This window comes from Diabrotica undecimpunctata, chromosome 9 (assembly GCF_040954645.1).
Source record: "Diabrotica undecimpunctata isolate CICGRU chromosome 9, icDiaUnde3, whole genome shotgun sequence".
In the NCBI taxonomy this organism is placed as follows: Eukaryota; Metazoa; Arthropoda; class Insecta; order Coleoptera; family Chrysomelidae; genus Diabrotica; species Diabrotica undecimpunctata.
Window position 1 is genome coordinate 114140800 of NC_092811.1, and position 288358 is coordinate 114429157.

General features: G+C 33.2%; 4 protein-coding genes across 7 annotated transcripts in view; 2 read left to right on the top strand and 2 right to left on the bottom strand.

Moving 5' to 3' along the window:
- Positions 1-5482: 5482 nt before the first annotated feature.
- On the top strand, positions 5483-139897 carry LOC140451283 (uncharacterized). The gene is made up of 9 exons (XM_072545026.1): positions 5483-5928; positions 9004-9146; positions 14795-14947; positions 53910-54045; positions 58131-58258; positions 60477-60602; positions 77258-77428; positions 105571-105795; positions 139325-139897. Exons 1-9 carry the CDS (start codon positions 5483-5485, stop codon positions 139444-139446), a joined length of 1650 nt encoding a protein of 549 aa, XP_072401127.1. The 3' UTR covers positions 139447-139897.
- LOC140449944 (uncharacterized) lies at positions 45078-45952 on the top strand. The gene is made up of 2 exons (XM_072543360.1): positions 45078-45154; positions 45271-45952. The coding sequence occupies exons 1-2, from the start codon at positions 45144-45146 to the stop codon at positions 45950-45952; spliced, it is 693 nt and encodes a 230-aa protein (XP_072399461.1). The 5' UTR covers positions 45078-45143.
- Positions 139898-164439: 24542 nt separating the features above from the next.
- The window catches only part of LOC140450413 (band 7 protein AGAP004871), a 602043-nt gene continuing 478124 nt past the window's right edge, over positions 164440-288358 (bottom strand). For 2 of the 4 annotated variants that reach the window (XM_072544034.1, XM_072544033.1), the window contains exon 7: positions 164440-164942. In XM_072544034.1, the coding sequence (XP_072400135.1) occupies positions 164829-164942 (114 nt within the window). In that variant the 3' untranslated portion in view covers positions 164440-164828. Of the gene's footprint in view, positions 164943-224999; positions 225117-230730; positions 230850-288358 lie in introns of those variants that run through there. The other 2 variants (XM_072544036.1, XM_072544035.1) reach the window with 2 other exon arrangements.
- LOC140450412 (uncharacterized) lies at positions 173871-185153 on the bottom strand. Its single transcript, XM_072544031.1, has 2 exons — positions 184787-185153; positions 173871-184727 (listed from the first exon to the last, which is right to left on the bottom strand). Exon 2 carries the CDS (start codon positions 184027-184029, stop codon positions 182467-182469), a length of 1563 nt encoding a protein of 520 aa, XP_072400132.1. The 5' UTR covers positions 184030-184727; positions 184787-185153; the 3' UTR covers positions 173871-182466.

The following is a 288358-nucleotide window of genomic DNA, read 5'->3' on the forward strand; positions in this document are numbered from 1 at the left end:
TGCCTTTTATTTGATCAAAGTTCATTTAAATATGTGCCTTAAAATTTACTAAAAAGGAAACTCGTTCTTCTTCTATGTAACATCTATATTGAGGTTGACGATCAGTACAGCAAAGTCTTGTCTGTTGTGGGCTTGGTGCTTGGTGTGTGAGTGCGTTTCCTTCATTTCTTGTCCAGTTTCTTCCTGAGCTATGATTTCTTCTATCTTCCTATACCTCGTTTTCCTTAAATTTCTTGTAGTTCTTAGTATTCTTTGTTGCCTATTATATGTACATATAACTTTAACGATCTTAAACAGATGTCGGCGAGTATTCGTCCTGAACACGTATACGTTCGTTGTTCTTGTGATCCAACTTATTCAAATGCTTTTAACTTGTTGATATCGTCTTGTTTGGGTGTTATGTTTTGCTGCCACACAGAAGCTGAAATCATATCGTCACCCTAATTAGCAAAACGTAACTCCAAAACGACAAATTGTTCAGATGACGCAAAAATTTGAATTTGGAATAAATTTTGTGATTCTATCAAAATTAATCGAACATTGTAAAATTAAATAATATACCTGATGTTGTGGGGAATCATTTTTTCAAGTTTTAGAGCTTATACTAAAAGTTTGTGGAGTTACGAGGTTTGTCCCAATATTAATTTGGAGTTATGAGGTTAAAAGCACACAAGCATTATAAAACAAATTTATTGCAAAATTGCATTTCAGTTAACTGCTTAATTGAAAATTACAAAAATATTACTTATTTTCAATACAAGTCTAATATAATTAGTAAGTACATAAAAACATTTTTCAAATGTGTTTAAGATTATTATAAAATGAGTGAAAATCACTCGGCATAGTAGTTTTTAAAATTGGTAAATGTTCAAACTTTTCTTTTTCAATTTTAACGGTTCCAGATAAAGCAGTGGTATTTGTTCAAGTGGTACTCGTAAAACTACTTTTTTGTTTCCTCTGACTGGAAAAACCTGCCATTGCTCGGAATGTCTGAGTTTAAACTGAATGGTTCCATCTGAATTATATTGTAGTGCATGCAAATCTGTTACAGTAGGATCATCTGCCTTTTTTTCAGGCCTAATGGTTGATAAGTATTGACTGCTAAAATTTCGAAAAAATGTGTGGGTTAAGTATTTTGTTTCATAAGACATTGGTTTTTTTCGAGCATTTTGGATGACTTCTATGTATTGCACAGGTACATTTATAATTTTGTTTTTTAACTGTCTTTCTATACATGAGTGCATAGCATCAGCTTCCATTTGTGTGTACCCACGTTTGAAATATTTTTGAAGCACAGGCACTTTGTTATATACAGCGAAGTTCAACAAAGCACTCAACAATATTGCATTGCGATTTTGCCCGGTGCACCCATCAATGTAAAAAACTCAACTTCTCTCCAGGCTGAATGAACGACAATTGAGTAGCTGCAAAATGACAAATTATAGTTGCAAATTCATTTGCCTCAACACCTTCTTCAACTTCGCCCCACACACAGCAGTATCCTGTACTGGTCTTAATATTATAAAGAGTAAAATTATGGACGGCTAATTTGGTTTTATAATATAAAGCTGAGACGATGGACTTTCTACAAACAAGTACAGCTTGTAGATCCATAGTCAAACACTTTATTGTTAGCACTAATTTTGTCATTTGACTTCTCTTCTCTGGTTTCTTTTTTTTTAATGTGTGCAATTCATACTCTGCTTCTGTAGCATTACCTACTCTTTTAGTCACACATAAATCACACTCATTTTTCGTTCTCTGAAATAAACTTAAATTCATATCCTCAAATTAATTGCTAAAATAAGCAATTGAAAATGGCTTCACGTCATTACACCAGTCCTTAAAGTAAAGTTCATAAAGTTTTTGTTTTGATTGCCATTGTGGTTCAAGATACAATTTTTGAGATGTAGATCGGCAATAATGGGATTCCATTTTTGGCAAATTTTCAAAAAATAACTTTAATAAATTTATTCTTTCCGAATCTAACCGTTTCCTTTTACTAACCTTTGATCGAGCTTTTATGGCTGCAGGACCATCTTTATCAGCAGTCACATGCACACTTGTGGCGTTCTGACGTTCTTGTGGTTTTACAATTTTGCAAGAACGTATGGTCCATTCTCCCCTGCTTAGTGTGTTAAGGAACATTTTTTTGCACACTTTAATTTGATCGTTTTGTTTTCTTAAATAATAAGTAAAACTATTACTTTTTCTAGATTTGTTTTCGTCTTTTCGGTCTCGCTTCTTTGGGTTGTTTCAGATTTTACGTTTAGATCTACAAACAATGTTTTTTCACCCCAGCTCATTTTCCAAAAATTCGTGAAAGCCAACTTTCTGTCTTCATCCAATAGTAGATGGCATTGCGTCCCAGATTTTTTAGGTTGTATTGATTTCTGGCTGATATCTTACAAGAACACTTTTTTTTTATTGAAAAAGTTTACCGCATCCACCATAAGGTGATTAGCGGGAATACAGTGTAGGTGTACAATTCTAATAGTTTAAATTTTATAATATAATCCTATACATTTTAAATATTTTCCCAAATCAGCATAATTTAAGTCTGTACCTAAGAGTTTATTGAAATTGTTTGGAATATTGAACCTGTTGCATTCATTTACAAAAAGCGGACAGTCAAACACGTACAGCAGAATCTGTTCTACTCGACTCACGGTAGTTTTGGGTTAGTCGGTTTGTTAGAGCAGTTCGCATAAATATTCTGTGGCTCTGATAAAAAGTTTAGAAATGAGTTTCACATTTATTCTCTCAAAGGTTGTACGTTTAAAAAATGAATTCTCGCAAACTTAACGCAATAATTTTATTACTCCAAGAAGAGGAGGAAGAAGAAGAGTTGATAACGTTAAATTTAAATAAACGAAATAAAAATGTAAACGAAATTTTTTCATGTCTTAATACAGAAGGTGCTTTTAAATTAACAGTCGAAGTAAGATTGTTTCAAAACGAGGAAAAATTTCGAGAATATTTTAGACTTTCCAGGGATTTGTACTAGATCCACTAGACTTTCATCTTCCTCGGGAGAAAATTTAGTAGACATCACTTAATTATTACAATATAACTATATAAAAATACAATTTCGGTATAGATGTGTACGCTGTGAGCTCAGCTGAACGTTTGCGTCCAAATCAAATCGCAGTTGATTCCAGCGCACACCGTCGATGTACACGGCTATCGGTCTGCAGTGCGCACAGCTCAGCAGAACCTAACAAACCGTTCTCATAGAGAACCATTTCTGTGATTTTGACGAACGTGCGCGGCGTTCGACTGACTGTGAGTTATGCGTCGGTCACTGTTCTAACAAACCATAGCTTATTACTGTAAAAAGGTACGAATGCGTATATCTTGTATGGCCTAAACGTAGACGAGTAATGATGGTTTGCAGTTTTCGGTTTCGAGTTCTAGGTAGCCATTAATAAACAATGTCTTTAATTTTCCGTAGTGTTGTCTGTGAATAATTCCATTCTTGATTCCACTTGTATTCTAGGGTACTTTTAAGATACATAAGATTTAAGGTTTGTAAAACACCAAAGGAATCACTTAGAATCAAGCGTTTTGGTATTTTATTATTGTTGATATGTTCAAGAGCTTTGAGTATTGCATAAAGTTCAGCAGAGAAGATGCTGAAATATTTGGGCAGTCTGAATTGAAATTAATTGTTAGTTAATTGACGTTACATATGCAGCACCAACTCCTGTGTTGCATTTAGATGCATCTGTAAATATGTTGCAGCAATTTTCTCCATGTTTGTTTATGATTGAATTAAGGTTATTTTTAATAACAGCCGGATTTGTAGAATGCTTATTAAATACAGTAAGATTATAATTTATTTTGGAAAATTGGTACACCAAGGTGGAGGATGGTTCCCTTTTTGAAAAAGAACACTTTTGTTTTAATATTCTTTGTCCTTTTGGAATATTATATTCCCATTCTAGAGTAGCACAGTCTTTTCAAAATTTGTTTCTGGTTCTTCCTCAGATATATATTTTCTACATGGCTGTTTTCGATCACATCTTCAATAATTAAAACGTCCGTGTTACAAATATCTCCAGTTACACTTTCATGTGGTGCAAACGAATTGACTAAGATAGGATGCTTTGACAACGTCAATTCTAACGTTTGCTCTGCTCGGAACACCTCAAAACACAAAAAATCTCGCTTAATATTTGGTGGCGGTTTTCTTACAAAAATTAATATTACCAAAGTAAAAAATAAATACACGAGAAGTATAAACTGGCTGAGTGTGTTCCTACTTACCCTATGACAAACATACAACGGATCTCACGTGTTACTGTCGGATGTACCTAACCACACTTATATTGGAGTTACGTAGTTTGCTGAAGTCAAAAGGTGATACGGAGTTACAAGGTTTTCTTTTTCGCTTATATTTAATTTCTACATTTAGATGGAGTTACAGGTTTTGGTAAAAAGACAGATAAATTAATTTACAAACAGATGGCGCATATATTCACAAATTGAGTAAAAATGGTGTTACGAGTTTTGCTAATTAGGGTGACGATATATAACATTTTAGTGTTCTCAATATGATTTGCACAGGGAAATAGGCTTTTTTTCGTGACACTTATCCGGCCAGGCAAACGACAGTTGTTTTGAGTAGTATGGACCTCTATAACATGAACCTATATTATGTTTTTTGCAGTTTTTTGATTTAACTATTTATTAACAAATTATTGTCAAAAAAAGGTAAATTTTTTTTCGTCCATCAGCAAAAAGTAAAGCATTTAAAACACATTACTGAGAAAGAAACTTACAAGTCATACAAAAACCTTTATAATAACGTTTTTTAAATGTATCTACCCTAATTTGTTGCTTATAAAGCAAAATAATTTTAAATATTGCAAAATAATTTTTCAAAAACATGTCGATTTTTAGCTTATGAACAATTCGAATAATTTTTAATTATTGTCTATAAGAAAATTTATTTATTTTTTCATATTTAGCAAGCCTGCATGTTTTCACAAATTTAACCCTTAATAAGATAACGGGAACATATTTCCCACTTTACTTTGCCGCCAAATTTCGATTGTCGCTGTCAATACACAGAACATCAAAGAACACAAGAAAATCAAAGTGTTTTGGTAGAACAGAGTCCAGTGGTTACGCTAACTAATTTTACTGGACAATGGACCTCTGAAATAGATGTTCCAGAAATACCAAAATTTGAGTCTGTGTTACAGTCAAATGTTCAATTCACCCATAAAAGTCAACCAATATTTTATTTTGAGAATTCTTCCCTTGTGATCTAATAGAACAAATTGTTGCTCAAACGAATTTATATTCTGTACAAAAAGACAGCAAAAATTACAAAAACACTAGCCAAGAATAAATAAGGGCACTGCTAGGTGTTTTTATTTTAATGGGACTGCACCCTGTACCAGACAAAGGCTTATATTGGTCAAGTGATCCTTTTTATAATAATCCTGTTATCTCCAAAGCTTTTACAATAACCATGTTCAAAAAATTAATAGAAAATATCCATCTAAATGACAATTCAGCAGCTGCAGAGAGAGGTTCACCTAACTTTGATATACTGTATAAGATAAGACCATTTATAGATAGACTAAATGAAGTTTTCAAAGAACAAGCCAAACCTGGAAGTCGATTTTCTATTGATGAATGTATGGTGAAATTTAAAGGACGTAGTTCTATCAAACAGTATATGCCCAAGAAGCCGATTAAGCGTGGTTATAAAATTTGGGCAAAGTGTGAAGCTATTACTGGGTATCTGTACCAGTTTATTATCTATACTGGAAAAACTGAAGGCATTGAAAATGATGGTTTGGGATACAAGGTTGTAACTGAATTATGCCAAGATATACCACACAAACCTTTGGTTGTTTTTGATAACTTTTTTACGAGTTGCAAACTGTTGGAAGATTTATATGCTAAACAGCTGTATGCTATAGGTACAGTTAGACCTAATCGCAAAGGTTTGCCCGATTTTATGAGGAAAAAGCAAACCAAAAATGAAAAACTTCGAAAGAATGAATTCTATTGTTTGAGCAGTGGCCCTATAACAGCAATAAAGTGGTTGGATACCAAAGAAGTCACGGTTATTACAACTGCTAATCAACCACATGAAGTAACCATGATAAAACGTACACAAAGAGATGGCACAAAGAAAGATATAATGTGCCCAAAAGTTATTGCAGATTATACACTAAACATGGGAGGAGTTGATCACTTTGACCACTTTAGGGCATCATATCCCATAAGCAGGAAGTCTAGAAAATCGTGGATGAGATTGTTCTTCTTTCTTTTAGATGCAAGTGTAATTAATGCATATATTATGTACACAAGAATTCATGATCAAAAAAATACTTCTCACAAGGATTTTAGGCTTCGCCTTGGAAGAGCTCTCATAGGTGACTTTACAGTAAAGGCATCTCGACCTGTGATATTTAAAAATAAAAAAACGGTCAACTTTGGTGTTCCAGACGAAATTCGGCTGAGAAATGTAGGACCACATTTACCAGATGTTCAAAAAAATTATACAAGATGCAGATTTTGCTCAACAAAAAAAGAAGAAAAACGAACGAACATTATATGTAGTTATTGTCAAGTAGCTTTATGCCCAAAACAATGTTTTAAATCATTCCACACTGCTGTAGTTGAGACCTAAATTAGTTTTGTCACCCATATATGCATTTTTGTATTTTTGAATTAATAAATTGTTTCACAAACTGTATAAGGGTAATTAATTTCCCACCTACAAAATTTTTTTAAAGAACAACGGGAAAATAGTTCCCACCACTATTTTTTTATTACTTTTTCAAATTATTTTATATTTCAACAAAAATATGTTTTATTTACCTCCTTTAGATACCAAAAGTATATAAACAAACAAATTAATTCTCCTTATTAAGGGTTAAAAGAAAAAAAGTTGTGCTAGTGAAGCATGTTTAAAATTTCCTCAATTATTACTCTTAGAATATTACTTTCACTCCACCTATGTTTATATACTTCGCTAGATGCATAAAAAATAACTCTTAAGCAACGAGCGGTTTGTCACGCCTCTTTGCAACAACGAAATAGCTCACAGTATGTTGTCCTTGCTCTTATTATCTTTGGTTAGTTAAATAAAAACTCTTCCTCTTGACAAAGAAGTTCGTTCCTATTGTCGAACAACCCTGCTTACTTTCTAAGGAAAGCTGAGTTGTAAGTCTTCTATGAAATAATCTTCTCAGTCAGGAGAAAGTTGCAAAGTATAGAAAATAAGACCACACCGGACTTGTCCATTAAGTACCATTTTCGCGTGGCACTCTTTGGCAAATACTTCCACCTTTTTATCCCTAACTGATCTAAATATCTAGCTACAGTCTAGCCTACTGTAAGGATTGACCTGATGTATTACCTGTACCTACATTGATTTCATGATTGATGTGCTGATTGAATCCACGGTAATTCGTTACCTTACTTAAATCATCTACGCTGCTTGAGACTTCACAATACACCTGTTGCGGGTGTAGCTTGTCAAGTGCCTTTATCGACGACCGTTCTATGAAAGACGGTTATTACCTGTGACTACTTGACGCCGACTATAAGTACAATACCTTATTCTTCAATTATGAGTAGCCGAGATTTTTATGATTCAAGGAACATCTTTTCTCCGGTGCTACCTAAATATTTAGGAATTGATTTATGACTCAAGTTCAGCGCCTTTAATTTATTTATAGTTTGTTTATTTTGAATCCAACCGAACGAACTATTAATAGTACATATAAATTTACGGTATTTATATACATACGATGTATGATCAGATTTGTTTTATGTGTAGTTTATATTATTTAATATAGATTTTATACACATATTTGAAGTGATCACAATCAATCATTTCAGTAACTTGATGTTCGCGTATTCTCAAGGCGTAAAAGTCACTCATTTATTTTATTTCAAGCTATATCAAATATTGACGTAGATACAACTATAATATTCCTTGCCTTTTTCTTATTCTTGAGGATACTAAATTACTCATAATTATTTTTCAGAAAATATTGTCCGTTATATTTAATAATAAATTGTGCGGTAACTTATTTCTTGCTATTTAACTGTACAATAAAATTTTTATACAGCATTTACTTTAACTATATCTCAATATAACTCTGTTGCTGAACTATTTGCCTTTTATTTTTTTTATTATGTATATATTTATTTCATATGCATGGTGTATCTATTTCAGATATTGTTATTGATTGATATTACGATTTGATTTATTATATAAACTATGTATCTTTGGCGAAATATTAAGTGTGTACCGCGTAACCATAATAACTTTTCTCTCACGGTTTATTTTATTCTCGCGTGATTATCCTAACCGTACTTTACCTTTCTCGTTATCTTATTTTATATGTCGTAGGTTTCCATGTTCCTTTAAAAATAGGGTCGTGCCCCATTACTTCCTTTCTCTTTATCTTCTAATTTTTCTTTTCTTTATCTTCAGTACTCCAATAACTAATTCTTTGTATTTGAGCTGCAAAGAACTCCGACCAAGATACCTCTACCAGACTGAAGCCCAAGCCTAGTGCCGTTTCATGGGTAACCTCCACTCAGTTAATAGTAATTAATAACTTTTTTTTTTTAATTGATAGCAGATTTGTTAATAATAATTAAAAAATCTTATTAGCGTCATTTGAAAGAATATACCTCAAAGTTTTAATTTGCAAAATTCGAAAAAAATTGCATTTTATTAAAATGGTTTACAAAGCTTCGACATGTGGTTCTCAAAATCGGACGGCTTTGAAACTCGGGGGAGCAGTGGAGGGGAAGGAGCTCTTAATCGTATCACTGTTTCTTGTTTATGGATTTCGACGTTTCTTTTTTTAATTTGTATGTACTTTTTGTTTAAACAATTTTTTTTTAGTTTTATATTTTTTTATTAAAGTTTTAAACACTATAGTTTTTAAATTTATTTTGCACACTGACCTAGTGGCTATAAAATCGGTTAATAGCTATATATTTTTTTAATTTTAGTATTGAAATGGGCTTACTTCTTATACTAATCTGGCCACTGATCATTTCTACAGTAAATGGTGGATGGTTCGACAATTTGTTCCGAAAACGCGAAATCGAGCAAGAAGTTTCAAATGCATTAGAAGACAACAGGAATGCAAGATGTAAGTTTTGTTTGTCAAAAAGAGACATCCTTATACTGAACAGTTTTTTTTACTGTACAGATTTATCTTTACGTCCTAACAATGTTAAAAAAATATGTTTTTAATTTTTATAAAAAAAAGCTGAAATTTGATTAATTAAAATAATCAAATTACTTTTATGACTTTATTAGGACACTTTGTATGGTATGTTCATGAAATTGTAAACATATTCTCTAAACTTTACTTTTTTCCTGAAAGCCGTCTCTTATGCATGGCAATATTATGCATGTTATATTATACAGTACGTTAAGTTTTCAATTAGATATACACCCTATAAATGGCAACACTGCGCGTCGACATTCCACGAAACTGATTCGTTGACTTCTTCTTATTGCGCCGTCTCCTTTCGAAGGTTGGCGATTCAAATGGCAATTTAGCTTTGGAAACTGCTGCACGAAAGATTTCTGTGGATGAGCCGTCAAACCATCTCCTCAGGTCTTTATCCACGAGTTCTGGTGTCTTCCAACTGATTTTTTGCCAAGCACTATACCTTCCAATATGTGTTGGAGTAAATGGCCAACAGTTGACCCAAGTATTGTATTTTTCTCTCTTCTGAATATATATTTCGAATACAGATTAAATAATAGTGGTTATAAGACACAACCTTGTCGCACTTCTCGTGGGATTCGTATACCTTCGGATGTTGTGTTCTATTTCAATTGTTGCCGTTTGGTGCCACTATAGTTCTGAGATAATTCGCAAATCTTGTTCGTCAATTCCAGTTGTTCTCAGAATATTGATCATCTTTTGATAGTTAACGCATACACTGAGAAAAAAGAAAGATGCCCTTCTGAAAGACGCAAATGTAAAAATCATTATAGAAATTAAAAAAATGGAAGATATATATATATAACAGATCTGTTTGAGGATAATCGACAAGAACTGGAAGAAATCGAAAGCGAAACGGGGCCAGAGATCATAATAGAGGAAATCGAACAAGCAATACGAAACGCAAAAAACGGAAAAACTTTAGGTCCAGACGAAATACCTGCGGAACTACTGAAATGTCTAGATGATGAAACTCTACCTGTACTTCTGGACCTATTTAATGAAGTATATAAATCTGGAAAAATCCCACAGGAATGGTTGGTGTCCACCTTTGTAGCAATACCAAAAACAGTATATGCCAAAGATTGTTCAGACTATAGGACAATATCACTAATAAGCCATACCCTCAAAATATTTCTAAACGTGATTCATGGAAGATTATATAGAAAACTAGAAGATGATATGGATGATACTCAGTTTGGGTTCAGCAAGGGACTGGGAACGAGAGAGGCATTGTTTGCTTTTAATGTCCTCTCTCAAAGATGCTTAGATATGAACCTAGATATTTATTCCTGTTTCATCGACTTCGAGAAGGCATTCGACAGGGTCCGACATGAAAAACTAATAGAAGTACTGAGAAACAAAGATATAGACAGACGAGACTTACGAATCATTATCAATCTGTATTGGAATCAAAAGGCCAATATAAAGATAGAAGAACAAAAGTCCGAAAATATAGATATAAAGAGAGGAGTAAGACAGGGCTGTGTTCTGTCACCATTACTGTTTAACGTGTACAGTGAAGCCATATTCCAGGAAGCGATAGCAGATCTGGGTGATGGAATCTCTGTAAACGGAAGAAATTCTTTACAATAATTGGTAAATAGAATTAACGATTATTGCATTAGATACGGACTAAAAATAAATAAGAGAAAAACTAAATTTATGATTGTCTCAAAAACGCAACATGGAAATGAAAGATTAATGAAAGAGCAAACCCAAATAGAAAAAGTAGAGACATATAAATATCTGGGAACCTGGGTTGATGAGAAAAATGACCAAAGCAGAGAAATTAAAGTCCGAATTGAAACTGCAAGACAAGCATTTGTGAAAATGAAGACAATGCTTACCAACAGAGACCTTCAGTTGCATCTCAGATTGAGGGTTCTAAGATGTTACACATATTTTCTATCTTACTATACGGAATGGAAGCTTGGACATTAAAGAAACAACGCATAAGAAAAATAGAAGCGTTCGAAATGTGGTGTTACAGAAGAATATTAAAAATTCAGTGGGTTCAAAGGATTACCAATGCTGAGGTACTACGACGTCTAAATAAGGAGTTAGAAATTATGAACAGTATAAAAAAAAGAAAACTAGAATATTTGGGTCACATAACCAGAGGAGAAAAATATGAGCTGTTGAGAATTATTATGCAAGGAAGGATCCAAGGAAGAAGAAGCATAGGAAGAAGACGCATCTCCTGGCTGAAGAACCTTAGAGAATGGTTTAACTGTAGTTCACTATAACCTTTCAGAGCAGCAGCCAACAAAGTGACCATAGCCGTTATGATATCCAACCTCCGATAGGAGATGGAACTTTAAAAAGAAGCATACAAATGCTTTTTTATAATCAGTAAAACATGCATATACATCTACATTCATGTCTCTGCATTGTTGTGTTAACACATTTAAGGCAAAAAGAGCTTCTCGTGTTCCCAATCCATTTCGAAATCCGAATTGAGTGTCACTGATCTGAAATACACTTCTTGTACATTTGAATCTAAAACTAACACTTTCGTTAACTCGTCGCTAATAATTCGTGATTATACAGTTGCAGTGATTGTTCAAAGCGTTAACAGAGTATATCTTTAATTTATTTTTGTTAGCAACATTTCTGTTTATAGGCCCGTAGAAAAAGTTCAAATACTAAAATGGTTTTATGGTGGTAAGTCTGGACAACAGGGTGTAGATTTATTTTCTGTGTTTTTTGAGCGAGACCAACTCCTTGCGTACAGTCTATTCATAATATTGTTAAGAATGCTGTAGAAGTGTAGGAAGAAAACAAGTTTCTTGGTTAAAAAATATTCGTGAATGGACTCAGATATCAAATGCAGGACAATTATTCCATATTGCAGAAGATCGAGAAGCCTTCGCAATGGTGATCGCCAACGTTGGATAATTCTGATATGGCACGCGAAGAAAAAGAAGTTAAAAATTTGGAGAAATATTATTTCCTCAACAATTGCAGCAGAATATGTCAAGATCAAGAACTGTCGCCAGAAAAAGTTGAGGTGAGAGAATACTGGGATATACAAATTTGTGCAACAATCGAGGTAGATTCAACACGTTCAAGTAGAAGCGTTGCTAGAGAGTTAGATGTTAGCAATGTTACTGTAACTAAAGTATGGAAAAACCACGGTTACAAGAATTTTAAATATTCGAAAACGCAGCAGATTTTTTTAGACGATTTCTTTTGAAGAATGGAATTTTGTGAAATTCTAATAACCGAGGCTAATGCTAAACCAAATTCTATTAAAAACATTTTATTCACTGATGAATCTTCTCTTTCGTTAGTAGGGAGACACAATCCTCCCATTACGAGATACTGAGCGCGGGAAAACCTGCACGTAAGTGTTGTTAACCAAACTCAACGTCATCAAAAAGGTAATGTCGAGACTGGCATTTTACGAGACCACATTAGGTTCATTTTTTTGAGGGCAACTTGAATAGTAAAATATACGTCGATTTGTTACATAATCATGTTCTTCCCTCTATTCCCAATCTTCCTGATGTAAATCAGAAGAATGTTTGGTTCCATCAAAACGACTATTTAGTTCACAACGCTCGAATTATTAGGTAGTATTTAAACAATACTTTCCCGAATCGAGTTGTCAGTGGAACAGGCGATATTAAGTGGCCTGCGCGATCTCCAGATCTTACACCCATTGACTTCCTTTTTTGGGAACATCTACGATTATCCTAAGGCTAGTGCCCACAATTTCAATATATGAAAAAATCGAATAAGAGAAGTCTCCAATTCTGTTATAGCAGGAACTCTTTTATTATCAGATAGATTAGAATACTGTTTAGCCTTACTTACTTACTCCGTGGCGTTACAACCCTTCGTGGGTTTTAGCCGACTCGACAACATGCCTCCACTGTTTTCTGTCTTGAGCAACCTTTATCCAATTCTCCATGCCCATAGTGCTTAGGTCTCCTGCTATATTATCTCGCCACCGGAGACGAGGGTGTCCGCGTGGTTTCCTTCTAGTTGGGACTTCCTCCCACACCAGTCTTACTGTTCGTTCATCAGAATGTCTTCTGGGGTGTCCTGCCCATTGGAGTCTTCTGGACTTTATTTCTTTTATGATGTTGGCGTCTGGGTAAAGTTCTTCGAGCTCTTTGTTAGTTCTTATCCTATATTATCTTGATGCTTCATCCAGTACAGGGCCAAAGATCTTCCTTAGGATTTTTCTTTCCCAAACACATAGTCTCTCTTCGTTTGCCTTTGTTATCGTCCACGTTTCGCTTCCATACATCACAACGGGTCGTATGATTGTTTTATAGACCTGTATCTTCGTACATCTTGTTAGGTGTTTCGATTTTATAAGATTTTGGAGGACAAAAAGACATCTGTTGCCGGCCTGGATCCTGTTGTTTATTTCTTTTGATCCGTTATTGTCTTCAGTTATTGTTGTTCAAAGATACTTGAATTCTCTAACGCGTTCAAAGTTAAAGTCATCGATGGTGATGTTCTGACCGATTCTGTCTTTGCTTTGGTTACTGCGGCTTATATACATATATTTCGTCTTGTTTTCGTTGATTTGGAGCCCTATCTTCTCTGCTTTCTTCTCGAACCTCACGAAAGTCTCCTTCATCCTTAATCGTGTGTTTCCTATTAGATCGATATCATCTGCAAATGCCAGTAGTAAGTTTGGTCCTTCTCAAAGAAATACTGTATTCGGTTTTTCGATGCTTGCACTTCTGATTATGTGTTCCAGAGCTAAATTGAAGAGTTGTGGTGAAAGTGTATCTCCCTGTTTATGTCCCTGTCCATTGTTTATTTCAGACGTCTCCGAGTATTGTTTTCCAACTCTCACATTACATTTTAACCGTTCCATACACATCCGTATAAACCTGACTAGTTTTTTTGAAAAGCCAAGTTCCTGCATCGTTGTCCACAGTCTGGCCCTGCATACTCTATCAAATGCTTGTTTAAAATCTATGAACATCTGATGAATCTTACGATAAAACTCCCAGCATTTTTCCATTATCTGTTTTATTGTGAATATCTGGTCAATGGTGGAGCGGCCCGGTCTAAATCCGCATTGATAATCTCCAACGATTCCTTCTGTGTATGTTTTGGTTCTTTCTAGCAGGATGTTTGCAAAGATTTTGTAGGTGGTATTTAGGAGTGTTACTCCCCGGTAATTAGTACACAGTACTGTTTAGCCATAGAAGGCCAAATATTTGAATCATTTCTGTAGCGCATAATGACGTATTGAAAACGCATTACGTAATAAAAACAAACATCAAATTCGAATGATGGAGATGTGATTCCCATCGGTTGTTATATGCTTCTAAATGATTTTCAGATTTTCTGTCGTGTTGTCGGAGGAGATCGGGAATTACAGTTACCTCGTACGAGGCAATGCTGCCGATTTTACCGCTTTATGTAGTGGGCAATATCTAATCCAAAACCTATTGTACTGTATAAACTTTTTTCGAACATCAAATAATGCATGTTCTAATTTACGTCTCACTACATTTTCCAAATTATTTTCTCTTTATTTACTTTAAAAGAGAGTTACTAAAATTACATCCTTGTATGTTTTTCAGTTCTATCATTATTTACTTACGTGCAGTTGCTAAATCCAGAGTGTATTACCGCAGATGGAAGTTATGGAACTTGTCTCGGAGCGTCGGACTGTGCACAGCGAAGGGGAACGGTCAGTGGTCCATGCGCTCGTGGTTATGGAGTTTGCTGTGTTTGTAAGTAATTTTCTAATTGTTTGTAAATAACGGTATATGTTACAGGGTTTGGGTAAATTTGTAAACCATGTAGGGAAGGACGGGGAAGGATTGGACAGTTGTTGCCTAATAATTTTTTTTTCAGATGACTTTTAAGGTAAATAATTTTTTTTTTCAGTTGAAAGTGTTACATAACATCTCATTTAACTATAAAATAAAATCTGAAAAAATAAGTTTAATATTCGTGATACGGGTGTATTCTGTAACAGTTCCGTTAGATTTTAGAGGCCTCCAAAATTTTAGCGTCCGCTAAAAATATTTTTCTATTCTGTAACTTATACATTCATTAAAACCTCCTGCTAAAAGAGAATATTTTGAAGGATGTCAAAACTTTTCCTCTTATTTTTAGCGATCCGTTAATAATGTCATTTGATTATTTTTGTTTGGTTAAGTTTATATGATTGTTAGTTTGTTATTTATATATTATAGTGGAGATAAAAAATAAAAAAATAAAAATGGCCTTTCAGTACACGCGCCTCAAAAAGTTGCATCAGTACACGCGGCGGACTGTGAGTCCGCATATTGAAATAGCAAGTATGAGACGGACTAAAAAATTCTTCTGTTAAAATGAACTACTATTACAAACACTTATTTATTATTTATTTTGCATGTCATACACATTAATTACAAATATTTGTGCAATGTTGTAAACACATATATTTTCCACATTTAACACATGAATACTCGGTAAAACAAGTCTTTTTTCTGTCGCAGTAACTGCAGCTTTTCCTTTGTTGGTCAATATTACCAGCAGGAGATAAAAAAAATTTTCTGCTGGTAATATTATCGGGATTGTTGCAATAAAAGTGACATTTGCTTTAATATCTACAATATTTAGCATCGAATAGAAAACTACCATTGGTCATCTCCTGGTATTTTTGCAGTGTTATAGGCAGCAGATAGCTTGTCCACGGTATCAACACCCCCTTTAGTATTGTTATAATCTATTATCATTTAGGGTAAGTGACAATGTCGAAGATGCTATCAGCAGTAAAAATTCAAAACGACTTGTCAACCCCATTTAAAATACATAGGGGGTTAAGGCAGAGAGATGCGCTGGCGTGTCAGCTTTTTAATCTCATCATCATCACGTAGCGCTACAACCCTGGGTGAATCTTGGCTAACTGTACAACTTTTTTCCCATTTGTTCGGTCTTCCATCAACCTAGGATCAAATGGAATGTTCATTTTCCGGAGATCTGCTTGGATGTTATCTCTCCATCGCATTTTGGGACGTCCGAGTGGTCTTTTGCCTGTGGAATCTCTTCGCATACCAGTTTTACCAGTCTATCGTTATGCAGTCTGTGCACGTGGCCTGCCCATCTTAATCGCTGTGATTTAATTTCTTGGACAATATCGGCGTCTTTGTAGAGTGCTTTTAATTCGATATTGGTTCTAATCTTATACTGGTTTGTGGTGAGGTCATGGCGAGGTCCGAAAATTTTTCCAAGTATTTTTCGTTCAAAGCGTCTGAGCTTTTCTTCGTTTGCTTTGGTCATGGTCCACGTTTCGTCCAGCTTTTTAATATCGCCTTAGAAAAAGTTGTACGAGACGCTAATTTAGATAGCAGGGGAACAATATTTAATAGATTAGTTCAAATTCTAGCATATGCAGAGGACGTGGACATTATAACAAGAACCAGGGCGAGAACTGCGGAAATCCTAACCGAGCTAGTAGCAGCAGCAGAACAAATGGGGTTACATATAAATCAGAATAAAACCAAATTCATGGCGACTAACACAAACACAATAGCTGGAAATGTTGACGCAGATTTAATCATCAATGACCAAAACTTCAAAGCAGTCAAAGAGTTCATATATCTAGGGACATCGGTTAACCCCAATAATAACACATCTGAAGAAACAAAAAGGCGAATAATAATTGCAAACAGGTGTTATCATGGTGTATCAAAGTACTTAGCTAACAAACGTCTGTCTCAAAAACCTCGTATAAGGCTGTATAGAACACTAATAGTCCCCGTTCTCACATATGAATCAGAGGCATGGAAGCTAACTAAAACAGATGAATCCGCTCTATCGATTTTTGAAAGAAAGGTGCCACGCAAGGTATTCGGAGCGGTCTGTGAGAACGGGCTATAGAGGCATAGATATAACTTTGAACTGCAGAATATCTACAAGCATACGTTTGGTGGTAAAGATATTACCACTATAATTAAGCAAAACCGTCTGCAGTGGGCAGGACATTCAGCCCGGGCCCCTGAATCGAACATAATAAAAAGATTCTAACAGCGCAACCCATGGGAATGGGAAGACAGGGTAGACCAAAGCTGAGGTGGATGGACGGGATAACACAAGATGCCGAGAAGATCGGAGTCGGCAACTGGAAAATGCAAGCAAGGAACAGAACAGAATTAGAAAGCTTGAGAAGGTGATGATGATGAAGTCTTAGTTTACTTTACAATCCATGTATTACACCTATAACAAAATTCAAATTTTTTATTGTTTTTGCAGAGTTGAGTTCAGATTACACCAAAGGATAATCCGAGATATGAGCAATCCTTTCCAACTACCTACTTTAAAATTAAGAAAACTTTTTCGATTTAATAAAGATGTTGCAAGGATCATCATTGATATGATTAGTCCATATATGCAAAAAAGGCAAAAAATATCTGCAATTCCTAAAAAACTGAACATTTTAGCAATTTTAAATTTTTATGGTACTGGAAGCTACAAATTATCCTCTGTAAAGAATACAATTTTACTTTAAGTCAAACAAGAATGAGTCGTTGCAATGAAGAGACAGAAATAATTTATATTATTGTAACACCAAACTGGATAAAATTTCCAAAAACTGAGCATTCCAGAAATACTATTTTTAATGATTTCAGGAATAAATATAACTTTTCACAATATATAGTGGCCATAGATTTGCACCCATATTGCAATTATATCTCCTCCAGAAAACTACCCGGCCCTTTCATACTATTGTAGAAAAGGATACTACAGTATAAACTGCCAAATTATTGTGTAAAGTGACTACAATATTTCCACCATGACTCTGCTATTTGGCATGCCTCACGTATTAAAACAATAATGCAAAATGTTTATATTGGAGATGCTAATTATTTCCTTATCGGTGATTTTGGTTACCCTTTACAACCTTTTTTATCAACACCATTTAAAAATCCTTAAGAAAATACACCTGAAAATAATTAAAATTACCATTTCATAAGAAGTAAAAATACGATTAAATATTGCATGGAGTGCCGAATTCAAGATTTCGATGTTTGTCAAAGCCTCGTGTATTAAATTATAATCCAAAAATTATTTATAGTTGTGGTGCACTACACAACATATCAAATTTTTATAAAGATGAAGTTCCAGAAGAAGGTTTAGTACCACAGCATGAAAATGACCTTAATATAAATAAAAATGTACCAGTTGGACTATTAGAAATTTCAGGTAGACAAGTCGAAATACTTTGCGCTCCACAACTTTTACAGTTTTTGAGAAGAAACAGTGTAAATTTAAATAATAAACTGAAATATATAGAAGCAGTGTACAGTGGTCTGTTAACAGCTGTAAGTACACTTTCCAAATTGGCAGTAGTTTGATTACAAACATTGTTTTTATATACATACAAAGAATATTATTTATATTTCGTATTTATTAATTATTTAAAAAACTAGTTTCAACTCTTGGCATTATCTTGCTAATTGCTAGATCGACTATTTACTTTTAAATAAACAGATTCGGACCTACGCAAATTAAAATTATTGAAATGGAAGTTTAATTTAAATTTAAAAAAAGATAGAAGATTAAATTTGACAAAATGACAGGTGGTACTTCCGACTACAGGAGTCCATCAGTTAATCCCGATCAGCAAAAAATGACTTATTCTACCATCACTAAGCAACAACCATTTTTAAGTCATCATGGTGAAATTAAAATTGGAGAACATACAATCAAAGCACGTAAACTAATTACACCCGCTAATAGATTAGTTTTATCCAACGTATGTCCATCTATATTCTATACCCTAAGACATAATCGAACAGTCTTTAATTAATCTTGGTTTTAAATTAATGTCTCCGATTTCGTTCCTTAGAGCTAGAATACAAAACCCGCAATACAGCCATGTACTTAGTTTTTAAAAACAAGTTTACTTTGCACATACAGACAATTTTACTGTACACGACTCCGTCCTAATTGATTTTGAAAATATTTCGTACCGAATTTTTCTTTCCGATAAACTAACTTGTTACAAATACCACCAAGCTGGTCACGTTTCCTCGGACTGTATCTCAAATCCCTCTTATCTACAAAATACTCAAAAGCCCCAAACGGAGGAGAATTTTCTTCGACAAATACCATCCACTAGCTCCGAACAAAATCAAATTACACATGGAAATGACGAATCTCGAGAAGAAATGGATGCTCAAGTCAGCAATGATATCGATAAACGATCTTACTCGGAAGTGTCATCCCCAACTTGCTTTACTCCTACAGAAACTATACCAACAGAATTCACGAAACCAAAACCAGTGCAAATTAAAAAGAAGAAAAAATTATCAAATTAGACAAATCCACTTCAGAAACTATTAATATTGTGTCGTTATAACAACCAGTCAAACAATTTATCCAGGATGCATCACCACCATATGTACTAAATTACACCCAGTTACTAGCATTCTTAGAAGACGTTTACACCCATGTTGAACGAAAGAGCAATTAAATCTAGAATTACACGAATCAAGAAAAAACTACTTAGTAAAATAAACCAAGATTTTAGTATTCAGGATAACACCTCTGATATTCCTTCCAACGATAACTAAAAAAAAAAAAAAAGTTAACAAAATGGCTATAATTCAGTGGAACATTCAATCCGTATTGACACATATAGAATTTCATCTCATGTAGGCCTAATAGGTAATGAAAAAGTTAAAATCGGGAAGCTAAAGAAGCCTGCTATACGAATAGACCAGATAAAAAGCTCCTAGAAATTCCTCATTCCGACATTCAAAACACCATCAAAGAATTTTCAATGAGAATATGGTTCGAAAGATGGAAAAAAATTGACGACAAAAAAACTACAACGCATCAATCCAAATTTGTCACCAAAAGGGATAATGCCCACCAGTACCTAATGAAGAAAGGACAACACAAACTGTGCTATGTTTGTGATATTCCTCTGACAATCGAACACATTATTGTTAGTTACCCACTCTATTACCTGAAACGACTTCCAAGTAATTTACCAAGTGATATGAAAAGTGCTCTGAACTATAGTAAATGTGATAAAGTGACTAAGTTTCTAAAACTAACTAAATTGTACAATCTAATATAAAAATAGACTTAACCCTATATTGCATACCGTAGCTTTAAGGCAACACCGGAATTAATTTTCGTTAGAAAACTAACCTTTAATTTATTAGGTGAATTAAAACTGCATATTGCGTACTGAAAGACACATTCTATCTAAGTAATCGCGCAAACTCCTACGTCATTATGTCAAGTCAAGTTTTCGCGCCTAAAGTTCTCGGGTGTTGCCAGTCGTGTGTTATAAGCGAAAGGTAGAAGATCGTTCAACTTGTTTTCTTGTTGTACACTACTTTTGAACGTAAAATTGGTTACTTTATGTAATAAGTTTATGTGAAGGAAGTAATTCGTAGTAATTTTATAATTGTAAATATAAAATAAGAATCACAAATCAAGTTGTAAACAGGTGTTGCTTTGAGGCAATTTTATGCAATTGAGTCATGGAACTATCTGAAGTTAGTGTAAATCGATTCTATGGAAATCGAAGTAGCAGAAATGCAAATGTTGTTATAAGACCAGTACCAGATGATTCTGATGACAGCGAATTAGAGGATAATGACGCTGATATTGATGATCCCTGTTATTTACCTTCTGGCAATATTGATGCATCTGTAAGTAAATATTTTAGACTCATCATGAGTGACATTTCTAACATCGCCATTTTTTTAGGAAGAAAATACTCACGAGGATGATGATATTGTCTCTGATGAGACATCTGATGATGAGGTGGATGATTATTCCAAACCTAAAGCCAAAAAAATAAAAGTAGCCTACCATGGAAGGTTTGCAAAACAAAAATCGCATTACCTATTCCCAAGTGGAAAGGTAATATACCTATGTCACACGAAATAAAACAACCAATAGAATACTTTACTAAATTTTTTGATGACGAGTTAATTGGAACTCTAATAGAGCAGTCAAATTTATATAGTGTTCAACAAAGTCCAAATAAGCCACTTGGTGTAACAAAAAATTAAATTGAACAATTTATTGGTATGTCATGCTACATGTCTATATATAAATTACCACGACAACGAATGTTTTGAAATCCAAAAACGAGGATTACCCAAGTAGCCGATGTAATGTCTGTGAATCGATTTGATGCTTTAAAAAAAATTACATATAAGCGACAATACTAAACAACCATCTAAAGAGTCTCCAGATTATGACAAATTATACAAAATAAGACCAGTGATCACTAAAGTGAATAAAGTATGTTCTACAATTCCCCTTGAAGAGTTCTTGTCAATAGATGAACAAATTGTTCCTTTCAAAGATAGAAGCAGTCTAAAACAGTATAACCCAAAAAAACCGAAAAAGTGGGGCTACAAAATTTTTGTTTTATCTGATACTTCTGGTTTGATGTATAAATTCGAAATATGTACTGGAAAAGAACCTCATACTGTAACCGATATTGGTTCAGCTGGTAATGTAGTCCTCAGGTTATTAGAGATTATCCCAAAACACCAGAATCACAAATTATACTTTGACAATTGGTTCAATAGTATCAACTTGCAATTAGAATTAGCAAAAAATGGTATACAATGTGTAGGGACTGTAAGGCAAAATAGATTCGCTGATTGTGATTTGATATCGGACAAAGACATGAAAAAACAAGGGCGTGGATCATTTCAGGAACAGAAAACTATTATCAATGGTACTCTCCTGACTGTAGTGAAGTGGTATGACAATAAAAGCGTTACAATTCTAAGCTCATATGCAGGAGCTTATCCATGTGGCAAAAAGAAAAGGTGGGATCGTATATCTAAGCAATATATTGAAATTGATTGTCCATCATCCATCCTCTTATACAATAAGAGTATGGGAGGTGTTGATGCTCGACTCGCTTATTGCTCTATACAGAATATCAATTAGGTCCAGAAAGTGGTACCACAAATTCTTTTATCACTTTATTAACATTATGGTTGTTCAAGCATGGCTTTTATATAGAAGAGACTGCATTGCTTTAAAAATATCAAACAAGGAACAACCACCCCTATTGGAATTCAAGGCAGAAATTGCACAAACTCTGTGTATGAAAAATAAAGTAAATGGTTCTAAAAGAGGGCGTCCATCTAGTTCAAATGTATCCACAGCATATGAGGAAAAGAGAAGGAAATACCATGCAACAGCACCTATTCCCTGCGCAGAGGTTAGAAAAGATGGAACGGGTCATTGGCTTATATATTTTGAGAAGAAAGGAAGATGCAAATATCCTAATTTTAAAGGAACTCCTAAAGCTCAATGCCAAAAGTGTAAAATATTTCTTTAGTTTTACTACAACTTCTAATTGTTCTAAGAATTTTCATACCGAATAAAGTTTTCACATAATAAATTTTTATTTCACTAAATGTAGGTTAATTGCATATTGTTGCTTACAGCACACATTCCGTATTTTCCAAAAAAGGGGGACCGACTCAAAAATTAAATTAGGGAACATTTATGTTCATAATTAAAGCCATATACAATGAAAAAAAAAACGGGTGTGGCAGTCCAGTGGGACTGCCGGTAGAAGTTATACTTCTATACACGCGTTTGCCGTTAAAAATTTATATAGAAAAGAATTAGTTATATAGGTATATGGTGCATCGTTTGCTGTATATAAACATTTGACCTGTAATAGGAGTATAGTAAATGAAGGATTGTATCAATATTTTAATGAAAATATATATTTTTATTTTTATATGTGTATAAAAGGAGTTAAATGCAAAAAAAAAATTTACACATACTCTGCAGTAAAATTCATTGTTTATTTTGTTATTAATATAAAAATTACAATACAATAAATACATGGCAACATAATTCAATATAATAATACAATATAAATTAAAATGTAATATTCATAAGTATTTAAAACTGCCAATATACATAACTTACTTTACGAAGATAAAAATAAAAAACCAACAACTCGGATTATGTTGTAAATTTTCATTTTATTTTAAAATTTATGTTTTTTGCGTATATTACATATATTTAATAAGATTAACGTGAGGATTTTAAATATTTCAAAAATAAAAAAGGAAATTCATAATTGGGATTCGAACTCACAACCACCAGCATATGAACCAAACACGTAAAGGATTTGCCAATTAGACATGACGCTAACGGATTTCAAAATTGACAGTTCTCGGTAAAACAGTGATTATTTTGAAATACAAAAGCCTAAAATAATTATAAACGTTTAATTTTAAATAATACAAAACATATCACATAAATAATAATAATAATACATATTATATTATATAATATTATATATATATATATATATATATATATATATATATATATATATATATATATATTAGAAATGATTATTTCGACCAAAAAAATATATATATATATAATATCACATAAATAATAATATTCATACATATTATATTATATTATATTATATAATATTATATATATATATATATAATATATATATATATATATATATATATATATATATATATATATATATATATATTAAATACAAAAGGAACATTTTTATTCTCGAGAGAGGAAGAGAGAGAAAATATATCTTCTGTCTCTCTCTTACTCATTATCTTACATATGTAATGGTTTCACAGATCCACTCTCATGCAAATTTCCAACGCCGACCGTGCATATAGAAGTATAACTTCAAAAATGTACCAGTTGACCAACATTGGTACAAAAGAGGAGAACAAATCAGAGATGCAATTGTTTAGCAATATTTTAGTAATGTATAATTTTATAAATAAGAATATTTTAGAAAGGTTCTGAAACTACTTGTGGCATGCGTGTGATTAATTGAGCAGGTATATCATCTAGGCCTACTGCTTCTCAATTACTTGTTACAATTTACATAATAATATTTGGCTCTGTCTGTTCCTAAATATTCTTCTTGCAAAAATGTATCATCGTCTAACAATATCGATATGTGTTTTTTCCACAATTTAAGTTTATTTAATTATAATAATATTATTATAAACTAAATTATAACTCGCTAAACCATAACCCTTATGAACTTACTAAACTTAACGTTTCTTAGAGCGACCACCCCATTTATTTTTCTTTTCCCTCGAGCCAAACCGTAAAAGCTGTATTTTATCATGTTCTTTTTGGGCTCTCGTTGACAAGAAATACGATTTTTTTTGCTTCGTGCAGTTGAAGGTGTTTGGCTTTAGGCAATATCTCTTTTGATATAAGAATACTAGAGAGACGAAAACATTAATGAAAAATCACATTTCTTTGTCATGTATTAGCTTCAAAAATAATGAAAATAGAATAAATAATAATATGGGATATAATATTTTTAAAATATGCTGGAAGTAAAAAAAGTACGAGTTGTTTTGTAGGATATTCACTTACGCAAACATTCCCGGAACCTTATACATTATATGAGTCGAATGAGCAAAATATTAACAAGAACAATTTTTCCTATAAAGGAGTCCTATAAGTTTCCTTACAGGAGTCGATGTTTGACCAGCAAACGAGAAAGACGTGTTTTAGCCACTCATTTATCGTGCTATTTAAATAGTAATTATTAAAGTCAATTTAAAAGTAATTAAGTAAAAAAACTAAGTGAAAGTGATTTGTATACTGAATATTGGAATCGTGAGTAGATAAAATATACTTTTTTCATCTATTTGGATTTAGATATTTAAGTAAATCACTGCAATCAGTTAGAAGTATTATCGAATTTCCAAGAACTGGTATTAGAGCGAAAGCTGTAAAACAGCACCGGTTTGAGTCGGATTTTAAATCCATTTAAAAGATGTAATCTTCCAGTTAGCTACCACAAAATGCATTATACTCAAAAGCAGTTAGTCAACTAAATAGTATATTAATCCCAAACAGAGATTTTCTATTTATATAACTAGAATATAGCTATTCTATTTAACACTCTAGAGAATTGTACAATTAATGACTATCTTGAAGGATTGAGTCAGCATATAGAACCGAAAAATATAATTTTCGCATTCCGTACATCAAACGGTAAAATATGCATATATCTATCATTTAAAAACCAAGTAGTTAAATTCATAGCAGAAACAAAGAAGATAATAGTAAATGGAAATATACTAGAAGCGAGAAGATTAATAACTCCATCAGTCCGCTTAATTCTGTTGAATGCATGTCCAAGCATACCTCCTAATTTAATAATGAACGAATCAATAAAAATAGGTTTAAATCCTCTCTCAGACATCATACCTACTAATAGAAGCAACCAATCCTGCCTTCAGTCATATCTTAAGCTTCCGAAGACAAATTTTCGTTTCACCTTTTCCAGACAACTTTGTACTACCTGAATCTTTTATCATCGAATTGGAACAAACATCATACCGCATATTTATAGCCCAAAACGAAACATGTTTCAAATGCAAATTAACTGGACACCAGGCAGCTAATTGTCCAAATATTTTACCTCCTAACCATCCTCACAATGATAGTACAATGCAAATAGAAATGAGACAAAATTCATTAATAAATCATACTCAACAAGATAATCTACAAAATACTCCCACAATCTCAAATACCACTCCCTTTACACTTACTACGTCTTCTCAAACCACATTACAAACAGTAGCAATCCCAAATTTATCAATAAACCAAACCCAACAATGGTCATTACAAAATACATCTATACATTTGACCACTTCTTCAGTTAACACTAAAATCGCAACACCTACATCGTCTAAGTCATCCTCTTATACCCAAAAACATAAATCAACCTCACCTGAAACAAGTCAACACTTACCTCCAAATAAAAATACACATATGAATTCTCACGAACCCCAGATAACTTCGAACAAAGCAAATGGAAAAAGAACCCTAGAAGATGCAATCACGCCACCCGCCGAAGAAAACTTTGCAAAACCTAAGCTTCAATTAAAGAAAAAAACCAAAACTGATGACAAAAACTTAAGAGATGAGATACCAAATCTCCAAACATTACTAGAACCAGTTAAAGAATTACATTAAATTAAATATGTAGAAAGGGAAAAGCAATTGTTCAGCTTCGATCAAGTAGTGGATCTATTCGAAAATATACAAGGATCAAAAGACATAATCAGCGTAAGAAAATTGTACTCAGAAGACTCTTATGCACTTATAAAGTTTCTAACGAAATTACATCCATACTACATCGACAAAAGAATGAAAACCAAAAGCACCAAATTAATACGAAAACTTGGCAAGTATATAGGTTTACTCTCTGCAGTGAAAACTTCATTGTCGGAAGAAGATTCTGACTCATAATTCCTCTAAAGAATAATAAGATCACTGTTGACTTCATGTTTGTTCCATCACATTTAGGTATACAAGGAAATAAAGAAGCAGATGAACTAGCCCGCCTAGCATCATTTAGCCAGGACTCCATTATTATTAATGAGGTTTCTTCTGGTGACTTTAAGTCAGAAATAAAATAGAAAGTGTTAAGTGCGTGGCAGAATAAGTGAAGTGCATCGCAAGGTAAACTCAAGGAAATCGAACAATAAAATTAGTGAAACCATGGCTCCAACTCACAGCGAATAGACACGACCAAGTGAAAATAGCGCGTTTGCGGCTGCGACACAGTGATTTGACACATAAACGCCTCTTTGCGCGGACTGTGCCGCCAATCTGTGAGAATTTTCAAGTAACACTTTCCGTGGAGCATATACTAACTCGGTGCAAAATATATAAAGCGGGAAGAGGGAAGCACACTATCCCAAATTATATAAAGGAAGTCTAATATTATAATAATAATTTGTCCTATAAAGGACAAAATATGAACATTAAAAAACACATTAAGTTATCTTAAAGACTCAGGACTGTATCAATTATTGTAATTTTTTCTAATTTTACCTGTAATATATTTTTTAGATCGCTATTAACCCTTGTGGTTGCAGCGTAAATAAATAAAAAAAAAATCTTTTCCTATACAAAAAATAGTCAGTTGGGCCACTATGTCAAATATTAAGCTTGTACGAAAAAACAAAAAAACTTTTACTTGGGTCACCTATTCAACTGTTTCCGATCCAATATCATTATCTATTACCTCCACGTTTGTCTTCAGTTTTGTATAGACCGGTAGAATGTAAGAAAGACGACTCTGAAGATCTTCAATAATGTACAAGTAGAAATATTCTCTTTTTATTTGAAATACGTCTGTTCTTTCATTTTTGAGACATTAACACAATTAAAAATAATACACTTATTAGAATATTTAAAATAAATGTGCATGTGTACGGAGCGCTGATGGGACGGAGCCGATGCACATCGTTATAATTTCTTGATATTTCAACCAGTGAATATGTATAGGAAAGTTTTAAGCTAAAACACAACTAATTGAAATTAAACTATTTAGGCTGAAAAAACCTATCAGGAATCAGGAACCTATTAGGAATAAATGTATTTATATTTTTATTGGTCGACACAGGTAGGTTCAAGATCTTATATACGAGGTCTGGCTATTAAATTACGAGATAGCTTATGAAAAATACTTTTATTTTAAAAATTATTCTACATTCGAATGCCCTCCTTTAATATATTCCCCTTCCCTCGCCACACACCATTCCATTCGTTTTCTCCATTTGTCAAAGCAATGCTGGAAGTCTTCTTTTGTTAGAGCTTTTAGGAGCTCCGCCGTTTTTTGCTTCACCTCTTTCATCAACTCGAACCGGATTCCTTTTAAGGCAGACTTGATATTCGGAAACAGGAAAAAGTCACAGCGTGTTAAATCAGGCCAGTACGGTGGGTGTTCGAGCACTGGAATGCCTCTAGCGGCTAAATAACGCTTCACAGGCATCGCGTTATGAGCAGGTGCGTTGTCCTGGTGCAAGATCTACGGCTTGTTTTTCCACAACTCCTGCCGTTTCTTACGAACTCTCCCTCGCAGCGTTGCCAAAAGTTTCAAATAGTAAGTTCGGTTTACAGTTTGGCCCTCTAGCACCCATTCCCGTTAATGTCTAAAAAAACGATTAGCATGGCTGTAAATTTGGATTTCGACATCCTTGCTTTTGTCATTCTTGGCGATGCAGGAGTTTTCCACTGCATAGATTTTCGCTTAGTTTCAACATCGTACTTAAATATCCAGTAATGTTTTCCATTAATTCAGGCTCTTCATGTAACCTCTCAAGAAAATCTGAGCAGATCTGTTGACGGACGACCTTTTGGTCAGGGGTCAAATTTTTTGGGACCACCTTTGCACAGACATTCTTTATGTTCAATTCGTCATGTAAAATTTTCCTGACTGTTTCTTTATCGGCGTTTACAGTCTAAGCAATCATCCGAATGCTCATACGATGATCTCCGCACACAATTTCATTTATTTTGGTCACTGTTTGCAAAGTTGAAACAGAGACAGGAGTAAAGGGGCTAGGACAGTTCGAGCGCAAAACCGACGATTTGGTGGATGCGCCCATAAGAAATAACATGGAAAACTCCACCAAAATCCAAGGTCCATTCTGCTCATTTTTGGCTCTTTTCGAAGTGGAGGCTCGACCGCATGTTGGATCGCAACGTATGAGGTGTCAAACGAGCGGGAAGGAAACGGGTAATACGTAGAGAGAAAAAACAAAGATGGCGGTATAGTCAAAACGGCACTATAACGTATCTCCGGGTCCATTAGTCCGATTGCAACGTATGAAGCGTTAAACGAAAGGTGAGAGAATAATGTATACATCAAGATGAAAAACAAGCAACAAAATCAATGCCAAAACGGTACTATAACGTATCTCCGTCTGTATTGATCCCATTACTACGTATGAGGTATCAAATGAATATAACGTACAGCAGCGGCTTTCGCTGAAAATAAAACGAATGGGAACGTTTACCATTCTTACACTATGACCAAACCAACATTCATCCAATCTATAATCTTCACAGTAACGCATGAAAATATATATTTTAATAATTATATTTTATACATACTACATAAAAATGTTGGCAAGGACAGTCAAGCAATAAGTAATGCTTAAATGTAATAAGTAATGGGTAAATGTATTAAGTAATAAACTGCTGTTAGTATCTAAGCAAAGGAATGATAGTAAGTTAACGAATATAGAGCCATGCATAAAAATGATTAAAAGCATGCCATGAAAGGAGCGTAGTCATAGGCCTGTTTCAACAAATTATACCACTCGGACTTTTTTTTAATTTAACGAGAAATTTTACATTAATCCGTTGCTCTTGTTTTTCGTCACACATTGTTATCGGCACGAGAAAAAACACGTTCTTTTCTAACTTCTACAGAAAAAATACTACTACAGCGACAAAAACGTGTTTTTGTACTAAAAGAGTAGACACTTCCAACTATCCTATGCTGCATTTGTTTCCCACTCTTCCCCTCTAGGACGCCTTCTACGCGCGCAGTCTCGTTATTTAATAGCCAGACCTCGTATTCTTCTTATATTAAAACAATGTTTTATGGATATTACTTAGAGAAATATTAGTGGTAATTTTAAAAATTTTGTAGTTAGCATGTTATACATTAGTTGTCTCATAAATGGGAAATATTTGGATTAAAGACTAACTTAAAATTTTCCAAAAACTGTAATTTAATTTCTTATCTTTAACTTAATCTATTAACTTACGAATGTAAAAATGTACATTTTATTATGCCAATCAAAGTCATTACAGTAAGTACTTACTAAAATTTATACATCCTCTTGGCAACGTTCCTAATGATTTTTCCTATATTTTTCGGATGTCGCCAAATTCCATTTTCTTAAGAAGCCCGATATAAAAAAAAGTCACGCCAAGTCTCCCACATAAAGGAAGCAGTTTATGTGCCACAAGGGGATCACGTTACTTTTCATTAATATTTTGTCTTTTTTGTTATCGGAGAATTTCTTTCCCAACCAAATTTAGTAAATTTTGAAAACCGTAAATAATATCACCGATATGTGACACGAAGGCTTCATACACTTCTGACATGGTGTAGTATCGTATATCAGGAAACAATATTGAATAAGCCTGGGACTCTAATAAGACGTATACAGAAATAATTCCGTTACGTTTCTTTATTGTCTGGCTATTTTTCGTGTTATTTTGTTTCTATTAACGAAATACGGTATGGTTAATATGATAATATGGATTTATTTATACTCCAGTCACTGTGGAGGAAAAGAGGTCAATACCTCTAAATTTTTTATAACTGAATCGATTTTGCTAATAATTTGGAATACGGCTTATCTTACATCCCTCTTCAAAAGTTATATATGCGATAGGTGAGCTTTTTATAATCACCACTTATTGAAAATAATGAAAAAAATTTATATTAAAGCATTTTATGGATTTAAATCGTGTTAAATTAGGTAATTAAAATATTGTCAATTATAATAATGGATATTGTGTACATTCTCAACCCTTAAATAATCTTAAAACCACCCCTTTTAATAAAAATAATTGTAAAAAATCGTTTAACAGGTTCAAACGCTTTTGTAGTGCATTTATATCATTTACAATGTAATTCTCTGCTTATATAAAATAATTTTGGTTGATTGCAACACTTCAACCCTTAAAAACTACCCCCTATGTCAAAATATATAAAAAAATCTTTTTAAACAACTTTAAAAGTTTTTAATGTACATTTTTATTCAAAAATTCCTTTCTTATCATTAAAATATTTTTTGATTGGTTGCTTATTTTCAACCCTTAAAAACCACCTCTATGCTCACGAAACAAATTCCCCTTTGGTAAATGTCTAAATAAAAAAATTAAGTATACTCATGCTGTTTTTATTGTAAAAAATTATGCATGAAAATACTTTACATTAGAAAATATACAAAATATATTTACAAAAATTAAAATTATTTACAATATATCAAATTATTCATTGTCTGAAGCGTCATTCTCGTCGTGTTCTAACTCCACCTCTTCGTCTATTGCAGGACAGTTTTGACAATTATTGTCGCCAGAGCATGTTCCACACGTAGCATTGCAAAATAGACCTAGTGTACGACAGCCACACGCTGAGCCGCAACCCTTTTTGCAATTGCAAAAAATCAGTTTCAATAGTTCTTCTGGTACAGATGAACTTTTCATTTTTATTGGTTGTAAAATATCATCACTCTTGAACCATCCCCAATCCGTTATATCAATCTCTTTATTTCCAAGCCATATCTGAGTTTGTAAATAAACTCTTTTGATATGCTCATTCAGGGCACTTACAGTTGGTACAAGAGATGATAATTTAACTGCACTATTTTTAGTTGTGGCTTTAATAAACGATTCATATCGCATTTGTTCAAGTAATGATGAATAATCTTCGACCTTATTCATTTTGTTCATGTGGGTGTCTTTGGCAAGGCCATACAGCAAAACAATACAGTATCTTCCAGCTTCTAAAATGTCTTCGAGATCTGAAGTACTCCTGTCATTGGCACTCATTGGCGGCTTGCCCACGTAACTTCAAAGGAGTGTCGGTTCTCTGTGTTCGTTAGTTCTCTGAAGCAAATGTTCAGTTTAGAGGTGCCTATATTATATACATAACATATATATGTATGTATGTATGTATTATATACATATTTGTGTGAGTGTTAGTGTGTCTGTTACCAGTTTTTCGAATATACTTAAATAAAGCATTTATATATACAGAAAATAAGTTGATGCTCCAAAATATAAATAACATGCTCCAAAATTTTTTAGAATAACTCCGTTAATTTTTAAGCTACAGTGTCCATTAAAAAATATTTTGAAGGTAATTTCAAAAGCTACAAGACTAAGTAGATTAAAATATGTTAAAATTCTTTCTTTTTAAATAGTAAAGGGCCAAAGTGCTGATTACAGGTGTGTCAGCCGCTGTATCTCAAACTTCAATTGGCTATATTGGCTATAAAAAAAAAGATTTTTTAATTTAAACATGATTTTTTCAAAAAATACGCATTTTAAACAGGCTAAACTTTTAAAACTTATAAATAACACTAAAATATAATGAATTGAAATGAGTTTTTATCAAAAAAGATGTCCATTTTCGGATATTTGATGTTAAATGCATCGAGTATAGTATCCCAAAAACAAAAGTCTTCAAACAATTATAAATCGCTTAGTATTGTACTTATAAAACTTAATAAAAAAACATTCGCTTTGTTTTTTTATAAGCTTTATTTTTGCTTATTATAGATTTTTCAATAAAACGCTTTGTTTTTGAGTTATTCGTACAAAATCATTGGAAAACATGTTCTTTTTTGCGAAAAGTTTACTTTTTCAAGTGCGTATAACTCAAAAAGTATTCATTTAGCGGAAAAAATTTATATAACATTTTTTGTTTAAAATTTGATTCTATCAATTCCCGAGGTTATTTTGAGTGTAAAAAGTTTAACCTCCTAGATGGGGTGCCAACCACCCCAGAGGTAGAAGCACACATCGGCACCATATAACTTATGTTTTTTTGAGTAATTTACTACCCACTCTAAAAATTTCAGATAAATCGGTGCAGTTATAAAAAATTTAAAGGGAAAATGCCACAGTAACTGGACTATTATAACTTAAAATAGCATGGCGGTACCTTAACTCGCAAACCGGCGAACTCTATTTGAACAAACTTTTCAGGAGAGACATAAAACATATTTTTTATAAGCTACTGACGACAAAATTTGCAATCCAGTTGGTGGATAATGTCATTACCTATTATTTTTGCCAATACATAATCGTTTATGCAATGATCCTTACAACACTCGGGTATTTTAAGCAGTTACCCAATTTTCTTTTACAGGAAAAATACGTAGGTACTGTTGGAGTTAGCTGGTATGCACCAGAGATTAATTCGAATAAAAATCCATTGGAGATTGTAAAATAGGCTTAACTTAAAACAAAACAAACGGAATTATACTAATAATTATGATTTATAACGTATTTCTAGTCTTCATCATGAGGAAGGTCGTCATATCGTCGCCATAAAGTGTTAACCTGCTAAATCCATTTTACCCAATTTTACAGAGAGAGAAAGAGGCAAAAAACGATTTCGCAGTATTTCTTTTTATAAAAATGAATGGAAAACAATAAAATAGTGCTTAAAATTAGTATAATTGTTGTATCATTGAAATTATAAAAAAGTAAACTGATAATTTTAGTTTTTAGTATTTTTCGGGAGATAGCTGGTTATCAGTTTTTCGAATTAGGCTAATAATGGACTTCATTAATGCAATCAAACCCGCGTATTCGATATGCAACGAAACTTTCTTATTCTAAGTACAAAAAAAATAAAAACAATAATAACGCTATTCATAGGGAAGATCTTCATAAAATTTGTGGTAGTCTACCGACAATGTCTTCTTGATTGCCTGAAGGTCTTCATAATTTTTGGCGGTTATTTTACGTCTTTCTAAGTATAGTGGCTTCAATTGGTCCCAAGAATGTGAATTTATTCTGTTATTCTTACGTTGAGGAATTGGTTTCCATTGATCAGCAAAGCTGACTTTATAATCAATTTTACTTTCGGATGTATACCTTAAAGCACGAATATCTGTAACTTTTAAATCACCTCTACCTCTTCCTGGTCTAATTGTTTTATAGCGCTGAATTGAATCACGATTTTTGAACAAATCATGTGTTAAATATTTTAATATGTAGAAAGCAGGCTTTTTTCTTGCTTTTAGACAGATAGGTACGTAATCCGCTGGTAGGTTAATGACTTCTTTGAGTTTTTGTTCGATGGTTGCATGAACCGAATCAACATCTGCGTATGGCCAGGTTCAAGATACTTTTGCTCTATTATTACATTATGAGTTATTGCTAGATTCAATAGATCATTGGCCATAACAGCGTTACTATTTTGGTACCCACAACCATCCGAATACATTATAATGGTGCTTCTTTCATCAGTCCCGTCTACTGAATGAGGGACACTAAGTAAAATTTTCTGTTCTATGAAATACATCCAAATACTGGCAAATTCCTCAGAACCAAAACCCCCTTTTATATTCGTTCCATATAAAACAATAGGCATCGGAATTCACTAAGTAGTGACAGAGATTGTGTACTTGGAGGTTTGTTTTGTAGTATAATGTGGAGCCTTTTGATTTTGGTGCCATCAACACGGCTTGCAAATCTGCTGTGAAAACATTTTGTTTCTCATTTTTATCTTTTTCTGTTTCTTCTCTTGCTTCTACTTTCCTCTGTATGTGACTTTTAAATTCTTCTTTCGAAAGTTGTCCAACCTTATAGCTAACACACTTTTCACATTCATCTTTTTTAGGGCGGAAAAGTGCAAAGTTCTTCTCATCGAAGGTTTTAGAAAACTATGCTATCGAAAGGGGCTCTTCTTTCCTCGATTTGCACCAATCGTTGACATACAATTTGTAAACATTTTGCCGAGACTGCCATTCAGCGAAAAGATATTTTTTTTGAGATGTTAACCTGCAATAATGTGACTCCATAACTGGTAAAGAATCCAAAAATTGCAGCAAGCATCCACGGTGATCTTTGAACGGTAGCACTCTATTGGTTGACTTGCGTAGCATACTTGGAGCACGTACTCCATAAGAATTTTTCCAGCTAAGAATTGTTCAGCCACCAATTACGAGAGTATTAAGAAACATGGTTCTGCACACTCTAAAACTTTCTTCTTGAACCGGTAGAAAATATTCTAAAGTTTGTCCCTTTTTCATATCGTTTTCTTTTTTTCGGTTCCGATGCCTTTTAGTCGTTACAAATTTAACCTGAATATTAATAAAAACCTTTTTTTCTCCCCAAGACATTTGCCAAAATGACTCAAAAATACGTTGCCTTTCGTATTCACTGATCAAAGAAAATTTCATAAGACATCTTTCTTTCGATGCACATTTGCATCTTGGTTTTTGAATCTGTGTCCGAATATGAAACTAAATTAATATTGACTTCGCTATCATCAGATATTCCTGATATCGTTGATTCTCTAGTAGAAATTTGGAACTGATCTTGCTTCTCATCATGCTCCTTGAGGTTGTTGACTTTCGATATTGGTATCTCTTCATTTTTGTTTCTAAATGTTTGTTAAATTATCAAAGACTTCGGTCATTGGTATCGCTATATCCGAGGCTATATCATCGTTTTCATTGCTTGCATCAAACATCTGGTACTCGTTCAAGAAGTTTAATTCATCAGTGCTCTCTGCTGGTAGATTTTAGCAGGGAATCTCTATTGCATTAATATTATTATTTAATAAGTTGAAAGTAGACTGTAGATCTACAAAAATTATTTCAACATTTTCAGATTTTCAACTTCAAGATTATTACTGGGTCCGTTTGCTTCCACTGTAAAATCTGTATCTTCATTGAGGTGTACATATTCGTTTAAATTTATAATATTGTCTTCAAAGTTGTCTATGTGTGTCGTTTGTACCATTTCTATCATCCGTCTAGAACGTGACATCTAAAATAAAAAAAAAACTTCATGTCATGACTATACTAAACAACAATGTGTTTTTATCAATATCAATAGAAGATCATACTAATCCCTTCCTTTTTCCTATTTAAAAGTAATTTTTTCATACTTCACATTATTTGCGTATGTGTTGGGCGCTTCATAAAAACCTACTTATATAGGAGGCTACTGGTCATAGTTTTGGGTCCTGATGTTAGTTAGCGTCGGATCCTCATCGTCAGCCTCTTTATCAAAGATTTCGTTCGCTGGATCACTTAACCTAACACTTTCTTCACAGCTTATGACTGTTTCATCGTCGATATATTAATTACATTTTAATTGCTTCAGGCAGCCAGTATGTGATAACGTTCCACATTTTGCACCTAAAAGACCACTTTGTGCAACTTTTAGGCACTTTTAACTACCAAGTCGTAATCACGATCGTTTCTCTGAGGAGCCACCTTGGAAAAAAAAATCTTGTAACAGATACAAGGATCAGCAACTGGCTTGTTGATTTATTTATATTCGCAAATTAACTTCTGATTTAAATTTTTTTAAAGATATTTAAACATATGATAATTCTTTATTTTTAACACGATTATGTGTTTTTGATGTTTGTTTCAAGATTTACAACATTAACCTAGTTTATTACTATTACCTTATTATACCTATTATTGACCCTGTATATTTTGTTCCTGAAATATCCGTAGTAATATACAGTGTGGCGCACCGAAAACGAAACAGAGGCATTTACTGGCAGATGATTCCTTTTTTGAAAAAACGCTCGGACCCGTCGATTTTGTTTTCGAGGGGGACACAAAATTGGCATAACATCACTTTAACATTTGCAGCCCCTTAAGCGGGGGTGGCATCATCCCTAAAATCTTAAATGAAAAGGGGGGTCGAATGATCCATTATTTGAAAGGTCTTTCAACACCCTTTATAATGATGTAAAATTCATGTATTCAATTCAGTAGTTTTGGAGATTTATTGATTTAAAGTTTAAAGTAGACTTTAATAGGTACATCAAATTAGTTTGTACTTCTTTCAGAAGAAATTTGAGTAAAAGCATTTTCTTGATAAGTAAATGCTTGTATTTACTACGCCCATGGTTTATTAATAATAAAAATAGCAATTGAAGTGTCCTTTGTGACAAAAAAAGTTGTTTCTTGAAGAAAGATAAGTAGTGAATGCCACGTACTTATTTTAAATAGGAAATAGTACATTAGTTTGCGATTGATTTGACCAATCTTTGTTGTTAAAATATCATTTATTGCTTTATACATAAATTAACCATGGTATATTCCACGGTAGAAAGTGTTGAAATTATTGAAATATTTTTCGGAAATAATCAGTGCGCTAATAGAACAGCACAAATTTTTAATGAGCGACATGAGAACAATAATGTGCACCGAAAATATGTTCTAGAACTTGTAGCTAAATTTCGGGAAACTGGATCAGTCGCCAATAAAAAACGTAATATTGAAAATCCTATAAGGAACGAAGCAACAGAAGTGGGGTTTTAGGGCAAGTTATTGTAGATCCTACATTAAGTACCCGCAAATTGCAAACTTCGTGTGGTGTTATTCGACGTACTATCCAACGGATTCTAAAGGCCCATAATTTTCATCCGTATAAAATTCACCTTGTACAAGAACTTAATGAAGACGATTTTGATAAGCGATTAGAATTTTGTGAAGTTATGAGTGAACGAATTACAAACGATGAACAATTTTTATTTAACATTTGCTTCTCCGACGAATGTTCCTTTTTTTTAAATGGCGAAATAAATCGTCATAATTGTCGATATTGGTCGGACTCTAATCCCAGAATTTACCATGAGGTACACACACAGACACAACGCCACAAACATTAAATGTTTGGGCTGGCATTTTTGGCGATCATTTGGTTGGTCCTTTTTTCTTACCTGGAAATTTGACTGGTGAAATGTATTTGGAATTACTGCAAAATGCCATAGATCCGGCGCTAACAGATATACTTGAAAATCAGAATGATGGTCGATACGTTGAGAATATGTTGATGTTCCAACAGGATGGTGCCCCACCACATTACGCATTAAGAGTTCGGCATTATTTAGATTAGACCTTTCCAGGTCAATGGATTGGTAGAAGAGGTGCCGTTGAATGGCCCCCAAGATCACCAGATTTATCACCTTTTAATTTCTTTTTGTGGGGTTACTTAAAAAGCAAAATCTATGCTATTCAGCCAACATCCTTAGAAGATTTACGACAAAGAATTGTGAATGAGTGCCATCAAATTACTCCTCAAATATTGCAAAATGTCCGGCAACGTTTTCAGCAAAATCTTTATTATTGCATGGAAAGTAATGGTGGTCATTTTCAACATTTACTCGGCTGACAGGTCAGTTCCTTCTTTATTTTTTAACAACTTTGCTGCTATGTATTGATCTCCTCTTACGATGATGTATTTAAACTTTAAATCAATAAATCTCCAAAACTACTGAATTGAAGTACATGAATTTTACATCATTGTAAAGGGAGTTAAAAGACCTCTTAAATGATGGATCATTCGACCCCCCTTTCCATTTAAAATTTTAGGGATGGTGCCACCCCTGCTTAGGGGGCTGCAAATGTTAATGTGATTTTATGCCAATTTTGTTTCCCCCTCGATAACAAAATCGACGGGTCCAAGCGTTTTTTTTAAAAAGGAATCATCTGCCAGTAAATGCATCTGTTTCGTTTTTGGTGCGCCACCCTGTATTTTGGTTTTTGTAGCTTCATTATAAGTAATATACTAGTATTTTCACTTTTGTACATTTATTTTTTATTTTATTTACACAAAAAATACAATGGTCTAATTTGACCTCGCCATAACTTAAACGTTTTCTTTTTTCATCATACCAGTTAACGGTTAAATCTATGATTTTGAATCTATAAAATTTAAACGCTATACATGCATCAGCACATGTTTTAATAATTATGAAGTACAAATTAATGTTCTAGTCTTGCTTACCATTTTGAGAACAAAGTTTGTGCACAGCATATTAATATTTTAAGACAATTCTTTAGAATTTGCTGGGTATTTTATTTTCACATTGTTAAGAAACTTAAACTCAACCGCCAAACATTTCTCAATACTTTTTCTATACAAAACCGCTTAATATTCCAGCCAGGATTTAAGTTCCAAACGTACACCATAATATCACACAATTCCGCTATTCCCGCTACGCCTAGAAGAAAACACAACATAAATCAATTATGTCGGTTTACGCAGCTCAAAGCTCGCAACTCTGTTTAGTCTCTTTCACTGGTAGCGACTGGTCGATTAGATGAAAAGAGATTACCAACAATTAGTTGTTCGTTATCGTCCAAGCTCGCTCAGGCTTTTCGTGTTTGTCGAGAGAAATTCGTTGTAGGTCAATTTGGGAAAAGCCGAACTATTGTTACACGTGGAGGAGAGAACATTATTTACCTTAACTGGTGTGTTTGTATGTAGTTGCCACTAAATTAATAAATACAAATAAGAATTTAGTATTAGAAGATCATCTGCGTTTATTTATGCAGGGTAATTTACATACGATACATAAAATCTGTTTGGTTTTCCCACTATGTAAACGGTTTCACTTTGCAAAATTTATATTTAGGGAGATTATCTAAAATAAAGTATATTTGATATAAAGTCTGGCAAATATTAAATGAAACTCAAAAATGACGCACCATAAGAGGTCAAATGTAGCCAAAATCACGTGCTCTTCATGAATTTGAGGAAATTTTGAATTCGATCATTGACGGCGCGTAAGAAAATATGTTTCTTTCGGTCACTTAACATAATAACACTAGAATATTATATTTCTGCTTATAATAATAAAAATCCTATATTAGATCTAGTATATGTAATAAGTTTTCATTTACACTAATAATGTTTCGACTGAGCAGATGAGTGGAAGTCGACTTGTAACGTTAGGCACCAATTTGTAACGTTCCAACGAACATTCATTGGGTGCCAATTTGTAATCCTTCGAGGCTCAATTTGTAACATCCCAACGTTGAGCTGCTGTTGTCAACTTGTAACCGCAAACCTTAGTTTGCTGCTACAATCCGACTAACATCACTAACAACGTTGGAGTGACAAATCGTTTCCCGTTGGGACCAATTTTTAACGTCATAACCCCTAATGTATCAATTGCAAAATTGCTACATTAGACGTTATACGAAACACTCCCTGGCTAGCTCACTCAGGACGTGAATATGGCCTACTCTGGAGCAACACACGCAAACAAGTAAAAAGAAGAAACAATACACAGTTAAATTAACACATGTTTATTAAAATATTAAACAAAAAGGGCAGAAAAATACATGTTTAAATATTATATTGAATTTTAAATAAAAATTATTCGACTTCTTGCTACAGTGTTACATTATAGTAAGGAAAAATGCTTGTCAAAGTCTGGACTAGCAAGAACAGGAGCAGATGTTAGTGCCTGTTTAATCTGACTGAAAGCTAAGTTAGCTTCTGGAGTCCAAACAATAGACTGTCCTTTCTTTTTACCCTTGAGTAAATCAGAAATAGGAGTACAAATGGATGTAAAATTATTCAAAAATCGACGGTAATAACCTATCAATCCGATAAGTCTACGAATTTGAGTAGTAGTTTTTGAAACTGGATATTCCAAAATAGCTTCTACTTTAGCTGGGTCAGTTCTTTACCCTTGTTGATCTACAACAAAACCAAGAAATTTAAGAGAAGGTCTACAAAACTGACACTTTTCAAAATTGACTGTAAGATTTGCATATTTAAGTCTCTTAAACAACATTTTAAGAATTTTGATATGACAATCAAAGTCAGGAGTAACAACAATAATATCATCAAGATAATAGAAAACATAAGGCTCCAGTAAAGGACCTATAACTGAATCCATAACTCTGCACATAGCTTGTGCACTATTATTTAAGCCAAAAGGTAATACATTAAAACAGAACAAACCTCTATTTTGAACTGTAAATGCAGTCTTTAATTTGGATTGATCATCCAAAAGTATCTGATAAAAAGCTTGTTTTAAATCGGTTGACGAAATAAATTTAGCATCTCTTACTTTAGATATGATTGAATCTATTAAAGGCATGGGGTAACTATCAGGAACTGTTATCGAATTAAGTTTTCGACCATCAAAACAAACTCTATAGGAACTATCTTTCTTCGGAACCAACCACAAAGGAGACAACCAAGGTGTACTGGTTGTTAATGGTTAGATGACCTTCAACTTAAGCATCTCATCAACTCCTTCGTTGAGAATTTTCTGCATAGCAGGCGAAAGAGGATATTGTCTTTGCCTAATTGGTTTCGCATCACCAGTGTCTATATGGTGAGTATAAAAGTGGGTTCTACCAATAGAATCTGTTGGGCCTATTTCCTTAAACAGTTTGACTACCGAATGTAGTTGTGAAAGCTGATGGGTGGATAAATTCTCTGAACTTACTATAGTATTAACAACACAAGTTGACAGTTTAGCTGTACTATACGAAAAATTTGTGAAATCCAAAGAAATTCTAAACAATTTCATAAAATCCATACCTAAAATCATTTTATGTGAGATAGAAGGAACCACTAAAACTTTTAACTTTTGTGTGCTACCAGATAAGGTAACAGGTAAAAACACATAACCTAAGGTACTTTGGACATTACCATCAGCAGTAGTTAGCTGTACTGAAATATCATAGTGAAGATGCAAATTCAGCTTCTTAAGAAGAAATAAGGCTGGAGAGCCAATAATAGAGACATTACTACCAGAGTCTACAAGTGCAGATATTGTTTCACTGCCAATATTTATTGAAATATATGGTCGATTATCCTGTGTACGAATATCGAGAAGAGGATTAGTTCTACATAAAGTATCAGACGTTGAAATCAACGGAAAAGAAATATTCGCAGGATTTAAAGAAACATTGTGCGTTGTATCTATGGGAGTTTTGTCTATAGGTAAAGGATTAAAATCACAATTAGAATCAGAAGTTTCAGCTCGCGTTTTAATAATAGGTGGTAGTTGAAATGTTACTCTGCTTGTCCTTTGTTTGAAGTTTTCTTCAAATTTTTTCCTGGTATGTTCTTCCCTTTTAGGTTTGATGCAGACATTTGACTGCAATGAGGTTGATTCCTGTCCACTATCGAACAACCTCGCGCTTCGTTTTTTGAACATTTGGGGCAATGTGCCTTAATAACGTTCTTAAAACCGCAACCATAACAAAATTTATTTTTCTGGTACATGCACTGAGGATACACATGACCTCGTTTGTTGCAATTCCAACAAATTTCATCAAGTGAATTTGTTTCATATGAAAATTTCTTATTATTATTATTAAAGTGGGGTATAGATAACGCAGACTCAATTCTTTTACAGTAAGAGGTAAGATCAGATACAGTGTCTATATCGTGCAAAGCCAAAGCTTTGATGTAGTCTGGCAAAAGACCACGTCTAATTTCAGATACTTTATCTTTCTCTGAAACGACAGAAGGTAAACGGAAGAAAAGAGCTTCAAAATTAGAGATAAATGTAGATACAGGTTCTCGAAAAGATTGCCTTGTAGAACGAATTTGTTCCCACAAATTCCTCTCATAATCTGCCGGAAGATAAGTTTCCTTTAAAGCGGCAACGAAGTCAGACCATGACTGAAATGTCTTTTTAAGAAGATGATTATGCCACCAAGTGAAAGCATTGCCATCAAACAGATCTCCTGCAGAAAGAAACAGGTCATCATTAGAACAATTCCTGGAGATTTTAAGCGTCTCAATTTGTTCAAGAAAAGGAATCAAAGGCTGTTTGCCGGAAAACTTTTGAATTCCCCATTTATAAATGGGCACAGACTTCACTACTGAAGATGCAGTATGTGATTCTACCCTAACTGGAGTAGATTCTGAAGGAAGATTAAGTTTTTCCACAAGCACACCCTCAATTGACAATAATTTACTCCGTAACTGTCTTTTGACTGTTTCCTGCGTTGAAGAAGTGGTCTTCAGACGAGATACACGGCCAGACAAATGAGTTAAACGAGAACAAATACATTTGTACCTATAATCAGACTTACTACCTGAAAATTCATCGATGATACTAGATAAATCAGCAAGAGTAGCCAAGGCCTGATTATGGTCTTGCTCAAATTCAAGAGGGACAACTGTTTCAGAGAAGCTTCTGTCTGATGCTTCCTGAGACAAAATTCCACTAAGGACTCTTCTTTTCTCATCGACAGTAGAAGGAACCTCAAGATCTCTAATAATTAACTCATAGGTTAACTCATCAGTTTTCAAATGCTTAGGGTTGATGGTAGCCATTTTGTAAGATTATTTAAAAAACAATAATTTATGTAAACCAACAAGTAACCAAATCAACTTTAAAGATAAAGATAATTAAATTTACGAAAATAATATAAAACTACTATTTTATATTTAATTAAGTTTTAACACTACCCAACAACACATGGACTTGTCAAGGTTAATGATAACCAGCAGACAAAAAAGGTTGGTGATCAAAAAAAAACTATCAGTAAAAATTAGATAAAAAAAATAAGTATAAAAAGTAAGTAAGATAGAAAATAGATATTTTTACTGAAATTTAATAAATTTACTACTCAAAATAGGAAGAAAAATGTTAAAGATAATAATAGCAAGAAAATATAAAAGTATTGTTTCAACTAAATACAAGAATGTATGCATTACTCAGAGTATATTACGTTGGTGCGCCAATTTGTAACGTTAGGCACCAATTTGTAACGTTCCAACGAACATTCATTGGGTGCCAATTTGTAATCCTTCGAGGCTCAATTTGTAACATCCCAACGTTGAGCTGCTGTTGTCAACTTGTAACCGCAAACCTTAGTTTGCTGCTACAATCCGACTAACATCACTAACAACGTTGGAGTGACAAATCGTTTCCCGTTGGGACCAATTTTTAACGTCATAACCCCTAATGTATCAATTGCAAAATTGCTACATTAGACGTTATACGAAACACTCCCTGGCTAGCTCACTCAGGACGTGAATATGGCCTACTCTGGAGCAACACACGCAAACAAGTAAAAAGAAGAAACAATACACAGTTAAATTAACACATGTTTATTAAAATATTAAACAAAAAGGGCAGAAAAATACATGTTTAAATATTATATTGAATTTTAAATAAAAATTATTCGACTTCTTGCTACAGTGTTACATTATAGTAAGGAAAAATGCTTGTCACCAAATCCTAGGTTTTATCCTGGTCTTTTCTGCTATGGTTGTTAGCAAGCCATGTTGTTAGTTGTGGATTTTCTTGCCCTGGAGTCAACTCTCCTATTGGAATGATAGTGCCATTCTCAGGCCGGTTGGTCTTCTGGATGTTAATATAAATTGACCCGCACCTGAGAAATGTATCCCGGAGGTTGACTCCTAATTCAGGAGACGACACAACAATTGGTTATTATTATACTTTTACAAAAGTCATGAAGAAAATCGACATTTTTAGAAATAAAAGCCATTATATCAACTTTTGTATCGAACGGGAAGGGGGAAATGACAACAAAAAGGAGTCTTTGTCACTAGCATTAAACTAAACAGAGAATAAAGATGGCACCTCTCGTTCCAAAGTAACAGAAATAGAGATGAAAATAAAATTCATTCTTTAGAAACTTGAGTAAAAGATAAAAATGATGATTATTAAGAAAATAGGAAAGGTAGATACTGAAATATATATGTGTAAAGAAGATAGATTTGGACGCCAACTGGTTTTTATACCAAATACCAGTAAAAATGAAAAGAGAATAATGAATCAATTAAGTAACGACATAATTCTGATACAATCTATATCTGAGAAAATATATAAAAAAATAAGAGATACAATGAAGGATATAGAAGAATATGAATTATGACAGAAGATATGGAAATTGGAGAATAGAATTAACGAAATATATTAACATAAGAAAGAAAGCAGGCAATGTAGCAGTTATAACGCTACAGACTATATGCCTAAAGATGTAAGATCTCAAATTAGTATACTCTTTTTATTTCAGAAGGATATTTAAATATTTAGTCTAAACCCATTAATGGCCAAAGAATCAAAAACGAAACATTTTTTTAATTATTTTTTTTTCTACGATTTTCATATGATGATTATTATATTTTATGTATGGGTCTTTCATATAGATAGTTTATTGACGTGTTTGTTATCTTAATGGTCTAAATTACGTGCTGCATAGTTTTTAAAATAATAAACAAAACACTCCAAATTTACTAGTATCTGTCCGTGTCGTTTGAGCTCGCATAATATATCACAAGATATTTAAAATTCGACCAAACCAGCATTCTTTGTTCAATTAGAGATTGTAGAATGATATTATCCAAACATAATTTGAAATATGACTACTCAGAAAATTTTATAACACTTTAAAGATAATGTTTCGTTTACGAAACTTTGGCGCGATCCGTGAATTTATGATCCATATTTGATAGTCTACTAATAATACAAAAATTTTTAGTCTTAGCTATTATTTCCAACTGTGTAGTGGTTTCTTTGATATAATAGTGAGTTACTCGGTAGTAGCTATTTTTTACAATTTTGCAGTATTTATACGGTGAATCAAGATGTCCAGAGGGTATGGCAATTGGCTAAATTTGTTATTAGTGTTTTGTAAATGCCATATACATATTATTATCAAATTTGTAATCATTTACATAATATACATGTTCTGAAAGGATATTTTATTTTTAGACTATCCGAATATCAAATGAAGAGACCTCTTTCAGTGAAAGAATTGCAAGCTATACTGGAGGATGATTCTGATTTAGAAGAAGCGGATGAGATAGATGCAGTTTATATACCTCCTTTAGTTAATGTGTTAACAGATGAAGAGGATTTGGATGATAATCTTCTTATAGAGGAAGAAGCTTTGACTGATATCGCTGGTACATTCGAGATTTACACAAGGTCTCGAGAAGAGGCTAAGACGCCCACAGAATCCATATTGGAACCATCTACAACTAGGGGGAAGAAAAGAAAAGTAAATTCCGAACGAAAATGCAAACCAACGCAATATACACCTGACTGGTCTAAATCGTCAGAAAACTATTCCTCTTCTCCAAAAGACAATGAATTTAATAAAAAGGAAGAAATAAAGCTTAGACTGGCTGGGAAAACACCATTTGAAATATTCTCTTTATTTTTTGAAGATATTGTATTCCAGAAGATACTCGAATTCAGCCTGACGTATGCCCGGGACAACAACAGACATAATTTTAAACTCTCTCCAGCTCAACTGCAGAAGTTTTTTGGTATTTTAATCCTTACCGGTTATCATACACTTCTGGCGTGTGATATGTATTGGTCAAGAGACCCAGATAAAGGCGTGGAGCTGGTGAAACATAAAAAGAAATCTTCATGTCTCCGACAATAATGACTTAGACAAAAATGATAAATTTGCCAAAATACGTCCATTATTTTTGCTGATGAACGAACGATATTTGCAGTTTGGACTATTTTCTCATAATATGTCTATAGATGAACAAATGGTTCCTTATTTCGGCCGACATTCTGCAAAGATGTTTATGAAGGGTAAACCAGTGCGCTTTGGCTTCAAGGTCTGGTGCTTGTGTAGCTCAGAGGGATATCTATACCAATTCATTCCTTATGGTGGCGCAAATCCAGAAAGGCAGAAATCACAATACACATTAGGGACGCAAGTAGTTGTGGATCTGCTACGTGTAATGCAAAACCCTTCAGAACATAGAGTTTTCTTCGACAACTTCTTTTCAATTTATGCACTATTTCACATTCTAGGTGAAAAAGGAATTTTCTTTACTAGCACCGTGAGAGAGAATAGGTTACCAGGATGTCCTCTACAAAGTAGCAAAGTGCTTGGAAAGAAACACAGAGGCGAGTTTGATCATGCTTTCGACAAAAAGGCAGAAGTATCAGTTGCAAGGTGGAACGATAATCCGTTGTAACTGTAGTCAGCAACAATGGAACGGTTCATCCAATTGTTACAGTTAAAAGATATAATCGGAAGCTACGAAAGGAAGATTCAATACCTCAGCCCAATATGATTAACGATTATAACCGATATATGGGAGGTGTTGATCTCCTAGATAATTCGGTATCAAATTACCGGATCCGAGTAAGAAGTAAAAAGTGGTGGTGGCCCTTGTTTATGAACCTCGTGGATTGCACAGTTGTAAATTCATGGAGAATTTACAACATTGCAAATGATTCTCGAGTCTCCCAATTGAAATTTCGTTCTTCGTTGGTTTTGTCACTGATACAGAACGAAAAAAGATTTAAGATAAAAACCGCTGCTGAAAAAGATGATTCCGAATCAGACCCAGAGCCAAAGACATCCACATCTACATGGGGTCGTCCTTCTAAAGGAAGTTTACCTTCTGATATTCAATATGACCAGACTGGTCATAATATCGTTCGCGAAGAGGATGGACGTAGACGGCGGTGCAGACTGTGCAAAACTAATTCTGTTTATATGTGCGAAAAAGGCAAGGTTCACTTGCATGCTGACTTTTTTAGTGCTTTCCATAAAAAATGAGATGCCATAATGGCGCTACTGCCATACTACCAGACAAGTAATCATTTTATTTTACATAATTAACTATTGTAGCAACACCTTTAGTTTTAATTGATAAAACCAAGAAATTTTATTTACACACTATAAAACGTATAATTTTCAATTTACTACATATATTATGCCAAAGTTTCGTTAACGAAACATATTCATTTTGTATATTGCAATTATTAATATTTATAATTTTAAGTGAAATATGGTTCTTATGCCTTTATTTATAAAGTATATAAACTTTATGGCCATTAATGGGTTTAGAAAAAGTACTAGCAAACGCAGATGCTTGTCTTGGTCTGTATGTATATAATGTCTTGTCAAAACGTATTTATTTGGAAGAAGTTATACATCCACAAGAAGTTATACATGTATTGTGTTGACGACATTAAACAGAACGAGATGCAATTATTAAAATTCAAAGCTTATGTCTGAAAAAAAATAATTCTCTTGAGTGTCAAATAACCAAGTTAAAGTAAAATTTTACCATTTGGAAGAGTGATTTCATCGTTTAAACGCCGAATGTCCTTAAATTAAAATGTACTTAGCGGCCCCCGAAAACTACCCGCTTAATTTGCGTTTTCTCATCAGAAATCATAGAATATATAATTAGTACATTTATTTGTGCTTCTCTATAGCAGACGTAATCACAAGATGCCGTACAGTGTAGCCGATTCTTGTTCACAAGTAGCAGTTATGGTCATATTAACCTGAATTCTTCGACGCAGCGATTATTACCGACAAAAAAATTCCAAAAAAATGAGTTTTTTCAAAAGTAAAAATTAAGCACAAAATTGTATTGAAATAAATTTTATGTATGTACATGTTCCGTTTTGTTACATATTTAAGTTTATAAAATAAAAATTGATATGTTACATTTCAGTTCCATTCCGTTTCAAAAACTTGGCAACTTCGGAATTTGTAAAGCATCGTAGCGGTAATACCACCGCAACTGCTGAAGCAAAAAACATTCATTTACATAGGCGGTGCTGGCGGGAGTGCTTCTGTTGCCTTTTGTGATTATATTTTTTGCGGTTGAAGTTTGTGGTGATAATCCTTGTGTAATTGGAGTTTGTCGTTTTATAGTAAATTTTTAATTATATTTTGTGATTATTAAAATATAATGGACAAACAACCGAGTTGTTCCAAGAGAAGACAGCAAAATGTTAACGTCAGAAGAGAAGGTAGTGATACGATATGAAGGAATTGAATTGCATGATGCAGAAAAATGGCATCAAATATTAGCCAAGCGGTCGATATTTATAGCAGTTTAACAAAAGTATCCATTAGCTGTATTTATCAGATGCCTAAAAATACATCGGAAAATAAAAAGCAAGTAAAACGTAAAACTGGAGGTGGAAAAAACATTATTTTGGATGACGAGACAAGACATTTTATTTTCAGAGTAAAATTCCAACACTGAAAAATTTCTCAAGGGTTCGAAAACAATTACTTTTTACCCAAGATATCTCGTAGAGTATTAATCAGAACTATGCGCGAAATGAAATTTCGATATGTAAAAACAGAAAAAGTGTGTTATTAGAAAAAAAAAAAGAAATTATTGTGTGGAGAAGAAAATATTTTAAAGAAATACGCACACTTCGCAGCATTGAACGGAAAACATATTATTTGGATGAAACCTGGATTAACGAAGGTCATACAGTTGGAAAAGATTGGCAAGATTTAAATGTCAAAGGTAAACGCGAATCATTTATAGAAGGCTGCTTTACAGGATTAAAAGCTCCATCAGGAAAGGAACGACGTTTAATCATTATCCATGTAGGAAGTGATACAGGGTTCCTTGATGATGGTTTGCTTCAATACGAGTCAAGAAAAACAGGAGATGATTATCATAAAGAAATGACTTCCGAAGTATTTGAGCGCTGCGCGCTGGTTTAAGAGAATCTTAACAAAATTAGGACCTGATCAGGTCACGTCAATACACGTTTTAGCGTAACTGCCGCGACAGCCGGGTAACATCAATAAGCTTTCTGCAAATTTATTTGTTTTTTTTTATAGCTTTTTGTAACAATAAAACACTGAAAACTTTGTTTTTGAAACTTCCACAAAATTTATTATAAAATCTTATCACTACAGCTGTTTCGGCAGAGTACCTTTTTCAAGTGATCTATATATGGTATGCATTTACACATTATAGTCTTTAATCAAATAGATTGAGGAGGGGAGAACTCTTTGTCTCAAGTTGGTTAAAGACTATAAAGTGGTTTCGTTAAAGACTATAAAGTGTAAATGCATACCAAAAATAGATCACTTGAGAAAGGCACTCTGCCGAAACAGCTGTAGTGATAAGATTTTATAATAAATTTTGTGGAAGTTTTGAAAACAAGCTTTTCAGTGTTTTATTATTACATAAAATGAATTTACATCAATTAACGGTCGAATTCATCAATTATACCTTTTTGCTTACGGCATTCTGTATTTTTAGGGGAATGTAGGGAATTAGCCACAAAATATATTCAAATTTTTAATTTACTGACGTTTCGATCTCTATGAAGAAACCGTTTTCAAATATATAAATTATAGATATATTAATTTTTTATAGCTTTTTGCTTGTGGAATTCTGTATTTTTAGGGAAAATTTTGAAAATCAACCACAATATTTCTATTTACATGGTTAATTTACTGACGTTTTGATCTCTATTCCAGAGACCGTTTTTAAAGTTAGAAAAAAAAAGAAAATAAATAATATAAGATTATATAAATAATATTATATAAATATATAATAATAAACAAATTAAATAAATGTAACTATCGTATATATCTTTTTTCTTATAAAATTCGTCTATCTCTTTATCGGGATATGCTGCGGTTGGAGGGTATACTTGAATAATTTTCAGGGAGATGTTCTCATTTACATTTAGCCTAATCATTGCAATTCTTTCAGATATTCCTACAAATTGCTCTACTTTATGTGCATATCTCTTGGAACTTATAAATCCTACGCCATCTAGGCTTTGTTCTTTTCACCCTTTGTAATATAGGACGTTACCGGACTCTAGTGTTATGCACTCTTCCCCTTTTCTTTTTACCTCTGCTAGACCAATTATGTCCCATTTTAAGTCCTTGATGTCTTCTTCGAGTTTGTAGCCTTTTTCATCTTTGCTTAAGGATCTTATATTTAGAGTTGCGATGTTCAATCGTGTGATTTTTGGCGATTTCTTGCTTCTCCCAGATTCCATGAAGCTGTCCTTTTTTCCAAAGGAGTGGAATTTGCCATTACTGTATGGTCTACCCACCTGGGGACCCATTTCTTTTATTTTAGATATCGCCATATTCTTGTTAGGAGGTTTTTAAACCTTAAAACAACACGCTGGCTAGACGGGTTGGTGAGTGATTTTATACAATACCTAAAATCAAGGGATTGCCACTTCCGCCATCCACACCGTACCGAAGGTATTCTTCTCCTTCATGGCTGCCGTTGTGGATTTCATCCGTGACCCTGGACAAGGTACCCTAAGCAGGTACTAGTTTCCCGGGTCAGGAAACACCTGGCATTTGCGAAGGGCACGATTAATTCATTATTCCTGGTGGGACTATCCAAAGGAGTTTCTACCCGTTACCCGCTACCCGTTCCTACGCAAGCATTGCAGTTAACATTTATTTATCAGTTTTGTGTATTTGATTTTACATTACTATAATATGTTAAATATTTAAATAATGTAAAAAAATGTCTCGATTTGGTTGATTAAACCATTAAACATATAGATTTCCTTTTATTCTAAGAATTTAATATTTTAATTTAGAAAACAGTCGGTTCACAATTTGTTGATAGCTCACTACAAGTTTAACCCTAATTAGAAAACTGAAATACAGAGAGGATAGGTAATACGATATAATAGTAAAAACCAACCTAAAACTGACGGTTTAAGACGTTTTCGACTAACCCACCTTATATCTGAAGGAATATAATACCTTATAATCCTATTACGGGGGTATTTTGAATGGTTAGAAATGAACGACCAGTGTCGTAGAGTATATGATTGAAACATTTATTTAAACTAAATAAATATATTTTTTAAATTGTACTTATGTAAATTGTATTTTTTAATAAAACTTATTTATTTTATTCAAAAATAAAAAGTTTCTTGCCATTTGTAAAAAATACATTCATTTAATTAAGGAAAAAGTCGCCAAATGTCGCCTGGCAAAATTTCCAATGTGTTTTAAATGTATCCATTATTTTCGAATCCGGAGAAAACTAATTAATATTTTTAAAAAATTTAAACGCAGAATGAAAGATTACATTATTACTCAGGGCAGAAAGTCCCTGAAAACTTCTACAATGTTTATTTTAATATGTTATGTAACAGGGGTGAAAATAAAAGAGAAAATATAGTATAATTTTTAATTGAAAATATTGCACGCAAAAGAAACTTTTTATTTATTCTAAAAAATATTTCATTCTGCCTTTAAATTTTCCAAAAATGCTTTTTTTTTAGTTTTCTCAGGATTTGAAAAAAAAATGGATACATTTAAAACACATTGAACATTTTGACAGGCGACATTTTGCGCCTTTCTCCTTTAATACCTTACGATTACAACTATTACTTACGTTATATAATTACGATTAGAAAACTATTCAAATTCAAAATAAATAGGATCAACTTCGGAATCCGAGTCGTCTTGGGGGTTAATAATTAGGTTAATAATCTCTACGGTCGCATCAATTATGTTATCAAGATCCCACATTTTTTGTTCTTCTTCTATTACATGTCTTACTGCATCTTTCCAGTTTTATTTTGTAATATGTTATAAAGACTCGTATAACAATTCACGTACAGCTTGTATTTTATATGACGTATTTTTTCTAGCCACATAACTTTTCATTTGTGGCTAAATGAGTTCAATTGGATTTATTTCGCAGTGGTAGGGTGGGAAGTCTAAAGACTGTGATGTTTCGCCTTTCCGCCATTTTGTCAACTACGTATTTCTTGAACTTAGATTTGTGTTGCCGGGCAATTTTTAAAAGTTCTGCTTTTACCATTCTATCTTCGTAAGGCAGATACTTATTCCGCAGCCAGTCAAGAATATCCTGTTTCTTCCACGCATTCGTTAGAAGTCTTTCTACTAGTCGTGAATGATAAGGTGCATTCACTAATACCATAATTGAATTTGGTGGTATGTGTTCAATCATTTGCTCAAAATACTCTTCGAAAACATCAGCTGTCATCTCCTCGTGATAGTCTTTTGTGCTTTTGGAATGAAATTCCAACAAACCATGCTTAACAAATCCTTTTTCACTGCCAATGTGAGAAATTATTAATCTACTGCCTTTACCAGAAGGTGGGGAGATACCAGTAGACCAACCTTCCATAAAGGCTTGCCTGGAGCTTAATATATTTTTATCTGGCCAAATTTTTTTAGAGTATGACCTGAGTTTACCCACGTTTCATCCTGGTAGAAGATGGGCCTTTCTTCAGCCCGGAATTTTCGTATGAATCTTAGATAATTTCTTCTCCAACATCATCTTCTCCTCCCGGTCAATCAAAAGTGATTTTCTGTCTGATTTCTCCCACCGGAAATTTAATTCTTTTAAAACTTGCCACAATTTAGTTCGTCCGATATGAGGCAAATCCGGGTCGTCTCTAACTTCTTGTAAAATTTTGTTTAGGTTTGGTATTTGTTTTTTGAAAAAAAATCTATGAATTGTCCTTCGAATACCATTTTTTTCAAATTCATCAATTTCAATAGGCTTTTTCCCTCTCTTTAAGTGTTTGTTTGGGTTTGGGTTAGCTATACCGTGTTTTTTTCTTTCTGATAGGAACCTATATAAAGTTTACTCTCCTACGCCAGTCATGTTGGCACAACTTTCGACTATGTTGCGAACAGTGTTTGTGGGATTCTGAGAAACCAGAGCATCGTGAACATTCAGGACAATAGTCTTCTCTCTTGGTAAATAGACAGACTTACTGACTGTACGCAACAGTACCGGTATAAAACTTGATGATGAAGCCATCACAAACAATCCAACAAAACGAGCACGAGCGAAAGGTACGCGATATGTTCGTAGGTATATGGAATAAAAAATCACTCACGCACTGCATATAATTCGCAAAAGAAATATTCGAGACGCTAATTACTGCCGTAGACGCGGAAACACCGACGAGCCGTAAATTACATGCGATCAAAAACGTACTAAACAAAAAAACTGTTTTTGTTCGTAATAACTTCACCCTTTCAAGTTAAGTTTCGAATATAATTATATTATTAAAAATCTGGAGAATTCCATCTTAATTATCTTGAAACGAATAGTACCTTCGGATATGAATTCCAGTTTTTCTAGTAAAGTGATTAAACGCGAAGATTAGTATTGAAATATCCAAAGAGATAAGTTATTCTTATTTACAAAATTGTTAATGGTTAAATTCTTATTTTTATTAATATAATATAATAACCAACATTAGTCATGAAAGTTTTAATTGTTTTTTTGCTAAATATATTAGTATTAAAATATTATCAATATTATATATAACAGTATTAAAACATTATATTATTATTTAATGAATAAACACCTTAGAAACGCCTATGATTTACGACCGTTTTATGAGTTTGAGGCATATTTCGTGCTCTCAACAATTTGTGAACGAAGAATAAATTTTCAAAATTTTATGCATCATGGATGTTGTTTTAGTATAAACTACCACAGAAATATCACCAGACAAATTCGCTATAATTTTAATACGTGGCAAGTAAATTGCAGTGCACAATTGCACATGCCGCAATTTAATTATATAATGTACCAAGTTCAATAACGCATTTTGTGTTGCAGTTATGGCGACATGCGGACAAACGATAAGAGAGAACGGCACTTACTTCGTGAATAATGAATATCCCAATCAGTACGATGGCACTGGATCCTGTCAACTTAGTTTGATTAAATCCAGTCCGGATGTCTGTCAATTCAGGTTAGTAATTGTGAATTCTGCTTTGTGGTAATATCTTGCAATGAATTGCATTTCGGAAGTGGGTGATTAGATGTGTAGAATTAATTTGGAGCTGGTATGAATTTCTAATTCACATGTATTATATCTGGAATTCGTATATACTTTTTTTATTTAGATAATGACATCGACCAAATAGTCATTAGCGACAAATTCTAAGGTGTTACTTAGTAAGAGTATAAGTGAAAAACTATTACTTTTCGGAAGAGGGTGTACAAGGTTTTAATTGACTATATTTTTATTTTATTTTATGGATTTTGTTTGAGTGTCGAATATCTCGTGTTATAAACATACAATTAATAGATCTTAACCCATGAAGGACGAAGTTTTCGAAAATCTTTATTTTACATAAATAATACAAATAACTCTTATGAATGGACAAAACTTACTTAGAAAAAGACAAAAATAATTATTAAATATATTAAAACCTAAAAATATTGCCTGTTGCCAAATGGCAACGCTAGGTTCCTATGGCTACATTAACCGAATGAAATAAAAGTAAAAAATATTCTATGAAATTGAGAGATAATCAGCAAAAAACTTTCTATAGCTGTGTATGAAATTTAACATTACACTTTGTGCACAAACCTACTTCACATTTGGCGCATCCTGTTCTCATGATCGACCTGCATTCTTCACCTGCACACCTAATTTTCTTTTTATTTGGTACTGGTTCCAGTAAATGCCCAACTCCATCGTATCTAATATCATCAGATACTCTATGAAAGGAACGACTTGAGAGTGAACTACACGGTCGGCCACCTTGTTTTGCAGGCACTCCATATTTGGTCAGATAGGCTTGCACAATTTCACGCCTAAACTCTAACTATGTCAACTTGTTGCCGGATTTTTTATGAAGCACCCACGCATTTTGTATAGTCGCATCTAGCATCCAGGTAATCAAGCTCCAGTACCATTTTTTTGCCCTCATTCCTATTCTAAAGCGGTTTATATTTTCGTCCATTAGGTCGGTGCTCCCCATTGCATTATTATATTTACCAATCAGGCATGGACTTTGAACCTGGATGATTTTCTTTTCAGCTTGTGAATATCTTTTCACGGGCGATTGTGGTTCCACCCCATAACATGTTGACGCTACACTTACGGCGCTGTTATCCAACCATCTTACAACTATAATACCAGTTTCTCTCTCGAGAATCGACTCTACATCACCCCTTTTGCGTTTCTGCATATTAGCTTTCGATTCTATAGGGCAGTTTTTGGGAATGCGATTTTCCCGTATTGTTCCGGTAAGGCTATAGCCACGATCCTTTATATGTTTCAAAAGGTGGAGGCTCGTAAATAAATTGTCGCAGAAAAATTTGTAGGGTAATCTTGATTTATCATTGGGCAGTTCATCGAGCATTGTGACGAATGGAGCCGCACATGCTCCAAAAACTTTATAATAATGATTATTTGCTTTGGGATCGGTTCCTTGGTACATGTTGAAGCTTACAAAATACCCACTTTTAGTGTTGAGGCACCAAACTTTGTATCCGAAACGAATCGGCTTTCCTTTTATGAACTGTTTACATGAGTGGCGTCCAAAGTATTTCACCATAGATTCGTCGTAATTTAATTCGCCTTCAGGGACGTAATATTCTTTATATTTTTTCTGTAAATAGTCAGCTAAGGATCTGATCTTGTAATATTTGTCCCTTTCATCGATGGCTTCATTATTTGCAAGGTGGAAAAAACGCCAAATTGTAAGGAACCGATCTCTTCGCATAGCGTCCATGACCATTGCATTACCCATATTGCCTTTCGTATCCCAGTAAAATTTTTTTCCCGGGAGCCAATTATACCCCGATAGAATCAAAATGGCAAAGAAACACCTCATTTCTCCTGCGGAAATTTTGGGGTCGGGAAAGTTCTTCTGTAGTGCATAACTCGTGCATTGGTTGAGAATGTAACTAATTATATCTTCGTCGAAAAATAATTCGAACATCTCGACAGGTGTCAACGTATTGAATGGTTCGTAGCTATATTCTGGGAAACTAGCGGCATTGTCGACCAAATCTCCCGTTATCCAATTTAGGGACTTGTATTTAATTTTCTTCACTTGAGAGGTAGTTTGTGGGATGAAACTTCCGCTGCTTTCCTGGGAAATATCCATCGCTTGAACTGCATCTTCTTCGATGTCGTCATCCTCCTTGTCTGCTTCTTCGCCATACATTTGCACCTCAACATTTGCTTCCAGCTGTTTTCTAGACAGATTGTCGATGAATCCTCCCCCATCCTCCTCGCCAGAATCTTCATCAGTAAGGTCTCCAATATTTGGGGGCTCAACCTAAATATTTCTAACGTTGACGTCATCTTCGTAAACCATGTTCAAAGCTTCTTGTAGAGAGAAACCCCGCCTGAAAAAACAAGATGCCTGTAGATACTAGCGTTGCCATATGGCAACGCGATGAATAAAAACGAAATATTGTAAAAGATCGCTTTTTTTCAAGGGTTGTCAAATATTCACAGAGGGAAAATGACCTTTCTATTAGAGCATAATTGTTACTTTAGCCACTTAGATGTAATAGTTATTCAGAAGTAATTGACAAATTGAGCTACTTACACAAATCTTATATCCATTTTTACAACTATCAAAAACGGTGACTATAAAATCTCACAAACACCAACGAATTAAGTTTTTGTTAGGTGTATATCTTCAAATCACTTATTTTCTGCAGACCGGCACGTTCTTGGAAACAAAACAAACTAACATAACCTCAAAATAATAAGATTCGTACGTCAATACCAGTATTGCCATATGGCAACTCCAGTCCTTCATGGGTTAATAGAGTAATAATGAAAATTATATTTGGATACTAAAATATGTGACTTATACTACACAAACCTCATCAGTTGTCGACTTTCTTAAGATGTTGACTTATACTATTGAGACACAAATTACAATTACAGGAAATTTTGTACGAAGACCTGGTCAAGGACGCCCAAGGTGTACAACCACAATTGATGTCTGTTTTTTGGTTATTAATTCTACACGAAATCTCTTTTTAACGATAACTCAAAAATCAGATACTTAATATTAGACCAGTTAATATGAGTTCAAAAAAGTTAGACGAAGATAAAAAGAAGCACACTTAAAGCTTAGACGTCCTGGCAAATTTCCACGTCTTCTCCAAAATCGTAAAGCTCGTTGTACAGAATTTGCAAGAACAGATATTCAGTGGAATAAAAGGTTTTTTTACTAATAGACCAGGATCCTATTATGAAAGCCAAATGTTTAAAATCACGTCTACAGAAGAGTTGGAGAACTATTCGCTACCTGCAATCTCGCCCAGACTTTAAGCTAATGCTTTGGGTAGGTACTAGTTGGGAGGGATAATCACTCGTGGCAGTGATTGGACGGATGACTAGTAACTCTTACGTTCAAAATATTCTGCAAGATCATGTTTTGCCACATGTTAGTTACATTGGATACGGCAGATTTATGTTACTGCTCGACCATAAGCTCTACCCTAGTGAGTAATTATCTTGATGAGGTCCAAATTTGAAGATAAGGTTGGCCACTATTGACCCCGGATTTAAGTTCAATATAGCACATATGAGATCAGCTGAAATGCAGCATATGACAAAGAAATTCCATTCCAAATCCGATAGAGCAGCTTCCGTTTGTTGTACAGGATAAATGGAAAGCAATTCCCTAAGGGTATGTCCAAAATTTACTTGCAAGCATGCCAAAAAGGATAAAAGCAGTAAGAAGAGCTAAAAGGGAGAATACTGTTTACTGATCATGCACTTGTTTTTGATAAAAAAGATTTATTTAAGCAATTTAATTTACCGTTTAAGTTTAAAGTAAAATGACCTAATTAAACTAACATTAAGCATTATTTTTTTTGCATATATCTTTGCATAAAATCTTTAAATTACCAATTAAACATTGTTAAAATAAACTCTTCTAAATAAACGACTTGATTCGCCAGAATTTATTTTCAAAAAAAATAATGAGAAAATTACAAAATATTTGATATTTTTGTCCATGAGTGTATTTTTTTTAGTATTTATTTTAATTTCTTATAATAAACAACTTGCAGGCTTAACTTCGAAGAACTAAACCTAATGCAACCTGAATCTGTCAATCATATATGTGATAACGACCAGTTCCTGGTTTCCGGTGGAAATCCTGTCCCTGTGATTTGTGGCAATAATATGGGTAACCATAGTAAGTAGAATACAAATTTCAATGTATTTAATATAAAAAAATTTAATAAATCATAATAATGTTAGTTTCCTTTTTAATTTGTAATAATAATAAGTTGTACCAAGTTAAAATCTTACGTTAAGCTATCTGTTATACAGTGCATTCATAAAGTGTGGAAACGGTCTATTACCTCATGACTTAATTATTTTCAGAGTTATCGATTTTAATTTTTGTTTTTTAACCTTTTGGGCAAAAAAAATAACTGTTACCCCCACTACCTTAGCAGATGTGACGTCATCGATATTTTTTTATAGAAAGGGCATTTTTATCTAAACAATTAAAAGTCCATATTTTTCTGAGTACAACCGTACCAAACTCATCACATTCAAACTTCAGTATATGGAGTGTAAAGGAAACCAGTGCTCGCATTTCTTAAAATTTAATTCAAATTTATTTTACAAAGAAAATTATTAAAGAAGTCATTCCATATTAAAGACAAATAAATAACGTAATTACAACAAATGCTCGAATTTACAGTATCCAAGACGTCCAATGAATACTTGGGTTATGCTTGACAACATCCCTGGTGTAATTTGTTGCATTTCAGTACGAATTCTCTGTTTGAGGTCTACCAAATCGGTAGGTCGGTTTACGTATATTTTACTTTTCAAATAATCCCAAATAGAAAAGTCCATGGGATTCAAATCTGGTGACCTAGCAGGCCATTCAATGTGGCCACGTCGTCCAATCCAGCGATTGGAAAAAGTTGCATTTAGAAAATTTCCAATCACTACAGCATAATGTGGACTTGCTTCATCCCAATGAACCTAAATGGTCGGATCCATTTGACCAGGATTATTGATATCTGGAAATGTTGCCGTTAAAAATGGAACTACGTAGGTTTGCAACATCTTTAAATACCTTTTACCCGTGACAATACTGTCAAAAAAATACGCTCCTATTTCTAACAATCCCAACCCAAAGGATAAAGGGAGGAGAGATGGACTACCTTTTAGAAAACTGAAGCCTGTTTCTATTAAATAAACATCAGAATAGAAAAAAATTGTATAACATAACTTAACATTCAACATCTAATGAGGTCAAAGCTTCTCTCAAGGCGTGCCAAAATCCAAATATACAAAACCATAATACGACCAGCAGTGACATATGGAAGTGAAACATGGACATTGAGAAAGAAAGAAATCAATAAGCTATTAGTATGGGAACGCAAAATGCTGCGAATTATATATGGTCCTTGCAGGAACAGCGTGACAAATGAATGGAGGAGCAGATACAACAATGAAATAGAGACTCTCTTCGGGAAAGGAAACATCGTAAGATACATAAAAGCCAATAGATTAAGATGGGCAGGCCACGTGGTACGGATTCAGATCATTAAAATAAGATAAGATAAGATATCATAAGATCATTAAAACGTATACTACTCAAAAAAATACTAGTGCTGACTTCTAAATCGACGTGATAGAACAAATCAATTGATTTACCCACTGAACATATCCACTGATAACTACGAACTTACTGTCTGGTTGCTAAGGAATTTGACATGCCTTCACAACCTACTTGATTTTTGGCAATATACTGGCAGCCCATTATAAAGCCATTATTTATCATTTGAATGGAATTGGTTATCTTTAAGAGATAAACAATCTACCTTCCTTATCGTACAACAATAGGCCACTCCATTCGATCATTTGTTGTAATTATATTATTTGTTTGTCTTTAATATGGAATTACATCTTTAATAATTTTCTTTGTAAAATAAATTTTAAATTAAATTTTAATAAATACGAGCACTGGTTTCCTTTACACTCTGTATACTGAAGTTTGAATGTGATGTAATGTGTTTGGTATGGTTGTACTCAGAAAAATGTGGGCTTTTAATTTTTTAGATAAAAATATGTCCTTTATATTAAAAAAAATATGGATGACGTCACATCTGCTAAGATAGGGGGGTAAAAGTTATATTTTTCGAAAAAGAAAACAAAACTAAAAATCGACCTGTCAGAGCTTTAACTCTAAAAATAATTAAGTCATGAGATAATGGACCGTTTTCACACTTTTTTAACACGCTGTATAATTGATTATGGCAGTAAGATAATCATGCTATTGGGATATACGAAAATATTTTATAAAATCTATCTTTTTTATGATATGTTTTGATATGATGTGATATGTTGATATTTCATATAACCTAATTTTGTTCTTATTTGCGTTTCAGTGTACGTAAGTACCCCTCCTGGAATAATATCACCTTTAACTCTTTCTGTAGTTACAAGCGGACCATCTTATCAAAGGAATTGGAAAATTAGGGTTCTACAAATTCCGTGCGGTGCACCCTACAAAGGTAGATTATTTTCAATATTTCATAATAGCCTTTAGTAACCTTTAAAATTAAGTCGGAGATACACATGCCTGTTACTAGCACAATGGCCTACCAGTACCTAGCAAGCTCCAGCTACTGTCCCCAACTGGCAATTGTGTACGTTAAGTGGCATGCTAGCTCCTGACATGCTAGCTAATCGCAAATAATTTGATTTTTCTTGCTAGTAGCATGCTGTGAGATACAAGGCGCATGCGTGTGGAGTGTCACTGGCATGTGTGAACACGCGCTACCGGCTACCGTTACGGGCATGCCAGTAGCTAGCAGAGAATTGTCAGATTTGTTGTGTTGATGATAAAAATTGGTCGTCTATTTATTTTTAATCTCCTTAATTTAAAAAATGTTTCGTTGGGGCGATGAAAAAATCATTAATTTTATTGCTATATAATAGAGAATTGGAGTGTCTTTTAAATTCTAAATCATCTATATAAAAATAAAATATCCCGTGACACTGCTTACACAAAAATTAAAGAGGAAATAGTAGTTTTATTAAGTTTACTCACCAAAACCGTTGCAACTCAAAATGGTACGCTTTGAAACTTTATGGTCTGACCACAAGTTAGACTACAAATAAAAATGCCGCGGTTTTATTGTGATTTTTCCAGGAATTCAAATATGGCCTTAACGCAGATACTTACAATTTTTGATTTGCTACAGTTTTAATGTAGGTGTGCGATATATGAGTTCTCCATGTCAAAGTTTTGTCCAGGTGCATTCCAAGATATTTAACGTTTTCAGCTTGTGGAATTGCTTTGTTATTTATTGTCATATTAGGCGATATTATGTGACATTTTCTAAAGGTTATATGTTGTGATTTAGATTTATTGATCTTTATGTGTCATCTCGTTCTTCTCTTTTCAATGTCCCTAATATGCCTTTAAAGAGATTCAGTAGCTGCTGCAGGATTATTATCTGTGACTTACATAGCAGTGTCGCCTGCGAATGCTGTATTCGTTACATTTTCGTTTTTTGTCGTATAGTGTATATTTTTTATGTTTTGTGATGCGTACTTAACACGGTAGTAACTTCCTTCTAAATATGATCTTAGTAAATTACGCATTGACTCTAGACCGTTAATTTTTATTTTGAAGAGTACCTCTTTATGCCAAACTTTATCAGAACTTATATTTTATTAGTCAGATACCTGACTGATATCAAGAAAGAACGCAAAGCAGTACTTTGCAGTATTCAAAAGTTTTCATCGCCATATCAACGACTCTATGTACTTGTTCTATTGTTGAATGTCTCTCTCTGAAACCAAACTAATTATCCGGAAAAAGATTATTATCATTTATTATCTTTATAACATTTGTTGCTATTAGCTTCTTAAATAGTTTAGCAGTTACCGGAAAGAGACTAATAAGTTGAGAAGTGGTATGTTCGTGAGACCGTTTACCAGGTTCATGAATCAGTATTATATCACCAATTTTCCATTGAGTAGGTACAATTTTAAGCCTTATTGAGGAGTTGAAAAGCTGTGTTATCATAACTTTTTCTTTTTGTGGTAATTCTTTTAAGATAGTTCCTGTTGTAAGGTCAAAATCTGGAGTTTTTTGGTCTTAAATCTATTCTTAATAGCACTCTTTACTTCTCTTTTCGGTACTGGATTAATTTGCTTACTGCCTTGTTAAATTGTTTCCAAACTTTCGTAAATAGATTTCTTTCTAGACTTTCTTCAGCACCGACAGATGCTAGAGGCTGAATAACTTATCTAGGATATTTGGTTATTTTCCAAATCTGCTTTTTCGTGATCTGCCCTTAACCATAAGCCAACTGGGTTTCTTAATGTTGAGATGTATTTATTGACTTCTTTTAGTTTACTGGTGTCCTTACAAAGCAAATAATCGGTAGCTGCTGTTGGTGTTATATTTAGCAGATAATTTTCAACGTAGGAGATTTTGTTTAACGTAGGAGATTTAACTGGTAATGGATGAAATCATAAAAAAAGTTAAAAAAAAGAAGAGGATATATTTTGGGAGAAAAGGAAATAAGGATAATATGCTACACCGACGACGCCATAATAACAGCCGAAAATGAAGATGACCTACAAAGATTAATTAAAGAATTCGAAGATACGGCGCTCATATACAACATGGAGATCTCAACAGAGAAAACTAAAGCGATAGTGATATCAGCGGAACCGAGACGATGTAGACTAGTCGTAAATAACAAAATAATACAACAAGTGATGGAAACTGAATACTTGGGAATAAAACTGTCAAGCTACGGAAAAGTGGAAGAAGAAGTACAAAAACAAGTGAACATGGCAAACAGAGCAGCAGGATGTCTCAACAACACAATCTGGAAAAACAAATACCTCACAACGGAAACGAAAACCAGGATATACAAATCTCCAATAAGACCGATAATGACGTACACAGCGGAAACAAGAGCAGATACGGCGAAAACACAAAGACTACTGGAAACAACAGAAATGAAAGTCTTACGAAAAATAACAAACCAAACTCTAAGAGACAGAGTAAGAAGTGAATAAATACGAGCGAGATGTGATATAGAGGAAACAAACGCGTGGACCAAAAGAAGAAAAGTGGAATGGAATCAACAAATCGAAAGAATGACAGAAAATAGAATAGTACGAATAGCAAGAGACAAATCGCCAAATGGAAGAAGATTATTGGGCCGACCGAGGAAAGATGGTCAGACAACGTCAATTGAGGCTGAAAACCGAAGTAAAACAGGCATTTTGCCTATTTATAAAGTAGGAAGAAGAAGAAGAAGAGATTTAGTTCCAAAATTCTCTAACCCAAAGTTTCGAATTCGGTCTAGTCCAGGAGATTTTAAGTTACAGATTTTCTTTGAAATTGTTCGAGATTTCTTTAGCAGTGAGAAATTGGTAGCGCGTATTTCTGTAGTGTTGACAGAAGTACATCATAATTATCTTAGATCCCTTCAGCATTGGCGTTAAGAGAAGTTGTCATTAAAATCTGATTGTGACAAAACACATCAATTTCTTCCTGGATTAATTACAATCTATTGCAAATAGACCTTTATTATTGTTACTTACAAAAAACAGGACAGTAGAAGAAATAGTATTATTAATTATTAAAAATAAATGATAAGATGTATATATAGAAAAAAATGGTTTTAAATTAACAAAACTTTGTTTAGTGGACAAATAATTGGAATGTTTTGCAACTATTTTTATTACAATAACTTCACAACTCAAGTGTTCTCAGTAAGCCTCAGGTGTACTTGAAAAATTAGCTTACCCTATAATATAAAGTAGGATAAAGTGATTATTACGTTACAAAGTTTTTCCTCGGGTGACAGCACACACAGAAGTTTGTGATAATGTATTAGTGTACTTTATATCCGACAAGAATACACTTACATAACAAAGTATTTTACTGTTAAACAATTTTGTCTGATACTTGAGTTTCATTTACGTAAGAAAATATACCGGGTGTGACAACAGTAGCGGGATGGTCGAACAATTCGCGAAATTTACATCGGATAAAAAAAATTGAAAAACACGTAGTCAATATTTTTTAAAAATCTATTTAATACCAGTAAACACAATCCTCACCCCTGACGCCTGGGACTGTGGTGGGAGGCAACTTTAAAATTTAAAATAGAAACCCTCATTTCTTATTGCAGATTTGGATTCTGCCAAAAATTCGTAAAAATATCCAATCTGTACTTATTTTTCTGCAATTACCGAGAATCGAAAAAAAATTAGATAACACTTGTTTACTTTTTTACGTTAAATCCGCATCTGCAATAAAAAAAATGGGGTTTTTCAAAAATTGCACCTCGCTCCACCCCCAAGGATTTTTTGGCTCAGAACTTTCGTAAATTCCAAAATCTGTGCCCTCTGTGGACGTGGATTATAATTTCAGTGATTTTTTAGATAGGCTTGTCTGTATTTTCAATAAGGCATTTTCTTTAATTACAAATAAGTCAAAACATCACACATCCTGGACTTCCAAAGGAATCGGCATATCAGCCAAGAATATGCGTTCACTAAACTGTACATCAAGAAATTTACTACCAACGTCTTTGTCACGGCAAATATCTCCAAGTACTGAGGAACCTATCTAAATAAATACGTTAATGTGAGAAAAAATATAACCACAATTTTTTACAACAAGATCTTATTTTCTATCTCTCCAATTTAAGAAAGGTCTCGAATTCATTCTTTATAAGACCAGTTGATAAATCTGAACTAATCCAAACAATCAGTAGTATCAAAAGCAAATCTTCCTGTAGTATCGACAAACTACCCATAAAAATTTTCTTAAATCTCCCAAAAAATGTGTTGGAAGTCCTGGTTTCAATAATTAATAATTACTTTGAAAAAGGTATATTTCCAGAGTGCCTAAAGATAGCCATTATTATTTCTCTTCATAAGGGTGGTGAAAAATTGAATGTCTGCAACTCTCGACCTATGGTCTTACTACCGGTCCTATCAAAAATTATTGAGAGCCTTATAAAAGCCCGACTTATGTCCTTTCTCGTTGAAAATAACATTTTATCACAAAGTCAGTCCGGCTTTTTATCTAATAAATGTGCCAGGAATGCTATGTTTTCTGTACTACATGAGATTATTAAGCATTAACACTAGAAAGTCGGAGGGGCCAATTTGGCCCCTGTTGCGATTTGAAGTTATTGTAGTTCTTTTATTTGACAATAATAATTTCATATTTTATCACTTTTAATATTTTGATACAAAGTCTTATTTAACGCAAAAAAATATTGTTTACTAAATTTATTAAATGGATTTTCTAACAAACCTACCATAGAAGTCTGAAGGGGCCAAACTGGCCCTGTATTAATTATTATCGTTTTCTCGGAAATTTGACGATTTCTTTTAACTTTGTGTCGGATAGATAAAATTATGTTTATGTACGTTTATTCCTAGAAGGTATTTTGTTACATACTGTTTGTTCCTTGAAAGTATTTTGTTTATTGAGAGGTTTATTAGGTGTTGCTGACTCTCGTTTCTAGAATATTGAAATATTCGTTCAATTGTGAAAATTCAAGACGACTGTAAAGATGTCTCGTCGTGGACTATCAGAGCTTGAACTTCTTGAAGAAATACAAAAAATACAAGAAGATGTTTCGGTAGGTGAATCTGAATTTGCAGAAAATAATGAGTCAGACGATGAACAATACGTACCACCACAAAATAATGATTCAAGTGACTCTGATGCTTCAGAGCAGTTAGAAAGTTTTATTGTACAAGACTCACCAATTTATGTAAACACTGCTTCTACAACTCAACAGCACGAGTCAGCTAATTTTATCGTGAATCCAAGTGCATCTAAGCCAAGTCATAAGAGAAAAAGAGGTCAACAAGGAAAAACTATTTCAATCGGAGACACCGAACAATCAAAAGACGGAACAACGTGGAAAGTTATTGATTCTGGATCAGTACCTGGTAAGATTATGATTTTTAGTATCTTCCTATTCATTGAATGTTTGCTGATTACAGGACGCCGCGCTCAGCACAACATTTATCGAGAGGAATCAGGTCCTACGTCGTATGCAAAAAGGAACGTGAGGAACAATTGTGTGGTAACTGCTTAGCATCTAATAATCTACGACAGCATGTTACGTCATATAAAAGAATGCACTATTGCAGAAGCACATCGATGTTTGAAAAATGACACATGGACTATAACTTTGGAAGAACTGGAGGCTGCCCTTGCTATTATGTACGCAAGAGGAGTCTACGGCGCCCAAAATTTCCCAACCAATAGCTTGTGGTCAACAGTATGGGTCCTCAGTTTTTTAGGCAAACTATGCCACGAGACAGATTCAAGGATATTATAAAATATCTCAGATTTGACATAATTTGAAAACCGACAAATTTGCTCTAGCCTCTGCGGTTTGGAATGGATTTATAGAAAATAGTGGTGCATGTTACAAACCGGGAATAAACCTTACTGTGGACGAACAACTACTGCCTTCTAAAGCCAGGTGCCCGTTCACACAGTACATATTAAATAAGCCGAATAAGTTTGGCATAAAATTTTGGCTTTTGACATGCGTGGAATCAAAATATATTGTAAATGGTTACCCTTATACTGGCACTGATCATCTACGCAAGAAAGATACAAGTGTTGGTGAACATCAATCTGTGGATGTTGCTGTCGATGGAAAAAAACTTCCTCAAACAGTAAGTTTTTATAATAAAATAAAATACGGGGTTGATGTAGTGGACCAAATGGCGCGTCTTTATACTACAAAAGTTGCTTCAAGACGATGGCCAATGCACGTGTTTTATAACATTCTTGACTTAGGAGCAATAAATGCATGGATTATTTATAAAGAAGTTACTGGAAGTAAAATCAGTCGTCGTAAGTTTATTCTTCAGCTGTGTGAAGAATTACGGGCTCCATACCTTGCCTCCCGATATCTGGTACTATACCCAGTACCACCGGATTTACCAACCACCAGCACTGTTACTAGCCAAAAAAGAAAAAAATGTCAGTTAAAAATGTTTTGTAAAGGAAATCATACTTCCAATGAGTGCCACGGCTGTAACAAGGCAATGTGTGGCAAATGCCAAAAACTGCAAACTGTATGGTGTTCCAAATATTTAACCTTTAACTACACGCGCTGGCGTATTTTGTACGCCAAATTTAATAATTGTACTACAAATATATTTAAAAATTTAAAGACCGACCCTGTTTATGTATCTAACCTATCACTGGAACGTGCTTTACAACTGGTTTTAGTTTCAGTAAAATCGGCGTTCTGAGAAGGTCGTAATTAGCCGTTTATTATTTGTTGTTCCCGGTGGTGTACAAAATACGCCACGCGTGCAGTAATGTAAGTATAATCGTTCAATTGTTTTTTAATAAATATGGCACAAAATTAATTTTTCTTTATAAAGAATGCTATTTCTCATGTAGATAAAAAATTTTATTAGTAATTTTATTTTTCCAGGGATCAGATTCCAGTTAGAAATCCCAATCCACTTACTGATACTGAACTCCAAGCATTCGCTGATGCATTATTTCGAGAAGAAGATGAAGAAGTAATTGGGGGAGATCCTGATACTTCGGACGAAGAAGTTATTTTTAACGAAGAACCTAGTTCTGATTCGAATGGAGAATCAAGTGAAACTTCTAGCGAAAATGAAGATGAATTAAGTTCAGAAGACTTCTATGAAGGCAAGGATGGAATAAAATGGTATAAGTCTTCTTTGAAAAGTAAGTTTAGTAAAACTAGCAAAACGAACATTGTAAAAGTACTTCCTGGACCCAAAGCGTACGCTAAAGATATTACAAATGAGGCAAGTGCTTTCACTAAACTATTTACTGATGACATTATTGAAAATATTGTTGTTTGTACCAATATGGAAATAGAAAAGATGCGTCCGAATTACAATCGCGAAAGAGACGCCAGAAATACAACCAAATCTGAAATTATGGCATTGATAGGACTTTTGTTTCTAACAGGGCTTAAAAAACAAAATATTGTTGTTTGTACCAATATGGAAATAGAAAAGATGCGTCCGAATTACAATCGCGAAAGAGACGCCAGAAATACAACCAAATCTGAAATTATGGCATTGATAGGACTTTTGTTTCTAACAGGGCTTAAAAAACAAGGTCATACACATTTTTTGGAATTGTAGATAACTAATGGAACGGGCTCAGAAATTTTCAGAGCTTGCATGAGCTGCAACCGATTTTTATTTCTCTTATGTGCTCTTAGATTCGACAATAAAGAAACAAGACCTCAAACAAAAGCTACTGACAAACTTGCCCCTGTACGATTTATGATTGACCGCTTTTCCGACAATTGTTATAATAGCTATACATTAGGTTAACATTAGACAATTGACGAAATGCTTATTCCTTTTCGAGGGAGATGCAGCTTTTTACAGTATATCCCAAATAAGCCAGCGAAATATGGGATAAAAGCGTTCGTATTGTGTGACTCACAAACATTTTATGTGAGCGGTATCGAGTTATACTGTGGGCAACAACCACATGGGCCTAACAAAAAATCCAATAAGCCAGAGGATATTACCCAACGATTGGTTGAACAATGGAACGGAAAATACCGCAATCTAACTTGTGATAACTGGTACACCAGTTATAGGTTAGCAACAGATCTGTTAAAAAAGAAGACTACAATAGTTGGAACATTAAAAAAAAATAAGAGAGAGATCCCAAAAAATTTTTTACCCAACAAAAGTCGAATAAAAGGTTCATCCCTTTTTGGGTTTCAACAGGAAGCTACACTTGTGTCATTTGTACCAAAAAAGAACAGAGCGGTCATTTTACTTTCCACAATGCATTATGATTCTTCTATAGATCAGGTCACTAATAAGCCTAGTATTATTATGGACTATAACTCTCACAAAGGTGGCGTTGACACCGTAGATAAAATGTGCTCTACGTATTCTGTAGCAAGACGTACCCGTAGGTGGCCTTTAGTTATATTTTTTCAGATGTTGAATGTGGCAGGAATAAATAGTCAAATATTGTATAATTTTGCTCACTCCAACAGTCCAACTAAGTTTAGAAGAAATTTTTTAAAATCTTTATCGATATCATTGATGAAACCACATCTTTCAGAACGAGCTGAAATAAATACTTTGCCATCCAACATAAGGCTTTTTCTAAATACATATAAGCAGCCCCAAATCGATCAACCGAATGACGAACCACCAGCCAAAGTACGAGGAAGGTGTTTTTCTTGTGGTAGACAGAAAAACAGGACTACAACGATAACCTGCAGCATTTGTCTTAGATCAGTCTGCAAGGATAATTCTGTTGCTGTTGTCACTTGCACACAATGTCAAAATAAAGATGACAGTTTAGATAACGTGTGATAAATATTTATCAATTTGACTGTTATTTTTTATAGTAGTATTGTATATATTTAGTTTCAAAAAATTTGTTGATAACAATTTCTTTCTATATGACTTACTCAAAATGTTTAATATTATTAATATGTTAATAAATAAAGTTTATAACAGACAACTAATTGTATTTTTTCAAAAAAAAAACAAAACCGCTGTTTTTAAGTGTATTCTCTAGTGGTGTATAAAGTACGCCACGCGTGTACTTATGTTATAACTTGATGCGCGAGTAGTTAAAGGTTAAAATGAAACTAAAAAATTAAATCAAATTCTATCGTCAAGAGTTTATATAATTTCTTAAAACTGTTTATTTTTATTTTTTGTTTATTCCCAAATAAATAGTTAATTCTAAACTTGGTTTTTATTGATTTAGGAACTTGGGGCCAAAATGATCCCTTCGGGCTTTTTAGGTAGGTATGCTAAGCCCGACTTTCTAGCGTTAAACATTAATCTTTACACTGCCACTCCATTTCTTTGAATTGGTTAAAATCTTACTTGAGGAATAGGAAACAACTAGTTAAAGCAAATGATACTGACTGGAGTACCAAAAGGTTTAGTATTGGATCCTGTACTTTTTCTCATCTTCAAAAATGACACCACTAACTTAAAAAGAAAAATACGGTATCTTTTTGACCTCAGTAGAATAACACATTGCAAAAAGTATTTCAAAATCAAGAGATTTTAACTTTTCCCTCTTTATATATTTTAGAAACTGTTTGCTTAATTCGTAAACACCTATACTTCATCTAATTTACATACCATTGCACGTCATCCGCGTCATAGCATGTAAGGTCACATGATACCAACACGAAATATTTAGGCGGTAGGTGTGTTCTTTTTTAGAATCACTTTGTCGAGTACACTGGCATTACAGCCACTAGACATATTTTATTATATACGCGTAGAAATAATATTTAAAGATTTCTATTAATGTTAACTTAAAGAAATACACAATAATTTGTTTCATTTAATTTGTATAAATGCATTATAAAGCGTTTTTATGAAGAAGATTTGTTCGGAACAGAATGTAACTGTAATCGAAAGAAGTTAATATTTTGGCATAAATTGGTAACACTTATTTGACAGTTACGGTGTTGACTAATGTTAATAAGTAATGAAAAAGTGTTGTTTTTGTTTAAGTATTTCATTTTACATCTTTATACGACGCATACAAGCGGCTCAAATTGTTTTTACCAAGATTATTTTTTAACTCTTGTTTTGTTTCTATTTATTTACATCAAATATTGGATTTAAAATGGATTCAGGATTTTTTTATACATTGGCAACTATGTCAACTTCGATCTCTGTCAATGATGATAACGTGCAACGGTATGTAAATTAGATGGACTGTACATGTTTTTTCAGCAAGACCTAATCATGACTACTCCACTAAAATTTCAATCTTTGATGTGTATTTACCGATCCCGTAAACTGAGTTAGTAATGAAATCTATATTATATTTGGCAAAAAATTATACAACCATCTCCCTTTGTAACTTAAATCTACTACAACTTTTTTCCTTAAGTTTGTAGCATTTTTAAATTCTTTGGTATATATTGAAATTACCCCGTATATGTTAAAATATCGAAAAAGTATTTTAATCCTTTTTACGTCGACGAGTTGATAATAAACACATTTCAAAGTTTGTTTATATATCACAGATCAGATGGTTATTTCCTCTGTATTCTTTGATCGAGAGCCACTTTAGGATACTGCGCAATAAATAAATATTCCTGTTTATATGTTTTGTTTATACCAAGTTGGGCAAACCAATTTTCAAGATAATTACATCAATCTCGGTAAGGCCGGCCGCCGTTAAGGGCGTGTTTAGTTTAATTGGAGTCCGAATTTCTCTTCAAATTTGTAATGTTTTTGTTTTCCTTTTTTGGTCATGGAAATATAGTATAAAGTGACAGTAGCAGTTAAATGTGTAGTATTGAGCAATTAATAGTTACAGTTTAAGTGAAGTTTGGAAGAATCGGTGAACAGTCAAGACGCCGTGAGTGTCGGCGTCAAGAACTGGCAAATTTGTTAAAAAAAGTGAATTATACTCAATGTGAATAGTAATTGTAGGAAATAATAAAACGAATTGGTAAATTTAAGATTGAATTTCAAATAATATGGTTCTACAAGTTATGCACAAAATCGCTTACCTTAAATTGGTGTTCTTTAGGATTTGGTTAACTATGCAGACCCAAAGGTGACTACTCAATTTATCACTGCTCAATCCCTTCAATGGATTCCTTCCATGAAATTCTTGTTATTCTTGTACCGCCTGATATGTCACGTTCCGAATTCTTTACCTTTTTCATTGAAGGCTGGAAGCGAAGTCGTACCTTGTCGGTTAAAATCTACTTACTGGAGCATGCCTATTTGGATATATGAGCTATTTGTGTGCGTCGAAGTAAAATCATATTATATCGCGCTTTGAATAAAATGCGACCAATAAGCACATAACGTTATTCTGCATCATTTCAAGGCAATATAATTATTAAAGATCTAAAACTTATTCTACCCGAAATAAATTAAGTATTATAATAATATTTAATATAAAATAAAGAAATAAGGATTCCCGAACACAATGTAATGTGTCAATTTTGAACAAGTAATCACTGTATTTTATTTTCCATGTCGTTTCTCATCTGAGATATTTGTAAAACTACGTTTACAACAACTTTGAAGGATATCCACATGTTTCCATTTTGCCCAGCAGCTTCCATCCCCGTTTTGTTTGTCCCTGGTTGTCATCCCAGGCTTTTTCGCAGCTTGGAGATGAATTTGTTTGTGTGGCTAAAAGTGTAAGTCCAGTTTCCACCCTCAGAAATTTTAGTGAAGTCCAGTTCCAACCTTGGAAATTTAAAGAAAAGAAATTTAAGTGAAATCCAGGTAACTCTGTTGTGTTGATTTTTAAAAGAAAAAGAAACATTTTCATTAATAATCGCTTTCAAACAGTTTGGGAAATTGTAATAATTAAAATTATATGTGTTAGGGCGTGGCCTAGCTTGCTGTTATATTAATTTGTTTTCAGTTTTAAGATTGAGTATTGACATATGACAGTTAGCAATATTTTTGTCATTTGGTAAATATCTAATTATATTTGAGATTTTGTTTCTGTTTTTTTTTTAAATGGTTAACCTCTATGGATAGTTTCACTTAAAAGATATTTTTTTATTTGTAATAATTTATTTCTTTGTTTTTAGGAAGGAAGAACCTTTTCTTTCATCCGGCAGGAAGATTCTTCAAAGCGGCATCCATTTTAAATAGCTTGAGAACCTTCTTGTATTGTGTTTTGTTCCAGGAGATTTATATAAGTTCACTTTTGTTTCATTTTTGTAGTTGCCCCAATTCAATCCCCATGTCATTCACTTATCCAGCTCTCAAATAAACCCTGAGTGGCCGTGCACAACGTTTCGGTTTGTTTTGCTTGCCCTATCTCCACCCCAATAATTTCTGTCCCCAATTTTCAACCCGTTATAATGATCCCAATGTGGTAGGCAAAATAATCGTTACAAATCCTGTAAATTGATAAAAGCCTATCTATCTGAAAGACCCTATTATTCAGTGGAAGCGTTTTTTAAAGAATAATTAAGAAATTACAGTACGTTAAGATACAAGTAACTAAAGAATTTTTATATATATTTGGGTATCAAACGCAGAAACTTCTTATAGTTCGTAAGGTTTTATTATGCAATTTGAAATTTATTTAAATTTTTGCAATGAACTGTGTATTTTATTATCTTTTATTTTGTGATATTTACGATTTATGTAATTTAAGTAAATTTTAAATTTGTTGTTAACGATATAAACTCTCTTGTTCTCCCTTCAATAAAATACTTAATATACGCAGATGATCTTGTTCTTTATTGCCAAGGTAAAGTTACAAGGAGCACATGCTGTTTACTCCAAAACACTCTTAACAATCTTCATAACTGGTCCACTAAAATTGGAATCAAATTTTCATCTGGAAAATCCCAAGTCATAACCTTCTCTAGAAGACATCACACTCAACCTGCTCTACTTCACCTAAATGGCTCTCCCCTTCAAGTGGTTGATAAACACAAATTATTAGGAGTAATATTCGATAGAAGACTTACATGGAGAGATCAGATACAGAATACAAAAACAAACTGCCTAAATAGAATCAACATCTTAAAAACTCATCATCAATGGGGGGCAGAAGAGAAAGTCCTCTTAAGAATTTACAGAACAATGATCCGCTCTAGGTTGGATTACGGAAGCATTCTCTACATATCTGCTTCCGATACTCACCTTAAAAGTCTGAAGACAATTCACAACTCTTATTTACGCATTAGTCTCGGCGCCTTTAAATCAAGTCCTTCTGAAAGTCTTTATATCGAATCTTCAGAACCTCCACTTTTTATAAGACGGCAACATTTACTTCTGTTTTACTTCTTTAGAATTTCTGCTAATCCAAAAAACCCAGTAATTAAACTAATTAATACTCCCCAGCCTGTCTCAGATAATAGTCACCCTCGAGCACATTCTCTCTCATAAATTTTAAAAACTTTGCTGAAAGATACAGATCTAAAACTCACAACTCCGTTTACTACGTCCAGAATTCCCCCGTGGACCAAAAAGCTACCTACTGTTCTTACTAGCTTGAACCGATACAAAAAAAAAAGAAATGCCCAGAACTCTCTTGGTACAAGCATTTAAAGAACTTATACAGACACAGCGTTATGACAAAATTCTCTACACAGATGCCTCCAAAGAAGAACAGGCATCGGTTGTGCTGTCAGTACCTCAAATACAACAGTAGCATCATATCGGCTTTCTCCCAGATGCAGTATACACACAGCTGAACTGTATGGAATACTCAAGGCATTAGACTCGCCCATTGCTAATGAGAAATCATTAGCAATATGCACCGATTCTCTCTCCGCCATTGACTCAATCAGAAATATATACTCCATACATCCCATTGTACAGTGCATCCACAGTATCTGCCAACAGCATTTAAAAAATGGTGTTTCAGTAACGATCACCTGGATACCATCCCATGTTGGTATCAATGGAAATGAGAACGCTGATCATGCAGCAAAACTGGCCTGCTCCTTAGAAAATATGGAAAACATACAACTTCACCAAGACCTAAAGGCCAGTATCAAGAACAACGTACTAACCACTTGGCAAACACACTGGAATGTGCAAAATACAAAACTACGCACAATTCAACCAACTGTTACCTCCATCACCATGCCTCAAATGAGCAGAAAAGACAATATTATTATCAGAAGGCTCAGAACAGGTCACACTTGTCTTACTCATGGATATCTAATGCCGTCTGAAAACTATCCTTGCTGTGAACATTGTAATGAGTCCTTAACAGTCCAGCACATATTACTAGAATGCGTCCACTACAAACCTCAAAGAGACTACTACAACTTTCAAAATAATCTAAGTGATCTACTCGGATCTACAAACATGTACAGTACCATAATTCGTTTTCTAAAAGACTGTCACCTTTACTACTTGGTGTAATTATATTAAGATGTTCTTAATGTATCCTAACTTGTATACAAACATATTGTATATGTATGTAAACTTAATCATTTTGTAATAAACTTGTACCAGTGTCAATTTAATTTAAAATAAAAAAAAATAAAAAAAAAAACAAAATTTGTTGTTATTTTTCTGACTTATTGTAAGCTTTGTCCATAAAATTGTACAAATTTCAGTGACAATAAAGCATACTTCTATTCTATTCTAATATAAGAGTGGTCACGACATACGTGGTTAGAACTGTTAAAAAATATTTTTCACAGTCAGATGTGTGTTCAGAACTTCGACACATCTGTTTTCAAACAACAAGTGGTAAGTCTATCAAGGAAACATATCTCAAATTTCGTAAACCACACTCAAAAACAAATTAAGAAGAACTGCAATATTGTACGGTTGGGTTAAAGGGATGACAAGGTATGCATCGGACCTAGACATGGCCGCCGAACAATTTAAAAAGGTGATCATGTCAGAGTTCAAAAACGACTGTCGAGTTTCGTGGTAGAATAAAAATCTTGGAAATTAAAGAAAAAAATTAGGACGAAAATTTAATTTCGACAAACGATCAGGTGAATGGGGTCATTATCGCAAAGAAAACAAATATTTTGATTTCTACCAAAATTTGTTTTAAGTTTCGTGCCAATCACCTGTATCAAACACAAATTTTTCAAATAACTAAACTATTAGTTTGGTAAGCAATATATTAGCGTTTACTATATCATACTGTATAGTTGATGCCACAATAGATCGAAGTATCCTATCATCATGGCTTATTCACTCCTGGCGGAGTGTTTGCCGCCCTTTTGGGCTTTATGATTCATTTATTGCGAAGAATCAGTCCGCTGTTGTTTTTTTTATTATTATAGCAGCTTGTGTGACTTGGCCCTGTCTATAATTTTTCTCCATTCTTTCCGGTCCTTACAGCGCTCCTTCCAATTGTAGATTCTCAGCTTATTTATGTCTCCTAAGACTTGATCTCTCCATCTTGTTTTGGGTCTCCCCTTTGGTCTCTTTGTTGTTGGCCTCCATCCAGTTATTCGCTTTAGCTTAGAGTCTGGGTTAGCTCTTTCTGTGTGTCCCAGCCACCTGAGCCTTTTCGTCTTCACGAACTTGATTATGTCTTCACCCTCGATGACTTCATTAATTTCTTCATTGGTTAATCTTCTAAATTCGCTTACACTTATCCTCACCGGTCCCATTGTTCGTCGATTTATCTTTTTCTCTAAGATTTCCAACCTCATTTCATCTTTTTGTGTTAGGCACATCGTCTCTGCACCATAGGTGATCACTGGCCTGCTTGCAGTCTTATAAATTTTTAATTGGGTTTTCTTACTAATGTGCTTTTCTTTCAAGAATTTTTGGTAGTTCCGGTGGGTTTTATTACCCAGTAGGATGCGTTCATTTATTTCATCCGTTCTATCATTTCTGTCATTCACCATCACTCCCAGGTATTTGAAACGGTGTACTCTTTCAAATGTATATGCACCAAGCTTAATTTTTTTCTCTATGTTCGTATTCTCTCTTGAACACTTGAGGTATTTCGTTTTGTTTTGGTTTAGATCGTTAGATCGAAGTATCCTAATAGGTGTATATCCAGACGAGTGGCGTTCCCACAAAGATATTGTAAGATGGCATACGCCTGTCTTTTCTTTTAGTTTAGATGCAAGAATGCCATCTGATAAGAATTTTATGGCCACCAGGTTTACCAGTTCTTAGTCTCTTTTAAAATATATAAAAATGTATAAACAGCTAAGTGAAAATAGCAGCAACACGAAGTAAACAATTTTAGTTCAACGAATTTTAGGGGACTGGACGATTATTACGGCACATTATGGTAATAATCTAGTTTCGAGTATGTCTGAACTTACGTGTTTAAAATTAAAATTGACATTGTGTTAATAAATGAAATCAGTTATTTATGGTCATTTTATAATTTAGATAATAAAAATATATACAGATACATTGTAATTATTGCAGATTCTTTGATTTCCCTTATTTTATAGTTAACTTAATTTGGTATTAATTATTAGTTTAACATTATTGTATTTATTCCACATGCCATAAAAACAAAGTTTTAATAAAAACTGAATGCCATTTTACCAGTAAAACAAAAAAATGACCCTCCTATTACAAATTCTTAAGTAAATATTGATCCAATTCGGTTTCTTTTCGTTTTCTATTTACCCATCGATCTTTATTTCCTTTTAACAATTCGAAACGTGCATTTTAAAGTGATCACCAAATATTTTTTCAGCTGGCGAGGGATGTTTACAGTACTTCACAGGAGTCGCAGGTCAAATTCTGTCCTACAACTATGATCCGGAAACTGGGGCGCAACTCTCGAATCAGGACTACAGCATTTGCATTAGACCCGAGTGGAATTTTTGTGGGATTCAGTATACGCAGTGTCCTAATGCCGATCCAGGTAAATTTTTAATATTTAACTAAAGTTACTTTAGGGATTAAAGTTAGTTTAAGTACAATGATGGGGTAAACTTTTGTACGTCGTACATATTTTAGGATAAATGGTGTAGCAAACATAATTTACAGAGTGTGACTATGACAGAGGGCGTGTTAAGTTATATACTAAATTATTTCTTACAATCTACTTTCATATTCTAAATTTTTACGTTCTTTATTTGGGATTGTCTATATCTTAATAAACATAATATATCTTATAGTATCTGCTATTATGAACCGTAGAATATACAATCGCAGGAAGGGCTCTTTGCTCTAAAGAATAACGTGATGCAATTAGAGCAATGGAAATATTACTCTTCCCTGGCCTCTTTCTCTCCTTTGTCACATGTGACTTAGAATTAATGTAATATTGACTATCCTTTACCAAGCAAAGAAAAAAAAAAACAAAATTTTTTAAATCTTTTTTAAAATTACATTAAAAAACAAATTATAATTGTCTTCAATAAAGCTGGTAGTAATGGTTTTCTTTTTTTTTGTAAATAATTAATACTTCTAATTAAGTCCAAGACTCCATTATATCTAAACAAAATCCACCAATCGTTTATATCCTTCAGAAAAATTTCAGGATTATAAATTCTCAAACCAAGTCAAAATAGAAGAAAATAACTTACAATCTTGGAGCTCAGCTACTTCTGGACTTCCAACTTATCCAGAACTCCAGTCTATAAATCATTTTGGCCCGTACATTTTGTTTAACAATAAACTAAAATAACTTTTAAAATAGAATATACTGTTACCTCGGGGAAACAATTAAGGGTCTAACCACCTTCTGATATCCCCGGGTGCTCTGTAGAGGGCTTCGGGGTAAACGTCGAGAGCTCCTCTACTTAAGTCCATTTTCGGGTTATGGAAAATATTGATCTTCGGTGTCTTGCCTTGAAAAAGGCAAGATATTTCTTATATGACAATTTCTTCGTCGAAATAAAAACACCAAGTTGAGTTGAAACAATTCTCAGCCACAGAGTATGGAAAATAAATGCAGGAAGCAGAGCCCCGAGAGCAATAAGCTCTCGGAGAGCCCGTAAGGGACTGACTTGGCTGACCCAAGCAAGCAAACAATTTAATTGAACCCAGCCTATGAGATATGTTCACCCAGGTAGTACGATCGGGTGTAACAATTCATTGGAGCAAGGTGTGTTAACTCGAGTAAAAACAGGAGTCACCCCACCGTGCTCCAATGCTCTAGACCATCCCTTTCCCCCCTATAGCACTCTGATGCGCTATAGAGGCACACAATCAGCCAAATGCTCTTCATGTGGAGGTCCTGGGTAATAGAACCCCAACATGGTTTCCTAACCGAATGCAAAAACTCAGGACAGCGCATCTCCGCTATATTCCTGTTATCTTACTGTGGCTTATCCGCGAACTAAAATTGCTTACTTGGGCCTCAAGTCTCCGCTCTGAGTCCTGGCTCAGTTCGGCGACTTGGTGCTCAAGGGGTTGGGCCCTACGTGCCCGGGTTTTGGGGTTTTTGTTAATTTTTTTGGTGGCCGAAGCCGGTTTTTGTTAGTATTTTTTTTTGATTTTTTTGGTGGCCGAGGCCGGTTTTTTGTGTTTTTTGTGGTTTTTTTTGTAGGTGACCTGTGGACAAAAAATCATAATTAGTATATAGTCTACATCATAATAAAGAAAATATATAAAATATTATACAATACCACAATATAGACTGTATCCTTGTGTGAGCAGCTGGGCTCACTGTGTACGAGGCGATATGCGATATTCTGGGTGATTTGAGCTACGAACTACCTTCCTTGTGTGAGTGTTTATGATTTTGGAGTTTCTTTTCACTCTGGGGTTTTGTATGGTTACGTTTCCCTCTGGGGGGTTTTTCATTTCTCTCTCTGGTTTTCTTTTAGTCGACTATCTGTTGTTTAGGTCTTTTGTGCTTCCATCTGTGGAAAGCGTCATACCTCATTATCTCTCGTAACTTGGCTGACCTGAAAATCGCCAATATTTATATGCGCTGTTGGAGCGATAAATAGGGATTTCCAGGTCAAAAGCCAATGGGAAAATTCGATGCGCATCGAAATGCGTATTAGTCCACAGAATATGGCATTCGATGACAATATAAAGGAATATAAAACAGCCTGCTATAAAATAAAAATAAAAATAAATCGTTTACAAGGCGAAAAACAGCATGGTTTTATACAGAACTGAAGAAAAAATGTAAAGAAAAGAAAATACATGTCAACCAAAACACAAGAGGCAAACCACAATTACAAAATAATAAGAAACAAAACACATGCACTTGTAAGAAAAATAAAAAATGATCACTGGGAATGCTTTTCAAAAGAAATGGTACATAATTTTTACGGTTTGCGAATGGAAATATGGCGCTTCATAAGAGGTCAAAGAAAGGAGGTGAAGAAACTAATAAAACCAAAACACATAAAAAAGGATACGTGCATTGACTACCTAATAAAGCTCAATGCAGGGGAAGAATAAACGACGCTAGAACCGGGAACACCAGAAATTACCACAAATGAAGAACTTAATATAAATGTACAGGAAGTTCGTAAAATACTTGAAAAGCTGATGCACAGAAAAGCAGCAGGTAAAGACGGGATACCAAACGAATTAATGAAATATTGTGGAAATATTGTAGCAATGACAGAACAATTAACAATAATAATTAATAAAATGATAAAACATCATAAAATACCGGAAGAATGGAGAACGAGTTAACAAATGCTAGTATTCCAGAAAGGAGATAAAAAAACAGTTAAAAAACTACAAAGTATAATCTTCTTAAATACTACCCTAAAACTTACAACTAAAATTTTACAAGTACAAATAAATAAGAGGATAAGTTTAGCAGATGAACAACAGGGTTTTAGTAGTGGAAGATCGTGTACAGATGCAATATTCGTTATAAAGCAAATTACCTAGAAATCACTACAGTATAATTGATCAGAATTTCTGTGTCTGATTTACTTAAAGAAAGCTTTGACAGAGTAACACTCAAAGATCTCATCCATCTTCTGTATAGTAAAGATGTTCCCCTAAATAATATAAAAACAAATTGAGGATATGTTGTCCTCTGGAGGATCTAGAACTCATCGTTTAAGAAATGTTTTACTTACTTACTAACTTAGTCCTAAGCCTTTCTACCGTTAGGTGCAAGGCTGGTGGAGTTAAGTTTTGCACTGTTGTCTCCATACTTTCCGGTCTTGTGTTAGATTTCGTGTACTTTCCCATTTCTTCCTTTCTTCTCAACTTTTCTGATTTCGTCTACCCACCTAACTCTTGGTCTTCTTCGTTTGTTTTTCCCTTGCACTCTCGTTTCAAACACTCGTTTTGTTAATGTTTCATTCGACATTCTACACACGTGCCCGAACCATCTTAGTTGCCCCTCTACTATTTTTTCGTTTATTGGTACTAGTTTTAGGTTTTGTCTGATTGTTTCGTTTCGTTTTTTGTCTGTCCTCTTTCTGTTTGCTATTTTCCTCAGGAATCTCATTTCCATAGCATTGACTCGAGATTTTTGTTTCCCAGTCAATGTCCATGACTCGCTATTATACATGATTGTAAGTCTAACTACTGATTTAACGACTACTGTTTTTACCTTCTCCGGTATTTCTTTTTTCCCCAAAAATGTTGTTTTCATAGTGTTAAATAAGATTCCTGTTCGTCCCATTCTCTCATTTATTTCCATGTCTTGTTTACCGTTTGATTCAATTATTACTCCTAGGTATTTAAAATGTTCCACTTGTTCTAGTTGTTTCCGTTTAATTGTATTGCGGCGGTCTTTCTTTTATTTGAAATTATCATTGTTTTTGTTTTCTCTGTATTTATTTTCATATTTATGTTTGACAGTTCTTCTTCTATGATTTCAAGGTTGTTCTGTAGGTCTTCTCTGTTTTCTGCTATCAAAACCATGTCGTCTGCAAATAGAAGCTCTGATAGTTGAGTCTGTTTCATTTGCCAGTATCCTAATGTTAGTTTTCTCATTCTTCTCTTGGCTTTCTTTATTGCTTCATCCAGTACCACTGAGAACAGCAGTGGGCTCAACACATATCCCTGTTTGACGCCTTGACTTGTAGTAAATTCTTCGGATTCCTCGTTGTTGGTTTTCACCGTATTTTGTATTATTATTATACATATCATTTATTATATCAGTTGTTATCCTGTCAACTCCTTTTTCCTTTAATGTCCTCCATACGTCCTTTCTTTGTATTCTGTCAAACGCCTTTTCCAGATCAATAAAGCATATATGTATTTCTCTATTTTTATTGATTACTCTCTCACTTACTTGTCTTATTGTGAATATGTGGTCTTGCGTGCTTCTGTCCTTCCTGAATCCACATTGTGTATCTTCTATAGTTTGTTCTATTTGGGTTTTTATTCTTGTTTCAATTATTCTTGCGAATACCTTTCCAGGTATACTTGATATAGTAATACCTCGGTAATTATTACAGTTTCTCTTGTCGCCCTTTATGTGTATTGGTAGTATAATGTCTTTCTTTCAGTCCTGTGGTATTTCTGCTCTCTTTATGATATCATTCATTAGTTCTTTCATGCTTTCCACTCCCTCTATTGCCATGAATTTTATCATTTCCGGGGTGATATAATCCTTGCCCGGTGTTTTGCCCAATTTAACTCTTTTAATTGCCTTTTCTAGTTCCTCTGTTGTTATGGGTTCTACTTTTTGTTCTTCTTTTATTTCTTGTATCTCCACTATGTTGTCTACGTCTGTATGAGTTAGCTCTTTGAAATGTTCTTCCCATCTTTCCATTATTTGGTTTTCTTCCGTTAGTACCTTTCCATTCTTGTCTTTTATATTCGGCATCATGTGTTCTTTCTTTTGTCTGAGCTGTTTTAATGCGCCATAGAAGAGTTTTTGATTTTCTCTATAATTATTTGTTATTTTTTTAGTAAAAACTTTTCCCATGAACTTTCTTTTTCTACTTTAGCAGTTATTTTGACCTCTTTTTTTTTTCTTTATATGCCTCATAATCTTCAGGGCGCTTTGTACTTAGATATCTCTTCCATTTTTCTTTTTTTTTTCTTTACTTTCCTTCGTATTTCATCCGTCCAACATTCAGTTCTCCTCATGCTATTATTTGCTATCTTTGTCTTCCCGCAAGTTTCCTTAGCAGCTATGATTAAGTTCGTCTTGAGATTTGTCCACTTTTCTTCTCTACTGGCAGTTTTTGCCCTACGTTAAGAATATCTTCTTATATCTTTCTTCTTTTAATTTGTAGCGTTTTACTTTTTCATTTAATACCTTTCTCCTTTTTTCTTCCTTTTCTTTTGCTTTTCTCATTCTCATTATTACTAGATGATGATCACTGCCAATCTCTGAGCCTCTTTTCACTTTCGTGTCTTGTACTCTTTTCCATTTGTTGCTACTTACCAAACAGTAATCTATGATTGATTTTTCATTCGATAAATGTTAATAATTAATAATTTGCAATATTTTCACTACTTTAAAACACAAACATGCAGTCTTAGCCTTATCGCGTGACAAACAAAAGTATTAGTTATTAAAGAAAGGAACCAAATCCTGAAGAATTTTATGCTATGCTATTCCCAAGTTTTGCAGAATGGAACCAACCCACTTGGATCTTTTCTGCAGATTACTTCATTGAGTACTGAAGTTATGTGCGTTGTACACACTCCTATAGTTATATCACCTTCTGATAGATGCCAGCTTGCACTTGCTGTGGTCTGGTTCCATTCTGCATATATAATTTTTAACCACTATTAAAAGCGGTACCATGAATAGAGCAAAAAAAAAAATATTTTGTGTTGGTTCTTTTCTGCAGAAAGTCGTCCAATTAAAGATCAAGCAGATCGAAACATCTTTTTTATTTCAATTAATTAAGCGATAACTCTACACAACGGACAACTCTACATAACGGTCAATTAAATTTCCGTTGGTGTTCGCTATGGAGAAGTTTCACTATATCTAAATCGAAAAAAATCCATATCTTCGAAACATACCTCTCCTTTTCTTTCACAAATTTTTCGTGTATTTCTTATAATTTGGTTAGTTTACAGATTAACTCAAACAACCTTTTGACAACAAAACAATCTGAGAAATTTATAAGTAAAACCATTACTGCCTGTTAATTTAAAAATTGATTCTAAATTCCTAATCTGTCTGCAAAGTCAGGCGTTATCTTGGCCACAAATTTTAAAGAACGTCAAAAGATACGGTTAATAAATCGAAACTTCCTCAAAAACTTTTAAATTGTTTCTTATTTCCCTTAGTTTATTCTAAATATCGTCCTTCAAATTTCCACCCTCATATTCCTTTTCTTGCTATCGCGGCTAGCTTGGGAACTTCTTGTTTTCTCACTCTTCTTGAAAGAAGATTCAGAATCTTTGGTTTTTGTTTTTTAATAACCAGACATGTTCTCCTTGTCGCAATAATACTCATTGTTACTAGAGCGCCACTCTATTTCAAACCGAAGCAGATACCTTTAAAAATCTGCCCAACCCTAATTAGAATTAATTCAGAATTTCCGGCTGTGAGCAGGATGAAAGTATTTTCTTAGCTTTTACCACACAATATTCGGAATATTTAAATTAAATCTAATTAAGTTAGTGAAACGGCAGTTCAATCGTCAGATTACAAACCGACCAAAAACAAATTATTTCAATTACAAAACCACCGCTCCATGTTTAATGAAGTTAAACTTACTTTTCAACAAGAAGCGGACGACCGGCTTGCTGGCTTTATTTTGTATAATTGAGATACACCAAGCTGTACCTATTTAATTCCTTTGGCGAGTTATCATATTTTATTACCTGTTTTTTATTTTTTAAGTATGATCTAAATAGATTAAAAGTGGTTCCCCTAATATCGTATTTATGCATTTTTTTAACAACAGTAATTTATGCAACGTTAATTTATACTAAACACAGTCATAAGATTTGAATAAGTCACACAATATCAAAGACACAAAACCCCTTCCAGCTATCAACTGTCTCTGTCTGTTGATGTTGTGAAAGAAATAACTAAAGACGAGTCAACGTTATTTAACGACTGTTTCAACATCAAGATGCCATTTCTAGCTATATGTCCTGTAAATATATTAGCACTATGGCTTTTTTCAGATTTTTCAGATTTAATTTCTAAATTCAGAAATTTAGATCGCAGAAATTGTTTAGTTCTAGTAAAAACTACTAAGTGTAAAGTATTTTAAGTATTCTGATTCATTGTCAGATAATTCTGATTCTTTCCAACGAAAATCTGGGAAAAAATAAGTCGTAGACAAACGATCATCAGCCAGGTGGACTGATACAGTTGAGAAATTATTAAACACGAACTTCTTTAATGTGGCACATGCCACCCAAAATAGGGATCGATGATACAGCGTTACAAGACCAATATCATCCCTGGAAAAATCGCAACATCCATAACCTCTACGCGCATGTTAAGATGTAGTCCAAACGTAATACATAAACGTCTGAAAGACTCTATATAACAATATTAAGTTATAAAACAATATAATTTTTTTTAGGTCATTGTGTCGTAACTACAAGGTGATTGACACTGAGTCAATGTTACATTACATTAGGTATAATTTACAATAAAGAGAATATGTAAAAGAGAAACTAATAAAAAAGAATACACTATTTTTTTTTGAATTTTGAATTTTGTATGATTTTTGTAAAGAAAACGATATGATCATTGCAAACACCTGGTATAAACTACCCAAGCGACGACTATACACTTGGAAAGCCCTATTTGATGATGGCAATAACCCTGAGTCCTCAAGAAATCAAATAGACTATATACTTGTAAATGAGCGTTTCCTAAATACTATCAAAAAAGTCACTACATTTCCTGGGGCAGATATTAGATCTGATCATCAACCACTTGTAGCAGATATTAAACTAAGGTTAAAACGAATTCAGCGACAAAAACCAAAAACCAATGTACTTAACTTTGACGATATAAACATAAAACCTAACTGAGCGAAGATGCAGATGTTTTTGTCCTTACACCTTGTCCTGATGCCTTTGTTTCGCGCACCAGTCATAGGTCGCTGGTTTTTTCCCTTGGGGAACAAGTTTTGTCCTTAGGGAAATAGGTTCACTTTATATACTTCTTTGAAGGACCACCCAGAAAACTGGGACAAATGAAAGTTTCGAAAAGAACGTTTTAACAAATCTATTTAAACTATTACTACAACGTATTTTGGACGCCGATAACTTGCTTACGATAGCTGATTTATGAAACTAAACTTTATGAAACTATAAAATTGGATCAATTGTCTGTGATATAATATTGCCACGAACTGAGTAACTTAATATCCCGACTGTGTTAAACCTTCTGAAGTGAGGCTGGCGCGAGTATGAGCCTAGAGCTCATCCAATGCTGGATTCGAACTGATGCAAACTGATTTTTCACTCGGCTTGTAACCGTTTCTTCACATTAAGAAATCTCCCCCTGGCCCCCTCGACGTATCTAACGGATATATCATCATTCAATACCTTCGACTTTCATTTTATTGTTAAAATTACATGAGAAGGGTAACTTTCGTTAATGTTGGGAAATTTCAAATGACTCAAACTGATAATTTGGAATTACTAATCCTTTCATTGTTATGATTCTTTGATGATTTTAAAAGCTTATGTCTAGAAAGTTATTTGAATGCAAGTTATCGACGCCATACAGATTATTGGATGGTACAGAGAATTTTATAAATCTTAAACTAATATACAGTATGATATAATATAATATGACACAGAATAAGATAAAAATGTTAAATATTGTTGTTACGCAACATAGTCCCCCCGTTGATGTGACCTACATCTAAATGAGTATGGGGTAAAGGACATACTTTAACAATAGATCTTATAAATGTTCCGTCTTTAGTTCGTAGTTTTACAGTTCTAACCCTGCTGTCTTTACCTGGCAATGTTTCGATTATTCTTAACTGTGGCCATTTTAGAGGAGGAGCGTTATCATAGATTAGGAGAACAAGATGTTTGACTTGATTTGACATAATGTTTTCATTTTTTATAAGGTTGTAAATATACCTAATGCAATATGCAATTACTCTTTGTAACCAAGTGAAAAATGAGAATTTATAAAAAGTTGTATATAGAATAGGTTTCGAATTATTTACAGCGTGTAGAGTGCCTTTTATTTCAGGGACATCTGTTAAATCGATATTTGGAATAAATTCATTAAATTTAGTGGTTGCGTTCATTAGAAAATAGGGCTCATGCCACCATAATGTATTGTCTACTAGCAGGGACGGCGTGGTACTGCGAGACAGAATATCTGCTGGGTTATCTTTAGACCCTACGTGATTCCATAAATAAGTTCGCGTTAACTCCTGTATTTGAGTTATACGGTTTGCTACGAAGATTGACCAACGAGAAGGGTGAGAATTTATCCACGCGAGTACAATTTGGGAGTCTGTCCACAGCCTAACCGAAGCTATGGAAGAAACCTTGGGTGAAATAATAGGAACGATATTTGAAATCAGGGTAGAAAGCAAGACAGCCCCTATTAATTCAAGCCTGGGTAGAGAAATGGTTTTTAGCGGAGCTACACGGCTCTTTGAAGTGATTAAGTTGCACGAAACGGTTCCATTTTCATGTAAAACCCGTAAATAAATACAAGCACCATATGCCTTCATGCTTGCATCACAAAAACCATGGATTTCAATTCGAGAAATATTGAGCGGATTGAGCAGAGGTCTTGAGATTGTAAGTTTTGCGAGATCAGGAATGTGACCTAGAAAATTCAACCATTCTGATTAAATTTCTCCTGTGAGTTTGTCATCCCAATTTAAGTTGCGTATCCAAATTTTTTGCATTAACAACTTTGCAGATACAGTAATCGGATTTATTAGACCAAGAGGATCAAAAATAGAGGCAATAATTGATAGAACTCTTTTTGTGTATTTTGATTGACTAGAAATGTCAGGAAGAGAGATAGAGAACATGTCAGAATGGGAATTCCAACATATTCCAAGAACTTTATTTGACGAATTACCGGGTTTTACTACATAATTAGATTTTTGGGATTCAGAGGGAATAGAATCAAGTAACTTGGAAGAATTAGAGCTCCATTTATGAAGTGATATTCCAGCGGAATTTAGACTCGTAGAAAGTTGCTTATAAGTATTGTATAAAGTGTCGATATCATTTGCACCATGTAAAATATCATCTACAAAACAAGAATTTTCTAGAGCTTCAGTAGCTAATGGGTATTTTTCTTGATTGCGAACTGCCAACTCTTTAAGGCACCTGGTACTTAAAAAACTAGCTGAATTTGTGCCGTAGATCACGGTCTGAAGTTCTAGACATTTTAACTCTTCTTGCGGGGAATTGCGCCACAGAATGTTTAATAGAAATGTTTGTTTCGGGTTAATTCTTATTTGCCTAAACATTTTTTCGATGTCTGCGATGAGAGTATATTTGAAGAGTCTAAAGCGAATTAGAATTTCGAACAAATCAGGTTGTACAGTATAACCTTTGAGCATAATATCGTTGAGAGACACATTTGAGAATTTGAGAAAAGAATACTCCACAACAGAATTAGACGCATATGCGAAGAAGATCTCGAAGATACCCAATTTGGTTTTAGAAATGCTATGGGAACCAGGGAGGCACTTTTTGCGCTTAACATCCTTTTACAAAAATGCCGTGACCAAAGAAAATATGTATTTGCATGTTTCGTGGACTTCGAAAAGGCATTCGATAAAGTACAGCATGTAAAATTAATGCAAATACTGAAAAATATCGGAATAGATGACAAGGATATTCGTGTCATTAAACATTTATACTGGAATCAAACTGCTATCGTAAAAATTGGAGATAACTACACCGATGAAATCTCCATACAACGAGGAGTCAGACAAGGTTGCATTTTGTCGTCAACGTTGTTCAATGTTTACTCGGACCAGTTATTTAAAAAGGCACATGAGAGACAACCATACGGAATAAAGATCAACGGGGAAATAATTAATATTGATTAAACATGCAGACAATACAGTAATTCTGTCAGATAATATTGAAAGTCTCCAAATTCTGCTTGATCGTATCCACGAGGTAGGAGAGAGCATTAAAATAAACTCAAACAAAACCAAATTTTTAGTGTTTAGTCGTGACCCACATCCCGATGCAAAGCTTCAATTAAATGGAGTCCAAGTTGAGAAAGTTCACAAAATGATATATTTGGGAACTGTCATAATGGACCAACTAGATCCAGACATAGAAATAAAACGTAGAATAGCAATGACTAAAACTACTTTTATGAAAATGAAGTTATTTCTTTGTAATAATCATCTCAGTTTAGATCTAAAACAAAAAGTGGTTAAGTGCTATGTTTGGTCCGTACTTTTGTATAGTGCAGAAATGAAGACGCTAAAAGTATCGATCATGAACAAAATTAAAGCATTGAAAATGTGGCTTCATAGACAAATGCTAAAGATACCTTGCCAGCAAGGAAAACTAATGAAGAAGTATAGAGAACTGCTAAATACTGCTAAACATCGAAAAATGTCTTAACTGGGACATATAGTAAGTGGAAGTCGATAAAAAATATTACAATTGTTCCTAAAAGGCAAAATAGAGAGCCGTAGAGGTGTAGGAGGAAAACAAGTTTCTTGGTTAAAAAACATTCGTAAATGGACACAGATATCAAATGCAGGACAATTATTCCATATTCCAGAAGATCGAGAAGCCTTCGCAATGGTGATCGCCAACGTCGGATAATTCTAATATGGCACGCGAAGAAGAAGGCACTAAATTTCGTAATACAAGATTGTTTCTCGAAGGAAATCTAGTACATTTCGAACAAGTTCTAATTGACTGAGGATATCATGTGTGAGACCAGGTATAGAGTATTTTTTTTTGCTCCTATTTGACACACTATGTAACAATATGTTGAACGGTTAATGATTTACTACACTTTTCACAAACAGGTGATTTCTTCGAAGTCATCAGATGCCCATGTGTCAGTCGTGTGTGACCAATTCTTAGCCGGCGAACGATTAATTTGTCTTTTCTACTTAAGTAAGGTAGCTGAAAGGTTTCGATGGTAGATTGTATTTTTTGTAATTTCGAGGTTGAATTCTTTCATTGGTTTTGTCAGGACTGTTTAATTTGGAACCTAAAAATTAGTTTTAGATCTGATGTTAGTTGAACAGATTTGATGCCTGATTTGGTAGTAATTGCTCCTATTGCAGCAGTATCAGCAGTCTCATTACCTAAAATGCCAACGGTAAAGGAATCCAGATTAATCTTATGTTTGTTCCAGAAGAAGTGAGACAATTTGTTGCTTCATGTATGACATGAACTAATGGATGTTCGAAATAAATATTTTTATTCGAGTAGATGGACGATATCGAATCTGTACATATTGCGGTGTTCTTGGTTTTAGTTTGGTTACATAAGCCTTTTAATGCTTGTAGGATGGCGTACAGCTCTCCTGTATGTATAAAGGTGGATTGTGAAAGGCAGAACTTTTGAATGATACTATTTGAAGTTGTTAAAGAATATCTGACACCTGTTTCAATTTTAAATGCGTCTGTGTAGTTAATCTCGTCATATGAGTTTGTGTTGACCAACTCTAGGATAGATTGCCTCAGAATTTGGCTGTTAGTTTTATTTTTGTGATAATTATTAAGAGAAAGGTTAATTTTTGGTATGTCATTAATCTATAGAGGACTTGATAATAGTATATCAGTAATTGTTATTAAAAAATCAACAGGTCGTAAAAGGAATCGTAAAACTTGAGGTAATGTCTGGTATTTATTATCGAACTCACAATTATTGGGTTGGTGTATTGGAAATCAGGTCGTCAGCATATAAGTTGTACTTCACTGGGTTATGATTATTCTTGTAAATATCAATAATAGTTATTCTAAATAAAGTGAAACTAAGAACTGATCCTTGGAATACCCCATTTTCCTAAAGGTAGGTTAAGGAAGCTTTTTCGTTAACTAATACTTTTGAATTGGCGATTTGAAAGAAAATGTTTGGTAAAAGAGAATAAATTTCCTGTAATATTGTAGTCTTTTAAATTGCTCAATACAATAGAACGTAATAAAGTGTCGAAGGCGCTCTCGATGTCAAATGATGTTGCTACTAAATCTTGCTTATATTGAAAGGCGGTTGTGATCTGTTTCTAACATTACTAAGTTGTTAGCCGTGCTTCGTGATGGACGGAATCCGGCTTAAGCTGAGTCCAAAATTTTGTAATTTTCTAGCCTACACATAAGCCTTTTGTTCATTAGTTTTTCTAGCAGCTTACACAAGGTGCATGTCAGTGGAACAGGACGGTAGGAATTTGAATTAATCGCAGATTTGTCTTGTTTCTTGATTGGTATAACGATAGATTTCCTCCATAATATTGAAAATTTCTGATTGGTCCATATTATGTTGCACAGTATGAGTAATTTTTTTTGAGGAATGTGAATGGGATGTTATCGGGACCTGCAGCTAAATTCTTGCAAGTTGGAAAAATATTTAAGAGTAGCTGTAGTGTAAATAAACAATATGAATGTTTACGTGGAAAGTGAACAATTGAATAGTCGATGTAAAGGATTGATGTAAATCAATATATATGTTTAAATCAAAATTGTAAAGTAACAATACTTATACATGCTAAACAATCATCCTGTATATTTTATATTTCCAGCTAAATGTAGCTTTTACATGTTTGCTCTTTACGTTGTGCATCAGAGTAATTTTCACGAGCGACTATGAGAGCGACTTTTAGATCTTAACATAAAACACAGTATTATAAATTTATTTACTCTCATACTTATAATTACTTTTATTTCTCCAAATAATAAAATATCTAATGGAAGTTAAACTTGTTGGGTAAATCGAACATGTTTAACTAATTGATTCACACGAGAGGTTATTCTAGTGATAAAGGTTTTGGTACAACAAATTAAATCCTGACCCATTCGTTAAATAGGGAATGTAATCTGGAATGGCAAACTAATCAATTGCCCAACAGGAATCTCGTTCCGTATTCAATCGACTTAACTTAGTGGGAAAAAAATCAGCTTTGATTAGGAAAATTGTCTTGGCTTAGCTACACTTTAAAAAAATATTATTTAACAAGTGTAGGAGAGGTACAAAACTTCTTTTAATTCGATTAAGTGTTATGTATATCTGAATTGGGAGGTCACTCACTACAAAGTAAATAATTAAAATAACCCTAAATTCTAAAACCATCTATCATATACATAATGCAGGTATATACCGGTTGGTAAATCGCCAAACTAGCAATAGAAAACTCAAAACTCAATAGGAAATTCTAAATTGTTAAATTCCTCCTTCCCTAATTATTTTACGTCAAAAGTCATAAAAAACTATTTGTAGAGGACTGAAATCTGTATTAAAAACAAATGTTGCAAAATTTTGCAAAATTATAATACATTTTTCAGGCCCCCCTAAAAGTCTGGCCATATGTAGAGAAGAGTTGCCCCAAATGGAGACCCTATCACATTTTGTGACATAAAATGAAAATTTGTGATAAATAAAATATTTTACACAATTATGTAGTTAAAGTGTGGCTTCAGGTACCAGAAAACAGATATTGAGTATTTAACAAAAATTACGTAAGGACAGAAAAACACATTTTTTAAAATGTGCAAATACCTCATTTTTCAAGAAAGGGTGGGTAAAATGGGGTACATGGAAATATTAAGTTATTTTTTAATTAAACATGTAATCAAGTATTAAACATTATTATACAGTAGGTTCTGTATAACTGTATGGACAGTATTAAAAAATAAAAATCAAACTATAAACAAAAATCGCATATAAAAGTGTCATCGTCATCTTCACAGCTTGAACAAGCTTCATATGCCCAGCCACCACATTTGCAGCACCGAATCCAACCTTCCTGATCGAAAGAGTTTTTGTACATCTCGTTGCAAAAAATGCAAGCTTCTTCGTCTTCTTCTGCCTTGTCTTAATTAGAGGACGTATCAGAATCTTCAGCCTGACACTTTTGGGTTTCATTTTGTTTCATTTTTTTGGGTAGTAGCAGGACTAATTCTCTAGTCCTTCTTTTTTTTTTAACAGATTATCACTGAAAGTCGCAGATTTTATTTTATTTTTGTTGAACAGGTCTTTTTGTGTTTACCTTTCTGTTTCTCTTGGCGCTCTTTTTCCTAGGCCTCTAGTTCAGCCTTGTATGGTGACGATGTTAATATGACAGTTGTACCTTTCCTCTTGTTACTATTTCTTTTTATACGCTCCTTTTCTTGGGGTGGAGGCATTAAAATTTTTGTTGAAAGCAGAAAAGCTTATTTAGTATAAAGTAGAGGACCCAGGAGAAGTTTCTTTATAAGGCTCAGACTCAGAAAAAGCGTCGTTAGAAGGCACAGTTTCACTTGAAAAAGTAGAATGTTCTGTTTTATTGTTTGTGGTGTTGGCAGTAGTGGCGCATAATATCTGCTGCTCAGAATTGTAGTTTGGTTGTTCTGTGATATCTGACGTTGCAAACAGGTAATCAGGAAATACATCTCCATTGAAAGGATATATTCCTGTTTTTTCAAATCCCTTCACTGCGATTTGAACATTAGCTGCTCTTGAAAAAGCAGCATTGACTAGTTGTCCATTAAATTATATTTCGTCTATTCGGGATTTGGGTGATATTTTCGATGAGAAGCTTACTTTCTGTGACCACATAAACTCTATTTTAATAAAGGCATCTAAACTTCTTGGTTTCGTTACTAGGAATTCCAAGTATTTCCCGATTGATTCAACAAGATTAGTGTACTGTTGCTTAGATCGAACTATTTTGGAATACTGTTCAGTTATTTGGTCACATTATTCCCGTATCTTTACCCTCACTCAAGAACGGTCGTGATATGTCAGCAGCTACATTATATATATATATATATATATATATATATATATATATATATATATATATATATATATATATATATATATATATATATATACGAAGACGGTTGCGTTTCGATTTAATTCAAGTCTCTTACCACTCCCTAACACGTGTTTCTGGGTCTACCCGTCATCAGAGAGAGTTTGTAAGAAGACTCAAACTAAATCAAAACGCATCGACTACTCTGGCAATTATAGGAAAAACAATTACCAAAGTATGCTACTAGAGACCTCTAGTGAGGAAATATGAACGGGTATATGACTCTGATGACGGGTAGACCCAGAAACACGTGTTAGGGAGTGGTAAGAGACTTGAATTAAATCGAAACGCAACCGTCTTCGTATATTTATCGTCCTTACTCGACGCAATGAGTACAAGAATGATGGTAATTTATATGGGTAAATTATTGATGCATAGTGGAATATAAATATTCCCATCATCGCTCTAAATGGCTTGATTAAGCTTTGGTATACAATTTACTTTAATTGTTATCGACACATTTAACTTCATATTTCCTCACTAGAGGTCTCTAGTAGAATACTTTGGTAATTGTTTTTCCTATAATTGCCAGAGTAGTCGGTGCGTTTTGATTTAGTTTGAGTTTTCTTACAAACTCTCTCTGATGACGGGTAGATCCAGAAACACGTGTTAGGGAGTGATAAGAGACTTGAATTAAATCGAACGCAACCATCTTCGTATATTTATCGTCCTTACTCGACGCAATGAGTACAAGAATGATGGTAATTTATATGGGTAAATTATTGATGCATAGTGGAATATAAATATTCCCAGCATCGCTCTGAATGGCTTGATTAAGCTTGGGTGTACAATTTACTTTAATTGCTATCGACACATTTAACTTCATATTTCCTCACTAGAGGTCTCTAGTAGAATACTTTGGTAATTGTTTTTCCTATAATTGCCAGAGTAGTCGGTGCGTTTTGATTTAGTTTGAGTCTTCCTACAAACTCTCTCTGATGACGGGTAGACCCAGAAGCACGTGTTAGGGAGTGGTAAGAGACTTGAATTAAATCGAAACGCAACCGTCTTCGTATATTTATCGTCCTTACTCGACGCAATGAGTACAAGAATGATGGTAATTTATATGGGTAAATTGTTGATGCATAGTGGAATATAAATATTCCCAGCATCGCTCTGAATGGCTTGATTAAGCTTGGGTATACAATTTACTTTAATTGCTATCGACACATCTAACCATATATATATATATATATATATATATATATATATATATATATATATATATATATATATATATATATAAGATCAAACATGGATTTATTGATTGTTCAAACCTGTAAAGCCAGATTAACTTTAATGTTTCCCATCAATGTCTACGTTACAACAATGGTTTCAATATTCCTTTCCACAGAACAACTCATGGTATTCACAATCCATTGGATAGATGCATAGGGCTATTAAATGTTCTTGATTTTGATATTTTCAATATAACTTTAACTCAGTCAAAAAGATCTCTTGCTTTGTGATATGTATATTGGGAATTGCTGAATTTTGTTTTTGTTATATTTTGTTTTTGTTATATTTTGTTTTTTATTTAGTATGTATTATTTTTAGTCTCATTTTTTAATCTTTTTAACCCTAGTAGCACAACATGGGGTCGCCCGTGATCCTGTAGTTTCATTTTTCTTAAGCACGCTTGCGCGCAGTTAAGACACTGGGCTGAAATTCCACGTAGCTTCAGTTCTCGTTCGCAGGTTCTGTTGTGTGTACGTATTTTTTGACCTAACTTTCGTTTTCGTGGATAATAAGGATTTGAATTGGTTTTGACTCCACGTTGTGATTTACGTTATAATATTTTGCGGTAAGCTAAATTTATTATTTTTTGTTTTGGTTGTTTAAATAATGATTTATTGTAGAAAAATGGCTGATAAAAATTTAAACCGAAGTGCATTCCTACTGCAGTAGGAAACAGAGCTTTGAAACGAGTTATACAAAGATGATAATAACGATCTGGCATACGAGGAGTCCTTAGATGAAAACGATAGCGAAGACGAGGATGTCTTAATCAACAATTCTGCATCTGATGAATATACTTTTAGAGAACTACAGTACGGAACAAACAATTATGAAGAAGCTATGGAAACAGATGCTACAGATGACCGTCCTGGATTTTTTGCTCGAAATGGTTTTAAGTGGTACTCGCAGCCATTAATTTCGAAGAGAACGAGGACCTCAGCAAAAAAGTTAGTTGGCCCGTTTACCTGGCCCAAAACAAAAATGTAAAAACACTAAAAACCCGAAAGAAATATGGCAGCTAATGGCAGAAATTTTAGAGATAATTGTCAACAGCGCAAATAGAGAAATAAAAATTCAAAAATCAAAATTTACTTCGGAACAACGATACATACAAGAAACACATAAAACAGAACTTATGGCCTTGTTTGGGCTTTTATACATTGCATGACTTCTAAAAAAAACACATCTTACCTTCGAAAACATCTGGTCAGAAAAATTTGGTTTAGCAATATTTCGCAATACACTGACAAAAAACCGATTTGAATTTATTTTAAACTGCTTGCATTTTGATGACAAAACAACTCGAGCAGAAAGAAAAACTGTCGATAAATTCTTCCAATAAGAGAAATATGGGATATATTTGTAGAAAACTGCGAAAGCTTGTATACTCCTTATGAATATGGAACTATAGATGGGCAACTATTAAACTTTAGGGGTCGCTGCCCATTCAAAATGTACTTACCTAGCAAACCAGACAAATATGGTATTAAAATTATTATGATGTGCGACGCCAAAACTAATTATATGTGTTCTGCAATATACAGGAGAATATCCAAACAGAATGCCTGAAGATGGCTCTATTTCAACGCAATATGTTATGAAACTATCGAAAACAATAGAAGGAACAAATCGTAACATAACAATGGATAACTGGTTTTCATCGATCGAGTTAGCAAAAAAACTTCTTGAAAATAAACCTACCATGGTAGGTAGGACTACCAGGACCTCTTTTTCCTTCCTACCATGGTAGGAACTCTATGCAAAAATAAAAGAGAAATACCGGTACAATTTCTAGATGTCAACCGCAGTGAAATCCCCTCATCAGCGTTTGCTTTTTCAAAAGATGTAACTTTACAATCCCATGTTTCAGAAAAGAAAAAATGCGTTCTACCTATAACTTCTATGCATTTTGGAGACGAAATAAATGCAGAAACAAAAAAGCCAGAAATTACAATGTTCTACAATTCGACTAAAGGTGGGGTCGATACGTTTGATCAACTTTGTCATTCGAAGACAGTTGCTCGAAAGACGAGAAGGTGGCCTTTAAGGATTCTGTATGGAATGTTAGATGCTGCTGTAATCTATTCTTTTGTGTTACATCAATTTCGAACATCGCCTAATTGTAACGTCCGTTCTACTTTTCCCAAAAACTTAGCTTATTCTTTGGTGGACGGTTACATGAAGCAAAGAGTAGAAAATAACCGACTGCCAAGAAAGTAAAGGCAGTCTATGAGGCAACACCTTGGATATCCTGACGAACTACCACCCCATGAGCCACAAAAGCTTTCACGTCGTTGTGATTTTTGTCCAAGAAAAAATATATGTGCAGAACATCAATTTAGCATTTGTGAAATATGTAAATTTTAATCTTGATTTAAATATTTTGTATTGGTCAGATTTGTTTATCATGTTATTTTTACTACTAAAAAATGAATATTTTTATTTTGTTATTTGTTAATCATACTCTTGTTTCGGTATTTACTATAGAAACATTAAACTGTCATATAATAAACTATTTAAAAATTAAATAGTAAAAATATTTAAATTAAGAATAAAATTAAAAACAAATTCAAAAACACTTGGAAAACTTTAATTAGCAAAAAATCGTATCAGTATTACAGAGTACAAAATATTTTCCCTAATAAGACATGGTTTCAAAACTTTTCATATAAAGATAGGAGACACATTACAACTATTATAAGAATGCGGACCGGTCATTGTTTAACAAGTCAACATATTTTCAAACAGAATTTTGTGGACAACCCTTACTGTGAATGTGGCCTAATAGAGAACCTAAATCATATATTTTTTGAATGCCCGATAAGGATCATTCCGAGTTTTGACCTATACACAAAATTCATTTATATGAATTATAATTCACCAATTACTATACAGGGTGAGTCATGAGGAACTTTACATACTTCTACCATATGTAGAGTCCCTCAGGGAGCATATCATGTGGACACTAAGAAATGTCAACTCCTCTTCTTTATTAATTAACAGGGTGATTTGTGTAATTCACCATTTATTTCATTTTACTGTAGTGTTTATACGGCTCATTTGATTTTTTAAATTTTTGCATGATACAGTACAATACTATCAAGCATTCGACTGGTATTAGCTAAACTAAAAAATTCCAGGACTGGCTTTGGAAAAATTAATTTAGGGGTTCGTATTAAATATTACACCCTGTATAAATTTTTTTTTAAATGCAATAAGTGATTTTCAAACTACGTAAATAGCCAATGAAAACGACATATGCCACAATGTTGTCGCACTTTTATTAAATTTTTAGTGAACGATCAAATCTTACCAAAAATAGAACAACCATAATGAAGTATCAAATTATAAGGTATTAATTTAAACAAATGTTATAATTTTCAAACATTTTAATTAAAACGAGTTCCTACAACATAATCTAGTACGTAGAAAATTAACATCTTTACTGTCACTTTGTATTATCTCTACGATAGAATCAATTGTTTTTCAATTTTAAATTTTTACTCATAGATCGTATTGGGGCATTATTTTCGATAAATAATAAATTAAATTGATTAAAAAGTCAAACCTCTTGTATGTGTTAGTTTTTGTTGATTGTAAATGATTAAAATTTTATGTCAAATAATAATACATTGCATCAACTGTACTAAATAAAAATAAATCTAAAAAAGTTTAAGTTGGTTAGTTGGCGTTGACCGTTTGACGTTTCTTGATATTTTATACCCATTGTCATTATTGTCATTATTAATTGTTATTTATGTGTACAAGAATACATATTTCTTCTGTCATATCTACGTTAAGTACATTGTGTTAGTTTTGGTAGAGCTTTTGTTACTTTCGTTCAAAATGCCACATCAGTTTTCGACCACAGAATATGCAGACATAATATTTGTTTATGGATTCTGTAATGGGAATGGTAGGGCTATTTCGGGAGAGCTATATTTAGGGAGATTTCCTAATCTTCGAACTCCCAGTCATCCAACATTTGGGTCAGTTTTTAATTATTTGCGAGAAAATGGCACTTTTCCTAGTGGAACAACAGAGCGACATGTAGATGAAGCACAGGAAGATGACATTATGGACGCCGTTACTATGAACCCTACAATAAGCACTAGACAAGTAAGTCGAGAACTCAATGTTACTCAATCAAAAGTAAGTAGAGTCTTACAAAAAAATAATCTATACCTATATCACATTCAAATGGTTCAGCGACTACATGCTGGAGATGAGATCGATAGGTTGGAATTTTGTAGATGGATTAACAATAATCGACCAACGCTATACAGGACACTATTTACAGATAAAGCCCAATTTACCAGAGACGGGATAAATAATTCATGAAATTCACATGTGTGGGCAGAAGAAAATCCCCATGCTATTCGAGAATGTCGTTCTCAGTTAAGGTTTTCGGTTAACCTGTGGATTGGTGTCATAAATAACCAATTAGTAGGTCCTCACTTTTTTGATGGTCCTTTAACAGGGCAGGTCTATTTGAACTTTCTACAAAATATTTTGCCGAATTTGCTTGCCAACGCGAACGTTGCTATCCGAGGGATGTATTTTCAGCATGATGGGGCACCTCCACACTTTTTACTGGCAGTGAGACAACATCTCAATAATGTTTATGGCAACAGGTGGATAGGACGTGCAGGTCCTATTTCGTGGCCTTCAAGATCCCCTGATTTCAATCCCGTTGATTACCATATTTGGGGACGATTGAAGCAACTAGTTTACGCAGTGAATATTAATAACCGACAACAATTAATTGATAGAATTATACATTGTTGTAATACTATTAGAAACGATCCCCAGAGTATCCGTAATTCAATACGTCAATTAACAATTCGGCAACAAAAATGTGTACAGGCTGCAGGGTTCCATTTCGAAAATCTATTTTGAATTATTTTTATTTTGTTACCATTATTGTATCTTTTCCAGTTCTAATTTATGGGTTTATCATAACTATGTACATATTTTTAGTTTTTTTTTTTTAAATTGTTCTTCGTTATTGTTAGTAGTTACTGTTTTTTGTTGTGCAGTGACTCAGTTTATCATTTCAATTAAAATGTTTGAAATTTATAACATTTGTTTAAATTAATTACCTTATAATTTGATACTTCATTATGGTTGTTCTATTTTTGGTAAGATTTGATCGTTAACTAAAAATTTAATAAAACTGCTACAACATTGTCGCATATGTCGTTTTCATTGGCTATTTATGTAGTTTGAAAATCACTTATTTCATTTTAAAAAAAATATATACAGGGTGTAATATTTAATACGAATCCCTAAATTAATTTTTCCAAAGCCAGTCCTGGAATTTTTTAGTTTAGCTAATACCAGTCGAATGCTTGATAGTAGTGTACTGTATCATGCAAAAATTAAAAAAATCAAATGAGCCGTATAAACACTACAGTAAAATGAAATAAATGGTCAATTACACAAATCACCCTGTTAATTAATAAAGAAGAGAAGTTGACATTTTTTAGTGGCCACATGATATGCTCCCTGAGGGACTCTACATATGGTAGAAGTATGTAAAGTTCCTCATGACTCACCCTGTATATTCTATATTAAATAAACTTACGGAAGAATCAGTCAGCATTTTGATAAAATTCCTTTCAATTAATAAATTAAATTTGTAATCGACAATGCTCAATACTTTTTGTAGTGTTTACTAACATAACCTATTAATTAACTATTATTGATTTTTTTTTTCTACAAAATTATTTGGCACAGGCACAAGTAAGTGGTCTCGAGTTGGTTTAGAGCCAGACTTTATCGGGGTCACCAGTAAATTGAGCTGGCGTATCACCATGACGTGAAAGCCATAGAAACAAAAGAAGAAGAAGAAGAAATAGTACCAAATACATTTTTTATTTGTCATATTTAAGTAAGTTTTTATTAGGGTCAAAGGGGACCGCACGTTGTGGCTTATGGTCCAGTTCCCTCACGTTGTGGTTCTAGGCTTAATATTGATTTTAATATTATAAGTAATTTTAAGTTTTAAATAATAACTGTGATGCAGTTATCCCGTGTATTAAATAAATACAAATTAAATAAATAAAAATTTAGATAAAAAACTACTCTTCATTCTCAGTACTATAAAATAATTGCCATATTTTAATATATTAGAAGGACCTATCAACTTTTGCCATACCATTATAAGAATTTTGAAAAAACACAACATCTTGATAACCTAGAATAAAAGATATGTTGTAAGTTTCTTTTAAGCTTACCGTAACATTTTTAAAGTGTATCTATTCCTGACTTTAATTCTCTGAGCTAAAAAGCTGCGGCAAAATCCGCTAAAAATAAAGCAAACGGGAAAATCCTCAGTTCGCAACAAGAAGGTTCTAAAAATCCAATTTTTCCGTAGGCTCGAAGACGATAAGGGAGGCACAAATATATTTTAATGCTATACTGGCTTTATAAGTGAGTGATGAATTTATTATTAAGCGAATATACGATTGGAATTTAAAGTTTATTTTTTGGGTTAATTTGACAATTTTTGAATATTTGATTGAATGATAGGCTAATAAACGTTCTTTTACATAGCGGCACTTAGCCATTTTCTTTTAATTTTATTTAATCGGTATAAATCGTATATATAAACAAATATTTTAACCTTTAATTAGGAGCCATTTAAAAATACTTGCTTGGAGTCTGTATGTTTTCAATTTATAAATCTTTTTAACTTTTTAATCACAAAAAAGATTGATTAAAGATTTAATGAATACAATTCCAAATTTAAAAAAATTCGCAAACAATTTTTGTAGGCGCCGCACAGTGGGATAAGTTCTTCTGAAACCTGTATATAGACTGAAAGTGAGTAAAAAACCCTCAAAACTATGTCTTTATAGGTTATTTAGGTCGCCGATTAATAATTTGATGTCGTCTCCACTAATAAAGGTTGGCTATAACCATTGCAAATTCATCTCTATCTTCAGCTTTTCTTAAGAGCGTCTGTGTGTTTAACCCGGTCCAGTCGCGAATGTTTTTCAGCCAGGATATTTGTCGTCTACCAGAACCCCTTTTTCCTTCGATTGTACCCTTCATAATCAACTGCAACAACTGCATAAGTGCATAAGATATTTTTATCAAATGTAAATCTTCTGTGAAGATCTTCTTGTTTTGAAGTCATTAACAAAATTTCAACTTCTGACTTTAAATTGAATAATCTTGCAAACATATTTCCTTTGGATAACCACCGGACTTGTGTGTAAAACAGGACGGTTTCCTGATCACTATTCAGTCTTGACATAGTGCCTGAAAGAGCATAGTGTTTAATGCTCTGGATTTGTTGTGGTTAACTATTTTAATTGCTAAGTTTAATGTGACGTTGAAAAGTTCAGGTAAAGTCTGACTAGCTAAAGCTTGTCTGTGAATAATGCAGTGAGAACCAATTATTCTAGGGTTTTTCTTTTTTGCCAAATTGTACATATGCCAATAACTTTCTCACATGAAAGTTCATTGATTACTAAAAAATCTTCGAGTAGAAAATATGTCAATGGATTTAGTTGTTGTTCCAAGAGATGTTGAATACAATATTGTCTCCAACAAACCGTTTTCTGTCAATAAGTCGACAGTAAAACAATAACTGTGCATGCTTTGAAATATCAGTTGTTTCGTCATACTGCAAAAAAGAAAAAACGGTGAACCTTTTAATTTTTGTAATAGTTGATTTTTCAAATCCAGAACCATGTCATCAATTCTACGTTTTACTGTGTCGTTTGAGAGAGAAATTTATTCTACTTTCTTACAACTGTCTTTACTAAGTATGGTATTACAAGCAGTAAGTAAACAAGGTTTAATTAGTGACTCACCAATAGTAAGTGGTTTCTTGTCTTTAACTATCAAAAGTGCTATTTTGTATGATGCCTCCACAGCTTTCTCATTTTCAATACGAAAATTTGCAGTAGAGTCAGGTTTCATGCGTTTTAGGCTGCTTTTTTGGCAATAAAAAGTTCTGGGCCTTTGTCTTTCAAAGAAAAATGGTTTGTAATTACACCGCCGTTCCAAACGTCCGGGGCGCATTGCATCATTAGTAAGAACAGTATGGCAGTTGACACACTGAGGTAAATAACTGCCGTTTTTCTCCATAAAAGTAAAACTATACTTGATATAATCGTCTGAATACAATCTTTTCTTTGGAAATGACTTAGCCATTTACAAAGCTGTTACACAACACTATTAAATAATTCACAAAAAATCACTCTATTAAATAACGATTACAATAATTGTTACAAACAGCACCCAGATGCTGTCCACTGAGACTGACGCGTGAGACGGAGTAACTGAACTGGAGCTAGGAGTGCTTGCAATACAGTGTTGGTAAATATACTTTGCACTCCTACGATGTTGCCATTCACAAGACTGTCGTGTTTAACTTAGGTTGTCTGTTTGAGTAAAACGATTTTAATCATGTTGAAATAAAGAAATGTTTCTAAACAAAATAAAAATACGAAATACAAAATATCTTGTTTTTTAACAAAATACATATTTTTTAATTTTTATTTTTCATTTCTTTGTACCCTCATGCCTTCCCTAAAATTCTCTTACTGCCCCCAGGTTGAGAATCACTGCTCTAGAATGTTTATTCTGAAGATTTTTATGGTGTTTTTTATTGCAAACTTCTTGTTTTATAAATGATGAATGGACTCTACATGTGATTCCATTTCAATTAGGTCAAAAACAATTTTGATTTACTTACAATCAGTTTATTGTTCCTTATAGGACCGGTTTCAAACCGGTCATTTGTTCAAATTTGCTATTCATCGTCAGGTTTCCGGAAAGGTAACTAAATTCTAGAATACAAATTGCTACCATTAGAGTAGTATACATACATTATTCATTATTATTTTGATCATTCTAGTATATTTATTACCAACTTTGCCTACTCTAAAAAAATAAGGAGGGATCGCGGTACATTCTATAGTCAGTAAAAGATCTTCCAAAAATGTCGTTCTGATCTCTTTTAGTTTGTATATCGCATGAAGATTTTGGTATCACTTTGACAAAAACAATGTTGGCACAAATAATTCGATCAGTGGCTTGATTGGCGATATTTTCAGCAAATTGTAGAATTTCGTTGTAATTCCAGATATAATTTAAATTTAAATTATAGATGAGAAGAAGATATCTAGATGTACAAGTTCTCCAAGATGGAGTCTGTATAAAAACAAACAAAACAGGGGAGCTGCAAAATTTTGTTTTGGTGGTTATTGAAAAATTGTGAGATCAAATGATAAAAATAAAAAGAACAAAAAATAAATATTACGCACACAGATCAAGACAAGTGGTAGCTGCACTCAATTACTTTATTATTGAGAGTAGAGACTGTAAAAAGACATTTGAATCTTTTTTTATTGTTATGAATTCTTCTAATAGGTAAAATTGACAATGAACATGTGAATTGAGATTAAACCTTTAAAACAACATTTAAAAAAATCAAATAACACAGGAGTAGGGTAAAGGTATATTAATATACCTACTCCTACTTACTAATCGTGCAAAGTTTCTGCGCAAACAACTGATTATAGTACAAAAATAAATATGAAAATTTTTAAAACTATATATTGTTGTGATCTGCTTTATGATGTTTTATTATTAATTAACACTAATTTAATTAATCCAATTATTTAATTAATTAATTCACTAATTTATGCAGAGTCATACAAATCAATTACTATTAAAAATTCTCAGGGTGCCTTCTTAATTTTACTTTAATCAGTTTACTTTATATATCTCTTCTAGTGGATTCAGTATCTCCTAGTTGCTCATAATCGGGATAGAACAGGAAACGGAACTAACATTAAAACAACATAAATATGCACACAAATTATTATTTATTTTCAATAAGCAATACGATGAATATTAATAAATAACTTTTGTGGGCAATTATCTTTCCCAACAAACTTCTATACTCAAAATTTAATTTTAATTACAAAATATCTATTGATTTGTTTTATAATAATATCTACAAAAAAAAATGACCATACAAAAATATAATTTATTCACAAAAAATTAACTCTTTGAAACTTGGAATCTTAGTTCGTATGCTTATATTTGATTTTATCTTTAGAATATCTTAAAGTTTTCTTTCATTTAAATTATTTGACTGACCTTTATTTTTTTTACACCAACGATGTCTCCTCTCGATCAAACCACAGTTCCTTCCTTGATTGATAATGTCCGGCTACCATCAAATCTTTCCCCTTTCTCAGCATCGATCCAAACCGCATAGCCCAAGCCTCTTTTGACCGGTACTCTTTATTCACAAATTCTCCTTTCTTTCTCAATTATATCTCGTGGACTATGCAGACTCAAAAGAGGTATTAATCTTCTCGATTTTGATCTGCTCTCAGCTTCCACCTTTTTCACTAACAAACGAAAACACTGGTACTCAGATTGACTACACGAAAACACGTCTTCTCTTCTGGTCTGCCGGTAACATCATAATTCTTTTAATTTCTCCCAGACAAACCTTCTCAACTTTCTCATTCCCACCATTCCTTTTTAACCAATAATAAGCATTTATCTTTCCCACTTATTTTCGATTTAGAAAATTTCCAACATGATATTTAAAACAAATAAACTACTTTCACTCAAATTACTTTTCAGAAACCATTAACAATTTTGCCTTTTTCAACAGAAATAAGTTTCCAAATTCTTGTTATCTCATATCTAAATCTAATTCCCATTTACTTTCGAAAAATGCCCACCGCAAAATACAATTACGAGTTTATTCTTAAATCTATAATTATACGGGTTCCATTGTCCTTTCACTATTCACTCAATCTTTCACGGAACAATGTTTTCTCTTATTCTAACTATTACAAATAAGTACAGGGTTGTATTTTAACTTATATGCCCGCGGTATATTAAAATAATAAAAAAACTCTTTATTCTATTTCTGATCGATAAACTGATCCATAACAATATTTTTATTAATTTTACAGCCAATCCTAGAAACCTGTCGTTTACTCTATCTGGGAACTCAAATAATAGAGTACCATCGATGGTGGGTAGTACAGGCACATCCAACTTCTGCCAGTCTGACTATTTAATTATTCCTGTGGCTTCTAATGTTGGTAGAGCAACTGCGAATCCCACAGCTACCGTCGATCGAATATGTGGAGGAGTATTAGCGGCTGATATTAGCTCCACGCCAACTACAGTTAGAAGTAAGTAATACTATATTTATTGGCATGTTTTCTTAGGTTGTTTTTTGCAAATTATATACTTATATCCATTTGATATTTTTTAAAAGCAGTTTCTTATGGAATCCAAGATATTTATAGTATATTATTGTCTGTAAAGATTTCTTCATCAATTTTGCTTTCTCAAATTAATGCCGATGTTAATTTTAAGCCGCTTTTTATTTTATTTTATTTTAAACGTTTTTTTTTTGGTTTAATTCAAATACACATTAATAAATCAAGAGTCGTGGTTGTGTTGGTTTTATAATTACTACATTAACAATGGTTTTACAAAGTTTAAATAAGATATGTTTAGTTACAAAATTTGATTAAGTAGTATTAATACAAAACGGTTTTTTTGTAATAATTCAAAATATAAAATTGTCACTAAAAAGGTAACAAAAGTAGATGGTAAAAGATGATCGTTCATCAATACTTAACGAAGACCACGTTGCTCAAATCAGGAGCGTCATTCGGGGTGGGTAAGGATATAGACGATATAAAAATAACAGATTATAGACGGATAGAAAAATTAAGGTAGATAACAATTGGATAACGGTCTGACAAAAGAACAACAAAAAACAGTAAATACAATTAAATACAAAGCAAAATAGGCACCAATAAGTTTTAATCTGAAACTAATTAAGAAACTTAAAATTAAACAAACTAAACATTATATTAACATTTCTCTTAAAGACTTAACCTTCCACGGCTGGCGCTTATATTCTGGACACTACAGCTGGCGTACGGAGTATTTGTCCGCATATATTTTTTTCAAACCGTTTGGCTTAAATTCATTCTACTATCTTCGGAAATGATTTAAGTAGATGTTAATCAACTATTTAAAATTGATAAAATACAACTTGATCATTTATTTTAAGTAATATGTTATAAAATTTCTAAATATGTAATATCGGGAATACATTCTAAAAAAAACGTCGGTGATCTGGCAATTTCTCCTATCTGCATTTTTTTATGAAAATGAGTTATCGATGAATTCGAAATCTGCTTATAGCAAAGATTTGTCTGTAGAACTCCTATGAACGAGAAAAATGTCTAAATATATAAAAATGCCACTTGCAATTTCTCCTATCTAAATTCACGTGGTAAACTACATGCAACATGTCCTATCTTGTCAGTTTGTATATAGTGCAACCATAGGGTATAGTAAGCTGTTAGACTGCGAGTTGTTTATCAACGAAATACGATATTTCTGGTAAGTTTCACAAGCGATTCACATTATGTGATTATAAAATCTGAAGTAATAGGATTCTAAACTAAAACGATAAACATAGACAAAGATCTAGTTTTTATAATTTTTTTCAGATAGGAGAATGTGTTTTTATAAACTGTATAGTAATCATGTCGAAGAGAACTTTGCGTATGCTTGCAATGGCTAACGAAAACTTAGTTGTAAATAGAAGCGACGAAATAGACACTCTACTAGTAAACGAACTGGTAAACTCTGGTGAAATCAACGAATGGGAAAACCTAAATATAGACAGTACGCCTATTGTTATGGTAATAGACGAACCTCAGCCTGAAGACAATCATACGATTACTACGCTTACAACATTGCAAAATTGTACGGAGCAGGAAGACTTTGACTTAAGCGATTGCTTAAAAGACTTTAACGAAATTGACTCTTTAGCGGATAATAATAATTGTATTATATCAAGTGATAGTGTATCTCAAGAAATTCATTTTTTGAATAACAGCTGTTCTGATGACAATAACTCTGTAAACCTCGCGTTAGATAATTTAACAAATAAACAAGTACTGTTGCCAAATGAACAAAATGAAAGGGTGGTATCTCTTGTGCCATATGAATGTTCTAGTGACGAAGACGAAACTTATGAAGCTACAAATACCAGTCATGATCAAGAAAGTTCTAATACTGGTATAAACAATAATATTGAAAGAAATCTCGTGAACACAAACGGTGATGTTGAAGTTACCATGAAGAGAAAAAGGAAGCTGGGTCAGAATAAAAATGAATGGAAAAGATATAAAAACAAAAAACTGCGAATGAAAGGTGAAGTATACATGGGGTGTAGTAAAAAATCCGGGAAGATCAAGCAAGATATACCAAGAAAAGCAAAATGTTTAAAAGAGGCGTGTACTTCAGAAAAATGTCGAAACCCAAATTAAGATATTGCAAAGAATTTACCGAACAGTGCAGAAGTCATATCTTTAAGAAATTCTGGGGTATGACTTGGGATCAACGTAAGGTCTTTGTAGCATCTCATGTATTTAAAACTCCAACATTTAAATCAAACAAGGAAAATGCAAGAAGACAAGGTACGTACACTTACTATTTACATGACGGGAATGAAAACTTACAAGTATGTCGTACCATGTTCACAAACACATTGGATATAGGTTATAAAACTATTCACTATTGGGTTGATAATAGTTCTTGCGGTATGACTGACGAATCATCATATGTTTCTACCAAGAAAATGGTAAAGAATAGGTATACAGAAAGTCATAAATACTTGGAACAATTTTTTGAGAGTTTACCAAAACTTCCATCACACTATTGTCGTAGCGAAACACAAAAATTATATTTAGGATATTCTTTTACCAGTATGTCAGATTTGTATGGTGTTTATGGGAATAGTTTTTGCCAAGAAAAGAATATAACTCCTTTAGGTCGCAACGTATTCTCAACACGATTTAAGGAGAATAATTTTGCTTTATATACACCAAAAAAAGACCAATGCAATATTTGTTTTGCATTTAAATACAAGAATACGACTGAAGAAGAATATAGAGCTCATATAAAAAGAAAAGAAGACGCCAGAGAAGCTAAAACTTTGGATAAAGCCACAAGTGAAAGAGATGAAATAATAGCACTAACAATGGACCTACAAGCCGTAAAGTTGTTCCCATATGTACCAGCGAACAAAATGTACTTCAAAATCAAATTGTCCTGCCATAACTTCACAGTTTACAACCTAAAAACTCGGGATGTTATGTGCTATTGGTTTTCAGAAAACGAGAATAACCAGCTCAAAGCATCCACATTTGTTTCCTGTATCATACATTATTTAAAGGAGAATTATGTTACCGACTCCAAAACGCCAGTCGTTATTTATTCTGATGGCTGCGGTTATCAAAATCGTAATAATGTCCTGGCCAACGCTTTACTAAACTTTACCATCAAGCATAATGTGTTAGTGTTCCAAAAATATCTTGAACCGGGTCACTCTCAAATGGAATGTGACTCGGTACATAGTACGATAGAAAGAAGATAGATTTTTTAAAGACTTATTCATCGTCAAACCACATGCGATATTCCTCAATCCGACCTGGAAGAAAAGCTTATGAACCATTAATAATATAAAATGTATTAAATACAATCCAGCAGGGACCATAGAAATAAAAACTGAACATAAAGGAGAATACTTGCAAGTCCCCATCAGACCAAAGAATATCCCAACAATTTTGCTCAACTATCCACCTTTATTTCTATTGCCTCCTAAAATAAAAACGGAGAAATGGCAATATTTGCAGGATCTAAAGTCGACCCTACCGAAAGATACACATTTATTTTATGATAGCCTTTTACACGGGTAGATCCTTTTATTTTGTTCGATTTGACATAATTATGAAAATAATTTTTGTTTGTTATTTTTTCGAAGTTTCGAGTGTTTTAATAAATGTTTTGTATTAGTATGAATAAAATGTTTAATTTAATTTCAAAGAATTATTTATTTTATTTGGACAAAAGGCAGCTATGCTTAATTTTAATAAACAACAACTCCTAAGTTCACATTAAATGAAAAGCGATATCTCCTATGAGTAACAGTACTTAAAGCAATACCTCCTATCTCGCTTAACAAAACTAAATTCACTTAAATATTAACTTTTTCATAATAAGTAAACATGTCGCTTTCACGCAGATCATAAAACACAAAAAAACCATTGAAATATATTAAAATGTTATACTTATTAAAGTTTTTTGTCTCTCCTGAAAAGTTTAGGTGAAGTCACAGAGATAGTGCAAGGTCACCGACGAAAATTATTAAAAATCAAAACAACTGACTAGAATTAAAAAATTTTAGTGTTTGTTTAAAAATGCATATACCTATATGTTTTAAATTTATTCAAAAAAAAATATCCTCAAAAGAAATTGGGCAAGTATGTGTGTTCAACACACATAAATTTTCCACATTGTTTGCATTTGGGACTGGTATGTCTATTTTTATTCTGTCGCAAAAGTCACATCTGCCTCTACTACCTTCCGAAATATATCGAATGTAATTTACAGGATCTACCTTAGTGATTTCTTTTATTCTCGCTGACATGAGACGTGGTATATTGGCTTGACAAGCACGAACATTAAGCTGCGGTCGAATCAGAGCTAATGCTAAATTGTGCAAAAACTATTCTTGGTAAACGAATCTCGTTATTATTGCAGTAGAATGTGTCAACTCCTTCCTTTATAGAATTGTAGTAAGAAATCATGTCATGTTGCATGGAATCCTTATCAGTTGTATCGTCATGATGTAAACTAGACATGAGAAGTTTTATTTCTTGTTGGTACATAGGACACCAACGTAATATCATCAATATCATTAACGTAATATCATCATAGCATCAACATGCTGGATCGTATAGGTCTGCTTATGGGTTTAGAGAATTCATGGGGTAATTCCTTCTTATTATTGCGACACGTTCATAGAAATGTAAGTTTGTAATCACCAAGCAAGGTTTGGATTGTTGGTATGCTTAGAAACCAATTGAGAATTACTTAGAATTACTAAATTAATAGAAACGCTAAAAGAATTTCAAGTGCCAGGAAAAATACTAAGATTGGTAAAAATGACAATTAGAAAAACGTCGCCAAGCAGATTCGTTGTCTACCTTGCTGTATAATATAGTTCTAGAAAAAATTGTAAGGGTTATTGGGATAAATAGGTCCGACACTCCTTTATACAGAGAGCACCAATGCTAGCGTACGCTAATAATGTGGTTTTCAATGCAAGAAATGAAAACAAAGTGGCAGGTAAAGCAAAAAGACTGACTCGGGATAACTCTAAAATCGGACTAAACGTTAATATTAATACATCCAAGTTTATGGTGATTTCTAGTAAAAAAGGAATAAACATCAGGAGCTCCTTTAAATTAAAGGTGGAAAATAAATCAGTTGTAGAATTCGAGAAGGTGGATGACTATATATACTAAGGTACTCTTATTGATCAGACATGTAAGGAAGAAACTAAAATCGACCTGAGACTGACCAAGAACAACAGATATGCTATGGCCATAACCAAAATAATTAAGACCAAAGATATATTTCGTAAGAAAAAATTAGCATAGACAAAATTATAGTTAGACCCACAATGCTATTCTCTGACGAGACATGGACTATAAACAAAACCATACAGAATAGATTGGAAGCATGGGAAAGAAATATACCTCTCAGAATGTCTAGTAAGATAGTAGTGGAGGAAAAATAGAGAAGAAAAACTTATGTAGAAGTGTGCCAGTTGTATGCTAACCCTACAATAACAGAAGAAGTGAATAAACGTAGACTAGACTAGACTAGAATGGGTCGAAGATCCAATAAAAATGCAAGGTAATCGACAAATTATAAATATTGATTAAAGAGTACCTAAGGGCAAAAAAAGAGAGTAATACCAAGAAAGAAATGGAGAGATGTAGTACTGAAAGATATCAGAGAAATGGAAATCAGAGATTGGAAGCTGACAGCTAAGAACAGAAAACGATGGAAATTATCCATCCAGCAATGGGCCTAAAGGGCCTGTTAACGCTATACATACATATATTTAACTGCATTTCCTTTCATTTACCGGCTTTCCTAGCACAAATGATGAGCAACTGAGCAAAAAGCAAAAATCTAGTTTTATACATTTTTAACCCTACAGCACCCGACTACCGTTTCATAACCGAACGCGATGTGTATTTTGTACACAAAACACATTTTACTTGATTTTACCAAATTTAGTGCGTTTTAACAAAATGACAACCACGATTTACAAAAATAGTTTATTGTTACATAAAATAATAAACATAAAACATGTACCTACGGGTTACTGCACTCGATTTCTTCTGATTGCTGCCGTTCATTGTTCTTACATTTTACGCAGGTAATTGTTGTTTCTGAATGCATTTTACATACAAATATTCTACATAGCCCACATCTAACTGTTGTGCTGGAATTTTTTGAGCTGGACATATTGCACAACGTCCACGTTTTCTAGAGCTTTGCACTTCTGTTCTAGTAGGTTCTTCACATGATTTATATTTCATTAGAAAACCTTGAATATCCTGAGGAAGATATCGCATTGTCGCTCTTTCTGAAAGATGTACTTTCATTAAACTCAAGCTAAAATTCTTTAGAAAAACTCGGCGACATATTTTGGGATTTGTTTTATTGGCACAAAACAACACCTGCGCGTTGATACCCGCCATATCCATTAGAGAAAAAAATATAATTAGTGGCCATCTTCTGGTTATTCTTTTTTCTGGTTTTTTAGTTTCGACGTCTACGGTGACAGTGTCATGCATCGTGGATAAAAGTATGACCGACTTTTTTTTGGAAAAAAATGGAACCAAAGTGATATTTTTCTGGAATCCAAAGAGTGACGTTCCCACTTCTTTTTGTTTTTGGGGTAAAAATTCAATAGGTATTTCTATTTTGTTTTTTCTCAAAGTGTCAATTGTAGTTATTTTATTTTCCAAAAAGAAAATAGCTAAAGGATAACTGGTATACTAATTATCGGTTGTCAAATTGCGATTTGAACCTTTTATATAATCAATAAGCCTATCTACAATATCACTGGGAGAGTTTGATACAGCATAAGGCCCCTCAGGTTGCCGTCCACAATAAACCTCTAAATTTCCAACAAAGTAAGTTTGTGCATCGCCCAAAATGAACAGCTTGATACCGTATTTTGCTGGTTTATTTGGTAAATACTGGATGAAACTACAACGTCCTCTGAATCCCTCTAGTTTTTTGTCTATTGTAATAAATTCACCAAGATTATAGGAATTTTTACAGTTACTAACAAATGCGTCCAATATTTTTCTAAGTGGTGCAAGTTTGTCATATATTTTCCGTTCATGTCTTGTGGTTTTGTCATCAAAGCGCATTGAACGTAACAAAAATAAAAATCTTTTGTAACTCGTTATAGCTCTAAGAATTTCTATACCTGTTCCATCAGATGTCCAAAGTTTAAGTGCGTTAGTATGGTTAGCCTTTTTAGTGCCTAGGAGATAAAGCACTCCTAGTAACGCCATTATTTCACTTTTTGAAGTATGTTTCATATCTCGTTCTCTTTTATATTGAACAGATTCTTTTTTACTATCAATGTACAAATTAGTAAATTGTACGATGTTCTCTAATATATCAGAATCTATAATTTTTTCAAAAGCTGAAAGTTCTGAGGTCACTTTTGAAGCCACTGCCTTTGGTCCTGGAAGTATTTTGATAATATTTTTCTTTTTAATTTTTGATTGCGACGACAGCGGAGTCTTACGCCATGCAGTTTTTTTATCTTTACCTTGAAAATATTCAAAAGCAGTCGTAGTTACTGCAGTATTATCTTCGAAGTTACTGGCTCTGTCGTGGTCATTCTGTTTTTGTTCAGATTTAGAATTGAGGTCATCATGGTGTATTATTTCTTCATCTGTCTCAGATTCATCGGAATATTCTATTTCACTAGTTTCTGTTTCTGGGTCTTCATTAAGAATTTTATATAACTCAGCCTCAGTTAAAAACATCTTTCTAGCCCTGCAAAAATAAAAAAAAAGTAACACACAAATAATATAACAATGCAACTAAATTCTTACATGATATTCTCTCAGCGTAGCCGTTATATTCCTTCTCAATTATGTTACAATATCCTGTTCAACCTAAAATAAAGTAAAACTAAAGTTAATTTGACTTTAATTTCGAATTACAACTTTTTATAAAGCAAAATAATTAATGGATAAAATACTTACACTAGAAGGCGCGCCGTGTATTATGTATACAAAACCGTCACACTCTCGTATTTCTAAGAATTCTCACAAAACTCAGCTGCAACAAAAAATATTACTCAACTATTCGAACGACAGATCTCTACTGGACGAATAGACGTGACGATTTCGCCAGATTGACGACACTTCTATTTTTAGACGACTTTTTCTATTGGACGTGTACAAAATACACGGGCGCGCCCGCTCGAGGGTTAAAGTAAATACAGCAAAGTACTTGGTTTCGTTCAATCTACATTGTGAACTATTTATTTTAGGCAATGTGCTTTAAATCAAATTTATATTGCTGTATAAATAATTCAAAACCAAACAGAAACGCATTAAATCTCATTTTGAGACTAAGCAAACTGACATAAATCCATCATATTCAACCAAACTACAATAAATGCTTGAAAAAATATTTCTGTGAAATTTTTGTTCAGTTACCGAAAATTACCAAAAGGCATTATTTACAGTTCTGATCATTTTGTTATGCCTAAGAATGTATTTTGCTTCCTAAGGTATTTTAGAGGAAGTTGTGTGTTTGTGCAGTTGCATCAGGCACTGCTTGTTAATTTACTAAAATGGAAGACATTATATCTAGTATTTGTGTAAAATATGGCAAAAAGTTAGGTCAAAGGGGAATGGCTAAAGTGTCTAAAAGATCGCTTAAAAAAGCAAACCTTCACTCTTGCTCATTTAATACTCTTTATCATGTAACACCCATTAAGAGTACCAGACCAACAATATTTTGTCTACAATTTTTGTCAACAGCTATTATAGGAATAAGTGAGCGAAGAGTAAATAGAGTTTGTAAAAAGAAATACAATACTGTTGCACTAAAATATCTAAGTGGGGGAGATAAGGTTTCTTACAAAACCGTAAAGATATAGAAAAATATTATTGAATTTATTGGAAACCTAAACGGCTGCAGAAGTCACTATAACAGATCAAAATCAAAGGAGATCTTGTTGCCGAGAGGGGGCATTTGGGCCTGTAGGACCCATCGCCGGCTCTTCGGGCTTCTTCCTATCCCCGGAATTGGATCGGGTATTCACCATCTTTGGTTTGTCGCTGGTAGAAAGGTTAAATACCACCGCTGTTATAAATAACAGTTCCAGTGACAAATATCGGTAACGGTTATAGGTAACGGTCCCAAGGAACAGTTACAAAGTAACAGAGCAAAAATGGAAAACACATAGGTAAAAATGATCTAAGTATTCCTTGGCTTAAGGAAGGAATAACTTAGTAAACAAGTAAATTAAATGGTATAAAAATATAATGCAAAGAAAAATGGTTCTAAGTGTTTCTTGACTTACGGAAGAAACAACTAGATAAATGAAATATGTAAATGTGAGAGTAAAATATGGAAATATTTCTAAGTGTTTCTTGACTTACGGAAGAAACGATTTATAAATACGAAAAATCAAATACAGAAAAGATGTGGAAATATTGCTAAGTGTTTCTTGACTTACGGAAGAAACTACTTAGCATAAAATAGAAAATGAAAGAGACAAATGTATTAAATATTTTCTTAACTTAAGGAAGAAAATATCTTAGATCAAATATCGGAAATAATAATGGAACAATGATTATGAAAATATTTCTAAGTATTCTTTTGACTTACCGGAAAAGAACGGCTTAGACGCACAATTAAAATAACAAGTAAAATATTCAGAGAAATATTTCTGAGAGTTCTTTGACTTACCGGAAAGAACTACTTAGACAAAGTACAAATCAAAATATAAAATAGAAAAAGCAAGATAAATATTTTTAAGTGTTCTTAACTTACGGAAGAACAACTTAGACACAAAATACAAGAAAAATAAACAACCAAAATAATCAAATAAAATAGCAAACAATCAGTACACGAACAGATATAGATCAATGTAATATTCTAACCTGAAAAGGTCTGAATATACAATAATGCTAAAATAAAAAGGTATACAGGAAATCAGAAATAAAACAATAACTTAGTTGGAACAATAATAGCACCGACTAGGTCTACAGTAGAAGAGGCAAGCTCGACTGACCGATGAGAGAAAATCTACCTGCTTTTATGTAAAACAAATCCTTGGTTTTACATAGCAAAAGTGGAATTTCCCTGCATCGAGTCAATTAGAAATTTGGATTTGGCCAAACTTGGAATTCCCAAGTATTTTGACCAATATCCAAATTCCTTGATGCGTCCGGCACGGCTGTCAGCTCCCGGCTGACACGCCTCTGGAGGACAATCTATGTATATCCCAAAATAAATGTATCAAAATTACATGAACTATAGAACTCACAATGTACAGATAATAACCATATCTCCAGTTTGACGATGTTTGCCAATCTTTTTAAAACAAAAGTCAATATCGGATTTTCTTACCCTGCATCTGATTTCTGTTCTATGTGTACTCAATCACAGTACCAAATTAAAATAGCAAAGGATGACAAGAAAAAAAGCGACTTGATGTTATATTACAGAATTTATAATAAAAGAGGCAAGACTTTTTATGAGTTAGCAATAAAATTGCCAACGGATTCAATCACCTTTTACTTTGATATGCAGCAAGGGCAGCTCCTTTCAAAGAACATCTATTAATGATGCATTTTACGCTTAACCAGTGAGTTTTTACGCTTTATGCTGTATTAACATGCACGCTAAAAGTCACGTATTCTAGACATGGAGAGAAGATATAGCTAGACGAGGATCGATGGAAGTACCATCTGCTTTACTTTATTATCTAGATTCAATAAATCTTAAAAATAAACAAAAAGTTAGTTTTTTTGTGACGAATGTGGAGGACAAAATAAAAACACCCACGTTATCCATGCCCTCTACTATTGACTGACGAAAAAATCGCCTGAAAACTTCATCTTACATTCCCTATTAGAAGTCAAAGCTTCTTAACAGCTGACAGGGTATTTGAACGCGTTAAAAAAGCCGTAATAAAATGTGCTTCTTTAAAGACAAAAGAAGAATATGAAGAAATTTACCGCTCTTTTGGAGCTGTAAAAGCCTTTCATCCGATTGGATTCTGTATGATGTTAAACAATTGCAATCATATTTAAAAGAAAATAATGGAATATCAGATGTTAAAAGGATTACATTGAAAAAAAACATCATCCTTTACCAATAATCATTACTTTTTTTGAACACTTTAGGTTTGAAGGTAACTCTAAACTTCCTAAAACTTTGCTTAAGAAAGGTTAAAAAGACTTACAGTTAACACTAGAAACTGCGAGATTAGGAAGACCACTAAAACAACAAAAAAAAATCGTTAAACAATTTACTGAAACAAAAATTTTGAAATACGTGGGAAAAAGAAGATCTTTTATGGTATAAGGACATTCCAGAAAACCGAGAAGATGACACGACTAATGAAGGTGATGAAATGGAAAGGGAATGTGATTGTCTAGCTAAAAGATATTACAGGCCTACATTTAAGAAGCTGTGTTTTATAAATAAATAATAGTATTTTTGTATACAGGTGTTTTATTTTTGACATTTATTTATATAGCAAAATGACAGAAATCCAACTAAGGCTTAAGCAAAACGAAAAAAATCCATTCATACGGAGCAAAATGCTATAAATCACATAAGTTTAAGCAAACTGAAATAAATTTAACAAAATTAAAGCTTTAAAAATTGAAAACTCTGAAATTGAACACAGAACTCCAACTCTCTGTTAAAAATAATGTTATTAATTACTTACTTCGTTTGGAGTACCAGAAACTGAATTCACTACGAATTTTGACCAGGATGAACGGCATGTGGAATGCAATTTTAGATTCCCTTACCGAGTAATTTATCCAGCTGTTTGTTTCGCAAGTTTTAGGAAACACAGTGGTAAAAACTTGAATTCGGTTTCGCTAGGTAGAAATCGTTTGATTTCCCTTTTTGTTTTTAGATGGCGTAGTTACGTCCGTATATAGTTATTTTGATAACTATTGTCTAGGACGGGAGAGATTTTTGTTTTAGTTCAGAGCAGTGGCTATACCGTTCTGACGAGACCTAAGGAGGTCGAAATACGTATAAGCGGTTGTCGCTGCACTGTATCAAAACAAAAATCTAATACCGTCGTTATGTTTTATTACTTACTTCGTTTGGAGTACCAGAAACTGAATTTACTACGAATTTTGACCAGGATGAACGGCATGTGGAATGCAATTTCAGATTCGCTTGCCGAGTAATTTATCCAGCTGTTTGTTTCGCAAGTTTTAGGAAACACAGTGGTAAAAATTTGAATTCGGTTTCGCTAGGTAGAAATCGTTTGATTTCTCTTTTTGTTTTTAGATGGCGTAGTTACGTCCGTATATAGTTATTTTGATAACTATTGTCAAGGACGGGAGAGATTTTTGTTTTAATTCAGAGCAGTGGCTATACCGTTCTGACGAGACCTAAGAAGGTCGAAATACGTATAAGCGGTTGTCGCTGCCCTGTATCAAAACAAAAATCTAATACCGTCGTTATGTGTTATTAATTGAGTTTTATAGTCAATAAAATATGTACTTTTAACTAGGTTTAAATAAATTAATTTATTATCGATAACTCACATTCATATATTTTGGATTTAATACGTTTTGCTTAGTTGCTCGTCAAATATTGTGGTGTTAATTTTTCATGCAAATACTACAAATTACAGCATCTACAATTTATTTAGAATAAAAGTAACATTTTTCTGTAGAGCACATTTTTGGTCATGTTTGCTTTAACTTAACTTTACTTTTCATACAAAAAAGTTAATATCCTGCCTACTTATTTTCCCTCTCCAATATTACCATAATGAAAAGTTTTATTTAAAAATTTAGGCCAGTTCGGCCTAATCAACACAGTTCATAATCCAACTCTTTATATATATATATATATATATATATATATATATATATATATATATATATATATATATATATATATTATAACAACTTAATAATTATTATCGGTATGTACCAGAACCAAATACAAGGAACTACAGAGATTGATAGGAAAGAAAATAAAAGAGGCCAAATCCACCTGTCTTGCTAATCAATGCAGTGAAATAGAGGCATATGCTAAACAGTATGATAGCTTTAACATGCATAAAAAAATAAAGGAAATGACAAATACATTGAGAAAAAAGAAAGATGCCCTTCTGAAAGACGCAAATGGAAAAATCATTATAGAAATTAAAGAGAAATTAAAAAAATGGAAGACATACATAACAGATCTGTTTGAGGATAATCGACAAGAACGGGAAGAAATCGACAGCGAAACGCAAAAAACGGAAAAACTGTAGTTCCAGACAAAATACCTGCGGAACTACTGAAATGTCTAGACGATGAAACTCTACCTGTACTTCTGGACCTATTTAATGAAGTATATAAAACTTGAAAAATCCCACAGGAATGGTTGGTGTCCACCTTTGTAGCAATACCAAAAACAGTATATGCCAAAGATTGTTCAGACTATAGGACAATATCACTAATACGCCATACCCTCAAAATATTTCTAAAGATGATTCATGAACGATTATATAGAAAACTAGAAGATGATATGGATCATACTCAGTTTGGGTTCCGCAAGGGACTGGGAACGAGAGAGGCATTGTTTGCTTTTAATGTCCTCTCTCAAAGATGCTTAGATATGAACCTAGATATTTATTCCTGTTTCATCGACTTCGAGAAGGCATTCGACGGGGTCCGACATGAAAAACTAATAGAAGTACTGAAAAACAAAGATATAGACAGACGAGACTTACGAATCATTATCAATCTGTATTGGAATCAAAAGGCCAATATAAAGATAGAAGAACAAAAGTCCGAAAATATAGATATAAAGAGAGGAGTAAGACAGGGCTGTGTTCTGTCACCATTACTGTTTAACGTGTACAGTGAAGCCATATTCCAGGAAGCGATAGCGGATCTGGGTGATGGAATCTCTGTAAACGGAAGAATAGTAAATAACATAAGATTCGCTGATGACACCGTTATAATGGCAGATACCCTGAAATCGCTACAAGAATTGGTAAATATAATTAACGATTATTGCATTAGATACAGACTAAAAATAAATAAGAGAAAAACTAAATTTATGATTGTCTCAAAAACGCAACATGGAAATGAAAGATTAATGATAGAGCAAACCCAAATAGAAAAAGTAGAGACATATAAATATCTGGGAACCTGGGTTGATGACAAAAATGACCAAAGCAGAGAAATCAAAGTCCGAATTAAAACTGCAAGGCAAGTATTTGTGAAAATGAAGACAATGCTTACCAACAAGGACCTTCAGTTGCATCTTAGATTAAGGGCTCTAAGATGTTACATATTTTCTATCTTACTATACGGAATGAAAGCTTGGACATTGAAGAAACAACACATAAGGAAAAAAGAAGCGTTCGAAATGTGATGTTACAGAAGAATATTAAAAATCCAGTGGGTTCAAAGGATTACCAATGCTGAGGTATTACGACGTCTAAATAAGGAGTTAGAAATTATGAACAGCATAAAAAGAAGAAAACTAGAATATTTGGGTCACATAACCAGAGGAGAAAAATATGAGCTTCTGAGAATCATTATGCAAGGAAGGATCCAAGGAAGAAGAAGCATAGGAAGAAGACGCATCTCCTGGCTGAAGAACCTTAGAGAATGGTTTAACTGTAGTTCACTACAACTTTTCAGAGCAGCAGCCAACAAAGTGACCATAGCCGTTATGATATCTAACCTCCGATAGGAGATGGAACTTTAAGAAGAAGAACCAGAACCAGCTGAAAGAAACGGTTTAATGTACCTAGTGATGAACCTGACTTACCGGCATCATACCAGCCAAATAATAATAATTTTACACAAACTTGTTTATACAAATCTGTTTCACAAAATTAAACTAATTTTTTGGTGGTAATTTTTACTACGTATTTGAACTTTGCTTTTATATTATATAAATTGATATAATGTTCATTATATAAATTGGTTTTATATAATGAACATACTTTATCCAAACCACACAAAACAACTAAACATACCCAAAATACAGTAAAGTTCATATTATTTTCACTGTTTTTATAAAAGCAAAATGATTTCTATATATACGAAGGCACTCGCTGGAATTAAAATATGTGCAGTGGTATTGTTCCGCTTTCAGGATCCATTTTAATAAGCCAGCAAACTGGAATATTTTTCCTACTTAATAAATTTTATATTATACTAAAACAGTTAAAAGCACGCTTACACAAATGACATTACGTATTCACGTGTTTTCATAGTAAGAGAATGTATAAAAAACTTAATTACGCATACTCAAGCTTAGTTTCAGAAATTAATGAGTGGGTTTTTTACTCACTAAAAAAGCTAAAAAACTAATAGACATTACGTGGAGATCATCATTAAATGAACTGCTAAAATATGGAGGAAACATTCATATAAAACAAATTTAAAAGTTAATAGGCATCATTACATAAATTAAATTCCTATCGATACATTTAATTTCGAATTTTAAAAACGATTTCCAAAACGAAAATCGAAATGTCGTCATCTGAAAAAGTGCTTAAAACTTCATATGAGCTGTCACTTTTGATTGCTAAAGAAAAGAAGAGCCATATTATTGGAGAGACGCTTATTAAACCCTGTTTGTTAAAAGCAGCTGATATTATTCTTGGAACCCAGAGTAAGCAAAAGTTACCTCAAATACAACGTTAAGAATAAGAAGCTTATGATAATTAGCAAGAAAAGAATAACAGAAGGTCAACTCTACGTCAGCCAATCCCCTGTAGAAAGAGTGACGCACTACAACTACCCCAGCAGCATAATAAATGAAGAATTGACCAACAACCAAGAGATTAGAGTACCCATCGGAAAAGCTAGATCCACCTTTAATCAGATAGGGACTTTCTTCAAGAGTCACAACCTCTCTCTCGATACAAAAGTAAGAATGCTGCGATGCTACGTCTTCTCTGTCCTTTTTTATGGCGTTGAAGCGTGGACCTTAAACGAAGATATGTGCAAAAAAATTTTAGATGTGGCTATATCGAAGAATGCTTAGGATCTCGTGGACTGACCGGGTCACAAATGAGGAAGTCCTCAGAAGAATGAATAAAAACCGAGAGGTTTTTATTCACCGAGACTTTTAACCGAGACCACCATCAAATCTCGAAAGTTCTTCGGACATATTATAAGAAATGAGTCCAGATATGCTCTCCTTCAAGCATTCGTGCAAGGAAATATTTGGAAAATGAGGTCCGGGAAGAAGAAGAACATCTTGGTTAAAGAACCTCAGAATCTGGTTCAAAACAACTTCTCTGCAGCTTTTCCGCGCTGCTGCAGATAAGATAAAGATTGCCATGATGATCGCCAACATTCGTGACGGATAGGCACATGAAGAAGAAGAAGTCCTCAAATACCTCTTTCTGACAATACTGTGAAACGTCGCATTGATGATATGGCCGAAGACATACAAAAGTAGGTAGTTTAAGCAGTAAAACAATTGCCATTTTTTGCTATTCAGCTAGACGAGAGTACAGTCATACCACAATGTTTTGAGTTAATTGTTTATGTTCGATATCTTGAAAACTAAAGAATGAAAGACAAACTACTCCTTTCTATAGGCTATTCTCTAACTTTTCTTAGGTATCTATCTAAGCTACTGTAGGGCATCTTCTGTAGCTGGCCGAATTCTCTTCATTACAATTACCGAACTACACTTTAATTCTGTTTTCCATCTTCCATTCGTAGCTGCAACGTTTTTACATTTTAAGCATATCGTAGCTTCTTGAAGTCACTTGGTCTATGGTGGAAACCCTGGCAGTTGTAACATTGGGTTGGGACTCCAGTTCTTCTTAAGTTTTCTCTTGTAACTTTCAAGTAGCAGAGGTATTGTACCTTAAATAGATTTCCTCTGATTTATTTGTGCATCTCTGTGATAAATATTGGCAGAGTTTTTTTGTCCTGTTTTGTTGATATCATAATCTTGAGTTTTATGGGCTCTACATCTTGTCCCGGTAGTTTTGTCTTTATCATTGGCGATTTAAGATTGTTTGATAGGCCTCTTATTTAAAAGTTCTGTTTTTCACTAGCTGAAAGGCCTTCAATTTTATTGTTTGTTTTTAGTTGTAGGTTTCTAAGATTTTAGTAATTTTCTTGTAATCCTCTTGATTGTTTGTTTGAACTAAAGTCTCTCTGCCGTTTCTTAAGATTAAATCCTTACTGATTACCCTGTTTTTCCTTACTATTTCCATAATTTTTTTCGTCTGGTTAACATCGTGCAATCAAATTATAGGTGGTTTGCATGTCTTCTTCACTAATGAAATAACTTCTTCGAGTTCTATATCCATTACAAATTCATGGTCCAAGTTGTCATCTTTTTTTTCCTAGTGGTGGAAATTATTGTCTTTTTTATTTCGGGTTTCCTTTTTATCTGCGTTTTTAGGATTTTTCTTCTTATTTGCTGCTCATCTTCTTGCTTTCTTTTTGGCTTTCCACTGTTTGCAAGAGCTGTGGAATTTTTCTCCTCCATCTAGTTGTTAAAACACTGCTCTAACGCAGCTTTTCTGTCTATCAGGCTTTTGGTTTTTGCCTGATCTTTTTGATTTTATTAGAATCTCCTCGTCATTGTTGCTCTCCTGGCTATCATCTGAATTCTTTGATCTCTTTTTGCTAGGTTTAATGCGTCTTGTCGAGGCAACAGCAAACGTTTAATAGTTCTCAAACCAATTCAAGACCGTGAACATGTTATGAGGATGGCTTTAGGTGGATGAGCCGAAGAAGTAATACTGGTTGGTAGAAAAAATCTCCAATTTAAAATTTGCTAATCACACTACACTTATAGCAGCAAATGAGCAAGAAATGTTTATTCTCCTGCGAAGAGTTGAGTACGAAAGCTATAAAGTTGGTCTGAAAATCAATAAAGCAATCAATAAATCAAGACAGAAATAATGGTGGTCAACAGATTTCACACTATTTAACTGAGTATCATGTTATAGGAATACTACGTAGTTACTGTGAAGCAGAAGTTCGGAGACGTATTGGTATGGCAAAAAATGCGATGAGTCGCCTAACTAAAGTTTAAAACTATAGATTTATCTCTCCAAATATCAAAATAAGACTGGTGAATGCCCTTGTGTTTTTAATATTTCTATACGAGGCAGAGACTTGGACTCTTCGCCGACGCGAGCGTCAAAAAATTAATGCCTTTCAGATATGGTGCTGGAGAAGAATGCTGCTAATACCTTGGACAGCTCATAGGACAAAGGTTTCCATTTTAAACCAACTCGAGATTAAAAAAAGGCTGTCCAGAATACGTCTGCAATGTATTGTGCAATTTTTTGGCACGAGGTTCGCAGAGGTGACGATTTCGGAAACGTTCCAAAGAGAAGATGAAAGGACGACCATCAAATAGATGGTTCAACCAAATTAAGAATTCAGCTGGAAATTAATTCTGCGAAGCTCTCAGAGCAGCTGAAGAAAGAGACCAATGGAGAATTCTTTTTAGGAGTTTTGGAAGAAATCACGATTCTCAGTAATGAGAAAGCGACAAGAGAGAGAGAGAGAGTCGAGGCAACGGAACCTTTTTCCACCACTCTTCTCGTTGGATGGGTTCCATCTGTCGATATCGTTCTCTGTTTCACCCTCGCTTTCACAAGCGTGTGATTCGAAGCGGTTAGGACCCAGCTCCATTGTCCTAGGATGTGGATATTGTATTGTTGACTGTCAACTGTGAAAAATAAAAAACAAATTTAAAAAGTTTTTTAAAAAAGTCATCAAGAATTTTTTTTTTCAGTGTTCAAAGAAATATACTTACTTATTTACTTAATCAGTAGACCCATTTGTACCTTTCGGTGTTGGGCCGTTTACAATACAATTCATTAAATTACAATATTTGACAGTCTTCTGAGGTGTCCTAGCTCTTAACGAACTTTCTCCATTCCTTCCTATTGGATGCCATCTGTGTTGCTTCCTGCCAAGTCTTATCCTTACTCTGCAGTATCTGCCAGATGTCACTGTTCCATTCTTTAATTGGTCTTCATCTTCTGTTCTTCCCTATTGGTTTGGCGTCCCACACTCTTTTTACTTGTCTATTATTGTCCATCCGGGTTAGATGTCCAAACTATGCCAATTTTTTCTCTTTGATTGACTCGAGTATCGGTTTGATTTTGAGTCTATCTCTTATTTCTTCATTTCTGATTCTATCAGTTCTTTTAACTCCTATCGTTCTTCTGAGGTATTTCATCTCTGCTGTCTGAATTCTGCTCTTATGTCTTTTGTTTAATATCCAATTTTCTGCTCCATATGTCACTTTAGGTCTATATATTGTTTTGTATATTGTCATCTTGGTCTTTATTGATATTTCTTTGTTATTAAGGAATCCTCTATTTAGTGCTTGGAATAGTTTTCCTGTGTTTTCCATTCTGTTGTTAAGATTATCCTCGATGTCTCCTTTGTTGTTGATTACTGTTCCTAAGTATTTGTATGAATTTGTCTGTATTATTTTTTGTTGGTCTATCATTACTTCTATTTGATCTTCCGTCCCTTGTTTCCTTGATATTTTCATTATTTGAGTCTTCTCTTTGTTTACGTTTAAGTTGTATTTGCTTGCTTCTAGGTTCCATTTCTGTAAGTTGTATTTCAGTTTTTCTGCAGTTTCCGCAATTAATACTATATCGTCTGCAAATATACACATCTCAGCATTTATCATTTGTATTCTGTTCCAACCGATGTAGTATTTCTTGAATGTTTTCTTACATTCTTTAACTATCTCATCTATTACATTTATGAATAGTGCCCTTGTCTAACTCCTTGGGTTGTTTCAAATGGTTCTGACTGTATATTTAACATTCTTACTGTATTTGTTGTTTTCATGTATATACTCTTTGTTGCTTCTATCGGTTCTTCACTTACTTGTTTCTTCTTTAGGCTTTCCCATATATCTTTTCTTTTGACTAAGTCGAATGCTTTTTCCATGTCTATAAAGCTCAGATGTATTTCTTTATTTTTCTTTAAGGCTTTTTCTATTACTTGTTGCATGGTGAATATATGGTCTTGTGTGTTGTGTCCTTTCCTGAAACCACTTTGTACATCCTCTAATTTATGTTTTATTTCTTTTCTAATTTTCCTTTCTATTATGGTTTCGTATACTTTTGCTGCTACACATAGTAGTGATATACCTCTATAGTTCCTACAGTCTCTTGTGTTTCCTTTCTTGTATATAGGTATAATTACTGCATTTGTCCATTCTCTGGGTATTACTTTTCTCTTCCATATTAGGTTATATATGTATAACAATTTTTCTTTTGCTTTTACTCCTATATATTTCATCATTTCTGGTGCTACTTCATCGCTTCCCGGTGCTTTTCCAATCTTTATCTTTCTTATTGCTTCTTCCAGTTCTTCTTTTTCTATGGTTTCTGGATTTTCCGTGTTTCTCATGGATACTCTCCTGTTGTGGCTTTCCTTCTCCATTGTAATCGCTTGATTTCCATTCAGTATCAGCTGAAAATGTTCCCTCCATTTTTCCATTATTGTCTTATCGTCGTTTATTATTGTTCCTTCCTTGTTCATTATTTGTTTCGGTTTCGTTTCTTTGTTGCTTCTTAGGTTTTTCAGTGTTCTGTAAAATAATTTTACGTTTTCTGTGCTGTTTTCTTCCATTTTTTCCCCGAATTTTTCCCAACTTTTCTTTTTCTCTTTCTTAACTATCTCTTTAACCCTTGTTCTTTGTCTCTTATAATTTTCATATTTTTGTTAAGTTTTGTCTTGGATGTATTCTTTCCATAATTTCTTCTTTTCTTTAATTCTCTTTTCACTTCATCGTTCCACCAAGATGTTCGTTTCCCTTTGTTGTTATTTCTTGTGGTTCCACATATTGATTTAGCTGTTTTTATCATCGCATTTTTAAATTTTCCCCATCTTCTTCTGTTGTTTCTGTTATTTTATGTTCATTGTCCATCCCTTTCTCTAGTGCTTCTGAGTATCTTATTCTCGTTGTTGCTTCCCTTAGTTTATAAATTTTTATTATTTATTTGTGTTTTCTGTTTATGTTCTAATTTCTTTTTATTTCTTTTCTTTTGCTTTTGAATGTGGTTTCTAGTAGATAGTGGTCACTACCAATTTCATAACTCATTTTTACCCTTACGTCTCTTATCCAGTTCTTCTCTGTTTTTTGCACTATAGTATAGTCTATAATTGATTGTTTGTCTCTTGATTAGACTTCTCTTGTGATCTTGTGTATCCTTTTATGTTGGAAGTGTGTGTTCATAATCACCAGGTTATTGTCTAGACAGAATTCGAGTAGTAATTTTCCATTTTTGTTTAGTTTGTCCTCCCCATAAGGTCCGATGACATTGTTCCATTTTTCTGTTTCTTTCCCCACTCTGCTGTTCATGTCTCCTGTGATCACAATTTTCTCTGTACAATCATTTATCACTTCTTGTAATTTGTCCCAGAATTCATTCTTTTCGTTTTTTTGTTGCGTCTTCATCTGGTCGATAACATATGATTAGGTTTGTATTGGTTTCCTCTGTATCCATATCTATGTCTACTCTTAGTATACGTTCGTTGTAATATATCCAATTTTTTATTTTGTTGATACTCTCCTTCTTTATCATGCACGCTACTCCTGCCTGAGCTCTCTTCGTTTCTTCCACTCCACTGTATATTAGTAACATTTCGTTTTCTAATATTATTGATCCTTTTCTTTTTTTCTTTGTCTCTGTTATAGCTACTATTTCAATGTTCTTATCTCTAAGTTCTTCCCCCAGTTCTATTTCCTTCCCATTTATGCCTCTCACATTCCATGATGCCATTTTCCAAATTGTTTTATTCTTTTCTGTGTTTAAGTTGTACTTCAATTTGTTTTTACTTCCGTTTGTGTTATTATCTGTAGATCTGCTTATGTCCCTGTTCTGTGCCTGTTTTGTTTCTCGGTCCGTCATTGTGTTTTCTTCAGCTAGTTTTTTTAACCAGTTGGTTCTGTATTGTATGTTATTTTTTCTATCCGGCTTGTTTTTTGATTGCATTTCCACTTAATGCCTTCTATAATTATGAAACCATATCCAATTTTTAACCTTTTCCCATTAGTCTTTTCATCTGCTGCTATCTTCCTAAGATTTCTTTGTATCTCTATCTCTTTTAATATTGGGTCACATTCTATATATACTCTATGTTGCTTACAGTTTATTAGTTTACCCTTGGCTTTTAGTATTTTCATTTTATCTTCGAATTTTTTACATTCGATAACACACATTGTTTCATTTATCTTTTGTACCCTATTTATTTCTGATTTTACTCCCATTTTTGTTTCTATGAAGTTCTCTAGTTGCTCTACTTTTATTGTGTCTATTGGTAAGCCTCTCATTATTAGGTTATTTTTCTTCTTTTTTTTTCTGACATGCTTCCAAGGCTATTTCTATTTTATCTATTTTTTGTTTCATCGTTGTCATTTCTTTCTTTAGATTTTCATTTTCTCTTATTATTTCTTCCATTTGTAATTTGTATTCACTATTTTCCTTCCTAATTTCCTTTAGTTCCTCAATCATATTACCCATTATATTTTTTATCTCTTCCAGATCCCTGTTTTTCTTTTTATTATCGCTTGCTATTTCTCTCATTAGTTCCATCATTTCGATTTGGCTGCTGGTTTCATTCGTTGTTGGTTTCGACCTTCGTCAAAGAAATATAAATTGTTGCAAAATTTTTTATTAAATATGAATTAATTATTTTATAAATAAAATAAAAATAAGTTTATAAAATTTTTAAAGCTAAAAATCGATTTAAGCTTAAAAAAAATCGAAAAATACTTTTAATTCAATTTTCAAAGAAGTCGTCGCTACTTCTAATGTCGCTTAGCTTGGCATCGAGCTCCTCGCTGTTCTAGATGGTCATAATGGGCACTGCGTTATACTGGACAAGTCTGTTTTTTGTTTCGAAGGATGGCACTGCATTTACTCACCGTACTTTGCAAAACAAATAATTATGATGCTAGCAACCTTCTAAACGGAAATGGAGCCTGAATAAAAAGAAGAATATATAATAGTAAATATTTTGAAGACTTTCAATATTCTAACTATATTCATTAAAAAGTTAATTTTGTTGTTAAGCCCCATGGAATATGCTCCATATCAAAAAAGCTATTAAAAGTAGGATTTCGAAATCGACAGAGTGTGATTTTAATAACGATAGCGTGTACTACCATCCCTCACTTTTGGCATCCGTTCATCAAACGGGTTTTAAATTGATGAAATACTTTCCACATATTAAATTCTGCTGTCATTTAATTTGTTTATAAACAAGCTACGCATAAATGAGTGTGTATAAATACGCTGATCAAAATTAGCAACTTCAATCAGAAATGAATATTTTTTACGGGTTTTTACGTCTTTTACGGGTTTAAAATTGTTAATTAAGAATGGTCATTTTTTTATTCGAATTGTTGTTCCTTAATAACAAGAATTATTGTTACATAATACATAATGTTATTTTTCATAATTAGATTGAACTATCAATATTAAGAATTCTTAAATTAGTTGCTATAGAGACGCTATCGCTAGACACATGTTAACAGAAAAATAAAAAAGAAATATTTCACTTCACATATGCTGAATTAGTACGCACCATACTGTTAAACTATTTTATTACCATATACATAATATATATTATCTTCTTCTTCCTTTTCGTAAGCAATTCTGCTTGTTCACTGGCGGATTAATACGGCTGCCCCAATGAAAAACACAGTATCTAGAGAAATTTACTTTTCGAGAAAAACGCAATTATCTTTAAAACTTTCGCTGTACTTAGGGGAGAGGTGGGATGGTTGATCCCTGTTTTAGTGTTTAAGAATTATTTCATACCATAATAGTTATTTTCTTAATTTCATTAAACAGGTTCATAATGTGGTTATCTCCTTCCACTATGTTTTCACCTAGAATCTCTTTCTTGTAGAACAAATAAGGTAGATCAGTTCTTGTAAAACACGAGTGAGGAATACTTGGTCCCCGTGAGTGGGCTACTTGATCCCTGGGATAAAGTATCCCACCTATGTTGCATAGCATAAGTAATTATTGCCAATTATGAAAGGTAATTAAATTAAACAATGAAACAAATTAAACTACCTACTTTATTAAATAAAAACATAAAATACAAAAATAAATTGAGCCAAAAAAGAACAATTATTTAGAATACATTAGCATTAAGTCTATGGTTAAATTTAATAACGTCAGCAGTCCTGGCCGTTCTGCTGACGGACGGCTGCGGCAGAATTTGTACGTCTGTCCAGTCCACTTCGCTGACGTCCTCTACTATTGGAAAAGTGAAACAGTTTCCTTCTAGTCCCTTCCGCCTTAAGAATTTAACTTCCAATGTATTTTCTTTCAGGCACAAAACTTTTCCAACATAAAACTTTATTGTTTTTTTGGTACAAAACTTGACTAAAACATACTCGTCTGGCTCAGGATCCGTGTCATCAATAAGCTCATCATCTAAAAGGAAATCAGAGCCACCACTGCTATCTGGAAGACTGAGAAGATCGTCCTCCTCTTTAACAGTCGAATCGAAAAGTTTAGTGTTTCTAAGTGTTGGAAGCTTTTCTGCTCTTTTCTTATTGATTGCGGCTTTCTTAAGAGCAACTTCTTTAATTTCTGCTTTTTCAGGGGTATCAGTTAGGATGCGAGAGCGTCCCCGTTTTCTACCTCGAGAAGATTGAGCACGAGGTTCTGCCTTGGGATAGGGCATGATGTCTTGTGGAGAAAAATGTTTCACAGACATTATATCCGATGTTGGAGTGCAAGGTTTTAGGGCCCCAGACAACGTTGGTTCTATAGAAATTGATATACTAGCACTAAGTGTTGGCTGTATTGGATCTAGAACTGATTCCTGAATCAAAGGTGGGCCTGGACGGTCCGTGACAGCACTGGTCATAAATTCGTAGTCAGTAAATATGCTTGGATTTATCGGCCATATTCCAGATACTTTGAACCCACTTATGATATTTGAAGGAGCCATGGCTCGGGGAAACTCACCTCCAAGCAGTTCTGCAATGTCGTAAATGGTAATAGTTGTCCCGGGAAATTTGAGCATAAAATTGTAAGTTGCTTGGGAGTAGTAAGTCTTTAGTGGACCAAAAACCGCGCGGTCCAATAGCTGCAACTTATGAGAGGTGTGCGGCGGAATTGTAAGAAATACGATGCCGTTGTCTCTCGCATAATTTACAGCCTCCAATGAGCAGTGGCTCTCATGATTTTCTATAACAATTAAATGTTTCCGATCTAGGCTTGGCTGAGCAAAACGAACAAAGTGTTCCAAAAACTTCAGAAAACCAGAGCAAGTCATCCATCCACTGGGATATGTTGTTGCATTTCTGCCAGGAGGTGCATGGCTTAACAACCTGCCAGTTTTTTCTGGGAAATATCATGTAAGGAGACATGTGACCTCCTGCAGAATTGATGCCAGCACACACCGTAACCAGTTCGCCTCGTTCTGCAGATGTAATTTTGCCCACCTGCTTCGATCCTTTCACAGCAATTATTTTAGGAGGTTTGTGCACTGTAGTGAGGCCAGTTTCGTCAATATTCCATAAACGTTCAGGAGGAAACTGGTACCGTGTATAAACATTTGTTAATTGATTAAAGAATGTACCAACTGTGTAACGATTAAAAGCTGAGCATCGTGCCAAGCTTGTGGCTTCTGGTGTCCTTAATGACAGCGTAGGGTTTTTATCAAGAAAACATCGGTACCAGTCGCGGCCAGCTTGCTTTGTTTTATCCCAGGCAGGGGATATAATATCCTATTTGTTGCAGCATAGGAGTATGCCAATTTGCGCAATTGCACCACAGTAAGACCGTAATACATCTTGGAGATATCTTTCGAAAACATACCAATTTCTTTTTCCTGGTAAAGTGAAAAAACCTGGCGCACCTTGTAGCCTGGGAGAGATATCATGTTTTTTCTACACAACCTCTTCAATGTTATGACATTTAATCCGAACTGTCTAGCGGATGCTTTGTAGCTTCCTCCATTTTTTACTGCATTTACAGCCGCTTTAACATTTTCTGCATCAGGTGGAACTCTTTTTGTTGCTCTTATTTTAGTTGAGTACTTACGAGGCATCTGAAAAAATAAACATGAATAAAATTAATTACAATAAACAAGAGATTAAAAGAAACACAAAGTGGGATACTTGATCCTGGGATCAAGTATCCCCCATTTAATAGGATCAACTATCCCTGCAATGACAATTACTAACAAGTGCAAGTGTTAGGTTAAAACAGTTACAATTTAAATATCAATGTTTTAGTATTTAGTGGATACAAGTACAAATGGTTCACCTATTTGGGCAGTATAATTATAAAATAAACGAATTAAACTTGTTATAACTTACCTCGCACGTGTAAAATAAACTTTCAATGTCACAAAATAGTGTGAATAATCTTGATTAAAATGTCAAGCGTGTTCTGAAGTAGCAGCCATTTGTCAAAACAAAATAAACAGTATGGCCTCTACCCAAGTGGGTCAACAGAACAGTAATAGGATATCATTGGGCGCCAAATTTAAATGGGGATCAAGTATCCCACCGGAATCAACTATCCCTCCTCTCCCTTAACTATAAACACCATTTAAGTGAAATATTTTTTATTTAACTGTAAAATACGTTCAGAATTTTTTGTGAAGTGGTTATTTGTACAAATTTGTAGTTTAACCAAGTTTAAAGCAGATACTGTGTTTTAAAATTTACCGGAAGTTATATTCATATTTAAAGAAACTAGTACAAAAACACAGTATATATTTAGAAAACACTTTTATTAAAACACATTACCGTTCTAAGTAGTTAATCTTCTTCAAAAGACGTTATTGGGTCATTGTTTACAGAAATATTTTCCCAAAAATATTTTCGGTTTATCGGCATTACTACAGTTTTTTGGTTTACAAAAACTTAAGACGGCTTTATTGCAAAAAAAATTTGCATCACTCTCTCTTTTGCAGGAACAAAAGCAGGATGTCGCCTAAAACAGACAAAAACCAGCCGTTTTTTTTTTAACTGAAAATAAAATGAATGTATTTTTTAATATTTATTTATCAAAATATAAATAATTTTTGTCAGGTTCTGGAAAAATGTCACTGCTTTTGGACTGCAAAACCGCATAAGACTCATTAGATCGTTAAACTTAGCCCTTGTAATTGGTAAAGGACCTGAAGCAAAAGTTTAAAAAAATGAATAAATCTCATTTTTATTTTTAAATTTTTTTAAAACTTACCGTCGTATACCGGAACAGGAGCAAAAGTTCTTCACATCTTAAAGCTGAGTTTTGGTCAAAGCGTTTTCGTATTAATTCAGATAGTACTGCTTCATTGTATTTTTAATGGTATAGATAAGGCAGCTATAATCAGATGATGCTACTATTTCCTTCGAACTCTGAGTTAAATGGACATTTTTGTAAATAATAATATAATAGTCTCCCGTTTTATACCGCTGTCGCGGCTTTGGGAGTATAGCAGGGTAGTCTGCTATATCTAGGGCCTACGGTATACAAGGAAGGTAACATGGCCAGTGCTACGCTTCAACCGTCTATTATTACCCCTGGTTTTACCCAATGTACTCATTTTTATTCAGGCTGAGTCGACCTGGGGCCTATAGACATTTTTAAAATGTCTAGATGTTCTTGCCGGCGGTGGGATTCGAACCCCGGACCACCGGCTTGCGAGTCAAGCATCCTACCGCTTGCGCTACGCAGGCCCAGGCAGGCTTTTGTAAATATGTTGTGTCTAAAAATGATTTCCAATCCAGTACCATTTTTGTGACAAACTCACTATAACAAACGGCGATGATTTGAAACGGGAATACTTAATGACTTCTTCAAAAACCCTTCTAAAGACCCAAAGGGGGTCTTTAAATCCCACAATCCTACATTTGTGTCACACTACAAACAGGAATGTCCTCTTACATTGAATGTGATATTTATTTCTTTCAGATTATGAATTTTGCTGGTTACTACAAAATAAATAAATCGAAAAATAGTAAAGTTTTTATTTTGTTCTTCGGCAGAGTCACAGAAGGTATGCAGTTCTTTAACATGTTCTTGTAAGTAATTATTGATAAAATGGTGAAGAAAAGATGCAACTTTGTTTGATCCACTCCTTCATGATTGGCATAAAAAATATACTGATCAGAAGAGAGGACATGCACATTAAAGGCATACGTAGACAACTGGCGTTTATAGTACACATCTTTATAGTCGCAATTTTCAGAAATAAAACATTTTTTGAAAAATAAATGCAGGTGGTTTCCTTTTTGTTGCTTTTTTTGCAGATTTTTTGGCTTGCCTTTTCTTAAACAGAATATGTCAGCCTTTATTTTATGCAAATCTTTCATAACAGTTAATTGTCTAAGTTCATCAGTATCAGTCTAACTTTTAAGCTTAATTTGAAATTTATCACACGTTGTGCATATGTCACTTCTGGGGTATCCAAAAGCAATATTAAATGTCTCATTAAAAATTGTTCTGTACGTTTTATATGAGATTTTAGCATTTAGATGCTTTATCTTAAAGAGGTTAAACATTTTTTTGATTGTGAGTTCTTCTGGTAAATAAGTCTTTATGTATATCTTTCAGACTATAAAGAGTCTGACGACCCTTAGAACTTTTGATGTGGTCACATATCAAACCTTTTGTTAAGTCGTCCAGCTTCCTATGTGTTGCACTATGCTTTCCACATCTGTCCTTAGGAGTAGCATCACTTAGTTTGAGGCTTTCCTTTATATAATTTATTTTATTTTTTGTAATCCAAAGAATAAAACAAAAAGCTTTGACACACACCGGAATATCACAATCGCGAACTCGTACTCGATACGCATAACTTGCATCTTGGAAACTGGCAGTAATCTCGTTTTGACGAGGTCTTCTATGCTGGACAGGTAAGACCGTTATTAAACTAGCCAAATAATAATTTTGCTCATTGTGAGAGCACAGAGCATTTAAATTTTTCAATATTTCTTTTCTTTGCACCTCAATAATTACCTCAAAGCACTTCAACCTTAAGCAGTTACATGGCTGTCCAACTTCATAAGTCGATATCTTTTTAGAGATCCCTGACATTCGGCAGGTAGTCTTCCTTTTTTTTTGTGAAGGAATAATTTTGTTCTCAACGGAACCCTCCGAATCACTATTAGCCACAATCGTTTATTAATAATCACACGAACAAACAAAAACTTACTCTTTTAAGGTTATAGTTATAATAATACTGACACGTTTCTTAAAAATGAATATTGCAGCAGCAGCAGGTTTGTTTACATGACATCGTGTTATATGTAGAAGGAAACAGCTGCAACTGGTTAGTCAAGCCACTGTTACAAATTATGTAAGAAGATGTTACAATTAATAAGTGGAAGGCCAAAATCCAAGTATTAATCTTTTAAAGGGACAATATTTCTAACGAAGATAAAGTGTAGTGAATAGAAATACTTATGGTTAAAATAAATTGTCAAACAACAAGGAATATAACCAATACAAAAGGAAATATAAAATTTGCTTGAAACGCTACAAGAGAATAGGCTTACCTCAAGAGAACGAGAGTTGTGCTCAGAGAGGAGGTTGGCACGTTTGCTTGCCTGTAGTAACTTAAGGTAAGATCAATCCTAAGATGATCTTGAGATGGACGCCAGGGTGAATTTTGAATATGACTTCAATTTGGGGTATCTTTAGTTATACACTAACTGAAAAATAAAAGATTATGGGAAACAAATAAAAATCTTTAATGCTCTATACACTATATTATATTCTTAATTTACTTATAGCTCCAAAACATATACATATGTATATATATATATACCAAACAACTACTAAAATATATCCCCCAAAAATAAGTATTTACAAAAACAGTTAAACAAAAAAAAATTAAATAATTATACCAGTTAATAAAAGGCAGTTTAAAAGTATGACAATACTTTTAAAGTGCTTAACTTCCAATTACTTAAGGTCAGTTAAGCAATTGGAACAATATCACATCAATTTGATATGTGAAGGTACATACAAAGATACAAATGACCATAAAATTGGATAATATATCCTGACAACTTATTATAAATGTTATATAAAATATTAATAAATAAATAAATTCAAAGTAAATATGGAATAATAATATTAAGGCAATTAAAAGGATTCGGCAAGGTGAGGGTGCTACCCAGGGATTGTGCACAAACCTGTTTCGTAACCCACTTAGGCTGAGGGCCTAAGTATCCAAGGATATAAATGTATATTATAAAAAAAAGAGTTTTAAATTGTTATTAAATTTCATCATAATTGTACTTAATAACCCTATGGGATGATTTCTGGGAAGCGGTTTCCTTCATCAGCTGTCTAATGTCCAGATAGTGGGTGGGCTCTGGGATGGCTCAGCCTACGTTTAGTGGTAGCAGCCTACAGGACGCAGACCAACCAGAAAATTGCAAATTAAAATTTCTTCTTTTCCCAAAATCAACGTCCAATTCTTCCCCAATTCCAAGTACTTCCCAAATTAAAAAATACTTTTTCCCAAATCAAAATAAACAGTCCCAATACTTAAGGTTGGAACCGGCAGGCTACAAGAGAACAAAAAACCCTTTTTATTCTGTGTTCTCATACTTGTTAGAGTTTTTGTTTAAATAACAAAAACTAGAATATATTTGTCATTAAGTGATCTTGACTCAAATATTGAATATTTCCACACTGAAATCTAGTGATATATGTATATAACAAAAATGATAGTTATATATTTCTACTAAGGTGAGAAAGTTTAGGTGATTGAGGACTTGTAATATTTAAATGGAAAATGGAAAACTTACCAGAACTATCGGAGTGATTTTCCCATAAAAAACAACGTAACTGTCTAAAGAAAACTGTACAAAAACTAAATATTTCTTCAAACAACTAAAGAACTTTTCACATTTCCCAAAAATAATAAATAACTTAGATTTTTTTCTTTCCCTGTCCCTAAGTTCTGCCTGCCGTGATAACTTAACTGATCTTCTTGAAGTTATGTTCCAAAATGAACAGCATTCCCTTCATAGATAAGAAGGTTAGGTTGGTTCACGGTTCGTAGACTTACTACGGTTGCCTCTTCCGACTGGGATGGGGATGCTTGAGTTACGTCACCAGAGTACACAAGAATTCAAAAACTTATTTATTCGCGATTGAAACTGAATGTAGCGGGCAGGTCGATCGCAGTGTTGATTGGTTGAAGGGGAAGAATTACGTCACGAGCGTATATTTTCGGGCTTAATGTTCATTGGTTGGGCGGAAGAGGCAACCGTAGGAAGTCTACGAACCGTGAGGTTGGTTCCCTTTTTCAATGACGCTTTCTATTCAATGGCAAGGGAATCGATTCTATTATAACCAACATATCGATATATTACAAGGTATTGTAGGTTGCCTACTCTACGGCGGCAAATTATTAGCTATTGTAGGAATTAGATTTCATTATTTGACTGTGATTTTGCTAACGTTCGAAATTTTAGATTATTAATGATGGTATCGTTACAATCGCAGATTTTTTCCCCTGGACGTTTAGACTAAGCTGGTTTTTAATCGCTATGCTATATTTTAGACGTTATTTTACGCCATACTACGGTAGGCAGTTTTAGTACTCTAAAATATAGGTCGTCATTCCTAGAATTTAATGGCGCCTTTAACCATCCTTTCCACTGGTGACTTTTTTGTGACACAAATCCACAGGTGGGGTCTATCAGAACTAAATTTTAAACTTGGTTTTTCTCAATAAAAAAAAAGTTTTTTTTTAATATTTTTAAGGAAACTGACTGATGTAACGTACTACCTAAATGTACATATAATATGTGTATTAATATGTATTGGTATAGTTTACTGCAAAATAACTAACACCATTATTTTTTTACAAGAGTTTACTAAAAAAGTTATGAACGACAAAATACAAAAGAAAAATATAAAAAAAAATAATATTATTACTCTATATAGTTACAGTAATACAAGTAAAAACGAAATATCCAAAATTAAAATTGGAAACAGAAAATAGTGGGGTTAAATAATGCTAATTTTGTTTCTATGCAATCGGCACAACATGCTTTTATATGTTCCACACATAACCAGTTTTTGCACAATTGGCAAAAATACCTAGTTTTTCTTTTTTTACAATACTTACACCATCTCTGTTTTCCCGGGGGCTGGGTCATCCCTCGTCGTTTGCTCAATTCCAGAAAATTTTGCAGCGAGTAACCGTGATGTTCTCGGTATACGTATATTTAACGCTCTTATTTTCATATTTTTCTGGACTAACGCAATTCCTAAAGACTTCAGAAACAATCGACGAAAAGACCAAAATTCCGCATTCGTATTATTGGATCTTAGTATATAATAAATGCATTTATAGCAGCAATATTAACCAAGCCTTAGCACAAAACAAGAAACGTCCACCCACGGGTGGGGTCTGTCAGGATACTTTTGCAGGTAGCGATTGAAGGGATTCATACAATTTTACCAAATTATGCCAAAGTGTACTATTCAGTACCATTAAAAGGTACACCGAGTCTAGGAAAAAAATACAAAATAAAACTGAAAAAATTAAGCAAATTTCATTTATACTTGTACTGATGGACCCCACCTGTGGGATGGAGGGTTAACGATATTTTCAATAGTAATACCACTAGTGATTCAATTTTCGCGATAAGTCTGTCGATTTACTTCTAAACGAAACTGAGTTGCTTGAAAACACCGCGAGTCCGTAGGACGAATGGTGTTTTCTTTAAGAAACTCAGTTAAGTTTAGAAATAAAAGACAGACTTATAAGCTAAATTAAATCACGAGTGGTATTTTATTAGACTATTTCATGAACAAAGTGATAGGTCAAAAATTCAGTAGAATGAGAGGAAGGAATTTAATAATAATACATTTGATCTAGGTATCTAGGTATTGTGCAGTAGTGTTCCATATGGTTTTAATAACACTCTCCTTGTAATTACTACCATCAATTTTTCGCATGTTGAAGGCCCAGTGTTTTAGAATGAATGCTAGTCTTTTGTTGTTATTTTCTGCATCTAATTTGTAGTTGCGATCCACACAAAACATCATAAATTGTCTCCATATATAAGATTTAGATTTTCTTTGAAGTACCACCGAAACGACTCATTTTGACGTATACAGCTACAATAATTTTTTTGGCAAACGTCAAACTTTGCTTTGCGATCGGTATCCATGGTTACGTCGTTGAAAACACGAAGCTGATAGACCAATCAGAATTGAAAGACAGTTGGTGTTTTCGCGATAATACAAGCTGTCTTTGGTTTGTGATTTGTGATTTGTCAGATTATGTGAAAATTTTAAGATGAGTGAAATAGTCAATATAAAGTGACATATCTGGTTTTTTTCCCTGATCCTTAATTTATTTTGTTACTGATTCCTAATATTTGAAATGTATATATTAATTCTCTAGAATGTTAAAATGTAATTTTACTTAATAAAATATTACATTATCTCTGAAAGCATTATATTAGTTGAGCAGTTTATAAATTTTATATTTAATATTATGCTTCAAATAACTTATAGCACCCAGTAGTAAATTTCGTTTTTTTTTATAGGTACAGTCAAACCCTTTCAACTCTATTTCCACGCAGACGGCATGGAAGCCCCAAACGATGTAGACAATAAAGGTTTCTGTCTCAACTACATCCAAGTTCCTTGTGCAAGCGCCTTTACCTAACCGATTGGAGGCAAACAGTAATTATATCATAAATGAAACTACATCTTTAGATCATTTAATTAAGTATTCTGTATACCTGGATTCCCAGACTGCATTGTTTATTCAAACACATAATGCTTAGTCAAGAGATGCAAGAAATGTAGCATTTCTATACAGAGTGTCAATTTAAATGCTCTTAAAAGAAAATTATAATTTTTAACTAGTTTTAATACCAATAACAATTTTATACGTACAAATATTTTTGTAAATTTTAACACTTTAAATAGCTATATCAAAGATGTACTTTAGTAGTTTATAGCTGCTTAAGTATTGTGCTTAAAACTGAACTTAAATACCTTTAGTAACGATTACCGTAATCTTTGCATTTATCCCTATATGAGATAATTAATAATAATGATCCTCGCTAATAAAAAACTATTTCCAAATATTTCTAGCTCCAATTATCTTCATATTCTTCTAGTCCAGTAAACTTCTAGTGTTGTAATACAATGTTCGGAGCTATAGCTTCTGATCCCACAGTATTAATAGTTTTGGATGAATCTGTATAGATATGTCAATGATCTGGGAAAAAAGCAAGTATGTTGTAAAAATATTAAATAGTTGCATGGGGGTCTCAAGATTATTGTATTTAAGAAAAGTTAGATCACGCATTGCAGGAGGAAAGGTCCAGGAAGAGGTATTTGTACTGTATAACTGTATTTGTCCGATAAAAAATTTTGAAAATTGAATTTTATGGAGAAAGGGATATCTTCTAATTCTTGCGTAAAAGGGATGGTTCGTCCTTATTTATTTATATATAAGTTTCTTTGAAATGTTCAGCGATAAATGCTTCCAATTCATATTTTTGGTTAACATATGTAAGAACTCCTCCACTAACAATATTTGCGACGTTTTGGTTTTTATGGAAACAAGAATAATTCCTCATACCACACTATGCTGTTCTTTAAAGTTTGTTTCTTGTAAACAAATAATAGATGGTGGCGAGATCATTGAACATAAATGTTTAAGCATTTCTAAATGGGCATAGAACCCGTTAACATTCCATTGAAGAATTAAATCGAAGATTTTAGTTTATTTCTTGAGATGAATTTGTTAAAGTATCACTATTTTGATTAGCGGCATCGTCTGAGTTTAGCATTTTTTGTATTTTGTTTATTATTTTAGTACATTTGGTCTTTATGCTTTTTTTCTGTAAATACGACTTGTAAAATTGTTGTTATCATATTTATAAAGTTGAGTATATCCGTTGGGTATGTTTGTAGTAAGCTGATGGGACCAAACGAGTTAGAATAATTTTCAAAAAAGTCAAGTTTGTTCATATGTCAAGTTAAAATTATATGACATATTGTAAAATATCTTTTTTGTTGACATTATCATCTCCTGAATTAATATGGTAGTTTCAGATTGCCTTTTTGTTTCTTTTTGGTTACTTTTGGGATTTTTAATTATTGATCTGATTCTTCAGTGACTGATCTTTAGATATACAATTAGTTTTTATAAGTACGAGAAGTATTAAATTCATTTCTGTGTCTTGGTTAGGCGTAGGTTCTATACTAGAATTACTGACGGGAAGATCTGGTTCCATTTCTAAGGTTGATTTGTTAGACTGGAAGGATTCTTGTGGTTGTTATTGTATTGGTTGTTGTGGTTGGTGGTCGATAAGAGTGGAATCATTTTGATTATGACTTGAAAAATTTAATGCAATGTGATATATTTGCTTACAAAAAAAAACATGAGGGTTTATCTGAACTTATGTGATACGAAGTTTGTTCATATTAAAATAAGAAGGAAGAAAGTAGGTCTATATCTACAACTGGTTGAATATATGTTTGTCTTCTTAAATTAAAGATGTTTTAAAATTCTGGAAGCTGACTACCTATTCTAAGGAAGATTAAATGTGACATTAAATTAAGACCCCATTTAATTAACTCATTTTCTATTAGAGTGTGTGCAATAGAAGGCAAACATTAGATAGTAACAGTCTTTCTTTGGGAGTTAATAATCTTCGTGCTTTTAGATTTTCTCCTTTTGTTGTTATTTCTGCTAAATTGGACATAAGATAGATAGATACATAGATACATACTCTGTTATTTGACAGTCTTGATGACAATAAAATATTTCATGGATGATCAACTTTACCAAGAGGTATTAAATACTCTTCTATTTTAATATCAGGTAGAGCATTAAATAAAATTGCGTGATTCTCAGAAAGAAACTGAATTGAAATATTATTAAGCACAGCAGAGTATGATGCTTTGTTTTGAGATTGTTGATCGTCAGTCATGGCTGTTGACAAATTTTTTGGTAGCATCTGATATCGTTTGATAAACTCATTAGTACTTAATTAAACCAGTTATAAAACCAAAATTAGTTCTGATAACAGACCTGTCGACCGACAGTTAACCTTACAAACTGTATGCATTGAAATGTTTTTGGTAATATAAAATAAGACTAACTCACTGTTGTATTCCGTACTGTAGCTGCACTACACACGATCACTTATTGCTTTGGTTTCAGTTTATTTTGATATAGATTACTTTGAAAAAGACAATTCTTTGTGACTGAAATGTAAACACAATTTGTGTTACGATGTTCAGGACCAAACTTGAGAACGTCTTTCATTGCGTTTTTTACCAACATTATATACTGTAAATCTAAAAGATAAAAGCTTACCTTTATATATTATCCTTAAATCGTCTACTTTTCTTTTGGCTTGATCTGTCAAAGATATTAACTCCTAGATTTTCAAGACACCGTGTATAAAACACCCCATCCCAACTCTCACAAAGCTATGTAAGTCAAATCCCCAGTGAGGTTTATTCTACTAGGTACCTACATATACACAACTAATTTCGTTTTAGAATTTAGTGCTGTACATCTCAATTGTAAATATTTTATATTTTGATAAATATAAGTGGATAATCAATTTATTTTGTAAAATGGCAAATATAAATTTTTACCACGAAAATATGTGTTTATGTTTTATTTCATACCCATTTCAAACAGAGTTTGCTTGCTGAAGATCGATATAACGCCTCTAGCAACCAATTTTGTACAGGTTTATGCTCTTACTCTTAATGGTTATGACGAACAACTAAAAACCTTTTATCACGACATTAAAAAAGCAATGAATTTATTAAAATTGTCAGAAACTATTATAATTATAGAAAAGACCCCGCAACTATCCAACAACCTGCCCTTATAAAAAACAGTCTGTTATAAAAACTGCAAGTTTGCCTCGGAATTGAACAGATACATATGAAAAACGACACTTTAAATATTGGAACATGGAATGTTCTAAGTTGGTACCGGACGGGAGCATCTATACATGCAACAAAACAGTTAGAACAAGTAGCAATACAAGAACTATGGTGGCTAGAACACGGAAAACATAAAAAAAAGACAAGGCGGTCATTTTCTACAGTGAAAACCAGACAGGAAAACACGAATTTGGCAGAGGTTTCGTAGTACGAGAAGAATACCTGAACAGTATTATAAGTTTCACGCCCATTAGTGAAAGACTTTGTTATATTAGACTGAAAGGAAAATGGTACAATATCTCAATTATATCTGCACATGCTGCGACAGAAGGTAAAGACAAAAATATTAAAGATTAATTCTATCAACAACTCGAAAGAACGCTTAAGAAAATCTCCAAACAAGACATGCAGATAATCTGTGGAGACTTCAACGCAAAAATTGGCAAAGAACCTAACCTAAGACCAACAATAGGACAACACAGCCTCCACGATATCTCAAACGACAATGGACAAAGGCTCGTAGAGCTAGAATCGGCTAACAATATGCTTGTAAAGTCTACTATGATCCAACATAAAAAAATTCATAAACAGACTGGGGTCTGTAATGACCACTCCATGCGGAACCAAATTGACCACGTAATTATCGATGCTAGACATGGAAGTAATATGCTGGATGTAAGAAGCCTTAGGGGAGCAGATGGAGATACAGACCATCACCTAGTAAGAGCAAAAATCAGGTTAAAAATATCTTCAGAGAAACCTAAGGCCAAGGAAGCATTGGGACAGTGGAACATAGAGAAAATGCAAAATGAGGAAATTAGAGAAACTAAGAAAGAAAGAAATTAAACAGCATCTAAATACAGTAGACCAGAGCAATGATGTCGAAAGGCTGTGGCAACAAATAAAAAAATTAATTACGGAGTCAGCAGAACTAATAATATGAAAAAGCTGGAAGAGAACAAGAAAATGGTTTGATAGAGAATATTAAGAAAAACTACACGACAGACAGATAAAGCGAAACATTATGCTTCAACAAAGAATAGCAGAAAGTAAAGAAAACTATGCAACTTCACGCTGAGAAACAAGAAAATTAATTAGAGAGAAAAAAAGGAAGTACGAACAACAGAAATATGAAGAAATGGAAAGGAATAGGCAACAGTCAAATAGTCGAGCATTTTACAAATCAGTGTCAAACGAACAGAAAGGCTTCAGACCTAGATGCGTGTCTGTACTCAGAAAAAATGGTGAATTAATAATAAATAAAAAACAACTGCTTCAAACATGGCAAGAATATTTCAAGACTTTACTTAACATACATCAAGAGGAAGAACATGGAGAAAATATATATCTCGGGGTGGATCTACCAGTAGAGGTCCCCAAAATAGATGAAACATTGCAAGCAATTAACAAATTGAAGAACGGAAAATCTCCAGGCTCTGACAATATACTGGCTGAATTCCTTAAGTACTAAAGGAGAAACTCTACATAGACAAATACACAAACTAATAATACATATGAAACGAAGAGAAAATACCAACAAAATGGCACGGAAGTGTAATAATCCCCATCCATAAAAAGGGAGACAAAAGCAAGTGCTCTAATTATAGAGGCATGTCCCTACTTAATACGACATATGAAATCTTATCGAACATCCTATTAAGAAGGCTGACACCGTTTAAAGAAAATTTCATGGGGGAATACCAAGCCGGCTTCAGAAAACATAGATCGACCATAGATTAGATCTTTACTCTAAGACAGCTGCTTAAAATAGAATTAGAATTCAATAGAACTATCCATAATATCTTCCTAGCTTTCCGTCAAGCGTACGACAGCATTAAAAGGGATGCAACGGTAGAACTTTCAGTTCAGTTTCAGTTCCAAAAAAACTTATCCAGCTTGTTATGTGTGAATAGCTGTAGATCCAGAGTATGGATAGGTAACAAACTCTCAGAATCTTTCGAAATAAGCAGTGGTCTGAAACAAGGAGATGCGCTGTCACCTCTCCTCTTTAATATCATCCTGGAGAAAGTAGTAAGAGCAGCACAACTTAAAATAGAATTACTGACAGTAAATGGACCAAAATTACTACTAGCATACGCAGATGACATTGACATTGTGGGAAACACAGTCACCACTGTGAAGGAGACTTTTAATAAATTGGAGGTAGAGGCAAAGAAAACTGGTTTAAAGGTAAACGAAGAGAAAACCAAATACATGTGCATCAACAGACAAAAGGGACGAGATAGAATAGGGCAAAATGTTACAATAAATCCATATAACTTTAAAAAAGTGGAGAGTTTTAAATATCTCGGAGCAACAATCACAGCAGATAACGATATCGCGGAAGAGATATCAAAGAGAGAGTTATCAAGGAGAGAAACATCAAAGATTAGAATATATAAAACGGTGATTAGACCGGTGCTCATGTATGGGTGTGAGACATAGACCCTGACCAAAGAAACTGAAAGAAAATTTAGATGTTTTGAGAGATTATTAGCAACCAATACCGAATGAGAACAAATGCTGAGGTCAAGCAGATGTAAAGAGCGAGCGATATAGTCCAAGAGATTAAATCCCAACGTCTAAGATGGGCTGGCCATATCCATAGACTCCCTAATAACCGCCTTGCCAAGTTAATATGGGAGGAAGCCCCCACAGGAAGAAGGCCCATAGGACGTCCACGAATGCGATGGAGAGACAATATATGGTCAGGTTTAAGAACAATGGGGCTACCCACTAACCCAACTATTATGGATGACCATTCAAGATAGAAGAAAGTTGTGCAGTCAGCCAAAACCCACCCGGGTTGTAGTGCTACGAGAAGAAGAAGAAGAAGAACTATCTCTATGGAAAACCGGCCCAGGTCAAATTAAACGAAAGTTCGGTTAATGATAATTCACAGTGCGTAAATTAAAAAAGTCAATGGGGCCAAGTCTGATAAACTAATATTCTGCTACTGCCTTCTGAATATATTGAATTCAGCTGCTTAGTGTACATCAAGCAAACATACACACAAAAATAGATGCATCGCATTTTAGCCGCCAGAAAACCTCCGAAAAGTCTTCGAAAAACTAAAGAACAGCAATAGAAAATGTGCTGCTGGAGAGACATAAGAATTATCATATTTTCAAAAATGCTGCACACTTATTCAATACCAGCATAGCTGCAGTTCCGCCTTATCTTTAGAAAACTACTGAAGCGCCTTCAGAAAACTGAGAAACAATCACACCGACAAGTGCTGAATCACGCATGCAGAATACATACCTGACCTCAGCAAAGCAACAGCACCAATTGATTTTCAAAAAAAACACTGAACCATTATTAACAAAATTAAGAACCGACGTGATATTGCTGCATCGACAATACCTAAAATATGACGTTATCACAGAATTTCTTTAATATTTGAAAAATAAATTCATCAAATAGCCAGCTAACACAAGAAACTTCTCAGTACGACCAGTAAAGATCGTGCTATGCTAGATTTTAATCGTTTAGAGCAAATTTGGGTTTAAGTTATCTTCAACTATCTGTATGTTAAGATTCTACTGATTTCGGTTAGATGCATCATAAGTTGTATTAAGTGATGACCTATCACTATACTGCATATTGGGTTGATGTCTTGCAAAGCCTAAAAACCACAACACACTGGTTATATGAGCACAAGTACCCACAGTTCTCGCACTACATTGACATGTACATCTAATAATCGGGTCTTTTGCAGGCTCATCTTCAATATTTGTTTTTTTTATCTTGTCCAAATATAGAAAATATTCGAACTCGAATGAATCCGGGTTCGTCTATATTCTCATCAATTTAAAATTCTTTTTCATTATCTCTAATTATTTAATCTTGTATGTTAGACGGTGCAAGTTTAATCTGATATATCCCAATCTTTAGGTCTTTTAGGTATTCTAAATCGAAAACAAGAAAGTTAGCAAAATCATCATTATGAAGTTGTCAACCATCTTCATTGACCATTTCTTATAATCAGGAGTCTTAACTCTACTTATAAGACATTAGGAATTAATAATCGTGTTAATAATTGTTAAGCAGCTTCAGCTGTAGCTGAACGTAGGCTGTGAACGTAGACATGAACGAATGACACTGCTAGAGAATACCGCTACATTGTCTTTTCGATGGTCGAAGTAGGGACTACCAACGTTGAGTCATCAGCGAACTAAACAGGAAGTAAAGGTGGGGATAGAACGGACAGGCTAGCGTCTGATGAGTATTCTAGATGGATGATAGAGAGGAAAAGATGCCAATCACCATCGGTAGAAGGACTTGAATCAATGATAAGAGAGACTATAACAAATTGCATAAATGGAGTAGATTAAAAAAGAAAAATGCCTTATTGGTGGTGCGAAGAGATCGCCAACAAGATAAAGGAATGCATTGCTATCAGTAGACAGTCTACTAGGGCAAGAGGTAGAGGAAAAGTATCCGAAGCTAGCAGAATGGATATAGTATACAATGTGCGAAAGAAGGAACTGAATATGAAGATCCGAGCCGCGAAAAAGAGGCACTGGAGGGAATTGTGTGACAAGTTTGATGGGGACGTTTGGTGTCAGGGGTATAAAAACGTAATAAACCAGTTCAAGCTATACCCTCTGTATAAGATGCCACAGGACAGGAAGCTTGAGGTTACCCGAGAGCTGTTTCTAGTCGGCCATTGGCTTGGAGTGCAGTGGGACGTCGAAGTTGAGCGAGATGTACCTTTTACCGTAGACGAACTCAACGAAGCTAAAGACACGAAAGGCTCAGGTTCTCGAAGAAATACCACCAGAAGCGGTAAAACGCATTGGTAGTATGGAGCCGACGTGGCTTTTGGAACACATGAATGCACTGCTTGAAACTCAGCGATTACCGGCAAATCGGAAAATCTCAAGGCTCGTGGTACTCCCAAAGGGGGAATACAAGTATCGACCTGTTTGCTTTCTGTCGTGCATAGGTAAATTATACAAGGAGATTCTAAGAGGACGAATAGACTCAGTGATTGAACAGTCAGGTGGGCTGCCTCCCAGGCAGTAAGGTTTCAGAAAGAACAGAAGCACGATGGATGCGCTGATGGCAGTCTTCCGGGAGTTGCGCAGGGTGGGGATTAACCAGAATGAGCAATCCTACTGTTGTTTAAACTGGAACATATTAAAATAAAAAGAGGTAATGAAGGCTTAACGGGAGAGAAGGTGTCCGAGGTACTTAACGAAGTTGGTCTTCGACTATCTGTCAGAGAATAAAATTGTAGTAGAAAAAGGAGTGGTGGTTGACGCGACGGCTGGAGTGTCATAGGGGTCGGTCCTAGGACGCACGCTGTGGAACTTGGTATACGATAGGGTTGTGAGTCAACAATACGAAGAGGGTGTAATCTCTTTCGCATTTGAGGACGACCTCGCTATGCTGGTAGTGGCGCGAGGACAGGGAGGACCTTATTTTTGGTGCGTAGCGTACATAGCGGTGCATAACACCAAGGAAAAGAGACGGTATAACATTCAAATGTGCAGGAAAGAGAGTGATTTCAAAGAAATGCGTAAGGTATTTAGGGGTAACTCTGAATCAAAACGGAAAGTGGGAGAAGCACGTAAAGGCGGTAAATCAAAGAGCTGCGGAGAGATCCGCCACGTTGAGGGGGATCATGCCCAACAAAGAAGGGCTCAAAAATTAGAAGAGGAGGTGCCTTTATTATGTTGTACAATCGATCATCCTCTACGCTGCGCCTGTCTGAAGAACTGCAGTTTTAACAAAGGCGTACAGAAAGTAGCTTATCCAAGCAGATAGGAAGAGTTTATTGAGGGTGACATATGCATACAGAAAAGTGTTTGCAGAGGCGTTGGAAGTTATCACCATGTGTATTCCGATACACATGCTAGTAAAGGGAAGAGGAAGAATATACGAGTGACGAAAAACCTAGCAACAGAATGTTTAAAAAAAGAAGAAAGGAACAGGCTCATAATGGGGTGGCAAAAATAATGGGACGAGACGAGAAGGGTGGCGTAGTGGACGAAGTCTCACCAGCGTTTGGTTTACTTATTGACGCAGATATTCACACTACATGGTTGCTTTAGGGCACACCCTTACAAATTTGGAGAAGCAGAAAATAACAAATGCCTGTACTGTGAAATATCGGCTCTCTCTCACACACTATATTGGTATGATTACGTAGTCAGATCGATGAAGAGCAGTTCAGAGATATATGAGGAGAACGTTGGAGAGAAAGGAACAAAAAGAAAGACGACCCGAAGGGAGGCAGGGTGCTCAGGAACAAGCAAGAGGATAAGGCAGAATAAGAAGGGGCGAGATTGAACATTAACAGGGAGGAATAGAGGGAGACAAGAATTCAGTCGTAGTGAGAAAGTGTTAGAATGCGCGTGAAATTGTGCGTGAATGAGAGATCTGTGCCGTTTTTGCGTCTTAATCAGGGCGATTCGGCTGGTAATTCATCGCGGGTGTTTTTTTAGCAGGTACGTCTCTGGCATTAACGGCGATGGTGTCCAAACAACCCCTGTAAACGGTCTCAAATATCATCCTGGCGACGGTGTAAAAATCCTGCATTACCGAGGCTGGAAGGCAGTTCTGTCTACCTTCTAGGACCGAGGTATGTTTCGAACATTTGGACCACCCCCTCATAAAAGACAAAAAAAAAGCTTCAGCTGTAGCAACTTTCATGTGGGTCGATAGGTGATGCTTATTTAATAATAATTCTGCGTTTTTTTTACATGATGCTGTTACCTTCCTGAAGTCAGGTATGTATTCTGAATGCATGACAGGGTGAGATGTCTTGTGCCGCTCTAGAAGCACTTGTCAGTGTGGTTTTTTCTCAGTTTTCTGAAGGCGCTGTAGCAGTTTTCTGAACATAAGGCGGAAATGCAGCTATGCATTAAATAAGCGCAGCTGGTATTGAATAAGTGTGCAGCATTTGTGAAAATAGGATAATTCTTATGTTTTTCTATCGCTTTTTGTTTTTCTATTCTTTAGTTTTTCGAAGATTTTTGGCAGTTTTCGAAGACTAAAAAACGACGCATCTATTTTTGACCATTGATTCATATTCAGTGTGTAAATATAGATCAAGAAAATATGTCTCAGTTCTTTCATAAATCAATAGTTTTGTTCACTTTAGTATGAATAATTGCCCTTGACGTACACTGAGCATCTGAATCTTATATCTTCAGAAGGCTGTAGCTTTAGACTAATAGTTATTCAGACCTAGGTCCCATTGACTTTCTTAATCTACGCACTGAGAACTACGTTTCAGGGTCCTTTAATCATTAATTCTTAATAGATAGCCACAATATTTAAGTGATCACGTTAATTTAAACTATGTCAAAGGAAGCAACGACATAGAAAATCAACTAAAAATATATTAGCATCTAAGTACATATTAAAGCTCCAACAAGAGAAAAAACGTCAAATGGTAAACGTCATTTGAAAAAAAAGCGACTCCTAAAGAGAGAAAAATTGAGAAAGAAGAAGATTGTGCAAAATATTTCCGCTACTAATTTAAAAATACAATCAATAATATATACCCTTTCAAAACAAAACAAATATTTTTTTCTTTCTACCAGTAAATTTTATTTTTGTACATAAAATGTGCTCAAGGCAGTTTTTTAAACAAATAGTCTTCATCAAATATTAAACTTTAAGATGCCTCTAACAATACTCACTAAATACATTGAAGGATTATGACCAGCAGCAGTTTGATAAATATTTTGACTTAAACTAATAACCGTAATTAGAGTTGCACTCTGAGAGGACAAACCGTTCTCCATATTTCTTGTAACTTTACTGTATTAAACTCGAAATAAATAAATGCGACTTACCTTTATTTCTCATTGTCCCATTTCCTTCACAAATGTTACTTGGAAAAGCAATAACCTCTCCCCATTTGTCTTGACGACATTTACTTTAGTCGTGATTTATGGTAGTTGAATTCCATTTCCGATACGATTTTTGTCTTGTTTAGCCAAACCACGTCACTATTATTGCCAGTAAGAGAGATACTTGCAATACAATGCATATTTTTAAAATGTGTGGGCCACTCGGTTAATATAACCATTAATATATTTGGCAATGTGTAGATAATGTTAAAATACTGCTTAACATATTGCGTGAAACAGAATTTGAAAATTGCGCAATATTTTGTTAAATTTTGACAGTTGTAGGTCAACCTTAAAATATGAATAATATAAAGGGCATACCTATAAAAAAACTTAATATGTAACGATTTTGTTTTTACTTAAAACCTCTACCAAACTTATTCAGTACCTAAATTCAAAATATATTTCAATAAACTTTAAATTCGCAAAAGCTTTTATGGAAAGATGTATGAATAGAAATAAAAGATATGAGTGGTTAATATAAAAACCCTGTAAAAGCATCCAAAGCTAAACTTCTAAGACTTTTCTTACAACAACAGTTATTAAACAAGGGCTTGTATCTGTTCTAACCGTATTTAAAAATTTCATTCCTATTTCAGAAGCCACCGAGTGAACATCAGGCTTCTACTAATAGTATTTTTAATAAAAACTTGTTAGTTTAATGTGATTGTTTATCAAGTAAATATTGGTAAGTCGATATCACTTAAATACTTTTGACAAATAAAATTAGGCCAGTCGTTTCTGGCCATATTTAATATTTTGGCATCCAAAATATTAAATTCAAATTATGACATCATCATCACAAACAGCTCAACATAGCTTCGCTGCAGTAACCAAAATCACACAGAAAAAATCTATAACAGCAACATCATGCCCCAGTAGAACTCATGCCATTGTTATGGACGCTATCTCAGACGTAGTGCTATTTGATTACATAAAGGCAATCGGCCAAATTGTTACTCCTAAAGGAATAACCATTGCTTCACGAATTTCTAACCGGCGTATATGCATTTATCTTTCTCCCGTAACCGTAGTAGACAATCTTCTAAAAAACAATTCGACTATTTCTGTTATAAATCAAATAATATCTATTCGCAGACTTATCACTCCTGCAAAGAGGCTACTACTTTCTAACGTATGTCCTTCGATCCCGAATGCACTCATAGAGCAAGCACTTAAAAATGAACTTAGGACTATTAAATGAACTATTTATTACTTCGGACAAACTAGAATACTTTTTATGTAAGCAATCTGGACACACTGCAGACTCCTGCCCTAACCCTCAAGAAATATCTAGCAATCTCTCTCCAAATACAACTTCTAGCCAAATCCCAATTGATACTCCTTTTAGTATATCTTCTGTTTCACCCTCCTCAAAAAAATAAATCTATTCAAATATCCCACCTACTGACATAACAATCTCAAATGAACAGTCTATAACACCATTATCTGTCCCTTCTAACTCTGGCATAAAAAGAACTCATTCCACTAACACAAGTCTTGAATCACCTTCTTTACTGGTTACCGCTCTAATAACACACCAAACACAACAACCTTCGCAACTCCTAAATCAGCTCCTAAAAAGAAAACAAAATCTGATGACAAAGAAATTGGTAAAATTAATCCATCTGCCCATTCAAGTATTGAAAAATTAATTTGTGCGAATCCAGAAAAAATTTCGTTATCAGCATTACAAATAATTGCCTTCCTAGAAAATTCCTTTGGGAGTAGTGATCCTCTCAAAGAAGCTTATAATTTCACCACGAACATTCATTCTCTCCTCAAAGATCTTACACAAATATACCAAACTGTATCCGATAGATCACTTAAAAATCGCATTACGAGAATAACGAAAAAGCTAAAACGCACATTAAATTCTATAGACGCTGACGAACTTACCAGCCTTACGTCCAATAATTCATGTGACTCTAACTGCAATGATATCGATCTTTTCTAAAATTACTTAATTAGTACAAGGTATATTCTTTTTACTAACCCTATAAGTTTTCAAATTCACTATTTTACAATGGAACTGCGACGGATACTGCGACGGATTTGGACGGGGAAAAGTAGTTGAAAATATTATTAACTGCACAAACTCATGTCTTCTTAACACAGGATCTAATACTCATTTTAATATTTCCTCTCGATCTTTCTCTGCTGTAGATCTTAGTATTAGTGACCCTAAATCTGCACCTTTTTTAAGCTTGCAAACAGCTGACGATCTCTTTGATAGCAATCATTATCCTATAATAATTTCCAACAATTGTAATGGGACTGCCTCTGCCAAAAGCTATTGGCGCCTAAATAAAACTAACTGGCCAGAGTATTCAAAATCTGTTGACATTCTCTTGCTCGCTCATGATCATCCAATAATCAATGATGTAAAACTATTTTTTACATCTATTTTTTACATTATTTTATTTTAGACTATTTGTTAACGCCAATAACAGACAGTATTCTTTCAGCTGCTAAGACTCACATTGGCAAAACATCATTCTCTCCAAATCATAAAGCAGTTCCTTGGTGGAACTCTTTTTGTGAAGGACGATTCGTCTATCCAAAAAAGCTTTAAATAAGTACCAAAAAAATAGAAGCCTTGAAAATCTAATAAATTACAAAAAATTCAAAGCCAAGGCCAAACACGTAGTTAAAAAAAGTGAAAAATTTTCCTGGCAAGATTACCTATCATCTATCAACGAAAACTCCAATCCTAGCCAACTTTGGAAAAAAAAATACGAAAAATTCAAGGTCACAAAACTAATAACAAAATTAGTCGTTTAATTTTAAATGGTATAGAGATCACTTCACATGAACTTATTCCTAACGCTTTTGCCAAACATTTCGAAGACAAGTTCAGGAATAAAATCAATAATATTACTTTATCTCATCATGACTTATATTCACACAGAAATCATCTGATATCATCTGAATATAGTAGATCCCTTAATTCTCCTTTTACTATCCATGAGCTAATGTCTGCCTTAGCTGACTAGTAGAAACACTGCAGCTGGGCCCGGTGATATTCCTTATGCATTCCTAAAGCACTTGTCTAATTATAGTCTTAATAAACTCCTTAATTTATACAATATAATCTGAAGTGCCCATAAATTTCCATATATGCCCATAATGTTACTTCATCGCTGCATGAAATTATACCCTCAGTGAGCCTTCTTACCTATCCCAGTTTATCTCGAAAAAATACGGCAATTATACGGAGATTGAGTATAGGACATACCCGTCTAACTCATGGCTACCTAATGACATTATCTCCACAACCAAAATCTCAGCACTGCAATACGACTCTCCGAATCAGGCATATACTTATTGAATGCCCTTTTTATGCCAAAATATGCCAACAGCTCGATATCAGTACTAACTTCAAAGAGGTCCTAAACAGCACAGACCAAATCAACAAGGTTATCAAATTCCTCGAGAAAAGTCAACTGCTCAACAAAATATAAATGTTATATTACAAGTTTTTATTATTTTTTCTTTATGTTAAATGTTAACTACATTATTTTGTAATGTATATGATATTACCATGTAAATCGTAACTCTGCTAATGACCATAGATGTCACATGCACGTTAATTTAAATAAAAAAAATTTCAACAGCATTGATCTTAAAAGAGTGGACAAGGAAATGTAGGGTAGACTACCCAGTGATTGGCCAGTCACATTTCTATTAAGGTACTAAATCATTAAATTATGTAATAAATGTGTATCAGTAGGAATATCACGTTTCTCTTTATAAAAAAATCAATTTTAGCTTATACAAAACCAAACATTTCTAGTCTAGAAATAATTTTAAGTTCCAAAAATTAAATGAAAAAGACAGCAAAGATTTGATTTCACGTACAAAGCGTCTATGTATCTGTTGATACGTATTTCGACTTAATAAGTCTCATCAGAACAGTTATTCATAGGCGTTCTCAACGTAAAAAATAATCTTTTCTGTCTTTTAAGAAGCAACAATAAAATGGCTTCGTTATGGACGCAATAGCGACATCTGATAGAAAAATCGGTAAGATAGTTTCGAAACAAATTCAGATTTCTGCTTTTATCTGAACCTTCTAAAAATGCAAGGTATAACAGACGTTGATAAAGATGTTAATTCATTTTATTCGGATCTACTCTGTATGAGTACAAGAAACAAATTCGTTAAGGATTTCTGCTTAGTTGATAGACATGTCGTGGAATGCAAATTTTGGATTCCCCATGTCTCTATTAACATCTTTATCAACGTCTGTTATACCTTGCATTTTTAGAAGGTTCAGATAAAAGCAGAAATCTGAATTTGTTTCGAAACTATCTTACCGATTTTTCCAAAAATTATTTTTTATTATTTGTCAGTCAAAAATTAGTTATTAGCATGGCTCCTTCAGTGATTAGCCACTAATTTGTCAGTTATTGGCTAGGACGGAATATGAAACTTCTAGTGATTAGCCAATAATGAATTAAAAAGATAATCAAAAATGAAACAGGTTTAGGTACTAATTAAAATAAATGTAGTCTTTATTCACAGTAAAAAATTTCCAAGATTTTGCTATTTAAAATTATCAGTACACGAGAAGCAAAGTCCCTCAGTCAGCTTAGGATTTTTAATTTACGAATTATTCTTGCAGGTTTCCATGAGTTCTTCGGCAAATAATTTCTTTTTTGCCTTCTCTATTGCAATATTTTTTAAAGCACTTTTTCGTTATCTTGAAAAGACAAGGAAGATGATATCTCTGAAAAAAAGTTATCAAGAAGCCAATTGTCTTCACATGTATTAAAAGAATTTTGCTTTGGTAAGATAGGTTCCTCAGTAAGTTTATTCAAAATGTTTATTTTAGCCTTATCATCTTTTATTTCTCGGTTTATATCTTTCTCTGTTTTTTTACTTTGTTTTTTTTTTCTAGACAGTTTTTAAATTTTTAACCTTTTTGGAAATTTTGCTAACAGTAACAGCCTTCTTTTCCATACGTTGTATTTTTCTCTCCTTTTCTGAAGCAATCGATTCCTCCTCCCCAGATTTTCTATTAATCCGCTGGGTAGATGTAACTGCATATGTTATTTTTTTGGTGTTTCTGTTTCCTTTTTGTTTGGTCTTTGTGAACTGCAAAGTCTCATTCAGATTTGGAGGCCTTTTCGTTTGTGTTTTCATTATTATTAGAGGCTTTATTAGTTCAATTTTTTATGTGCCTGTAGGTTCAGGGGACCGATCTTGGACGTTAATAATTTAAACATTTTCATTCAGTACTCCATCTAATATTTGATCGTGATTTACAATTAATACAGGAATTTCATTAACGTTGAGATCGGAAGTTCAGGCTCTTCTGTATGGGCAGTGCTATCGGTAGGCATATCTAAAGTTTGCTGTTCTACGGGAATTATTTCTATGGCTTGAAAAATGTGTTTAAAACTTTTCCATAACTTAAACAACAGTGGTTGTTTATTTTCTATGACATCCTTATAATCATTGTTAAATTCTTTAATAATGTAATTTCCTATTATGCGAGAGAAACCTTTGTAACTTAACAATGTATTACTTAGATTTTCTGACTTTGTTTCGGATTGATTTGTCAATATTTTTTGTCCTCCAAGACACTTGGAATAATCTAAAGCATTTGGATTCCATTGGTATATTCCATGTTCCACGGTAATTTTCAGAACATTTGCGAAATGCTCTTTTGATAATGTCTCTAAAGGATGATCTCGTCTCCATTGTATAACAGCCTTCTTCCATCCACTTTTGATAAGCTTGAAAGCTGATACATCTGCCGGTTAAAGAAGTCTCGTAGAGTTAGGAAATAGACATTAAACATTAAAACAATATTTAGTTTTTTACACAAGGCACTAAGGTTGTACGTCATGTGTGTTCAATGACCGTCTAAAAACAAAATGATCGGAAAAGACGCATTCACTTTTTTTAAATGCGGATAAAGTATGTATTCAATATATTCACACATTAATTTTGCTTTCATTTAGCCCGTATCAGAAAGGCCAATGCCCCATTCACCAGGAATAGACTTGCCGATATTTGAAGGAAGCGACTTATATGGATACACGATCATAGGTGGTGTTATTCTTCCAGATGCTGTAAAAATAAACATCACAGTGATAGTAGATTTAGATGATGCATGTTCCACTTTAAAAAAATTTAATGCCTCCCTAGACGATAGAATTTTACTGTATTTCGATGACCAAAATATATCTCATCTGCATTCATAATACGATCGGGGTACTGTAACACTTCCGTAAGTCCTTTTTCTATGAAAACACTTTCAATTTCAAAAAAAATTTTCTTATGTCACTTTTCGAAACATTTGCACTAACCGTCATTACAGTTTCTACTGTATGCAAAGAAATCTCGGAATTTCTTCGTAGGAAAACTTTGTACCAAGTTTCGCCAGGGCGATTGTTAATAAAAGGATTTTCTCCGGGGATTACTATCAAGACAATGTTTAACTAATTCCTGCACATCTTCCTTTCGACTTGGAAACCCTTTCCTAGGATTTTCAAAAATCCAGTTCAAAATTCTTTTTCTTCTGGTAGAAGAATTGGATTGTCATAAATTTTATTTCGTAAATTTTCTACTTTTTCGAAATTGTAGGGTTGCCCTGGGAATTTTATACCGCCTTGAAACTTCTCGTAATAAAAACCCGTTGTTTATTTTATTTAAGGCAGTTTGAAGCTTTTCTGCTGTATACTTTGTTTGATATTTCTCTCTGTTAGTAATTTTAGGTACTGTTCCAAAAAAGTTTAGTTTAATATTACCTGCAAATTTGTAAAAATCAGTCATTGGCCTTGTGTAATATCAGTTATTAGTCAATACCTGATTTTAATGATTTTTTTGTAGCATATAGACTAGCAATAGCGTTAATATGCCCAAAGAGTTCAAAAGCATTTATAGAAAATATAATTTCGTCGAGGTATTTAAAATTAAGTTATTGGCCATCAGCTCAATCACTAATTTAGTATGAGTTTTATAATCTAAGGATTGGCCATCATTTATTTTCTTAAATTTGTTAGTTATAAGAATATATAAAAAATGCGAAGAACAAATGTAATGGACGCAGTTTGGATTCCGCGATTCCTTAGGCACCCGAGAGGCTCTATTCGCTGTCCAAGTGCTTATGCAAAGATGCAGGGATGTTAACCGTGATGTGTATACTTGTTTTATCGACTACAAAAAGGCATTTGATAGAGTATAGCATGATAAACTTATAAACATCTTGAAATAAGTGGGGTTATATGATAGGGACTTACAAATCATCTATAATTTATATTACAACCAAACAGCCAATATTAAAGTGGATGACCAATTGACAGAGGCAGTCTCCATAGATAGAGGAGTGAGGCAAGGATGCATTCTGTCCCCGGTGTTATTTAATATATACTATGAATATATCTTCGAGCAAGCGCTAGGCGAACTACAAGAAGGCGTATTAGTCAACGGAATACGTCTAAACAACATTAGATATGCTGACGACGCAGTAGTTTTTGCAGATAGTCTGGACGGTCTGCACAAAATAATGTCGCGTATATCAGATATAAGTAGAGAATACGAACTTGATCTTAATACGAAGAAAACAAAGTACATGGTACTCAGTAAGCGCGAAATATTAAATACACAGCTTTTGGTTAACCAACATCCAATTGACAGAGTGGACAGCTACACATACCTTGGTACCAACATTAACAGCCAATGGGATCACTCCAGTGAAATAAAACAACGCATAGGAAAAGCGAGATCGGCGTTCATAATGATGAAGTCTCTTTTCAGAAGTCACAATTTACCACTTGCTACCAAAATCTCTCTCATTAGATGCTATGTATTTTCTACGTTATTATACAAAGTAGAGGTCTGGACACTTTCCGAAGCTTCTTTAAGAAAACTCGAGGCATTCGAGATGTGGTGTTACAGACGTATTTTAAGAATTTCATGGGTGGATCGTGTGACTAATGTTGAGGTTCTACGTAGAATAGGCAAGAAATTCGAGATTATTAACACCATCAAAGAGCGCAAACTAAAATATCTTAACCATGTTATGAGGAATGAACAGAGATACGGCTTGTTGCAACGCATTCTTCAGGGCAAGACATTTGGAAAGACAGGACCAGGGAGAAGAAGAATATCTTGGCTTCAAAACCTGAGAAAGTGGTTTAATACATCGATAACCGGACTATTCAGAATAGCAGCAAGCAAAGTTAGGATAGCCATGTTGATCGCCAACATCCGGAACAAATAGGCATCATAAGAAGAAGTTATTTGTAACATAAAAAAATCATTTAATTAGCCACCATTTATTTAACGAAGACAATCAAAGTAAGAAAATCAGGGTTTTAAAGAAAATGAAATGCACAAACACTTACCAAGATCTAGTCACCCTTAGCAAATACCTTAGAAATCTAACTTAATACTAGACACGACTGAACGGCCTGTTAACAACGAGTTATAGCGTTTGCTCAAATAGCAGACTGTTTAACAACAAAATTTTCTAGAAGTGGCCTTGAATATTGGACGACGAATTTGGTACTGGTATTTAGTAGGATTAATTGTATAGTGGTGCCTTGTTTTAAAAGTTTTTTAATGGGGGCCAATGACTGACACAAATATTACATATGGTTAATCACCGGGTAGTTTACCCTAACTCCACAGAAATATGGAAATGTATACAAAGCTCTTTACATAGATGATAAGATAGTTGTATACATCCTCTTTGCAGATGATTAGTAAGTTATTGTGAGAACCCAGCAAGATATAGCATATATGATAGCTTTGTTCTTATGCAGGATGTGTTCGTCTTAATGCACTTTCTCATAAATTTTTGTCTTAGATTATACCGATATCAATCTCTACTCTGAGTGTCTCCGGCGGGGTCTTCGTTAAACTCCTTTGATCTTCTTTAGCAAGGAATTTTACCTTGTAGACTCATTGTTAGTTTATACAAGACTAATAAGCAGTAGTTCCCAAAAATATACAAGCAGAACTACTTAAATGCCTAATGGACAAAGAATCAATAGCAATAATATCTAAAAAAATTGGCTAAAGTCTTCCTTTCTTTTCTTTCAAAAGAGCGAGGAGCCATAAAATATGAATATTACTGAAGCCTCATGAGTCACATCCGTAAACTTTCTTAAAGTAATCTATAATAGAATTTACCAGCTGTGCAAGAGTCAAATTTATTTCCTGGTTCCTGAACTAATTTTGGTTCATAAATGGTGTTGGTTCTAAAGAAGCTTGTTTCTCAGTACAGCTCTATTCTCAGTACGGACTGTTCTTAGTATAGGTCTGTTCTCAGTACAGGTCTATTCCAAAGATGCAGATACGCCAATTGTGACGTATAAGGATGTCTGGTAATTACGAGAAAGCATTTGATCGAGTACAGTACGCCAAAATGATGCAAATTGTTAAAGAAGGAGGAATTGACCACAAAGAGCTGAGAATAATTTCAAACTTCTACTTGAATAAATACTCCAGTTAGCAAAGTGATGGATATAAGGGAGATACCATATCACCGAAAGTGTTCACTAAGCTTTTAAAATATGTATGTAAAATGGTAAAACTAACTGACAAGGGCATAAACATAAATAAAAAAGAAGCTTAGCTACCTGAGGTTTGCTGATGATATTGTGCTAATAGCTGATAAGATGGATGAAACTAAAGAATTTTTAAATCAGCTCTACTTCTTGATAGAAGAACGTTTGAAAATAAAAATATTTTAAACCCAGAAGATGACAAATCTTGATGTCAGCGAAGATATATGCATAGGAATAAGATACATAGACCAGATAATGGCCTATAAATACCTAGGCTACGAGATTCATATGGGAAAAGATAATTAAACCGTTGAGATTTTCCGTCGTATATGACTTGCTATAACCACAAGTTAAACCACATTTTTAAATCGTTTGACATACCAATATGTCTTCTAAAATTCTTCGTCTTTTCTTCTTTTAAGGTAGACATGACTCATATGTTTTTCAATATGCCTTCAGTAAGTTGTCGTTCCAACGTTTTCGTGGTCTTTCTACTGATTGTACTTCTAGCTCTGTTCCATAGTGATTTACCAACAATTTGAGAGTTTTTATCTCTGGTGTTTCTTAAAATATCTATTCTAATATCTTTTTTTCCTCTCTGTGTCAGGTTATGTTTCTCTCGCGTATGTTATTATTGATCTAATGATTGTTTTGTAAATTCTGCTTTTCATTTCTCTTCCGATACTTTTATTTTTCCATATTGTTTCATTCAGGCAACCTGCGGATCTGTTTACTCTATTCACTTGATCTTTCACTTTGTTTCGAGCTTTCCGTAGCTACATAATATGATGCTCAGATATTTAAACTCCATCACATGTTTTATTATCTGATCTTTCCGCTCCAATTTGCATCTTAGTAAATTTACTGTTATAGCCATGAATTTGGTCTTTTTTTTGGGAAATTAACATGTTAAATTTTCTGGCGCTTATAATAAATGGGTGCATCATAAGTTCTAATACATCTTCACTTTGAGAGAGTAGTATTGTGTCGTCTGCATAGCAGATTATTTTAAGTTGTTTTTCTTCCATTTGGTATCCGTTTTCAATTCTTCCTTTTTATATTATTTCATTCATAATTAGGTTATACAATAAAGGACTCAGGGAATCTTTTTGTCTTATTCCATTGCCAGCTCCAATAGGTTTAGTTAGTTCTTCTTCTACTTTTACTTTTATTGTTTTATTTTGGCAGATATTCTCGAAAGTTTTGATTTTTGCTAAAGAAATCTCTATTGCGTATAATAAGTGGATAGCGGCCTTTAATTTCACCTGGTCAAGTACCTTATTAAGTTCCACGAATTATATATATGCCGGTTTGTTGTATTCTAACCTTTTCTCTTGCACTTGCATCATTATAAATATAGCGTTGATGTATGATTTTCCCGACCCAAAACCTTGTTGTTTTTTTGCTAGTACTAATTTCATTCAGTTTATGTCTTAGTTTGTTGTTTGACCTAGAAATTATCCACCATAAATAGGCTACAAGACCTAAAAACACAAATTCACTGAAGATTATTATCGATGAAAACGTGACTAAACATCCTGCAAAGGGTTAATACTATTTGGGATTTTTAAACAACCATTAAATCTCAAATATTTATGTTAAATTAGACCAGAAAATGGTTTGCCGTAGAATGAGCAAGAGCCCTAAAAGAAATCAACACAAAAAAGGATTATCTGTTGAACCAATTAGACGAAAAGCGTTGAACCTTCAACAGAGAGAAAGAGCCGTATATTGAAGAACACTAAGGCAAAAACAGAGACAATATCTACAACAAATTGAAATGGTAATTATTGCCAATGTCAAAAATATCTGACAAAACACCGAATAAAGAAGACGAAGATATCTCCTGTTTCTTTATTTTATCATGACCTACTACTTTTTCTTTTTTTTATTTTTCAATGCATATTTATAATCTGCTCATAAACAGTACATAAAGTAATTAGTAAATGTGATTATAATATTGACTTGATTTGGGTACCGTCAAACGACGGTTCTTCATTTTCACCTATCTAGGTGAACCAGGACTAGGTCTTCTGGCTAAGTTCTCTTGAGTCTTCGTTCCTCCATTGGTGGCTGATATAATTAACTGACAATTTGGCTCTGGTGCGTTGAATTACGAACTTTGGCCTTGTTGGCTTGAAATGATATGACATCTTTTACGGTTGGTACTCCTAGGTCATTGTGCATGGTTGCATTGCTTACATACCAAGGGGCATTAAGCTATCATATGCAGTGTTTTGATTGGAAGGTCTGCAAAATTTTTGTATTTGAAGGCTTGCTACAGTCTAAGACTTCTACGCCGTAAGTCCACATTAGTTTTAGTATGACTTTGTAAAGCAGTATTTTGTTCTTCAATGACAGTTGTGACTTTCTGCTAAGTTATCAATTCAGTTTTTTTTATTTTATATTAAGCTGAGTTTTTTTGGCGTTAATGTGTTGGTTCCAGGCGAGCTTTTGTTCTTAATGCAATCTAAGATATTTCACAACGTCTTTAGCAGTAATAGAGGTATTGTTTAGACTAACAGTGGACAAGTACTTGCAGCTTTTCACATGCTATGTCTGAGTAACTAGGTAACTAGTGAATTAAGCTGCCAACTTTAAAGTGGATGATCAGTTGACAGAGATAATCTCCATAGATAGAGAAGTGAGACAAGGATGCATTCTGTCTCCAGTGCTATTTAACATGTCCTCGAAGCGTATCTTCAAGCGAGCACTGGTAAAACTACAGGAAGGCGTCTTAGATAATAGTGTGCGTCTAAACAACATGAGATCTGCTGACGACGCAGTAGTTTTTGCAGACAGCCTAGATGGTTTACAAGCATTAATGCTAAACATATCAGATATAGCTTGAGAATATGGGCTGGATCTCAATACGAACAAAACAAAGTAGATGGTAGTTAGTAAGCGCGAAATATTAAATACACATCTTTTGGTAAACCAACAGGCAATTGATAGAGTAAACAGCTACACATTTCTTTGTACTAACATAAACAGTCACTGGGACCATTCTACTGAAATAAAACAACGCATAGGGAAAGTAAGATCAGCGTTCGTAAAGATGAAGTCTCTTTTCAAAAATCACGATTTACCACTTAGTACCAAAATCTCTATCATCAGATGCTACGTATTTTCTACAATATTATACGAAGTAGAGTGATGGATGCTCTCTGAAGCTTCTTTGGGAAAGCTCAAGGCCTTCGAGATATGGTGTTACAGCCGCATCTTACGAATTTCATGGGTAAATCGGGTGGATTGTATTGAGGTCCTACGTAGATTGGCAAAGAATGCGATATCACTAACACAATCAAAGAACGCAAATTATAATATCTTGGCCATGTTATGAGAAATGAACAGAGATATGCCTTATTGCAACTCATTCTTCATGGCAAGGTATTTAAAAAGAGAGGACCAGGGAGAAGAAGAATATCTTGGCTTCAAAAACTAAGGAAGTGGTTCAATACGTCTACGACCAGACTATTGCGAATAGCTGCAAGTAAAGTTAGGATAGCTATGATAATCGCCAACATCCGGAAAAGATGGACACCGTAAGAAGAAGAAGATATCTGGGTCTTAGTTTGAAACTAAAACGGCTGTATCATCGTCAAAAGTCGCCACTGTGATGTCATCTGTAGTAAGACATACCTACTACAGATGACAGCAGTAAAAAATAGATACAGGAAGGGACCGAGGACACTTCCCTGAGGAACTCCGGATTGGATTGAGTAATAGGTTGAGAAATCATTATTGATTTTCACATGGAACGAACGTTCATTAATATAGGACTTTAGGATAAGGTGCATATCGCTAGGCAGTAAAGATTTTAATTTATATAGCAACACGTTGTGCCAGACATTATCAAAAGTCTGCTGAATATCAAAAAATACTGTTACACACATAGTCTTCTTTTTTTCTAAAATTTTCTTGATTTTATTTACTATTCTATGATACTGTTGGATTGTTGAATATTTTTGAAGAAAACCAAACTGATGTTCTACAAACTTTCTCGTTTAAACTTTAATTAAAATGCTTGTACTGCTACTTTTTCATACTATCCAGTATGGTTTCGCATATCTCTTACATCGTTGATATTTCAGTTCTAAAATCAGTTTACTATCCATTCTTTGTTGATATAGTTTCTCATTAAATATTTTCGTTGAGTCATCCTCTAATAAACTGAAAATAAAGAGGAAACATGGCAAAAGCTAATATATTTTTTTCTAAAATGGACAGTTTGGTACCAGTATGTCTATTTCAAATTATTAAAACAGCTCTTTTATAAATATAAACATACCAGCTTTTGCCGTAGAACTACAGAAATAAAAACTCAAATCACTGTTAAAATGAAAACATTTATTTCAGAAAATACATTTTACATATGACAAACCTACGCATATTTTTGAGTGAGTATTACAAGTGCTAAAACATTAAAAATTACTCTTACAGTGTAGATACTTAGTAAGTACATTTAAATATTTAAACTTCAATCTTTTTGTGCCTTAGAAACCTCAAAAGGTACAATATATATTTCTTAATTATACATGTGGTTGTTTTGAAAGTATTTTAAGGTGGAGGAGTGATAACAGTTTACTAATTGTAAGAGAAATAAATAGTGGTAACACTTTTCTAGTGAGACAAAATTCGTATAAACTTTCAACATATACTCTCCACCTTACTTTACTTAAATAAATTATTAAGATAATGATATATAACAATTTTTCCTCATCTTATATTAAGTTGTGTCCAGCAGCTTCCTTGGCTTTAACAAAATATGTTAACAAATCAATCGGCAGAGGAAAAACTATAGTTGAATTCTTCTCCGCTGATATAGTGTTCAGCGTCTACATAATCAATCAAAATAAAATTATTATTTTTAAAATTCAATTTTATAAAGCTAACGTAAAGCCATAAAGTTGTGAAGTTTTGAGAAGGTTTTAAAAACAAGCTATGTGTGCTTTTCGTAAGCCCCAGCTTTAAGCTCTAAAGCGATATTCTATGGCCATTATAAATATTATATTATGTTAAAAGTTTTCTTTTTCTGTAAAATGCAGTAATAAGCAAATTTTAAACATTTTATACAGCGTTGTAGCAAAAACAAATAAAATATTTATAATACATTTACAACGAATAAATGTTTTTGATAAAATTTTAGCGCGATAAAATTTTTAGATAAAACAAAGCGCTGTAACCAATGAAAGTTACACGCTAGGTAGTAAAGGAACTGTATAATAGGTTGATTATAAAAAGAAGAGTCATCTTATAAGCTGCTGAAGCCGAAATTTGAGAAAATGGTTTAGCTGCACAAACAAACAAACAAAATAGCTCTTTATATTAGCGGTAAATAATAGTTTTGTGATAAGATTTTGGCGCTTAGGACCTTAGATTTTTATAGAAATATCTACAAAGGATTGTTGTAACTACAATTTAAACATGTAGTTAAAAAAAAACAGAATACAAGATATTTCTACAAAAATAAGAACATGACTCACTATCATTAACACTATATAGATTCCACTTGGGCTATAAAGTTAAAATTATATTGCGTCCATGAGAGAATTTTATGGATAATGCAAGCTGTAAAGACAAGAACGAGAAAACTAGAAGCATTCACCGTATATCCTGGACCGAACATGTCACCAACACAGAGGTAATCCAAAGAATCGGAAAGGAGAAAGAAATCGTGAATACAATTAAACAAAGAAAGCTTGAATATCTAGGCCACATATTGAGACACGACAATTACCGTCTACTGCAATTGATTGTCCAGGGAAAAATAGACAGTAAGCGAGGGCCAGGCAGGAGAAGACACTCATGGCTCCAAAATCTGAGGAAGTGGTTCGGGCTCACATCGGTCGAACTATTCAGAAGCGCCGCAAATAAGATCAGAATTGAGATGTTAATAGCCAACGTTCGCAACGGACAGGGCACTTGAAGAAGAAGAAAGACAAAAATGAATGATTTTGAGTATTCATTAGTGAATTTTTGAAACCAGTACAGCATTATAAAGGGCGCGATATGTGAAACAACCTCCAAGTGCTTGCAACCCCAAACTCTTGTTTGTAATTTTTTATGGCACTTTTAAGGTGCAAAACAATGTTTTTGTGTATTTTTATTTCTATTGTATTAAATCAAAATTTTACCGTAAAATAAGTACAATGTTATAAAAGTAAATAAAAAAGCTTAATTTGAGCTATTGCTACATTAAATTTGACTCAGTGGTTTATAAAAAATTAACGATTGAAGGTCCAAAAATTTAAATTTTTCGCCATTTTTATTTTTGAAATAAATTTTGTGGCAAAAATCATTTTTTTATGCAAAAAGCATCATATTGTAGGTCGTTTAATTACAAATCCCATGAGACTACGTGTAATCCGATCGGTTTTAGAGATACGTTTAATACTCCAGTTCAGAGATGAAAATGCCACTGAGCCTATAAAAATTATACAAACCAAAACTGACATTTTCGGCAAAATTCAGTTTGTTCGTATGAGTTTTGGGGGTCAAATATTTGACGACTGGACATGTTTATAAAAATTCTTATAAAAATGTTTATAAATTTTGCAGAGCCAGAACTTTGTTTAAGATAAAGATCTAATTTTAAACGGATTCTCTTCTTAGTGGATTATATTTTTATGTAGAAATAAAAATATTTGTTTAAAAAATGTTTTAACCCCTTATTTATTGCGTTGAATTAGAGGCAACTTTTGCGTCATAAATTAATTAACCCGCAGTGGTCCCTATGCATGACACACATTTTTAAATTATTAATTCTTACAGACGACGTCAAGACACAAATTTAAAAGCGCAAAAACAGACATTTTTGGTCCTTCAATTGTTAATTTTGCATAAAATATTACGCTGAATTTAATGTAGCATAGCTCATATTAAAGATTTTTTATCTACTTCTATATTATTGTACTTATTTCACACTAAAATATTGATTTATGAAATAAAAATAATACAAAAACCATTTTTTGCAACTTAAAAGTGTCATACAAAAGTTATAATCAACAGTTTGGAGTTGGGCGCATTTGGAGTTTACTTCAGGCGTTGCCTTTCATAAAATTCTTATTTAACCTTTCTTAAGTTAGACACACGACAACCTGCAAAAAAAGAAGAATGCACAGTAACTCACTGCTATAAATTAATTAGAAGAGCTCTATGAAGATAGAAACAATCACTTGCTATAAAACTGGAAACTCTAAATCATGACTGTCATTAATAGTAGTTTACATTTTTAATTTTTAGAAAAGAAATAGTCACATATGTATTTGTCGTACATAAAAAGTTGGAAAATTAGGGAATGTTATTTTTAATGTTCACAAAATAAAAGTATTCTGATAGAAATCTAAATTACGCATTTTATATTTTATCAAAATTATTTATTAATGTATTTTATAGCTCATTATAAAACTTTATTTGCTTTTATACCTCTCTTTTATTATCCGTATAAAGAGTGTATTTATTACTGAAATTACAGAAAGAAAACAAAGGAAAATAATGGCATCAGCAAACTTAAGCAAAAATCCAAGCAGAAAATTTATTAGTTAAATTTTAAGGTTATTTTTTTTAAATATCCTTAAAACATTTACTAACATAAGTAAGTAAACTATGAAAATGTCCACTAATGGACTTTTTAACAATATAAAAACTATTATGCCAATAAGCACCAAAATATCACACGTTTTTAAAACAAACTGAAAAGTCAGAGGTTGATATGCAGGAAATAATTCAGTGTGTCCAGTACTGAAAATTCTCCATTGCACCAAGTGTCTAAATGACGAGGGACTAACACAGTGTGTCCTTTACTAAGTTAGTCTCTGTTAATTCATTATCTTTAATTAATTGTTTTCCAGTTTGTTTCGATAAAAATAGTTTTAATTAAAAAAATTGCAAGTAAACTATTAAATGTTTCTAGTCTTGCAGTGATAGAATAGTCAAAGAGAATACATAGATAAAGCCATTTGCAATAACGTATAGAGAGTATAATATTTAATTATTTAATATACTTGACATGATCCTATAATACTGTTTACATTTTTCTTTTGGATAGTAAGCAAAAGTTGTATGATTTATTATAAAAAAATATACAACTGATCACTTTCAGCAAAAACAACAGATTTATATTTCAACCTATCCCAATGTTTGCATATTCTAATCTGTCGTTACAATTACACAATTAGAAGAAATGTTTAATCAAAGCCTCGTTTAATCATCATTGATATTTTATTTTATAATTTATTTTCCGCTATAATAATTAAGGTAATAGGTACATGGATTATAAAATTGTGGCATACTAAATTTTTCTATTACTAGCCTGTATTTTCAATACTATGTAGTGTTTAAAAGACCCTTGTTCTTAAAAGACGTTTTTTCGTAATAAATTACGTGTGAGTGTTAGAACATACGTTTTTTTTTAAACCACTCCATTTAAGTATTAAGTATGCATAACCCCTCTTAAAATGTTATTGGTGTTTAGTTAAAAGCGTTCTCTAGTGTATTATTTTTTTATGGGAACAAGTATTTCGAAACAAAGTATACATCTCCTTCCCAAAAATTAATTACCTGAGGCCTAATTTATAAAAAGCCAAAATGCGATTTTAGTTGTTGGTTTCCAGTTGATATTTGAATGCCAATATTCATTCAGACGTACATATTTGTTAATTAGTTACCGTCTAGAAAAACTCATTATTTTGTGGTAAGTCGTTTACTGTTAATTATTAATAAATTGTGATAGTAAGATATTCTTTTTTGTCTATTTATAGAGTCCCACTTGCAATTCACTTTTTGCTGCTACTATTCACTCACGACCTCATTTTAAGGTTGCTAAGGGCAACCACCCTTAGCAATATTTTCCCCGAAGAGGTAAACATGATCGTATTTCAACATCTAGAGTGCCATCTATTTATCTCCAGGCCTATGGTCCTATCATCACAGGTCAACAAACTATTGTGAGTGAAATTTTTTTTGCTGTTAAGGACAGTAATTTTATCATTTTTTGTTGATAGTTTATGTTTAGTTTTGTTTTGACTATGTTACTAAATTATGTAACATTATAATTTTGTAACGGTAATTTAAGTAAAACGAAACAATGGCCAATGACATTTGTTCAGATTGTAGTCAAAAATTTATTTGATTTTCAATTTTTGTGAGAGATATTAAAGTTTTGATTAAAGTTTTTTTATTAATACCAATTTATGAGTATGAATAAACAATGTTTATTGCTATATAGAATGTATATGTGTATATATAGAAGTAAGATGGAAGCCTTTAGAATGTAAATCTACACATCATACCTGAATTACTTCGGTCATATAGCCAGAAAAACGGGCACTATGAAACTATTGGTACTAAAAGGAAAGATCGAGAGAAAGATCTCCAATATAATGGGTAAACAAAATGAAGGTGGTAAAATTTGTACACGAAGCTATCCATCTGAAACAGGATCGCAGCCAATGTAAGCAGCAACCTAACAATATTTAGAATATTACCACGCTCATGTATTGAGGAGAACAATCTCTTGGTCAGCAATTTTCCATCCACTCCTGAATGTAGGTCTCTCACAATAGCTTCCATCTTTCTCTATCTTGTGCCGATTTAATCCATTGTTTGCCTGCCACTGCTTTTATGCCATCTACTCATCTTTTTTAAGGTCTTCCTATGCTTCTTGTAGTCGTCCTTGATCTCCATTCTAGAATTCTCCGTGGCCACCTGTTGTCATTATATCGGGCTACGTGATCTGCCCAAAATTTGGAGAACAATAATATGTTGCTACTACATAATGCTTCTATATATTGCTTCCATATGTAAAACTTTTCCTTGGGTTTCCATATAGTGTTATCTTATTTGTGTTACTATTGATGAAATTTTTAATAAGTTAGGTACCTTTTGATTATTCTTGTCCTTTATTCTTTAGTTCTCCAGAGTTTTTTTATAGTATTGCAAAATTGTTTTAATAGTATTGCAAGATCCTTCCACATTTTGAGTGCATAGTGCATCGCTTTCTTGAGAATTATCTGGGGTTTTTATTCAATTTCTTAAACTTTATAAGGTATTGTTCAGCTTATCGCATTAAAATGACCCGAACCGCTAGTTAACTGCAATGATGTTACTATTTATTTATCCATTTCCTTATGACTTTCCTTGTATAGATGTTATGAAGTATTTATCAATTAATATTAAATTATGTAATATATAACTATATTTTTTCTTCGTCTTCATGTTTCTCATATAACATCCTATCCATATTTTTCGAATATAACTTAAATAAAACCTCTTATTAAGCTGACCATAATCTAATAACTGGCTAAAAACTATCTATTAACTTTGCAGCAGAACCAATTTCAGTTATCATCAGTAATCTCATCTCTATCATAGAAACGCGCAGAATTCTGAAACACTTTAGTGACTTAATCGTAGCCCTAACGTCCGGAACCTTTATCCGACCCTCTTCAGTGAACTTCTTATAGCTCCCGAAACACGAAATTACTAGTTAGCAACGTCTTTGTCTGCATTATATCCTCAATTGTGTACAAGTCTCACACAGTAAACGAAACAGTATACTTGTGGTCATGGGGTAGTTACTGAAAGAGCTTTTGTGGTTATGTATTTGCTAACGGAGAGGAAGGTTACATCAAATATAAATGAATAGTAAGTTATTTATAGTGGAAATTGTATTATCAATAAGATCGGAGATTACAAATTCTGCATTCATATATAGTTTATAAAGTTAGAGAAAATAAAAAAACTAATGATTTATTATGATATCTTTATTCCTAAAGAAGTTATTAATGCGCCTTATAAATATTTTATATTTATCGAAATAAAAATTTGATTCTTCTTTGTTCCTCCAGCTGGTTGTATAGATTAGCGTCTTTTAAAAATCTTATTTCATTCTTTGATGTTTCTAAATATTGCATTTCATCCTTTTTTTCTACGTTTCTGAATATCTGTTCTCAATTAACGAGTATTTCGAATTTATTTTGATACTACTCCTTAGTCTACTAATTTTTGCCGCCATTTGACAATTTTGTTTAAAACCTCTTCTAGAATTTTTCATTTTCACTGATTTTAGTTCTTATGTCCTTGATACATTCAACGCAACTTCTTCTTTCAAAGTTTCTTTCTATTCGAATTATTTTTGTATTCTAACTATAAAAATATACATATATAACTATAACAAAAAGAAATCAAAATAGGGAGTTAACAATTTGAAGAAGTTTAACTAAAAATAATACAGAAAAAATAGAGAAATATTTTAAATACCTTAGCAGAAGTAGAAGTGATAATGAGCAAAATCAGATAAATAATGCCAAAAATTAAACAATAACTATGGGCAGCGAATAAAGCTTATTTTGCAACTTAAAGATTACTAAAAACCAAGATATTGACTAAGAAAATTAAACTGAAGATATCTTGAATGGGTTGCCTGTGTGAGTCCATTTTAAATTAGGTAAAAGTAAAAACAACTGTCTTCTACAGCTGGCCCCATTTCTTGCATCCTAATTTCCAGCGTTTTCTGTCGAAGCTATCTTCAGTTTTTATAGCTCTGATGCTCATTGCATCTTCGACATCTTGTCTCCATGACCGTCTTGGTCTACCTCGTCTTCTTACAATGGGCTGAGTCAATTTTTCAATTTTTTTGGCCATATATTTTCAGGAATTCTCTACAGGTGTCCATACCAGGTTAGTCTTTTGGCTTCTATGTTATTGCTCCACTCATCAGAGACGAAAATGCCACTGAATCTCTAAAAATCATATGAACAAGCTGATGTTTGTCAAAAATGTCAATTGTAGGATGCTAAAAAAGATGCAAAAAAATCGATTTATAAAGAAACTGTACACCGTAGAACAAAATGTTTCAAATAAAAAACGTAGCTGAGATAATTTTAAATAAAAATGTTTACAAGCATTTTTGTGTAGAATGAACTGTTCTCTTAAAAACAACGCTTGAAGCAACCGTCGATTTTGCATATCAGTTACGCCCGCCAAATCAATGTTTATTAAAATTTGTATCGGGCCCACGGTAAAAACTCGATATCTTTTGAATTAAGTGACCTATCGGCAAAAATCAAGATGCGTTTTAAAGGTAAAAATTGCAGCATTTGTATCCAGTTTCTATATTTTGTCGCAAATAAACTCAGATTTTATACAGGTGTTAAATAAAAAACGTAGCGCGATTTTTGCCATTTTTTGTGATTCTTACGAAATAAATATCTATCCATTTCTTCTTCTTCTGGTAGTTCCTTCTTCTATGGGAGGTTGGCTATCATCACAGATATCCGTACCTTATTGGCGACTGCTCTAAAAAGATCTACTGAGCTGCAACTATACCACTCTCTTAGGTTTCTCAGCCAGGAAATTCTTCGTGTTCCTATGGATCTTTTACCCTTGATTTTACCTTGCATTATGAGCCTTAATATCTCATATTTCGCACCTCTGGCCTAAATATTCCAGCTTTCTTGTTTTGATGTGCTTTACGACCTCGTAATCCTTTTGTAGCCTTCTTAACACTTCTGCATTTGTAACTCGTTGGGTTCATGGTATTTTCAAAATCCTCAATATCCCTTTCATTGACTAGCAGATATATTTTTTTGATTACTAGAACCCTCCCTTAAAAACCTATGGCATGAAATTTTAGTTTTAATTTTTTACAACAAATGTAAGGCATTTGAAATATGCTTAAAAACGCTAGATTTAAACTTACACACAACAAACGATCTAAAACATTTAAAACTTTTTTGTTTCACTGAGGGTGGCAGCACACACAAAGAGCAAAACTGTTTTAGTCAAAAACGTTTTTGACTAAACGAGTCTGATGCTGATGTTTCCATATAAATAAAATGAGCTGACGCACACTGATTAGTCGTGTGTCTAAAGCATGTTTAGGCTCATTTAGTTTCAGTCAGTCTATTTGATGTTGATTACCGGATCGTCGTTTTGTGTCGAAACATTTCAATGTACGCAGGCGCAACGTGTTTTTGGAATTCCCTTCTCGAAACCGCTTGAGTAGTCAATAAGAAGCACATGTGGAAACAGCGATATTTTGCTTGTTTATATTGTGTGTATGCACCCAAAATTGTCTTTTATTTTGCGTTTTTTCGCCCTGTAGGAGGAACAACTGCCAGAAAACTAGTGCAATTTCGTCGTTATTTGTCGACATCTTTAATAAACTGATGGCAGTATGGTTTGTGCAAACATTTTGTTTCTCTTGAAAACAAAATGTTTCTTGTGGAAACAAAAACGTTTTCGTTTCAAACAAAAACGTTTTTGACTAAAACAGTTTTGCTCTTTCTGTGTGCGGCCACCCTTATTACACTAGTATGTTTTTCAAAAGAACAAAACTTCTACAATAAAATACAGGCAGATGTCATTTTTGCTCGTCGAAAAAAAAAACAGAAAAATGTAGACCCGAGAACATACTTCCCAGTTTTGTACTGAATGCTATAAAAGCCAACAATAAATTAAAAATTGTATCGTAAGTTTAAAATAAAAGATTTTTGTTTTATATTTAAGTTCTACTTATTTTTTTTGTTAATATTAAGACCAAAACTATGTATACGGTTGATTGTACCGTGCGCGGGTTACAACGTAAGTTTTTGGTGCGTGTAATTCCGGGATAAATAGTTTGTTTGCTTATTATATTTATTTGTTTGTTTGTCATAATTTGTTGCTTTTACATGAAATTAAATATGTTGGGGGCCTCACTTAATATATATATATATATATATATATATATATATATATATATATATATATATATATATATATATATATATATATATATATACCGGTATTTAGGGTATTTGGGGGGCCACGCCCTTCCGGTAGGGATCTATGGAGGAGTATCACCGAGATTTGCCGCAGATTTGTTTTAGAATTTTAAACTACTGCGTTACCCTTTTTTATTTTTTTGTACACCGAGCCAGGTCTTGAACCGACATCCACTTAACCATTCGACAGTAAAGCGAATGAGAATTGGTTGCCTGACCCGCTTGGCTATCTGACCGACCGACCGCCGCGTTTAATAATATTGTTATATTTAAATATGTTTATCTCATTTCTTACCGTTGTAAGTGCATACTTAGCTTAAATTCTTTCCTACCCAGTATATAAAGGCTATTCTCTAGCTGTTTTATTGTTTGTTTTTTTACTGCTGTACTTTTCTAGGTTTTAACATTGTACCGTACTTTTAAGTACATGCACCTTAATTTCTTTATTTCTTCTTTGATTAATAATTTCTTCAAGTCTTTTTTGCAAAGAGGAAATTGATAACGACAAATTAGAATATGTCTAACTATGTGATATATATACAAATCTAAATCTATCTAAATGCGTTTTGAAATAAAAAAAAATGTTTACCTGTTGTCACCAGTTTAATTTTCAATAAACATTAAGATCGTTTTAACTTTGTATTTTTTTATATATAATATCATAAGAGAGAAAATTTTGCCGGCAATATTTTCGACCGGTATGAAAGTTTGTTGCCTGGCAATTTTCGCGAATTAAATTTTGACAGTAAAATCACAAGAGGTCAGTCGAGTGATTTCGTCAAAATTTCATAAGAGACTATGTTTCACTAGACTATTTTTAATTGATAAAACGTCGTAGCAACGTCACGTTACCTACTCACAAAACTCTTTTATGTCCATGATTTCTTAGCGACAAAATTATGACAGATCTGTCACGAAGGTCTCTGGTAATTCTATTGTTGTCAGTTTGACAAACGTCATTGAGGCGTAATCAATTTTGAACAGATATAATGAATCCAGACAAAAAATCAAGATTTGGATGTCAGTTAGGTGAAGAAATTAAAAAATTGGTTTCATAAAATGTCTCATTGAACATGCGGAGGTCCAGAAGCTCTATTTGGACCCAATTTTCGGAGTTCCTAGGGGTGAAATTTTGCGCTTGCAAGATGTACTACCATAACGGAACTAGCACAAATTCTCAAGAATTATTCTTTAACATGAAAAAAGGCAATAGCGAAGACTATAAAGAGTCGTCTGTAAAGTCAATGTGAAACACTACAGCAAAAATGGCACAAGAAAAGTATTTTAAGGAGTACGGCTTAAAAATCAACCCTTTCATAGATATATCTTTCAAATGTGCAAGATTGGCCAGAGATACCAAGCGCAGGCAGCTTCAAAGTGTTCAAGAAAAAAGAAAACTCAGTTCAAAACGACGAGGAAATCCCCGATAGAGCACAAAAAGGTTTTTCCCTTTGCTTATTTGAGCAAAGCATTTGATAGGAGAGGTAATAAGGTCGTAAACTGCAAGATTCACTTTTTCCAGAATAAATTTAATGTTATGGAAGAATTTATGGGCTGAATTGAATACAACAGCATTTTTTCCAAAACAAATCAAGGCGGTTAAAAAATTTTTTCAAGCAGCAAATGGCTGGTAACAAATTCATCAAACTAAAATTTATACACATTTGAAATTAATGGAAAAAAGGAGACCAAAGATTTTGTCAGACAGACTCTTTCTTACCGTTCACCCCAACTGGAAGGATGAATCTTGGTTCAAAAACTATCCACTTGGAATCATCACCGTATCTAAGTGCACAAAAATGTCAACTGAAAAAATTGGAATGAACACAAAAAAGCATAAAATAACAAACCTTTTTCATCAATCTTCAGATGTGTTAGCCTTGTTCAAGCAAAGTGTTTCTAAAGAGTAGTTAATTGAATTAACGGGTGACCTAAATGCAAGTTCTCTAAACCATATATGGTTTAGAGATATACAAAAGCAGAAAATCTCATTTCACAGAGGTATGAGAATGAGAAAAGCAGTAAATGATTCAGTGCTTCTTCTGATATTTCTTTATAAACTGTTTTTATATTCACGCAAAAATTTGATCAGGAGGATTCTTTAAAATGACGTTATAAAGCTGAATGACATGATATTTCTATTTACTGATTTTCCTTTATCGTTGTCAAGCTGATGATATTTGAAACATTTGCATTGAAAGTGAAAGAATCAACTACCCAATTTTTATTTGTATCGGAAAAGAAGACCACACACCTCGAAGATTATTTCTTCTTTTACTTGCGTTGGCAATATTTCTCCACCAGACGGTTTCATACACGCTACCAGTGTAGGAAAATGATTGTAGTTTTTTTTAATTAAACAATTAATCCAACGGTCAAGTTTTTTATGATAGTTTCAATTTTATCTCCAATTTGGAAGATGTTATCACTTCCTTGTAGAATTAAGTTCAGCTTGTTAAGGGCACTGAAGATATCAGCAAAATATGCCACCATTGTAAAGATACGTTTTTACTGATGCAACTGTTGCGATCATCGTTGAGCGATCGTCGCTGAGCAATGATCGGTAAGCAATGATCGCAAGCGGAGTGTTTTTACTGAAGCGATGATTTTATTAGTGAGTTGTTAGTTGTCTAGATAACAAGTGGTTTTGTTGCAGCGATGAGCGTATGTAAAAGAGAACAATTATTGTTAAAATTCCTGCTAGCAGAAGGAATAGAGGACAAAGAAATGTTAAATGTTCCAAGTTGATCGAAAATCTCAGAAGAACAAATGAAGCTGGATCTTCGAGTTCCCAAATGCTACAGGTCAATTATACACAAAATCATGCTTTGGTAGAAAAGAATGGGCAAACTACTATAGCTTATAATATTTGTACATTTAATATTGCTAACAAACAAATAAAGATTATGTTTCGTTGGTATGGTGCATTAATTGTCTCGTGAAATAGTCTTGTCGAATATCATTCGAGAGAAAATTATTTACCGGCAAAATTTTCTTCTGGTTTTATTTAAGTTTGTTGCCTTTTGACAATTTTCTCTTATAAAAGTTTGACAAAATCACTCGACTGACGTCTCGTGATTTAACTGTCAAAATTTAATTCGCGAAAATTGCCAGGCAACAAACTTTCATACCAGTCAAAAATATTGCCGGCAAAATTTTCTCTCTTATGATATTATATAAGCGTGGATAGTTTTTGAAGAAAGATCCTTCCTTCCAGTTGCGGTGAACGGCAAAAAAGATCACCTTTCTCAAGAAAAACTGTCTGATACAATCTTTGGTCCCCTTTTTTCATTAATTTTAAAAATAATCTAACGGCATAAATTTTTGTTTGGTTTGATGAATTTCTTTCCATGTTGTTTACCAAACTTTTCAAACCGCCTTGAATTGTATGGGAAAAAATGCTGTTGTATTCAATTTGGTCCGTAAATTCTCCCATAACGTCAAATTCCTTCTGAAAAAAGTGAATCTTGCAGTTTACGGCCTCATTGCCTCTCCAAGCAAGTTCAGATAAGGAAACGTGAAAAAATTTTTGGTGTGCTCCATCGGGGGTTTCCTCGTCGTAGTTTTTAATGATTTTTAATAGTTCTTCGGTGAATATTGCTTTTGAACTAAGTTTTATTTTTTCTTGAACACTTTAAAGCTGCCTCCGCTTGGTTTTTCTGGCCAATCTTGCACATTTGAAAGATATATCTGTAAAAGGGTCGATTTTTATGCCATACTCCGTAAAATATTTGTCTTGTGCCTTTTTGCTGTAGTATTCCACGTTAACTTTATAGTCTTCGCCATTACCATTTTCATAATAATGGCATATTCGTCGAGGATTTGTAATAGTTTCGTTATGGTAGTACATCTTTCAAGCGTAAAATCTTTCACCCTTAGAAATACCGAAAATTTTATCTAAATAGAGCTTCTATAACTATGCGTGTTCAATGAGACATTTTTCGAAACCAATTTTTTGATTTCTTCACCTGACTGGCATGCAAATCTTGATTTTTCGTCTGGATTCAATATATCTGTCCAAAATTGGTTACGCCTCAATGACGTTTGTCAAACCAGACACCTTCGTGACGGATCTGTCATAATTTTTTCGCTGAGAAATTACGGGCAAGAAGAAGTTTTGTCAGCAGGAAACGTAACGTTGCTATGACGTTTTATCAGTTAAAAATAGCCTAGTGAAATAGTCAAACAAATTAAATTGTTTAAACCATTGAAATATTGATAATCAAATATGTTTTAAATTTGTTTCCAAAGAAACTTTTATTTTGTCACTAATATATATTAAATATTATACTAATCCATACCATATCTGCAGAATTGCCTTAAATATGTTAAATATTTAACATTTCCTCAATATTCGTTGTATTGATGCAGTATAAAAGGATGCTACTGGGTTGCTTAATACTCAGTGTACTTAATCTTACATTTTGTTGCTGTGTACGCTCTATAAGCTCTAAAATATGTTGATATGGTTTTATTTTCCGTTAGTGCGTTACAGTTAGGTGAGAGGTGAATCCATAAAATACTATATAAATAGAAATCGTTTGATATCGTGAGAAGTAGAGAAAAAAACCCCTATGGATGCAGTGAGAGAAGTGAAATTTGTAAAAGATGCTAAATTAATAACAATAACATTATAAAAACAGATAAATTAATTAACAATTTAAGCATTTATATTTAATAATAAATTTCAGTATTAGTATCATATGAAGAATAAGTAGTTTTCACAACCATGAAACATTAAATAAAAGATACTAAATGACACCTTTTGAAAGAAATCAGCAAAGAAGCAAACTTGTGCCACTTTGCTTATTTGACCGCAGCTTCTGATTCTGTGTATATTATTCTCTTCTTGAAATTAAAACAGTTACTATTAAGAGATGTAACCAGTCTTAAACATTTTTAAATAATAAAAAAATAAGATAACTAAAATTTTATACATAAAACTATAATAAAGACGAATTTTAATCACAATTTGTCTGAATAATAAGAAAGTACTTATTATTCCTTTCTTTTAATTTTCATTGTCTTAGTTTTTAGTTTAGGGTTTTGAATATTTACGTAAATTTATGTGTTTATTATTTTCCTTTTAAATATTAACTACAATCAGCACAGACCAACTAGAGCTTTAACTGTAAAATTAATGCATTTTTAAACTGCTGCTTGGTAAATTTATTCTTTTTACAAGTTTTTTTTATATAATCTGGCTTCTCTAGAGTCTTGATTCCTTCCGTTTCTAATCCATGAAAGAGCGTCACCGACACGTAAATCATCATCGCTTACCGTACTACTTATCCATCGATAGTCTCGATCCACTCGCGAGTTTCAATTTAAAGCTAAAAATTTTATAGCAATTTGTTTGAATTTTTAATTTTTTTTGACTTGAGAGTAGCTTGTACCATGAAATTAACACACTACTTCAAACGGCAGTCACAACTTTATTTGAAAATTAATATATTTTTGGCATATTTTAACTAAATATTGTAATTGTTTATAAAAAATTAGTTTATTAATCAAATAATTAACTACTAACTTCTACTGTCTATTACTGTAATAGTCACTATCAGATCTCATTATTTACCATAGTACCCATTGCTTTAGTTGTGCTCTTTTCTCATAATTTCTTAGGTCTTCTTTTCTTCCTACGATTTGGTGGTAGTCATTTCATAGTCAGTATGATTAATTTGAGTTAGAACAGAGACTGTAATATGACCAAAGCTAACTAATCTAGCTCTAGAAGTCTTCAAAACTACAAATTACTCAACAAATTTAGCAATCTCTCGACAATATCTTCTACTTTCGTATGCTGCATCAACATCCGCAAATCCCTTTAATCCCGTTCATTCCCTTATTACCACAATGCCGTCTTCTTCCATTAACAATATCCAACACCTTATCATAAAACCTATACCTCAATTAATTTCTCTAATACTTAAAAGTATTGACCTCCTTCAGACTAGATCATTCCTACTACCTTTACTTCCCCCTTGGCTAAAAATCTTCGTTCAATAGACACCTCACTCACCACCTTTACCAAACATGAATCTTCTAACATTCTTATAAAAAAAGCATTTTTAGAAATTACATAAAAAAATCATATGATTTAATTTTCTATGTCAATGTTTTTAAAACTATTACTGGTGTTGACTGTGCAGTAAACACTAAACGCGAACTTGTAAGATCATCTCGGTTACCCATAACATGCAGCGTTTACATAGATGAACTATATAGTTTTCGGTTGGCTTTTAAGTGCATCTCCCATCAAAACAGACATCTATTCATTCATCTATTTTCACTGACCATCCATTCGTTCAAAACATTCATGACATATACCAAAATCTCTTTGCTCACGATGTAACAGTCTCTCTTACATGGCTGCCTTCTCATACTGGAATTACTGGAAATGAAGCAGCAGATTATTTAGCTAAAGAAGCTACCGACCATAATACTGGAGTCATCCCAATTCAACTAGCTTACGATTTTAAACTAAATTTCAAGAAGTCAGTAGAGAATATTTGGCAAAACTCTTCATAGCAAAAGAGCAAAACAACTCTTCACGAACTCCACCGTTTATTGATCATCTCTCTCTGGACTTCCTAACTAAAAGAGAAGCATCCACTTTTAGAAGACTCCGAATCAACCACACCAAACTTACCGATGGTTACTTTCATAAGGTTGTGGCGGATGGTGGTTTCCTGTGGTATCATCCATCATAGCATGTTTATAAGAAGACTATCATAAGCCTTTCATAGTTCCGCAAACTATGAAAGGGTGAGTTTCAATAAGAATATTTAATGTTTTTCAATTAATTGTTTTACTCAAAAAAGGTTGTCCTAATTAGATCTTTCCACCATTTCCATTTCCACCATAAATTAAAAAAAGAAGCAGGTTGGTTTTCATAAACGATGGTGGCAATGAGTTTCGTACCGTACGATATTTTGATTTTTACATCAGGTATCAAGTTGGGAGATTTTTATGATAGCATGAAGGCAAAAAATTACAGAAATTATCTAAGGAGTGGTAAATCCCCAAGCTGCCTATAGGATCTATTGTTTTCACTGATCACGCTTTACACCATAATGTACAAACTAATAAAACACCTGTCAGTAATGCTAAAAAAGCAAATATATTATAATGTTTGACAAAAAATATATACCATTTGTATCAAAAATGTTAAAATCACAACTGTATGAAATCTTCAACGACACAGACAAGATTATATTCAATATATATTTAACAAGTTACTGCAAAAGTGTACACATATTTTCTTAAAACTTACACCATATCACGCAGATTTAAACCCCAAATAAAAAATTGAATTGCAAACCAAACTGTCGGTTTTACATGAGGAACTACAGAAGTCTTTAGGGAACAGGAATTCGCCAAAATAACTGTAGATAACTACTGGAAGAAAGTCTGTAAACGTATTGTCACTAACTCTAAAATAAATACTTGGTAAATGAACGTCTCATTGATGTAATTACTGAAGAGTTAAAAACATATAATCTATTAATAATTTTAATCCGTTTTATCTATTTTGTACATATCATAAATAATTTGACCTATTATAAATGAAAGTATTCTTTGAAACGCCACTGCTTCGTTAGATTAGACAATACTCTTTCGAGAAATTCTCGCCACTACATTTGAAACTAGCTGTATGTATTGTAGATCTAATTATTAATTTTCATGTAATCTGTTTATATTCTCCCAATCTCATTATTAATTAACAGCATAATTTTGATCTACAAAGTAATGGCTGAATATTTTGTAAAGTCTTATAAAGAATTAAGCTCGATACGAACTCTAGTTTATAGATTTAAAACTTTTATTCGAAAAGTGGATGCCGAACTTTTGTAAAGTAGTTTAATAACCAGTTGCTAGTTTTGATTTGTTTTATTTTGTTAAAAGTTCTTTCACAGAATGTTATATATCAAGAAAATTATTAGAAAACTTATTTTAAATAAAATAAAATATGAATTATCCGCTATAAAATTAAATAAATGATTTGTAAGTTAAATCAAATATTGATAAAGACGAATATTATATCGCTACCTTCCGGAAAGACCGACACAACTGGATTATTGCCACTTTTCAGTAGAGCCGATTAAAGAATCCAGAATTTTATTTTATTTTGTTTTTTGTATATTTTTTAACAATGGTATAAAAGTTTAATTATTATTGGAAAAGAACATATATTATGTGTATTTCACTAATTGTATCATTTTTAGTTTATAAGGATTGGCAGGAAAATAGCTAAATGTGACGGTCTTTCCCAAAAAATATTATGTTCTTTTTAAGTTATACCTACTGAAGTAATAAAAATACTTAGTCTATATTTAGTAAAAAACGTTTAATATTTTAAATAAAGTACAAACATTCTGTTATCACAAAGATAGCAACTCATAGTTCAGTACCACATAAGATCTATATTACTATTACTACTTAAGAAAACTAATAAATCAACCTAAACTTAATTGTAATTCTTACTACGTGAACCAAAAAATAAAGTTAAACAATAATAAAAATCAAACTCATTTAAATGACACAAAAAAAAACTTAAACGGTAAATATATTCGAAAAAAATGTGATCTAATTAAAGGTTTAAATAGAAAGTGTGGTAGAAACTTGGGATTATATTTTTTTCCATTAGTGATATAATTCCCTGCTTCTTTTTATCAGATATTTCAAGTTTCCTATTGTATAATTTTTTAAAGGGTAAATTCTGCAAATTCCAATTTGATCTTCTACAAAGCATATTAATGTTCAAAAAATTATCTTCTGCGTAGGATATTTTACAAAAGAAATTGGCAGGTGTGTCTTTTCTGACCTCAAATACCTTAATATCAGAGATTTTTACGTTTTCCCCATTTGAAGTCTTATAAATTTCTTTCATGCCCATGCTAGTTGTTAAATCTTTAATGTCCAGAAAATCATCATGGCTAAACTCGTGAACCTTGTAAGGTTGGCCTGTTTTTTTCGCTTGTCGGATAAGTGTAATGTACTGTTCTGGTACATAAATAGCTGCAGCCTTTTTGTATCGTATTATTTGTCGCTCTATTACCGAATGAACGTTATCAGCATCATTTTGAGTGTGGCCTCTTATTAAATATTTATGTGTGATAACGTTTATGTTGCTCAATGTGTGTACAGCAAATGAATATAGACCGAAAAGAAATCTGTTTTTGTTCTGCCCTGTGCAATTATCAGTATAGAAAATAATATCTATCATTTTTGAGTCGTTGATACCTTTTTGATTTATTTCATTTAAAAAATGCCATATACAAGATCCAATCTCATTTGCACCTCTTTTAGCTTCCCCCTCGTGCCAAACGTAACACGACACTTCTTTGTCAGGGAAACTGGCAAAAGTTAAATTATACGTATTCAGTTTCGAAATATAGTAGAAGGAGGATGCATTGCCAGTGGGACATGGTAAGGTAGCTTGAAAATAAAAAGTTACTATGTACTTTCCAGTTTTTTTATCGTTTTCCCTTTCTATTCTTGAAAGATCTTTTTCCTGCAAGTGGGTCTCATACCTGTGTCTTATCAACTCTTTAGCTTGTTCAGAAGCGTTTCGAAACTCTAAGCATAGATCACATTGATCTTTTTTTGGAAAATAAAAATCTATATTAAACTGCTTTGTAAATACATCGTAGTATGTACGGTATGTAGCACATTGTACTTTTTTATTTTCACATAATTCTTTATAATCCCTGTACAATTCGGCTATTGTCCTCGTTCCCTCTATATATTCTTTTTGGGTCCGTGCACGGCAGTAGTGGCTCTCAACCCGGGGTATTGATTGAATGTGAACCATTATTGCTTGCAAAATATCATGGTCCCTAGTTTTGTGTTTTTTGTGTTTTCCTCTTGCTTCGTTTGCAATAATACCGTGAGTTTGTTTTTGCTTTTGTTTTTCAGATACTGTTCTTATAGTCCTTGAAGTGATTCCTAAGGTAGACATAAAAAAAGTTTTACAAACACGGTGTTTCCTTTCAAGTACATGAAAATAATACGCATTATTTAGACTGCGTTTAGCATTACTGTACTTTGATTTTGCTACGGGACTCAATGATGATGCAATAAAATCCCTTTGCCTTTGTAGATCTGCTACGTTCCAATATTCGTTAAAAATTACTAGTCGTTGTTCTTCCATGATTTTTTCCTTACGTTTTGCCTACATTTTTCAGTACAAGGTTGTAACACTTTTTTTGCATCTCTAGTTATTTGTGTTTTTATTTTAGTTCCATCTGCCAGTTTGGAAATTTTTACTGATGTGTAACTTTTTCCACTGTTTCTTAAGCGTCGAGTCACATTTTTTTTCCAGTTGGCCTCATTAAATGTTCTCTTTCTTCCTCTTTGTTTTGTTGAATCATCCTCTTTTTGTTTTTCGAGTAATACTGTTTGATCTTCTTTCCTATTAACCACCAGTTTTGCTGTGTCGTTTTCATCACCCGAATCGGAAGAATCTGACGCGACGTCTGCGCTTACATCATATTCTGGATCAATATCTGATTTTCCTGAGCCAAATGGTTCAGAACTACTGGAGTGGCTGCTAACACTGGATGAACTTAAAACACTGGATGAACTCGAAGAACGGGAACAATCATGATTTGACGGCTGGGTAACAACAGGTACACTGGACGTTGAAGGATTTGTAACTGAAATGTACATAAAATTGAATAACACAAAAATAAAACAATATACCTTGACATTCAACCATCTGATTGTCTTCTATTTCGATGAGATTTGTTTCACATTTTGAAGCGGTTATTACATCTTTCTCATTATGGTTCGATGTCCGAGATACACTAGACGGAAATAAATCGTACTGATTTACGTTATATTCATTATCTGGAAAATATAAAAATATTCTTTAAAGTAGTATTTTAAAGGACACAGGAGTATTTTACCTTGTAATGTGGATAATTCGGTATAAGTTTTTTCTGATGTTTCTCCCATGGTTCTGTTCTCTGTTGTATTTAAAGATGATACTACACATGATTCCAAGATAGCTTGTTGTTCTGCATCAGCTTTATTAACATCTTGGATACATTCTAAAAAATATATTTTTGTGTACAAGGCACAATAGGAATAAAAAATATAAACTACAATACCTTTTAAACTAAGGTGATCTTCTGATTCCTTTAAAAATTTTTGAATTGCCCCATTGGCTTATCAATGTTATGAATTTCTACATTTTTCTTTGTAAGCTTCATTATCAGTGAATTTCTGTTTTGCTTAGTTTCCATTGTATGTCTGAAAGGAAAAAAAACTTAATTTAAATTCACAAAGTATTTCCAGAAATGGAAATTTCTGGAAATTTCTAACAAATGTTAATGTATATTAACATGTATATTAAAATATATGAAAATATTTCTAACAAATGTTAATGTTTATTCAAGAAAGAACGTTCTAACTCGAAATCTGATATTTAGCAGACCTTACATCTAACTCTTTATTTCAGGAAAAAACGTCTCAATCATAATAATTCAAAAATTGTAACACAAGAAACCTAAATAATATTTAGTTTTTACAAGCCAAACCGTAATTTTTTAAATTATGATCATTATCTCTGAAATTACGATACATTAAAATATTCACAATTACCTTGAAGACAGGCGTAACTTAAAATGTGACGATGTTACTTGTAACTTTAAAAAACTATCTACTTACCTTTGCCCAGACAACTGGCACAAATAAAAGATGACGATATTTCTTGAAATAGTTAATAAACACAGACGACACCTCTTATATCAAGACGTTCTTGACTGAAAAACAAACCGGATCGCTGCAATTACAACGTCGTGACTGAAGTGAGTCAGTCTTGAATGGTAATGGAGGGGAAATTCAGAACAGTGACAATTCGTAACAGTGGCGCCGTGTGATTATTTTTTGGACTATGGTTGTGACGATTTTTTTTGGAATAGATTGAGAAATTCTGTGTTCAAAACTGTAACAAAACGAAAAACAGATATTTCAGAGTTGCGACGGTCTTTCCGGAAAGTAGCGATATTGTGGAATCAACTAAACAGCTCTTAATATTAAGAAGGTTGGCTAAAAGCGTACATGAGATTTTAATCAATTTCACTTTATTAAGTTTGAAAATTAATTCAAACATCAATCATCAATACGTTTTTTGTAAGTGTACATTTACAATCCACTATTAAACAATACACAGAGTAATTAGTAAATGTAATAATAATAATGAATTGATTTGCGTACGGTCCAGCATAGCTGGTTAATGGTAGCTAATATAATTTACTTATTATTTGGCTGTGGTGCATCGATTTACGAATTTTGGCTTTGATGGCGTCTACTGATCTGACATATGATACGCATTGATTTTGATTGGAAAGTTCGCAAAATTTTTGTGTTTAGAGGCTTGCTATTGCCCCAGAGTTCTACGCTGTAAGGATATATTGGTTTTAGTATGATTTTGTAAAGCAGTATTTTGTTCTCCAATAACATTGTGACTTTCTGCCAAGTAACCAATTCATTTGTTTAAATTTTATATTAAGCTGAGTTTTCTTGGTGTTAATGTGTTTCCAGGTGAGCTTTCGGTCCAAATGCAACACAAAATATTTCACTACGCCTACGTAATATTGGAAAATGGCTTAACTGTAGCATTCTATTGTAGATAATAGTACGCATGACAACTGCCTTAATAGATGTTTTAGGATTCTCTCATCGATTAAATCGTATCCCGGGTCTTTATGAGAGTTGGTACTGATTAATATTCTGCGAACCTGGAATAAGGAAAATGCTTTTATTTGAGGAGATAGATAGTTAGCAGGTTGATCTAGATATTCGCTAATCATATCATCATATATGCTTTGACCTAAATTTAGATTCATCATCATCCAGCTTCAAGAGTCCACTGCTCAACATGGGCCTCTTCCTCATGTTTCCAACCCCGTCTATCTTGCGCCGCTCTCATCCAGTTTATATTGAGTCTTCTTAAATCGCCAGTCCATCTCGTAGGTGGTCAACCGACGTTCCTCTTGTCTTCCCTTGGCCCCCATTCCAATAACCTCTTTGTCCATCGCCCATCTGCCATTCTGGCTATGTGCCCATCTCCATTTTAGTCTGGCTATATTCTCGATGATGTCAGTCACTCCGGTTCTTCTCCTGATGTCTTCGTTGGTTATTCTGTCTCTCAGAGTTATTCCTAACATGGACCGCTCCATTCTTCTCTGCGTGACTCTCAGTTTGGCAGCTGCTGCTTTTGTTAAGGTAAGTGTTTCTGCTCCGTACGTCAAGACTGGGAGGACGCACTGATCAAATACCTTTCTATTCAGTTTTCCAAATGCTGCCCACCCAAGGCCGATTCTTCTCTTCAGTTCATGAGTCTGGTTATTTCTGCCAATCATAATTTCATGTCCCAGGTATTTATATCTATCTTCGAGTTCTATTTCTTTTCCACCAATACTGATGTTCTGGTTGGTTACCAAATTGGTCATGATTTTTGTTTTCGAGATATTTATATTTAAACCTACACTTTCTGTAGCCACAATGAGTTCCTTTACCATCTCTCTTGCCATACCTAGATCTTCAGCTATTATAAGTATATCATCGGCGAAACGTAAGTTGTTTAGATATTTTCCATCTATATTTATTCCCTTTGTCATCCAATCCAAATTCTTAAAAGCATGTTCTAGCACCGTATTAAAAAGTTTAGGTGACATTGTGTCTCCTTGTCTAACCCCCCGTTCTATTTTTATGCGATTACTGTTAGTATGTAATCTGACAGTGGTTGTTGCCTGCAGGTATATTTTGTTTAATAATTTAATATATCTATAATCTAAATTTAGATTATATTTTATAAATATTTTACTTACTTTACTTTATCGTGTCCGGACATGTCATTTATAAAATTTCGGCCCAGTATCAGGCTACGTCGGTCCCATTTTTGTTGGTGAGCCACAAATCTTCAAGGGTACATCGATGAGGACAGTTTCTGCATGTAAGATGTTTCATATTCTGTGTTTCTCCACAATCACAGTTTACATTATCTTGCTCTATTTTTCCTAATTTTTTCGTGTTTGATTTTACTGGAGCGACCCTTCGTTCTTATCATATTTATAGTTTTTCAAGTTTTAAAGTCTAGGAACTGGCCAGTCCATTTAACCTGGGGAAGAGGAAAATACTCAGACGGTTCATCCTGCACTCATCCAAGGAAGCTTTTCCTAGATTTTAGTCACTTTCGTGGTGTTCGAGCTTTGTATAGGACATGCCGCTCTTCCGCGATCTGTCTAATTTTCACTATGTGCTCTGCAACGCCTGTGCGTGGTGAAGGTTCTGCAAAACCCGCTGTTTTATATAGATTTGTGAGTGGCGTTGATTTCATGCACCCCGTTACTATCCTGCATGTCTCATTTAGTGCAGTATCTTTGGTGTAAGCAGATCTGCCCCAAACGGGGCACCCATATTCAGCAGTTGAGAAACATAGTGCCTGTGCCGTTGTTCTTAAAACGGCAGAAAGCGCAGACTTGGGTTTTAGAGGGATTCGGTTTCAGGGACTTATGCAGGTAGTACGCTGTCATTGTTTTTAAGGCAGTTGCGAGTTTCTCCTCCACTTCTTCAAAACTATTTCCTTGAGCACATATTGCAAGATTGTCAGCATAGAGGAAGTGCTTGGTTTTGATCGGCGTAGCTTGGCCGTTTGTGTATATATTGAAGAGCATTGGTGCTAAAACACTTTCCTGTAGAGTGCCGTTTTTTTTAACTTTCCACTTACTTACTTTACCCTCCAAGACAACGAAAAAACGTCTGTTTTGCAGTAAGAAATATACGACCTTACCCAGATGGTGGTGATTGAGAGAGTCGTATAATTTGCGGAGCAATGTTTTGTGCATTACTGTGTCATAGGCTCCTGTCAAATCTATAAAAGCAGCCTCTGATATAAGTTTTTCTTCAAAGCCGTCTTGAATGTGTTCTGTTAGTGCGGGGACTTGACGGGTGCAAGATTTGCCGGGTCTGAATCGTACTTGTTATGGAATGAGGTACTTGTAGACATTTTTTCTATTCTGGCGAGTATGAATCACTCGTATAGCTTAAAAAAGTGACACAACAGCAAAATAGGTCTATACCTACTGATATTTTCTGGGTCCTTTACTGGTTTTAACAAGGCTATTACTTTAAATTCTCTTCAAGATTTTGGAATTTCGCAGGCTTTGCAGCACGTGTTATAAAGTTGCAAGATCCAGTTTTTTGCTCCTTGGTCTAGATGCTTCATCGGTTTACTAAAGGACTCTAAATATTCTGCAAATACATGAGCATTTTCATTATTAGTCTGCGCCCAATTTCTATCAGGTTTTTTTGTTGGAGGAATTCGTAGTGTCGATTTGTTGAATTTGTTGATTCATCAGTGATCATCTGAAGAGAGAGTGTTAATATAGAAATTGGAGGTGTCATTAGGAGCTTAATTTAGCTGGTGTGTTAGTCTATTTAGCTGTGCCTTATCGAGTGGATATCAAAATTTTTGCCAATTTGTATGCACTCACCTTTTTTCGGTTAGAATTTGTTTGATATGTAATGGCACATTGTTATCTTAAGGATTACCGTTTTTACTTATAGAAGTAGATTTCTAAGCAGCGTTTTGTATTACAGCCGTTAGCATTTGTACTGCTAATTCATGCTAATGAGCTTATTTTATTCGGTGATCTAACGTTGTATTCTGGATATTGATATGTTTAAATTGTTCCCAGTTTCCCACACTCTATTTTGAATGCGTATTAGGTTAACCTTTAAAAATTGCAAAATCTAGAAGATCCGGAATTTTGTTGTTATCTACTGGCCAGTATGTTAGTTGTCCTATGTATAAGAAAAATGAATTGTCTGTGATAATCGATATAGATTTCTACCTTTCGTTGTATCGTAGTTAGTTGTGATCTCTATAGAGTATTTTTGGCATTCCAATCGAAAGCTACCAAGAAGTGCGATTAAGCATTTGGAAGAAGATGTCGTATTCTTCAACTGGGATATTATGTCTAGAAGGTGAATAAATAGCTGCTGCAAGACTTATATATCTAGCATTTTGTACCAGTACTTATTATCGTGATTTTCCAACATTTTCAGTACTTTATTACTGAATATATGATTTTTTTATGGGTCGTTTCAATTATCGTGCTTGAACTTTCTATTGAATGAGCTATTACAGAAATTGTTAAAATAAATACAAAGATTAAATAAAAGAAAATTACACAATAATAAAAGTGTTTAAATATACATAGATATCCAGATATAAGAAGTAAAACAAGTCCCAAGGAATGACAGGTACCATAACAGGCAAAAATGCTCAACATACAAAGAAAAAAAATATTTTTGACTGTATTTGAACCATGTGGCTTTGCGACTAACTTAAAAGTCATAACGATATGACTTAATAGCTTTCAATAATTTTGTTATTCCATCTAAACAATGAACATTAATATTTTCATTTAGTTATTCATATTTTTATTAATTTAAAGATTTTAGTAGTTGCCTCGATAGCTCAGAGATTTTTCAGACTCAGTTTGAAGTGATTAGTGTACTAGGCTGATGGTTCGAGTCACCTGTCAAACAGGAAAGTATCTTCAACGCAGAACGCAGTAGCCATAATACAAAATAGATTTATAGCTGTAAATAACTATCCGCAAGTGAATCGAGTCGACCGATGAACGAGTGGTACGGTGATATATACGATCTTGCGGCTCTATGTTACATAGAAATTAATATTAATAGAGTTTTAACTGTTTTATTATAATCTTAAAAATAATAGCTTAGATTTATATAATCATGCCGAATATTGACACAAACTTTGATCTACAAAATACATACGGAAATAAACATAAAAATATATAATATTCTATTAAACACAACATTATCAGAAAATTTGGGATTGTTTTTTGTAAAGAAATTGTTGATTTATCTACTACTTTACTCTTGTACACCATAGGGAACAGTTTTCTCTCGTAAATATGCATCTTATTCTATATACACCGGTATCAGAATGTGCCTTGACATATATTTACAAAACTTTACGAAACAAATCACTACGAATACATCCTTCGACACTTTTTAAGCCGAATATTATAGGCAAACTAACTTTGGCACTATTGTTTTTGTCCATATTTTGGTTAAAACAGTCATGTTACCCTAATGCCAACCACGAGCTAATCTTGGCACTATGGAACACACTTTTCTGCTTTGGCTGGTCCCAAACTAAATGTATCGCTTTAAAATTTTTATAGTATACGAGTATATATGTATGAAACTTTACTACGAGCTAAAGTTACATCAAGAGAGATTTTCAACTAACTTAAATATTTTCTAACTTAACGTCTAGTTACTTTTTTAGTATTCGAGGTTGTTGTTGCTTTTTCCTGTATATACAATAGTATGTAGAATATATGGCAAAGTTGCTTAATAGTATTTTTAAAACGTTAAGGAATAAAGTATTAACTACGTGATCATGAGTAAAACAAACGCAAACATGGTCATAAGTAAAATTATTTTGCCTTGTTTAAGAAAACTCGGTTCAATTGACATCTAACTAATATTGATACGTCAAATCATAGTTATTGCACATATTGCCGATACAGACTGTGAGTTTTGACTATGGTGACAGTTATGACAGTCGTCACAGTCAAGACAGTATGACAGTTATGACAAATATGTCAACTATTGCATGTATAACCTTCGTAGCAACTATGGCAGTTTTATTCAAAGACACATAATACCTAAATAGCGCGACGCAATCTAAATCCGTTCCCCTAGTGCGACAGAGAACAAAGATACGAGTAGTCCTTGCATCTCTTTCTAATGGCTGGGACTTATCAACTAGTTTGACATTACCATTACCAAACAATCTCTAGTGGGTTAGTCACGTGGTCAATAAACCCCGGCCATTAGAAAGAAATGCAAGAACTGCTCGTACGGGTTCAGGTTGCTGAGCGCATTATAGCTTTTGTATATGTCTATGGTTTTCATGGTATACTAGATGTTTTATGTAGTCTTCAGATTTAATATATGAAAATTTGTATTGGCACATAGCTGTAGCTGATGGATACTTCTAAAATATTTGCGGTTTGCTCAAATTGCTGGTAAACATAAAGTCATCACCAGCTCTACCAGCTTTTTATTTTTTGGTAGAAGTTCCTGACTTTATCATTTACAAAATCTGTTTCAATATTATTTAATTTTTCTTCCAGGTACAAACCTTTCTTTTTCTGCACATTTTTATTGTCTCCCTTCTCTTTTCAGCATATAGTTAGTTCTATATTTTTCAAATGATTATTTTTTATGCTGTAGATTCTGGCTATCTTCCTTTTTTCAATCACTCTCTTACAATCATTATCATTTCAATCTTTTTGTCTATTTTAAGAGGGTTTTAGTAGTGCTAACTCGGCTGCTTGTCAAATCGTTTCTCTGAGTCTTACCCACCCATTGTCTATGTCTTATGCTACTTCTTGTCCGATAGTTTCGCCTCTACTTGTTTTTGGAATTTTTTTCTAATTTATTTGTTCTGCAATAGTGTTAAACGATATCGTTTCTCCTGATGGCTATTCGTTCTAGTATATGTGGGCATCAGTTGTTCCATTTTTACTTTTGCCAGGAAGTGGTCTAAATTTGCATTAGCTCATCTATAACTTCTGCTGTCTTTAACAGCCTTTATTTATGTTTCGCTTCAATTAATATATAGTTCGTTTGATTAATTGTTTGACCATATATGGTGATATCCAAGTACCTGAATGAATCTTCTTATGGTCAAAATATGTACTCATAATACTCATATTATGTTGAAAAGCAAGTTCATCAATCTACTTTCATTTAGATTGTCGTCTGTTTGTTTCCTCTTTCCGCCGATTATTTGTCTGTAACCAACATTTGCGTTAAAATCTGCTACAATTATTTTCATATCATACGATGGTATTTCGTGCAACAGTTTTTGGAGTTGTTCATAATTTTAGTCTTTAATATTCTCATTTTTATCTTCTGTTGGGGCATGTACATTTATAAATGTTGTTTTTCTGCACTTTCTCCTCATTCTTACTAAAATAATCTGCTTGTTATTGGTTCAAAGTTCATCAATAGTTCTGCAATTTTCTTTTTGACAAAAAAAAACCTTCCCCAAATAATCTTTTATTGTCTACTCTGTTGAAGAATTTGTAGTTCTTTATCTTTGCAGAAAATTCCCTTTTGTTTGGTTTCTTGTTATATTCTTTTGGTATCCAACCTTCGCGTCTTCTTGCTCTTCCCCCTTTCTCTCTCGCTAAATTTCTAAACTCCTATATTTTGGCTTCAGATTATGTTAGATCATTGTCTACGAAATATTGCGTTCCTCTTAATTTATTTTTATTCGTCATAATAAGTTGTTTATTTTCTATAAATTTTTTCCTTAAATTCGGGAAAATTCCATATAACATCCTGTTTTCTGACTTGAATATCCATTTTCTCAATCTTGTTCTCCAAAAACTTTACTTTGTGCTTTAGCTTTAAATTTTCTTTTTTTTTTTAATTGCAAAGTTTCTTTGGTCTTTTATTATTGCTTTTACTTTGTCCATGAGATCCATCATCGTTCCTTTTAATTCTTGTTTTTTTACCCCTTTTTAAATAGAGATCTAGGCATTTTCTTACTTTTCGTAAAAGGATCCCCATTTTCATCCACATTTGTCCACCTTTTTCTTCTACCATCTTTTGTGGATGATTCTTTACTTTCATATAGTGTTAGATTTTTCTTTGTAGCCATGGCAGTTTGTTTTTCTAATAATTAATTTAGACAATAAATCTTCTTCTTCTTCAGATGCAAATCCACTAATGGATGTTAGCGATCACATTTTCCATTAATTCTCTATTTCTTGCAATATGTATCAGAGATTGTATGTCGTTAATCTCTATCCATTGCCTTATGTTTCGGAGCTAGGACATTTTCTTGCGTCCCATTCCTCTCTTGCCTTCAATTTTACCCTCGATTATAAGTTGGAGGAACTGGTATTTTTCATTTCGCATGATGTGACCTAGACACGCCGTTTTCCTTTTTTTGATGGTTTCGAAAAGTTGGCGTTCATGGTTTATTCTTTTAAGGACATCTATATTTGTGATTTTCGCTGTCCATGGTATTTTTAGGATACGGCGATAGAGCCACATTTCGAAAGCTTCTAATCTGTTTATATCCCTCGTTTTGAGTGTCCAGCCCTCTACGCCATATAGCAGCACTGACCACACGTAGCACTTAGTAAATCACAGCAGCACACAGTAGCGCTGAGACAATAAATCACCTGAATTGTTCTAAAGCGGGATGTTACCTGTTGTTGAAACACAGTGTACGCCTATGCTCTCCGCTTCTACCGCTCGGAGCTTGTAATGCTGTTTAAACTTATAAAAACTGAACTTGTTTGTAGTTGTTTAATAGAGAATAATTTTAAGTTTTAATATTTCGTTATTACCGCACAATTATTAGCTTTAAAGACTAAACACTTTGTGGCAAAGTCGATATTACCCGAATTTTCAAGCTAAATATCGGAGACGATTTACACACGTCTACCTCATTGGCGGGTTAATCTGTAATGAATATAACTTCATCATTAAACACATACTCGCTATTTAGAATTTGGATTCCGATGTATATTTATATATAAAAAAATATTACTACATCCCTATGTGTAGAAATTTTTAAGGGAAACTGCTGTTTGTTAATAGATGACTATGATGGTGGTAGATGATGGTAATTTTACAATATCTGCCGAAACTTTTGGTATTATCCACAAAGGTAATAACATATAAGGTGTTTAAATAAAATATCCAAGTTGATAGCAACTTCCAGTTTCACAAGTGTATAAATATTTTATGTGTAAATCAGCTACAGTAATGTCAAAGTGATATAAATCCAATTAATTTCAGGCAGACTTTAATGTGGGATCTAGTTAAACACTCTCTATTACTACAAAAGTTATCCCAATTAAGTAATGTGCAGGTCATGCCTAAAATATTCAGTTTCCAGTAACTTTACTGCCCATTAGTCAGATGTCCTAGTAACCGAGCAAATGTTAAACTAAGCATTTTACTAACAAAATCAAAGACGATTTGTTACAGATCTAATTATATTCTTTTTATATTTACATATTATTATCATTTTTTTATTTATAGTCTTATATTGTATTTCCTTTAAGCAAAAATCTTTTAAATTTTTTTAAATGTCACTTACATTTTTAAACTACAGTGTCCTTTGGCACATAAAGTTTAAGGCCTTTTTATAACGTTAAAATTGAGCAATAATATACAGTAACGATAGAAAAGTTTGCAAAAATAAAGCATTGTCCAATGTAGATAAAATAATTTTAATTTATATAAAACGTGATTAAAAATTTCATATTAAACGGGGGGATAAACAACGAAACAAAAAAATCGCGTCCATTTTTTGCCCACTTTTAGGTCATTTTAACATCTCCCGTAAAAAATTATTGAATTTATGTAAACGTTTAAATCTTTACTGTATTACATGAAGTACTACAGACAAAAAATATAGAACAGAAGGCGAAAGTGATAAACTTTTTAATTAAAGTCGAATCCTACAAATCAGCCTTAATATTATTTAGTAAAGCATGTCTTAATATTCCTTTGTACTAATAATTATGTATGAGCACTGTAGTACATTTTTAAGTCCCATATGTGCTGTTTAATTAGCTAAATGTACAATCAAAAATACCTGTTTGATGTATCTTTTATCACAATAAATATTACGTTTTTTAATAACTTTGCACACATTGTTGGATATAAAGTATTTTATAAAATCATTCGAGAGATATTTTTAATATAGGTGTCTCATAAAATACATCGTTATTTTTATAGGTAATTTTATAAAGGGTCTTACGACAGATACAATGAAGTAGAAACTTGGAAATAATGAGAAATAGAACAAAAAGTTAGTTCAAATTTTACAGAAGCGAATAATTAGTAACGTAAAAACAGAAGTTGATTACAAAGTAGTAAGGAAATGAAAATATGAATATGATGTGCCATATAACAAAAAAAAAACCAACAGAGAAGAGCTTTTACGAAATTTTTTACGGTGTTCTTTTTCAACATAACTGTTTCTCCTGAGTATCTCCTTCTTGCACAGTTCTTCTTTACACACCTTGTGTCGTGACAAGACTTCTCCTAACGTGACAACTGATAACTATTCGTAACGTCAAAATTGAATTATTGTGTTTATCTTTGTTAACGTGGGAACCAACTTTCATTACAGTTGCAATTGAAATTACGTTTATCATTTTAATGAACCAATATCAGTATGAGCATTTTTAATACATTTAATATTTCGTTGAGAAATATATTTTAGAAATTGTGTCTTAAAATAAATAAAATCTACCTGCTTAGATCAAAATAGCATTTAAAGACATTATAGAGCTACCAGAATGTATCCTTGAGCTAGAAACCGCTTCAAATGTTTTCTTGTTTTTATTTCCAAAAGAATTAATTCCCATGATTGTTGAACAATCTAAAATATAAGCTCTATTAATATATTGCCGAAGACGCACGTCCTGGCTGAAGAATCTGAGACAATGGAGTGGGAAAACGTCAATAGAACTTTTCAGAACGGCTACAGATAGAGTCAAATGGGCCATGATCATTGCCAATGTACTTAGGGAACGGGCACGTTAAGAAGAAGAATATATTGTCAATATTACCGAAAACGAAAAGTAGTAACTCTTAGAAAATTTATTATTTATGTCATAGGTGAAATTACTCACACTTTTTGTGTGGGAACAAAGACATTTTTAAAGACACAACTCTCAATCGATTCACAACTGACAGCAATCATCGCCTTTTGAGAGCAAGAATTTTTGTGAAACTGACGAAAACCAGTAGAAATAGGCCATATAATTATTGTAATCAGGTAGATCAATATCTTATGTGGACCATGTCACCAACGTTGAGGTCCTACAGCGCATGACAAAAGAAAAAGAAGTGCTTAATTTAATTAAACAACGTAAGCTTGAGTACCTCGGCCACGTGATGCGAAACGAAGAAAAATATCGAATTCTTCAACTTGTTATGCAGGGTAAAGTATTTGGCAGAAGAGGACCGGGACGCCGTCGTATCTCGTGGTTGAAAAATCTCCGACAATGGTTTAGGATGACCTCAGTGGAGCTGTTTCGCAGAGCAGTCAACAAAACCATGATAGCCTTGATGATCGCCAACATCCGGACCGGATAAGGCACTGAAGAAGAAGGTAGATCAAATTAGAATGCGACAGAAGGGAGATGAGTACAGAGAAGTCCTAACAAAAAAAATTGTAGAACATTATCAACAAGAATATTCCAACATTAACACAATTAATAAAGAAATGAAATAAAAGCTCTTGAAAGCAGGACTGACTGTTGCAAAGAAAACGGAAAATAAAGAAGAGAGAATAAGTGATGGAACAAAATGGTTGATGGAAAAGAGAAGCACATTTCTAAGCGAAGGAAAGCAAAACACCGATGGTTTTAAAGAATGGAATAATAGAAAAAAACCGAGGCCTGGAATGTTTAAGATCAAACTTAGGAAAGTCTATAATAATCCCATTGAAGTATTGAAGACGATGGAAAAGAAATAGGAGAAAAGAACGAAATCCTAAAAGCTACTCATTTTACCGTGATTTATATTCTTCAAACAAGAACCCAGATAACACTGCAAAGGAAGATCTTAAGAGAAAGATAACGAATGTCAACTCAAAAATATTCTCTAATATAGAATCCTTCGAAATAAAACAAGCTATCACACAACTAAATAACAATAAGGCTCCGCACCCAAATGGAATATTTGTAGAAATGTGAAAAGGGGAGTGAAATTATTCTCGAAGAAATGAAATATTTTTTCAACGAATGTCTTCACAGAGGAGAAGTCCCAGATGATTGAAATAAAAGTTTGACAATACTTCTCTTGTACAAACTGTTTATGAGAGTAATAACAGATTAACGTCGAAGCTCGATAGCTACCAACCGGTAGAGCAGGCAGGGTTCTGAAAAGGTTACAGTACAGCGGATCATCTTCTTACACTCAAAACGCTAATAGAAAAAGCCAATAAATAGATGCGAAAATAAAAGCTTCACCAATCAATAGAGGAGTTCGCCAGGGAGATGTTATCTTACCAAAGCTATTCACACTTGGACTGAAAGAGATGTTCAAAGACATTAACTGGGCAGATAAAGGAATAAATATTATTGGAAGAAAACTGAATCATTTGAGACACTCTGATGACATTGTAATATTTGCTAATAAGTTTTGAAGAACTACAGACCATGATGACGCAACTATTTCAAGCTTCGGAAAAAGTAGGTCTTAAGATGAACTTGGAAAAAAACAAAAATAATGACAAATACACCGAACATTAGAGAAATAACGTTGAACGACATAAATTTAGAAACAGTAAGCGAGTACATCTACCTGGGAGAGATAATGAAAGTTAAGAAAGAAAATTAAACTGCCGAAATTACCAGAAGAATAAGGTTAGCGTGGGCAGGATTTGGAAAACTAAGTTGGATCTTAAAAAGCACTAAAATAAAACAATATTTGAAAAGACTTTGAGACTTATAGACACAAAACAAACAAATGGATTAGAAACCCAGGACACAATGCCCGACTAAAGGATAAAATATGGAACCACGAAATACAACAATGAAGACCATGGTTAGGAAAGAGAAGCATAGGAATACCACAAATAAGATGGGTTGATTACATTAAGAAGATCGGAGGACACACCTGGAAGCAGTGGCGCAAAATAAAAAATACTGGATCATTTGGGGGAGGCCTATGTCCAAAGTTGGATTACTTAAGGCTGAAGAGAGAGAAGAAAGATGAAATTACCTTAAAACAAGGCTTTACTGGAATGCAACTGTGGGTCAGACACAAGTATTTTAATCTATGACCGGCAATAGATGTGAAATTATATAAAAAAACTCCTTTATTTTAGTAATAGTAGGATTGGTAATCCAGGCCATAATAACATGTTCAAAATTCGACTTCTATTAAAAGATTAAACAACGTCTTGTATTGGTTAACAAGGAGGAACACCTAGCTGTTGACGAACCAATTATCTCCACGAAATGCCGGCACCATTTCAAATAAAATAATCCTGCAAAACCTCACAAGAGGGCATACAAAAATTAAGAATTCAGTGATGTATCAGGTTTAAGTTACGACTTTGAGGTTTTTGCTGGTGAACAAAGCAATACTTTTAGAAATGGAGTGCCTTATTTAGAAGTCAGTGGAAATGTTGTCACAAGACTGACGGAGATAGTACCGAAGAACGTTAATCCTAAAATATTTGTCGATTATTGGTTTATAAGTCGAAAATTACAAATTTATCTTAAAAAAATGGATTATTGCCTTCAGGTATGGTTTGAATTTAACCGTGTTCCAAATTCAGGAATCTCATCCGAAAAAGAACTAAAGAAAACAGAACATGGTTGATTGTAGAAAAAGTTGCCTTTGTTGAAGACGTAAACATAAGTCTACTAACTTAATTCTATAACAAGCCGTAACCGAATCTTGAATTGTGCATTGAAACTATCAAAACAGTCATAATTATAAGTACAAATAAATTGTGTATACCAAAGGTGACAATATCATTGAATGCAACGAAGGATATTTACATATTGTAGAACCTTGCGCAGCAGATGCAAGAAAGATGGTAAATGAAATTAATTATGATAAACCCCAGAGCAACATCTTAAATAGACTATAATACAAAACTTCTTCGAGCAATCTGAAAGCGTTAAATTAATACTGCCAATAAAGACTTCAATTTCATTTCACTTCAGCGTGACAGTCAGTGAGAAACATATGTTGTATCTGCTACTCCCAATAACACAAATTTTCTACATTCTGAAAAATACAACTTACTATTACAGATAGAGGATCTCATGATCCTAACAGAATATTAATATTTGATCATATCAACAGTTGTTATGCTTATTATTGACGCATAAAAATTGGTTAACCAATGAAACTTTCAAAGTTCCTTTTCTTCTTTTTGCTCTTTATAACCAATGCGGGTTGTTCATTGGTGGATTAATACCTCTATGGAAGGTTGCAACTCCATCTTTTGCGGGGTCGTCCGATACTTCTGCCGATTGGTGACTTATCTCTTGCTATTTTGATGACACGGGTCTCCTCCATTTTGCCTTTCGATCTCTCAGCGTATTTCCTGTAATTCTTCTCAGTACTCTCATCTCTGCCATTTCCAGTAGCCTTTGTGTTCTGGCTGTGTAGGCTTCTTGTTTCTGAAGCATATATAACCATTGGTCTTACACTGGCTTTATAAATGAGCAGTATAATTCTAAGGTATTTTATTTCAATTACTTGTTCAATATTGACGCCACCAATTTTCATTTTACATATGGTTGGTTCTTTGCTGATTACTATTATTTTAGTTTTCTGAGATGGCATTGTGTGAATTGTGTGATGGAATTAAATAAGAACTATTAAATGAGAACTCCGATTGCAGTTTTGTTGGGTGAATCGAGTAGCTCGCCAGAACTGTTGCCGGTCTTAAGCCCGGAAAAAGAAGGAGAGGGTCTACAGCCATGTTAGCACCCTACTGATAGACTTTAAAACCACAAAGCTCATAGAAACAGGATTATGTCTCGGAACAGAAATGATTTCATTACGACGACTAAAGCGAGTTGTACATGAAATATTTTTCCAACTTTATACTATTCCACTTAATGACATAGCATTTCCTTGTATTTTTGTATTATTGCCAGATAAGACTGAAGAAACTTATCTAAGATTATTATGTATGTTAAAAACTCGACTACCAAATTTAAATCCCGACTTTTACCAACTTCATTTTGAAAAGGCAGCAATCGATGCTTTTCAATCTAAATTTCCTAAAATTGAAAAAAGGATGTTTTTTCCATTTAGATCAATCATTTATTAAAAAATTTATGGAAAATTGGTTTAAAACATTAATTTAATTCTAACGTGAAAAATTTTGCAGTTTGCGTTAAGATGCTAACTTCAATATCACTATTCCCTATAGAAGAAACAACTGATGCCTATTTAAAATTTGCAGGATTTTTTCCTGTATTTGATGACAAAACTGATGAGTTTTGCAGTACTTTGAAAATATCTATATTAGAGGTCGTGAATTGAGAAATGGCTGTAGGCAAAATCCAGCATTTTCTCCAAACTTATAAAATCATCGTCAAAATGCAGCAGATAATTTGCCTAGGACTACCAACAGCATAGAAGGCTTTCAATATTTACTTCAATCTGCCCATCCCACAATGTGGAAATTTCTTGATAGACTTTTTGCAGAAGTTACTTTACAACACTCATTTTCTTTGCAATATTAAAGTGGACAAAGAATGCCGCACATTTAAAATACAAACAAATAAAAAAAAAGAATATCCTGGACTTGAGTGCTTTGCTTGCATCACACCCAAGGATGACCAAACATCAAATAAAACTTACATACTAAACTTAAAAATGGTTAAAAATAGTTCTTAATAAAGAAATTTTAAAACAGTTAAGAGGGGCTTATGAACGTCAGTATATACCACTCTTAATTTTTGATAAAATTCAAATTTAGTATATTTTCATTGCTTTTACGCAATTTTTTAGCTTGTTTTGTTAATTATACCAATAATATTAGTAAGTTCACCAAAAACACTGTGCAAAATTACTAAAATACACATATTTCGCAAATATTTAATACATAAAATTCAAATTTTAATAAGATCATATTATCGTTTTTCAGTCTACAACTCGGAATCCAATATCTCCGTCAAGACAACTCGGCTTCAGTGTTGAAAAAACTTGTCTAACATCATATCCATTGGAATTGGATAGATTATCGTTGAGCTTTTCGAATTGCATATTTTCGTCAAAGTCTGTGTAGAAGAAAAAAAGTGGTTTAACGAAAAAGTCCAGCAAATTTTTCTTCATTGTTATTATTTTTAAGGATTTTTCTGAACATGCAATAAAAGTTAAAATATTTTATAGAAAAAGTATGTTATTTAATAAATTATATTATTTCTTTTATTTTTCATGGAATATTTGATAGTAAGTAGTAAATGTAACTACATAAAACATGCTGCAATCTGCAAATCTTAGATGTCTGGGATATTCTCCACCACTGGATAGGCCTTTGTTCTGCCACTTTATTTTGTTGGATATATTTTCTAGAGTTGCAGTAAAGAGCTTTGGTGGTATTGCGTTTTCTTGTCGGACCCCTCTGGTGGTGGGAAATTTTGAGGTGTTTCCATAAATTGTTACCTTAGCTTTTGATTGTCTGTATTTATTTGATAAAGTCTCTATGTATGGTTTTTTCAATGCCTTGATTGGTCAAAGCTTCTATGATTGCCTTAAAGTATAAAGAATCGAAAGCCTTCTGAAAATCTATGAAGGTTAATGCTATATTTTATATTCTTTAGCCCTATTCATTAGTTCTCGAAGCGTATGGACATGGTCCAGAGTACTAAATTCACTTCTAAAACCAGCTTGATCTCTTGTCTTTGCACCATCTAATGCATTTGTAAATATATTGTTGATGATCTTCGTCAATATCCTCTTTGTTATCTTTTTGATGAATAAGGGTTTCAGGGGCTTCGTATAGTTCACTGTAGAATTTAGTTATCAGTTGTATTATTTCATTTCTGTCTGTAATTCTAATGTTTTTGTTTGTCAGACCAACAATATGCTTCTTTCCAATGATTAATGCTTTTGTTGTTTTTTTTATAGTTTTTCCTATATTCGATTGCATTTTCTACCAGCTTTTCATGTTTTTTTTTATATCTTAGTTAATAAATTGCGTTGTATGGATATAATAATAATATAAATATAATAACTTTCGACTAGACAAGTGCCGTATACTAAATATAGTCAGAAGAAAGGTTCAGCCCGGAGGTTTCGATATGCAAGATGGCCAAAATATCAAGGCAATGGATGAAAATGATATGTAAAAATATCTTGGAGTACAGCAAGCGCGAAAAATTGGTCATAAACTAACGAAAACCGAACTAACGTCTGAGTTTGTGCGAAATAGCCAAAATTTACTTAAGGCATTAAATACGCACGCCTGTTCCGCGGTCAGCTACTCATTTGGTATTATCAAGTGGGATAATAAACAGATATAGAAAGTCTTCAGAGGAAAGTAACACTTCTGATAAAGGTGCAAAAACACCATTCACGCAGTGCAGTAGAGAGAACAACATTACCGAGATATCAAGGGGAAAGAGGACGTATGGACATAGGTGAGCAATTGGATAAACAGATTGCTAATTTAAGAACTTATTTGCAGGTGCAGGCTGAGACATCTACTTTACATCAAGCAATTTGCGCAGTAGACGATACAACGCCGCTTAAACTGAGGGAACAAGAAATGCGCGTAAACCACCTGACTAAGCAGGAAAAAATGCCCACCTGGATGAGTAAACCTCTGCATGGGCTACATCTCAATGAGATCAGAGAAAAATATGTCGACAATACAGCGTCGAACTATTGGTTGACATAAGAAAATATGTTCCCCGAGACTAAGGGTTTCCTACTTGCCATTCAGGATCAAGTTATTCTAACTAAAAATGATCTGAAATATATTGTTAAAGATCCTCAAGTCCAAAATAACATATGTCGATATGGTTGCCAAGCCCAAAAAACCATTCAACATCTTACCAGTAGCTGCCAAGCGTTTATCGGTACTGATTATACAAAACGCCACGACTCAGTAAAACAGATTATCCATCAAGAACTATCTCACAAACTGGGACTTCTCCAATCCGACCATCTTCCTTATTATCAATACGTCCCTGACAGAATGCTTAAAAATGACAACTACAAGCTATACTGAGACCGCACTGTACTCACAGACCAACCAGTGGCACATAATAGATCAGGTCTCATACTAGTTAATAAAATTACTAGGTAAACAGCACTTATTGATAGCCAACACCAATAATTTAGTTAAATACAATGAAAATATCACCAGGTACAGAGATCTAGAAATACAGATCAGGAGCAAATGGAGAATGGTTAGTATCCAGACAGTACCTATTACTCTATCTACTACTGGAGTTATTCCCAAAAACCTCGTAGGGAGCATAAAACAGCTGGGTCTAAATAAACATCTTTATAAGGGCATGCAGAAAGCTGAACTACTCGCAACGTCCAGATTTGTACGAAAATTTTTGGAAGATACTCCAGCATACCACGGAAAGAGTCCTACCAGACTTCAATCCTTTCAATACCGTAGGTATCTGGGATGAGTAAATTTTTCCCTTAAAGGGAGTGTGAGCCGTATGGCTAAATCAATAATAATCATAATCGCCAAGTACAGATATCTGGAAAAAGTAGTTTGAGATAAGTGAATTTTCCCATTATAGGGAGTGTGAGCCCTATAGCTAAATCTCCGATAATAATAATAATAATATGGATGCAACATACTTAATATGTACATATTTCCAATTCTAAATCATCTTCATTTATTAGATAACAAATACTTGTTAACAAACATCTTATTTCTTTTTTCATCTGGTCCTATATATCTTTAATCACCAATTGAGTTGAATTTGCTGTTAATGACCTTAATTAATTTAATGAATGCATTATTTTATCATATATATATATCTCAAATATAAGTTTTAAAAATAATTTAATTATGTTAATATTAAATGTAAATCATCATGTTGAAAGATTAAGCTTTTCTACTAAAGTGCTGTAAAAATCGTTGCAGATCATTTTAACTGATTGTTATTAATACTGTGTAATCTGCAGAACATAAAAGGGTCATCTAACTTTTATCTACTTTATATTATTTCATATCCTTATGTTTTGTTGTTTGTTTTGAGGAGGTCCAATGAATTTGGCGATTCTAAGTTGGTATTGATTTATTTCTGATCAGTGGTGAGTGATAAGAGCTTCTTGATTTTGCCTTTGATAATTTATTTCACATTTGCGATGTCCGATATAAACGTCAGATATAAATAATTCCACACTAGGATCCTCAAAGATCCTAAAGTATATAAAGTTGTAAGAACACAAAGACAGCAATTGTTATGTCATGTAGAAAAAATGTAAAATTAAAGATATTGAATGAAGAAAACCTGACTTAAAACGTAACAAAAAAAAAAAGGAAGAAGATGTTTAGATATGATTACGGATGATCCAAAAGACAAGTACATTAGGAACTTAAAAAATAAAGATTAAATGCAAGAGAAAGTAGAGGAAAATAATATTCAGTAGTTTACACTGTAACTTTTGCACAAAAAATTGACAATGACTATTTTTTGTATAAATTCTAATAAATTAATCCGATTAATTTTTTCATAAATTATATATTGCAAAAAATTTTCCCTTCATTTAATTTCATATAATGTATATTAATTGGCTACTGTCTAGACATAATAAAATTGATATAAAACAGACCTCTGTTATCGGCTTAATATTTTATGGAGATGTGAACGAAAACGAGGAGCAGACAGGTACAGATACGATTTCGCATGCACGATTAAACTGAATTTGTACGACGGGATCAATTTTCGAAAGAGGTAAATTGGATAACCAGATTTTTGTAAATGTCGCAAGTAGAATGTATGATTAGAAAATGAAATTACTGAAAGGATGTCCAGAAATACAACACAATTTTTTTGCAGCTACTTTTGATAGGCTTGATTCTTCTTCTGCACTGCATTAGAGATGCCATTAGTTTTTGATAGTAAAATCATCTGTTTTAATGCGAAATAAAAGAAGAGATATTGATTATTACAATTTTAGAAAAGAATAACTAAAATTTTATGTGTCTAAAAGAATTCCCTTATTATGTAATTGGCAAGTCAATTGTAAAATATATATAAAGTTGTAGGCATAACATATTTTTTTTGCATGAACATGAACAAAAAACAATCAAAAAATAACTAAAAGCGCTCTATCTATTGGTGATTGTACTCTTTGATATGCTTAGATCTTTATAACAGTATGTAACGATCCGCTGGGGGTATAGATGATATACACTTTGGTTTTTTTGTTTTTACAAACCTATGGTTTTTAAGCTTCAGAACTTATTTCCCTTTTTATTTTGTCATGGCTGCCTTCGATCTGTTTCTTGAAAATGAGTTAAAGAAGCCTATCGCCGGCTTACTGCCAAAACCAGCTAAATCCACTTTTTGTCGATTATCGTCGGCTTACTACCAAAACCAGCTAACTCCACTTTTTGTCGATTCTGAGTAAAGTACGTATTTGCACTAAATAATGTACTGATGAAACCAGACACGTCCAAACAGAATTTAAATGTGAGAAACAGAAGGGTCTCAAAAAGACATTTTTATTTAGCCAAAACAGATATGTGTACTTAGTTTTTTATTAAAATAATATAATATTTTATCATTTACAATATTCTAGTTCTCCCAAAACAAGACAAGTGCAAGTTAGGTTACTTTCACTGTACTAATTCGGTATCTTTCATGATAACTGATAGACATTTGCAGTTATAAAAACACTTTCTTTATGCAAAGACGTTATTGAACATGCCTTTAGGTTTAAAGGAGAACACAGTTTATTTGTTGGCAATGACAGAAGGGGTAAACAGTATTACAAAAATGTACAATTTGTATAAAAAGCTGTGCGAAAATAGGAATTTAACGCCAGTTTTCCAAATAACTTATAAAAGAATATTCTGCAACCATTATAATACCTCTTTTTTTTAACCCAAAAAAAGATCAATGTTAGGTAAGTGCTAAATATAAGACACCTGATTTGGAGAAAAGGAAGCAATTAGAAGAGAATTAAGAAAGTCACATTATGCAAAAGAACGATTTTTACAGATTTAAAATGGAAGATATAGAAAGACCCTAAGAGAGAGTAACTGTGCTGCACTTTTAATCTTCAATGCATGTTACAGATTACAAACAACGATGTAAGTCCGATGTATTACAGCTGTAAGATTTGTACTTACGACTTAACGGTGTATGAGTTGGCCCAAAAGCTCATTCTGCTTTTCATGGACTGAGCTAAACGGAAAAAGGGAAAGCCTGGAAATCGGCACGTGTCCATTCAGGTATATCGATGAACTCTTCACAGATATGACTGAACTTTCTCTTTTCTCTACCTTTTAAACTTTGAATTAATTAATTTGAAATGAAAAATCGTCTAAATTTATCTATCTATCTATACAAGGATTTTTACAGCCTTTACCGCCTTCCTTCTTCCAGCCAACGTCTACAGTCCTTTCTGTTCTGCCATTCTCCATCTCTAAGGTCTCGTCTTTCCATGGCCTCGTCCACTTCATCTCTCCATGATCTTCGGGGTCTACCTCTTTCCATTTTTCCTAGTGGGCTCCAATCTGAAATCTTTGCTATCCACCTTGTATGATCTGTTCTTCTCACATGTTCATACCAAATTAAACGTTTTTCTTCGATGTAGCTGAGTATGTCTTGTCTTGTACTGCCATTCTTCGTTTTATCTCCTCATTTCTGATGCGATCCGTTTTTGTCACTCTCCAGCTTCTTCTCATGAACTCCATTTCAGTTGCTGTGATTTTGGACCTGTTTCGTTTATTTATTACCCTATTCTCTGATCCATAGGTCATTATACTGCGTACCAAGGTGTTATAAATTCTCTTCTTTGTATGTCTGGTAATCTGTCTATCTGATTATCCCGGAATAATCTGTCTAAATTTAAAAATGGTTTAATGACTTAAAAATATTAAAGTAAATAACGTATAAATGAAATACTTTGTTAAAAAATTATTAAAATGAAGTGAGAGTAAATAAAAAGTACAGAAAACATTTTTTTGCGGAACTTGGGTTTTGGTTGTACAAAGTTAGTCATCTTCCAGGTCAGTTTAAAGATCACTGTCCTCAATATCCGGCTCAGATATACTGTCATCGATATCATTCGAGGTCGGTAACGATTTATAATATTGATGAGATTCATCTGGAATGACTCCATATTGGCACAGCTTTAATATATTCTGTTTCTTTTAACTGATGGGCGGAGATTTGGAGTACCTATGCCTTTTTTGAGTCGATTTCTCCCAGATTAACATGACACTTTACCAAAAATATTTATTTCTTTGTAGTCAGAACTGTGATCGTACCTATACAATACAATGCCTGGTTTGGATATTAAATATTTTAAACATTTTGTCGAGAATAGAACAGGCCAGAAAATCTTTTGAAAAAACAAGAAAAATGCTTTGTGATTCTCGAATAAAACTTGAAATTTGACTACGTTTATCAAAATGCTACGTCTGGTCGACTCTTCTATATGCAGTTGAAACGTGGACCCTTAAAACATCAACCGTAAATAAATTGGAGGCCTTTGAAATGTGGATCTACCAGAAATTACTCAAAATTTCATGGTCATCGCATACCTCAAACGAAGAAGTGCTGCATAGAATAGGCAAGGAAAGAGAACTTTTTAACACAGTAAAAGTTAGAAAAACATCATACCTAGGCCAAATACTGAGAAATAATAAGTACCAATATGCCCAACTTATAGTGAAAGGAAAAATCGAGGGAAAGAGAGGCCTAGGAAGGAAAAGACTATCGTGTCTCAGAAACATCCGACAATGGACAGGGCTAAATTTTGAACAGCTAATAAGAACAGCTGAAGATAGAGAAGAGTTTAAAATTGTAGTAGCTAACCTCCATTGAGGAGAGGGCACTTTAAGAAGAAGAAGAAGAAGCATTTTGTTTGTAGCCAGTTAACTTTTGCTCTATTATTTGTATTTTTTGTCCCATTTTTTATTATTAGTTTTGACAGCGCCTATAAGTCAAAAAAGTCCTTATACTTGAGTTCTATAATATAGGGTTTCTTACCAGATCTACACGTCCTTGCCATACGGAAAATATTAAGCCAGTCACGCATGGTGTAAACTGGAACATACTTTTACGCCTTTTCAATAGCACTATGCATGCTGTCTACCTCCATGTAACTATTTCAGTCATATATGTGGAGAGTTCATCGATATACCTGAATGGACACGTGCCGATTTCCAGGCTTTCCCTCTTTTCGTTTAGCTCGGTCCATGAAAAGCAGAATGAGTTTTTGGATATTGCCAAATCATACACCGTTAAGTTGTAATTACAAATATTACGGCTGTAATACATCGGACTTACATCGCTGTTTGTAATCTGTAATATGCATTGAAGATTAAAAGTGCAGCACAGTTTCTCTCTCTATGGGCTCTTTCTATATCTTCCATTTTGGCTCTGTAAAAATCGTTCTTTCGCATAATGTGACTTTCGTTATTCTCTTCTAATTGCTTCCTTTTCTCCAAATTAGCTGTCTTATATTTAGCACTTACCTGTTATTGATCTTTTTTAGGGTTAAAAAAAGACATATTATAATTGTTGCAGAATATTCTTCTATAAGTTAGTTCTCTTGTAGAAGTCTCATTTTTTTGACTCCTGCTAGAACTCTCTTAAAAGTTTTATTTCGGATATGATTCTTTTTTCCTCTTTTGTTTGAGTTAAAGTTCAATTCTCACTTGCAGTTGACACCATTGGTTCAGACACTGTTTTATAGATATGTAATTTTTTTTCTTGAAACTTCATTGAACTCGTTTGAATTTTGTTTTTAATCCTGCTTTTCCTATCAAAAATTCTTCTGTTTCATTTTAACCGTATTGTGTCATTGCTGTTTTGAGGTATTTTCACTTTTGTTCCTTGGTGGTCAGGTTTTCTTTTTCTACGATGAATTTTAAAATACTGCATACTCCTTTTAATATATCTTTGTGTTTTTGTTGGAGTCCTTTGTATTTATTTGCTTTTTCCGATGATTTTATCTTCTTTTCTTTCGTCTTTTTTCTTAACCACTCATCTGTATGTTAACTATCTGTGTTTCTCTCACCAATTATTTTGTAACGTTTTTATATATCGTAAAGGGTAAAGCCCACCCTGACCAGTTTTTAGATTGACAACTACTGTTTAAGTAGTTTATAGGCTAATTTAAAAGAAATTTCGTACTAACAGTTAAGTTGGTTTGTAATTTTAAATTATTGTCTTATTTTGTATCACATTGATCACTACCTATGCCACTTTTAGTTTTTAAAAAAGTTCGTAGGAGCCCAACGATTTTCAAACACGTTCTACTACCTACAACTTTAGAGATGGAGTCTTAAAAATTTTTATTGGAAATATGTGAGATTTTCGAAATTAGAAAGCCGGCAATACATGGAATACAAAATATTGTCATTTGAAGTAACAAATCGCATTCATTTAACAATCAAATACAATCTAATCAAGTTAATGGGAGAATTAAATGGTGCTTATTTAACAGATCAACAAAATGTCTAAACTGTGATATTGCACTATGTAACTAATGCATGTAATTAAATATTTCATATCAAATCATTTTGTTTACAGCATTAGCACAGAATAATAAACAGTCAGGATGATGGAGGAAAGCACAGACGCCCCATCACAACAAGAAGGTGCCAGTTTTGTGACGGAATCTGACGTACTCAAAAGTGAAGTTGAAGCAGCAATTATCAGGCAAAAAAGTCAGAAAGCTGCCGGTCCAGATAACATACCTATTGAAATGATTTGGGCCCTAGATGACGTTGGAGTGGATATAATACATCAAATTTGTCAAAGAGTGTGGGAGACAGGTAAATGGCCTGAGCACTGGACACAATCACTATATATTCCCATACATAAAAAGGGAGCGAAAGATTTATGTAGCAACTATAGCACAATTGCTCTAATTGCGCATTGCAGTAAGATACTCTTACATATAATTCTCGAGAGGATAAAGCCCTTTTTACTACCTAACATTGCGGAGGAACAAGCAGGTTTCATCCCCGGACGTGGTACTAGAGAACAAATTTTAAACGTACGGCAGATTGTAGAAAAATCCAGAGAATTGAACATCACAACATATTTGTGCTTCATAGATTATAGTAAAGCTTTCGATTTGGTCAACTGGAGTAAAATGTGGCAGGTTTTGTCTGAAATGGGAGTCCCCAATCATCTGATACTGCTAATTAAAAGCCTGTACAATAACAATTATGCCAAAGTTAGAATAAATGGGGAACTAACCGATAGTTTCAGGGTCACAAAGGGCGTGAGACAAGGCTGCATACTAAGCCCAATTCTATTTAACATCTATGGTGAATGAATAATGCGGAAAGCTACTGAGGACTGGAATGGTGGCATCACCATTGGCGGGAAGAAGATTTGCAACTTGAGATATGCAGATGATACTACTATCCTCGCTAGTTCTGAAGCTGAATTGATTCACCTGCTACAACGGATAGAAGACGTAAGCTTAACGATGGGCCTTAAAATAAACAAAGATAAAACGAGAATCATGATAATTGACAGAGCTAACAACAATCAAAATCATCTGGTCATGATAAACAATATCGCTGTCGTAGATAAATTTGTGTATCTGGGCTCATTAATAACCAACAAAGGAGGCTGTACCGAAGAAATAAAGCGGCGGTCAGCAATCGCAAAAAGCGCTATGGCAAAATTAACAAAAATTTGGAAAAGCCATAAAATAACTACCGATACAAAAATGAGACTAGTAAGAAGTCTAGTTTTTCCAGTTTTTACTTATGCATCGGAATGCTGGACCCTTACTGAGAAAGACAAAAAAAAACAGAGATGTATTGGAGATGTACTGCTGGAGACGAATGCTGAGAATACCATGGGTGGCCCGAAGAACAAATGAATCCATACTGGACCAGCTAAACATAAAGAAAAGACTAAGAACACAAATATCAGAACAAATAATAAGCTATTTTGGATATGTGCTTCGAAGAAATGGTCTTGAAAAACTTACCATCCAGGAAAAAGTAGAAGGCAAAAGAAATAGAGGTAGATCTCCCACACGATACACGGACCATATTGTTGCTACCATTGGCGCCCCATTGTCAGAATGTGCTAGAATGGCAGAAGATAGAAAATCGTGGAGGAACATTGGGAAATTTAGCTAATAGCTTCATGATATCACGATACCTGCATCGGGTTAACGACTAAGAAGAATAAACAGTCAGAATGCCCACTCTGCTTGTCAAGATAAGTACGCGCATCTCGTTCGCGCAGACGGAATCAGCCATGTTTTAAACAAAACCAGTGCTGTTCAGTTAAATTTTATCTTGTGCGCATGGAAAAAAATTTCCGGTTTAATTTATTTACGGCAGCCATAGATATAATACGCACTATTTTATTCATACGTTTAGTTGAAAAATAGATTAAAATATTTCAAATTTACTAAATTATTAATCTCTAAATATTTAAATAACGGTTTTGTCGTAGCTTGTCACAAATTTCTCAATTCGAGCCTGTGTTTGCGTTTAAAATATGGCGATCGCGTCCTGATACACTTCAAATGTGGTATCTGAGAGTGGGCATTCTGATTGTTATTCATTCTGTGGTAGTAGGCTAAAGGTGTTCTTGTAATTATTTTTTTCAATTACATTAAATATTTATTTTTAATAAACTTTTCAATATTTTATTTTTACTGCATTAATAAAAACAAGTATAAGGAATTAACATATTTTCACAAAACCATATATGTGTACTTTTGTAGGATGTAATTAGATGGAAAACCAAATTGATACGTACAAACTTTTTCCATTAAATCTGAAAACTAACAAATTATTAGGAGTAGTCCACACTTTCTTCGACACAGTCATCATTGGATATTAAACTGTTGCCAATAGGTAACACCAAGACACAATCGCTTAAAAATTTCATATCATACTGAGTGTCACAAAAGCTTTTAAATTATGTATTTACTTCCTTATAATCCCATCTAATACAATTTTATATGACAGCGCACCTTCGCTTTAACAATTATGTTAGTATTTAACTGAAGATAATTATGAAAGGGTGCCATAGTTAAATTATCCCAAAGCTTATTAAATTATGACTTATGATTGTGAAAATAATTGGGGGTGAAGGAGACTAATATATAAAAATGCATATTACTAAAATTAACTTATAAATGGACCCCCTCTAGTTGTCTATGTATTTAAAAAAGCTCTTTTAGCTATGTTTTGTAACTTTAAATTTATTCATTTAAACAATAATTAATTTAAAAATATTTATAGGTATAAAAATTTGTAAAGATTACCAAAATGCCTAATATATAACTTAAAAACACAATACGACTTTTATCACTTAGCTGTAATTATGATCCATGACCTGACTTATAAATCTAAATATATAATAACGCTTATATTCTATTGAGTATATTTTTAGAGCATAGTCTTAACAACTCTAACTCTAATACAAACAAGGCGTATAGTTTTCAGATGGCTCCGTAATCCATCCACGAAGTATACACCGCGACTATCTACGTAGTTTAAGAACGATTTTATCTATATTTAATCTACGGAACACTCTAAAGTTAGTCTAAAAAAGCGTTTAGTTTGAAGACCATTTGGTGTGTATAAACTTATTAGAAAAATATAGTGCCAGGATGTGAACGTAGTAATTTTTTTCGTAATCGATTCAAATATTTTGTTATTTAGGTTTATAATTGCAAAAATGGTAACAAAACTAGGTGAAGAACATAATATGGTTGAAAATGCATGCTTAATATACAATATAATAGTTTTGTTATAAATATGTGTTTATTTGAACATGTATGTATGTATTAAGCTAACTATTCAATATAGGCCACTTATTAAAAAACATAAAGTAGGAACGTTGATATCTTCATATAGTAAACGCTATGGATTCTAGCATAAAAATGATACTTTAAAAATAAAGATCAATCTTTTGTTGATTGCCAAGAACAAAATTGGTTTCAGAGATAACCAAAGGAAATAAGCTTTTTTTGTTACATTCATCCGGTCAGGCAAATGACAGTTGTTTTGAGTAGTATGGACGTCTATAACAAGAACCTATATATTTCCTGCAGTAAATTTTTTGGACCTAATTAGTTATTAACAAATTAAGGTCAATAAACGGTAATTTTTCGCTTTTTTCGTATACTAGCAAAAAGTGAAGCACTTGAAACAAATTTGAGAGTAAGAAACTTATATGTCAGATAAAAACCTTTAAAATGGCGTTTTGAAATGTTCCTATCCTTATTTGTTGCTTGGAAAATTGCAAAACGAGTAAAAAATTTTGGTTTTTTTATAAATAATAAATTTTTTAAAAATAAACTTATAACCATTATATTACATGCAATGTTGGGCCTTATGGTGCTTAAATATGATCTAAATTTTAAGTCGATCGGTAAAATAGTTTAAAAAATATTTAATTTGTTTATCCCAAAGTAATTTTTTTTGCAACAAAATAAGTCAGAAAATTATGTAGTTATAGTAACTGTGCAGGTAACTTCTGAAAGAAGATCTTTTCTATATTAATTATTTAAAAAAAAACTAGGACAAATAATTTTAAGTGTTGCAAAATAATTTGGCGAAAATATGTCAATTTTTTGCTTATAAACAATTTGAATACCTTTTTAATCGGTGCTACAAAAAAATTTTCATTTTTATTTTTTCAAATTTAGAAAGACTGTATTCCTTTAAAGATTTAGAAGAAAAAAATATTAACCTAGGGCTCATTGGGACGAAATTAGTGCCTTTTTTAAAAAAAATTAATAGCAGCTTTGTTTATAACAATTAAGAGATCTTATTAAGGTCAACTGAAAGAACATACTTTAAAGTTCTATTCTGCAAAATTCGAAAAAGATTGCATTTTAATGGAATTGTTCATGTTTATGGATTTCGATATTTCTTTTTTCAATTTGTATGTAATTTTTGCGTACATTACGAATATTTATTATTTAAATAAATTAATTGTTAAATAAACTATCTAATTTGTTTAAACAATTTTTTTCAGTTTTAATTTTTTTTAGGAATATTTGAAGTAATTTTTATTGTAAAAAATAAATGTTTCTGACTAATATAAACTTCTTCAATAAACTTCGTTAAGATTTTATTTATAATAAATTTTATGAAACAAAAATTAACTATTGTATTCAATTTTTTCTACTTTAACGTAATTACTAATATTTCTATATAAAAAATATTAAATTAAAAATTGAAGATTTTTTCACTGGAAAAATCATATGAATAAAAAATTTTCTATGGAAACCTATTTATTTATTAAACAACAAAACATAACAAAAAAATGTTTTTTTTGCTTCAATTTTTTTTGAAGTTTGAATGTTTGAATGTTTAAAAATGCCGATTTGCCGTTTTTCAATTGGTTGGAAATCGAATTAAACAAACAAAAAATATGAGTTGAAAGTTTACAAAATAGGTTCAAAATGCGCAAGTCCATTTTGATTATATATATATATATATATATATATATATATATATATATATATATATATATATATATATCATAAGTCAGTTTAAAATATCCATAAACAAATTGATTTACCGTTGCATTTCGGGATATAAAGACTTGAAAAACGTCTACACTTTAACGTTCAAAATACATTGTTTATTTTTTACCCATAAGCTGAATCTAATTTTAATTAAAAGAATAAATATTAGGCTACAACATTACAGTAAAAAGTTAACCCAAAGTTTACCACGGGAAGCTGTATATTAATAACAATTTTTCAACAAATAGAAAATTTCATTTTTGTTTGAACTATTTATTCTTTTTTTTTATATATAAAGCAAGTTCCCGTGGTATACTTTGGGTAAACTTTTTACTGTAATATTTCAGGATCATATTCTTCCGATTAAAATAAGATTAAGATTGTGGTAAGAAATAAACAATGTGTTTCAAACGTTAAAGTTTGGACGTACATCAAGTCTATATATTCCGAAACGCAAGGGTACATCAATTTGTTTATGAATATTGTAAACTGACTTTTGCAATATAATATCAAAATGAAATTGAGCAACCTGCTCTACATCTGCTGTTCAACCTATTAAAAAATGGTTGCAAAAACGCTTAAATTAGATTTTTTTTTAGACTCTTTTAGTAGTTTATTAGCAATATTTACGTTTAAATTAAGTGTTTTACATAAAAATCATAAGAATAACTTTCGTCTTAAATAAACTTTCGAAATAACTCTCAAATTATTAAAAAAATACATACAAAAAGATACATAAATGGTTTGCCATGGAAAATTTTCGGTAAACTTTTCAGCGGCATCATTATAATATCGATTAAAACAAGTTTCAGCAGGTAAGTATGAAATCGACCTTTTTCGACAAAAGCCACACGCCAAATTGGATGGTTTATTTAACGCCATAATTATTTAAATAATACATATTCGTAATGTGGCAAAAAGTATTTTTACATTAAAAAAAAAGAAACGTTGAAATCCATAAACAAGAAACAGAAATACAGTTAACAGCTCCTTCCCCTTCCTACGCTCTCACTAGTTTCAAAGCCGAACAATTTTGAGGACCACATTTTTAAAGCTTTGTGAACGATTCCAATAAAATGCAATCTTTTTTAAACTTTTCTCATTAAAGCTTTAAAGTATGCTCTTACAGATGACCCTAATAAGATCTCTTATTTGATATAAACAAAGCTGCAAATAAATTTATAAAATAATGGCACCAACTTCGTCCCAAAGTGTGCTAGGTTAACTTTTAGTCTTTAAATTTTTAAAAAAAATTCAGACTTTTTAAATATGAAAAAATCAGTTTCCTACGGGCAATGGTTAAAAAGTTATTCTAATTGTTTATAAGCAAAAAATCGACATGTTTTTTCCAAATTATTTTAAAATGATTACAATAAATTATTTTTTTTCTTTTTTTTTTAAATATTATCAATAGAATAAATCTTCTTTTTTCAGAAGATACCCGTACAATTATTATAACTATATAATTTTCTGGCTTGTATTGTCGCAAAAAATTTAAGTAATAATTAAATTAAATAAAAATTAAATAACTTTTAAACTATTTGATCAATCGACTTATTTTAAACGACTTATATAAATTTTAATCCTATTTTAAACACCACAAAACCCAACGCTGTATGAAATATAAAGATTACAAGTTTATTGTAAAAATAGTTATTAACATTTATAAAATACCGAAATTTTTTACTTATTTTGCAACTTTCTTAATAACAAATAAGGATAGGAATACTTAGAGGACGCCATGTTGAAGGTTTGTATATGACTTTAGAAGTTTCTTATTCTTAAATTTGTTTTAAACGCTTTACTTTTTGCTGATAGACAAAAAAATCGAAAGTTTACAGTTTTTTGACCTTAACTTGATAATAATTAAGTCCAAAAAATCGACTGCAGGAAACATATAGGTTTTTGTGACAGAGGTTCACAAGTTTGCCTTATCGGTTTAGTGTAACAAACAGAGTACTTTTTTTGATTATTTTCCTGGTCTACTTCAGACAGTCCACGTAATCGGTAACTCTGAAAATGGTATAATGAGCCATTCTGTTACTCGGCTTTCGCTCTCTTATTGCTACGAAACATTTAACGGTAGCTCTAAGACCCGTATGTGGGAATGTCTCAAGTTTAATGATTAGACTTATCTAGCATTTCTTTTACGCCTTAAATGGATAGCGGCACGTGTGCTGACTGATTTAGAGAATAAAATTACGTGTGTTTGATGGTCTTAAGACTGTCACTTAAGTAGATAAAACATGGCAAAAACTTTTACGTTTTGTGACGGTTAGTTTTGCATATCTGTAATTATTCTATTAAGTATGTTAACAAACGCTTTGATGACGCACATTTGTAAGAATACTTAAGAAAAAGATGTCTGTTTAGAAAACCTAATATAAAATCTTAATACACAAAAGATTATAGGCGAACGTCATGTGCCTCTCTTATGTAATACGTGAAACTATTATCGAATGACTACATCTACTATAAAAAGACTTAAAATAGCTTAATTCATATTTGTGTTTGGATATATGCTCCACGAACGAATACACTTGTCTCCCATATTTCCTTTTTCTCTACGCTTTAAGCGAAAGTGGTGCAAAACTAAATGTGCTAATATATCTCAATGTATAATATTTTATTATTATTTGTTATAACACAGAATACTTGATGGCTTTTAGGTGCACAGCCTCTTTTAAATATATAATTGAATTATTATAGAAAGCTCTTAATAAAGGATTGTTTTGTTTAGTGTACAATATTATCTAAATTCGTAGTTATTGTGTGTTTTTTTTGTATAATTTGGGTTTTTATTGTATAGATAGCAACGAAAGATATGGTTGTATGTTTTATTCATGAGATTTGGATATGATTTGGTATATCAAAGGGGTAATAATACAGGTCTTTACATTGTATTACATAGATTTAGTTAATTAGAAGACAGAAAAGAGTTGGAAACGCCATTAAATTCAATATAAAATCTTAATATTGTTACACCAAACTCTTGTTACGTCCCTGATTGAACATATTACTCGCTCGATCGATGATTCAATCTACGACTGTTTTACCGTTTAACCGTTTCGAAGGATAAGGCGAAATTTATATAAAGGCGATTAAAATTTTAGGAGTCACTCTTAAATATAAATTTGTAATGTTAAATAAATCAATGTTATGAATTGATTGAGTTTTAGTGTTAGTGTTAGAAGAACTGAAATAAATTAAAATAAACATTACATTGGTGTCAAAAATGGGATCTTTAGTAATTTAAGAGAGTTGTGATTTAAAAGTGGCATATTAAAGACGAGAATTGGAAAATTCTTCTCCTTATAGTGCTGTGCACCCATTGTGCGTTATGTTAAAGTCAGTATCTTTTGCGGCGTGCAAAAGCTTGCCAGTATTATTTATGCCTTTCCAGTTCTTTAAATTCTGTAGCCACGACATTCGTCTGCGACCTACTCCGCTCCTGTCCTCAATCTTTCCTTGTATAATCAGTTGACGGACTTTTTCGTTTCTCACTATATCTGTCCATGGTATGTGCAACATTATTCGCAAAGTCCACATTTCGAAGGCATCCAAATTGTAAATGGTGAGTATTTTTAATGTCATATCTTTGTACCATATAACAATATGGACCCTACATAGCATTTAACCATCCTGTAGTGAATATTAAAGGGAAGATTGCGGTTACGGTTCGGTACGGCAGTTTTATTTCTTTTTGAGGATCCCATTGGTCATTTATCACAATTCCAAAACATTTGAGTATTTTCGCTTTGTCACAGAAAGTATTTTGATAATTATTTGCTTTCCTTGACAATGAAAAGCTGACGTGAGCTCGATTGGAGCATTATCTACTTGTAGTTTTACTTTTAAAAGTACGTTTTTTCTTATTGCCGTGTATTTGTTTTTTTCCGCATTTATCTTCAAGACATATGTTTTCCTATGGTATTTATTTTATTTAGCATCAACTGTATTATCATGTTCGTTGCCTGTGATTGATACAAGCTGACCTTTATACCATACTCAGAGCCTTTAAGTTTCTACAACACAGAAGACAAAACACACTTCTGATGCACCCCTCTTAAAATTTCTAATTCCTGTGGGTTTATTGATTCGTTTAGCCTCACTTTGTGTAATATTTTTATCACTGTATCGTATTTCACGGTGTCAAACGCTTTTTAGTAGTTTAAGAGTGTGACGAATATATCCTGACGTTGTTTTATGCAGTTTTGTACAAGCATATTCAAGAATAAAGCTGCTTCACTTGTACCCAGTCCGCTCTTGAACCCAAATTGTGTCTCGCCGCTTAGCTCTTTCAGTTTTCTGCACATTTTAAGTACATAATGCGAAAACATACTTTAAGCAAATTTCTCTTTCAACTGATCAGTCTATAGTCTTTGCATTTTGACGCTTTTTGTGATTTAGGGACCATTATAGAGGTTGAATCAAGCCGATACGTTAGAATGTGGCTGGTGTTATGTACATCATTGAAAATTGTTACCAGCATGTTAATGTTGTCATCTTTCAACAGTTTTATGGCGTCCGTAGTAATTCAGTTTATAGGCCTTGCCCAGTTTTGTCACTTTAATGGCGCGTTCCACATAGGCACGAATAATGGTAGGGACGGGTAAATTTTCCGTGAGTAAATTAGTAGTTGGCATATTCGGTCGAGGGATGCAGCATAGTCTGTCGATATTTTAGCTAGTTCTTTCCGTGTATTAACGTAATTTCCTTGATTATTTTTTAGGCAAGTCTCATGATATTTCTGATATATACTCGAAATTTCGGTAACCTTTTTATGTAGTCCAAAGATAACCGCATTTTCTTGTAGTGACTCCAATTCTTCACAACCGTCTTTCATCCAACTTTGCGGTTTTGATTCTTGCCCTAATCGTAAGTTGGAATTTTAAAATCAATATTTGAAGTCGAAAAGAAGGCTCAATTAGTACAACGGGGAAAGGACGCCCTACGGGAAAATGGTTTTGATCCAGAGACGTATGTAATCGACAAAATCACAGCAGCATTATTGGCCTTAAATAGTTACGTTTATGGACCAACACCCCCTTCTCCCAGAGCACCTTTTAGCCATTATACTAATTTAGCCTTTTTCCTGGCAGAATTGAATTCATTATTTTCCAACTCTTGTCGTTAATCTGTCACTTTTAAATCAAGACTTGTAGCCATCTTTAAGGGAATTTATTTAAGTAATTTACTTCTAAAACCAATGTAATGTTTATTTTAATTTATTTAAAGTCTTTTAACATTATCACTAACACTAAAACACGATTTATTTATAACATAAATATAATAAATTTATATTTTAGGCTACCTCCTTAAATTCTTATCGAGTTAATATACATTTCGTTTTACTCTTCGAAACGCTTCCAAAACCAAGTGAAATTCTCTCGGCAGCGTTACAACGGCTGTAGATCGACTCGTCAAAATCAAACGCGTAATATGTTTAATCAGGGACGTAGCAAGAGCTTGGCGTAACAGTATTATTTTTGGTCATTTCCTTCCTTAATATTGACCATAAAGTGAAAAATTATACTACGTAAGAACCTGCGATTTATTTAACAAATAACATACCTCAATATTATAAATCATGTAAACTTAACGCCAGAGTATACTTAAAAATAAAATTCATATTTTAGGTTAATCAATACCTTTTAGATAAACTTTTATTCAATTGTAATGAATTTATTTCTTTAAAAACTACCCAATAGTAGCATTTTATTTAAAACAAAACAATATAGTATTAAATAAGTTATTATTATATTACTCTATTACTTCAATATTTTTTATGAGCACTTTGTAAGGTATATTGATATCAGAAGTATTTCAGTACAAACAAATCATAAGCAAACTTCTACAAAGCAAGTATTGAAGTGATATGTTTAGAAAACATAATAGTTATTCAAACGTTTCCTTAAAGTTGTCAGTTGTTATATACACACTGAAGTGTGTCGAAAGTGCTGCTACACCATGTGGGTTATATGAACCTTGATAACCCAAACCTTTATGTTTCATGTAGTGTGTTCGGTGAAATTCTTAAATTATTACCAATTTAAGGGCAAAAATTCTCCATTTTAAAATTTTTTTAAACGAATTTGTAAGTAATTGTTTGATAAAAGCTTTAGCATGGCGATTCATGAATGTTCGTCAACTAATTTATTGTTTAAGAACTGTTAAAACCTAAAGGTTTTTAATTTTCAATAGATGTTAATACTAATTGTAAAAGGGAACCTATAACTCTGATATTGCGCGAAGTTGTGACTTAAAGTGTGAAAAATGTGGTTAAAATTTCAGAGTTATTCATCAATTAGATTTAAATTATTTGATTTGTTAATTCCCAACAACTATTTTTTGTAACAATACGAGTCCGAAAAAAATTACCTTACAATGATTCTACGGATAGCCTAAGCAAGAGAGAGAATCATTCTATTAAAAATATTAAAATGCGTTAAAAAAACCATCTACAATATTGAAAAACTTAATTGCAAAAACGTTTTAATTTTTTACTTATAAATCATTTAAAATAACTTTTTAGCTTTTGCTCGGTAAAATATTTTCATATTCGAAAATCTGGCATTTTTTCATGAATAAAAATATAAAATTGTTTGTTTATAACAATTAGAAAACATATTTAGTGGTATTTATAAGAAAAAGTACTGTAGTTTTAATGTAGTAAGCTCGAAAAATATTTTGTTTGAACATAGTCGTCTATAAAGCTTTAAAATGTTGAGCTTCAACTCATTCAGCTTGGAGTAAAGTTAGTTTAAAAATGCCTTTAGTAGGTACACAATGAAAAATAATAAATAGCCAGGGTCAGGGTAAATAAAGAATGTTGTGTTCATAATACAGGTACTTTCATACATTTGAATAAAAAATTTTTAATAAATATTTCCTAAACTTTGTAGTTTAAGAGTGCCCTTAGTAGGGCAATCAAATAAAGTAAATGGGGAAAAGCACCAGGCCCAGACTACATATACATAGAGGTTCTAACAATGTTTAGTGAAGACAATAGACGGCTTGGTAGATCTTTTTAATGACATTTATGAGTCTGGTCACATACCACAGGATTGGCTTCAATCAACCTTTATTTAAATCCCAAAAAAGCCAAACGCTAATAGTTACGACCAATTCCCAATGATCAGCTTATTGAACCAGGTCCCAAAACTCTTCTTAAAGATAATTCACACAAGAATATACAACAGATGTGAAAGAGACATTAGCCCCACACAGTTCGGTTTCAGACAAGGATTTGGCACAAGAGAAGCACTTTATAGCTTAATTGTCCTACTTCAGAAATGCAGAGATCAGCAAAAAGGTATCTTCCTATGCTTTGTAGATTACCAGAAAGCGTTCGATTGTGTTAATCATTCAGAATTAGTAAGATTGCTCCAGAAACATTCGATAGATGAGAATGACCTTAAAATCATAAAGAACCTTTATATGAATCAAGTGGCATCTGTGAGAGTAGGCCTTGAATCTACATCATATTTCTCAATCGAAAAAAGTGTACGACACGGTTGTGTTCTGTCACCCCTCCTTTTTAATCTTTACTCTAAAACGATTTTCGATAGAGCCTTAAGTGACACTGAAGATGCAATCGAAATCAACGGACAGACTATTAGTAATCTTCGCTATGCTGATGATACAGTCATAATAGCTGATAGCCAAGAAGTGCTACAACGACTAATAGATAGAATAAACACTGAAGGAGAACGACTGGGCTTGAATATTAATATATACAAGACGAAGGTAACGGTGGTTAGCAGAACACGAAATATGCAATTAAATATAAGCGTAAACAATAAAAACATCGAAAAGGTCCCCAATTTCAGATATCTCGGTAGTTGGAAAACTGAAGATCTAGATCCAGACATAGAGATACGTAGCAGAATTAAGCAAGCCAGAACAGCATTTACTTATATGAGAACCTTGCTAAGCAACAGTAGCCTTAACTTAACGCTTCAATATCGTTTTGTAAAACGTTGCATTTACTCCATACTGCTATATGGTATAGAATCCTGGACTATAAAGCCAATGTGATGAACCGATTGGAGGCCTTTGATATGTGGGTATTTAGAAGACTACTTAAAATTCCCTGGACAGATCACACAACAAATGTCGAAGTATTAAATCGAATGGGCAGAACAAGAATTGCTGCCAATAATAAAAAGAAGAATGCTTATCTGGGTCATAGATTTCAAAGTTCTAAGTACCAGTTCTTAAAGCTTATTATGGAAGGCAAATACTCATGGCTTAAAAACATAAGGGATTGGACAAACCTCAATGCCCATGTACTCTTTAGAGCCACGCAAGACCGAGAGGAGTATGCCAGAATTGTCGCCAACATCCACTAATTGGATACGGCACCATAAGAAGAAGAAACTTTGTAGTTACCTAAATACAAAACTACATTTTACTTTAAATTTTATAACAATATTTTCACTAAAGTAATATAATGCTAGAGCTTACATTCCCTTGTTTAATATTTAAATTGGGTTTTTACGTGTTGGAAAGTGATAGTTTTGGTTCTTGTTGATGGATTTTGACGTTTCTTTTTTAATTTGTATGCACTTTTTTGTACATTAGAGATATGCACGTTGTAAATAAATTTTAATTTTAATTAACTATGTAAATTGTTTGTTTTTGACAAGAAAAAATTATGAACTATATTGTGTGAACGATTTTAATTGGAAAATATAAAAGTAGATTACTTACATTTGAATTTACAATAATTTTTTGTTAATTATTGTTAAAAATAAAATTATTATTAATATTTAATTAAGATATTGTTTGACATAAAACTATAAATATTTAACAAATTACATGTTTTCCATAGAAAGAATTTTACCAGCGAACTCATTACAGGAGTCCACCGAACTCACTACAGGAAACATATAGGTTTTGGTAATAGGTGTCCATAAAAGGTAAAAGACTTGTCAGATACCTGGTTGATCCAATATCCCCAACAGGGTACTTTTTAACTTTATTTCTCTGGCCTATATTAGCAAGTGTAGAATTCGATTAAATAAGTTTCCATTTTAATATTTCAAATGACATTGACTATATTAGATGATGTTTTCAACGGCAATATTAGAAGTCGTGAGCTGTACGTAGTTGTCAAACATGGGTCTAACATTTCTAAACACACTTATTTTACCCACTAGAATATGATGATATGATAATTTTTTTTTAAGTTTTAGTCACTATTTATACAATAATTTACATTCTTTTAAGAGTGCTCAACTATTTTCAAATACAGCCAGGATTTGTAAATTGTGTATCTTTCTGTTGCATTTAAAAGTTTATTATATATGACACAATAAGTTGTACTATGTATGTTTTGAACAAACCTAACTAAATTATAAAACAAACTTCCACAACCCAAATTACTTCACACAGAACGCAGCTCTTTGCTTCAGGCAGAGGCTCTCTTCCATTAATCGGTCAATGCCATCCATATCCATAATAAATGCTGTGCAATTAGTTTAGTTAGAGTACAAATCAATTATATAACAGGTACGAAATAATGTAAATCTCTGCTGTATTTTATAAGTATGAATAAAATAACAACTTATTTCACGAGTACAAATACTATTAAATTTTGATTTATATACCGAATATTGAGTTATCTTTTGTCAACATATTATTTAAAATTATAGATCTTGGATCTAAAATGTAACATTTTTCTTTAAAATTACAAAATCGTAATTTGGTTCACTAAATTATGCAATTCCTTTTGCTGTAGTTAATAGACCGCTTATATGTTATCTTGAAAACGAAATACATTTACACAACTCTTACATTACAATATAATAATATTACAATAACATTAAGTATATTTTTAAAGATACAGATTTAATAATTCGTTAAGATTTACTGCTTCGCCTCCCTGGCTTTGATAAAGTAAGATAGGATGTCAATTGGTAGAGGGAATACGATCGTCGAGTTCTTCTCGGTAGATATGGTGTTCAATGTCTGATAAAAAATATAGAGTAGGTAAATAACGTAAACTCAGTAAAATAATTTTTAATATTGACTAAAATCTAAAAATAGTTTGATCCAGTTAATTGCATATTAGTCTTAAAAATGCAGTTATTTTTGCATAGTGTTTGGAAAATTCTTCGAATAAAATTCACCTTCAGTAAGTTTGTAAGTATAAATTTGTCGACAAAAACTAGTCGATTAAAAAGATTAATACACCCTAGATTTCTTAAAAAATACTCAATTGGTATGAACGTTATATTTAACCTTTTATTGCCTAGTGTTGTCCTCCGGAGGAGTGTCAGCCGGGGGCTAACAGCCGTACCGGACGCATCAAGGAATTTGGATATTGGTCAAAATACTTGGGAATTCCAAGTTCGGTCAAATCCAAATTTCTAATTGACTCGATGCAGGGAAATTCTACTTTCGCTACGTAAAACAAAGGATTTGTTTTACATAAAAGCAGGTAGATTTTCTCTCATCGGTCAGTCGAGCTTGCCTCTTCTACTGTAGACCTAGTCGGTGCTATTATTGTTCCTACTAAGTTATTGTTTTTATTTCTGATTTCCTATATACCATTTTATTTTAGCATTATTGTATATTCAGACCTTTTCAGGTTAGAATATTACATTGATCTATATTTTTTCATGTACTGATTGTTTGATATTTTATTTGATTATTTTGATTGTTTATTTTTTTGTATTTTGTGTCTAAGTTGTTCTTCCGTAAGTTAAGAACACTTAGAAATATTTATCTTGTTTTTTCTTCTATTTTATATTTTGATTTGTACTTCGTCTAAGTAGTTCTTTCCGGTAAGTCAAAGAACTCTTAGAAATATTTATCTGAATATTTGACTTGTTATTTTAATTGTGCGTCCAAGTCGTTCTTTTCCGGTAAGTCAAAAGAACCCTTAGAATATTTTCATATCGCATTATTATTTCTGATATTTTATCTAAGATATTTTCTTCCGTAAGTTAAGAAAATACTTATATATTTGTCTATTTCATTTTTCCATTTTTTGCTAAGCTGTTCTTCCGTAAGTCAAGAAACACTTAGCAATATTTTCACATCTTTTCTATATTTGATTTTTCTTATTTTCTATTATAAGTCGTTTCTTCCGTAAGTCAAGAAACACTGATAAATATTTGTGCATTTATTTTACTATATTTGATTCTCTTGTTTATTTTCTGTTCCAAGTTGTTATTTCCGTAAGTCAAGAAACACTTAGACATATTTCTATAATCTGTTTCATTTTTGAATTTCTCGTTTTATATTTTGAGTATTTTATTTTTCCACTCTAAGTCGTTTCTTCCGTAAGTCAAGAAACACTTAGAAATATTTTTCTTTGCATTATATTTTTATACCATTTAATTTACTTGTTTACTAAGTTATTCCTTCCGTAAGTCAAGGAATACTTAGATCATTTTTACCTATCTGTTTTCCATTTTTGCTCTGTTACTTTGTAACTGTTCCTTGGAACCGTTACCTATAACAGATATTTGTCACTGGAACTGTTATTTATAACAGCGGTTTGTATTTAACCTTTCTACCAGCGACAAACCAAAGATGGTGAATACCCAATCCAATTCCGGGGATAGGAAGAAGCCCGAAGAGTCGGCGATGGGTCCTACAGGCCCAAATGCCCCCTCTCGGCAACAGTGTCACCGTATGGTAACAAATATCACTTGCAACGAATTGCCTAAGTTAATTGGCAAATCACGTTAGATTAGTCATTCTCAGTTAATTTTGAAGCAAGGGGTACTGTTACTAATAATCTGTGTAGAAGTATTGGAAACTGTAAATCGTCAAATAAATGTTGACAGACAGTAAGAAATATTTTTACCTCTTCTGTAATTTGTGAATTCTTTTTTGTTTAATTTAAACAAAACCATTTCAAAAGCCGTAAAGAAAGACATAAAAAACTTAATCAATATAGAAACAACTAATCTATCTATCTAATCTAATTAGCCTTCTTCGGTCCATCTTTGGACATAGGCCTCCCCAATCCTTTTCCATTCTTCTCTGTCTGTCGCTACAGTCATCCACCTAGAGCCCACGGTCTCCAACTTATAACAATTTTGTTCCATTGGTCTTCTGTTTGTCTTATATTGTGTCCGGCAAATCTTCATTTCCATTTTGCAACTTCTTGTCTAACATCCCTCACTTTTGTTTTCTCTTTTATCCATTCGTTTCTCTTTTTATCCATTAGTCTTATGTGCAACATTTGTCTTTCCATTGCTCTTTAGGTTTTTATTATTTTGTCCATATTTACTTTTGTAAATGTCCACGTTTGGAAACCATAAGTGAGAACAGGGAGTACGCATTGATTGTATACTATGTTCTTAAGATGCTGTGGATATCTTTTGTTTTTAAGAATGTAGCTTAGTTTGCCAAATGCTGCCCATGCCAGTCTAACTCGTCTTTTTATCTCTGCTTTTTGGTTTTCTGTGTTAAGTTTTATAGTTTGACCCAGATATATATAATCCTGAACTTGTTCTATTTCATCTTGTCCGATCCTCATTGTAATGTCTTCATCTGTGTTTGTTATGATTTTGTCTTGATGTATTCATATTAAGGTCTATCTTTCCAGCTTCTACGTCCAGTTCTTTCATCATAGAGACAACTAGAAACAACCATAGAAAAAAAATCATCGAACGGTAACATAGAACATTATAAGTAGAGATGATCACACTGTAGAGGTACAAATCCCAGCAGTACAAAATTAAAGATCAGAGGAACTTCTATATATAACTGAAGAGGAAATTGAATTACAGTTGAAAGTTATAAACAATTACAAAATATCTGGAGAAGATGGTGTTATAAGTAAAATGATAAAACTAGAAGGCAAATCCGGCATAAAAGCATAAAAGATTGTATAATGCCTGCTTCTTGAAAGGAATTACACCACAAAAAGGAATAGTGCCGTTATGATAATATTGCTTAAACAAGAAGATGTAACAGAAATTAGAAACAACTAACTAATCAGCTGGTTCTCATAAGCTCTTTATGAGAATAAATACTAACAGACTGGAACCTAAGCTAGAATTTCACTAACCACTAGAGCAAGCTGATTGAGGAGTGGCTTTGGAACGAATGATCACCTATAGTTAATAAAGTTCTTGATAGAGGAAGTTATAGAATACAAAAACCTATTTAGATTAATATCTGTAGACTTTAAAGAAGCATTTGACATTGCGCATAGCTTCATGTTAGGAGTTCTTATAGAGTACAATATTAGTCATAGGTATACAACTCGTCTTCGAAATATATATATTGGTATTTATAATTTTAAAATGAAACTATAAAATCCATATTTTATAGCTCAAATTTGAAATTCATATTTTATTCTTCGATATCGCCAATTTTAAAAAGGGACTAACTTTCTCCAGAATAATCGTAGCAGTTATTTTATTAAATTATTATAATATAAGAAAACTTTTTTTAAATTGCCACTTGTTTGGATATGCAAAATAATTTTTTCCTAGGCAATAGCAGAAAAGTTATTTAAATTGTGGATAAGCAAAAAATTGCAATGTTTTGCAATCAAGTTTTGTAATATTGGAAATAGTTTTATTAATTTTTTAAAAAAATTTCCAATAGAATAACTCTCCCTTATACTTATTATAATCGTAAAATTATAATATGCTTATTTTTTTCTGACTTATTTTATTGAAAAAAAAGTTATTTTAGATCAACATAGATTTTGAACTCTTTCATGAATCACTATGAAATTTTAATCAAATTTTTATCACTATAAAACCCGACTTTTCACGAAATTTCAATGTTATAGGTATATTTTTACAATGGTTATTAACATTTGCTAAAAATTAAGAACTCTTAGGCTGCTACAGTTGTCTAAGCAACAAAATTATAAATAAACATTCAAACATCGCCAATTTAAACCTTTAAGGTCGTGGCATATTATCGTGCACGTATAGTTTCCGGCACGTAGCGTTTCCATTCCAGCAATCGGACTGAGCGTTCACATTTTCATACATAGAACGTTTCAGTTTGGTTCGGTGAAGATATGATCTCGCTTTTCTCGACAAAAATTATATGCAATTGCTCTTCTACTTAACGATGAAGAAAGAAAAACTGTAGTAAAAAGAAGGTTTGAAGTACATCCAATGCTAAGAGAAAGAAAGAAGGAAGGTGAATACTGGACTTTATACAACGAAGCCATACCTATCAAACCAAAAAGTATTTTTAAAAAGAAGATGTATCACTTCCGTACAAAAGTCCTAATTGTTTATCACTTCCGTGATTAATTGTCACAAAGCTATAAACACACAATGCATAAATGACAAAATAGCCTCGAAAATTATTTTTTTCAATACTCTTTATCAAAATCAAACAAATACCTAAGTAAACAACGAGAGGAAAACGACGGATATCTAATCCACATTATCCGTATCAACCGGTTACGACTCGTTACGTAGCCGTCAGCATCAGTAAAATATTGTTTTCGAATATACTGAACGGAAACGTTAGTTATCTGAAACGCTATGTTCCTGACAGTGTGAATTGTTCATTTTTAAAACCATTTCAATTATATTTTTCGGAAACTAAACACTACGTGCGGGAAACGCAACGTGCATGATAATATGCCACGACCTTTAAACGTGCTTTGTCAATTAACTACGTCCAAATTCGTGTGATGAAACTTGTCAGATAGGTACTTGGCCAGGTCCTCAAAAGGATACTTTTTATCTTATTTTTCTGAAGTATATTAGCTAGTGCAGATTCCAGAAATTTCCATTTTATTGTTTTAAATACTTTCTTTCTCAAATATTGACTATATTATTAGATGGCGTTTCCAACGGTAATATTAGAACTTGTGTGCCGTACTGAGTTGCCAAACATTTGTAAATACGCATATATTTGTCAATAAAACAACTCTGTTAAATACTCCTTGTATAGATTGGTGTAATTTTTCAAAGTATAGTGACTTAAATTTACAATAACCCACATTCTTCTAAGAGTACTCAACTATTTTTAAATGCAGCTAGGATCATTTTCCAAACGTGTTTTTGTTTGTTGCATTTAGAAGTTTATATATGATAAGATAGTTTGTACTATATATGTTTTGAGCAAAACGTAACTCAATCATAAAACAAACTTTGACACCCAAATTACTTCTCATAGAGCGAAGTAACATATTTAGCAAATGAATATTTAGATACTCCTTGATTTAACATGTAAATGCTCTGCAATTAGTTTAGTTCATTTGTCTTTGATATAACTCAACTGTATAACAGGTACGAAATAATGTTAGTCTCTGCTATATTTTATAAATAATATCAACAAAATAAAAATAAAATCAAATCTTATTTTATGAGTTTAAAAATTATTAAATTTTGATTTATATACCTATATTACCTTTTGTCAATATAATAATTAGAATTAGAGAGCATTGATCTCAAATTTAACATTTGTCTTTAAAATTACAAATCCTTTTAATTTGGTTCACTAAAATACGCAATTCCTTTTGCTGTAGTTCATAAACCGCTTATATGCTAACTTGAGAACGAAATACATCGACACATCTGTTACATTACAATATAATAATATTACAATAACATTAAGGATATTTTTAGAGATATATATTTAATAATTCGTTAAGGTTTACTGCTTAGCATCCATGGCTTTCACAAAGTAAGAGAGGATGTCAATTGGTAGAGGGAATACGATCGTCGAGTTCTTCTCGGTCGATATGGTGTTCAATGTCTGATGAAAAATATAGAGTAGGTAAATAATGTTAACTATGTAGAATAATTTTTATTATTTACTTAAACCTAAAAATAATTTGGTCTAGTTAATTACATACTAGTCTCACAATTGTAGCTATTTTTGCATGGTGTACGGAAAATTCTTCAAATATAATTCATCTCAAGTAAGTTTACCGATACAAATTTTACAATAAATAGATTTGTCGACAGGCAATCGTCGATTAAAAAGTTTGATACACCCTAGATTTCTAATAAAATTTTATTTATAACTCATTAGTATCCAGCGTAACTGTATGCTAACAAAAATGACTTGCAAACATTCTATGTATAAATTTAATTATATTATGTTGATTCCAGTCCACTTGGTTTTATTCACTATGTATCAACTGGAAAATTACGTCAGTTCTTGTTCAATTTACTAAGTAAGGAGCACTATTACAATCAATCTGTGTGGAAGCTTTAGAAACTGTCAATCGGCAATATACGTTGACGAACAGTAAGTAATATTTTTATGTATTCTGTATTTTGTGGAAAAATTTTTATATAATACTTAAGAAGATACATATATCATCATCATCATTGGTGCTGCAGACCTACAAAAGAGCCTCGACCTTCCCAAGTCTATTACGCCAGTCCGTTCTATCTATTGCCAACTGTTGCCAGTGTGCTGCGCCTATTTGTCTACCATCCTTATCTACACCATCCCTCCATCTGAGTTTCGGCCTACCCCTACTTCTACTTCTCACAGGTTGTGACATAAGGATTCTTCTAGGAGGGTTGTTCTGCTGTGATCTTGCCAGATGTCCTGCCCATCTTAGTCTTCCTATTTTTATAAAGGATACCACGTCTTTACCACCAAATAAATGTGATATATCTCGTAGTTGTACCTCCTTCTCCAAACACCATTTTCACAGATGCCACCGAATATTCTTTTCAGGATCCTTCGTTCAAATATAAGCAGGAGATTTTCATCTGCCTTGGAAATGGTCCATGTCTCCGACCCATATGTCAACACTGGTTGTATAAGGGTTTTGTATATGGTTATTTTTGTTTTTTGGCTTAAATTTGTGCTTCTCATATGTCTACTCAGTCCAAAATAGCATTTGTTTGCTAGGATTATTCTTCGCTTGATATCTTCCGCCATGACGTTCTCCTTGGTGATCAGGGAGCCTAAGTATGTGAATTTGTACACCTTTCAAAGGTATATACATATACAGAAGATACATACAAACATTTTTTTAAATTTGAAACAGTAATGCATAGCCAAAACTTAAAAAATATCTTTTAAATGTTTATGTTACCATATAGTCACGCTGGGCATTTACCATTATACAGTGTGACCCATTTAGATTGGAAACACCTCTATAAAATTTGAAGTTGTTAACCGATTTTAACCAAATTTTTTTCAATGTCATGTAATAAAAGGTCTATTGCGGGACAAATTATGAAATATTTAGTTAAATTTTCAGGGCAGTCTACGATACTTTTTCTTCGTCGAAAATGGAGAATTTGTATTAGCGATTTTTTTTATTACAAAAATTTCTACGCCATTGGATTTATAGTGGCTTCAAGTAGCTATGACAAAAATGTCATTAAAATATATTTATTAATAACGAAGTTATGACAACTTAAAATTTTAAAACTCAGTAAGCTACGAGTCAAAAAAGATCACCCTGTATCAACAGATAACCATAAAACTAATTATTTTTTAAATAATTTTAATAATAAACCACTACTAGACACAAAAATGTTTAAAATAGTATAAAAATTTAATGCAAATAACGCACTTACATTATTATTAACTTTACATGCTACAATTTAAATCTCAGTTGCCATGACAACGATATTACTGTTTGACATTATTTGTGTCATACAAATTTCAGTGCTAGCATAAATTTATGCATAATATCTGCAACAATATTTACTTCAAATTCGTTTAATAATATTTTTTGTCATGGCTGCAAGATTAAGTTTGAGAGAAAAAATTGAAATTATACGTCTTTTGGGAGATAACGATAGAAGTGCCAGGGAAGTTTGTACAATATTTAATGACAGACATGTGGATCGTCCTAATATTAGCTGCGGTACGGTAAACAAAATAAATATTTAATGAATATGGTGCAGTATGAAACCTAATTTTAAAAAATAACCCGTTACAAAGAAGAAGAGGAAATGATCAAATCAAATGATCATTTCAGAAATAACCCTAATGTCAGTTTAAGGAATGCCAGTTTATATTTGAATGTGCCTCGAGAGAGTATTCGGCGATGTCTTAAGGTAAATAATATTAAACCTTTCAAATCAAAATTCTTACACACATTATAAGAAGGCGACGAAGCAAAACGTTTAGAATATTGTTTATGGGCCGAAGGGGAATATTTAAACAATATAAATTTTCTAAAAAACGTATTGTTTACCGACGAAGCCACTTTCACTACAAATGAAACCGCAGATAATCCCCATTGGGTAATAAACTGTAAAAGCCAGTATTCTCAAAAAATCAATGTCTGGTGTGGTATACTGAACGAGCGAGTTATTGGTCCTTTCTTTTTGAAGAAAACTTGAACGCACAGAACTTTTTAGAATTTTTAAATACCGACTTGTGGGATGCTATTCATGAGCTCCCAATTAATGAACGATTAAATTTGTATATCCAGTTAGATGTGTGTTCTGTTCATTACGCCAGAACCGTGAAGCAATGGATAAATGAAAATTTTTCGACTCGTTAGATAGGCCGGGGTAGTCCGTTGATAGATTGGCCACCCAGATCTCCAGATCTCACAATTTTAGTCTTCTTTCTCTGGGGAGTTATCAAACAAAAAGTTTACCAAACCCGTGCAAAAGACGTAAACTGAACTTCGTGCAAGAATTCGACAGGCATGTGCAGAAATTACTCCCCAACAACTAAGAAACGTAATTAGAAATATTCATAAACGCTACGACAAATGTATCCAATTAGATGGTGGATTGGTAGAGGAAACTAGGATTTAAACTAAAATTATGTTTCCATGTGTCTGTTAATACAGAGTGTTTTTTTTAACGTTAATACAGACTGTTTTTTTCTTAGTGAGTTTTAAAATTTTAAGTTGTCATAAGTTTGTTATTAATAAATATATCTTAATGAAATTTTTGTCATAGCTATTTGAAGCCACTCTAAATCCAGAGGCGTAGAAATTTTTTTAATAAAAAAATCGCTAATACAAATTCTCCATTTTCGACGAAGAAAAAGTATCGTAGAATGCCCTGAAAATCTAACTTAATATTTCATATTTTGTCCCGCAATAGACCTTTTATTACATGACATTAAAAAAAATTTGGTTAAAATCGGTTAACAACTTCAAATTTTATAGAGGTGTTTCCAATCTAAATGGGTCACACTGTATGTGTATTTTAACGTGTCTAAATAATTTATTTATATTTAAGAGCATTGTCGCCAATAATTGCGTCTGGTCTCCACTAAAGGAAGCAAAAAATTTGGTAACCTTTGCTAATAGTATTGATGATACGACTATTAATTAAATATATTAACTTGATCAGATTATTCTACGAGGAATACATAGCTAGACTGGAACATGCGGGAGAAATGTTAGACGATATAGCTACACAAACCAGAGTTAAACAAGAATACCTACTGTCCTCGATACGTAGATCATGTAGAAATTTAACAAAACAAAAGGTATTAGGTGGAACTTACACAAACAGTTGAAGGATTTGGAGTTCGCAGACAACATTTGTCTAACAACCGATCATAGTAACCGTATGTAAAAGAAGATCGGCAAGCTTGCAAAATACTCCAATGTAATGAGCCACAAGATAAATACAAAAAAAAAAACGAATTTTTCAGAAAACAATAGCCAAGAGACAAAAATTTAAATAAATTGTAAATAAATAAAGGAAATAGATAACTTAACATATATGTGGTCAATCATGAAAAAAAGGTAGTAGAAGATCATATGTAAAAAAAATAGTAAAGGAAGATAAAGGAAGAAAAAGAGGAAGACCACATAATAGCTGGTGAGGAACTGTAACAAGAGATCATGTAAGAATTGGCCTTGGAGATGTAGAGAGGTAAAATAGAGAGGAAAAGACTTGTAGAGCACATTTCGAAGAAATAAAATAGAAGAAAGTCCTCCGATCCAGCTAATTAGCCATCTTTTTTTATCAAATTTTTATTGCTCCTGCTGAACCTAAAATATTGACAAACATGGACAATGTATGGTGGATGCTGAAGTTATTGAAGATTTATCCATCGAGCGATAAGTCGAGAAGACTCGTACTTGGAGAGAAGGAGAATTTGAATGTCGTCAGAAGTGTTTCCCATATTCAGTTTGCTCTCTTCTTCTTTAAACGCTTTTCTATCTTTTGCAATGTAAAATATCTCTGTGCAATGAAGGTCAGGTTCAATAAAATAATAACGTTAGTCAAATCTCTAATAGTGCTTAGCCAAGATTTCTTCTTTCTTTACAAGTCTTTCCTTTTCTCTACTCTTCCATGATGACGCGTAGAAGAGATTATTCATCGTTTCGAAGTATGAGGCCCAGATACAATGTTTTTCTTATTTTAATTGTGTTTATAAGCTATCTGCTATGTCGAATTCGTCTTAACACTATTTTATTTAAAACTTTTGCAGTCGAAGGAATTTTTAGAATACGCCTATATAGCCACAGTTCAAATGCCTAATTTTTTTACGGATTGGGCTTTCAGAGTCCCAGCTTCTACCCCAAATAGCAGTTGCGACCATACAGAACATTCGACGAACCTCAGTCTGATACCCATATTTAAGTTCTTATTTGTAAACATTGACTTGTATTTTATAAATCCTTTTGGAGCTATTTTAATTTTGACCTTGATCTCCTCATCTTGATCTAACTGTGAGTTTATAATTGCTCCCAGGAATGTATGCTTGTTGACCCTCTCTAATGGTTTACCCTCCATGTCAGATGTATGTTGTCAACATGGGTTTTCGAGATCACCATGTACTTGGTTTTATCTATATTCATTGTTAGTCCCATCTTTTTGCTTTCTCTGTTAATGATTTCTATAATAATTTTTAGATCTTTTATATTTTCTGCCATAAATATTGCGGTATCGTTTGCAAATATTATGTTATTAACGATGCTCCCTCCAATCCTTACACCTTTAGTTCTTTCCCATAGTGCTTCCTGAAATATTAGTTGGGAGTACAGATTAAATAATTTTGGTGATACCACACATTCCTGTCTGACTCCTCTTTGAATTTCTACTTGGTTTGTCTTACTGTCTTCTACGTATGACCGCTGCTTATTTGTAGTATAGATTTGTTATTAATTAATATCCTTGGGATCTAGGTGTATGTGTTTCAATGCATGTATAAGTTTACCGTGTTGAACTCTGTCAAACGCTTTTTTGAAATCTATATAACATATAAATATGTTTTTATTATAGATTACTCTTAGTTCAAAGATAAATTTTTTTTTGTTGTAAATTATTTTTAGACCAACATTTTTTTCAATATTTGTAAATAAAACTAATCGATACGCACTTTTATGAATGCAACAAATGAAGAGCCCCATTGGTATATTTCTAGAAACTGAGTATAACAAGAATTCCACTAAACACAAATTACTAGGATACAAAAACAAATACAATAAGGCGTAACAGATTTCAAATAATTTCATCCTTTTTACATTGTTAAACAATAATGAAAACTGTAATGAGATTGATAAATTAAAGAAAATAAGACCTCTTTGTTCCTTTGTTTCTAGTTTTTTCCCGAGAAAGAACTTTCTTATGATAAAAAGTGGAACAACTGCAAGGAGGCTCTGAAATTAGCAGCCGAAAGCACATTGGGAATATCCCGAAATCAAGAAAGAACTGCAAAAAAATAACAGATGAGAAGAACGAGGCATTTAGGACCATACAACAACGGAAAACTAGGACAATAATAGATAGATACAAAAACTTAGGAGAGAGGAAAAATGCATACACCGAAAAAAGAAACGAGACTCGGAAAATGACATATTAGAACGGCTCGAAAGCCATATTATGAGTCACGGAGAAACAAGAAAGTTCTATCATCAAATAAATATTATAAGAAAAGAATTCAAACCGACAATCAACTATTATAATAACAAGGAAGGTAACTTACCAACAAAAAAGATATCCTGTTACGATGGATAGAGTACTTTCGAGAGTTGATGGAAGGGGACCCTACTAACAATATAGAGCTGAAATACCGAAATGAGAAACTCGTGGAATTCCCCCCGGTAGATGAAGTGTAAATATCTATAGAGAAACTAAGGAACCACAAATCCCCAGGCAGCGATCCCAGCAGAGTTATTTAAGCTCGGTGGAGAGCAGCTCACCAAGGTGATGCGAGAAATTGTTTGTAAAATTTGGTCTGAGGAGCAAATGCCTAAAGAATGGAGCTTAGGCTTAATTTACCCATTACACAAAAATGGAAACCAACTGGAATGCAATAATTACCGCGGAATAACTCTCCTAAATGCAGCATACAAGATATTGTCAAACATTTTGCACGGGCGATTGAAGCTTTACACCGAAACGTTTCCAGGAGAATATTAGGCATAATTTAGGCGTGGATACAGATATGTATCTTTATCGATTTTAAAGCGGTATATGACAGTGTCTTAAGACCAAGTCGTTACAACGCTGTGAATGAGTTAGGAATTCCAAAAAAACTCATATGTTTGATAAAAGTGACAATGGCGAAGATGCTATCAGCAGTAAAAATTCAAAACGACTCGTCAACCCCATTTTAAATACATAGGGGGTTAAGGCAGGGGGATGCGCTGGCGTGTCAGCTTTTTAATGTCGCCTTAGAAAAAGTTGTACAAGACGCTAATTTAGATAGCAGGGGAACAATATTTAATAGATCAGTCCAAATTCTAGCATATGCAGACGACGTGGATATTATAACAAGAACCAGGGCGAGAACTGCGGAAATCCTATCCTAACCGAGCTAGTAGCAGCAGCAGAACGAATGGGGTTACATATAAATCAAAATAAAACCAAATTCATGGCGACTAACACAAACACAAGAGCTAGAAATGTCTGTGAGAACGGAATATGAAGACGTAGATATAACTTTGAACTGCAGAATATCTACAAGCATACGTTTGGTGGTAAAGATATTACCACTATAATTAAGCGAAACCGCCTGCAGTGGGCAGGACATGTAGTCCGGGCCCCTGAATCGAACATGATAAAAAAGATTCTAATAGCGCAACCCGTGGAAATGAGAAGAAAGGGTCGACGAATGCTGAGGTAAATGGACGGGGTAACACAAGATGCCGAGAAGATTGGAGTCGGCAACTGGAAAATGCAATCAAGGGACAGAACAGAATGGCGTAGAAAGCTTAAAAATATCGAGGGCCTCGATCTTCTCAATTGAACCAATCAATTTTTCATGGCCAAACCAATCCTCTATAGTTACAAAGTTTTGTCCCTAAACATGAAATGAACGAAAATGAAATAAAATCAAAATATAAATGTTTGGAAAAATAAGATAAGATAATACATTTCTTATACTAAAACCAAGAAGAAAGAATTACAAAATTTAAAATGTCAGCCAGTTTGAGTATTTAAAAGTGACAATAATGAATAAAGAGGAAGAGAAGTAATAAGTAGAAAAGAGACTACTTAAAAGAAGCAGAGCAATGGGATCATTAAATAAACTTTTGAATTTAAAAAATGTACCTAAGGCAGCTAAAATTTGAATATATGAAACAGTCATTCGAACGGCGGCAGTGTATACTAGCGTGACTATTGGGCAATAAATAAAATAAATAAAATGAAAATCAAGATCTTGGAAAAGAAGAAGCTGCAACGAATTTTTGATAGCGTTAGGACATGAAAATCAAACTGGCATGAAAGAACAAATTAAGAAATAATAAGCATATATGAAAAACTAGGTGATTAGGTGACATCAGTCGAATGCCAGAAAGAGGTGTTTAAAAAAGGTGCTTTTTGTAGGAGATCGAGTTAAAAAAAAGAGGAAGACCACGAAAAATATGGTTTAAAGCAGTACTGATTGGTTTCAAATCAAGCAAACCTTAAGCCGAAGTTTAAAATGAAGGAAATTTAAAACGAATAGTTTGGAAAAGGCTTAACAGCTTCCTAGATTGCGTTAAGTTAAATATCATACACGCTGGCTAAAGGCTTCCTAGATTGCGTTATGTTAAATATCATACACGCTGGACTCTCGGTGGATAGAAAAAGTTTTGTTGTTGTTTCGAGTATCCATTAAATTTTTTTTTATTTTAATTTATATCATAATTTTGCCAATACAGACATTGTATCACTTACTATAAGTAAGGATTAATTTTGTCCAGGAATGTATGCATCCCCTAATGGACTTTATCACAAAATTATTTTGTTGAAACATACTCTGGGAATATTTATTAATATGCCCCAAATATTGTTTATTGAACTCGTAAAATTAATTTACAGTAACAGATATATTATGTATGAATTTAATATATTATTACGAATACGACAAACAATTCTAATAAAGCTAAATCAAACGGAATCACCGAACATATTCCTAGGAATAAAATATCATTATGAATATTTGTTTCGCGGAAAAATAATCAATCCGTAACCTGACAAATTTATAATATTCTGCATTAATGCACCAGTTATATGTGTATAGCATTAATAAATATGTTGAAACTAAAAAAATTGGCATTAATTCATGTAGAAAAAAAAATGAAATCATGAATTATAGGCTTTGGGGTTGTTATTTTGTATGTTTGTAGACCATTGCTTGAACTCTTCGTAATGTTTCATCGGCAATTGAACAGAAATTATTAAAGCAATGCGACAATGGTCAAAGCTTATGACGTTTTTCGAACATTTCTTGTTTTTGTGTGTCAGTGTGCAACCGGGGTCGAAAATATGGTACAATGAACACAAGGTATGATACATAATGTTCCAAAATCGGTTCGCGTTCGCGCATGACGTAGTCAAGACCGCTTCTTCACGCAACATTTGAATGTAGTTGTATAGGAAAGACTTTGAATTTTAAGTGTTTTTAATTTGCCTAATTTAATTATAGTAATTATAAAGAGATAATAAAATTATGTTATTATAATATTTAATCATAAATAAAATTTTGAAGTTAATTTAAATTTATTGATTTTTGGTACAGTTATTTTGTTAACATAGATATCCATTCTACAACAAGTTTTAATTGTCTTTTATTACACGTAGGTACAGGCTAATCAACTTATACTCCAGAATTTGATATTTTAAAGGTACACAAAATTTGTACGTGTATACTGGACTAAACACAAAATCATAATAAATAATGATAAAGTCAACTTTATTTAGATCGGATAAGTTAGCTGGCCATCGAATATGAATAGTGTAGTAGTGAGGCCACACAATATTGCACAATATTTTAAATGGCATCTTTAGTAATTTTCACACATAAAATTATCTTGGTATTGTTTAATAATGATAACATTATATATTTTAATAATGATAACATGATTAAACAAAGAAAAATAGGCTGAGGTTAGTTTCTTGCTTAACAAATCGATATGAAAGAAACATTTGAGGTTGTTGTCTAAAAAAATACCAATTTTACAGTAACATGTTAAAAAGCTTTAAACTGATATATTCATACAAATTCTGGGTCTTCGTTAATCTACAAAATGAAAGATATAATGGAGTTTTTTCTAGTTGCACAACTATGCACATCACTCAGTTTATCCAAATGTTTTTAAAAACACCTATTTTTAACACATAACAAACATTCAAAAATAGCGATGGTTCATGAAGAATAAAAATGCAGATTTGGATAAATTATTGAAGAGCGCAGATATCGTTAGATTTGTAAAGTCACAAAGACTAAACTGGCTTGGCCACAAAAAGAATGCCAGATAATCGAGCTGTACAAGTAATCCAGAGATTAAAACCCCAAGCAAATAGGACAAGAGGTAGGCCCAATAAAAGATGGATAGAGGATATAGAGGAAGATCTTCAAACCATGAACATCAGGCAGTTTTGAAGCAAAGTATTCAACATTTTACCCATCAAATTTTTTAAGCATTGCGAAGTGGATTTTTGTATAAAGAGACATATGTAAGCATATATCTAAATTATTTTTCTATTATAAAATAGATGACTCAATCAGTATTGAGTTACTTTCAAATACATTTATTATCTCATAACTTGCAATTTGCAGCCGTCACCATTGATAATCGATATTATTGTCGAACTTTTGTTTTTATACAAGCCTTCTGTCTTGCCGGTGTAAAGTCGTCTGAAGTCGATATTTATTGTGTTTTGCGTTTGAACTAATTTGTGCCTTATTTTCATATTATTATATTGTTTGGTAAGTAATTTTGCATATAATAGGCGGTGGGTTATAGTAATGCGTATATTTTTTATTTTGCTAAATTTAAAAATAAATAAATCTAAAATACGTATGAAATAAATATATAAATATGTATGAAAACAAAAATAAATCTTTCGCCTGAACCCCTAGAAAAAATAAAGGTTTTACGCTACTGAAAATATGTTTTTTATTCAATTATAACCACAACACAACATTAAAAAATTTGGATCATTTTTTGACCATAATTTCAAAATTATAATATTAATAATTGTGTACGTTAAGCTGTAATATGGGTTCGAGCGGTCTTGACTACGTCACACTCCTGGGCCAGCTGTCAAATGTCATGCGCAATATCATCATTGTACCATGAACAACTCAAATATCTGAAACCACGAAAACAATAACAGCGCTTGCGCTAGTTTGGTAAACTGACAAAACTGCCGACTACCATATATTCGTACGTGAGCGATATTGGCGCCAGTCTCGATTGTGTACAAGACCGCAATTATTGTTTTTAGTGCTATATATATACATCGGTTTAGAACGTCTTTCGACGTTGTCCGATACTTAACACCATCTCTTCCTATCTTCGCAGTCGTTTGTTGTTAAATTTCTTTCGCTCATGGACTTGTTTACGCCGTGTTGCCATTCTAATCTGGGTCTTCCTCTTTTCCGTCGACCTATCGGTTGCCATTCTATTACTTTTTTGGGAAGTCTTGATGCTGGCATCCGTTGAACATGTTTTTAGTGCTTCTTAGTAATAATTTTCGAGTGATATCTTGTTTCAGGTATGTATTCTATCTTGCATATATAGTTAGTTTAGATATTTGAAGATAATATAAACACAAGTAGGTAACTGTCTACGTTTACCGTTGTTCATTGTCAAAAATTAAAAAGTTTTTAAAAATTAAGATCGGGGCCGAACGTAACGTACCGTCGAGGGGCGATTGTAACGTTACAACTGACCCCTCTAACAATTTTAAGCATTCTGATTTCTTAATATATTATTATTTTTATTTTTAAAATGCCTCGTACAAAAATTAGAAGAAGTAATAGAGGTTCCAAAGATAATGCAACTTATGAAGCTCCATACGCATCAATAGAAAATGGTATATCCATTCGTGCAGCGGCAAAGAAGTACGATTTGTGTCATGTTTCTTAAAAACTATTTAAAATTAAAAAGGAAGCACCAGGTGAGGGTTTAAATAATTCTGTTTCCATGGGCTATAGAGCTTGGAACAAAGTTTTTACCGAAACCAACAATGAACTAAATAATATTCCTACAGCGCAAACTTCACGTGTTTCTTCAGCTGAGGAGTTTATACCGGAAGCAGTCTGACCTTTCCCCCAAAGCCCCGCCTAGAAAAGAAGGAAATAAAGGAAACAAGAAATAAAAATCGGCCATATACACAGATACTCCTGAAAAGAAAGAAATTAGGGTAGAATATGAAGAGAAGAAGAAAAAAAGCGTTAAGAAAAATTTTTCTGACCCTAAACTACAACCAAAAAATCTTTAAAAAAAAATAAATCATTTAAAAAACAACAACAAGAGAGTGATGAAAAAGATGAAGAGTGTTTTTGCCTTGCATGCTGTGAACCATATGGTTCAAGTAAGCCAGGGGAAGATTGGGTTCAATGCATTGAATGTAAACGTTGGTCACATCAAGAATGCACAAGCAGGTTTATGCTTTTGCCACAATTGCAAATTAGATTGATCCATAATTTGTTAGGTTAAGTTCACTGTTCCTCTCAGAATAGCATAAAATTTGTTAGGTTAAGTTCACGGTTCCTTCTGGTATAGCATAAGTTTTTGTTTTTATTTTATAACTTCTTATGTATTTTTGTATAACTTTTGGACTTACATTGAATAAACATCATTTGTTTAAGCTTTTGATCACTTACTATCGACACCACGTGATGTTACAACCGCCCCGGGGTTGGGGGCAGTTGTAACATTTGCTGCTACGACAATTTTTTACAAATAATTCGCACTAATCACGCTGAAATCGGTGACATATCAGACGACGATTCGGATGATGACATGTTCTTGGCAACCCGGCTTTTAACATGGATAAGGAGAGTAACATGGCAAATTCTATTCCTAAAAAAGACAGGAAAGAATAAAAGAGAACACATTTATCACCATAATTTGCCCAATATCAACCGTCTGTGCAAGATCCCTTGAATCCCAAAAATATTCCAAGACCTATTAACTACTTTAATAAATACATCGACAACAATTTTTTTGAATCACACAAATATAAAGGAAGTAAAAAACTGGAAAATCTTTGGAGACTACTGCAGAAGACTACTTAGAATAAAAAACGTTTATTGCATGCTGCTTGCATATTAGTATTTATAACTTACCACGAATCCGAATGTTTTGGCAAATGTATACCAATAGTTTCAGATAACATGTCAAGAAATCGTTTTTTTGCCATTCGAATATGACTCAAAATTGTTGCGGGAAAGTAAAACCATTGTTGGATCAAATTCAAAGGGCTTGTCTGCATAATGAAGGAACTGAAATAGTGTTAATCGATGAGCAACTGATTCCCTTTCATGGAAAAGTATTAATAAGACAGTTTGTTTGAGGAAAACCTAAGCCTGTACAATTGAAGAATTTTGACATGACCACTATGGGGGGATTCAACTTAATTTTCACCTGTATGAAGGTAAATGCAGATTTATTGAATCCAGCTTATTACTTACACCAGAACGGCTGCATATCGGGAGAAGAGTTGTTTTAAAACTTACAGATACTCTGCTAGTAGGAGTATCTATTTTTGTTGACAGATATTTTACGTCAAAAATATTGATTGATGCATTACATTCACGGAAGCTTTGTGTAACAGTAACACTAATGAAAAATAGAATACCAAAAATTAATGTGATATTTAAGACAGATAAAGATCTAAGAAAATTAGGAAGAGGTTCCCACGATATGCTCGTTAACAAAGACAACAAAATAGCTCCAAATAGCAGTATTTGGAGCTGAACTCTTAGGATTGTGTAGGCGCTGGTCAGTAAAAGATACATAGAAATAAATCATCCAGCAGTGATTAAGCACTAGAATGAAAGCATGGGTGAAGTAGATTTGCTGCATAGGATAATGTCAAAGTACCCTATGAGCAGTAGAACAAATAAATGGACAATACGATGTATTTACGCCTTTATTGATTTTTGGTCCACATAAGATATTTATCTTATGTGGACCATATCACCAACGTTGGGGTCTTACAGCGCATGACAAAAGAAAAAGAAGTGCTTAATTTAATTAAACAACGTAAGCTTGAGTACCTCGGCTACGTGATGCGGAACGAAGAAAAATATCGAATTCTTCAACTCGTTATGCAGGGTGAAGTATTTGGCAGAAGAGGACCGGGATGCCGTCGTATCTCGTGGTTGAAAAATCTCCGACAATGGTTTGGGATGACCTCAGCGGAGCTGTTTCGCAAAGCAGTCAACAAAACCATGATAGCCTTGATGATCGCCAACATCCGGACCGGATAAGGCACTGAAGAAGAAGAATTGATTTTTGTGCTGCAGCTCGTTGGCTACAATACAAGAAAGATTGTAAAGCTGCAGAAACTCCTAAAAACATATTCAATATTGCCTGTCATTGAAGTTTCCGCTTGCTAGGTCGCTCTTGTACTCCAAGAATAGAAGGGTAACCCACATTCGACGAAAGTGACGAAGAAAATGAAAATGTAACCAGAAAAAGAAGAAAGACTTTACCAATCACTAATAAACGTTTACGGTCAAAAGAAGCGAAACACCTCCCAGAATTCATTCTTCTCTTCTTCAAGTGCCATCTCCGCGGCGGAAGTCGGCAATCATCATAGCTATTCGAACTTTTGAGACGGCTGCTCTGAAAAGTTCATTTGATGTACATCCGTACCACTCTCTCAGGTTGCGCAGCCATGACATTCTACGCCTCCCTATGCTTCTCTTTCCTTGGATCTTTCCCTGCATGATCAGTTGGAGCAAGGTGTATTTCTCTCCACGTGTAATATGTCCGAGATATTCCAATTTTTTTGTTTTTATTGAATTTAAAATTTCCATTTCTTTGTTCATCCTTCTCAGAACCTCTTTGTTTGTGACGTGTTCTGTCCATGATATTTTCAGAATTCTTCTGTACACCCACAGCTCAAATGATTCCAGTTTTTTCATTGATGTAGCATTCAAGGTCCAAGATTCCATTCCATAAAATAAGGTCGAAAAAATATAGCACCTCGCCAACCTAACTCTTAGTTCCAGTTTTAAATCCCTGGTACATAGAACTCTTCTCATTTTGTTGAAATTTGCTCTAGCCTTTTCTATTCTTATTTTTATCTCCTGATTGTAATCATTTGTGGAGTTAATCATTGTTCCCAGGTATGCATATTTGTCCACTTGTTCGACGTTGGTTTTGTTTATTAGAAGATTCTCGTTATTTCTTTGAGTTTTCGATATTCTCATAAATTTCGTCTTCTTGACATTCATTGTTAGACCATACTCTTTTCCATACTCTGCTATTCTGGTCACCAGTCTCTGAAGATCTTCAATGTTTTCGGTTAAAATCACAGTGTCGTCCGCATATCTAATGTTGTTAATGGGAACTCCATTTACCTTTATTCCAGCTGTTTCACCCTCAAGAGCTTTTTTCAGGACCTCTTCGGAGTAGGCGTTGAAAAGAATTGGCGACAATACGTATCCCTGTCTTACTCCACATCTAATTTCAATTTCTTCTGACAGCTGTTCGTTAACTCGTACTTTTGCTCGCTGTTTATAGTATAAATTTGATATGATCCTGAGGTCGTTGTAGTCAATCTTCTTTGATTTCAGGACATTCATTACATGTTTATGTCGTACTTTATCGAATGCTTTATTATAGTCAATAAAACATGCGTATATATCTTGATTGACGTCCAGGCAGAATTCATTAATAAAAGCCAAAAATCAAGATCAAAATGCAGGTATCCTGGATGCCACAACCTGACGTTTGTCAAGGTTTTTTTATGTTGTAGTGTCAATAGAAATTGTTTTACTAAATTTCATCAATAAAAATGATCAATAAAATCAATAAAAGTGAATAATAATAAATATTTTTATCGGTCAACTGACGTATTTTCTCGGAACAACCGAATTATCCAGTTTACAAAAATGCACAGGGTTGCAAAGTAAAACAAGATTGCAAGAAAAATACACCTAAGAAGCACTGCAAATATTGTTACACATTTGATCAGGTGGGGTCTGTCAGGACAAACGGCCATGAAGCAGCTATTTAGAAATTTCAGTTTTGTATAAAAAAAAAGAATGGTATTTAGTTTTTAGGAAGGTACTGAAAAGGTAGAAATTAAAAAAAAAATAAAATGAGAGAATTATCCAAAATTTTTATTTTGTCGTATACTCACAGATCACACCCGATGAACGGAGGGTTAATAACTTTTGGTCAGCATCACCAAAGCTACTTCTCTGCAAAGTTTTAGCCAATTTAACTAAATATTTTACGTAAGTAAAGTGCCGAGGTCTTTTTTCATGCCTCTTCTTTTTGTATTACACTTCTTGTATAAACAACCGTTTTTATCTAATAATTCTATGGCGTGCAAGTTAGTGTAGTATTGTTTTAAGGCTTAGAAATGTCGGATCCTATAGAGGAAATATAACACATACAAATTTTCAAAGCTTTGATCATTGATACAATGTTACCACTAAATTAAACACATATTTCTAATTAAGCTATAATCCCTACCTCTAATTCCTAATTATACCTCCAGTGAAAGAGAATAATTAATTAATTATTTTGGAAATAATATTTGAATACATTTATAATAATTCATTTTATATTATTCGAATGCTTTTCATTTCATAGTGGATTACAGGTTTCCTATTGTGAAGATTCTGATTGCTTGCTTTGTAGTCTGTATAAATAGGTAAAACTTCTTTTTTCCAATATAAATACATCCATAGGATTTAATATCGAAAGAAAATTGTAATATCTACAGATAATAAAAATAAAAAAAATCTTTATATCTACGCTTTGCATCAAGATTTTTAAATATTGTTATAAGATGTTCCTTTCCTAAGTTGGCTGCACCGTACTGAAGACGACTTTTTGGTTTTTTGTTTTGCGATACTTTACATTTTACTTTTATATTCTCTTTCAAACTCTTTTCCTTCGTTCTGCAGGTATATATTTAAATATTTTCTGGAACCACCTGTCTTCTTGCATTCTATTAATGTGTATATGTTAACACATCTTGTATATTTTTACCCATATTAATTTTATTTTATACCTATGCTCATTTCAAATTATCTCTAATTTTGATCTTCGATAAATCCTCCTAAGAAAATTTATTTTTAAGAGCTTATGTCTATTAGCCTCTTTATATCTTAAACTTTGGAGCTCAGAAGGGTAATCATTTCAACTATGCTTTTAGAAATGTGTTTTTTTTTTATTAATCTGTTCCAGAGAAGAAAAGTTCGAATTCTCTATTATTTTGATCTTAGATAACTTCCTCTCATAAAATCTATTTCGGTCGCTAAGAGGTTGTATCTATTAGCCTGTTTATATCTTAAACTTCGGAGCCCAGAAGAGTAGTTATTTTAACGATGCATTTATAAATCCGTTTTTTCCTGTCTTTTTTTATTAATCTGTTAGAGAGAAGAGAATTTAGTGTCCAGATAGTCTCTGCTTTCGTTAATTCTACTTTGTATTTTATCTTCGCGATTTTCTTTTTCATTAAAGTCTACTCTTAGATATTTACTTTTTTCTACACCTTTAAATTAACCGTATTTAAAATTAAATCTAAATAATCCAAAAAAATAATAGAACAAAACAGAATTCCTTAAGCATGGAGATTAAGCATCCTAATATCTCTCTTCAAAAAGGAAGACAAATCGAACCTGACAAATTACAGAGGAATTAGTTTATTAAATACAACACTAAAATTAATAACCAAAGTGATAACAAATAAACTGAATGAGAGTATAACTTTAGCAGAAGAACAACAAGGTTTTAGCTCGGGAAGATCATGCACCGACGCTATATCTATAATGTGGCAAGTGCAAGAGAAATCACTAGAATACAACAAACCGGTATATCCATGTTTCATAGACCTTAAGAAGGTATTTGACCAGATCAAATTAAAGGATGGTATCCACTTATTGCATGCAAGAGAGATATTTCTAGGAATAATCAAATTCGAAAATATTTACCAAAACAACACAATAAATGTAAAAGTAGAAAAAGGACTAACCGACCGTATGCTGGCAACGGGATAAGACAGCAAAATTCCCTTAGTCCTTTATTGTTTAACCTGATTATAGATGAAATAATAAAAATAGTGAGAACTAAATAAGTTCTTCAAACGGGAGATGTGCATTGGAGCTGGAAGGTCAGGTAATAAAACAAGTGATGGAGTTTAAATATCTAGGTATCACATTATCTAGCTACGGAAAGCTGGAAAATATAGTGAAAGTTCAAACGAATAGAGCAAACAGAGGCGCAGGCTACCTGAATGAAACAATATGTAGAAATCAAAATATTGGGAAAGAAATGAAAGGCAGACTTTATAGTCTGTTAGTACAAACAGTCATCAGACCAATAATGACAAACGCGGCAGAAACAGGACCTGTAACAGAGAGGACAAAAAGGATATTAGAAACAGCAGAGATGAAAATACTTATAGGAGTACCTATATGTCTCTATAGGTACTCCCTTGGTCTGCACGAACTTGTTAACTGGTTTTTTCCTGTTATGAAGCATTTTTCATACTTTTTTTTGGGCACCATGTAGGTCGTAGTCTATGTCGCTGGTGAATTTAGCCCAATGTTCTCTTTGGATTGATTTTATTTTTGCGTTTACTTCGTTTTTTACTTGGACATATTCTGCGAGAGCGTCTTCCGATTGTGTGCTTTTATATCTAAGGTAGGATTTGCGTTTTAATTTAGAGAGTTCTTTTACCTCTTGACAAAACCACAGTCGGGTGTGGTTTATCGCCCACGTGTTAATTTTACGCTTTCCAATTGCTTCTTCTGCTGCTTAGTTGATGCATTTCCTCATTTTTTGCCAAGTATTTTCTACTCCCCATTCTGGTTGTAACTCGATCTCTTTCATTTTGATGGTAATCCTGTTCTCATAAAGGAATTTTGTATTCTCTGTTGCTAGCGACTCTATATTGTAATTATCGATTAGCATTGGGGATTTTCCGTTTTGTTGGGAACGTTCTAGTAGCATCTTGCATAAAACAAGGTTGTGATCGGTCCTCAGGTTAGCAGATGTAAGGGGTCTGACATCAAATACTTGTTAAGGTGTTATAAAATCTAACATTGATTGCTGGCCTCGATTATTGTTAAAAGTGTAGTGTATTTATGTTTATCTTTATAAGGAAAGTATGTGTTGTTGATTCTCCTAACTGATTCTGTAGACCTTCCTAGTTTCCTAAACCAGTTGACGATTATCTTTAGTACGATTTGGTTCCATTATGTATTGTTAATACAAAAATAAGTAGCTCTGATAGTGAAACCAGTGTCATTATTAAAAATAAGCAAAAGAAAAGGAAGAAAGGTATTATATACGAAAATGGTTGCGTTTCGATTTAATTTGAGTCTCTTACCACTCCCTAACACGTGTTTCTGGGTCCATCCATCATCAGAGAGAGTTTGTAAGAAAACTCAAACTAAAACAAAACGCACCGACTACTCTGGCAATTATAGAAAAAATAATTACCAGAGTATGCTACTAGAGACATCTAGTGATGAAAGGTGAAGTTAAATGTGTCGATAGCAATTAAAGTAAATTGTATACTCACGCTTATTCAAGCTATTAAGAGCGATGCTGGGAATATTTATATTCCACTATGCATCAACAATTTACCCATATAAATTGCCATCTTTCTTGTACTCATTGCGTCGAGTAAGGACGATAAATATAGGAAAATGGTTGCGTTTCGATTTACTGTGAGTCTCTTACAACTCCCTAACACGTGTTTCTGGGTCGGTGCGTTTTGATTTAGTTTGAGTTTTCTTACAAACTCTCTCTGATGACGGGTAGACGATGAGTAAGAAATGTTTATCGAAAAATTTCCGGAAGTATTTTCATGAAAATTTTACATACTCTTTTGGTCGTCCTTAAGTTGATATATGTTCTGCTTGTAAAGAACTTGGCCAGAAAGTTAAAAGAGCTACTATCAACGACATTGCAAAACAAGTTGCTGTTGCAGAACTATTAGTTCACAAAAATAGGGCTAAGAAATTTTATAAAAAACTAGAACAGATTAAAAAACTTTCTTCAGACTCATACCTGTACAGGGAATTTTTTATTATCGGCAGTTATGGTTTTTGAATTCAGTATACACAACTTAAAAACAGGAGAAGCTAAATTTTTTTCCTATCACGAGGGCGAGGCCCACAAAGGACCTAATGAAGTGTGCACCTACCTGAAAAATTATTTTGAAAATGAGGTTTCTGAAAATGTAAAAGAGGTCCATATATTTTTAGATGGTTGTGCATGCCAAAATAAGAACCACGCGGTAATAAGATTCCTTCTAGCTCTTGCTTAGTCAGGAAAATTCAATCACATTTTTCCTCTCCTCCTGAAGAATATTTCAAATTGATAAAAAATCGTCAAGAAAATCACTTTTTCTATAGAACTGGTAAAAAATGAAACAATTTTGGAATTAAAAAAATAATGGACCATGCATTATAAGAAAACCGTACTCTCCATTGACTCCTATGGGGAAAAAACCAAACATGAGAAAACAACTTTTTAAATTTCTCAATATAATGAGTTCGAATATGACAACAAAAACCGGGATTTGATAAAGTACGTCCATTTATCGATGGGCTTATGTTTCGTGAATTTTTCTTGGGAAAACCAGCTAGAGTTTGTCTAGTTTGCCAACAGAGTCTGCTTACACAGAAAAAATCCCTATTAATTTGAAAAAAATGGACAAAATCATAAAACTTGTACAATATGTGCCAGAAGACAAAATGTTTTTTTATAATGAGCTGATTTTATGGCCTACCACTAATAGTGATGAACCACCAGAGAAAGATTACTAAAAGACTATTTCCTGACTTTTAACATGTTTTTTGCCACCTAATAAATTTTTTCCCTAATAATATTGAAGTTTTTTATTGTTAATCATAAAATTATTAGTGTTTGTTTGGAAAAGGCCACAACTCCAAAGACTAAATTATTTTTTACACAGTACCTATCTCTTTTTTATATTGGATTTGTTAATGAAACTTCGTCATGCATCACATTTTGAGCCTTTACTCCGAAAAGAGAAAGATATCTTCATTAATACCAAAATGAAACGTTTTTTTCATTTCCTGTAAAATAAACATTTCTGGAGTTGTGGCCTTTTCAAAATAACCGATTCAATTGTGAATATATTTTATTAAAATTTGGCTTTTTTTAAATCTAGAAGTGTACCTCAAATTCGATGGGCACAATTGTATCCAAAATGACTAAGTGTTATTTTTATTTTCAGAGTAAAATGTCTACAACAAAATATTTAACGGAGAAGGAACTGCTAGAGGAGCTAGAAAAACTGTCCGACATAGAAGGATGTGTTAGTGATGACAGTGACTGCGAAGAAGAAACACAAGTAAGTCAGAGAATTGGCCATATGATAGATGATGTCTCAGAAAATCAAAACAAATGAGAGGATAAGAAAAAGGAAGAGGATAATGAGGAAGAAAAGGAGGAATATTCTGAATAGGGCGAAACCGATATGTAATACGACAATTACCTAATATTATATGAAAATTGTTCTGAGGAATATCCATTTACATATTTTCTGAAATATTTCCCAGAAAGTTTATTTGAAAATTTCGTTTACGAATATAAATGATTTGAAAACTGGAATTGAGAAATTTGTAACATGTAACCTGCAAGAAATAAAATCGTTTTTTGGCCTTAGTATTCTAACAGGCTGTATAAAATTTCCTAGAGTGCGAATGTATTGGGACAAATCTTAAAAAATTGATATTGTTCCAGACACAATGACATTTAATCGTTTTTTTAAACTTTGCACTTACTTAACATTGTGTTGACAATCTGGAACCCAGACAGAGCAACGACAAACTATGGAAAATTCGACCAGTTATTAATCACTTCGAAAAAGATAAAGAACTGCAGATAGAAAGAAATGTTTGCATATACGAACAAATCATGTCCTTCAAATGGAAATTGTCTGTAAAGCAATACATCAAAAATAAACACAATCCATGGGGAATAAAACTGTATTTATTAGGTGATGAAAGTGGATTGATTTACAATTTTCTCATCTACAAGGTAGTACCACAGAAATAGAACCTTCTTATTTGAAATATGGATAGAATGCAGCTATCATAATGCAGTTATCAAAAGTACTTGAATATAATAAACATACTGTATACTATAAATTTTCTGAACACACATTTTCTGGTGGAATTGTAGTAACCAGATGGTTAGATAACAAGCCAATGGTAATGGTATCTAACTTCGTTGGGGTTGGTACAGAAGATGTTGTAAAACATTGAAATCTTCTTCTTCTTCACATGCCATCTCCGCCACGGAGGTTGGCAATCATCATGGCTATTCTGATCTTAGATGCTGCTGCTCTGAATAGTTCAATTGATGTGCATCCGTACCATTCCCTCAAATTACGCAACCATGAGATTCTTCTTCTTCCTACACTTCTCTTGCCCTGGATTTTTCCTTATATAAACAATTGAAGTAGGTTGTATCTCTCATTACGCATAACATGCCCCAGGTATTGCAGCTTTCGTGTCTTGATGGTTTTCAATACTTCCATTCTTTTGATGATTCTTCTCATGACTTCGTTGTTTGTTACATGCTCGGTCCATGATATCTTCAAGATTCTTTTATACACTCACATTTCAAATGCTACCAACTTTTTAGCAGTCGACGCGTTAAGTGTCCATGCTTCTATCCCATAAAGCAGAGTCGAGAAAATATAACATCTTGCCAGCCTAACTCTCAAGTCCAATTTTAGTTCTCTTGCACAAAGTACCTTTCTCATTTTATTGAAATTTGTACGTGCTTTCTCTATGAAAACTTTGTTTTCTTTGGAGTAATCGTTTGTGTGATTAATTATTGTGCCAAGATAGTAGTAGTTTTCAACTTGTTCTAAAGCACTACCGTTAATTGTCAGGCTTTCACCATTATTTTGGGTTTTTGATATCCTCATAAATTTGGTTTTCTTGGTGTTTATTGATAATCCATATTCCTCTCCATACTCAACTATCTTGTTCATTAGCTTTTGGAGGTCTTGGAGGTTGTCTGTTATAATGACAGTATCGTCCGCATATCTAATGTTGTTAATTGGTGTTCCATTGACCTTAATTCCTGCTGTTTCTCCCTCAAGAGCTGTTTTCATAATTTCTTCAGAGTATGCATTAAATAGTAGTGGTGACAGTACACACCCCTGTCGCACTCCTCTTTTAACTTCAAACTCTTCTGATGTGTGTTCATTAATGCGTACGTGTGCCTGCTGTTTATAATATAGATTTGTTATAATTCGAAGGTCATTGTGATGTAGTTGTTTTGCTTTGAGGACGTCCATTAGCTTTTTGTGGCGGACTTTGTCGAAAGCTTTGTTGTAGTCTATGAAACAGACGTACATATCTTGGTTCACATCCAAGCATCTCTGGATTAGTACGTTTAATGCAAATAGAGCTTCACGGGTACCTACGCCATCACGGAATCCAAATTGAGTTTCTTCAATATCCATATCAAGTGTTTTGTAAATGCGATTATGAATGATCTTTAAAAACAATTTAAGTGTGTGAGACATCAGGCTTATGGTACGGTGGTCGGTGCAATCTCTAGCATTTTTTTTTGAGGCAAATGGGAAACATTTGAATAAGAAAACAAAATGTTTCATTGATGTAAGTCAACCCGAAGTTATACAAACGTATAGGGGCATATATAAAACAGATGCTCTTATTGCATTTTACAGAACAAAAAATTGTTGCAGAAAGTGGACTAATCGACTAATCTTTCATGCTGTTTACATGGCAATAATAAACTCTTGGTTAGAGTATAAACGAGACATGCACACTTAAGGAATTTCACAAAAAGATATCATGGACCTTTTACACTTTAGGATAAAAGTTGGTGAAGCCCTCAAAAAGTCAACTTTTTCAATAACCGAAACCAGAAAGACCTTCAAACGATACATCTAGTCCAGTAGTGGCTGCAAAACGCCAAAATGTTGAAATTAAACCTCTTACTGAATTTGACTATAAATTTGATAATATTGGACATTTTCCAGAGCAACCACAGCTTTCTTTACCCTTAAAATGCAAAAATCCTAGTTGTACAGGAAAATCAAGATGCAAATAATGTTCATTTGTTCCTTCAAAAGGAAAAAATTGCTTTTTGATATTTCATATGAGCTGGTTTTTAGATTTGTTAAGTACTTTTGGGTACAAATGAACCCATAATAATTTTTTTATATGTATATAAATGTTATATTTTTTAAAAATCCAAAACGTTTTATATGAACTGTTTTAAGTATATTTTAGGTAAACAATATTTTTCGTTTGCTGAAAAAAATGCGGTACTGAAAGGGATAAAACACGATGGGTTTTTTTATTATGTCTTTCTCTTTTTAACTGAATTGAAATAATATGGACCGATATAAAAAATCACGATGGAAAGTTATTCTCCTCAATTAAGTAATTTTATTTATGTAAACTATCAAAAAAGGTATTGGAAAATTCAACAAAGGTGATATATGAAATGTTGATCTTAAAGAAAAAGAAAGAGTATGGCTACAATGCAACTTAAGTTATGCATACACGAACCGATGTTAAACCCAAAAGTGTTAAGTGTCAATCACATAAATGATTTTTAGCGCATCTTTTTTTATTATTATTGTACTCATCAATCACAGAAGGATATTAGCGGGATAATCATTTTGTGTACTGTGTCTGTAAAATAAACCTTGTTACTAAGTAAAGTCTGTACAAAGTATCGCTCATTACTTCGAAATGACAGCAGTATTATATCTCTGACTTTTCGTTTTTTACAAAAATTCTTATAAGCGGCCCTATTAGAAACCCCCACTGTGTGTTCAGACTTAAAAGGTTTACGATGTGACCACTGTGCTACATAGACATCATCAGTGTTAATTGAATTGTTTCTAATTCTAATATTGGCGCAAGCTGATATTTAAAAGATTACCAATATTTAAAAATCTATAATTGTCTAATAAATATTGGTCATTAATTTCTAAAACAACTTGTTTTATTTCTGATACCAACCCAAGATTGTCAAAGGCATTTTAAATCAATTTTAGGCTTGTCCATTTGAGATGTAAAAAATATAAATATTGTTAAAATATTTACGAAAGGCAAGTTGCACAGAAACACCTGTTATATTTTTGTTAACATAAGTAAATTATATAAATGTATAAATTATATAAAATTATATTTCTTCAAGTATCCATCAAGTTAGCAAAATCAAAACTTTACACTACATCAAACTTTGTACAACCTACATTTTTGTTAACAAATTATTAATAATAGCAAGCAAAAATATTTGTCAGGTCACGGATCAATAGATTACAGCTAAATTTTCAAGATACATGTAAACAACAGATGCCTTCTAAACATCGCAACATTACTTAATATGCAAAAGCTACACAAAACTGCATTCAATCATTCCACAATACATTCTAATAAATTTGGAAAACAAATAGTTTAAGAGATTGTATTAAAATTTAATAATAATTTAATACATTATATTTAAGTCTAAATGCACTACATTGTACTGCTACAGTTCAGTTAATATTTTCCGAAGTCATAAACAAAATCACCTAAACACTAAAATTGTTGGACAGTTGGAAATAGTGGACGGCCTTAGCTCAACGGCTTTCTAAGTTAGAACGCAAGAAGTCAAATCTAGGCACCAACGACGATATTTTCACATTATTTTGGAGGGCACGTATATCCGTCGGTCCTCCTGGTCCAGTGTGCATCGACACTAGGTACTTGAAACAGAGTTAAAGATGCAATTGGCATCGGAACCTGTCCAAAAGGATCTTATCGACAAAAGTACCATACCGTATTATTATTATTATTATTATAGTTGGAAATACTCCGACAGAATAAATCATCTTAAAGGAAGACGTAAATGTTAACCCTTTGAAACTTGGTGGTGTCAGTGTCTATATACTTTTACAACTTTTTTTCTAGCGGTCGAGCTATATTACTCTCGAGTCACTAATAAAATGGTCTCAACGTTAAGCGGGTCTTGGCAATACATAAACCTATATAAAATTATTAATATAATTTCAGTGTATGAGAACTGTATTAAATGGTTTAAAATAATTAAAAGAGGTAGTATAGGGTTGAGAGTGTTGAGAGGCGAAAGATATGAATTACTTCAAGTTATACTGGAAGGAAAAGTAAAGAGCAAAAGATCAGTAGAAAGACGCCAGAACTCGTGGCTGAAAGACCTGAGGAGATGGTTCGACCGCTCATCCGCAGAGATCTTTCGGGCAGCAGTTTCCAAAACTACAATTACCATTTGGATCGCCAACCTTCGAAAGGAGACGGCGCAATGAGAAGAAGAGTATAGGGTTACACAGATAATAGCCAAATCAACGTTATAAAAAGTCTTACCAATATTGCTGTAACACAGACTTGCGGTATTTATAGGCTTTTACTTGCGGTTGAAAACTCCAGTAGTTGGCTGTATATCATCGTTTAAAAAAAACATACAGAAGTTAAAACACTTCACAATTGTATTTAGATATAATATAAGAACATATAGTTAAAATTTTTAAAAGTGTCGTCAAAATTTATACAGTAGCATAACGTTTTCGATCTAATCAGATCATCCTCAGTGCCTTATGTAGTTGAAGCTAACAATAAATCTGTGGCTGTGACATCCATGTAAAACCCATATGGTTGTGTCCATTGTATCCATGATGTAAACCTATATATGGAAGACTTTTTCGTTTGCTATTTTGCGTGTGATTAAAGTGTGGTTAAAATGGGAGTAAAAGTTAAGATTAGGAGTAGGATAATGATTTTAAAATTAAGGTAAAGAATGATAGTAATTAATACAGCGAAGAATATGACATGGTTTTTGGTATGTGAAAAATTGAACACCAGGAACACCATTATTTAAAGTTTACCTACTAGTGCGTGTGATTGTACTTCGACATTGTTTAGATTTTTTTTATTCAATAACTGTTGAGTGTCTTTTATAGACATCAAATTTTTGTATTCCAAGCTAATATTTTTTTATTTTGAATGGTAGTTACACATGGAACCACAAGACCACTAGAGATGATGGCAAATGTTTTGCTACACATAAGAAGTGATTAAAAATATTAACATCAATGGAATAAGCTGTAATTTTGCTTACACATTATTAAAATTTTTCTTCTCATGAATGATGTATCCGATGTATCAAATATTTTGTTTAAAAAAAAGTTTTGTGTTTTGAAAATAATTTTCGAAGTGGAAATTAAAACGTCAATAAACCTATGTTAAACTTAAATTGTGACTTCTTCCAGTTGAAATAGTAATTACTCTAAGATGTCACAAGAAAATAGCTTCAGAATAATATTTAGAAATCAAAACTATGGAAATTTAATTTAAGTAAGCTGCAAAACAGTAGTCCAATATTATAAGCATATTATTGGCTACGTGGCCCAATCGAATATGCTCAAAAAATGAAATGAGCTTGATCGGAAGTCACGATTACATTTTTTGACGTTTTGTCGACTTAACTGTAACAAATACTTACCTATTTTTTAAGAAAAATATGAACGAAACTTCTATTGTACTAATGGAATTTAATATAGCAGTAAAACAGAGTTGGTTTGTGCTAATGCTAACGTATCACAGAGAAATATCAGAAAACAAACTTGAAATGAAAAAAACATTGAAAATACAGGTACTTATTGAAATATAAACTGACAAACCTGCTCATTTTCCAACATATAATACAAAGGTTAGATGTGTAAGTTGTAGTACACAGAAAAAACCGCAAGGTACCCATTGGCACTGTACTACTTGCATAGTTTGACTGTGTTTATGAGAAAAACAAAACTTTTTTACACAGTTTTATTGAAAATTGCATTCTAATGAAGTGATCTAGTGGGTCCGCTGTGGAACCACCATTTTTTGTGTGACTGCCAAAATATTAGGAAAAAAATTTGTTATATCTTGTGAAAAATATTGGGTATTTTGCCAAATATTATATTATCGTCCTTCAAGGCGCGATTTATATATATATATATATATATATATATATATATATATATATATATATATATATATGAGCATCGATTAAGGGTAAACGAAATGAAAACCAAATACATGTGTATCAACAGACAAAAGGGACGAGATAAAATCGGGCAAAATGTTACAATAGAAACATATAACTTTGAAAGAGTGGAGAGTTTTAAATATCTCGGTGCAACAATCACTGCAGATAACGATATTGCAGAAGAGAATAAAGAAAGAATTCAGGCAGCAATCAGACGTATGTACAGCCTCCACAATACCATTAAATCTAAAACACTAACACGAATATCAAAAATTAGAATATGTTAAACGGTGATTAGACCGGTGCTCATGTATAGGTGTGGGACGTGGACCCTGACCAAAGAAACTGAAAGAAAACTTAGATGTTTCGAGAGGAAAATCCTCAGAAGAATCTTTGGACCTTATCACGACATTAATAGCGACCAATATCAATTGAGAACAAATGCTGAAGTCAAGCAGATGTATAGAGCGAGCGATATAGTCCAAAAGATTAAATCCCAACGTCTAAAATAAGCTGGCCATGTCCATAGACTTCCTAATAACCGCCGTGCCAAGCTAATATGGGAGGAAGCCCCAACAGGAAAAAGGCCCTTGCCACTAGAAGACAATATATGGTCAGATCTAAGAACAATGGGGCTACTCACTGACCCAACTATTATGGACGACCGTTCAAGATGGAAGCAAGTTTCACAGTCAGCCAAAACCCACCCCGGGTTGTAGTGCTACGAGAAGAAGAAGAAGAAGAGCATTGATTGTGTTTAATGTTTATTTAAAATTTTTAAATACATATTTTTTTTTTTATGGGAAAATTTCTTGAATCCTGTTAATGTAAGTGATAATGATAAATTTCAACATAAATCACAAAAATAAAAAAAAATGGCACTCTATGGGTTATTACAAGTTTGTTCCTTTTTTTAAAACGACTATCCGTTAATATTGTATGAAAACCAAAGACGAGATTGTATGTATATACAGCGTTAACAAGCCTTTTAGGCCCATTGCTGGATGGATAATTTCCATCGTTTTCTGTTCTTAGCTATCAGCTTTCAATTTGTGATTCCGATCTCTCTGACATCCTCCATCACTACATCTCTCTATTTCTTATTTGGCCATACTTTCTATTTTTACCCTCACGTACTCCCAAGCAATATTCTTGACTAGTCTATTACCTTACATTTTTTCTAGAAGTCCGAGCCATTCTAGTCTATGTTTTTTCACGAGTTTTGTTATTGAAGAGTTAGCATTCAACTGGTACACTTCTGTATAGTTCGTTTTCTTTATTCTCCCTATACTACTTTTTCACCAAACATTCTGTGAAGTATCTTTCTTTTCCGTGCTTCCAATCTGTGTGGTTTTTTTTTTATTTTTGTATTATGAGATATATCTTTGGCCTTAATTATTTTGCTCAGAATTCCAGCACACCTGTTGCTCTTAGTCAGTCTCAGGTTGATTTCAGTTTCTTCCTTACATGTCTGATCAATAAGAGTACCTAAGTACATATATTTATCCACCTTCTCGAATTCTACAACTGATCCATCCTCCACCTCTAATTTAAAGGAGCCCCTGGTCCTTATAAAATACTCTTTTGCTCGAGATTTCTATGTACTTGGATTGATTAATATTAAGCTTCTGTCCCATTTTAGAGCTTTCCCGAATCATCCCGTCTTATTGCTATACTTGCCAGTCCTTTCCATTTCTTGCAATGAGAATCACATCATCAGCATGCTAAGTATTGGTGCTCTTTGTGTAAAATAGTACCAGTTCTATTTATTCCACTAACCCTTACAATTTTTTCTAGAACTATATTGAAAAGAATGTAGACAACGGGTCTCCTTGGCAAACACCTTTTTTCACTTCGAATTCTTCTGAGATACTCTCTTGTATTTCACAGCACAAATGGTTTGTCTAATTGTCATTTTTACCAATCTTAATATTTTTTTTGGCACTTGGAATTCTTTTAGCGTTTCTATTAATTTGTTTCTGTCTATTCTATCTTAGGCGGCTTTGTTATCAATGAAAAATACTTGTCCTGAAATGTTGCATTCATAGCAATTGATCAGGATTTGTTTTAGCATAAAAATTTGATCGATTGTTGATCTTCCCTTACAAAATCCTCCCTGTTATTTTCCTAGATTCTTCTCTACATATATTTTTAATCATTTTTTAATTAGTATGTCAAGCACTTTATATTATTACCTCTAACAAGGATATTCCTCTATAGTTTGCGCATTCAGTTCTATCTCAATTTTTGTGTATAATAATTATAATGGACTTGTTTTATTCTTGAGGCATATCTTTAACATTTCTTTCTAGCTCACGAAGTTGGTTTATTAAAGTGTCTCCTCCATAATTTAAGTTCTCTGTTCTCTGCCACAATGCCACTCTTCCCGGGACTTTTTTTGATTTTTTATATCTTTTATTATTTCTTCAATTTATTCTCTTTTGTACTTTGGTATTTCTTCTATTACTATTTAAGGTTTAGGAACATTATAATTTTCTTCATTAGTCACTCCGTCATTTGGCATCTCTTCGAAATATTCTTTCCACCTTTTACGTATTTGGTCCTCGTCCATCACCAGATTTCCTTGCTTATCTTTTACATTCATCGTTCTTCCCTAATACCCAGTTTTAATGTATTTTACCCCTTTGTAAAAATTGTTTACGCTTTAATTTATCATCCATATACTTTCGTTTTCGCGGCCTTAGGATTTTATTTACTTTTTTTCGTTGCATACTTTTTTAGGTCGTCTTATTTTTGCGATCGCAAACTTTTTTAATCTCAAATCTGATCTTTTTTTAACTCTGCTACATCTAACTAGTGGTTTTTTTTTTTATAAATTTTTTTGTTCTTGGTATATTCTTCGACGTTACTTTCTTTATTGTGTTTGTCATTTTCAAGAAATTTTGTTGTATGTTACTCACAGTAGTACTATCTTGTTTGGCGTAGGTTTCTTGTATATCCTTTTGATAATTCAGTACTACCTAAAATTTTCACAGTTTTTCAAAATTAAATTTACGTTGCACTTTCCTTTTCCGTTTATGCTTTTTAATTATTGCTTCTCTCGTACTAATTCTAACCAAAAAATAATCACAGTCTACGTCAGTCTCTTCACACGTTTTTACATTTGTTTTTAAATTAGCGAAACACGAGATTGCTTTGTAATAAAACTTGACGTCTCTCATAATTGAGTAAATAATTTTAATTAATTAAAATCTACTAGTTAACTACAATGCTACATCTCTTAAGTAGATAAAAAGTATATTTCTTATTGCGTTTAACATACTTTGTACCTACCTTAAATATTAAATAATATTCCAATATTTAAAACTTTTTTTCAGATTGACGTTTAAAATATTCAGCGGACGTACAAGAGAAAGTCATTTAAGCGATCTTAAAATAAGAGTCGAGAAAAATTGGGTAGAAGAAAACAGCCAAGAATTTTAATAGGCTTTGTTTAAAGTATATTATGAAGATTAATAACTTTGGGTGAACGAGCAAATTGGATGATACTGTTTAAATGAATTTCGTTATTTCCAAATAACATGGATTCTGGACAGTAATGAGCAAATATATCATTAAGTTAAATAGGAATTAAGGAAATTATTAAATTTTTTACTGCTGTATACTTAGTATATTCTTTAAAAAATTCTGAGTTTGTAAAATGATAATATGTTACTATAGATAAAACTACAGTTTTAACAAATATATTCATAAAGAACTCTATTGTGACCGTCTTTTAATTTTGAATAAAACTGGTATATTTAAAACAAATGTATTTTATTCTTCGTCACGGGTCTTCTCCGCCACGGATATTGGCAGTCATCAATGCTATCCCCTTTTTCATATCGCTACACGGGACACCTATATTAAATTGTATCTGAACCATTCCTTGAGATTTCTCAATCAGGATATTCTTCTTCGTCCTATAATGCGTTAACCTCAAATTTTGCCAGCTTGTCAGCTGTAGGCTTCTCACTTTGATATAATAGTTTAATTTTTCTTTAATTTAAAACTTTTAATGGTACCTTACTTATAATATCTCATTGGCGGTTTTTGTATCCTCTGACTGCGAAGTATTTTCAACGTACTTCCTTTAACCTTACAGAGTTAACGTGCGGACTATGAGTCCGCTTGTCGAATTATTTGTCGATTTCTGACGATTAATTATGATTTCGATCTTGGCGTGCTCGCTAGCATCCCGTGCTCAAGCGAGGTGATACTCTATTCAGCTTCAAGTAAGATTCAATTTTAAAATATTTTATTTTTGGGGTAAATAAAAAGTATTTATGTAATTTATAACTGGGAAAAGAAAAAGGGAAAATTCGAAGAAAAATGGAAAAAAGCAGCACAGAAATAATTATTTTATGAAACACTGAAACACCTATGAAGCAACAAAGAAACGAAACATAAACAAATAATGAACAAGGAAGGAACAATAATAAACGACGATAAGACAATAATGGAAAGATGGAGGGAACATTTCCAGCTGATACTGAATGGAAATCAAGCGAATACAATGGGGAAGGAAAGCCACATCAAGAAAGTAGCCATGAGAAACTCGAAAAATCCACAAACTATAGAAAAGGAAGAACTGGAAGAAGCAATAAGAAAGATAAAGATTGGAAAAGCACCAGGAAGCGATGAAGTAGCACCAAAAATGATGAAATATATAGGACTAAAAGCAAAAGAAAAATTGTTATACATCTATAACCTAATATGGAAGAGAAGAGTAATACCCAGAGAATGGACAAATGCGGTAGTTATATATATACAAGAAAGGAAACTCAAGAGACTGTAAGAACTATAGAGGTATATCACTACTATGTGTAGCACCAAAAGTATACGAAACCATAATAGAAAGGAAAATCAGAAAAAAAAATAGAACATTGAGAAATATATCTGAGCTTTATAGACATGGTAAAAGATAAATGGAAAAGCCTAAAGAAGAAGCAAGTAAGTGAAGAACTTATAGAAGCAACAAAGAGTATATTTATGAAAACAACAAATACAGTAAGAATGTTAAATATATAGTCAGAACCATTTAAAACACCTCAAGAAGTTAGACAAGGGGGAAGTGTCAGCCCAGTGCTATTCATAAATGTAATAGATGAGATAGTGAAAGAATGTAAGAAAACATGCAAGAAATACTGCATCGGTTGGAACAGAATGCAAATGATAAACGCTGAGATGTGTATATTTACAGACGATATAGTATTAATTGCGGAAACTGCAGAAAAACTGAAATAAAACTCAGAGAAATGGCACTTAGAAGCAAGCAAATACAACTTAAACGTAAACAAAGAGAAGATTCAGATAATGAAAATATCAAGGAAACAAGGGACGAAATATCAAATAGAAGTAATGATAGACCAATAAAAAATAATACAGACAAATTCATACAAATACTTAGGAACAGTAATCAACAATAAAGGAGACATCGAGGACGATCTTAATAACAGAATGGAAAACAGGAAAACTATTCCAAGCACTAAATAGAGGATTCCGTATTAACAAAAAAATATTAACAAAGACCAAGATGACAATATACAAAACAATATATAGACCTACAGTGACATATTAAGCAGAAAATTAGGTATTAGACAAAAGACATCAGAGCAGAATTCAGGCAGCAGAGATGAAATACCTCAGAAGAACGATCGGAGTAAAAACAACTGATAGAATCAGAAATAAAGAAATAAGAGAAAGACTCAAAATCAAACCGATACTCGACTCAATCAAGGAGAAAAAATTGGCATGGTTCGGACATTTAACCCGGATGGACAATAATAGACCACAAAAAAGAGTGTGGGACGCCAAACCAATAGTGAAGAATAGAAGAGGAAGACCCATTGAAGAATGGAACAGTGACATCTCGCAGATACTGCAGAGTAAGGGTAAGACTTGGCAGGAAGCAACATAGATGGCATCTAATAGGAAGGAATGGAGAAAGTTCGAAAGAGCTAGGAAACCCCAGAAGATTGTAAAATATTGAAATTTAATGAATTGTGTTATAAACGGCCCAACACCGAAAGGTACAAATGGGTCTACTGATTAAGTAAAAATATAATTGGAAGGGATCTACTGATTGTTTTCTGCATATTTGATTGACATAAACTTATTTTTTGACAGATTTTTCAAATATGAGTTTTAAAAAGCAACAAGCTAGTTTGGAAGGAGATTTCGAAGAGATACAGGACAACGACACCGACATGGAAGAAGAAATTGAGGAGCCAATTTTAGAAGTCTTAAATGGTTAACAAAGAGTGCCGCCGGATACAAACTAGCAGTGACAATTTAATGAAGGTAAAAATTTCTGGAGTAACTAGTAAAGTGCAACCTATGAAACCCGCTTCAAAGATTTGGAGTTTTTTTACTAAAGAGATTTTGCAAACCATTGTTGACAACACAAATATTTTTATTGAACTGTGTTCTTACAATATCAGTAATAAATCTGCAAAAAAGACAGATTTTTAGAACTTGGTCTCTTACATATCGCTGGGGTAACCAAAAATAACCACAGAAATTCAGAAGATTTCTTTAGGAAAAACGGCTAATCGCCAGAGATTTTTAGATTGACAATGTCTCTTGCACGGTTTAAGTTTGTGCTCAGTCACATCCGTTTTGATAATCAACGAACACGATTAGAGAGGCAAAAATATAACAAATTGGCAGCTGTGTGAGAATTATTCGATTTGTTTAATTCAAATTTACCTAAAAATTTTTTATTATCAGCATATACAGTGGTAGATAAAAACTGGAAGCTTTTCGTGGCAAGTGTGGCTTTGGGGTATATATGCCCAATAAACCTAATAAATGCGGCATAAAAATCTACGCATTAGTAGACGCTAAATTTCCTTTTAACGCAAATATAAGTTACCTGGCCCATATAAAGTAGATACGAGCAAAGCTTGGCTGATCTTCTTTTAAATGAACATTATCTGACAATGATAGGCACTATAAGAAAAAACAAAATAAAACTTCAATTTACTGATCCTAAGATACCAGAAAAAACAAGTATGTTTGCTTTTAGAGAATAATGTACGAGTGTGTCGTATATACCCAGAAATAACAAAAACGGTATTTTACTCTCAACGATACACCATGACGATTAGCTAGATGAATTAACGGGCAAGCTAGAAATCATTATGACCATAATAAATCCAAAGGAGGAATAGATCTAGTTGATAAAATGTGTGCCGCCTACAATTTCGCTCGAGCCACTCGCCGATGGCATATGTTCATTTTTTATTCTGCAATGAATGTCTTCCTCCTCCTAAGGGCTTTCTCTGATGAGGTTGACGATCGATGTGGCAAATTTCTCGCTATTCTGGGCTTAATGAATTAATTCATTTCCTCTTGTGTGGGTCCAATCTCTGATGTTTCGTGGCTAAGATTTTTTCTTTCGTCCTATGCCCCTTTTACCTTCAATCTTGCCTTCTAATATTACTTGGAGCTGCTCAAATTCCCTATGGCGCATTATGTGACCTAGATATGACGTATTTCTAATTTTAATAGTATCGACCAGATGAGAGCGTCTGTTCATTGCTCTCAGTACTTCTTCATTCGTAGTTCTGCTGGTCCAGCTTATTCTTAGCATTCGGCGGTACATCCTCATTTCAAATGAATTTAATTTGTTGACGTCATACTGCTTTAATGTCCAGGTCTCACAGCCATATAGTAATAGAGACCACACATAACACTTTAATGTTTTCAATCTTATTAAGACTGATAGCTTGGGGTTACAGAGCATTTTACGCATATTCATGAAACCAGATCTTGCCATTTCAATTTCAATTTCTTTTGAGTGGTCTAGTTGACTATTTAGTTCTCTGCCCAGGTATATGAAGAAGGTTTGGGAACTCTGAAGGGTGATACCATTTATTTGTATGTTAGGTGTAACTTGTTCATAAATGAATGAACGAATTGCAATGAATGTAAATCAATTCATTTTGTAATAAACAAATATAGATCTAATGAGATAAATAAAATGCCTAGAAGATATTTCTAGAAGACCTTGGTATGGAACTAATAAACGATCATCAATAAGGTCAAGAATAAAAGAAATTTGCAATATTGAAGAAAATATTGTTCCATCCCCAAATCCACTATCTAATTGTCGAGGTCGTTGTTTTTACTGTGGTAGACAGTACCAGATACTATAACCAGATATACCTGTCAAAAATGCCAAAAATATATATGCTTGGAACACGCAAAATGCATTTGCTCCGACTGCCTACAGACAGGATGGTATTTCCAAAGGCAGCAGCGAAGATTTACTTACTTCCTTTCATTCATGTATCTACTTTTCGCATCTCCAACATTTGTTTTTCATTCAGTCTGTGTTTAATTTTTTAGAAATAGTTGTTTTGTGTTTGTTTAATTTGGGTTTTTGTATTTTATACTACTTAGAATGTCATTAAAGATATATCTGTTAGCTTTTATTTTCAAAGCATGAGTTTAAATACAAATTATAATAAGTTTGTCTGCAAATGTTTTTTTGTGTCTATTTTAATTATGTATTTAAAGTTCTCAGACCGTTTTTCTAAAAATATTTGTTTTTTGAAAAACTGGTACTATGTACAAAATATATCCCCTTTTCCTCAAAAGCCAATAAAGACGTCCATAAAAATTATAATAAGTCAAACGATTCATAACAAAAAGAACCAAATTTCCGACTTGATCTCATTTAGTACTTTACTGTCATAATGTCGGCTAAAGTACGTTTAGTATTAAGTAGGGAACAACCCACGTACCTAAAGTAGTTAGTTTAACTATGCCTTGTAAATTTATCTGAACTCAATAAAGAGAAAATTTTTCTGTCTTTGTCATAGGGTTTTTTTAGTCTACGGATAATCAGTATGCTATAATTTCTAAATTGCTTTGTACCTTTTTCAATGCCGTCTTCATGCCGTCTAGAAAAAAAAAAGATTTTAGAGTATCGTACTCTTATCGGGTATCTAGTTTCTTTCACCTGATTTTCTTCCTTTTAACAATTTCTTCTTTTACCAATTCTTTACAATATTATATAATATTTCATTGTCTTTGTTTATTTTGCACTAATGTTTATATCTCAGGGGCTTCCAATTTATCCAAGCAAGGTCTATTATTAGTCCTGACACTGCAGCATATAACAGAACTGAAATGACAGAACATCAAAGATTTTGTGCTCTTAAAATCTCAGGCTTAAATCTTGGTTAATTAGTATTTACTTTATGTTTTTGAATGCGTTTCTTCCGTTTTTTAAGTCTTACTCTTATTTCCCTTGAATACTCACATGTTTTATTTGTGTTTTGTCACCACTAACTATAGTTTTGTATTCTTTCTTTACACAGATATCCATATTTCGAATGTATTTCATTGTTATTGCCAGAAACTTAGTGTTCTTTATATTTAAAGACAGACGGACCTCCTCACTTGCCCCAGTAATCTCATTTAAAGGCTTAAAAGAAAAGAGTAGGCCATTGAAAAGGCCCAGAATGTTCAAAAAACAATTAAACAACCAACAAAAGACAAAAAAACTAATAACAAAAAGCAATCTACTATATTTAAAGGGTAGGTATAATAGAGAAAATAGGAAGAGTGAAGAAATCACAAAATAGAAACGATATTTAATATCATCCTTTAATTATGATTAGAAAATAAGGGACTGTACGAGATTTCATGTGAGGACTGTGAAAAATTCTACATTGGACAGACCAATTGAAGAATCCATGGTAAACGAGGTGAACATCCAAATGCCATCGAAAGGAGAGAAAAACCCTTGCACAACATATCTCAAATAGCGGTCATACAATAACCCTCAAAGGCTTTCAATAACTTGAAAAACGGTGTTAAAGAAGAATACAAAAATATATCAGGCAACAGTAGGTGAGTAGGACTTCACCTGCCTACACACGTACAGAGCAATAACAAGAAGAGCTGCCACGGACTGATCAAGAGAAGGTCGTTAAGATCGACTATTTAAGAAACTGCTGCTACGAAGAAAGTCAGTTTATTTCAAGCACCAAGGAAAAACAAAACTACCTGACCTGACAATGGTAAGTGCTACCCTGCCGAAACGTCGTTAAAGTAATTTTTTTCTCAAAACCCAGAAAACCAGTATTTTTCGTTTCTACAAGATTGGGATCGAAGCGCTTTAGTAACATATGTGGATCAAATCAAAATTATTTTAGACTATAATAAAATTCAAATAATAAAGTGTTCAGAGTTTATAAACCATTGGAACATAAAACTTAAAGATATGATATCCGATTTGGCGTTTTCTCACTTATATAAATCCTAAAATTTGAAAAATAGGAAAGTTAAGAAAATAAAATGTGCTGATTAGAATGGATTTAACGGTTATGGAAGTCCACAAAAGCTTATTCTCTTAAATAATAGATAATCGATAAAAGGTTTTACGAGTATGAACTAGTTTTAGAAAGTCAAGAAGTGCATATAAAATAAAAATGAATAATAAAAAAATAAAACAAATTCGTTAATTTGATTGCTTTTTTCTTCTTATTTAAAAATATTTGTAGTTTGCGACAGTTTTAGTATATTGTAAGTACAAAATATATTTACAAAAATACAAGATGTCTTAGAAAATTATCCAGAATAACTTATAAAATTGTTTGAAGAACATAACTTCAGTAATAAATAATACCTTTTATCTTTTTATGGTTCCCTATCCAATTAGTGGATGTTGGCGACAATTCTGGCATACTCCTCTAGGTCTTGTGTAGCTCTAAACAGTGCATGGGTATCAAAGTTTGTCAAATCCCTTATGTTTTTAAGCCATGAGTATTTCTTTCTTACGATGCCCCGTTTGATTTCCATCTTCGCTTCCATAATAAGCTTTAAGAACTGAAACTTGGAATTTCGAAATATATGACTCAGATAAGCAGTTTTTCTTCTTTTTATTATTGGCAGCAATTCTCGTTTTCTGCCCATTCGATTTAATACTTCGACATTTGTTGTGGGATATGTCCAGGGAATTTTAAGTAGTCTTCTAAATACCCACATTTCAAAGGCCTCCAATCGGTTCATCACATTGGCTTTTATGGTCCAGGTTTCTACACCAATAGCAGTATAGAGTAAATGTAACATTTTACAAAGCTATATCGAAGCGTTAAGTTAAGGCTGCTGTTGCTTAGCAAGATTCTCATATTAGTAAATGCTGTTCTGGCTTGCTTAATCCTGCTACGTATCTGCATGTCTGGATCTAGATCTTCAGTTATCCAACTACCGAGATATCTGAACTTGGGGACCTTTTGGATGTTCTTACTGTTTCATCATCATCATCCAGCCCCATTTTCACATCCATTGTTGGATATAGGCCTCCTCCAAACGTCTCCAGTTCTCTCTATCTCTAGCTGCTGCAATCCAGTTTGTTTCTATTCTCCTTAGGTCGTCGGTCCATCGGGTGGGTGGTCTGCCTCGACTTCGCTTGTCGGCTCTTGGTCTCCACTCCAATAATCTCTTCGTCCATCTTCCGTCTTCCATTCTAGCAACATGTCCAGCCCACCTCCACTTTTGTTTATTGATTCGCAGTATAATATCGTCTACGCCAGTTCGTCGGCGTATCTCCTCATTTCTCACGCAATCTTTCAAGGTCAGGCCCAGCATTGATCTCTCCATTCGCCTTTGTGTTACCCTCAGTTTTTCGGCAGTAGCTTTCGTTAAAGTTAGGGTCTCTGCTCCTTAGGTGAAGACTGGTAAGATGCATTGGTTAAATGCCTTCCTTTTCAGGTGAATTGGGGTATTTGTTATAAAAATGTCTCTCATCCTTCCATATGCCGCCCATCCCGACGTGATTCGTCTATTTAGCTCGCAGGTTTGGTTGTCTCTGGTTATTCTAATTTCATGACCCAAGTATGTGTATTTATCGATTAATTCTACCTTGTTGTTATTGATCTGTATCTCTTCGCTGGGAACCATATTGGTCATCATTTTGGTTTTCTCGAAATTTATCTCCAGCTTACTGTTTACTCTTATATTTAATTACATATTTTGTGTTCTGCTAACCACCATTACCTTCGACTTGTCTATATTAATCTCCATGCCCATTCGTTCTCCTTCACTGTTTATTCTATCTATTAGTCATTGTAGCGCTTCTTGGCTATCAGCTATTATGACTGTATCATCATAGCGAAGATTACTAGTAGTCTGTCCGTTGATTTTGACTCCATCTGCAGTGTCACTTAAGGCTCTATCGAAAATAGTTTCAGAGTAAAGATTATAAAGGATTGGTGACAGAACACAACCCTGTCGTACACCTTTTTCGATTGAGAAATATGATGTAGATTCCAGTTCTACTCTCACAGATGCCACTTGATTTATATAAAGGTTCTTTATGATTTTAAGGTCATTCTCATCTATCGAACGTTTCTGGAGCCATCTTACTAATTCTGAATGATTAACATAATCGAACGCTTTCTGGTAATCTATAAAGCTTAGGAAGACATCTTTTTGCTGATCTCTGCATTTCTGAAGTAGGACAGTTAAGCTATAAAGTGCTTCTCTTGTGCCAAATCTTTTTCTGAAACCGAACTGTGTAGGGCTAATGTCTCTTTCACATCTGTTGTATATTCTTGTGTGAATTATCTTTAAGAAGAGTTTTAGGACCTAGCTCAATAAGCTGATCATTCGGAATTGGTCGCAACTATTAGCGTTTGGCTTCTTTGGGATTGGTATAAAGATTGATTGAAGCCAATCCTGTGGTATTTGACCGGACCCATAAATGTCATTAAAAAGGTCTACCAAGGCGTCTATATTGTCTTCACTCAATATTGTTAGAACCTCTATGTATATGTATATAACCTCTATTTATAAATTATCTAAGAGACGACTTTATACATGGAAATCAACAGCAAATGTGGTTAATAATTTGAAAAGGTATAACCAGGTGCTGATGTATGTTTTGATCAAAATCGCCTAATCGCTACATAATTTATTATTTGGAATCTGTTTTGTACAAACAAAAATATTACAATATAAATTGTTCTGAAGGTATTTTCTTATGGTATCTTAATGTAATTACTATTTTTATTGAAAATAAGCTACAATTTAAGTTTAACATAAGTTTATTTTTGACGTTTCAATTTCCACTTCGGAACTCGTTCTCAAAATATAAAACATTAATAAATTAACACACGTAGAGGGTAGGAACTCTTTAGAGTCTCTTGGATTCTATTGGATAGTGTTATCAGAAAAAGTGAATTAATCCCTGCCCTCCGCAGATCCTAGGAGCTTCTTGACCCGGGAAGCTGGCACCTGCTAAGGGTCCCTTGTCCAGGGTCACAGATAAAGTCCAGAACGGCCTCCAAAGCGACAAAGAAATACTTTCGGTACGGCAAAGATGGCGAAGTTGGCAACTCTTGATTTTAGGGATAGTATAATATCACAAACCGCGACGTCTGCTAAAACCCCTCACGAACATGTCGTTTGAAAACACGCAAATACCCCAGGCAAGTAGGAAATTAATTCCAGAATCTTGAACTGATAAATTATCAGTCTATCCCATGGATTTTGTGATGGGGGGGGGGGACAAAAAATTGACAAAGATAGGAAAACGTTACCTACTAACGTTGCCTACGACTTATTGAACTTGAATGCGAACTAGGAAACATAAAGTGGGACATGCCGGTCTCAGCAAAGTCAGAAGACGTGGCGAGCACTTAATTAAACTAAAATCAGGACATAGTTTTTACCACGTAGGTGACGACAATGATTCCTTGGGAGGAACCGGCTTCATTATACACAAACGTCTCTAAACGAGTATCGAATCACTAAAGAAACACATTAAATACAAGATATAATATGAAAATAATACAGGTTTATGCACCAACAACAGACCATGATGAAGAAAAAGAGGATCTATTCTATGATGATATCGAAGCTGCTCTTAAAGATCATCAAGGACATTTTACTTTAATATGTGGTGATTTTAACGCAAAAACGGGAATGAAATCCAACCATACACAAACACCACTGAGAAGCTTTGGCTTGGATGGTACAAATAAACGTGGAGAAATACTGTTGAGGTTCATGCTGCAACGTAAACTATTCCAAATGAACAGTTTTTTAAAAAAGAATCCACAGAGAAGATCGAGATGGTAAAGTCCTAATGGAAAAACTCAAAACGAAATAGATTTAATTATCACGGTCAAAAAGCACATCGTTAAATACATCACGGTTCTAAACATATTTGTTACCAGTAGCGATCATAAAATTGTACGAGGTAAAATAGAAATAAGCTTAAAGAAGGAGAGGTATAAGATGATTAAAAAGAAAAACAAATCAAAACCATGGATGGAACCATCAGATGTAGATAGTTTTCAGCAATGTGTTTATGCCATACATAGTGGTCCTGAAACAAAAAATAACATGAACGACTTAAATAGTAAATAATTAACAAATGCCTTCTATTGACGGAAACTAAAGAGGAACTATCCAAGAAATATCCAAATCTGTTCGACAAGATACTCGAAAATACAGCCAAGAACAAATCAAACATACCATTGAGAACAATAGAAGTAAAAAAATACTTGAGAAAAAGACTAAGAACGGGGACAAGGCAGACAATAAAGGTTAAAGATACAAATAGTCATCCTACAAACAAAAGAGAGGAAACCCTTAAAATAGTTGAAGACTTCTACAAATTACTGTACACAAGCCAACACAAAACAAATAGCAGAGAAGATCAAGTACCAGAAATATTAACAAGAAAAAAGGGCACTGTCAACTAAGGGTCAGAACTACTACCGGAAATCACAATAGAAGAAATAAAACTATAAAACTAGCCCTAAAAGATGAGTGACACTCAATTCGGATTTCGAAACGGATTGGGAACACGAGAGGCTCTTTTTGCTTTAAATGTGTTAACGCAACGATGCAGAGACATGAATGTAGATGTATATGCATGTTTTATTGACTATCGAAAAGCATTTGACTGCGTTAACCATCAAAAGATGATCGAAATTCTGAGAACAACTGGAGTTGACGAACAAGACTTGCGAATTATCTCAGAACTATACTGGCACCAAACGGCAACAATTAAAATAGAGCACACAACATCCGAAGACATACAAATCCGACGGGGAGTGAGACAGGTTTGCGTCTTATCGCCGCTACTCTTTAATTTGTATTCGGAGTCTATATTCAGAGAAGCATTAGACGAGGTCCAAGGCGGAATTAAGATTAACGGAATCAGCATAGACAACATCAGATATGCTGATGATACCGTCTTAATAGCAAGCAACGCACAAGAACTACAAAATATAATAAATGCGGTAGTTCACCGCAGCGAAATGTTCGGTTTACATCTAAACGTTCCCAAAACTAAAACTTTAGTATTTTCAAAGACACCAATAAACGTACAGGTGTATGCCAAGGGTCAAATAATAGAACAGGTAAATTCCATAAAATATTTGGGAACAAATATCAATAGTCAGTGTAATCCAAAAAAAGAAATTCTATCAAGAATCGAACAAGCAAGGAAAACATTCATGAGCATTAAAACATTTTTTACAAGATCAGACCTTAGTCTACAGCTTAGAATCCGAATGATCAGATGTTACGTTTTTTCTGTCTTACTGTATGGCTGTGAAAGTTGGACAATGGACTCTGAAATAGAAAAAAGAATAGATGCCTTTGAGATGTATATATACAGACGAATGTTGAGGATTCTATGGGTACAAAGAGTTACTAGTGTTGAGGTACTTCGTCGCATGTGTAAACAAAAATAATTACTAAGAATAATCAAAGAGAGGAAAATGCAATACTTGGGTCATGTATTGAGAGGCAAAAGATACGAATTACTTCAAGTTATACTGGAAGGAAAAGTACAGGGCAAAAGATCAGTAGGAAGACGCCAGAACTCGTGGCTGAAAGACCTGAGGAGATGGTTCGACCGCTCATCCGCAGAAATCTTTCGCGCAGCAGTTTCCAAAACTACAATTGCCATTTGGATCGCCAACCTTCGAAAGGAGATGGCGCAATGAGAAGAAGAAGAAGCCCTAAGAAAATCTAAGAATAACAAATCCCCGGGCGACGACTGAGTATTTACAAATGCAATTAAAATCGGAGGAACTTGTTTACTTAAGAAAATAAAAAACCTTTCGAACATGTGCCTTTTGGACAGTAATATACCCGACAAATGGCACAATGCTAAGGTAATTGTATTGTACAAAAATTGAGATTCCCATGAATTAGAAAACTACAAACCTATAAGTCCTCTTAGTCACCTATACAAACTCCTTACAAGAATAGTAACGAATCGTCCGAAAAAAACACCTGATTTTTACCAGCCAATAGAGCAAGCAAGATTTCGTACCGAATTTAGAACAAATGATTACCTACAGAGTATTAAAACTGAAGTTGAAAAGACTATCGAATACTATCAACCACTCGTTCTGGCTTTTGTAGATTTCCATTAAGCCTTTGACATTGTAGAATTTGACAAAAGTCCTGGAAGCACTACAAGTTTGCCACATTGACTACCGATACACAAGGTTAATTTACAATACATACAAAATCCAAAAAGTCCGGTAGTGGTCAAGTTAAACCATTTTCGCAGTAAAGAACGCAACTATGTCGGTGAAACTACATAAAAGCACGGATCATATACGATATCATATCGGAGTCCGACAGGATGATACCTTATCGCCTTAACTGTTTATCGCAGTACTAGAATATTCCTGCGAAAAACTTAACTGGAAAGAGAAAGCCCTCAACATTGACGGTAGAATATTAATAAATTTGCAATTCACAGCCAACATAGTTTTGTTCTCGAACAACCTCAAGGAGATATGTACAATGCTACATGAACTTCAGTTAGTGTGTGCCAGTGTGGGTCTTAAAATAAACATCTCCAAAACAAAATTCATGACACACCTAGTAACTAGCGGAAATATCAATATTGAAGACAACGAAGTAGAGCTAGTGGAAAAATACATATACCTTGGACACAAAATAAAGATCACAAGAAACAACCAAACATGCGAACTACGAAGAAGAATAAACCTAGCATGGGCAGCCTATGGAAAACTCAAAGACATCTTTAAAAGTCTTTTTAAAGACTTTAGATTTAAAATTTTCTTTAAAACGTAAAACTTTTGACCAATGTGTGTTGCCTGTGATGACCTACTTTGCCGAAACTTTGACAACTTCCAAAACGCTGGAAATAGCTTAGAGGAAAATAGAAAGGTGAATGCTGAGTATATCTCTTCGTGACCGAGTTAGAAATGAAGATTTAAGACGAAGAACTGAGTCGGACACATCGCCCGAATCAGTGATGAAAGGTGGACAAAAAGATTGCTTGAGTGGAGGCTGAGGTAGGACAAAAAAGTAGAGGAAGGCTACATTACTCGTTGGACTAACGATCTCAAAAAATGTCAATAAATTGGATGAAAAGTACTCAAGATAGAGCACATTGAACGAAAATAAGGGAGGCCTATGTCTAGCAGTGGACGCAAAAAGCTGAATGATGAGGATGATGATGAATAAATAAACAAGAATTTTCTTCTTACTTGGTGAAAAAATCTTATAATAATTTAATTTTATCTGACTCATTCATATCGACATACATTATAAAGTAGACGACTTTAAAATGATATTTCCAATATTGCTAAGTTGCGTTTCTGTTATGACTTTATTGTAAGATAGTTCATTCGATTATATGAAATCAACTTTAACTTGTAGACTTTAACTTTTAATATAATAGAAAAACTCATATAGCTTTAATAGATTTGGAAAAAGCATATGACAGTGTACCGATCTCCCAACTATGGATAGAAATGGGTAACTTGAAAATAAACCCAATTCTTATTAACGCCACTCAAAAATATTACGAACAAAACTTTGCAAGAATTAAAATGGGACAAGAAATTACCTCTCCTTTTCAAACAACAAAAGGACTAAGACAAGGCTGCTGTCTGTCACCCACCTTATTTAAAATCTATTTGGACAGATCCTTAGTGAAATGGGTAAAAAAATGTAGAAACATGGGAATAACGGTGGAAGAAAACAAGCTATATACACTTTTCTTTGCGGATGACCAGGTAGTAATTGCCGAAGACAGCTACGATCTTAGCTATATGGTAAGAAAACTGCAAGAAGAATATGAGGTGGCAGGTCTAAACATGAATATGACAAAATGTGAATATCTCTCAGTGGGAACAGATGAAATATGTGACCTAGTCTTGGAAGACGACAAAATCAAAGGCGTGCAATCCTGCAAATATTTGGGGGTCATTTTCAACAAGAAGGGAAATAGCGCAGATGAAATCAGGGAAAGAATAAACAAGGGTAGAGCAGCGACCCGTGCCTTAAACTCTCTTCTCTAGCAAAAAACAATTCGACGAGAAACCAAAAAACACGTTTACGGTAGTATAGTCCAAAGTATTACACTTTACGGTTCGGAAGTATGGGACGTCACCAAAGCTAATAGAAACAAACTTATGACGACAGAAATGGATTATCTGAGACGAAGCTGCCGTAGATCGAAACTGGAGAGAGTTAGAAACGAACAAATAAGAAACGAAATGAAAATCGAGAGAAATATCAATGATGACATAGAAAGAAAACAATTAATCTGGTTCGGATATGTTAAAAGAATGCCAGAGTACAGATGGCCTAGGAGAGTACTGGAATGGATCCCTCCTGAAAGAAGAAAGAGAGGACGACCACGGAGAAGTTGGCGCAACGATATTGATGAAGCAATGGCGGCAAGAGACTTAGAAGAGGCAACTGCATATGACAGAAAAAGATGGAAATTGGGGGCGGAGAAGTGGCGACAGCCGTAATAAATCCGTTATTATATATATTATTATATATAACTTTAACTTGAGAATATCCGTCAGAAAAGATCATAGCATGTAATTCGTCTTTAAAAGACTACCACATGCAATGATGAAAGTAAAATTCTACTGTTAGTCAATCTATATTAATAGTAAATCATGAGGGAAAAACCAGAAAAAAAAACTTCATTATCCCGACATGGTAAAAGTTACTTTCTCTTAATATCAAATAAAGTATATAATAAAACAGATATATTTCAACACAGAAATTAGCTCGCTCATATTGTTAATATAGCAACAAAGAAGATAAACGGTTGTTACCAACTTACTGTAAGAATACGGAAGAAGAAGAAGGCGATGGGAATGAAAAAGTACATACCTAACGCATTTCATGACCAACGCACTAACTAACCAAATGTATAACGAAACCAAAAAAAGCTTTAAGTACCAATGTATACCAACTCCCATGCGACATTTAACATTCATCACTTTTTTGGAGAAACTTCTTTTAATTTGATTCGAACTTGAGTCATGCTTAAGAGAAATTGATTGAATATTTTATGCGATTTAATGGCGGACTCGCCTGGAAAAAGTTCAATCAATATTTTAACAGTTAATGAAAGACCAACATTGTTCTATTCGGATATAATTTGTCTTTCGTGATTCGGGGCATTTACGAGAATTCAATTTTGAACTAAAATATTTAGTGAGCTTCAAGTGTCGTTCTAAGAATAATAGTTTATAATTAGTGAGATAAGGTGTTATATAATGAGTTCCTGAAGAAAAAGTTAATTGACCAAGACTGAGAGGGAAGTATTAATGTACACTAATTAAAAAGACGCAATAATAACAGTTTAAATTGACAAAATTATTTATTAGAATTTTCAATTATAGATAATCGTTAAAAAGTACAAAATTATTTGGCAGACTTATAAAGAAAGATTTTTGAACTGTCAAATAAACGTCAAATCAAAAGGCGGATATTTTGAAGCTCTTACAAAAAAATATCAATTTTAAAGATTTTTTCTTTACTTTTATGGTATCTTGTAGTGGTAAAGACACATTAAAGTAGTGGTCTGTAAGAAAGTGTATATTTCGTGTGTAGTAAGTGAAATCTCTAAAAAATCGACATGGAAGAAATTCCACCGAAGCCTCCAGATAGGGAAATTTTATATAGAATTAGGAGAAGATAGGATGATGGAATTTGAGGAATTAAAAACAATAGCAATATTAGAGTAAATATAAGGTAACAAACGAAAAAAGCCAAACAACTAGCACTAACAAGGTAGGTAAATAATTTGATTTTAATAACGGTGCCACTTTTGACCCAATTTAATAAAATAGATAGATCAGGTTATCCAAATTTAAATAAAATTATAAATTTAAGATTAAATAATGGATATAAATTAGGAGATAATGCACCATATATAGTGCATGTATAGAAAATAAAAACGGTAATATCGGCAAATTACACAGGATAGGCACGGCCCGATTAATTTTACGTTCAGTACCTGAAATTTACAAGTAGTTGGTAGGAATAAAATTAAAGTAGAACTTAATAATTTTGCTCGTCTTAATAAATTAATTGAATCTGAAAATTTAAAAAGCAAACAGTACGAGGCATATATTCCAACGTTTTTTACTCAAAGAAAAGGAGTTAAAAAATCTGTAGATAAAGAGATAGAAGTTGATGATTTGCTATTATTAATTCAACCTAGGTTTAACATGAGGTTTGAAGTCTTACATGTAAAAACAATAATGCGGAAAGTGGTACACGAAAATGGATCTACCATCTACGTAAAAACAGGAACTGTAATAGTAACTTTTAAAGGTCAGTCTATACCTACAAACGTAGTAATAGAAAAAATGATATACGAGGTCGAAAATTACACACCTAAAATGTTACAATGTTTAAAGTGCTTGAGATTTGGGCATATACGTACTCAATGTAGGGGAAAATATAGGTGTGAAAGATGCGGAGAAGAACATAATGAATCAAATTGCTCCAATCCGAACAATTTATTTTATGAATTGTGCAAAGGAAAACATAGCCCTACTGACAAAAGAGCAAATTGTACAGAAAGAGAAAAACAGGAGTATATTAAAAAGATTATGAATACTGAAAATATAACATATTACGAAGATATAATAAGTGTGGCACTAATACTATACAGGCTATAATAAATATAGATTGACCGAAAGTTTTTTAGTGAAGGTTGGTTTGCATCAAGGCTCTTTACTGAGTCCTTACCTGTTTAATCTTGTTATGGATGTACTGATAGGGAAAGTAAGGGAGGGGGCTTCTTGATCAATGCTTTTTGTTGATGATATCGTGTTAGTAGAGGAGAGCAAGGAAATATTGAAAGAGATGTTGGATTGTTAGAGAAGGGCTGTTGAAGAAGAAGAACGTAAGACTAGCAGGTCGAAAATGGAGTATATGTGGTTAGAGGGAAGGGGAAGGTTGATGACATAGAATAGCTTGGACGAGAACTAGGACGAATAGGAGAATTTAAATACTTTGGCTCCAAATAACGGAAAGTGGGACACTAGATCGAGAAATTTTCCACACGATACAGTCTGGTTTAACTGTTTAACTGGAAGCAAATGAGCGAAGTACTTTGTGATCAAAAAATCGGAGAACGGGTTAAAGAAAAGCTATACAAGAGTGTGGTTAGAGCTGCGTTGGTGTACGGCGGTGAAGTGTGGTCTGTAAAGAAGATTCAGAAAAAGAAAATGGAAGTAGCTGTAACGAAAAGCTTACGGTGGATGTTGAGTGAGACCAGGAGGGACACTATTAAAAACCACTTGATTAGGGAAAGAGCTGGGGTGACTACGGTTTTAAAAAAATTCAAGAACAAAGACTGCAATGGTTTTGCCATATCAGACGTACAGATGAAAACTATGTGGTACAAGGAATAGTGATGTTAGAAGTTGATGAAAGGCGAGGTAGAGGAAATCCAAGGAACAGATGGAAGGACTATGAGGCAGAAGACTTGAGAGAGGAAGATTTAGGTGAAAATCTGAAAAGTGAACCTGATTAATGAAGATTATCTAAATGGTAAATGATGTATGGCGAACGCAAAACAACAAATAAGAGAACATAAAGTCTTTATTGTGGTGGCCGCAAACTACAGACAATTATATAAAGGCATATATAGAAAATAAAAGAATACAAACACAACTATTTAAAGTTGACATTTTTTGCATTATATCGTCCTTTATTTTAAATATAGCAATTTCAAATAACGGGCTTCTATTTACATAAATGGCCAATACAACCAAAATTTCCTTGAAGGCATATTTACCCATAACTAACAGTTAATTAATTATTAAACCAGTGCTGCATTAAAATGTTGTATAATTATCTCTTGGACATCAATAAACCGAATATTAATTGCGTTTTAATATTTATATGTAAATAAATTGAAAGGTCATATTAAGCTTGTCTGTTTGCAAAATTTCACATTAATTTTAATTAGATACAAAATTAACCAATTATTCTCTATCGAATCTATCTAAAAATATTTAATACAAATATGAATTATAATTATTTTATGGGATGTAACAAAAATGTAGGCCATAGATTAAACTTTTACATCTGTGTTTGAGATAGAAATTTATGCAACCTACCTTGTGCTAAGGAAATTAACATGAGGGCCTTTGATTTTAAGCAAATCAAGTTATACTCAGATAGTTTATATTTATGTATAACTCTGTATATCAAGCTATCTGTTATAGCAGGCTTTAAGTGATTTCAGGTTCCTTTAGATACTATCTGGACTGGAGCAATATGACAATTTCTAGAAAATCTCGATAAACTGACTGAATGTAACAGTGTTATACTTACAAACGCTAAAAACTAAGTCATTGAAAGAAATTCGTAGTCAAAAATTTGATGAACCGTCCAGAAGAGGAGAAGCTACAAAATACTTTGTCCTTAACCTTCGGAGTACGAAGACTGGGTCAAGCGTGACCCGAAATTCACTGATTTCTTAATATTTCATGAAATATTTTTTTACAAATCCGATTGATCGTAAGTTCTCCATATTTGTTTCAATCTATTTTTTCGAGTATCATTCGTGAACATGCAAATTACAGTTTTTCCTCTACGTAACATCAAGACGCCGGGTTAGTCCTGACCCGGTCTTCGGATTTCGAAGAATATTTTCAATATGTTTGTAGGTACACGTAAAACGCAGCCGTCTCTGTCTACCAGTGAACGTATTCAAGGCCAAATGATTAGGTTTGTAGAAATATTAGTAGATAAACTACATTAGTTTTACATATTCCCATGCGTCAACAAACGCACGTGAAAGCCAAATAGGGTCGTACTGAAGTATATTATATGATTTTTAAAAATATTTACTTTTAAAACTATTAGTGTAAGAATTTCTTGAAATTTAATCACTGTGAGCAAAATTTAATGTTCCATTGAAGAAAAATGTGCTAAAATAAAATATTCATTAACTGAGAGATACATAACAAAGTAAACATTTTGAATAAAAAAGCAACACGTTACAATTTGAATTTAAACAGACTGGCAAGTTTGGATCTGTAACATGAGAATCCGTCTGGATTAAGGCAATAAATTATATTTAATAGCCTCTTGACGAATGAGAGGGCAAATATCAACACGTGCTCATGTTTACATATCGGAATTTGCTAAATGAATAAACTTTAAAAGTTAACCTTGGCAGTAATTGTCGTGTCTAATAGGCATATTCTAAGAGAACGTCCGAGACGAGAGGTCTAACTTTAGTGTAAAGCGGTATTTCTCGTTTGTTTATAAATTTAATTCAAGCATCGACCTTAAAGTGTGCAGCATTATATCAAAATGTGGAAAAAGAATAAACCTTTGAGTGAAGGTGAGTTGTATGCCTTACACCTATCAGATAGTGAAGAAGATAACGTTGCAGAGCTGGATTAAAGCAATAGTAAAGCGAGTGATATTGACGGTTGTGAGCCAGAAGCACATGAAGGTAATTTATCAATTACTAAACTCTAGAACGAGGAAGTTCTAGCGACAACTTCTGAAAATACAGATATTGAACGAACTAACGTGTCTAATGTTATGTGCGAAAAACGACATGGCGTTATTTGGCTCCAAAATGGGTAAGACATTGGCATATAATTTATTACAGAAAAACATAGGTCTTACTACGAAAAGTCAAAGTATTGAGACATGCATGGCTGCCTTCAATTTTTTTTTGAAAGTATAATGTCAATAATTCTCGAGTATACCAATAAGAGAGCTATTGAGTTCATAGCTGCGTATAACAGTAAGAACAAGAGAAAAATTAATGATTGGATTGACGTCGATCTAGTCGAACTGTGTGCTTTCTTTGGTATACTTATGATATGTGGAAGGTTCAGAGAGTCTCATGAGAAGGTGCGTAATTTATGGTCCAATAAAAATAATGCATTTACGCGTCCTATTTATAAAGCATCTCTAAGCCGAGATAGATTTATAAGTATTTTGAAGTCTATTCGCTTTGATAATTTGGATACGAGAGCAGAAAGAAGAGAACTAGATAAATTAGCTCCTATTCGAGAAATCGCTGATCTATTTGCCCAAAATTGTACGGAATCATATGAACCATCTGCTTCTGGCACTATCGACGATCAGTTTATAGATTTTAGGGGACGTTGTCCATTTCTGATTTATATACCTAGTAAACCAAAAAAATACGGTATAAAGGCTTGGACCCTATGTATCGCTGAAAATTTTTATTGCTGTAACTTTGAGATATATACTGGAAAGATTGGTGATCAATCTGAACGTAACCAAGGCCCAAGAGTTATCAAAACACTTGCAGAGCATTGGTATAGGTCTGGTCGAAATATTACAACTGATAATTTTTTCACCGACATTGATTTATCCGAAGAAATCTTTTCCAAAAAATAGGAAGAGTTTACCCAAATCATTGCTTGAAATGACAGATTGCTCACTGTATTCTTCAAAATTTTTGTTCACTAGAAACATTACTGTAGTTTCATATATAACCAAGCGTAACAAGTTTGTTGTATTATTATCGACCTTACACAATGAAAATGAAATTTCTGGTGAAGACCAAAAGTTTAAACCAAGGATTATTTTGGATTAGAACAAAACCAAAAATGGAGTTGATATTTTATATTAATTGATCCGAGAATACACATGTAAAGGAGCAACAAGAAGATGGCCCTTACGTATCTTTTTTAATTTTTTTGATATTGCATGCTACAATGCTTTCGTTCTATGGAATATAAAAAATTGCAAAACATCGCAAAAAACTATTTCTGAAGGAGCTTGGAAAACAATTAACCTCACCCAATCTAACACGAAGAGCTGAAGTACCACAAGAAGAACCCACCGGATACCATATATCTGTAATCGTTGCAATAGAGACCACCGGTGTTAGTGTAAAAAAGCAAATAGAAGTGCCGCAATCAGCAACAAAACGAGGTCGTTGTTATTCTTTTAGAAGTGGTGACAATAAATATTCAAAAAGGTGTGACATGTGTAAAAGATCTGTTTGTAATTCTCATTCAAAACGAGAAGAAGTCCATACTGTCAGAATTAAATGAAACTACTGCCAAAAAGACCAGTATGGACCATCTTAAGAAATTTAAATACAATAATTTAGGATTATAATTTTCACGTTTCTTTGTTTTTTGTTGAATTAAAGATACTGTTTAATATTACCGACTATTTAAAACATCCTTATAAATAAAATGAGAATGGGTCACGTTTGACCCATCATCGTTATCTAAGTAAGTACAATAATCTCCGTAATCCTAAGGTTAACAGCAAAAAAACAGAACCCAAGTCCGAGCACAACGTAACTTCTGCTGGAAAATACACCCTTGTAAGCACATGGCTAAATGTTTATTTTACAAACATGCACTAATGCATAATCCATCAATGGAGTTTGGAGGAGGTGGTCCAATGATGAGACTTACCGGCATCGTGGAGGGTCTGGATGCCCTAGAATATGACAAAGCCGTAACTTGCGCCATCTTCTTGGTCTCAGAAATAGACGCAACAGTGTACATCAAGTAAGCGATGATTTATTTACAGCTACAGGAAGGGCAGTCTCAAAAAAAAACAGTAAATCAAAGATTACTTGGATTGAGACTGAGAGCTTACCGTCCGCTTTTTTTGTTACCTTTGACACCCCAGCATAAGACTCGATGCTAAGAATGGTGCAGAGGTCAGCAAAGCTGTAATTTAAAATGGAATTTTGCTGCTTCAGTGATGAATCTAGGTTTTGTTTTGTTTATGATGGGCTCGTAAGAGTAAGACGTTTTCGAAGTGAGAGACCAAATATAGACTTGGCTGTTAAACGTCATACCGCAAGACAATTGAGCATTATAGTATGGGTTGCTATATGTTTAAGAAGCAGATCACCTGTACTTTCTATTAACGGCACTCTGACAGCTTGACGATATATTCGTGAAGTACTGAAATTGGTTTTACATCCCTACATACAAACCATTAATCTTTCAACATGATAACGCAAGACCTCATATAGCTCGTGAAACCATGGGATTATACAAGAATCTGATATAGAGACTTTGAATGGGCCATTAAGATTAGCTGATTTGTCACCCATCAAATATGTGTGGGATATGGTAGGTCGAAACCTAAATCAATTGCCACGTCCTCCAAAAAACTTAAAAGACCTACGGCATGTACTAAGAAGAATCTCAAGCAATATGCTATACATCACTTTACGATTACTGAATTAATACCCTATAGAGTAACTGAATGTATAGAAAATCAAGGAGGAGCCACTCATTATTAATTTCTTGACGAAAATAATATTTGTCCTGCTAGGTGTTGCATTTTTTTTGGACATTAGTATACATTAATTAATAATGGTGTCAAAAAAGGACACTGGTAGTTTTTTGTACTCTCTAAGGCGTACTTTTGTTTTTTATATAGTTTATTTATGGTTTTATAAACTTATGGTATTTGCAACTGTACCTTTTCGGGTCAAATGAACCAGTCGACATGACAAGAACTTAAAAAAAACAATTACACATTAGGCTCTTTAAAATTCGCCATACTTTGTAGAAAATAGAATAAAAGCTTCGCCTGCATATGATTTGTGGATAAAACAAAACCTTTCGTGTACGAAAGAAGACTTACGACGTACAAAAAACAGTCAATAAAAGAAATATGCTTCCAAAATTGAAACTGGTACAAAGATAAGAAAACTCGTTTCAAAAACAGCTAAAATGAAAACATTACGATCTGTAGCAGAGACAAATTGATGGGACCGAGTACGAAACAAAAATATACATTTAATACCGTCCGTGAAAAAAGATCTATGATAGATTATTGTTTTGTTATTACATTCTATTTTATCTATAGCAATAGTAGTGTTACCTTAAAAATTCCTGTTACAAAGAGAATAAAACAGCCATTTCAATTAAAAATAAATCAATAGAAAACAACATAGTGTTTACAAAAGCAGACAAAGGTAACACTACTATTGCTATAGATAAAATAGAATATAATAACAAAACAATAGAATTTTTAAATAATCAAAACATTGAAACGTTACAAAAAGATCCAACAGAAAAGTATCAAAAACAAATTAAGCTAGCGTTAGAAAATTCAAAATCAATAGTAAATCCAATAGAACAGAAATACCTCAGTATCATGAACCCACAGCCTCCTAAACTATAATCTTTCATTAAACTACACAAACCGGATCACCCAATAAGACCTGTAGTGTCTTTTTATAAAGCTCCGTCATATAAACTTTCAAAAAAACTGTTAGATATTATTTTAGAACACACTAAATTTTCACCTAAATTTACCATAAAAAATACAATAGAACTAGTCAATAAAATACAACATTTTCAGTTACCTAACAACTCCAGATTAATTTCATTTGACGTAAAAAATCTTTTTCCTAGTATCCCTCCTACAGAAACTTTTATTCTAGTAAAAAACCTTTTATACCAAAATAGTACAAATCCAATCATTACATCTGAAATTTTACACCTTCTTAAAGTTTGCATAAACCAGGACTACTTTGAATTTAATAATGAATTATATACAAATAACAGTGCAGGACTTATAATGGGCAATCCTCTAAGCCCATTGCTATCAGATATTTTTATGGATCATCTAGAGACAAAGATTTCAAAATATCCCATATTCAAACAGTTTTTATATTGGTGGAGATACGTAGACGACGTACTGGTATGTTTCACAGGAACTAACAGGCAACTCGACCAATTTTTATCGTATATTAATTCTCTTCATAGTCATATTGAATTTACAATAGAAACAGAACAAAATCAATCCATAAATTTTTTAGATTTAAAAATTACCAAACTTAAAAACAAACATGACTTCTCCATATTTCATAAACCTACCCATACTGACACGACTATTCACAATTCATCATTCCATCCCACACAACATAAACTGGCAGCCTATCATAGTATGTTACATAGATTAACAGCAATTCCTATGTCAAAATACAATTTTGAGACAGAATTAAATATCATTAAGCAAATAGCAGTAAACAATGGATACAACGAACAAACAATTAATAAAATGTTAAATCAAAAACTACACAAGAAACCCCTGAACTTAGTATTTCCACCACCAGAGAAAAAACCCAGTACCTTCTGCTCGATTACATATACAGGCAAAATATCAACAAAAATAGCCAAACACATAAAAAAGAAAGGAATAACACCAGCTTTCAGAACAAATAACAACCTAGGCAAATATATTAAAAACAACAAGAGCCAACATCAAAACCACTTACACAGTGGTGTGTACAAACTTAAATGTGGCGACTGCCCAAAAACTTACATTGGTCAAACAGGTAGAAATTTTAATAAACGAATAGCAGAACATAAAAGGGCTTTCAATAATAGAAAAACAGATTCTACATACGCACTTTACCTTCTAGATTATAATCATTCTTTTAATGACGAATTTAAAATTCTCCACATTCAAAATAAAGGCCTTAAGCTATCTTTGTTAGAATCTATGGAAATTAACAAATTAAAAAACACAGATATATTTCTGAATGACCAGCTTGAGACAAACAGTTCTCCCCTCCTCAACCTATTTCATTAGAGACTATAAAGTGTAAACCGATGCCAAAAACAGATCACTTGAGAAAGGCAATCAGCCGAAACAGCTGTAGTGATAAGAATTTAAAATAAATTTTGTGGAAGTTTTGAAAACAAAGTTTTCAGTGTTTTTTTGTTACATAAAATTAATTTCCATCAAGTAACGGTCGACTCCATCAATTATTTATCTCATCACTCCTTATTGTGCACACCATCCGATGTAAGAGAGTGTTTGGGTTTACATATACCGTGGCTACCACGACTTTACAGCTAACACTCTGTTGAAGTGTATCTCATTAAATGTTTTGTTTTGAATATCTTTCAAAGCCAGGGTTCTGACTTTAAACGCTTTATCACAGTTCAGATTTTCATCTCCGATAACTCATGTCGATAAGGAAGAGTGTTCAGGTGTTTAAATGTTTTAATAGTTCGTACTAAATTTTTTTACGTTTTGTAAATTTTAAAATTTTTGTTTCGAGTTTACTTTTACAATTTTCAAAAATAATTTACTTATTAGTTTCTCATAATCTTATGTAGCACGGTCTACATGTACACCGTCCGTAACTTTGGAACCGTTCGATTTAGAAGGAATATGCATTAGATGTTTTTTTTTAAAATATAATGTAGAATATTTTTGTGTAGAACATTGTTTTTTGGACCAATGGACTTTCTTTAGACTAATTGTATCCTACTAAAACTCACTTGGAGAGAGGAAAGTAACGAATACTATTATATCAAAAAGGAAAACCCTATGTTGTAAAGAGAAAGTGAAGACAAAATGTAAAGACTAACCGAATAGAGAAAACAGAGCTGCAGGTTGGCTAAATGAAACAAAATGGGAAAAAAACAAGAGTAAGAAACAAGGATTTGCAAAAAAATGCTATATTGCTGTTTATAACTGATTTTTTAAATTTTTTTCTTATATTTTCGTGTTTTATTTTGTAGTGGTGGTATTTTGTTACCCTGTAAGTGCTTTAAAGACTGCTTCTTTAATATTTTATTTTATA

Excerpts from the sequence above, each read along its gene's own strand:
- LOC140451283 (XM_072545026.1), top strand. The coding sequence starts at position 5,483 with ATGTTCAAAAAATTAATAGAAAATATCCATCTAAATGACAATTCAGCA. Across the intron at positions 9,147-14,794 it reads AGACAACAGGAATGCAAGAT|TTCTATCATTATTTACTTAC; the intron begins GTAAGTTTTGTT and ends TATGTTTTTCAG. Across the intron at positions 60,603-77,257 it reads GTGCGGTGCACCCTACAAAG|CTGGCGAGGGATGTTTACAG; the intron begins GTAGATTATTTT and ends ATATTTTTTCAG.
- LOC140450412 (XM_072544031.1), bottom strand. The coding sequence starts at position 184,029 with ATGGAAGAACAACGACTAGTAATTTTTAACGAATATTGGAACGTAGCA.